This window comes from Citrus sinensis, chromosome 5, assembly GCF_022201045.2.
Source record: "Citrus sinensis cultivar Valencia sweet orange chromosome 5, DVS_A1.0, whole genome shotgun sequence".
Lineage (NCBI taxonomy): Eukaryota > Viridiplantae > Streptophyta > Magnoliopsida > Sapindales > Rutaceae > Citrus > Citrus sinensis.
In genome coordinates this window covers 33,576,012-33,826,756 of record NC_068560.1, presented here as the reverse complement: position 1 = coordinate 33,826,756, position 250,745 = coordinate 33,576,012, and the positions used below count along the sequence as shown (strand labels likewise).

General features: G+C 34.2%; 28 protein-coding genes, 3 long non-coding RNA genes, 3 other non-coding genes and 1 pseudogene across 44 annotated transcripts; 17 read left to right on the top strand and 18 right to left on the bottom strand.

Annotated features, from left to right (window-relative positions):
- Window positions 1-13,174: 13,174 nt before the first annotated feature.
- Window positions 13,175-14,093, bottom strand: LOC102612554 (thioredoxin M-type, chloroplastic-like). Its single transcript, XM_015528693.3, has 2 exons — window positions 13,717-14,093; window positions 13,175-13,639 (listed from the first exon to the last, which is right to left on the bottom strand). The coding sequence occupies exons 1-2, from the start codon at window positions 14,081-14,083 to the stop codon at window positions 13,323-13,325; spliced, it is 684 nt and encodes a 227-aa protein (XP_015384179.2). The 5' UTR covers window positions 14,084-14,093; the 3' UTR covers window positions 13,175-13,322.
- A 323-nt stretch (window positions 14,094-14,416) lies between these two features.
- LOC102611954 (uncharacterized) lies at window positions 14,417-17,298 on the bottom strand. The gene is made up of 5 exons (XM_006472838.4): window positions 17,088-17,298; window positions 16,798-16,927; window positions 16,480-16,680; window positions 15,882-16,049; window positions 14,417-15,087 (listed from the first exon to the last, which is right to left on the bottom strand). The coding sequence occupies exons 1-5, from the start codon at window positions 17,219-17,221 to the stop codon at window positions 14,647-14,649; spliced, it is 1,074 nt and encodes a 357-aa protein (XP_006472901.2). The 5' UTR covers window positions 17,222-17,298; the 3' UTR covers window positions 14,417-14,646.
- A 150-nt stretch (window positions 17,299-17,448) lies between these two features.
- Window positions 17,449-22,962, top strand: LOC102612254 (small RNA degrading nuclease 5). Its single transcript, XM_006472839.4, has 14 exons — window positions 17,449-17,661; window positions 17,758-17,805; window positions 17,920-17,985; window positions 18,367-18,500; window positions 18,575-18,684; window positions 19,490-19,618; window positions 19,728-19,798; window positions 19,991-20,050; window positions 20,208-20,263; window positions 20,361-20,421; window positions 20,578-20,845; window positions 21,117-21,298; window positions 21,388-21,683; window positions 22,412-22,962. Exons 1-14 carry the CDS (start codon window positions 17,557-17,559, stop codon window positions 22,533-22,535), a joined length of 1,710 nt encoding a protein of 569 aa, XP_006472902.3. The 5' UTR covers window positions 17,449-17,556; the 3' UTR covers window positions 22,536-22,962.
- Window positions 22,963-23,215: 253 nt separating this feature from the next.
- LOC102611655 (scarecrow-like protein 1) lies at window positions 23,216-26,385 on the bottom strand. 2 transcript variants are annotated; one of them, XM_006472837.4, is made up of 3 exons: window positions 26,234-26,385; window positions 25,775-25,832; window positions 23,216-25,273 (listed from the first exon to the last, which is right to left on the bottom strand). In XM_006472837.4, exon 3 carries the CDS (start codon window positions 25,211-25,213, stop codon window positions 23,450-23,452), a length of 1,764 nt encoding a protein of 587 aa, XP_006472900.2. In that variant the 5' UTR covers window positions 25,214-25,273; window positions 25,775-25,832; window positions 26,234-26,385; the 3' UTR covers window positions 23,216-23,449. The 2 variants fall into 2 exon arrangements, with proteins under 2 accessions (XP_006472900.2, XP_024952594.2); XM_025096826.2 differs by lacking the exon at window positions 26,234-26,385 and having other exon boundaries at window positions 25,775-26,197.
- A 10,882-nt stretch (window positions 26,386-37,267) lies between these two features.
- LOC102629366 (transcription factor MYB115-like) lies at window positions 37,268-38,858 on the top strand. Its single transcript, XM_006472973.4, has 2 exons — window positions 37,268-37,607; window positions 37,758-38,858. The coding sequence occupies exons 1-2, from the start codon at window positions 37,439-37,441 to the stop codon at window positions 38,582-38,584; spliced, it is 996 nt and encodes a 331-aa protein (XP_006473036.2). The 5' UTR covers window positions 37,268-37,438; the 3' UTR covers window positions 38,585-38,858.
- A 4,696-nt stretch (window positions 38,859-43,554) lies between these two features.
- On the top strand, window positions 43,555-47,662 carry LOC102628815 (carboxyvinyl-carboxyphosphonate phosphorylmutase, chloroplastic). Its single transcript, XM_052440505.1, is given in 7 exon segments — window positions 43,555-44,066; window positions 44,304-44,386; window positions 44,774-44,798; window positions 45,059-45,078; window positions 45,276-45,431; window positions 46,614-46,728; window positions 46,731-47,662. Coding segments are annotated over 7 exon segments (687 nt in total). The 5' UTR covers window positions 43,555-44,026; the 3' UTR covers window positions 46,979-47,662.
- Window positions 47,663-47,935: 273 nt separating this feature from the next.
- Window positions 47,936-48,822, top strand: LOC102611364 (basic blue protein). The gene is made up of 2 exons (XM_006472836.4): window positions 47,936-48,269; window positions 48,394-48,822. The coding sequence occupies exons 1-2, from the start codon at window positions 48,086-48,088 to the stop codon at window positions 48,591-48,593; spliced, it is 384 nt and encodes a 127-aa protein (XP_006472899.2). The 5' UTR covers window positions 47,936-48,085; the 3' UTR covers window positions 48,594-48,822.
- A 799-nt stretch (window positions 48,823-49,621) lies between these two features.
- On the top strand, window positions 49,622-50,460 carry LOC127902722 (uncharacterized). Its single transcript, XM_052442596.1, has one exon. The coding sequence runs from the start codon at window positions 49,653-49,655 to the stop codon at window positions 50,334-50,336; it is 684 nt and encodes a 227-aa protein (XP_052298556.1). The 5' UTR covers window positions 49,622-49,652; the 3' UTR covers window positions 50,337-50,460.
- Window positions 50,461-52,791: 2,331 nt separating this feature from the next.
- LOC107176324 (uncharacterized) lies at window positions 52,792-54,055 on the top strand. The gene has a single exon (XM_015528624.2). The coding sequence runs from the start codon at window positions 52,897-52,899 to the stop codon at window positions 53,911-53,913; it is 1,017 nt and encodes a 338-aa protein (XP_015384110.2). The 5' UTR covers window positions 52,792-52,896; the 3' UTR covers window positions 53,914-54,055.
- Window positions 54,056-55,831: 1,776 nt separating this feature from the next.
- On the bottom strand, window positions 55,832-57,396 carry LOC102628510 (probable indole-3-pyruvate monooxygenase YUCCA11). Its single transcript, XM_052441902.1, has 4 exons — window positions 56,785-57,396; window positions 56,360-56,593; window positions 56,132-56,254; window positions 55,832-56,024 (listed from the first exon to the last, which is right to left on the bottom strand). Exons 1-4 carry the CDS (start codon window positions 57,394-57,396, stop codon window positions 55,845-55,847), a joined length of 1,149 nt encoding a protein of 382 aa, XP_052297862.1. The 3' UTR covers window positions 55,832-55,844.
- Window positions 57,397-61,749: 4,353 nt separating this feature from the next.
- Window positions 61,750-69,212, top strand: LOC102628215 (probable protein phosphatase 2C 11). The gene is made up of 14 exons (XM_052441357.1): window positions 61,750-62,080; window positions 62,174-62,242; window positions 63,016-63,081; window positions 63,285-63,406; window positions 63,607-63,735; window positions 64,237-64,347; window positions 65,009-65,244; window positions 65,778-65,920; window positions 66,122-66,220; window positions 66,339-66,497; window positions 66,930-67,016; window positions 67,325-67,416; window positions 67,796-67,867; window positions 68,805-69,212. Exons 1-14 carry the CDS (start codon window positions 61,945-61,947, stop codon window positions 68,931-68,933), a joined length of 1,650 nt encoding a protein of 549 aa, XP_052297317.1. The 5' UTR covers window positions 61,750-61,944; the 3' UTR covers window positions 68,934-69,212.
- A 490-nt stretch (window positions 69,213-69,702) lies between these two features.
- LOC102611059 (putative DEAD-box ATP-dependent RNA helicase 29) lies at window positions 69,703-76,503 on the top strand. The gene is made up of 11 exons (XM_006472835.4): window positions 69,703-70,206; window positions 70,890-72,051; window positions 72,166-72,223; window positions 73,241-73,345; window positions 73,754-73,799; window positions 74,455-74,531; window positions 74,694-74,746; window positions 75,257-75,338; window positions 75,427-75,483; window positions 75,631-75,772; window positions 75,991-76,503. Exons 1-11 carry the CDS (start codon window positions 69,846-69,848, stop codon window positions 76,206-76,208), a joined length of 2,361 nt encoding a protein of 786 aa, XP_006472898.2. The 5' UTR covers window positions 69,703-69,845; the 3' UTR covers window positions 76,209-76,503.
- Window positions 76,504-76,643: 140 nt separating this feature from the next.
- LOC102610759 (chaperone protein dnaJ 10) lies at window positions 76,644-80,023 on the top strand. Its single transcript, XM_006472834.4, has 10 exons — window positions 76,644-77,317; window positions 77,612-77,671; window positions 77,781-77,863; window positions 78,134-78,287; window positions 78,402-78,531; window positions 78,788-78,946; window positions 79,032-79,210; window positions 79,283-79,363; window positions 79,441-79,578; window positions 79,688-80,023. Exons 1-10 carry the CDS (start codon window positions 77,231-77,233, stop codon window positions 79,766-79,768), a joined length of 1,152 nt encoding a protein of 383 aa, XP_006472897.2. The 5' UTR covers window positions 76,644-77,230; the 3' UTR covers window positions 79,769-80,023.
- On the top strand, window positions 76,689-76,760 carry TRNAQ-UUG (transfer RNA glutamine (anticodon UUG)). Its single transcript has one exon. It is a non-coding gene; the product is annotated as a tRNA-Gln (tRNA).
- Window positions 80,024-80,234: 211 nt separating the features above from the next.
- On the bottom strand, window positions 80,235-83,375 carry LOC102610462 (F-box protein SKP2A-like). Of its 3 annotated transcripts, none has more exons than XM_006472833.4 (5): window positions 83,228-83,375; window positions 82,292-82,629; window positions 81,552-81,900; window positions 81,326-81,467; window positions 80,235-80,849 (listed from the first exon to the last, which is right to left on the bottom strand). In XM_006472833.4, the coding sequence occupies exons 2-5, from the start codon at window positions 82,552-82,554 to the stop codon at window positions 80,479-80,481; spliced, it is 1,125 nt and encodes a 374-aa protein (XP_006472896.2). In that variant the 5' UTR covers window positions 82,555-82,629; window positions 83,228-83,375; the 3' UTR covers window positions 80,235-80,478. The 3 variants fall into 3 exon arrangements, with proteins under 3 accessions (XP_006472896.2, XP_015384207.2, XP_015384208.2); XM_015528721.3 differs by having other exon boundaries at window positions 82,292-82,626; window positions 83,228-83,355; XM_015528722.3 differs by lacking the exon at window positions 83,228-83,375 and adding an exon at window positions 82,862-83,123.
- Window positions 83,376-89,520: 6,145 nt separating this feature from the next.
- Window positions 89,521-95,182, bottom strand: LOC102609378 (ACT domain-containing protein ACR3). Of its 6 annotated transcripts, XM_025096044.2 has the most exons (11): window positions 94,973-95,182; window positions 94,819-94,873; window positions 94,492-94,554; window positions 93,920-94,103; window positions 92,916-93,007; window positions 92,711-92,756; window positions 92,482-92,596; window positions 92,277-92,344; window positions 91,518-92,147; window positions 91,338-91,442; window positions 89,521-90,140 (listed from the first exon to the last, which is right to left on the bottom strand). In XM_025096044.2, exons 5-11 carry the CDS (start codon window positions 92,984-92,986, stop codon window positions 89,805-89,807), a joined length of 1,371 nt encoding a protein of 456 aa, XP_024951812.2. In that variant the 5' UTR covers window positions 92,987-93,007; window positions 93,920-94,103; window positions 94,492-94,554; window positions 94,819-94,873; window positions 94,973-95,182; the 3' UTR covers window positions 89,521-89,804. The 6 variants fall into 6 exon arrangements, with proteins under 6 accessions (XP_024951812.2, XP_024951811.2, XP_006472894.2 ...); XM_025096043.2 differs by having other exon boundaries at window positions 94,819-95,182; XM_006472831.4 differs by lacking the exon at window positions 93,920-94,103.
- A 7,660-nt stretch (window positions 95,183-102,842) lies between these two features.
- On the bottom strand, window positions 102,843-105,431 carry LOC102609088 (proline-rich receptor-like protein kinase PERK12). The gene is made up of 6 exons (XM_025096666.2): window positions 104,860-105,431; window positions 104,553-104,713; window positions 104,038-104,111; window positions 103,728-103,875; window positions 103,439-103,588; window positions 102,843-103,102 (listed from the first exon to the last, which is right to left on the bottom strand). The coding sequence occupies exons 1-6, from the start codon at window positions 105,191-105,193 to the stop codon at window positions 103,022-103,024; spliced, it is 948 nt and encodes a 315-aa protein (XP_024952434.2). The 5' UTR covers window positions 105,194-105,431; the 3' UTR covers window positions 102,843-103,021.
- A 3,472-nt stretch (window positions 105,432-108,903) lies between these two features.
- On the bottom strand, window positions 108,904-113,262 carry LOC102608790 (2-oxoisovalerate dehydrogenase subunit alpha 1, mitochondrial). The gene is made up of 9 exons (XM_006472826.3): window positions 112,865-113,262; window positions 110,809-110,946; window positions 110,514-110,696; window positions 110,251-110,408; window positions 110,055-110,154; window positions 109,852-109,963; window positions 109,627-109,766; window positions 109,354-109,539; window positions 108,904-109,242 (listed from the first exon to the last, which is right to left on the bottom strand). The coding sequence occupies exons 1-9, from the start codon at window positions 113,102-113,104 to the stop codon at window positions 109,075-109,077; spliced, it is 1,425 nt and encodes a 474-aa protein (XP_006472889.2). The 5' UTR covers window positions 113,105-113,262; the 3' UTR covers window positions 108,904-109,074.
- Window positions 113,263-116,157: 2,895 nt separating this feature from the next.
- LOC102608505 (pentatricopeptide repeat-containing protein At1g43980, mitochondrial) lies at window positions 116,158-118,693 on the bottom strand. The gene has a single exon (XM_006472825.4). The coding sequence runs from the start codon at window positions 118,498-118,500 to the stop codon at window positions 116,578-116,580; it is 1,923 nt and encodes a 640-aa protein (XP_006472888.2). The 5' UTR covers window positions 118,501-118,693; the 3' UTR covers window positions 116,158-116,577.
- A 608-nt stretch (window positions 118,694-119,301) lies between these two features.
- LOC102627920 (putative pentatricopeptide repeat-containing protein At1g77010, mitochondrial) lies at window positions 119,302-122,507 on the bottom strand. The gene is made up of 3 exons (XM_015528687.3): window positions 120,296-122,507; window positions 119,883-120,074; window positions 119,302-119,721 (listed from the first exon to the last, which is right to left on the bottom strand). Exon 1 carries the CDS (start codon window positions 122,459-122,461, stop codon window positions 120,416-120,418), a length of 2,046 nt encoding a protein of 681 aa, XP_015384173.2. The 5' UTR covers window positions 122,462-122,507; the 3' UTR covers window positions 119,302-119,721; window positions 119,883-120,074; window positions 120,296-120,415.
- A 150-nt stretch (window positions 122,508-122,657) lies between these two features.
- Window positions 122,658-125,608, bottom strand: LOC107174240 (pentatricopeptide repeat-containing protein At3g26540). Its single transcript, XM_015528686.3, has one exon. It carries the CDS (start codon window positions 125,473-125,475, stop codon window positions 123,178-123,180), a length of 2,298 nt encoding a protein of 765 aa, XP_015384172.2. The 5' UTR covers window positions 125,476-125,608; the 3' UTR covers window positions 122,658-123,177.
- Window positions 125,609-130,700: 5,092 nt separating this feature from the next.
- Window positions 130,701-132,428, top strand: LOC102608221 (uncharacterized). The gene is made up of 2 exons (XM_006472824.4): window positions 130,701-131,803; window positions 132,100-132,428. The coding sequence occupies exons 1-2, from the start codon at window positions 130,857-130,859 to the stop codon at window positions 132,164-132,166; spliced, it is 1,014 nt and encodes a 337-aa protein (XP_006472887.2). The 5' UTR covers window positions 130,701-130,856; the 3' UTR covers window positions 132,167-132,428.
- Window positions 132,429-136,550: 4,122 nt separating this feature from the next.
- On the bottom strand, window positions 136,551-137,214 carry LOC102607817 (uncharacterized). Its single transcript, XR_001507686.3, has 2 exons — window positions 136,922-137,214; window positions 136,551-136,808 (listed from the first exon to the last, which is right to left on the bottom strand). It is a non-coding gene; the product is annotated as an uncharacterized LOC102607817 (long non-coding RNA).
- Window positions 137,215-139,255: 2,041 nt separating this feature from the next.
- Window positions 139,256-144,717, top strand: LOC102607336 (TOM1-like protein 3). 2 transcript variants are annotated; one of them, XM_006472823.4, is made up of 10 exons: window positions 139,256-139,456; window positions 139,674-139,812; window positions 141,030-141,108; window positions 141,381-141,479; window positions 141,577-141,690; window positions 142,128-142,273; window positions 142,796-142,877; window positions 143,277-143,362; window positions 143,444-143,629; window positions 143,803-144,717. In XM_006472823.4, exons 2-10 carry the CDS (start codon window positions 139,703-139,705, stop codon window positions 144,449-144,451), a joined length of 1,551 nt encoding a protein of 516 aa, XP_006472886.2. In that variant the 5' UTR covers window positions 139,256-139,456; window positions 139,674-139,702; the 3' UTR covers window positions 144,452-144,717. The 2 variants fall into 2 exon arrangements, with proteins under 2 accessions (XP_006472886.2, XP_006472885.2); XM_006472822.4 differs by having other exon boundaries at window positions 139,667-139,812.
- An 11,530-nt stretch (window positions 144,718-156,247) lies between these two features.
- On the top strand, window positions 156,248-158,480 carry LOC102627112 (uncharacterized). Of its 2 annotated transcripts, XM_052442819.1 has the most exons (3): window positions 156,248-156,439; window positions 156,700-156,787; window positions 156,894-158,480. In XM_052442819.1, the coding sequence occupies exon 3, from the start codon at window positions 156,900-156,902 to the stop codon at window positions 157,899-157,901; it is 1,002 nt and encodes a 333-aa protein (XP_052298779.1). In that variant the 5' UTR covers window positions 156,248-156,439; window positions 156,700-156,787; window positions 156,894-156,899; the 3' UTR covers window positions 157,902-158,480. The 2 variants fall into 2 exon arrangements, with proteins under 2 accessions (XP_052298779.1, XP_052298778.1); XM_052442818.1 differs by having other exon boundaries at window positions 156,700-158,480.
- Window positions 158,481-160,387: 1,907 nt separating this feature from the next.
- LOC102607042 (magnesium dechelatase SGRL, chloroplastic) lies at window positions 160,388-163,382 on the bottom strand. Its single transcript, XM_006472821.4, has 5 exons — window positions 163,006-163,382; window positions 161,955-162,131; window positions 161,562-161,720; window positions 161,095-161,241; window positions 160,388-160,841 (listed from the first exon to the last, which is right to left on the bottom strand). The coding sequence occupies exons 1-5, from the start codon at window positions 163,210-163,212 to the stop codon at window positions 160,722-160,724; spliced, it is 810 nt and encodes a 269-aa protein (XP_006472884.2). The 5' UTR covers window positions 163,213-163,382; the 3' UTR covers window positions 160,388-160,721.
- Window positions 163,383-166,204: 2,822 nt separating this feature from the next.
- Window positions 166,205-171,622, top strand: LOC102606747 (probable methyltransferase PMT25). Its single transcript, XM_052441786.1, has 9 exons — window positions 166,205-166,506; window positions 166,897-168,006; window positions 168,097-168,246; window positions 168,944-169,214; window positions 169,301-169,411; window positions 169,506-169,680; window positions 170,200-170,469; window positions 170,824-171,018; window positions 171,121-171,622. The coding sequence occupies exons 2-9, from the start codon at window positions 166,981-166,983 to the stop codon at window positions 171,347-171,349; spliced, it is 2,427 nt and encodes an 808-aa protein (XP_052297746.1). The 5' UTR covers window positions 166,205-166,506; window positions 166,897-166,980; the 3' UTR covers window positions 171,350-171,622.
- A 6,642-nt stretch (window positions 171,623-178,264) lies between these two features.
- LOC112497360 (small nucleolar RNA Z247) lies at window positions 178,265-178,401 on the top strand. Its single transcript, XR_003064158.2, has one exon. It is a non-coding gene; the product is annotated as a small nucleolar RNA Z247 (small nucleolar RNA).
- A 16,650-nt stretch (window positions 178,402-195,051) lies between these two features.
- Window positions 195,052-196,941, bottom strand: LOC102631342 (gibberellin 20 oxidase 1-D). Its single transcript, XM_006472819.4, has 3 exons — window positions 196,226-196,941; window positions 195,790-196,114; window positions 195,052-195,599 (listed from the first exon to the last, which is right to left on the bottom strand). Exons 1-3 carry the CDS (start codon window positions 196,771-196,773, stop codon window positions 195,324-195,326), a joined length of 1,149 nt encoding a protein of 382 aa, XP_006472882.2. The 5' UTR covers window positions 196,774-196,941; the 3' UTR covers window positions 195,052-195,323.
- A 4,917-nt stretch (window positions 196,942-201,858) lies between these two features.
- On the bottom strand, window positions 201,859-203,469 carry LOC102627633 (uncharacterized). Its single transcript, XM_006472968.4, has one exon. It carries the CDS (start codon window positions 203,050-203,052, stop codon window positions 202,117-202,119), a length of 936 nt encoding a protein of 311 aa, XP_006473031.2. The 5' UTR covers window positions 203,053-203,469; the 3' UTR covers window positions 201,859-202,116.
- An 18,737-nt stretch (window positions 203,470-222,206) lies between these two features.
- On the bottom strand, window positions 222,207-230,524 carry LOC127902048 (uncharacterized). Its single transcript, XR_008054467.1, has 2 exons — window positions 229,848-230,524; window positions 222,207-222,411 (listed from the first exon to the last, which is right to left on the bottom strand). It is a non-coding gene; the product is annotated as an uncharacterized LOC127902048 (long non-coding RNA).
- Window positions 228,440-229,593, top strand: LOC127902047 (uncharacterized). Its single transcript, XR_008054466.1, has 2 exons — window positions 228,440-228,648; window positions 228,769-229,593. It is a non-coding gene; the product is annotated as an uncharacterized LOC127902047 (long non-coding RNA).
- Window positions 230,525-244,799: 14,275 nt separating the features above from the next.
- Window positions 244,800-244,872, bottom strand: TRNAR-UCU (transfer RNA arginine (anticodon UCU)). The gene has a single exon. It is a non-coding gene; the product is annotated as a tRNA-Arg (tRNA).
- Window positions 244,873-245,079: 207 nt separating this feature from the next.
- LOC102630323 (uncharacterized) lies at window positions 245,080-248,033 on the top strand. The gene is made up of 5 exons (XM_006472816.3): window positions 245,080-245,362; window positions 245,644-245,782; window positions 246,119-246,150; window positions 247,089-247,175; window positions 247,551-248,033. Exons 1-5 carry the CDS (start codon window positions 245,156-245,158, stop codon window positions 247,683-247,685), a joined length of 600 nt encoding a protein of 199 aa, XP_006472879.2. The 5' UTR covers window positions 245,080-245,155; the 3' UTR covers window positions 247,686-248,033.
- Window positions 248,034-248,162: 129 nt separating this feature from the next.
- Window positions 248,163-249,951, bottom strand: LOC102627344 (2-methylpropanoate--CoA ligase CCL4-like; annotated as a pseudogene).
- Window positions 249,952-250,745: the final 794 nt, after the last annotated feature.

Below are 250,745 nucleotides of genomic sequence, written 5' to 3'. Positions count from 1 at the left end.
TGGGATACTAACTATATATCCCCACTTATTGCTTTGAATATTTCATATTATTAGTCATTTCCCATCAACCTTTTTGAACGGAGATGATGATCACACCAACTTCAATATTTCATATTTGTTTGAGCCTTCCTTGACTGTCTAATAACCATATTGGCACCAGATATCGTATGCAAATTTTGTTTATAAAAACAATTGTAAATGTTTTAATAAACTCAAAATTATAGTTTTGTTTGAGCCATTTTTTATTGTGGAGCTAGAGAAACTGGATAATTAAAAGAGCTGAGCAGGTATTGATGTATCACTTGTTGTGCAAATTTTAATGTACTCGCAAGCGCACGAATCTATTGTAGTATAGACTAATGGTGACGAGTGTCGATCCCACGAGGAGGTGGATTTTAATTATATATAAAATTAATTTTGTAAATGGGTAGTTGGATTTATGGTGGAAATGATTTGGAATATGTTAATACTTAAATTAAAATGGCGAGAATAAATTCTAAAATTGGAATTGCAATGGAGAGAATAAATTGAAGAGAAAATCTATTAAATTGACGTACTTGGGTATCTGGATCCATATCAACATGCATCATTGGCTAAATATTCCTTATTAATACCAATTAAATCATGAGGGGGGAATCCACACCTCATGAACCACGCTCTAATCAATATGGTGCTAAGGGCTTATCGTGCCAAATAATAATAACCTTATACTAGAGAGCCGATGTAACCAAGGCGGTATCTAGACAAGATTATTATTATTTGTCGACGAGAAATCAAAACATCCACAAAAACTAGAGGGGAAGAGAAAATAAATTTACCAAATTAAGTCCATGACACATGTTGAAACTTCACCTTCAACCCAAGCTTGAAAGAAAATTAGCCACTCATAATTGAACTAGGGGCAAAATGGAAATTTATTAAAATACGAAGAAAATACAAGATGGAGAGGGAATTACAGAAAACAGAGTCCAAAAATGGATTCAGAGATATCAAAGTAGGGGGGAGAGGCCCCCTTTTTATAGATACATGGAGTAAATCATGGCCATCGGATTAAAAACAGTTTGGACGCTCTGGATTGCGCCACGTCATCAGTCAACAGTCCACGGTTTGACCACGCGGATGAACAGTAACACGGTTTGACCCGACTTTGAACAGTAACACGGTTTGACCCGACTTTGAACAGTAACGCGGTTTGACCCGAATGAACAGTAACGCGGTTTGGTTGAAAATAATCCTGTGTGATGCATGCACCGTACGCAAGATTTTTCGTTCACTGATATGCTGCCACGTCACCATCAACAGTACATAAGAATTTTAGTCCAACAGGATCGTGACACCTCATCAGTCAATGCCACATTACCGTACACGTGAATAGTACCGTACATGTGAATAGTGCCATTTTTCCTTTTATGCTCCTCCTAAGGTTTTTGACCGTCCTGAGTTCAAAAGCGATGTCCGTTTTGCCGTCTGATTTCTCCTTTATTGTGAAATGACTATAATGCCCCTAAAATACATAAAATACTTAATTAAAATAAAACACATGTAATTAAATCACAAGAAGGTTAAATACATAAAAGTAAGGGTTGTTAGTAAGACTTGAAATGTAAAATGACGATTTTCTCCTTTATAAATATGCATTTTCTAACACTCAACACACCCCCCAATCAGCTTATTGCTAGTCCCTAGCAAATAAAGCGAAAACAAAATTCAAATTCAAAACGATTTTTTTTTTTTTAGAAACACTCGTGTTTATTCAATCAGATTAATGATAGCAATCAAATAAAAGTATAAGCATTATCTCCAGTCTAAAGCAACATCACACCCACATCAACCATCCACATGAATTAGCCCAGTAGACTTTGTTATAGCTACTTTCAAGAATGACATGTCAAACCCTAAAATCTCACTGGAAGTAGTGAAACTCTCACAAATAAATTAAACCCAATAAAAATAGTCACTCCAATTAATGGTACTTGAGAGAGAAAATAATAAAGAAGTGATATCACATGCTCTCACCAAGATGAAATAAATATGTCCTCAGCTTAGAAATAATACAATCTCAAGTCAAATAAAATGTTAGTCAACCCACTTTATTTATCTTTTTTTCTTTTTAATTATGCATCACTACATCTTTTTAGCCCATATAACTAGCTTCTACTTCGGACTATAATTCCCTAAAATCAAGAAGGACTTTTATTAGGACGTAACGTAGGCTAGGGACATGGTTAACAAAGAAGGGAAATAAGGAAAATAAAGTGTATGTTTGAGAAAAATACAGAGAATTTTTTTTTTTTTGGAAGTTGCAAGGTGGATTTCACCTATTATTGTTATTTTTATTCTTTTGAAACAACAACTTTTGTTTTGTTTTTTTTTTCTCTTTTTTTTTTGCTTTTATTTGGCACAACTTCACTGAACAAAATAATTATTTACATTTTTCTCAATCATAAATAGGTGATGGACCTTATAAGACATCGTGTAATACTCCAAATCGGAGTGGGTCAAGATGATAAGTTGACAAAGAAAAGATTTTTTTTTTTTTTTTAAAAGCTCAAAAGGGTTGACTATGGATATATCACAAAAGGGATGGCTAAAAAGGCTCAAACAGGACAAAGATGGCATTTCCATCGTCTTTTAGGGCTCTAAATAATCATCCATATCTACTAGTTAGATGGGCCTCCCAATGTAGCAACACACTTTTTTTTTTAAGGGTTAACTCAAAAGAAATCTAAAGATCGTATATAAAATAATAAACTGTTAAGCTATATAAAGAATGGGCAAAAGGGTTACTCTCCAAGAAAAATGATAGGCTCAAAAACTCACTTGGTACTTATTATGACATGTTCATTCCTTCAAGCAATTCATATTTGTCTCTAACATCAACATGTAAAGTAGCAAACATAATGTAATATCACTTAAGACCAAAGATAATACAAATACTAAAATTTGAAATTAATCATGTAATCCAATGTTAAAACAAATCACACAATTTTTTTTTTGAACAACATTCTACCCCCCAACCTATTCTAAACATGAAAGGAAAATATGCATGCAGAAATGTGAAAATGATGCAAAAAAAATATTAGAAAAAGTACACTTAAAATGATAGAAAAAGAAAATGAGTTTTTTTTTTTTTACTAAGAAGATGCGTTTCTAGAGGCACTATACTCCATATTCAGCCATCTTCGACTCAAAAGTTGAAAAATGTATATTCATAGAGGAGAAATTAAAAAGAAAAAAAATAAACATCAAAACTTAATAAAGAAAAAGAAAATGTCTAATTTTTTTTTTTGAAATTTTTTTTTCCAAACAATGAAGATGCGTTTCTAGAGTAACTACACTCCATATTCAGTCATCTTCAACACAAAAAGTTAGCAACAATTAGTTTCTACAACAAAAAATTAGTAAAAACCTAACCAAGATTCCACAATTGTCGACTATTCCCTCCCCCCAACCAGAATGAAACATTGTCCTCAATGTTTGAAAGGAAAGAAGTAGAGTTTAGAAGACATCACCTGGGTGGTGCAACACAGAAGAAAATATTTACAGGCGGAGAGTTAAATCTAATTTGTACTTCTTACTGCTGCTACTGTTATCATCATTATTTGGATGCTCCAACACAAAGGTTCAGGGGTCTGGCTCCGGTCTATAAGCTTGTAACAGATCAAGTAGCTCATTAGCAGTGTGAGCACAAATAAAGAGTTTTTTCATATTAGCGGGAATGAAATAGTTTTTTATTGCATGGTTAAGAAATGCGATAAAGCCATCATAAAAGTTATTGACATTTAACAAACCGATGAGTTTCTGGTAGATGTGGAGATGGGCCCAAGATGCTAGTGTGATAAGTGCCTCTAGTGTTGCAAGATCTCCTGGAAGGAAAATAAAAGCATCAGCATTATTAAGCATTTCAGTTATTCTTTCTTGCATACCTAAGACAACTAACTCTTCTCCAGTTGATGAGTCAGACGAACTGCCCAACGGTTTTAGGACTCTTGGGATGATGCCTAACACTTGACTTCTTCTGACAAAAGCTGCTTCAGAGAACATTTTTGATAACCCTCGGTTACCTCCTCCATACACAAAGTGTAATTTTCTCTCTGCTATACTTCGACCAAGATCGATGGCTGCCTCAACGAACTCTTTATGTTTGCCATATGTAAATCCATAAAGCACACAAATGTTCTTGAATTGTCTATTTGGAGTAGCTGCCATTGTGATACTTCTCAAAAAATAATTTGTGAGTGCTTGACAAAAAAAAATCACATTTAAGAGTCTTGGTGCCAGTGGGTCACAGTTGTGTATGAGGTAACATGTCAGTGTCAAATAACGCGTAAAGCACGTGGCTAGCGAGTCAAAAAGGAAAAAGTAAACAGTAATAAGAAAAAAATAAACAGTAATAAAATTATTAAAGACAATAATGCACACAATAAAACAAAAATAACAGTAAAGTAAAAGGATATTTACAGGTAGTTGCGACTGTGGCTCACATCTTCCTCTGATTTTACGTCCAGAAACGGCTTGAACGCCCTCTATGGGTCGAGGCTAGGCTTCCTATCCAGTTTTCTTATAAACTGGCAAACAGGGTCGTTTATAGTCAGATTCCCGACACTATATCGTGCATGCTCTTTCTGGAATAATGGCCATAACTGGAGAATCGCTCCTTGCACATATCCACTGGGATGCGTTTCAAGAGACAAAATGATATCATCCAATGACTCCTTATTCAAGCCATCCCTAATGAATTGAATCTTATCTTCCCTGTTATCAGACACCATTCTTAAAGAACATGGGTTTTTATTGTAACTCATTCTGGCACACTTATGACAAGCAATATAAATTCTTCGAGCTCGTCGTTTTCTTGCATAATTTCCTTTACCACAACCAGGCATGAATGCAATAAATTTTGGAGGTAACTCACCTACCGATCGTACTTTAGCCTCGATTAACCAACGGATGTCAGCAGGTATGTTATTCCTCATGAGTAATCGCATGCGTTCGGACCGAGCTTTATAGATCGTAAGGAGGGCATTCTGAGGAAGTGAAGGGAATCGCTTGTGAAGCTTCGCTAGAATCTCGTTTCTGTCCATACTTTCGCCTCAGAATATCAGTTATTATGGGAAACTGAAGTAACCGACTTGATTGTCACGGAGTACCGTTTTCCGCCACTTCACCGGGGTAACAAACTAAAGCACACAAATAGAAAAACAAATTAAAACACACAAAGAAAATTAAAATCGTCCTCTTATTGAATTTACCTCAAGCTCCAACTGGATGTCGTAAACACTTCTCTCAATGTCTCTGAGTTGGCGTTCTAAACCCTCAACATAGGCTACTAACTCTGGTGGTTGTAGAGCCCAAATGCGTTGTGTTTTACAAAATTGAATCTGCCTTTTGAGATGAGTTTTGACACGTTGAAGTGGTTTAAGAATGTTCAGAAGGAACGGTCTAAGTATGAGACTCATGATTAAAAATGATAAGAGAACTTAATGGTAAATAAACACACTTATGCAAAAACAATTTCAATTAGCAAAAGAATAATAATAAAAAGAAATAAAGAAAAATCAAATCAACGAAAAGAAAAATCAATTCAAATCTGGTGGGTCGCTCAAATTTATTTCGGTGTCTTCTCCATGTGATTGGTATTCTAGATATGGCTTTAATTTTTGACCATTAACTTTAAACGTGCCACCGTTCTTTGGGTCCTTAATTTCAATTGCCCCATATGAAAAAACAGTATGAACAATAAATGGGCCAGACCAACGAGAGCGTAACTTACTTGGGAATAGGTGCAAGCGAGAATTGAATAAAAGCACTTTCTGACCTGGAGTGAAAGATTTTCTCATAATTTGCTTGTCATGGAAGACTTTCATTCGTTGCTTGTAAATCTTGGCATTTTCGTACGCGTCATTGCGAATTTGTTCAAGTTTTGCTAGTTGTAATCTTCTTTCTGAGCTGGCTTGCTGCATGTCAAAATTGAATTTCTTAATGGCCTAATATGCACGATGCTCGAGTTCCACAGGTAGGTGGCAAGTTTTTCCATACACTAGCCTGTAGGGTGACATCCCAATCGGGGTCTTGAAAGCCGTTCTATATGCCCATAAGGCATCATCAAGTCTTAATGACCAATCTTTTCTGTCTGGCCTCACCGTCTTTTCTAATATGTGCTTTATTTCTCGATTGGAGATCTCAACTTGGCCACTGGTTTGCGGATGATACGGAGTCGCCACTTTGTGTGTGATTGAATACTTTGTCAAAAGAGCCTTGAATGCTTTGTTACAAAAGTGGGCATCACCATCACTGATTATCGCTCGAGGGAATCCAAAGCGTGAAACAATGTTGCTTTTCAAAAATGCTATCACCACCTTGTGATCATTAGTTCTGCATGGAATTGCTTCTACCCATTTGGATACGTAGTCAACAGCAACCAATATGTATTGATGGCCAAAAGACGGGGGAAAAGGTCCCATGAAGTCGATACCCCATACGTCAAAAATCTCAACCACTAAAATTGGATTTAGTGGCATCATGTTCCTTCGTGTAATGCTCCCCATTCGTTGACACCTATCACATGAAGAACAGAAAGTGTAAGCATCTCGAAATATAGTTGGCCAATAGAAACCACATTGTAAAACTTTAGTCGCTGTTTTCTTAGCGCTGAAATGGCCTCCACAAGCTTGTTCATGGCAGAATGAAAGGATATTTGAAATTTCACTTTCTGGGACGCATCGTCTAACAATTTGGTCTGCACAATACTTGAACAAATACGGGTCATCCCAAAAGAAATTCTTTATTTCTGCAAAGAATTTAGCCTTGTCTTGCTTGGTCCAATGCTCTGGAAGTTTACCTGTAACAAGATAATTAACTATATCAGCATACCAAGGTCATACTTCCACATTCATTAATTGTTCATCTGAAAATGATTCATTCAATGGTAATGATTCTGTAATTGTGTCAAAATGGAGACGAGAGAGGTGGTCTGCCACAACATTTTATGTCTCTTTCTTATCTTTGAACTCCAAGTCAAATTCCTGCAAAAGTAACACCCAACGAATTAGTCTAGCTTTTGCATCTTTCTTTGTGAGAAGATATTTAAGAGCAGCATGATCTGTGAACACGATTATTTTACAACCAATGAGATAAGATCGAAATTTCTCCAATGCAAACACTACTGCTAGCATTTCTTTTTCAGTAGTTGAATAGTTCAACTGTGCATCATTCAATGTCATACTAGCATAATAAATAACATGGGGAATTCGATCAACTCTTTGTCCTAATACTGCTCCTACTGCATAATCAGATGCATCACACATGAGTTCAAATGGTAAGCTCTAGTTCGGGGCCTGAATGATGGGTGATGATGTCAACAACTACTTTAATTTTTCAAAAGCCACAAGACATGAATCATTAAAGATAAAAGGTACATTCTTAGCAAGTAAATTGCATAAGGGTCTAGAAACTTTGCTAAAATCTTTAATGAAACGTCTATAAAAACCAGCATGCCCAATGAAAGATCTTACTTATCTGACTGTTTTGGGTGGAGGAAGATTAGAAATGAGATCCACCTTGGCTTTGTCAACCTCAATACCTTTGCTCGAAATGATGTGACCGAGAACAATACATTATTTTACCATAAAATGGCATTTCTCCTAATTTAATATCAAGTTCTTCTCGATACATCTTTGTAGAACTAGTGTTAGATGATGTAAACATTGATCAAACGAGTCACCAAAGACAGAAAAATCATCCATAAAGACTTCAAGGAATCGTTCAACCATATCAGATAAAATGCTCAACATGCATCGTTGAAATGTAGCAGGTGCATTACATAATCCAAATGACATTCTCCTATATGCAAATGTGCCAAAAGGGCAAGTGAAAGTAGTTTTCTCTTGATCTTTTGGTGCTATGGGAATCTGATTATATCCTGAGTAGCCATCTAGAAAGCAATAAAATTCATGTCCTGCTAATCTATCAAGCATTTGATCAATAAATGGTAAAGGAAAATGGTCTTTACGTGTGACAGAATTCAACTTTCTATAATCAATGCATACACGTCATCTTGTAGTCACTCTAGTGGGTATCAATTCATTATCGGCATTAGTAACTACTGTGACTCCTGACTTTTTGGGGACGACTTGTACAGGACTGACCCATGAACTATCAGAAATTGGGTAAATGATACCAGCATCTAATAGCTTAAGGACTTCTGTTCTAACAACTTCTTTCATATTAGGATTTAACCGACGTTGCATTTCCCTAGTAGATTTAGCATTTTCATCAAGGTGAATGTAATGCATGCAGTCTACTGGGTTTATACCTTTGATGTCTGCTATGGTCCATCCTAATGCCCCTTTATGCTCTTTTAAAACATCCAACAACTTACCTTTTTGTTCGTCATTGAGGGATGATGAGATGATTACCGGTAGAGTACTTTCTTCCCCCAAAAATGCATATTCCAAAGTGTTGGGTAATGGTTTGAGCTCGAGTTTCGGTGGTGATTCTGATGATGGGATGAGTTTCTTCTCTGATGGTGCTAGTTGTTCAACTCTTGACTTCCATTTATTAGTGTCCATGGATGGTGCTGAGTCAAGTAGGGCGTTGACCTCATCGACCGATCTGTCAATATCAAAATCCAAACCAAAGTGAGTTAAACATGTTTGTAAAGGATCATCACTAAGGTTTGAAAGAAAAGTGTTATCAACTATTGTTTCAATTAAATCCACATCAATAATTCCATCATCTGCACTGTGAGGTTGTTTGGCAATGTTGAAGATGTTCAGCTCCATAGTCATGTTGCCGAAGGACAACTGCATATTTCCAGTCCTACATTGAATGTGAGCATCCGCAGTTGCCAAGAAAGGTCGGCCTAGAATAATGTGGATGTTCTTCCTTGAATCCTGTATTGGTTGAGTGTCAATTATAATGAAATCAACAGGAAAATAAAACTTGTCTACCTGGATAAGCACGTCCTCCACAATACCACGAGGTATTTTCGTGGACCGATCTGCAAGCTGTAACACCACTGGAGTTGGGTGTAATTCTCCCAATCCAAGTTTTATAAATACTGAATAAGACAACAAATTTACACTAGCTCATAAATCCAACAAAGCATTCTCAATTGTGTGGTTCCCTATACTACATGAGATAGTGGGGGAGCCTGGGTCTTTGCATTTTAAAGGAATTTTATGTTGGAGTATAGAACTAACGTTTTCTGTTAAAAATACCTTCTTTTGAACATGCATGTTTCTCTTTTTAGTACAAAAGTCTTTAAGAAACTTGGCATAAGATGGAACTTGCTTAATAGCATCAAGCAAAGGGATGTTAACACTTACCTGTTTGAATTCTCACCTGTGGATTTTCCCTTCTTGCCTTTAGCTAACCTCTGGGGGAATGGAGCTTTGGGAACGTATTCTCGTGGGTTGGTTTCTTCTTTCTCCTCCGGTGATGAGTCATCAACACTCACAGGTACAATTTGATTTTCTTTTGTTACTGGCATCTCCACTTTGTTGTCGACTTCTTTTCCTTTTCGTAAGGTCATGACTGGTTTGACCTCTTCATGCTGCTGTGGTGAACTGGTACTTGCTTCATGTACTCCTTTAGGATTAGACACTGGTTGACTTGGAAATTTGCCTTTCTCAACAGTCATTGCCAAGGTCTAAACTGAAGAAGCAAGTTGTCCCACCATCTTCTCGAGGCTTGAAACTGATTGGGCTTGTGAGTTAAAGCCCGCTCTCAATTCATTTCGTAGTCCATCAATGGTGCAGTTCTGTTGCTCAATTGTGGAGTGAGTAACATTCTTGAAATTCTGGAATGCATCCTCCCATGGTCTGGGCTGAGTGTAGTTCTGGTTCTGATTATATGGTCTGAATGGGGGCTGAGAGGCTTGAGGATTTTGTGGAATTGGTTGCATTGGTGGAGCTGGAGCTGCTGGTCCATTCTGTTGGAATCCTTGAGACCATGAAAAATTGGGGTGGTCTCTCCATCCAGGGTTATATGTGTTGGAGTATGGGTTATAATTCGATGGTTTTTTCATTACACCTATGGCATTGGCTTGATATGAGTATGAGTCATGGTCATGTGATTCTGTTGATTTAGCAGTCGATAACGATGCTATTTGTCGAGCAAGACCTTCAACCATCTCCTTGACTTCTTTGATTCCTGAAGTTAATTCGCCAATTTGAACCTCATTCACTTCTTTAATTCTTCTAGTAGTCCTGAGTGATCGACTCCGTTGTTGGGAATTATCTGCTTGTCGCTGGAAGAATTCCCAAATTTTTTATGCATTTTTTGACATTAGCTCTCCTCCACTTGTTGCCATTAGCCATTCTTGCACATTTGGTAGTAATCCCTCCAAAAAGTATTGGCATTGGTGCCATTTCTCGTACCCATGATGTGGACACTTCAAGAGTAGCCCATTAAATCGCTCCCATGTTTCGAAAAATTGTTTGTCCTCTCTCTGGGTAAACTCCGAGATTTCCCTGCGAATAGCATTGGTTTTATGCACTGGGAAATATTTATTCAAAAATTTTGTAACCATTTGTTCCCATGATGTAATGCTATTAGCAGGCAAAGTATTTAACCATGAACGAGCTCTATCCTTTAAAGAAAATGGGAATAATATGAGTTTAACATCATCATCTGAAAAATTTTCGTATTTAAAAGTTTGACAAATGGCATGAAAATCATTCAGATGATTATATGGATCCTCATTTTCTAGGCCATAAAATGTGGGGAGACAATTTAGCACACTAGGTTTTAATTCAAAGCTCCTAGCAGCTACATTTGGGTATCTTATACATGATGTGCTCAAATTTACTAAAGGACTGAAATAATCTTTAAATGGTCTCTCCTGTGGTTGCAAATCCATTTTATTTTTTACTTGTTTGTGTGTGCGAAGTGTTTTCTCAAGTTCAAGGTCTATAGGTTCAAGATTGGGTAATAATGACCTACGACCATGCATGCAAAACAAATAAAAAAAAATAAAGATGGGAAAAAAATAAAATAAAAATAAAGAAGAGGGAGAAATTACGATACTAACCTTATTGCGCTATTACAATCTTTCTATAAAAATACACAAAAACAAATACGTGAAATTAACTAAAAATCAAATTAAAACTTAATAAAGAAAATTAAATTAAGATAAACAAAAATTACAAAGAAAAATAACTTAAAAATTAAATTGCATAATTGTAAAGAATAGAGAAAGAAAATAAATACTAACCTCTAAATGCAGATTCACTTTTTTTTTCTTTTTCTTTTTTTTAAAAAAAAATACAAGACAACAATTTAAAAGAAATTATTCACACAAATTAATTCTATGAATTAAAATTACTTACTTCCCTGGCAACGGCGCCAAAAACTTGTTGTGCAAATTTTAATGTACTCGCAAGCGCACGAATCTATTGTAGTATAGACTAATGGTGACGAGTGTCGATCCCACGAGGAGGTGGATTTTAATTATATATAGAATTAATTTTGTAAATGGGTAGTTGGATTTATGGTGGAAATGATTTGGAATATGCTAATACTTAAATTAAAATGGCGAGAATAAATTCTAAAATTGGAATTGCAATGGAGAGAATAAATTGAAGAGAAAATCTATTAAATTGACGTACTTGGATATCTGGATCCGTATCAACATGCATCATGGGCTAAATATTTCTTATTAATACCAATTAAATCATGAGGGGGGAATCCACACCTCATGAATCACGCTCTAATCAATATGGTGCTAAGGGCTTATCATACCAAATAATAATAACCTTATACTAGATAGTCGGTGTAACCAAGGCGGTATCTAGACAAGATTATTATTATTTGTCGACGAGAAGTCAAAACATCCACAAAAACTAGAGGGGAAGAGAAAATAAATTTACCAAATTAAGCCCATGACACATGTTGAGACTTCACCTTCAACCCAAGCTTGAAAGAAAATTAGCCACTCATAATTGAACTAGGGGCAAAATGAAAATTTATTAAAATATGAAGAAAATACAAGATGGAGAGGGAATTACAGAAAACAGAGTCCAAAAATGGATTCAGAGATATCAAAGTAGGGGGGAGAGGCCCCATTTTTATAGATACATGGAGTAAATCATGGCCATCAGATTAAAAACAGTTTGGACGCTCAGGATTGCGCCACGTCATCAGTCAATAGTCCACAGTTTGACCACACGGATGAACAGTAACACGGCTTGACCCGACTTTGAACAGTAACGCAGTTTGACCCGGATGAACAGTAACGCGGTTTGGTTGAAAATAATCCTGTGTGATGCATGCACCGTACGCGAGATTTTTCGTCCACTGATATGCTGCCACGTCACCATCAACAGTACATAAGAATTTTAGTCCAACATGATCGTGACACCTCATCAGTCAATGCCACATCATCGGTCAATGCCATGTCATCATCCGTCTATGTGAACAGTGTCGTGAACAGTAACGTATACAGTACCGTACACGTGAATAGTACCGTACATGTGAATAGTGCCATTTTTCCTTTTATGCTCCTCCTAAGGTTTTTGACCGTCCTCAATTCAAAAGTGATGTCTGTTTTGCCGTCTGATTTCTCCTTTATTGTGAAATGACTATAATGCCCCTAAAATACATAAAATACTTAATTAAAATAAAACACATGTAATTAAATCACAAGAAGGTTAAATACATAAAAGTAAGGGTTGTTAGTAAGACTTGAAATATAAAATGACGGTTTTCTCCTTTATAAATATGCATTTTCTAACACTCAACATCACTCTCTTGTGCATTTTCTTCCTCTCTGTTCTTTAATTAGGTGACATATTGTAAATTTGTAATAACTTAACTGATTCTTTATTGTAGCGGTGTATCTCTAACTCGATCCTAATATCTATTATGGATCTATTTAAGGTACTATTTGTTTAATGAAATGAATTACTTTTTGATTTTGTAAGTTATCTTAATTACCAACTTTCAACTACCTCTATCGGTCTATTGTATCTACTCTTCTTATTTTTGGAAAATTTGATGATAATAGACAAAGAAATTTCAGATTTTCACTAGTTGATTCTTTTGTTTGGTATTTTGTTTTCGTCTTCATGGGATGAATCTTGGTGGTGAAGCAAAATTGTATTTCTAATTTTTAGTTAATACAAAAACATCAGCAGCTTGGAAAAAGAAAAGCTGAAGCACTTCATTCAAATGACAAAGAGTGTCGTACATTTTCAAGAAAATTTCAACTTCATGACGATATTTACACATTGAAGGAAAGAGATTTCTACATTTGAAATGAAACATAAACTTGGATTAATATGTCATTCATACAACATGTAAATGTGATTTTTGGCCATTCATTCTACATATTTATCTAAAGTAGAGGACAAAGTAGATTTGGGAACAGCACCAATGATGCTCTCCTTCTTCTCTCCATTCTTGAAGAAGAGCACAGTTGGAATGCTTCTAATTCCATACTTAGTTGCAATGTTGGGGGAATCATCGGTGTTGAGCTTGAAACAGGCAACTTTTCCGGCGTATTCTTTGGCTAATTCCTCAATAGCTGGCGCTATCATCCGGCATGGTCCGCACCAAGGTGCCCAAAACTCCACAAGCACAGGGTTTTCACTTGATATCACAAGGTTTTCCCAACTTGAATCTGTCACCACTTGAACTGCATACAGCAAAAACATATGTTAAAAAACACTTTTACCTGGGAAAATGGTTGTCAGGATGGTGAGATGAGCAAACCTTCATTGACAGCTTCCCGAGCTTTGCAGAGAATCAAGGAGTTTCTGCTTCTGCTTCCGAGTGGAAGAGAAAGAGATGAGCATGATGAAGTGAATGAGAAATTGGATTTATTCAACCCGTTACTAATCGGCAAATGAATCTTCTTTACAGATGAAAATGGTTGGTAACATTGTACCACACCAGCTCTAGTGCTATACACTGAGCTAACTTGAAAACAATTCTTCATAGCCATTTTTCTCTGTCTTTCTTTTTTCTTTTGCTGGGTATGTGTCTGTTCACAGCAAGTTAAAAGAGTATTGATAGGAGTATAGAAGAAGATGTGGCCTTGGTCTTTTGGGCGATGACTGATATTCTTTTTCTCTTGCATCCCTTGTGTTTTGGATTTTGTAATTTTATCATGTGGATATGGCAACACATTTCTGAGGTGCTGAAAGTGTACAAATTATGTGGATTACATTGAACCAACCAGCTATTTAATCCAATGGACCAAATATTCGGAGTGGAGGCTAGATTTTTCATGCTATTGCGACTCCTCTTTGATTCACCATAAGCTTCTCATCCACTATGAAAGCAGCTTTGGGCCATTACTTGAACCCATTAAAGGCATGGCCTACACTGTTTTTGGTTTCATGTGATCCTAAAATTTTAAAACATTTGCATTTTCAATCCAACGCTTAAGATTTAACATGTAACATCAAAATTTAAATTCAACGTTAGACTAGTAATTCATTTTCCCCCCAAGGCAGGGATAGTAGGAGGTGATATCAGAGCTCAGCTATTTGTTCCTGATACACAAACAAATCCTCAAAATGTATAACGAAAACAAAAAAGAGTTAAAAAAGAAACTATATGCAGACATTGACAAATCACAAAACAGCTAGCTATATACAGACATTGACCAAACAGCTGGCTAAAACTCTCAATACCATTTCAAAATGAATATTCCTTCAGATCTGCTTTCGAGTCATCCAATTCCATGTCAGCCAAGCACTCTTCTACGGTTAGTGGAGGAAGTTGTCTGGTCTTGCGTTTTAGGTTGTGTTTGTGCCAGTCGCTCTTGAAGTGATCCCGGTATTGCTTGGCATCCCCCACATAAGCATTGCATGTACTACACTTGTTTTGCTTTACCTTCCCCTCAGTATTCCCATTTCCAGAAGAGAGAGACTGTTTCTCAATTTTCTCACTAAGTTTGAGAACATCATCAGCAGATTCCTTGGGTGGGAGTGATGGCACATCCTCGTGATCATCGTAGTGATCCACACTTGTATCCCCCTCTGCATGCACTGACACTGCAAGAATTTCCAACCTGCCCTGCAGATTCCTCAGTAGGGTATCACAATCCCGAAAAAGACCTGGCTCCATTTCACAAATCTGAACAGCAAAAATAAGAAAGATTAACACCTCCAAAAAGAAACTAAACTTCAACATTTAGATGTTGAGGAGACGTTAGCCATCATGGGGCATATGTCAAAGAAAATACAGGAGAGATGGGAATAATTATGCTAGTGTAAAACACAGAATGCTCTCAGTGTGTGAGTTCAATCAAATATCAACCTTTACAAGTAGATGAAGACTTACGAAATGAAAACCCACTTAGTGATTACAAAAGTCTTCCTTATGGTTCTAAAAGCACGAAAATTATGCCAGCAAGACAACCATAAAATGACCAAGCAAAGCCAATATGCCTTGCTCTGCCCGATTAAATCTGAGTGAAAGCAGCAAGCAAAGTCCTAGTACCGTGCGTCAATACAAGTCCCTACTCAGATGTGTTAACCGTATATATCCTTACTCTATTATATTAGCTGTCTGAAGAAAGTCGAGCAGGTGAAGAACAATAATGGCACAAGTAAACATGACATGTTACTTTCAGACATTATGACAAAGCTATAAACTTTGCGACAGTTGAAATTCACTGATAACAAAAATCGTATACATAGAAAGAATAGCAAACTAGCATAGAATATCCAGAAATTTGGTTTCTGACCACATCAGAAGTTCAATGTGTACGTATGATAAATCAAAACCACTGTGAATGAATTCAAACCAACACATTCTCATTTGATCCTTCACATATAGATAATTTATTTAAAAAAAAAAAAACACCACATTAGAGGAGACATAGTTAGTGGGAGAGGACTGTACTTCAGTAGTAGGAAAACACTTACGAGAGACAGCTGACTTCCAGAATTATCTTTGGAGACAATGCTAGCATCCCATGCATCTAGTTTCTCCATTAAAGAAGAAATATTTTGCTCTGGAACAGTAAGTCCCACCCTCATCGGAGACCTTTTTATTGGGAAATGCTTCTGAAGCTCACGAATGACTTCCAATGCCTGCATAAGAAGTACAATTGGCTTGAGAACTTAAACCCCAAAATACATCAGCCACATAAATTCTAGCAAACAGTAATACTACATAGTAATGACTTTGAAAACGGATGCTCAAAAGTCAAAACATTTTTCAGCTATTATCCAGTGACATTTATTCATTATTATTATTTTTATTTTTTTTTATTTTTTATGTTTAATTACAACGCCTCTAAACTTAATAAATTATAGCAAGTCTGATATCTCCACAAGTAGAAAATTACTCTAACAATAACAAGCAAAATCTCACCAAGTCTCGGAATATTACAACAACTAAATTTACTAAATTAAAACAAGTAAGTCCAATATCTCCACGAGTAGAAAACTGCTTTAACAATAGTAAAGCAAAAATTCACCAAGTTTCAGAAGATTACATCAACTCTTAGCACTCACTCACCTGCTTCTTCGAGCTGCTATTAGGGTCAACAGCAAAATGAATTTCGTGCATAAGTCGCTCAATCATACTAATAGTGTAAGGACGTTGAGTTTCAGAATTAACAGTCTTCTGCATAACAATGGTTGCAATATCCCGAAACTGATTAGAGAACTGTGTTTCCCTCTCCTTTCCAGCAACTTGAAGCTCCCCTTTCTCCAAAATCTACCAAACAAACAAACAAATCATTTCACTTGAAGCCAACCCAAAACATTAAAAAACAAACAACACTAACCAATACCAAACCATAACAGAAACGTTTACGAAGCAAATTTTACCGACCTCCAAACATATTTTTGTTTGATCATCAGTACCAAATGCTGCAATCAAATCCTTTGACTTCGCGAGAATTCCTTTTGACACATTCGAATAAACAGTGTGCGACTGCAATACTTCATCCAAATCTTTCTCTCTGTTCCAAAAATTTCATTATCTAGACCTCATAATGATTTCTTTCCTTTGTACCACAAAATAAATTAAATAATACCTAACTAAAATAGGTTAATTCGAATTAATATAATAATCAAATACACGACGCATAAATACAAGAATTGGCGATGGCGATGACTTACACTTGGGAGCGCCAAGAGAGAACCTTATTCTTGTAGCAAGCAATTTCGAAGCGCATGCCATGCTTTTTGAGACGAACGACGGCGACGTTCGTCAGCCGCTTTTGGCCTACTGGCTGAACCAGTGTCTTCGACATCTCTCTTTCTTTCTTCTCAAGCTTTCGCAATCAGTTTCCAGGTTTTATGCAAAACAAGCGAACAAACGCGTCGCTCTTCGAGTAATATATTTATGGCGATAAACTTAGGGACCTAAATGTTATTATAGCTTTCGTTAAAATGGGCCTGAATTTCGAATCGGCCCGGCCCAAATGTTCAGTTTCACTTACAAGAAAATTAGAAGGGTTTTTCATTGCCGGTTATGTACTTTCATGTATATTACCTTTCCCTCTCAGTGGCCAAAGAGAAAAGAGAAGGGAGGAAAAAACCTTACACAAGGCAAAAGCAGAGGAGAAGTAAGACGAGAATAATCAAAATGTCGTCTACAGAGCACGAGTCCTCTGATGAAGATATTTCCAGCAGCAACAACAACAATAACCGAAACAACGGCAACAATTTCTACGACATCTACGGGCCTCAAGTACTAATGAGTTTAATTTCAAGCTAATTAAAAGAAAAATACTGGTGTTTAATCTGTTAGAGAATTGACACATATCAATACGATATGAATTTGCAGGGAAAAGCAGAAGTGATTTTCAAGAATGAGTCTACTTTGAACTTGACGGTATGTTACTGCAACACCCGTTCATATTATTCTATCAATCACTAATATAAAATTAACTTAATCTCTGTACATGCACTGAGATTGATTTTTTTTTTTCAATTAAAAATTTCTCAGGACGTTCAAGGGCTTGTTACATGGGTTCTTGCTGACGGAATAATGCCTTCTTGGGTTTTTATTAAGGTAACAACATTCTTTTTCCTTTTACTTTTCTTTTGAATTGTATATATGTTGTTTAAGTTGTTGATTTAATAATCATTGATAGAAAATGTTATTGACAAGCTACTGTTCAACTCAAGAAGCCTTCTATGGACTCTTTATTTTATTTTATTTTATTCTGGGGGGTATTTTTGGAAAGGAAGATTGTTTTGGAAAACACACAAGACTCTAATGTTGCAAAATTGTTTTTGGAGTTCGGGACTAGAAGTATTGGTAGATTGTTGAAAATGCAAATCCAATTTTGCGTTCATTTTAGCAGAAGTTTACTAATTATCTTCCTTATTCTACCGTCATAGAAATGATGCATTGTTAGAAGTATTAAAAATGATAGTTCTATTTTTGCAGAACAAGCCTCTGATTCAAAAAGTGGTTATGCTTTATGTCCCTGGCCTGGATGCAGCTTTGTACTTATCACAATCCAAAACACTTGCTGGATTTAAAGAATGTTGTGACAAACCAAGGGCCCTTTTAGCTCTGAGGTTAGTAATGATTTTGGTTCATTATACAATCTATTGGGTGCAAATTCCTAATGCTTTTTGGTGTCTTTTTCTAGCTGTCTATCAGACACTATGCTGACGATAGATGGACTCCTAACATGCAAATTGAAAAGAAAGAGAAATGCAGTTGATTCAATGACGAAATCTACCCAGCCATCTCAAAAAGGTCCTGCAATATATATTAAAACCTTAATTCTTTCCTTCATGTTCCAATTGTTTGTTTGTAGAAATAAGTTTTCTTGAATGTTCCTCATAAAGTAGCCTGTGCACTCTTTTTGATGGAGGCGTAGAAGTTGTTGCAGGGGTTTAGCAATTCTTTGTGCTGATCGTGGCTTCAGTGACTACCATGTTTCTCCTTGAAATGAAATGCCAACTCATCAATTTACTGATTTACATTAACAGATATAGATATCCTGGAGCAAGAAGTAGTGATAATAGAAAATTGATGAACAGCTTAAAAGGAGAGATCGTACAGACCTGCTTAGAAAGATTAGTTCCTGTTAAAAACTATTTAGTTATTTGTGGCATACTAAGGTTTATGTTCAGAAATTTGATGTGCTTAATCCATCTTGGAGTTGATCAGATCTTCCATTTACTATTCTGGTTAGAATTCGTATGCTTTCGTCATCACTCCCAAATCATATATGGAACTTGTTATCAGTAATTTTTATTCTTATTGTTATCTACAATTCTACTATTTGCTTTAGATGTTCTTATAGCCTCCACTAGTCAACTGCATCTTGATAATCATAGGTTCTTGCTTAAAATATTTTTCTCAACCTACCTTTTTGCCAATGTTTGGTAAACTTACATTACAAGCTTGGATTGTTGTGTGGACTGTGGTATATGAACATCATCTGTAAGCTTTCGTGTATGTGCATTAAATCATTCAACAAAACATTAACATGGTTTCTGTACCTGACTTGAAAGCCTCTGTGTCACAGTATTCTGATATCTTCTTTGTTATGCAGAAAACTGTTCTACTGTTACAGAAAATTCTTCTTCTGCAGAACTCTTGAAAGATATTCCATTCCCTATTACATATTACACGCTTACAGAAAAACAATTGGAAGACAATAACTATTGTTACAATCAACCAGGTGAAAAGAATCTGCATTCATTTCCCCTTTATAATGTAGTACACTTTAGAATTTTTGTAAATTTCTACTTGAATTGGTAGTTTATTGACTCTTTGATCATTTTATCCAGGTTTTCTTTCAACTGTTCCTGCTCCTTCTGGATCTTCTCCCTATGAATTATTGGCACTTGATTGTGAGATGGTATATTGATTCATGTTATTTTTTGTGCATACATTATGTTTGGTCTTTGATAAGATATTTATAAGGCAAAAGAAAAAGAAAAAGAAAAATTGATTTCTTTGTATTATAGGACAATAATAGGTACTGTCATTTGTGTTCTAATGTCATCTTCACTGTTAAGTTTTATTAATAACTTATTTTTTGTATTTTTAGTGCTACACAAATGAGGGTTTAGAGCTCACAAGAGTGACCCTGGTGGATATTAAAGGCCAGGTTTGCTCTACCTTCTTTCTCCATACTCTGCAGAAAAATTTGAGCTCAGGCAGCACTGGGTGATTTATTGATGTTAATTTCTCAACCTATGATTGGTAAAATTAAGCTGAGAAAATATGTTGTGTCCCTTAAACTAACTTTGCATGACTTGTTACAGGTTCTGCTAGATAAATTGGTAAAACCATCTAACGCCATTGTTGATTACAACACAAGGTAGGGACTACCATTAGGCCTGTAGTTTTTATTGGCGGGAATTTTCCTCACTCCGATTCTTGAATCTGAATTTGCGAAATTGTTATGGATTGCACAGATACAGTGGAATCACGCATGAGATGTTGAGTGGGGTTACTACGAGTCTTAAAGATATTCAGGTTCATAGCTTAACTGTTGTTTTTCTTTTATTTTTATGCCGTTTTCTATTGTCCGTGGCTGAGGTTGTTGTTGCTTCAGTGCTTGAGGGGTCAATGGTGCAATGTCGTGTTGTAATATTGTTATGTAATCTATTTACAGTTGGTTCCTATCTTCAGGAAGAATTTTTAAAGCTGGTTTACAAAGAGACTATCTTAGTTGGGCACTCCTTGGAGAATGACTTGTTAGCTTTGAAGATCTCCCACGGTTTGGTGATTGATACTGCAGTATTGTACAAGCATCCGCAGGGTGGATCTCATAAAACTTCTCTCCGAGTTCTTGCCAAGAAATTTCTTTCCAGGGAGATACAACAGTCAGGGTTTGGACACGACAGTACTGAAGATGCTAGAGCCGCTATGGAACTGGCACTTTTAAAGATTAGAAATGGCAAGTTTTCTACATGTCAATTTCAAAACAAGTGATTTTCTTTCAACCCACTTTTGATGGCAAGCGTGGCATACTACTCTTAATTGGTTTTAAACAGGCAAATATGGAATGTTGACAATTTTATTTCAAGGATTATTTTCTTTTTCTAAAGTTTTCCGACATATACCTCTTTGGCTTTGATGCGTATTATTTGGTTATTTGTTTCTCAGTGAGGGCCATTGATGTAAAATTATTTACTAATTGTCGTGCATGCATTTGGCTCCACATGTAGGACCTGATTTTGGTTCTCCTCCATCAGTTATGCGGACAAAGCTCCTTAAAGTTTTGTTCGAGTATGGCAAAACATCCACTCTCATTGACAACGTCTCAATAATCAAACGATATGCTTCTGAGTCCTCGCACGCAATTCCTGTGTCTTCTGATGATGAAGTTCTTTCAAAGGCTAGAAAGGAGGTAAGTTACGTGGATAGATGTCTATTTTTGTCTTCTCTTGTGCAACTGCTGTATTCTTCTTAGCCTGTTTGTTTTTACGAATTGTTTAGGTGAAGAATGATCGGATACACTTTGTGTGGACCCAGTTCTCAGAATTGAATTTGCATTTCAAGAAACAAGCCAAGGATGAAGCAAAGCTGAATGAAAAACTTGCAGAGTTGATATCGTTGGCTACGTGTGATAAGAAGCTTTCTGACTCGAAACGCTTTAAAAGCTTTGTCACACCTGAAATTAAGGAAATTCTAGCACGAACAGATGCTAGGGTTAACAGTCTTTATACAGCATTACCCACGAACACCATGCTCATTATTTGCACTGGCCATGGAGATACAGCAATTGTTCATAGGTACATTTTTGTTATTACCTTTTTAGTCAGATATTATGCCATGATTTCTGTGTGCTTTTTCATATATCTCTGTCACTTCTTGCCAAGTAAAACTTTTAAAACTGAGCTGATAAATGTGCATCCTATTAAATTATGTATTCCTTATTTAATTGGCAAACTTTTCATTTTCCTGGCCATGGTGTATAAGTGCATTATTATCTACTAAATATGTGCAATCTAGTTGCTAGTTTGGTCAATTCTTCAAAAACATGCAAGATTTTTGTGTTTAAGCTCATATTAGATTTGTGTCGAATGGTATCTCTTCATTGTTGTATCTCTTTAGTTGTCCAAGATGAAGTTCAGAATTATTATATTGCTTCATAATCTGGGCAACTGTTCATTATGTTGGTTGATCTGACACCCCATTCAATCATCTTCAGCTATCTAACCATGAAAGCATAGATTTGAGAACTATTTCCATATAGTATGTATGCATTACTGGAGGTACTAGAGTGGCTGTAGTATATCATTTATTGAACATCTCTTGAAGTCCAGGTTGAAAAAGGGTTCTGTTCCATCGCACTTATCATCATTATTTTAATGTGTCAAAATTGTTGAACTTGGCATGGCATCTCTAAGAATTGTGTTCATATGAATAGGCAGAAATCGAGATGCATACTCTTGTATATCGAGCCTTTTAATTTAATTGTACATTTGTTTAATTATTTAATATTTTTGCATGGATGAAGATTACGGGAAATGCTCAGAGAACAGAGCAAAAACTCAATGTCCCGGAAGATGATTGTGAAGGTCTTGGAAGAGCTTCAGGCTCAAGCTGAAGTGGCCTTGTGCTTTGTTGGTGTGAAGCATTGAAGTATCTATTTGGTATTTTTATTTTTTCACCAAAAGATTTGTAATATAGACGCAATTTGTGAAAAAATATCTGCTTCAGAAAAGAAAATTTTCTAATTAGAAAAAGGCGTACACCTATATTTTATCAAAAATTATAGTTAAAGAGGGTTGCTCAAACGGGAATTTGTAACTTTTATTCTCCCCAGTCTGGGACAGAAGGATTTGAACCTCTGGGACATAGCACTGATGCAAGTGTCAAGCTTTCACAATCTTAATACAACAGTCAAACTACCATGACAGGGAGATTTTGTTATTCAAGCTCACAAATTTTATGAAATGTTATTCAACAGTGAAAATTTTCGGCAATTTTGTTTGCTTTTGTTGTCTACTGACTATTCGTTTCTTCTTTGCTTTGGAGTGACATGGTCATAGTGAATGTTGAGGGATACACTGATAAAGCTGAATGTTGGGGGTGCCCTGCACTTAGTTCAGTTTGTGAAATGTATTGTGTGGAAATAAGAAGTGGAGTTTAAAATTCCATTCGCATGGCAGAGAAAGAATAAGTTATACTAAAAATAAAATAAAAATACAATAATAAAAGTAATAATAAAATACAGTTGGTCGTCTAATGCTTCTGTGAGACACCTGAGTGAGCAGATTTTTTTCTTTTTTTTAAAGAAATGAGTATCGTAAAAATCATGGAGAGAAAGAAGCAGCAGAATAAATTATTCATAAACGTTAGATAATCAGCAAGCCCAATCATCAGCGAAATTTACATTAGCAAAACATTAACAAGCTTCTTCGTTCTTCAACCTCAATCTAAATGAAATATCAAGTGGACAACCACGAAAAATATTTTACAACTATCACTCGGTAAAAAAATGAAAAAAAAAAAAAAGGGGAAACGAAAACGAAAAAATCCAGAATTGTACTTGCTACTTCCATGCAGAAGCAACGATCAAGCTTTTGTCTTCCCACCCAAAATGCAGTAGACCCAATTCCTCCTTCAACTTGTACCTGTCACAGTATTGCTTTATAAGTTTCCGAATCATATCAGTCACATCAGCACTCATTGGGCATGAAGTGAACCCAGCCATGGTCATCCTTGCCCTCCATTTCCCTGCAAGCTCATACCGTTCTATCCGTTCCTCTCCCTCACATGCAATGATGTTAACAATGTCACGTGCCAGGCATTGCCGTTCGACGTTCATTCTATCCTGACTTTCTCTTGGGAGAGTTGCATCAAGAGACTCAAACACAACAGAATAGTAATTGTAGGCTTCAATAAACCTTGGGAAAAATGGGGAAGTGTTTGTGTTCATATCTTGTTCAACAACAGTTACAAGCTTTGGATTCAAGCTCTTAACCATCCTGAGTAGCTGGTCTCTCTGGTTTACTGTTGAAACACTCTCATCGGGCATGTGGTGAAGCTGGAAAGCAAAGTTCACTACAAGTGCTTCCCCAGGCCTGCACTCCAGCATTGATGGTGTAACAAGCGAAGTCTTTGAGGGCACTGCATGAAACTCAAATGGCACTCCAAGCGCTTCTGCTAGACTCTCAAGTCTTAGCCCAATAATTTGAAGGCCACCTACCAGACGTTGAACTGACTCTGGATCATCAACCCCAGTTAACCTCAAGTGAGGTCGATTACCAGGCAGAGAAGCAATTGTTTGTATCAGTGTTATATATTGACTACCTTGATTTATGTCAAAATCTATTATATGTACTCTCTTTTCACCTTTAAATGCCTCTATAATTGCACCATTTGCTGCCATAAATCCAAATTTAAAACAAGGACACACCTCAAAGAGGATCTGCATTGCTGCTAGTCTGTCAGAAGAAGGGGGCTCTTTGCATTTTAGAGCTTTATAGAGAAACTTGCCAGAGGCAGCCATGCGAGCTGCAAGACCTTCCACCATGTAAGCTGCAATCCTCTGAGGAGGATCTCCTTGAATTGAAACCATCTGCCGGAGTTCATTTATTATAGTTGTTGCTTCCTCAATGTTTCCATCAGAAAGTGTAGCAGCACAATCTATAAGCAACTGTTTAAGAGTCCGAGGAGATAATTGTGATACTTCTTTGTTGCTGCTGATGCTGCTGAGTATAGAATCTGAGGATGAAGACTCCTTGGGAGAGTCATGGAAGGGCACGTTCTGGACAGGTTCAGGCCATTCACCTTCAACTTCCATGTTTTGAATAGTGGTAAACATGTCATCATCTTCATCACCAACAGTATCATCAAGCAGTGCTCTCTCCAGTTCTTGAAGCTTTAATCTCATTGTATCTTCGTCATAATCAACAGGATCTGGGCATTGATTTTCCAAGTAACCTGATTCAAAACTGGGTTGATACCCATGACAACGTCTCATGGACATAAAAGAACTGTCCAGTGGGCTCTGAGCAGCCATGGGGAAGCTCGAACCAGCTCTTAGCTGGTGAGAAGGGGCACCTTGTCGCTGAAATGAATTTCCTGAGTCGGCAGAACTTGATGGATGTATTAGTTCTTCTGTTGGGGAGTCAAGGATATAATCCTCATAATTCTCACTGGAGTAAGAGTCAGTCTGACACATCATCTTATGCTTATCAGAGCCAAATGCTTGGGTAGACAAAGCAGAGCTATGACCGCTTCCCTTCAAAGTGTAGAGCTTCGTTTTTCTATATGAAGTAGCAGATGGCTCTGGAGAACTAACTAACGACATGCTTTTCTATCAAGTTGTTCCAGTTTCAAGGAAGGAAAGTTGTACCACAGAATTTGAACCCTGCCACACAAAAGGCCACACAGGTTTTACAGTAGATACACTGAAAGAGAATTATTTTATCGTTTATAACCACAAGTTATGAGATCAAAGAAATTTGTATCCATGTATTGCCAAACAACTGGCAATTGTATGAACTACAAAGCATCTACCCATAATGATGCAAGTGCAAGATTAACCTTTGAAGAATGATGAACTTTACAAACTTGCGAATTGTGTGAAAATTTTCAAAATCCATGATTAGTCAGGGATCAATCCGTGAAATAGGACATGTCAAAGCCTATGTTTGAGATGGACCAATAAAAAAAAATTCTCCTTTCTGACATGAACAAACTTTTGCCAGAACCTGAGGAATTTCATCTTTGAATAGAAAAGATTATATGCAATATGGCAACCAATTTATGTCCAAAGAAGTGTTATTGCAGACAAACAATACAAACATAAACGTCAGAACAATAAAACCAATCATGGAAGAGCAAGAATTGAACAAATTCAGTCACATACCTAATGCAAGAAAATGGCCTCCAAAGGGAACAGCAAAAGATATCAAAATAGTCAAATCCTGCAATTCAGAAGAATCCCATATGAAGATAAAACCTCAGTAAGGAAGAGAAAAGCTATTAGCCTTTGACCTTGTATTAGAGTTATTTAAGACAATTTCAGTCTCCTTATATGGTATCCATGCGTTAATAAAAAAACCATTTAGATTGTGAAGTTAGGTGCAGTTGAAAACCAACAAACCACAACAAAGCAGCAGGAAAAAAACCAAACTTGAACAATAAAATAAATACAATCAATTAGGCCCAGATAAGGCAGAAGCATACATATACACAAAAATAATATTAGTTAATTAATTGAAATCATATGAGCAACCGAATTTTCAAGAATCCGAAACATATCAATATTCCAATTCCTGACAGCAATAAATTAGAGAAAATAGAAGAAAAGTAGTGAGAAACTTACCAAATACTTTTTTTTTTTTTTCCTCTTTAGAGAAACTTCTTCTTAGATTCAACAAAAAGTGCAGTTTCTTTTTTCTTTTCGAGTTTCGTTAGTCATTGCATGTTTATACCAACTTGTCTGACTGAAAGTTTGTTTGACAGTAGACTTTCTTGATCCAATGGTGAGGTGCCAATATGCTATCATGGGTATCATCATTTAGAATTTTGATCAACCAATCATAGCCATTCATATGGCCTATCAACTAGCATCGACACCGCACACTTTGACTTAGGTAGTAAAATGTGAAAAACCTTGGGCAAAATTAAAACAATGAAAAAATAAACGGCAATCTTACGAAAATTCCGGGCAAAAATATTGTATTAAATGAACATTTCATTCTCTTGACTTTCACATTTTTCAAATTATGACATATGTTTTTGTATTTGTATCAAATAGATCCCAGTTCCTACTTAAATGATCAAATCACCCTTTCGTAGTACTGAATTTTGACCATAGCAACGAGACGCTATGTAACTCAACACTAAATAATATTTCGGTTGTTTCAACAAGAGTAGAGACAAGTCCTGATACATTGAGTATTTTAATTATGGAAATCACTCTTTATTTTAGTGAATTTTCTTATTTTATTATTAAGGTCGAAAGATTAAGTATCTCAACTTATGTTGTAGGTAGGAATATAATTTTTCTTCTTTGAAAATTTCTCGAGTGGGACGGGACACTAGACATTAGTAAAGTAAGTTTAACAAAATTTTAATGCATCTTACATGAGTCTCGTAGACCATAATGTAATTTTCATAAAAGGTGAGGATCCAGTTGATATAAATAGATAAGCTATATCATTATTTGAAAAAATGTAAGAACTTGGGGATCCCTGTCATAACCCACTAATGAATTTTCTTTGTATTAGAATCAAAACAAAACAAAAAAAAACAATTGAAATGAAAATATTTAAATTAATCTTAGTAAACTAACTGTATCTGTGGAATTTAAGAATTGCACGCATGGTTGTGAATAAATCAACAAGAACCAAGAAAGGGCTAAAGGGGAAATATGCATGCGTCGGTGATAAATTAAACGATGAAGACAAATGTACGGTGATGGAGTAAAAGTTTTGATGGTGGTTAGTGACGTTAGATCAAACGTCATTGAACGAATGGGAGCTGTTATCCACATTTTAATGTTAAAAAAAGTCAAAGGATTTTGCTTCGCATTCCCTCTTCTTTATAATATATTTTTTTTTCTCTTTTGCAAAAAAAAAAAAAAAAGCATTTTTGACGTGTAATCTAATTTTCAAACGCGTATGTACTCGAAAAGACATGTATGCCCTCGAAGAACATTCCCCTCTATGAAGTAAATCATTTTTGAAGTATTAAATATGCACGAAAATTGACACGGGTCTATTAAAAAATGAGATTATTTTTTCTTTGAAATGTATAATGGAGGAGTCAATTGAGTGTGTCGGACTAAATCGTGCTTAAAAAAAGTTTTCACACAAAATCTTGAATAGTTCTTGTTGTATAAAAAAAAGGAGAGAAAAAAAAAATACTCATCCATTTGACACTTGTGACAATCCATTTGTTTTTAAAATTTCCTATTGACATTGTATTTTACTTATAAAATTAAAATGAATTGTTGTAATAGAAAATATTTATAAAAACAAATAATAATACATTAAACTCATAATAAAAAAGTAAAGAAGGCACTAAAATGCAGAACAATCATGCGGTGGCAATTTGGCAAGTTCGGGGGGTACGGAATTGTAAAATAGACGGTCAAAAAGAAGATGTGAAATTAAGTGGGATTTTTCCAATCAAAATAGAAGAAAAAGTCTATTTAGCAAGAAATCTATAGTTGCTAGTGGGAAATGAATCAAAAGGTCATCAATCATGGGATTAAGAAATAGTTAAAATTAGGCATTGAAAAAAAAAAAAAAAAGTTGTAAGATACAAGTAAGAATAATATCTTAATAATAAATCCTAATCATCCCATGCCTTATCTTATCCATTATTTGGATTGTAGTTTGGCAAGAGCATCATCAATTAGCTAGCAATGTTAAAAAAGTAATTTAATAACTAGCATTAAGCTATTATTAAATTGAATTGATTATGGTAATTAACAAAAGATCTTTGGTGGAGTATGTTGGCTTGCGACGATTTGACACAAGAATGAAAAGGCAAATGAATAAATACACTTGATCGTCGATCGGATCTTCCTGTGTTTTCTTTGTTTTTAAAAAAGCTTCAAATGTTTATAAAAATATTTTGATTAGACCCAAATGATGATTTAAAGTTAATTGGACAATTACCCATAAACAAAATAGGTGAACTAAATTCCTCGTAGGACCTCCATTTTTTTAAAATTACGTCTTTGTCTTCTCATTAGTGGTGCATTTGGTCAATAAAACAGCGCCAAATCCATCATTTTCTTCACAAACCGAGGCGACCACAGACTTCAATTAGAAGGCGTAGAATTGGACTTCACCTAACAAAAACGAGAAAATCGATTTTTATTTCTGAAAAAAAAAATCACCATTGCAATTCTCTTTATCGTCAAATTAGTTATAGACACAGTGTCCTCTTCCAATGAACTCAATATGGCATTCACTACTAAACCTTAAAAGAGAACAATTTTGTTTTGGGCCTGTGTCTAAAAGACTTTGGTAAACCATCCTAGACATGTACTTTTTAAAGTAAATACAAATTATTAGGTTCATTAGTTTTTATTCTACAAACGGACAATTATATTAGAAATTATTTCTCTTGTAAACTCACTGGTCGTATGTGAATATGTAAAATACTCAAGGATAAATGATCATCTAGTTTTTATAGTTAGACTTAAATATCTATTTAATCCTTATATTTAAAAAAAAAATTCAACTGTTAAATTTGTTACATTCCTATTCTTAATTTTTCTTTCTTTTTACAACAATACCCTTACAAAAATATCATGGGAGATATTAATGAAAATAAAAAATGATAATTTATCAAATCAACTTTAAAAGTAACATAAAAATTGTTATTATTATTATTATAAGGATGATTTTTTATAAATTAATTTCGTATAAAATAATTATTAATAAGATCATTGCAAGAATATAAAATTGTGTTAAGTTGGTTTATTTGAAAATAATTATTAGAAAGGAGTGATGATACTGCCACAAACTCTTGTATGAATTTATCTTGTACAAACTGACGCGGCATTAATTTATTGGTTAAATGAAAATATAAAATAATAAAAACAAATCATGTGGGTAGAGTGATATTTAATTCAACCAATATTATCATGCCACATCAGTTTGTACAAGAGTTTGTGGCTATATCATTACTCATTAGAAAGATTGTTGCAATTACTAGTTCTTTTTTATTTATATTTATTGGTTAATTTGCTAATAAATAATTATCAACTAATTTCTTAAAATTAACATTTTAAAAGATAAATAAATTAATATCAAGAATATTATTGTAAAAAAAAAAGTAAGGGCAAGAACTTAAATCGTAAATCACAAGTACCATTTGTTTATTTATTTATTTATTTTAATTGGACAATTAGCAATTTAGCACCCCTTTAACGTCATGATAAAACCCAACTTCTATTAAAAAAATCCTAATAAGTATTTAAAAGAATTCATTGTTTGCAGAAGAACACCTAAATTCTTCCAAAACTATCCCTAATTCAATTCCTTTCTAGTAAAGTGCTACTTTCCTCCTTGTGAATGATGTTCTGAAAAATTAATACTCATTAATAATAATAATAATTAATTAATAACAAGAAAATGGTCATTTCCGGAGGCGTATCCTCCAGCCACTGAGTTGTACAGTGGTAGTCATGGAAAAGAGGTGGATTTTCATTGAAATACAGTTATGCCCTAGTGTTATTAATTTCAATGGGTTCCAATAAAATCGTGTTATTGCTTTACAAAGTTCCAATTTGCTTCCGCACATCAAATGGACCGACACGGCAGATATCTGGTGCATTCATTTTACCTAATTGTGAATTGACTGACCAGTTCATCCAAGCACCATTTCGAAGAACCCTAATCCTTTAAGAAAATGTTAATTGCAATCTTTGATCCCTCGATTGCTTTCAAAAGGGTAGGCGAAATCTCATCTCCCCTCTCAAATTCTTCGTCAATGAAACTTCTTATTTTCTTTCTACACGAAGCAGCATTGAGGGTCGTTAAGGGAGAACGCAGCTGTTGATGAAAATGACGAACTCTACTAATTAATTAATGGGTTTTTATCTTATTTAGAGGGGTTTATTAGGACTTTCGAGGGGTGTCAGTAGTCTGACTCTCCTTCTTAAAAGTCCCAGTTAAATTGGGTATCCAGACGCCCATTAGGCAAACTCTACATTCTACAATTGGGCTCCAAGCGAAGGACTAGGCCTATAATATTTTATACACGTTGCACTTTCTTTTAATTTAATCTGGCTTTCCAAAAAGAAAAAGGGCTATGGAATTTCATTTACTGAAACCATATATACAAATGCTGAGTAATAATAGATTTCCAAAATTTCTTATCTTAAATTTCATCTCATGTGATATGTCATTCATTAAGTAGTTGATAATTCTTTACAAAATTTAAGTGAATTAATTGTATTATCTCACTAACTAATTTATGAATATCATATCATTTGCGATTTTTTTTCTTAAATAAAAAATTTGGGATGTGTAGCACCACCTTTGAATGGAAGCTTTGTGTCTGCTGCTTTTCTATTTTCATATTACGAAAATCACTAAAGATAGTCTAACAAATTAAGCTCGCATTACAAATAAAGTTAGTAACTATATAACGAGATGCATCATTTTTTTTTTATCAACAAATCTTGAAAACTTAAAAAATTACCTCTCAATCCCTCAATTTTAACAATGATTTTAATTATAAACTTACAAAATTTGAACACAAAGTTCGTATCCAAATTTTCAACTAATATGATAGATGATGTGACATTTTCTTATTAGGTCATGCAATAATTAATTAGTTATTGAGTCTTATTATTTCTTATCTAAATAATGAATGAGTTAGACTATTGACACCCCTTCATTAATCTCATAAAACCCATGTTATATTACAATTACATTTAAGGACAAATATAAATAGAATTAAGCTATTTATATCCTTTTTTTTCTCTCTTCAATTTTATTTTCCTCGCACAATATAAATTTTTTATTATCATTAAAATAATCTGAATTTAAAAAGTAATCCTCTAAGCCAAAGCAAAATTCTTGTAATTAAACATAACAACTTAATTAAGATACAACATAGTGAAAAAATAAATTAAATAAAAATTTATCCCAATGCAGATAATTTTTTAAGGATTCCCAAACTAATTGCTGAATCCAAAATTTATAGGGAGGATAGAATTGTATTTGACCCATAAAATATTCATTATTTTCTTAAGTATAATGTTCTTCTTGCTTTTTTCTTTTAGATCTTTTTCTTTAGAAATTAAATAATAAAGAAAGTCTGAAGAGAGAAATACAAATATTAAGAATGAAAGAGTGAAAAAATTATTAGAAATTGAAAAATTCATAAATGAAAAGAATATTCATTTAGAAATAAATGATATTTTTGGTATTAAATGATATATAATTGAAACAAGGATTTCAATAGGATCTTGGAGGGGTGCTAGTAGTCGTCCGACTCATAATAAATTTGCATTAGCATTACATTTAGTAAGAATTCAAACTTTGTAATATATCGATACCTCTTGATATCTTCTTATATATCTCACACCTGTGATTAAGGGGTATGATTGAATAATGGGATGGAAATCACCAATGTATTACTTTTTTTCATATGAACTCAATAGAATGGACTAGCATAATTAGCCAAGTTGAAGTTTTTTATGATGATTTAATCAAAATTAAATCATCGTTAATTTTGCTTATGAAGTGGCAGCTAGGTAGTGTGTCATACTAGCAGCAAAGTAAAGGTATAATATTAACCGACCAAACTGCCCTCCTCATCGAATTGAAAAATAGTTAAGCAATAACTAGATTAGGCTAGCAACTTGGGCGATTTCAGTTAAACAATTATTTTTATTTTATGTTTAACATACCATTTTGCTCAAAAGAAAATTTGGCTCACTATATATAGTTTCGATACTCACCTACTTTGATTTCGAATGCTAATTAAATGGTAAACAACTGGCCATGGGATGGTGTAAGGATAATAATTAATTAATGAATGGTTAGAAATACGTTTCATATTAATGAAAATTCCTTTTTACTTTCTCGACGAAAATGTATGTAATATTCTCTAAATTCTTCACTACATTACATGATAAGTGTAGATAAGGAAAAATCATAGCCAAAAACTCTAAGCAAGACTATTTAATAGGATTAATTGAGAGAGAACCATAAAGGTAGCTAAACTGTCATCATCACTCAGCATTATAATTGTTAGGCATCATAATGGAGAATCAAAACGTCGTTATTGTTTGACGAAATAATTAATGAATAGAATAATTAAATCAATCAATAAAAAAGGAGAAAAAAAAACCCCCAACTAACTGTACTTGAAAATAGTATTAAAAACACATTATATTATTCATGTTAAAATGAGGTTAGTTTTATTGAGCATGATCATTTGAGTAACTAGAAGAGACCAACTAATTCAACAAAATTAATCCTTATGGGTTACTTCACTTGAGTACCATTTTGTGTTGGATAACACGTCATGGTTTTTCAACAGAGCCTTGTAGATTGGTTGTCGTAGAATTGATTGCTATCTAAGACTTAGAAGAAAATGACCTAGGGCTAGAGATTAGAGAAGCCAGCGTCAAATTTCTGCCCGTAATTGAGATCAACGTTGACAAGTGTTCAAATTGAAAAGCTACACATACGCAAGAAGTAATGCCGATACGTCAAAAATATTTTTGAGGACTGCTATGTGATACGATCAACATTACAACGACGAACGCAACTTAAAAATTAATTCTAAACAAGAAAAAAATATATACTATAATATGCAAAAGACGATTTTGAAATCTATATTGTTGACAACTGTGATATTTTATGTGATGAGATGATGATATATATAGTAACGTGATAGAATGGTAATACTTGAAAGTAAATTTTGGTCTATTTTTCCCATGATGATGAGATTAATTCAAGAAGTTGAATAAATGAAGCTAGCACCATCATCATCATCATCTACCATGTAACAAAGTGCATTTTTGGAAAATAACAAAAATGTCAATTTCAAGAACTAGAATTTTACACGACACACACACACACACACACACACAAATTAGGGTGATAAATTTATTTTTTTTTGTTGTTGGGGTAATTAGCCATCAATAGGGTTTGCTGAGAAGATAATTATAAGAGAGTAGTGGCCACGGATTTCTTGAAAATCTGGAAGGAAAGGTATGTTATAATTTTCACAAAATAAAGACATTTTAAGAAAATGAATTTGTGGGTGTGCAGGTAACTGAAATACTTTGATTTCACTGTTTGAAAGCAATCTTGAACCCTTCTGTCTATGCTTCATGCGCACACACACAAAATACTAGCTGATATTTCTTATTCTCTTAACGGTCAATTCCCTGTGAAAAAGAAATATTTCACACACAATAACAGCAAAGTTGGTAATATATGCACCTCGAAACAACAAAAAATTATAAGGGCTTCCATTAAGAATATTGACTTGCATTTGTTGTTTGGTGGTGAAACAAAAAAATTACAGCAATTTGATTGGTTTGATAGGATTGTTAATATTGTTTCCGAAAAGTGGATGGAAAAAGTTATAAAACTTTTCCAAGTTTCTCTCGCAACTATTGAAATTCTTGATACGATTAATAATAACTTCTAACAAGATATTGGTAAGACTAATTGCAGGATAAGAATCAAAACAAAAATTGGCAATAATTAAGAAAAAGTTAAATAGGCCAGCTCAAGCAAATATTAGCCAAATCTTCTTCCAGCTAACTTAAAATTCGTTTTTGTGTATTTTTTTTAAGGCTTGAATAGTGAAGAAAATTTATTTTCTTGCATTGCACTTTCTTTGGACTGTAAAATTAACTAAACTGATCCTTTTTATCATTTACAATTCGATGAAATCATTACAATTCGACGAAATCATGGAAATAACTTTTAATTGTTAGTTCATAAGGCAAATGCTATAGCTATTTATCCTATCAGGAATGTTAAAATTAAAAATTCTAGTAGTTGTTCGAAATCATTCAAACTCACAACTCTTACCCGATCCTTTGTTTTCAAAGAGTAACAACTCCATCACTCTATATTTCTTCCATCAATGGAGCATTTTAATTTTTCCCTTAAAGGATGCAGCCATTAAGTTTTTGCTTGCACTATTCAACTACCAAAGACTATGAAATAGTTATTCATAATTCTGCTGAAGTCATTTTCAAATTTGAGGTACTATCACCTCAACTTGGCCACTTTCTCATCAAATGAATTTCTATATAAAGCTATCTTCTTCACATCCATTAATTTTGACAGTCCATCTTAATTTGTTGTTCGAAAATAATTTGATCGCTCGATAATTTTATTTTTCTATGTATTCAAATTAGTTGCATGAACTAAAAGTAAATACTTGATCGAAAACAACAGCATCGATCAAATAAATTCAGAATTTAATAATTAATAAAGTTTTCTTTCCTCCTCTGAGGTTTACCTAAAAAAACAAAATTTAGAATTTTATAACGTATCATTCGATTTTTTCTTGAATACTTATATATTTACGATCAGGATTATATTAATTTGTATAATAAAAGATCTACTAGGAAGGGTGGGTTACCACTAGATTATAGCCTAAGTGACTATAATGCATTATATTTAATTTAATTATTTAAATTTTAAATGTGTGGATCGGCATTTTATTTTCAATTTTTCGGACTGATGAAGCCAATGAGCAGATTCCAATCAAATAATTCAATAATCTTTTAAATTAAATGCATCTGTTAATTAACTAAATTAGAAAACGAGCAAATTTCAACTAATCACTGTACATATAAATGAATTCTTACATGTTATTCAACTAATCACTCTACATATAAATGAATTCTCACTTGTTAAAGTAACTATAAAATTTCCAAAAATATGTATAAATTCCACTTCATTGAGTTATTTATGGCCCAAAATCAATATACATCTGGTTATTGATAATTCCCTTTAAGCTCAGTTTGCAAATTAATTTTCAAATAAAAATAAATAAATTTAGTAAATATTGGCTCATTTGATACCAACTATTAATTAGCTGCTGATGTGTAGTTTACTTAAACTGATTTTATTTTGACGTTAATGGATAAGCTATTTTAAGCACATTTTGATGGGATTTTAAGTGTTTGATTTCGTGGGGTATAAAATCTCAATCAGTTAAGAAAAGTATAATTGTAATTAATATGGTTAGTTTAAAATTATTTCTAAAAATGTTTCAACATTTTGTATTTTGACTTGCCATCTGCATGGAAGTATCGAAAAAGGCAGACGGGTTATCTATGCTTTTCTTGATGCTGCCCTTACACGGCATATCAAATATTAACCCTTAAGCTTTTTGCATTCAAATAAAACAGCCAAAAAATAATTACAATAATAACATATATAGAATGATTATTATATCCACACTTAAAATTTGGGGAAAATTTACGGCGTCGTAAATTCCTCTTGAACTTTAATCCCAGAACATTAATTCTAAATTGAAAAATTTTCTCCTGTATATATAATTGTTTTTGCAATTCTTGATGGAATTGAATATGCGGAATGCCTGGCATTACCAGATTAAGATATATATAAACTAATGAAGAGGCTTTTCATTTGGAAACGTTTTCTATTTATTTGGAAAAATTTTAGCCGAAAGCTAATTAATATTTTGGTCATCATAAAATCTTGAAATCAACACTTATTATATATGAAAGATAATTATAAAGTTAAAAGCGATTATGATCTAGGATTATTTTCTAGTTTGAGTGTTAATCATATGGTTACAATGTAACCTTAGGTTTGACCTCAATGTTAGGTAATTCATTGATAAAAATAGTAAATATTTGATGTTATTTCGAGTATAACCCTTGACTTCTTACCTATTTAATCAGTTAATCATCTCAAACAAATTCCTCCAATTGCTAATTAATAATTACGTAGCTTTCTCTTCATTGCAAAGTGGATGATGTGCATGTGGGTGCTTTAAATTCTTACCGATCCAAACATTAATCTCTTACTAATTTAGAGAGTGACAACTTGGAATTTACCAACTTAATTTGGCACTACTTAATGCACAAGCTTATACTTAGTCCATCTGCCATGCAAGTCTTGATGCCATATGAAGCATTATGCTGTCAAAAATAGCTAAGTTTAAATGGCATATTAATTTTCGTTGATTTGGACCTTTTACTCTTCTTCTCTCTCCCTCCTCCCCTCTCTCTTCAAAAAATAAAAAATAAAATTATTTATATTGAAGTCTCCTAAATATTTTATACTCCATCGAGTTAATTGTGGTTCAATGATGTGTTGTCAATTTTACAAAAGATTTAATTTTTAATTTTTATTTTTTAGGGTTCAACATTGTGCCCATTTATAACTTTTTGTAATATTTTTTTCATTAATAGAATTCCTTATACCGTAGAAGTACACTAAAAAACTATATAATAATATAAATTTTAATTTTATGGTTTCTCAAATGCATTAAAGCATGCGCAGTTACACCAACCTTTGTATAGACATTGATCCTTTTTTATGAAGATGACTCCAATTAATAAATGGGGTACCTTCTTAATGAAAGGAATTAGGAAGATAGTAAGCTTTTGCACTAGGAGAGCTGTCCCTTTAATAGAAACTATAAGGTACCCAAATAATATCAAGGTTCGAATTAACGTAATACCATGGCGCAAAATTAATGGTAACGAGATAGAAAGAAAGACTAATTAATTAAGAAACATTTGGGAATTTGATAGAGAAGTTCATGGGCCAATAGCATAACAAGAAAGGTTAGTAGTTTCATTCTGTACAAATAATATTATTACATTAGGGTAAAAATGTGTCGTGTAAAATCAATAAAAGTGACTTGCCATCCATACCCTAAACCAAACCCCACTTTCTTATTCTGTTGGTGCTCATTTTTCTTCTTCTGCTTATGTTCTCTATATATCTTCTCTTCATCTTTTGCGCTGCTTATTGAATTGATGAACAAGAAAATTTCAGCTGCTCTACGGCGCCAATAATAATATTATTGAGCGCGATCCATGGAGGATTCAGGAGCTGGTTCTAGTGATGATGCTACCAAAAGCAGTACAAGTACTTGTCCTCGAGGTCACTGGAGACCTGCTGAGGATGAAAAACTCCGGCAACTTGTTGAACAATATGGTGCTCAAAATTGGAATTCTATTGCTGAAAAGCTCCAAGGAAGATCAGGTAATTAAATAATAATCTATGAATAATATAATTAACCCTGATCATTAGGGTTCATAACTCTTGATTCGTATTTTATAAGCATGAACATGTATCAAGAATTATGATTTTTATTTTAATAAAATAATCGGCTTTTGTTTTCTTGGGGGAAAGGGAAAAGTTGCAGATTGAGATGGTTTAATCAACTTGACCCTAGAATCAACAGAAGGCCATTTACAGAAGATGAAGAAGAGAGGCTACTTGCAGCTCATCGGATTCATGGAAACAAGTGGGCACTAATTGCAAGACTATTTCCTGGAAGAACTGATAATGCTGTGAAGAATCATTGGCATGTTATAATGGCAAGAAAGCAGAGAGAGCAATCCAAGCTATGTGGAAAGAGAAGTCATCAAGACACAGGAAATATTATTTCTGATCAAAATTTTATTCATGCAAGAAGATCAAGATCCCAAGATGCTATGCTTAGCTCAAAATTTGGCTTTGATCAAAATAGTAGAATCTTTGAATTTCGAAACCCCAACCATGATAGGACTTTTGCAGTGTCACCACCTCCTAGTTCTTCCCTTACATGGGCTTTTGGCGCGGCCCCAATCGTGACAAGTTCAAATAATTCTTCAGTGGATTTGTCAAGAAGAGAAGCAGGAGATTTCTTTAATACTAGCACAAAAGTTTCAGACCAACATCCTTATAGATCATGTTATCCGAATTCTTCAGCATATGGCAGCTATCGCGGTTCTAGTTCATTTGGGGTTACAAATTATAGAAGGTTTGTTCCAAGTCCATTTGGGTATGTTAAAGTTGGTGATGATTATGAAAGCCATGGAGTGATCAAGAAGGAGGTGATTAAATTTTCCGATAACTCGCCATCACACTTAAAATTAAGATTGAGTACACAACAAGCTCAAGCAGATGATCAATCTATCAAACATCATGAAGAAGTTCCTTTCATAGATTTCCTCGGTGTCGGTATCACTTCTTGATTACCAAAAGAGCTGTTTATTTAACTGATTTTGCTCTTATAAGTGTTAGCTTTAGCTTTAGCTTCACTTTTTGGTCATATATAATATATTGATAGAAAACCAAAGATTTAGCTTTTAATTAATAATAATTATTTGCTGTTATATAAGTTTGTCTTCTGATTGATTATGCCTAATTAATAGGCAAAATAGATTTTAGATAATCATGTAGTGCCACATAAATATGAGTTCTTTCCTATGTGAAATGCTCTTGATCTATATATGAACTGAAACACTGGTTGAGTCTGAATAATAGTTTAAGCTTAAATTCTTCTTCTTCTTCTTCTTCTTCTTTTATATTAGTGAGACAGGGTTAAAACAATATGTGCTCAGGCCATTAATATTTTTGTAGTGTAATTACTAACAATCGTGACATTATGACAGCTGTATGTATGTAGCAAATCAATGATGATTTATGCGTATATTATGTCCATGAAAAGAAGCCCTGTCCTAAGTTATCGTGTTATATCCATCTCTAAATTTTCAGATTAGCTAAGTAGTAAAAACAGGCATAATAACTCACTGGAATGTCATATTCGTTTTCCCACATTTATTGTAAATTGATGATTTCATATCAGAACTACATGAATGACACATCAACTCGATCACTAGAGACAAAAACTGATTGTTAACCTATGTAGTCTTAATGGTAATTGATATGTAAGCAAGCACTTAGTTAGAATTATTGTGTCATTATCAGCAAAATCTTTCGTTTAAGAATATATATGATTGATGATAATCATAATCAATCATATATATAATACAATCCAATGGCAATAATTCTACCTTGTTTTTGGGTTTAGAATTGTATGGAAAAAGGCTTATAAATGCCAACAACATGGTAGCAAGCAAAGTATCGATCAAGCAGTGAAATTAAAATTGTTGAACGTACTTTAATTTATTTTCGTCCGATGGGTTATGCCGTTAAACTTTGTATTAGTTAGATCTATACGTGACAATATATGTATCAATGAATAATTGCATGTCTTTGGGTGTACAGCTGCTTTGAACGAGTCTCTGGGTCTGGGATTCCAATTCACACGTCATGCCTTCCAAAAAAAATCCTCATGTCAATATTCATGCATATTTAAATTAAAATCCCGAAATGAAAAAAATAATAATAATAATCATAACAATAATAAAAGAAGCAGAAAGAAAGAAATACAATTAATTAATTATTATGATTATAAAATCTAGGTTGGTGAATGAGATGCAACGGCATTAATTAACTTGTAATCCAAGCTCTTAAAAACCTTATTAGATATTTACGTATGATAATCAATATTTAAATCTGATCATTTTCCCCATTGTTGATGCCGTCTTCATTTCTTTAACAAATCGTCTGCGAAGTGCATAATGCTTGCACAAGAATTGTCTTGTTAATTTCTGCACGTAACCCTGGTTTTCTTGCAGAATTTTTCTTCCAAGGTGACATTCATTGCATCTCATGGTTAATAAACTAGATAGCCACAATATTTTAATATATTTTAGTTTGAGTAAGAGTTCGTAAATGATTAACTTGTATGACTAATTAACGGATATGGGTAATTGGTTAAAAGTTTTCAATTTAAAGAACCAAGAAGGATCCAGCAATGATATTTATATTGTTTTCTTCTATTAATTAAACTGTAATTGACGAATAGCATGCTAAATTGCTTTCACTATAAATCCCATGATCCTGCATTTCACAGGGTGTTTTGGGATTGAAGTTGGGTAATTATAGCACTAAAAGGTACAGTACTAAAATATTTGGTAAACACTAATTGTTGTAGCTTATAAGCTATGTTGATATTATTTTTCACTTGTATAATGAAAAAAATTATTATATCTTTAATAATTTTGTCAAAATTATTATTTAAAATTTATGTTTACTACATATTATTAATTTATATTTGATAATTACAATTTTTTTTCCACAACAGCTGTAACTTAAAAGCTACAACACATCAATTCAAATGGGACAACAATCAAACATATCAAATGAAAGAGAGAAAATGGGTTACCTTGATTTGCCATTAATGAGTTGTTGTCATTGAGCCCTTCGACACCCGCCGCCCTGTTCCAAAACTAGCTTCAGTTACAGCTTCAACTCACTGCATATGGACAAGCAAAGCAAACGAGAGCCAGAGAGAGACGAGGGCTATACACACTCTCGCCCAAGTGTAGACAGTGACAAAAGTGATCTTCAATGAGCTAAAACCACTTATACATATATGTTTATATTAGTGTGGGAACCCCTAATAATGTGTTAGTTACACAATTGTTGGTCTCGAGCCACGATAACACAATTTAAGGTTATATATATTTGTTCGTAATATATTATTAAATAAGGAGATCAAAATTAGATTCATTAATATAATATTTAATTACATAATAAATGAGTATGTCAAAATTTTTCTTTAATATTTAAAATTAATCATGTATTAATCTGGTAAATTATAAAATAATTATAATAATTTATGGTAATCCATAATATATATAAGATCAAATCAAATAATTACAACATAACATCTATTCCTTCCAAAAAAATTGTGACCATACTTTTATGAATCTAAGGGTGGAAATTAACCCTAGGAAATAAAATCATGTATAACATTGCATCTCTGTTATAAATATGCCATAAGTAACTAGCATTATCACTGAAGAAGTAAATAGACTCATCTTTATGTTGATGCAAGAAAAATTAATTGACGTTTGAAATACTATTACTCTTTGGAGAAAAACTATGTACAATGAGCAATAACAACTGTATTAATATATGTTTTAGATTAATAGATAATCAAATACAATGGAGTAAGCAATGATTATTAGGCTCATTTTTTTGTTCTGGGTAAATGCTCGCTTAACTCTTATATTTTGAGTTAAATACCCATTTATTCATTATATTTAAAAAAAGTACCTCAAGATACCCATGCGGTTAAATATGTTAACTCCTACCCTTATTTTTTTCTTTATTTTTACAACAATACCCTTTAATAATATTCAAAAGGATATCAATGAAAATAAAAAATTGACAATTTATCAAATTAACCTTTAAAAGTAACAATTTGCACACACTTTTATATTATAATTTTACTTTTAGGAATAATTTGGTAAACTAATTTTTTATAGAATAATTATTAGTAAGATTATTGTACATGCACAAAAAATATTAGTTTTTTCACATTGATATTTATTGGTTAATTTGTTAATTAACTTATTTTAAATAAATTAATTAATGTCAGCAATATTGTTCATGGGTGTAGTTGTAAAATAGAAGTAAAAAATAAGAGTAAAGATGTAATATTTTATCATAATGGTGTTTTGATATATTTTTTAAAATATAGAAACTAAATAAATATTTAAGTCAAATATGAAGACTAATCGAGTATTCACCCCCCTTGCTTAATCAGATGACATCTTTTTTTCAAATGAAAGGCTTAGGTAGCCCGACGTTTTCCTCGCCAAAAGGCCCAAAACTCAGAGACCGGATCCGAGTGTGTTTGGTGGTTATTGCCTTTTGGTTATCTCCGGTTTTACTATTGTTCTTTTCTTTTATCTTGTATGTTTTGTCAATAAATTTAACAATTAAAAAAGAATAGGGTGTGGCTTAAGACGCCTTAAGTTATAAATCATATAACACCTTCAAGTGCTTAACAACCAGCCTTATTTTTAAATTTTTTTCCTTTTTTTTTTTTTTTTACAATCTGCATTCTGTATATTACCATATGAAGCCTAATGGGAATTTAACTACTCACATTTATAATATAATTCATACGTTTAGTCGAAAATAATTCAGAAAAATATACTCCCACTAATATTTGTGGAAATATATACACTTATCTAATTTTGTAACAAAAGCTACCACTAAAACAAGCCTTATGGCATGGAGGTGTACGATAAAATGCGAGTAATCTTTTAATAACAATATAGTTATTGGGTTTTAAATTTTAAGATTTAAATATTAGTTTAAATATGAAAGGGATAGATTATTAAATTAAAAAGAAAAAAAAGAAATGTGGGAAACTAAGCCCCTGTTCAGTACTGTTTTCTAAATGATGTTTTCATGAAATAAAAATGAGAATGAAAATGTTATATTCAAATTTATTTTTAAAATTTAAAAATGTGTTCGGTATCATTTTAAAAAATAATCTTCAAAATGGAAAAAAATAAAATACGTTCGGTAGGAATATTTTAAAGGATTATTATTGGAATAATTTCGGAAAAATTAAACTTAAGTAATGAATAATTATTTTTATTATTTAATTAGTTTGATTATTTTAATTTTAAGAATAAATTAGATGTTCTTGTTAATTTTTTTGTTTAAAGAAAAATGATAAACTCTACATATTTAATTTAATTAATATATAAAAACATAAATATTCTAATGTATATAAAAAAAGATTATTGTGAGGAAAATTGATTTTTTGGGAATAATAATAATAATAATAATAATAATAATAATAATAATAATAATAATAATAATAATAATAATAATAATAATAATAATAATAATGTTGTTGTTGTTGTTGATATCATTATTATTTTGCAAGATAGTGGAAGAAAATTGTTCATTTTAAAACTTAATACTATATTTAAAAATAAGTAAAAATTATTTTCTTATTTCCTTTGTTAAAAGTGTGGAATGAATTTCACATTTTCAAAAACGATCTACTGAACATGTATTTAGTGTTTTATGAATTCAAAAAACAGAAAACGTGATTTGAAAACAATACCTAATATACCCTAATTTTTTTTTTTCAAAATTTGGCTGGCTATAACTTTCGAAAAGAATTGTCACTTCTGAACTTAAATAACCAACCCTAAATAAAAATTTTTTAAAACTACCTGACTACAAAGCAAGTTTTACTTTTAAATTGAGTAACTAATTTTAGGTTGAATAACTGTGTATCTATAAATTTGTCTACATTGTTCAAATTTTATATTAAGCTTAAAAATTTTGTTTTAATACGTCTACTGAAAAGGAAAAAAAAAAGAAGAGAAAAGGAAAAAAATTAATAATTGAATTTAGAATTTTTAAAATTTACGGATTATGGTGAATGTGAATCAAAAACACGTTGGTTCAACCAACAAAAGCCTTAACGTGGTCAGCTCCGCACGCGATTAAACCTGTACTGCTCCAAAACCTCTTACACGTGCTGTTATGCCGCGTAATTCCACTCACTTTTCCAATTTAAAGTTACAAATTTACAATAAAAAACCTTCCCAAAACCTCCCTCCACCTCCGGTCGTCCTCCTCGAAAGTGCCGACGATGATGATGGCAGCAAAAGCTACTCCTCCACTTAACTGCAACACTAATATTGCGCATATTTAAAATGATAGTCATATATATTGCGCATACCTTAATCTCAAATACTTACCGTGTAAAATCTTGGAGTTCAGTTTAGAGCCACTGTGTTTTATGGATGAAGAGGAAAATTGAGGCTTCAATCTGGCTAAATAAGAGTATGTTTGGGATTGACATACTGCGATTTTTAATCCGTTGCTTTTGTGTTTGTGGAGTTGAATCCGTGGTAAAAAGTGGGTGTTTACCAGACATGCTTTTAGCTGCTCTGCTTTCAAAGTTGAGCTGATGCACAATGGTTACAAATCATTCCCTAAGTCTATCGCTATTGTATAGTTGAAAAGCACTTAATTGGAGATTTAATAATTAATACCAGTTATGTTATTTCCATGCTTCAGATACTGGTGGCGGGAATGCTCTTAATGTTCAGAGGACTGTCAAAGACTTGGTTGCAGCGGGTGCTGCTGGTTGCTTTCTTGAGGTACTACTTCTTCACTATTTCGCATCAACTTAGGTGTTCAGACAAACCCTGATAATTGAAAATTGCTTTGTTTGTTTTGATCTTCTTACTAGTTTTATGTGAAATTCCTCAATTTGAGTGCATTTCTCTGGTACTTGAGAATATGTTGTTCAAACTTCTAAAATTTCTACTTACAAAATCTCATCTCACTTAGAACGTCTAGTTGCAAACCGGGGATATACAAAGCTTTTGTAGCATTACAGACCAGGCGCAGTTGCTCCATTCATGATCATTCTGTCATTGCCATGTTCAGAATTAAATGTTGTTGCTCCCTCATCATGAATATTATTAACTCAGATATCCTGAAAAGGATATGTATCAAATGATGGTGGGATATTTTCCTTTCAGGATCAATCTTGGCCAAAGAAGTGTGGTAAGAGTACACAGCTTTTGGTTTAAACCATCCGATTTCCGGCGACCGCATTGGGCCCCGACTAATTCGGATTCGGGGTGTAGTCACAGTTAAGGCTCTTTACCACTCCCAAATGGTGTGTTTAGTGAGGATCGAACACAGCTTTTGCTTTATCCTAGATTCGAATGAGCAGGGAATAGATAATGATCCCTTTTTCAGATTTTTGTTTGGTATCTCACTAACATTGCTTATTATTTCTCTTCTTGTGCTTTCACAATTAGGACATATGCATGGCAAACAGGTACTCACTGGAATCCTTGATTGGTTTTATAGGATCAACTCAACCGATTTTCCTGAGAGTAGCCAGTTTCTTAGTTGAAACCCCAAGCAGGTGGTGTTGATTTTGCAAGATCTCTTAAATTGTTATATATAATCATTTACCGTCAACTAATTTTTCAAAGAATCTATGAAACCTTTCCACCCTATACAATGCTTCAGATTATACCTGCTGAGGAGCATGCTGCCAAAATAGCATCTGCGAGGGATGCAATAGGGGATTCAGACTTTGTTCTCGTGGCCCGGACTGATGCATGAGCAACATCAGCAAAAACAGGTTTATCTGATGCCATTGCTAGGGCTAATCTATACATGGAGGTATCCATTTTGCATTCTCATTCTTTGTCGTAAGGTTCTTGAATCTTGATGTTACCGACTTATTGTAGTCAGCCTGTGGTAACCAATTCCAATTGAGTTTATATGTGTTCATTCTTACTAATTCTTTTGACACCTAGATTCAAGTTTCTTATCTCCCATTTTCATTTTGGAGCAACAGATTCAACTTTGGAGTTTGTGCTTATGTATGATTTTAGCTTGCAGATGCTTGATTTTCGTTATCTCTCATTTTCCCTTCTGTCTACAAACTCATAAAGTTTGCCCACTTGGATAGATTTCGTCTGTCGTGTTATTGCAGTAGCAGTAGAACTTTTTGTATCTAAGCTTCCTGTGCTTATTCAAAGAGCTGTGTCTTCCTACATCTCCTTGACTATGTACTTACAGGAACTAGGGTTGCTAAAAACCATTTAACTTGGGGCCTGCTAAGTAGACAATTATTAGCTTGAATTGTGATCTTTTCAATAGTTTTGACTAAGAAATTTTTTTTTCAGGCACTTGATTTTGCAGTCATATAATTGTGTTTTGACTGTTGTTTTCTACCTTTTGAACGTCATAGAATTGGATGTATCTAACTAGTATACTCCATGGAATACCATTTTTTTCAATCCGGGAACTACTCATTTCATTCTAACATAAATGTAGTTCAGCATATGAAAGCTGTCAAATACAAAGGATTCTGACATAGAAACTCTTAAGCTAAAGATTGGTTTATTCAAATGAAATGCGTCCCGATCTTCCTCTTCCATGGTCCTGAAATAGTAAACTACTTGTGAGCATGCGTATCTTCAGATGACCTGGCACGGTTCTATAACTTAAAGAAATTGTACATAATTCAGCCAAGGTTAATTTTTTTTTTCTTGATTTTAAATATACACTGATCAATAAACTATAAACTAGCTTGCCACTATGTCCTTGAGGGGAAACATGGAGAAAGCGTTTCATGCTAATAACACGTTGAAGAAGGTCTCCTTAAGAACCCTGCAAATTTGCCTGTGATACCCTGCTTCAACATTTTCCTGTACATACGCAGTGTTTAAATTTTTTGTTGCTCTGATGTGTGGTTACATGTTTGGAGTAATTAGGAAAGAAATGTTTGAGCCAGACTGTTTGACATTGGTAAGGTTACAAGCTCTTTTATAATTTGGATGGGGATGGGTTGTGCAGGCCAGAGCTGATGCTAGCTTTGTGGAAGCACCAAGGAATGACAATGAGCTTAAGCAAATTGGGTGTCAGACAAAGGGGTACAGAGTTTGTAATATGCTTGAAGGTGGGGTCACACCTTGCACACCCCTGAGGAGCTGAAAGCTATGGGCTTTCATCTGACTGTGCACCCACTGACAGCACTGTATGCATCAGCTCGTGCTTTAGTTGATGTTCTTAAGACACTGAAGGAGAGTGGAACTACTAGAGACCATCTTGAAAAGATGGGCACCTTTGAGGAATTCAATCAGTTGGTTAACTTGGAGTCTTGGTTTGAGATTGAAGGAAGATATTCAAATTTTAAGAAGGCCGTCGAGAAAAAATATTGATAGAGAAGAGGAAGGTAACCTAACATTCACTTCTTTAATGAAGCAGCATGCAAGGTCAAACAAAAAAAGATATGGATCATTTTGCACAAATAAATTTCCTGTCTTTGGGTTGGAAGCTTAGAATTCCTGGCCGGCCTTTGATTTTTATTGACTGATGATCACGTCTTGTCTCTATGATTGTGCTGACTACTGCTTGTTCAACCGTAATGTATGGCTGCCCTTTTCCTCTGCAAACAAGTCAAATTGAAATGTAAATTCATTGCCGCTCATAATTTTCTCTTGTGTAACTACTCTTAATCATTCACAAAAGAATAAGATAAACCCTGGGTGTTTCTATACTACCTCTGTCTCAAATAGAACCTTTATATTATCTAAATTATAGTATTTTTATACTTGAGACAAATATAGCCTCTTTAATTTACGTCTCACGTATCACTTCTGTCAGCAAATCATCTGTTCGGTTAACTTCTCTCCGTTTTCATGCTTACGAGGGGGTATGGTATGGAGATTTATGCCCCCTTTGGCTCAGACATTGGAACCCCTAACTAATGCAGGACCACAAAGTTCACGGATCATCAGGTTTCTACATCTATAATTTGCCTAAAACGTAAGCAAAACCAATATAGTCCAAATAAAGAGTTCACGGGCGAACTGACTATGGCACTTGTGAGCCATACCGCGCAGGTGGCGGGCACACTTTACGTAGCACTAGCTCAACTTTCCCTTTCAAAACACTCGATAAATTTTTTGGCAGTCACTCCACTTGTGGTAGCCCCAAACTTACTCTTCAAACACCACTCAGCAAAGTTATCCTGTTTTTGCCCATTTCTCATCTCATCAACAGCATAAAGTTCTAGGTAGTGATTATTGTGGGGTTGTTGGCTTCAACTTTAATAAAATAAAATACCCTTTAGAGATCAAAATCAGCATTATTTTCTTTAGACTGATCACATTTTGTCGAACAATAGGAATTACTCTCTGCTTTTCCACGTTATAAAATCATTCATAGACCCCCTTAGTTTTGCACATAACACTCTTGAGTCTAGAACATTTAAGTTCTCTCACTCTCAGCTAGCTAGGTAATTTAGTTAACTTTCTGCTTAGAGAATGTCCCAGGGAAGAGGCAGTGCTAGATGTGCCACTATCATGGCTGCACTTCTAATTTGCCTGCTGCTGGTTTACATCGAAATTGTTGATGCAACAACCTACACTGTTGGAGACTCTGGTGGTTGGAGTTTCAATATGGCTAGTTGGGCGAAAGGGAAGCGCTTCAAAGCTGGAGACACTCTCGGTAAGTTTAGTTTGTCACCGCATTCGGATTTGTCCTGCAAGTTAAATTTTCAAGATTTGAAGCACGTTTGATAGCATATTATGGATGTACACTATATTAAATGTATATTGAATGCATGTTCCAGTCTTCAATTACGATCCAACGCTCCACAATGTGGTAGCCGTGAACAGAGCAGGTTACCGCAGCTGCACAGCTCCGGGAGGGGCAAAAGTGTACAGCTCAGGGAAGGATCGCATAAAGTTGGTGAGGGGGCAGAACTTCTTCATTTGCAACTCTGCTGGGCACTGTGGATCTGGCATGAAGATTGCTATTAATGCCATGTAATAAATTGTGAGATGAGTTAATTAGCACGGCCTAAGGAAAAACTCTCTCTAGCTAATAACTATTAATTAGCTTTTACGTATTCCTTGCTCAATTATAAGATTTTTCTTGTCTTGTCAAACCTATTGTATGCTGCTACTGCTTGTTTATGTTCCTTTGTAGCTCCTGATAAGATTTTTCTTATGAATGATTTTTAATTTGTATTAAATATTTGAGAATTTGTTTTCTCTTAGATGTGGCTACTATTACAAGTGGGTTGATCAGAGCCTACAATGAAGTAATGAATCGAAATTGGACCAAAGCGATACTTGATAATAAGTGAAATTGGACCAGGTGGGTTTGATGGTAGGTGAAGCATGGAAGAGAACAATGATTTCGAATTAGGATTTTTTTTTTTGGAATTTTGAATTTTTTTTCTTAATTCTTACAGAAATTTTTACAGTGTAAATAGTCTTATCCTTTAATTATTATTTTTTTAGAATTTACCTTTTAACTAAGGCTAAACCTAACGATTTATAATAATAAAAATAAACAATATAATTTCATTATTAATTTTTTTATATATATGCCAAAATTTAGGATATTTTCCTTTAAATAGTATCTTTAATTATTCTTTAAATAGTATCTTTAATTTTTTTAAGAGATATTTTAGGAAATAACAAAACTATTTTTTTTTAATTTTTAAATGCTAAATGAGGGGAACAGAGGAGAGTAGTGCAAGTGCTCAGTACTTGTACGCCTGTGACCATTCGGCGAGGACTCGATATCGACTCTTAATCAAAAAGTTCTCCTAAAATTAATAAAAATAAAGTGAAACATAACGTAAATACTATATTCATAAAATTCAAATAAATAAACCCTATTAATAATTTTACATCTACATAAAAGAATTTAATCAAAATATTTAGTCAGTATTATCTACTTGAAATTTAAATGTTAAAAAGGGCTTAACTGGAAATTTCTGCGTGAGACCCAAGTTTAAGAAAACTCTTATTCCTTCCGCTGCCAGGTTTCCTTTTTCAGTAAGCACAATCCATATGCATATATATATATATATTTGCAATGAATATATTACAAAATAAAGGATTTTGCCAAAAGCTCTCTCGTTTTGTCATGGATGCTGCTCAATGGTATAATGCCCACCTGAAAGTTGTGCATTTGTCCAATGATTACATACCCGATCAGGACCGAAATTTGTCTCCAGGTTTTTACTTCATAATCCAAATCTTCAACACGGATGAGCTCATACATCCACAGGTCCGAGTCAGGATTCCCTTGAATGCTCAAGAACACACGTTTCATTTGAAGCTTCATGAAATATTCTTCGAAGATAGTGATCAAGATTCATTTCTTGAGGACTTGCGTGCCAACTTGTTAAGTACTCAAGGGCTAGGGGAATGCGCTCAAGAAATTTTGATGAAAACGATTCTTGATGAAGCAAAAGCGGCGGCTCACGCCACTCCCTACGACCCGGAGTGTAGCTTGGTCGCAGTCGGAGTGCAACTTGAAGTTGTGCGAGTGATTGAAACATGGGAGATAGCGATTCTTGAAGAAGGTTCGGGTTTGGTTTTTGGACAAGAACGGTGTGTTATTTGTTTAGAAGAGTTCTCGGAAGGAGATGAAGTTATTAGCTTGCAATGCTCGCATGTTCATCACCGGCATTGCATCCTCAAGTGGCTTGTGACAGGCAACAACTGCCCAACGTGCCGGTTCACGCTGCCTTGCACGACCACCGGATCAGATTGATCACAGCACCTCAATCACGAACCAACCCTAAGTCATATGATAACGACCATATTGTTAATTAATTTTTGCTAGGGATTTGTTTTGTAAGATTAATTCTTTCTGTAGGCTTTGTAATTGAGATTCATCACTTGATGTGTAGTTTCGTTCTAATAATTCAGTTTGAGAATCATCGATGCAAGAAAAAAATATACAATTAACTAATCTAATGTTTCTCGTGGATGATAACTAGTTTAATTAATTAGTTTGGAATCAAAAGGTTTGGAATTCAAACCTTGCTCACATGAATGCGGAGAAAATTGAGTTGTCATTCAGTTATAATTAAAAAAAATTATCCAATGCTTCTAAAAAATATAGTAATTTTGTTGTAATAAATTTTTAGGATAGTAAATATGTATTAGAACATAGAGTACAATTTCTTATTCAATTCTCCATGAATATTGCAATAACAAAAGAACTGTCGTGAACAATTTTCCTCTTCGCTCCGTCATGGCAAGAGATCTATAGATATCTGGAGATTGTCTTTTTTTTTTTTTTTTTGGTAGTCTAGTAAGTAGTAACTGAGATTGACATTAATTGATTTAGAAGAAGAAAGTCATAAAATTTCTCTTGCACTCTTGTTGTTTAGCAATGATTAGGATTCTCTCCTATTCTTTAGGAGGGATTAGAAGGGGGAAAAAAATATTAGAAAAGAGTCCTTGTCTGTCTAGTAAACTTGTTATTCATTAAATTTAGAACTTCATCAACTTCTGTTTAGTACTTGGGGAGACATAGCGTACCATTTAATTTAACCCACGCATCACCATTTTCAAATGGGTAATTTGCCCAATCCCCGTTTTAATAGGCATATTTTAACTTCAACCCAGTAGTATTTTGATTTTTAAAAAAGTGTTGATAAGCTCACGGGCATATTCTCCATAACAGATATATAACTGCAGCAAGAGGGTCTTTGTGTCAGACTTTTCTCAGGCTTGATACGGGTAGGGATGATAAATTTCCTCACTGGTTGGAGCTCGTAAGTTGTTCGTAATACTTTTATGGTGTGTTCATAATTAGTATATTATATATTATCATAATTAATTAATATAACTATTCTAATTAATTTATATATTTTCAATTATTATTATTATTATTATTATTATTATTAATGATAAAAATAATAATAAGTAGTGATTAATGTTTTTATTTATTATTATTATTGATGATAAAAATTATTATAATTAATTAATAAAGTGATGTTTGTTATTATCATTGTTGATAAAGATTTCTACAATTAATTAATATATTATTAACAACAATTATTACTAATCTTAACAAATTTTGAATAAATAATCACAATAATTAAAATACAAAATAATAATTTCAACAACCATTCATTAAGTATTTTTTGGTAGTTTGTTATAATCTAACTCATTCCAACTCCAATTTTAAGATAAAATGACTTTTTCCAATTTGGATTCCTATAGTTTAAGTAAACAACTTATTCTTATTTTCATTCTCCATTCACATTCCAGCCTAAACACATCATTAGTGAATTCTAAAATTTCTCTGAGTGATGATATGGACTGCCCTTAATAGACATATGAGATTATAATTATATATCTGAAGTTGGTATGATTAATATTTAATATAATTACAATGATTTATGATGTTAATCTAAAAAAATGGCTAGTGGATACTAGAGACTATAGTTAATTTTATTTTTTTTTAATTTTTTCACAAGGTTTAATCTGATTGTGCAGCACGAAGAATGTATTTTCAAGTATTTTCCGAAATCTTGTGGCCGTGTTAATCTTTAACTAGAAAATATATATGCAAATCAAGGATCTAATCAAAATTCAAATATATCTCGCAAGAGCTGCAACTTTAGTGAATAATTTTTTTTACACAATTATATTACGATAGTAGAATTTTTTGTGAGACGAAACGTAAGCTTTGTTTAGTACGTCATTTAAATGAGACGAAAATTTTTGTCATTTTATTAATGCTATCTGTACTATTAATTGTATTAGGTATAGAAATTTTCATACTAATTAAATAGGACATATAATTCTTATAAGAGTTCTAGGAAGAGGAAAGGGGGGAAAAAAAAAAAATTAGCCTTTCAAAGAATTTAGTGCATAGATGACTTTTCGGAGCAGCATCCAATGGTCAAGTTTTCCATTGATCAACGTAAAGGAAACTTCGAGGATAGAGAAATAGGAGCGTGTTGACTCCACTCGATTCAAACAAAGACTTTGAGAAAGCGAATATTTGCCTCGGCGTGCACGACCCGATTAGCAACGCGAAGCAATGACCTAGTCTTTGCCGTCCGTCTAAAAGATCAAACAAAAAAAAAAAATTGAACTTCCGAAAATAGCCCTCACTTTTTCTCCACGTCCTTCCCTTGGAAAAAAGTAATTGCGTTGACTTGGCTGGTTTATTTGGATATCCGTGTTTCTTTTGATATCGTCAACGTCCAAATTAATATCCTATATCCATCCATCTCCTCCTCCATCCTTATTCGCTTCTATTTTCGTGCAACAAAATACCCATTGATCACAAAAAAAAATTCAGAAACACTATGGATAGAGAACAAGAAGAGATGCAATTTTTAGGCATCTTTGGGATATACAGAGAAGCCTGCAAGGTCATCATCACATGGAGACGAATCTTCAGCAAAATCACGCTAGCCTTAATCCTGCCTCTATCATTCATCTTCCTTGCCCACGTTGAACTGACGGATCTCCTTCACAGGAAAGTCGTCCACGACAAGATGGAACGGCACTTTACTCCAGCCGGCTCCGCTAGATTCAACAAACTCACCGACGTCATCTCCGAAGACCGAACCTTGTATTGGTTCTTTAAAGTCGCTTACTTAACCTTCTACCTAGTCTTATCTCTATTATCAACCTCGGCTGTTGTTTACACCGTTGCGTGTGTTTACACCGGCAAAGATGTTTCTTTCAAGAAGGTCATGAGCGTGGTGCCAAAAGTTTGGAAGAGGCTAATGGTCACATTTTTGTGTACCTTTCTCGCATACTTCCTGTACAACTTCGCTGCAATCGTGGTAGTCAGCTTGTGGGTCGTCTTATGGGGGATTTTAACAGCTGGCGGGGATATAAAATTCATGCTCTCAATTCTTTATGTCATATTAGTTTTCTACGTAGCGGGGCATTTTTATCTGTCCGTAATATGGCATTTGGCTAGCGTTGTGTCCGTGTTGGAAGAATCTTGCGGATTCGCAGCCATGATCAAGAGTCAAGCGTTGATTAAAGGGAAGATGTTGGTCACCGCGGTGATCCTTTTCATAATGAATATTTCACTTTTCGCCGTTCAACTGATCTTTTGGAGGCTGGTGGTTCATGGGTGGTCGCTTGGGACGGGGACTAGGGTTTTGTTCGGAGTTATTTGCTTGTTGCTGCTGTTCAAGTTGATGTTGTTTGCACTTGTGATTCAGACTGTGATCTACTTCGTCTGCAAATCATATCACCATGAAAATATCGACAAATCGGCGCTATCGGATCATCTTGAAGTTTATTTAGGGGAATATGTTCCGTTGAAGTCCAAGGATATTCAGCTAGAGCACTATGAGGTTTGATTGACTTGCGTAAATTCATTTGATATGCACGACACAATACAAATAATAATCGCGGTAACATTAGTTTTTGTGTAAGCAGAAAGTTATGCCATGAATATCAACTACCATATACAAATAATGCTGAGATACTACTATTAATCGATTTCTATGTGCAAGTGGAATTTTTCTCTTAGCAAAATCAATTACTGTCATGGTAATTGGTAACAATTGTATCAACAATTAAGTGGCTGAAATGTGCTTTGGCAAAATTTAAGCCCACGCACCACTGTGACCCAATGGGTTGATTCATGATTGGACTTGAGTTTTATAGGAACTTAATTTCGAAAAATAGAATAGAATAATTCTATTCGAAATGTTCCGATAAAAACGTTTGAATATAGAAAGTTCTTAAAAGGTTGAGCCTTTTATTTAATAGTCTTTGCACTTTCTAAAATTACTTACTTTAATTTTTCATTTTTCACGTTTTGGGAATCTAAACACAAATAATTTTAAAAAACGGTTAAAAATTACTTGATCAATTTATTGGGACATCTTCTCTTCCTCCTAGAAGATTACTTGAATTTCTATTGTAATTATCAACAGATTCCAGTGTAATTAGGAAAAAAAAAACTCAATATTTATCTTTTCTCCCTATATTATTACTATTCTATATTACACAATATTTATTTCAGTAGTGTAGGGCAGATATTAATGCTAACACGTAGTTTTTGTCATTTCCATTAGTTTATGTGGCAACATTGTAAAGCTCGTGCGAGCATACGAGAGGAAACGTATATAAGCTGATCGGATTGCTCGAGAATTGAAAACGATAAGAACAATGACCCATAAATTTTAAAAGACAAAGCATATACCTATCAGTTATATCTTACGTACGATTCCAACATCTAATTTTCGTGGTTTTTTAATTATTAATTTCTTTTTTAATCTTAAAGCAAAGCATAATTAAGTAAATCCTTTCTATAACTTTTCACAATAGCATGCCTTCTAAATGAAATAACAAACATTTATAAATAAAAAAAATAAATTCCTTTGTTAAATTGTATATTGCCAAGGTCCTGTTTGTAATTGAGATGCTATAATTTTTAAGTTACAGTTGTTATGAAAAAAACTGTAACTATGAAATAAAATTAATAATATATAGTAAATATAAATTGTAAATAATAATTTTGACAACATTATTAAATATATAATAGATTTTCTATCATACAAGTAAAAAATCGTATTAATATAACTTTCAAACTACAACAACTAATATTTACCAAACACTTTAGTACTATAAAAATTTCAGCTGTCAACTTGAATCCCAAACGGATCCTAAATAGCAATTATTATCTCGCAAAATAAAATCATTACTAAGCCATGGGTAACATTAAAAAGCCTATGAAAATTGAAAACAACATTACGTAAGCAAGATTTACTTGAATGGTTTCGATCTCTCGATGACTCAATCAATCCACCCCAAATAAACTGGAAAAAAAAAGAATGTATTTTAATAAATAGATATTGATGATACGCGTGTTGCTGTCAATTATTTCCCAAAGAGGGAGAGATATAAATGAAAACATCAATAATTTGATTTATCGGTCAAAATTTGGCCAAAGAGGACCTCATTGAAAAAAAAAATTATCATGGGATTTGGGGAGGACTTAAGAGATCTATGTGAAACTTCTGTTACGTTTCGAATCAAAATTATAGACAACTATGAAAGAGAAAAATTCAATAATAAAGAGGCTTCCATAAAGTAAAGTCTATTATTTTTATTATGATATGATGAACCATACAGGAACATTGAGAAAGCACAAGGAATCTGCAAAGCCGGATTGTTGGTGTCTAGTTACATGATTGTTGCATTAACACATAGCATGTGACCATGATTTAGCACAGAGACTATCTAGAACACACAAGATCGTTTACAATCTTATTGATAAACCTTAAACTTGGTGATCAGTCAAAGCCAAATTGATGTCATTTGCTATATTCTTTGCATCAATTGAAATTCCATGCAATCCTGTTCTTGAGAATCCAGCACAATAAAGGCCATTCTCCCCTTTCCAATGATTTGGGCAATTTCTTTTTGGCATACCATATTCATCGAAAAAATCTTTGTCATCCTGCTTGATTTAGAAGATAATCAAGATGCATTAGACATAGTCGAAATATTTGCAATCAATTTATGAAACTTAGGTATATTGTAATTGACAAGAAAAAATTATTGTACCTTAAGCCAGTTGCGCACAGTACTTTTATAGCCAGTAGCAAAGATAATAGCCTCAAATTCTTCGATCTTGCCATTTTCGAACTCCACTTTGTTTCTATTTATACTCGTTATAGAAGGAAAAACCTGCCATATTTTTTGCAATAACCATCACAATTATTGCATGAAAGAATTAGCCATCATGTAAATGTGAAGAAACATTAATTTGTAAGGGAAAAAATAAATAAATACTTGGATTTCTCCTTTTCGAATCTTGTCCATGGCACCAACGTCCATAGTTGGGGTTTGACCAGTAATTGCTTTGAAATGAAACGGTCCCTTTTTTGGTCTTTCTAACCCGTACTTGAAGAGATTCCCAAACTTCATTTTGCTAAGCATCACAACGATAAAGTCCACCAATTTGCATGGGAGGAATTTCAGCAGGAGCATTCCAGCAAATACAATTTCCCTAGTGAGAACATGTACCTGAACAAGATAAACGAAAGAGCGGGTTATACGAATTTAACATTTCAGGTTTTAAGTCTAACATACGCAAATTACATCCATATCCTCGTTTTATCATAGCCATATCCTCGAGTAACATTTAGTATGAATGTACATATTTTTTACTAAAACCCTAGTTATAGAGAGAGAGAGAGAGAGAGAGAGAGAGTTACCGGGCCACGAACAACAATTGACGTGCATGCACCGCAGCTTGAGAGATCATAAGCAATCTCCATGCCTGAATTGCCACAGCCGACAACCAAAACATTTTTGCTAATGAATTTGCCACCATTCTCATATTTGCTTGAGTGCATGTATTCCCCTTCAAAGCTACCCAGCCCTGGCACCTCCGGAATCAACCCTTGACCGTTTTCACCAGTTGCTACCACAAGATATCGCGCAACATACTCTTCATATGCGTCCAAGGCTGTATTCTTGGCCACAATGATCCATGCTTTCGCATTTTCATCGTAGCTCGCAGATTCTACAGACCTGTGGTACCTGGGGTTTATTCCCATTTGGGACACATAGTTATCTACATAATTGATAAAGGATATTCTAGGGACAAAAGTTGGTGTGCGAGAAGGAAATGGCATATGAGGAAGCTCGCAAAACTGCTTGGCAAGGTGCAGCTTCATGCGATCATATGCTCTCTTCTTCCACAAAGAGGCGCTGCAATCCTCTCTTTCTAAGATTATGTTGGGGACTGAGAGGTTGTTTAGACAAGCAGAGGTTGCTAGACCAGCAGGGCCTGCACCTACAATGACTACAGGTACTTCCTCCATTAGCTTCGTAGGAGAAACTATATTGCTAATGAGTGAACGGTGGTGATGATAACACCATTTTATAGCGTGTAAGGTGAATTTTGTAATGCATTATGATGCCAAATGTCAGCACATACGCATTACTTTTATATGTATATAGTCAAAATTAACTTCTTTTGAGTTACATTCTCTTTCAGATCATCAGTAGAGAATCCCGATTCATTTGTAAGTAGATTATGCGTATTGAGTCAATTCTTTTCTAAGTTGATGGTGTATTGAATGGTATAAACAATTGTAGATCTCATTATAATGACAAAATCCGTGTATAGTGTACTTATGAATACTGACTGTCCAAATGTTCGAATGATACAGGCCACTTGTGTTTTGACTTTTGATGATATTAACAAACAAACTTCATATTTCATTCTAGCATGTATGGATAGGCAATGACTAACAAATTGATGAGAAGGATTTTTATGGATATTGGGATAACGATATATCAGAGGAAGAATTATCTCAGTATTCTTTAATCACATATTCCTTAACGATTGTATAAGATATCTCAATATAGTCCATATGTCACATAATTAGAGACATAATAAAAATGCTACATCCTCTTCAGACCGATCTACATGTTAATTTGTTGGTGGCCGTGGGTCACGCTAAACAAATAAGGAAGAATTTGGACTTCAAAACTACCAAGGTCAAACATGAAATAATTTAGCGGAATAAAAAATTATAAATAGATAGAAATTAAACCTAATATCTTTTCTCTTTTTATAGTAAAACCTGTCCATAATGATATTTTATAAAGGAATAACCTCCATATAGTCGTAAAAATTTTTTGTCCCAATTTGAAACAATTATAATAAGAATAAATTTCACATTATAATAAGTTATAAATATTCTAAATCCCGTCTTTAGGAATTTGCCTCCACATAGTAACAATTAATACTCATATATTGTAAAAAATATATGCTAGTTTTTTAAAATTATATCTATCTCTTTAACAATATCTGTAAATTAGATTTGACATTATCCACTAATTAATTATTAATTTAGTGATTACTTCACATCTATATTACCTACACTAAGAATAATTAAGTCAAATCAATATTCTTTGTAACTACACCTCCATTGAGTTATAATCTCCACATAATAATAAAATTAATATGGTCTCAATATTATGATTATAGAGAAACTTTATTGTATTTGAGTGGAGCTATTGGCAACCCCTTATTGAACTTATAAAACCCCTATTTTCTACAATTACATTTAAGGACAAATGTATCAACTATATTTTTCTCTCTAAAATTCAAATGGTGCCATACTCCGCATAAGTACAATTTTCAATTGGTTACGATTTCTTGGCATCATCAATCCCATTCCAAATAGTAATGAATTGTTTTGAGTTTTACACATCTAAAAAGCCAAAATAAAGTGTTATACAAGCAACAATCTTTTGTTGAAAACCCTTAGGACTGTCCAATGGCTTAACATAATTCAAGGAGTGGGACTAAAATAGTTTATCAAGTAGCAAAATTGCAAATGAAGAAGAAGTCAAGAGATGGACAGGAAATTGCATGAGTGAGGGACCAAAAGCATGAAATGAGATAGGCAGCAGAAATATTGCTGATGTTTATTGTTGGGTGTTGGAGAGAAAATCAAATTTAGAAGAAGAGCAGTTTTTGAATTAAAGTGGGTGTTAATAATAAATATAAAATTTCTAACATTGTTTAATGGTGTGTACTTATAATAGGGGTTTTTAAAGGATATTTGAGGGTGCCAATAGCTTTACTCATTGTATTTTGACAAAATTAATCAATGAGACTTTGCTTAAAGATAAACTTATTTTTTGGGTTTATAATTAAATTGGAGAGAAGATATAGGAAACTTATTTTGATATTTTAGCTGCAAATGTAACCTACATAATAGGGGAAAATTCTATAATGTTGTAGTTCAAAATTACGACATCAATGCCATGATAAACATATTTTTTTTGTAAATTACATTAGTGAAAGTTAAAACAAGTAAATTAATATAAGACTATTAATTATTAAAACAACTAAAATTGTTTCTACAAAAATTTAGTGAAAAAACAGTTTATTCATTTACTTTAATTAAACAAACAAAAAACTCATTAATTGAAAACAAAACAAATTGTACTAAAAGCAAGTGGATTAAATTTTATTGAATTGGTTTAACTACAAATGTAAATCAAGCTAAAACAAAATAAACATGGTATCCTTATATTAATTAATTACTTTGCTCCTTACTTATACTTGAAAATCATTTGGGGGTTGCTGTGAGGAAGTTTAGATGGATGTAAAATCGCCTCATCTTACAATAGATTTGAAAAACATTAAAAGGATTTTTTTTTCACAATTAATTTTTAAGAATAAGCTTTACCTTTAATAACACATCATATGTGTTATATAAACCTAAAACTATCATTATTTAGTTTAAGTACAAAATCATTAAATATATAAGGTAATCAATATTATAATGAGTTTTCATTCTATATTTATAAGTTTTTTATATTTATTTTCAACAACACCTATATTAATTCACTTCTTTTACCTTTTATTAATAAGTTTTAAATGTAATCTATAAAATTTATATTTTATTTTACACTTAATGTTATTTATTAGTTTAATGTTATATTTACCATTTTATTAGTTTTATATTAATTTACTTATTTTATCTTCTATTTATAAGTTTTTCATTTCATTTATATTTTATTTTGCACTAAATGTAGATTTATTAATTTTATGTTATATTTATAAGGAAAAAAGTCACGCGCACCTCAAGATTTAGTTAAATGGTCATATAGACCCCAATGGTTTCACAAATGATCACAATTTTTTTTTTTTTTCTGGAATTATACCTTAGATTATAGCAAAACAAAAATAATTTCAAATATCAACACCTCTAAGGTTTGGTTAAATACAATCTCTACTGATTGTATTGACTAGATGATAGCTCAAATTTCGGGGCGGTGGAAAACAAAAATACGTTTGTTTTAACTGGTAGGATTCTCCTCTACGGCAATTAGCCTATTACTAAATCGCCAGCTGCACTGGGGTTGGTGGGGCTTCCTTTTTACGGGTTCAGCCTCTAATTTTTGTTTCATTTACAGAGTTTCTGCTCTTCACTTTTTGTCTCTTTTTTCTTCCTTCAATAAAACTTTTGCATTTATACAGAAAAAAAAATTAAAAAAAAGAAAAGAAAATTGATATATTGTTTAAAAAATGGGCGGTTAATAAGTTGGCTTATTTGTTCAAAATAACTAATGATGAGTTTATAAAATTGGGATACAAAGATTGCAAGGTAATAGTTAATTTTTTATATTTTCATTAATTAGACATAGTACTAATGAATGAATAACACGTCAAAGTCACCTCATTTACGATATAAACTTTATACCCTAACTTTATAATTATATAAATTATTCATTGTAAATAATTTTCTTAACATTAGTTGTTAGCACTCATTAAGGGAGGCTTGGGGGGGGGGGGGGGGGGGGGAAGACATTCTAATTGAAAAATAGGAGGTAAATATCTTTTTTGTCTTTATAATTTGAACTAATTCCTCAATTATTAGAATTTACTTAAAAGATTTGTTGTGTATATATATTTTCCGTTAAAAGTTACATAAGTATTGTATATTTTTTATTTGTTACATGATAAATTTGTTTGAATTTTAAATTATATTGAACAAAAATATTATATCTATCGTTGAAAAATTATGTGAACATCTATAAAAGTAATGAGAATAATATTTTTGATAATTTTTTAAAAATACACGGACAGGATTAAAGAAGCAGTTACCCACAAACAAATCATTATTTCTGCCACACAGTTGGTGACTAACTCATATCATGCTTAACTAATCCTCGTTTTAATAATGAATCATTGTCTGAAAATACGTTCCGGAAACCGGAAGCAACCAAAGATCAGATTGTAATCAACGGCTGCTAAACGTCGGTTATAACTTGCCTCGGAAAGTACTACATACCGAGGTGAATACAGGAAAGAAAAAATAATAACGCATAGATCCCTATTCTTATTGAATATGTCGTTTAAGGATATACGTTTCTCCCCTTACATCAATTAGGTCTCTAATCCAAATTGAAATAAAATAACCTATTTAGTCGTAATAGTAAATTCAGCACCAGATTACCACCCAAAAATTCTGATTTGACATAAAAATTTTAACAAACAGTAGCACAGACACACTAGAGGATATTTCAGTCTGTGCGAAAGAGATTAGGACGTGTTTGATACAAATGTAAAATATTCCCTTAATCAACAAAGTGTAAAAACATTGAGAACCCGAACGTTATTTGCAATAAGAAGAAAGGCGGTGGACAGAGACAGGCGCAGATGCATTGGAGAGAGAAAGAAAGAAGAAGACTTTAGAGTTTTCTTTGCATCTCTGCAAAGCCCAAAGCTATTTGCTTTTCCTGTTTTTCGCCTCCACATTGCTGAACATTTTATGAAAACATCACCTTCAGATCCAAACCCATCAGCTTGAACCCAAAAGTCTTCATTTTTATTTGTTTGTTTGATGGCTTCTTCAACGAGTCAGCAGGAGTTCGATTACTTGTTTAAGTTGCTGTTAATTGGAGATTCTGGGGTTGGCAAGAGTACTTTGCTATTGAGTTTCACTTCTGATACCTTTGAGGAGCTCTCTCCTACCATTGGTAATCTTCTCCTGTCATGTTTTAGATTTTAGATTTTTTTTTAATATCAAAATTTGGAACTGGGATCGGTAAAAAATTTGATCATTTTGGCAGGTGTGGATTTTAAGATAAAGCATGTTGCTCTTGGTGGTAAAAAAATGAAGCTTGCCATTTGGGACACGGGTGAGTATCTTTTTTATTTTCCTTCCATTTTGTGACTGCTACATTCACTTGCACTACTAATGTGCTGTGTAACTTATATATCAAGAGGAAATATGCTGTTGAATGTATTTGTTCTTTTTGCAGTTTTTTGTTGAGAAGGCATTGAAGGTTTATTGTTTATATCTAGAGGTTTATAATACATCCCAATTTATCGCCAAAGGCTGTTGGCTTTCTTAAGCTAGTGACCTGTTTTACCGAGAAGTTATGGTATTTTATCCTGTTTGAATCTGTTGTCAAAAAATTAAGAATGCATGTGATTAGAAGAAGGTTATAGACCATTATGATTGAAACTAGATTGATTGATAAACAATTCAAAGGTAAACATTGAACATGGGAGATTCAGTTGAGAGGGTAAGAATTGGGAATTTTAGCCGGCAAGGTCACATCTCATTATACAAAAAAATTGGGAACAAAATTGCTCACACCGAAGGAGGAGTTAGAGAGACTTCCTGTTTGGGCCATAGGATGAAATGGTCTCCAATGAGAGTGCCTCTCCCATTTTCCTGTAGGGTATCTCTAATTCTGTTGCAGGGTACTTATTTTTATCTCCTCTTATGATGATTCATGAGGAAAGCTATTCTCGCCTGTTTTGCTATGGTTTTTGCTTATATACACGACCTCAATTAAAGAGTTATAATTGACAATTTTAATAGCCTTTTCATTCCTGCTAAAATGATACTTTCTTTTATATATGTAACTTGACGAATGTACTAATCTATTCTGCCTTAATGCAGCTGGGCAGGAAAGATTTAGAACACTAACTAGTTCCTATTACAGGGGAGCCCAAGGGATAATCATGGGTATGTAGTTTTGTCTTGTTCATATGGTATAAGATGTCCTTCATCTTTATAATTTGCTATAGCTGTAGAAATATTTAATTGATTTCCGGAAGCGTCCGATGTTCTTTTTAGATCCATTTTAGTGGCAGTGTTTTCCTTGTGTTTATTTCTTTACTTTGAGTATGTTCTGTTATGTAACTGACTGCATTTTGAAATTATAACAGTTTATGATGTGACACGACGGGATACATTTACCAACCTAGCCGATATTTGGGCTAAAGAAATTGATCTGTACTCAACAAATCAAGACTGCATCAAGTTGCTTGTTGGAAACAAAGTTGATAAGGTATGTCCTTGGAGATTATTTTTGTCAGGCTTCTGGCATTTTCTTCTTAGTAAGTTCTATTGCTCTAGTTAGTTCTCTATTCTATAACTATATTGGTTCTGTGTTGTCTCATGGGCACGTTAGATGTTATGTTCATGAATTTATCTCGAATTGTAGTCCATTTAATGCTATCCTGTGCATGTAAAATGATACTTATGCAGGAAAGTGAAAGGGTTGTCAGCAAAAAAGAGGGTATCGACTTCGCTAGGGAATACGGCTGCCTTTTTCTGGAGTGTAGTGCTAAAACTCGAGTCAATGTAGAGCAGTGCTTTGAGGAGCTTGTTTTAAAGGTACATATTGTGGAAGCCTTATTTGTTTTTTTCAAAACTTTCCTCCACCTGCACTTATTTTGCAAAAAGTTATTCTGTTGGCTGCTAAAATGTGCCCTTCTTCTTACTCCTTTTGTAAGGAGGTACCTCAGAGACAGAAAGCTAGATTAGAGTTATTTAAAGCTTAATAGAAGTGAAGAGTGAATTTGGATGAAACCAAACATGGTTTCATGCATAGCATGTACACATGCATTAAGAAGACATGATCATTCCCCTGCTAAAACTTACTTAAGTGTGGTCCTGATGCTTGTTTGGTACTTTGATGATAACTGTTTGGTTGCCCATTATAAGTTTAATTTATTATGCTTGCCAGTGCATTGCAAACATAGTTCATGCTTTGATGAAGCTTCTCTCCCTCTCCCTCTCTCTCTCTACCCCCTTGTGCGCATTCATTTAGGCAGTGACCATAATTGTGATTCATGACAATTAAGCATGATTGGTGATTTTGAATGTTGATGGCAGATTTTGGACACCCCAAGTCTGTTGAGCGAGGGCTCAAGTGGTGTGAAAAAGAACATCTTCAAAGAAAGTCCTCCGCAAAATGATGCTTCAACTACTGGGTGTTGCTCATCGTGATGGACTAGTTATTATTCTTACGACTTTCTTTGTTCAACTAGTCCGTTCGTTTTGTTTGTACACCTTTTCAGGTCCTCTGTGCGCATGTATGACTGTTGGTTTCTCAAGTTTTTCTTTCTCAAAACAGCTGAATGTTTCTTTCATTCTTTGCCACATGCATTTTCTTTTTTATTAAGAACAAAATGAAGCTCCTGTAACAAATAATAGTCACGAATGTCACTCCTTGACTTTCCTCAAGCCAATTGCCATCCTGTATTTTTCAACGTGCAATTACCGGGCACGTTGAATTGAGTTCGTTGGATTATTTGCACCAATCAGAAAATGAACTCTTTTTTTTTTTTTTTTATAACAAAATTGCAGTAACAAAAGATTGAATTATTTTTTTAATATGAATTTTTGTTTGAATCATTATAAATATGAATTAAATTAATTAAATGTAAAAACAATAAAATAATAAGGTCAAACGCTTATCTTACACAATAATATAACACAACACATTTTATTGGCATATCAAAAAAAAAAAGTATCAAATAAAAATAAAAATAAAATCGATCATTAACACGGTGGAATGGAAGAACTGGCTCGCTCCTGATTCGACTGGTACTACGTACGCTGGATTGAAAAAAAAAAAAAAGAATTGGAAGCCATTTTAAATTAATATAAAGAGCAAATCCCCTTGAAACAAAAAAATGCGGCGGCATCAACATCAACATTAATATTGAATATGAATGACTCAAAACTTACAAAAATAACAATTACACCAACAGCGGCAGCACTTGCAGATTCGAAAGCGGAGCCGTCTGCATCTTCTTCCCGGGATGCTGATGCCAAGCCTTTAGATGTTATGATAGCGGCTCGGGATCCGGATGCCCTCTTCAGCGGCGGAGGCATGAGGTTTCCCATTTCCTTCAATAGCTTTAATTAATCCAATTGGGTACTTCCTTCACTGAATGAGTGATGGGATTCTATGTTTAAAATTCTTAGTTGATGAAATTTATGTGCTAACGATATTTTATTTTCTTTTACATAATTTAGATATGTTCTGTTAAGGGTACGTTTGTTTGTATTGATGTGATTGATTCTGCTTTGCATTTTGAAAGCACATCAACTAAACCGTCCTGTGAAAATATTAAGTTTTCGTATATGGTTATGCATATCTTGCGCGGAATTTCATATCTTTTTGAAATGGACCATGCCTGTTCTTCTATTAATATTATAGTTACTCTGGTATTTAACATGGATCGGCTGAAGTTTTATTATATATTTGCATTTACTAAAAATGGCCATGAAATTTTGGCCAGATGCCAGGTTATGTCTGCTTTTGTCCTGCAATTTTTTTTTTTTTAAGAAACTCTTTTAAACTTTAATCTCACAACAGAACCGGCGGTATACATATGTGCCTGAATAAATGTTATCTGTTTTTTTAGCTTTCTGACTGGAAGCCGAACTGCAAAGTTTAGCTATGGATATTCCACTTTTAAAGGTAAAAGGTCTTCAATGGAAGATTTTTATGAGACAAGTTTATCTGAGGTTGATGGTCAGATGGTTGCTTTTTTCGGTGTTTATGACGGTATGTTGCTGCTGCCCTTTTTTTAATTTTTTTGTTTTTTAATAGCACTAGCAAATTTTATTGATGTGGCTTTCATTTGTTGTTATGCCTTCTGCCTACTTGTTATATTTTTAAACATTTCTGTATAACTGTGGGGGAGGATTTGTATCTTTCTTACTTTTTGTTTTGTGGGTTCATAAAGGACTCTTTTTCCCTGTTTAGGTCATGGAGGCTCCAGAACTGCAGAGTATCTTAAAAACCATCTCTTCAAAAATTTAAGTAGCCATCCAGATTTTATAAAGGACACAAAGACAGCTATTGGTATGAAGTTGTTCGAAATGTTTATTGTGTTTTGTGGGCATGAATATTTATGAGTTTTTTTGGAATTTGGAATATTGTCTTTGTGGATCACTGAATAGGCACAACTTTTGTATTGCAGTTGAAGTTTTTAAAAAAACTGATGAGAATTACCTTAGTGAAGAAAAAGGCCAGCACAAAGATGCTGGGTCAACTGCTTCAACTGCTGTGCTGTTAGGGGATCGGCTGCTTGTTGCAAATGTTGGTGATTCCAGAGTGGTGGCCTCCAGAGCTGGCTCAGGTTGATGTCTTCTTTACTATATAGGTTGGGCGTAATAGGGTTACCATATGCTGAAAGCAGATACATGCTTGAGTGGAATTAGATATTAGGAACTGGAATTAGAGATATTAATTTGTAATTCTTCAAAGAAGGAAACCTCCAATTCCACCTAGTTCCAGTTGTATGGCCTAATTCACTGTTCCTGAATACAGCTTAACAGGGTCGAAAATTCCGTATAAAAAGAAAGTGGAGTTCAATCAAAGAAGTTGCTCTTCTCCTTCTTCTGTGTACTTCTATAAATACTATGTCAAGTTAGAGTTGTCAGATGAGGACATTTCTGTGGATATAGATTTGAGTTCATATTTACTGATGAAATACCTATATATGACTAACAATTGAAATTGTTTTCATAGTTCTTGGTTATTGGATGAAAATTTATGTGATTTATTGCAGCTATTCCACTGTCTATTGATCATAAACCTGATCGATCTGATGAACGACAAAGAATTGAAGAGGCTGGAGGTTTTGTTATTTGGGCAGGTGAATATGTAATATTGGGTTGTTATTTATATGCTTTATTATATGCCAGCAAGGGTGACATTTGCTTTACGTTTCCTATTTGAATTGAGATTGTTATTATGTAATTTTGAGTTTTCTAAGTTTTGGCTTACATTTATGATATTTAAGTTAGCAATTAAGTTACTTAACAGAGAGATAAAAAAATAATTAAGTTACAGGGATAGAAAATGAAAATATGTTACTTAAATCGTACATATCACTTTAATCAAGTGTTTGAAGTTTGATTCTATTGCTTGAATGAAATATAAAGAAAGTTACTAACTTTCCAGGAACATGGCGGGTTGGTGGTGTTCTTGCTGTTTCTCGTGCATTTGGGGACAGATTACTTAAGCAATATGTCGTTGCCGAGCCAGAAATTCAGGTAGCAAAAGGTTTTCTATAATTGGCCTGCCTGCATTTAAGCATGAGATATTTCAATTCAAAACCATCTTAGTTTCAAGAATGTTAAAGCTGCATAAAAGATGCAGAATAAGCTATCATGTTAACTATTGTCCAACTCCAATTTTTATTGCCAAAATTTCCCATGGATGTGAATTGAACAATTTTTTCTCCTTTTCTTTTTCTTGACATCTTGCAGGGAATTGCATATTCTGAGACATTGTGCACATCTAGTGTCTGTAGAATTTTTATTGTTTATCTTGCACAACAACTTCCTATTCCAATAGCTACCTCTCGTAGTACCCTTTTCTTTTTCTTATTTAGTTCCTTGTTACTGATGCTGTGCCCCTTTCAATGCGTAGGAAGAAGAAATTGATGGTGTCGACTTTATAATCATTGCTAGTGATGGACTTTGGAATGTCATATCAAATAGGGTAAGTGTTTATTGATGTATTTAACTTCTCTTCTGTGAGACAATAAATTTGTTAAAAATGTCCCTATGTGCAAACACTTCTGATACTGCTGTCCAAGAGATGCTTTATGTGATGTTTAAATTTACAATTATAATTATGATTACTTGAAAGCTATTTTGAGTACATAATTCATCTTAAATGGAGGTTAGAGTGTAGAAGTGGGGATTTTGTAAGGCTACCATTTTTTTTTTTTAATTTTTTGGATAAGCCGTAAAGTGTATTATTCAGGAAATGAAAGCAAGAGTTGGAGCATGAAATATGAATTGGGTGCATTGGTAAATGCTTGTCTTATGGTATTTAGTAACAAAAAGATCTCCGAGCCAAGTTCTTGGCGTGTTTCAATTATGGTACCCACTCATTGTGAGAACTATGCCTTTTGAATATAAGATTGTTTTTGTGTGAGTTTCTGGAAGGAGCACTGCTGTAGCTAAAGATGCCCCCCATTTGCAGACCTTTGTAGCTCTTTTTTCAATTTTTTGAGATTTATCTGCCCTTCATCGAGGGTATAAGTCTGCCGGGAAGGCCTATTATAGTTAATCTAATGAATGTAAATCAGCTCTGAAAGCTTACCCAATCCAGTTGAGTAATGACTCTGTGTTAGTACCTTTAAATGTTATGGGTTTAGGGCATGGTTTAAGTTTGGGGAGTGCTTGCTGTTAGATAAAGGTTTTTTTTGTTTGAACTAGTCTAAATTCTGGTAGAAGTATTTAGGCGTGTTCTCCTACGGACTCGGTTTGCATTTTTTTTTTAACTCACGAATGAAGGGTTTAAAGCTTGGATTCTATAGTTATAAATGTCTCTTCTATCCAGGTGATTGGAATTTGGAAAGCATTTGCTGCAAGAATCATTTATAATGATATATCTAAGCATCAAAATCTGCTCTCTCTTCTGCTTTCAGGATGCTGTTGCAATGGTGGAACACATAACCGATGCAGAAGCAGCATCAAGGAAGCTCATCAAAGAAGCTTATGCACGTGGGAGCTCTGACAACATTACTTGTGTCGTTGTTCGGTTTGAGAACTCATGACCAGACCCCTTGACTTTTTCTTGCGGTTTTTATATAGGCTTTGAACGGCGGCCAAGCCAGAGAGAGAAGAAATATTCATTGATGTATTTTCCCATTACACTTTTTGAAAAACTGTTATTAGTTGATTATTGTGCCGGGCTACAGCTCAGTTTTCAAGAAGTTAGTCCTGGTTGCTCTGTTCATGTATGATTAGCCCTTAGTTGTTATTTGCCTCAATGTTCTTTAAGATCTATTTATTCTGCAAATTATTAACATTTAAGATGATTATTATTATTATTATTTTGGGTATGGTCTATAAATCTCATGCAATTTAGTAGTAAATATTTAAAATCAAAAATAATATTTAATGATGATTACTAGTCAATTTTAGTTGTATCTTTTTAAACAAATTTAATTGTATGTTTTTTTTTTCAATTGTTATAGTTTATAGATCTATTACGGTAGTTTGGAAATCTACAACGATTAATGATGAGACTTACTTCCATTAATATGAAACAAATTTATTCTTATTTCACAATTTGCAAAACAACGATTATAAAGAGATTGGGAGCCCCATCGGGTGCTCTCAATGGCTAACTAAAAAATGTTTTAATTTCCCTTTCTTCTTTGTCGTTCTCAATCGCGGAAAAGTTTGATTAAGTTTAGTAACAGGTACAGAAGGGACCAGTGTGAAAAAAATAATATAATGTATTTTATATTTATGATTTTATTAAAAATCAGGGAAAAGCATGTAATTATGGCAAAAAAATTATTGAAAAAAAAAACAAAAAAACCGTTTCAAGTCGAGGGTTTAAGGGGGAGAGAAAGGAGAGGCGGACACCGATTCGCAGAAAGTCCGTCTTCGTTATTCTCCACTTTATTTTCTCCGGCCTCCGTTTGTTACCTGGGAAAATACCGAAGCGATTCGTTTCGATGTCGCTTGTCAGCTCGAAAGCGGAGCTGAAACGCAGAGAGAAGCAGAAAAAGAAGTCGAAATCCGGCGGCTTCGAGTCCTTAAACTTAAGCCCCAATGTGTTCAGAGCAATCAAACGGAAGGGCTACAAAGTGCCCACTCCCATTCAGCGCAAGACCATGCCGTTAATTCTCTCCGGCGCGGACGTCGTAGCCATGGCCCGCACTGGCTCTGGTAAAACGGCTGCGTTTTTAGTCCCCATGCTTCAGAGATTGAACCAGCACGTGCCTCAGGGCGGCGTCAGGGCTCTCATTTTGTCCCCCACACGTGATTTGGCTCTCCAGACCTTGAAGTTTACTAAAGAGCTGGGAAGATATACTGGTAAAGTTTTGTGCTTTACTGGAAAGTATTTTTCTAAATGTTAAAAGTTTGAAGCTTTAGGTCCATTTGTGTTGTTTCTAGTTGCTATTAGAAGTTAATAAAGTCTTGATTATAGAAAATGAAATCAGTAAAGGGCCATTTTTTGTTTTTCAGTATTGAGATTGTTGTGGTGTGTTTGTAAGCACTTCAATAGAAAGTGCCTTTGGGTGGCACTGCTTTCTGAAATAGCATTTAATAGTTTTTTCTAAAATTAAAAATATTTGAAGTGCATTTAGAGCTAAAAGAACTTCTTAGAAAATCAGCATCAAGTGCTTGTCCAAAAAATAACCCAACTACCTTTTATCCTTAACATTTTTTTTTGTACTTTTATTTTGTGCAATTGCTGCAAAGCGGATCTGTAAAAGCACATCCTCATAAATAGTTTTATTCGATATTCTAATTTCAGTCTTTCAGTAGTTAAACACGATTTCAGTATTCAACCTATCCCCTACGTTCTGGAGTTAAGGACTTCTTTTCTAGAGTCTCTTTAAGCTATTTGAAAGCTATATTAGTGGTATGACTGCTAACTGAATAGTACATGTTAACTAATGGTTACTATTGCACTAGTTTTTTGTTAAATTAACTTGAATGGTGTTTCTTCCGGCCTGGATTGATGAAGTGTTATAATCTTTTCTCTGCTGTAGATCTTCGTATTAGTTTACTGGTTGGTGGGGACAGCATGGAAAGTCAGTTTGAGGAATTAGCACAGAACCCAGATATTATAATTGCAACTCCTGGTAGGCTCATGCACCATTTGTCCGAGGTTGAGGACATGTCCTTAAAATCAGTGGAGTATGTTGTTTTTGATGAAGCAGATTGTCTTTTTGGCATGGGTTTTGCTGAGCAGTTACATAAAATCCTTGGCCAGCTCAGTGAGAACCGTCAGACCTTGCTTTTTAGTGCCACATTACCAAGTGCACTTGCTGAGTTTGCCAAGGCTGGACTCCGTGACCCTCATCTTGTGCGACTTGATGTGGACACTAAGATTAGCCCTGACTTGAAACTTGCCTTTTTCACTCTACGGCAGGAGGAAAAACATGCAGCATTACTGTATATGATAAGGGAGCATATTAGTTCTGATCAGCAGACATTGATCTTTGTTTCAACGAAACATCATGTGGAGTTCCTTAATGTATTGTTCAGAGAAGAGGGTTTAGAGCCTTCTGTATGTTATGGTGATATGGATCAAGATGCTCGAAAGATTCATGTATCTAGGTTTAGGGCTAGAAAGACTATGTTCTTAATTGTGACGGATGTTGCTGCCAGGGGCATTGACATCCCCCTACTTGATAACGTTATAAACTGGGACTTTCCCCCAAAGCCTAAAATTTTTGTCCATCGAGTAGGGCGAGCTGCAAGGGCTGGGCGAACAGGTACTGCATTTTCTTTTGTGACATCTGAGGATATGGCATACCTTTTAGATCTTCATCTGTTTCTTTCAAAACCAATAAGAGCTGCACCCTCTGAGGAGGAGGTTTTGCTGGATATGGATGGAGTTATGTCCAAGATTGATCAAGCCATTGCAAATGGAGAAACTATCTATGGGCGATTTCCTCAGACAGTCATTGATCTTGTTTCAGACCGAGTTCGAGAAATCATTGATTCGTCTGCGGATCTGAATTCTTTGCAGAGAACTTGTACAAATGCTTTCCGCTTGTATTCAAAGACAAAACCATTACCTTCAAAGGAGTCTATTAGAAGAGGGAAAGATTTACCACGCGAAGGATTGCATCCTATGTTCAAAAATGTTCTGGAAGGTGGTGAATTGATGGCACTGGCCTTTTCTGAACGTTTGAAGGCTTTCAGGTCTGTGCTATGCTTATGCTAAAACATTATACATGGATTGGTTTTCTTTGTCTTCTCTCTGAATCTGATGTTGCAAAAAATTTTAACGCAACACTGACTGATATATGCTATTAGGCCAAAGCAGACAATTCTGGAAGCTGAAGGTGAAGCAGCCAGATCAAAGCATCTGCAGGTAACATCTCGTATTTTATGACTTAAGATGTAGATACTTAGAAAGTCACTATCTCTATTGCATTTACTATAGTAATGGTTCCTCGTTCATATTCTATCTTAGCTTCTAATTATTCTTTACTTGTCATTGACGATCAGCATTTGGATTCTATGTCTTTTTATGTTTTATTTATGCCGATGACTGGCTTTCATGATAAAATTTGGAGCTTGAAGCCTTTAAAAAGCATCTTAACTCTGTTACTTTTACTGCTACTTTCTTGTTAACTTGAAGTTTGTCAAATTCATAAAGTCTCACATCTCAAACTTTATGAATTCAAACCAACTCTCGGATTCTTCTTCCTTTAATTTACTTAGCAGATTCACTATACTTGATGTGCTCGCCACTCCTTTATGAAACATTCTCACTCCCATACTGCCAACCAACCTTGGGTCTTGAAGAAACAGTACCATAAGATGATAGTGATTGTTATCTCACAATTTTATTTATTTATTTATTTATTTGTTATTGAACAGACAAAATTGAAGAGTATATATGTTTGAGAAAATAGTATGAATTGAGAAGTTGTGACCTAGTTATTCCGGTGGAAGTGAATATTATCAAATTGTGATTTGTCAAGGTTTCAAGCTTGTGCAGCTCAGAGTTATGTTTGTGTTTAGAGACAATGTTTTATTAGAATATTCGTGGCCCAAACCTTGAGGCCTATCTCTTTCGACCAATCTACTTACACCCAAAGAGATCTGCTACCTTGCAAAATACTACTTTTGATTCCTATGTCCTTCTATCTCTCCATCCATATGTTGTTATACACTAAGATCTCTCATTTTATTCTTGTAATGCAACATAGGAGAATAATGCTTTGCATTTATTGAAAATTTACTCATAGCAATGCTGTTTGCCTGTAAATGTGGGTATTTTCTTGTGCTCGTTTGTATATTTTGTATATTCCCTATTTTATATGTACAATTGTTTTCTCCACCAGCTGATATGTTGTGTCTACCTTACCCAACTGAATTGCAGGGTCCATCTAGTCAATGGGTTGATGTGATGAAGAAGAAGAGAGCAGTTCATGAGAAGATCATTAATTTGGTGCATCAGCAGCGTTCTAGCAAAAGTATGGAAAAGGTAAACCTTTCTTGTGCATCTTGAAATTTATGTCAATACTGGATACATATCACTGGAAACTGCTTTATCCTATATCATCACAAGATTTTTGCATGGCACATATATTAATACTTTTAAGTTTATTGCCACCTGTCCAGTCAAATCTGTAATTTACCCATATCTCAAAAGGTAGGCATGCTAAAAGTTTGCTCCTATGGCCCTAAGGACCTTTACCTTGGGTCCAAAACTTATTAGTTATAAGGGTTGGACAATAAACACTGCTGGCTGTGGCTTGGATCTTGTTGGTTTTCTTCATATTGATTGACGATTATTCCTAAATAATATTATTTCATGATTTTTGTCAATGGTAATTTAGTGTCCTTTATGATTTCTTGTGTTTAGCTAAATGAAATCTTTGGTATTTTTCAGGAAGTTGAACTTGAAGCAGATTCTTCGATGGCTAAGGAGATAAAAGGTGTTTTTTTCTTGTCCAATTTTCTACCATATGAGAGTTTTTACAAAATGCATTTTGTTTCATATTTAAGTCAATTTGAAAAAAAAAAATCTTTCAGGAAATTGAACTCAATATGAGAAGCTTTATTGTCCTCCTAATTGTCAATGTTTGCTTAGATATTGAGCATTGCTGTTTCCTTATATCAAAAAATGAACTCACTACGATTACTAAATGCCCTTAGACAAAGCCGCACTATGCGCTCTTGGTCTTCCTGAATTAGGAAGACCTGCGCTCACTGGCCTAACTTAAAATGCATTTTGTTCCATAGTTTAGTAAAAAAAAAACTGTCAGGAAATTGAACTCAATATGAGAAGCTTTTATTGTCCTCCTAATTGTCAATGCTTGCTTAGATGTTGAGCATTGCCATTTCCTTATATCAATAAATGAAACTAATTACTTAAAGAAGGAAGATTATAAAGAAAGACATGAGTAAACATCAATTTCAAGTACAAGCAAAACAATACAGAGAAGCAAACCATTTTGAACAAGTAAATGATTGTACTGAATTAGATTTTTCTCTAAACTAGTTATACTTCATAAAGTAAACATATTATTGCAAACATAAAATTATTTTCTGTCTGACACTTTATGTTTTGATTCTTTTGGTGAATGTTAGAAACTCATGGTTCTAAAAGAAAGGCAAAGACATTCAAAGATGAGGAGTACTTTATAAGTTCAGTGCCAACAAATCATGTAAGTATCTTCTCATATCCTTTGATGTCCGTTTTGCCAAAGAGTTCTTTTATCTTATATTTCAGATTGTGATCACAAGGTTTCAGTTATAGAGTATGTTCTAACGCATATCTTGAACTTAATAACTCGACTAACTATTTTGCATATGCACTTTGTTTTCAGCATATGGAAGCTGGCCTCTCAGTGAGATCTGACCAAGGGTTTGGATTAAATAGGTAAGAGTTAATCTGAAATACTGTGATGCGCTCATCTCCTTGTGGATTTTAATATATTCATGCAAAATGGACATTCAGCATGAGATGAAATTCAAAAGTGTGAGTGCCTGACTTTAAAAACTATTGCTTTCTTCTTGTGAGCTTAAAATTCCACCTGTTGTTGTCTAATGGGTCATGGGGTTGGGGCGCCCAACTGAAACCCCAGTTTAGGGCCTGGCTGGGGCGGTCCCATGGTCCAGGTCAGTGCGGGAGTCTTGGTGATCAGCAATCTATTGCTTCTATGTTATGGATGTTTTGGTAGTTCATTTGCTTCAATATGCATATCATGTGCATGTAGATGCTTGTTTGAGTGTTGCAGTGTGACTGCATTTAGCTTTTAACTCCCCTACCCAGAACTGAAAAGCACTGAAAATTTCCTGTTCAGTTTTGATCTTAAATTGCATCAAGATGTGAAGTGCTATTTTTGAATTATTGAGCATTGTCATTGATTGATGCTAATTATATTTTTAGGTTGGAAGCTGCTGTTTTAGATCTAGTTGCAGATGATAGTGGGGGATTGCAGAAACAGAAACAAGTGTATCATTGGGATAAGGTGATTCAATGTTGATTGTTGGCTTTTTATTTTTATTTTTTAATTTTTGTTATTTTCCTTACGAATATACTTGCATACTTGGTGGCAGAGGGGTAAAAAGTACATCAAGTTGAACAATGGTGAACGTGTTTCTGCTAGTGGAAAGGTACCTTTTTGAACTCTCTTCCTTTAACTGCATCTTTGGGTATTTTTCCTACATAACTTGATCATTTGCAATTATCCACTGTAAAAGGATTCGAGATGCTCAGGAGTTTTCACCCTTTTTGATCATTCTTTCTTTCTTTTTGTGCAGGTGGTAAAGACAGAGAGTGGTGCGCAAGTAAAAGCTACTAAAACTGGGATATACAAGAAATGGAAAGAACGGTCTCACAAGAAAGTATATCTTAAAGGAGCAAGCAATGAAGGGAATGCTGAGGAAACCACGAGCGTGCCAGGTAATGATCTGAAACTGAAATTGGAAGCTCCTTTGTTCTTTGCATTAACTTGCTGTTGGAGGGGCAATACTGGTTCGCTGTTATAATCTTTTTTCGCCTTTATTTGCCTTGAAATAATTTTTATAATGGATCTTGACTGCCTGCTTGTGCGACTTAAAAACTAATTAGACGTTGTGAGGATGGAATATCTAATTTATGGAAAAAATTTCTATCTGCAGGAGGCCGTCATCTAGGTGGGAATAATAGAAAGTTCAGAGGGGGCAAGAATCAGCAGCGTTCAGTACCTAATGCTCACGTGCGTTCAGAAATTAAAGATCTTGATCAAGTTCGAAAGGAGAGGCAGAAAAAGGCAGATAGAATAGCTTTTATGAAGGGCAAAACCCAGAAGGGTAAAAAATTTAGTAAAAATGGAAAACGAGGGAAGCCTAGAAAATAAAAGGCTAGGCAGATTGTGATTGTTCGGCATCCAATTTCCTTTTACAAATTCTCAAGGAATTATAAGAAAGGGACTCCCAGAAGTGTTTTGATCTCAACAATACATTTGTCAGCATATTTTGTTTTACTTTTGTCTAATGCTAAATCGCTAATGGCCAGACCACACAAGATCTTCCTAGTTTGAGGGGGTGTTTGTTAACCTTCTGTTGTTAGGCACTTGAATTTTGTCGTCAACAATTTGAACCATGCTTATTACATTATGTTGTATTAAAGGGGTAATTAATTTTTGTATTCAATTGATTTCATTGTATTTCATGATTGATTGGGGCGAGTGGTGGCAGCAGCTCCAAGGATTGTTTGTAGGATGCAAAGGAATGCAACTGTTAGAAGACCCTATGAGAGCTGGAGGAGGAGGAGGAGGAAGTAGAATCAACAAAAAGTACAGAGATTGAGATTATTTTGGGAAAGATTTAGTGCAAATGGTTCTATGGTGTAGTGGTTAGCACTCTGGACTTTGAATCCAGCGACCTGGGTTCGACTCCCGGTAGGACCTTTTTTTGGAATTTTTTTATATAAGCCCACAATGAAGCAAATTAAGCGCCACTCAATTAAGCCCATCACATAGTTGGATCCAGAAGGAACTGATTCTCACAATAAGAAGGCCCACAGGCGGCCTAGAGACAGGTCTGATGACTTGAAAAGCAATTTGAACAAAAACTAGAATCATAAGCGCCACCCAGTGACAGTTAAAAAACTGTTTTGCTCCCGCGAAAAAGCATTTCCGGGCATTAGTTTATTGGTGTGGAGAACTGGAAAGGCAAGAGAAGCTCGTGGGGCTCAAACATGTCCATTCTCTCTTTCTCTCTCTCTATCTCTCTCTTTTACAAACACACTCACTTTTATCATCATAATATTCTCTTTCTTTTGATCTTTTCACATTCAAAAGATTTTTTCTGAATATACTCCTTAGAAAAGCCCTGGCTTGCCACAAGACAAGATCAAGATCAAGATAATTCATCAAGAATGGTGAAGGAAACTGAGTACTATGACATTCTTGGTGTCAATCCTTCAGCTTCTGAGGAAGAAATTCGCAAGGCTTATTATCTTAAGGTGTTTTGCTATTTATTGTTACAATTTTTCTTATTGATTTCCAACGGTTTTGGAGTCTTTATGGTGATCAAGTTGACGAATGAACTAATTGTTAAATTGAACTTTAAAAAGGATATCAAACACTTGATTGTTTAAGATCACAGGACCTACGGAGTCACAGGGTTTCTGCAATCTTGTGTTCTAATCTTTTTGGTGCCCTTTTTATTAGTCATGCCTTTTCTTTTGAAATTTAGTTCACTATACATTTTACTTTCCAAGAATATAATCGGGATGTGATTACAATCATTGTTGCAGGCAAGGCAAGTCCATCCAGATAAAAATCCAAATGACCCTCAGGCTGCTGAAAGATTCCAGGCAAGTTCTAAGCTCATATTGCTGTCTTAAGTGAAATGAGATCGATGGTGACAGTTCCTTCTATGTTCTTCCCCAGAATTATTGTAGTATTACTCCCTTATTCGTTCAGGTACTTGGTGAAGCTTATCAAGTTCTAAGTGATCCATTTCAACGAGAGGCATATGACAAAAATGGAAAGTACAGCATATCTAGGTATATCTTTTACACATCTGTTTACACCTTGTATTATTGGGTGTATCATTTGGTGTTTCCTGTTTAAGACTTTAATAGGCCATGTTCTATCAAGAACATTAAAGAATAATGTACATTGGCACAAGGGTACCAGCTTTTTCCCTTAGAATATGATATTGAAAATCAGCGAACAAATTTTTTGTTTATTCGCTGAAGGCACGGCATAAATTCTTCTTTTTACTTCCTATAGTGATTCTGCTCTTCTAATAATTGATGCCTTCTGTATCTCAGGGAAACAATGCTTGACCCAACAGCAGTCTTTGCTCTTCTATTTGGAAGTGAATTATTTGAGGATTACATTGGACATTTAGCAGTGGCATCCATGGCTTCTACTGAATTAGCTCGGGAAAGTGACAACCCTGAAAAACTAAATGATAAATTGAAGGCAAGTGTGTTTAAATGTCGTTTTATATTCCTATGCCTTTTAACTTTCAGGTATATCTTCAAACATTTTAGCAAGATATAAGTAGCACTTACAGACAGTGACTATATGTTGTAGGTTGTCCAGAGGGAAAGGGAAGAAAGGCTAGCAAGATTGCTGAAAGATTTTCTTAACCAATATGTTCGAGGTGACAAAGATGGATTCTTACAGCGTGCAGAATCAGAAGGCAAACGGATGTCTGCTGTCGGTAAATCAAGATAGCCATAGCTGATTATACTCAGTTTTCCATTACCATGCATTTGTGTTCTCATCTTCCAACTTCAAATCACAAAGCTATTCATTATAACAGATTAACAGTAGACGTATTTAATCATTCATTAGTGCTAATAGTGCGCTTCAATTTTGTATGTGAACACCAAAGACATACTGAAGGCAATCACCATCTTTACTCGGTGAATGATGATTCTAAATTTCTAACTAATTTCACCTGCCTTGAGAAACAGCCTTTGGAGTGGATATTCTGCACACAATTGGTTACATCTACTCTAGACAGGCAGCGCAGGAGCTTGGGAAAAAAGCCCTTTATCTTGGTGTGCCATTTGTGGCTGAGTGGGTTCGCAATAAGGGTCACTTTTGGAAGTCACAGATCACTGCAGCTAAAGGTATCACACTACACGCCTCCATCTGAGTATCAAGAGTTTTGCTTAGGAAATTCACTTTTCACTAAATTATGTTACAAATTTCCAGGAGCTTTTCAATTGCTGCAACTTCAGGAAGACATTCGCCGGCAATTTAAAGTGGATGGTAGTGGACCTGAAAATGATGTTGAAACACATATCCGGTTAAACAAAGAAACATTGATGAACTCATTGTGGAAATTGAATGTTGTTGATATTGAAGTTACTCTTTTACATGTCTGCCAAATGGTAAGTTCCTGATTCTTTTGCTGAGTGATGGTAAAGGGTCTCTATTACTTACGGTTTTAAATTTGTTTGCAGGTGCTGAAGGAAAACAATGTTAGGAAGGAAGAACTTAAAGCTCGCGCTGTGGCTCTGAAAACTCTGGGGAAGATATTCCAGGTACAGTTCTACTTGTGATACTAATTTCAGTGCAACTGTGCCGTGTATAAAATGCATTTCTGAACTTCTTTCGGTAGGACAAGCAAACAGAGAATGCTGGAACATCAAGGAAGAAGAACGCCGCTGACACAGACGACGATGGGAATAGTTCTGACAGCAGTAGCGAAGACGATTCACCAAGGGCACTTTCCTATCGAACTCCTCTACTCACTCAGGCATGTTTCAGTACTCATTAAGATCATCGACAATGCTCTATTAAAGCGTACAAACATTCTGTGAAGCTGAGTAAATTATTTCATTGGCTTTTACTTTCTCATTTTTCAGGGTATTGGAAGACTCTTCAGATGCCTCTGCAATCCGGCATTTGATGTTGATGATGATGAAATCATATATAAAAGCAAATGATGCATGGAGTGGTGGTAGCAACATACAGACAAATTGAATTGTGTTGCTCCCAAACTGATCTGCTCGCAATAATTTGCATTCCTCCTGTGAGATGATGAGTTTTTTTGGGTAAAAATATCAAATTGAGCTGAAGATTTGTTTACAGCAGAAATTGGCACAAACCAGGAATTCTCTTGTATCACACTTTACGAATATAAGAATGCACCATTTAAACTCTCTGTGTGCATATAAAACTCTTTACAGAAAAGGTCAATATATCAATAGTGAAGACTGATCATTCATCAGTCTCCAATCTCCATTACTACTGAATTCTCTTTTCGACTCCAATGGTTTTCAATTGATATTACTGAAATTTTTATTCATATGCAGAGATCTACCTTAGAGGAAACTATAATTCGTAATTCAGCTCCTTTAAGATGAAGTGAGCCTGGACATTCCTGGGCGGAAACAAGTTCACAGTAAACACTTCCAGCATATGATTCGTTTTTGGTTATTTATATGGCCTGTCTGAACAAAGGCCTATATTTCTCTAATGTTGTCCATAACCATCCAAAACATAGCCCTGACATTACAAAAAAAAATAAAATGAAATAAACAAGACCGCTAGAAGCAGCCTAACAGTCTCTTTAACTTTTAACACAACCATATGTACAGTCAAGAACGCTCATATCTCTGGGCTCTCAAACAAACCAGCTTGAAGTCTGCACTGTTCAATGAGCTGGGTGAGGAATAGAGCTAGCTGTGCGGTGTGATTGGCCGGCGCAAACGCAATGCACGGACGTCAAATTCAAGCATCCACTCATGACGAGGGAATGCCTACCAGAGCAGGTGTGAAGCGCAGGAAATGTATCACAAAGTGCCTGGACAGCTGGAGGGGTGAGAGCTGTACACTGGCTGATATTAAGACTCTGAAGCCCTTCCTCATCATACCTACCTTTCATAGATTCCCAAATTCCAGGTTTGTTCTTCACTCCGCTTTGGGCAAGTGAATATATTGCTCGGTCTGTGATGTTGCGACAATAGTACAGACCAAGGGATCTCAAATGGGGACACCCATTTGCCAAAGCAATCACACTATCATCTGCAATAAAATCGTATAGAGGTAAGCATTTCCCGCCAAAACATGCTGAATGAACTTCAACTCAACAACTATTTTCATTCATTAGCTACCACTGAAAAGCTATAAACTTTTTGCATTAAAACCAGGGTCAATGGATCATCTTTCTCATGTACAATACCTCCAAATGGATGCCGAGTATTATCCTAAAAATGTTAAATATTAAACTGAAAAAGAAGGGGGGAGGGGGGAACCTTAATGTTTTCCCAGCTTTTCTACAAGCTACATCAAGACTTAAGACTGCAAAACCTTAATGTTTTCCAGAGAAAATGGTGCATATATCCCCAAGAATTAGGAATCTATTGTTGAATAGAACCGCCATTCCCTTGGAAAAGAAAGGAATCATATATACAATTAAATAAAGCAACCAATTGAACACTCGCGTTTAACTACACAACAGTTTCTAGAAGGCCTTATAATCACATCAGCAGATGAAATACCTGTTATACATACACAGCCACACAAGTCCAGGGATCTGAGATCAGGGCATCCATATGCTAAATTCATGACTCCTACATCACCAACATCCTCACACCATCCCAGATTTAAAGACTGCAACTGATTACAGTTACGCCCAATAGCCTGCACATAACCTTGTAGCTTAACAGAACTGTTTCACTTCTTAAAAGGCAAACAGAACAACATAGGTAAACGTTTTGTTTATACCTGCAATGCATAATCAGTTGCAGCTTTTACACATCCACAAAGATTTAAAATTTTCAATTTCCGGCAAAAACCACAGAGGTATGCAAGGGCATGATCGCTAAACGATGTACAACCACTGATGTTGAGTCTAGTGAGATTGGGACAACCATGAGCCAGGGCATACAAGGACCGGTCACTAAGCTTGAAGCTTTTGCTAAGGTCCAGGTCCTGCAAATCATGGCAAGAATTTGCTATAGCCTCAACTGCGTTATCCTCAAGTTGTGGCTTGTCTTGACGCAGCACCAAAGTTTGCAATTTCGTGAGCTTAGGAGCAAGAGACAGAACCAAGTTGTTCATGTTGTTCTTGCACCTGAGGACAAAGATAGTGGCAGCTGATGATTAGCAAGTAGAATAATCTATCAGGAAACTTCTCATCAGAAGAAACTAAAACACAATGATATCATTCAGTCTGTTGTTATCAACTTCACAAGATGCCTTACACAAGCTAGGCTCTGCCTAAACAGAAAATCCGAACGCATGAATTAATCAAAAACCAGGAAAAGCCATCTTGCATAGTTTCACAAAACATATGTATCAGTAAAATTTCTTTTCCTGAGAGCTAAAATAGTTTCATAAAACAAATGTATCAGTAAAATTTCCTTTCCTGAGAGCTAAAACCCTAACATACATAAAAGATGCAAACATACAAACAAACAGCGTCACAAACAAAAAATTTTTGTGAAATAAAAAATTAAACACACCAAGAGAGGGACAGATGGGTGAGACCCAAGCAAATGGCATCCCTCCATCCACTACAAACCCCAGAAGCCACAATCACCGTTGGTTCATCAACAAGCGAAAGAATCCTCAACAGTAGCTCCATGGGAATATCTTTCCACTCAGTGATCACCACGCCATCCATTTTCACACCGCCAGCTCTATCAGCACCAGCACCAGCCATCATCATCTTCTCAAAGCACAAGTTCAAGTCCTCACTACTCAAATTTGTTGCTTCTCCCACCATTCTTGACACAGCACCGCCTTAACTGAAGTATACAATTTGTTTGCCTTCTTACGATTGCCGATTCCTTTATATCTGCTGTAGAGAGAGAGAGAGAGAGAGAGAGAGAGAGAGAAACAAAGGGATAAGGTTATTGCAAGTACCACGAACCCAATAAAACGACAACGAATTCATTTGACGAGACCAAACACTACCATGTGTCAAGAAACTAAAGGACTCCACAGCATCTAACACATAGATCATCAAAACAATAACAAATAACCATAATTGAATTTGAAATTTAAAAAATTCAAGGAATTAACAACAAAACCTTTATTTAGAATCAACAGAGATACCCTTTTGAACAAAATATGATAAATTACAATTTGCTTGAATTAGGCTCAATTCCAAAGAGAAACTGCAAAAGTTTTTTTTCCTTCTTTTTTGGGCTCAATTTAATAGAAATTATCAATGAAACGTTAATTAAACCAGGAAAAAAACAGTTAAATTCTCATTTGGTATTAGAAAATATCAACCGACTCTGACTGGAAAACAAAGAATGTTTTTTATTTGATGAGACTCATTATTATTTTACAGAAAATGGGAAATTAAAAGAAAATTCATTCACGAATATGTGATCATATATAGGCACAAAAATGAATTAATGACGGTACTAAAATTAAAATTTTGAACATACCTCTTTCTAAAAATAGTTTGTGCGTTCTCGAGAGGATTTATGAAGCTAATAGAGATTGGACAGGGGGTAATGACAGAGTATTAATAACAAGACACATGAAGGAGGGAAAAAAAAAAGAAAAAAAAAAGGAGGGAGAAACGGGGCAGAGGATTATCGACGCGTATTCCGCCACGTGTCGATGATCTGCGAGGTTGATGCGATGTTAAAAGAGGTAGGTCCCACGTAAAAGTGGGGCCATGTTGCGTTTTCGTGCATTTGATCGTGATCCGAATTCGTGGTGAGGTGCAGTCGGTCAACACAAGCAAGAAGAGAATCAGACGCTAATCACTAGCACAAAGTGAGAACAATTTATAATAATAGATTCCTTAATTGGTATAATAGTTAAATTGTAACATAATATTCACATTTACATCAAATAGGTCCCATCGCATAATGACCATATTACACTTGCCATGTTTGGAGATCATCCAAAGCAACAATTAAGAGTATTTTGGTCGTTTAACAAGGAGCTTACTAGGGTTGGTAATGGGACGGGATGTGATGGGATTTACCAATCCCAGTCCCGTCCCATATATGTAAGTGGGATGAAAAAATATCAAAATCTTTTTATTATAATTTTTTTTGGATAAAAATATGTCATAATCTCGTTCCAAAAGAGATGGGATCCTGCAGGATCCCATCCCAATTGGAAAAATTTATATTCTTAATCGGCAATGAGATGGGATGGGATTGGCAGATGGGATGAAATTTGTCAATTTCACTCCCGTCCCGTATATGTATTTGGGATAAAAAAATGTCTCACTCCCGTCTCTAAATTTTTTTATGGGATAAAAATATGTCTCAATTCCATTTCATCAGGAAAAATTGTCATCCTTAGAGCTTAGGGACGAACTTGATACAAATGAAAAATTCATGCTATTCTTTGAAAAAATGTAAAAGTTTAAGGATTCGTAAGTTATTGGCCCTCAAATGAATACTGCAAGGAATAATTAAAAAAATGAAAAAGGTCAGAAATTAGAGAATAATAGTTAGTGGAGGAGAGTTCCTCCTATTTGTGTGTAGAAGGTTCTTTTGTTTAAAACCGAAGCCGCACCTTAAAGCAATTCCAAAGGCTCTCTTCCGGTTTTTGCATCTTTAACATGACTTGCAATAACGAGTGTAAAGGTTGGAATCTTCATAAAAATATTTATGGGATTTATTTATAATTCTTTCTCAATTATTAAATAATTGACTGGAGTCAGTCTATTCTTTAAGAAATGTGAGTAGAGTGAACAACCCTCGAATATTTGAGAGGGTTTGAAGAATTTGGGCAGCGCTTCAGAGAAGTACATGCCACGAAGAATATCCCAATTGTAGAATCTGTTTGTAAATATTAATTATAATACTTACAGTCCTGTATAACAGTATTCAAAAAAAAAAAAACCATGACTTGCAATAGCATTTAGTTCAATAAAGAGAATTCTTACACTTATAATAGTGAAAGTAAAAGTTTGAATCCCTATAAGAGTTTTATAGAGATTAATTTTTTATTATTCCTTAATTATCAGAAAATTAAATGAAAATATTCTCTCGTTTATGAAATGTGAGTGGAGTATGTACTCTCGAGTATTAGAGAGGATTTAAAGAATTTGATGAATCTGATGTATATATCAATTGTAATTCCTGATGTAATATTAATAACAATAAAATTTTAAAAAAAGCGTATGTAGAGAAATTATAAATCTGAAAATAGATTGAAAATTGGAAAAAAAAATTGTTATTCACTTTCGTTTTCACAATTGGTTCATGTGGTGTGTTAGGGTCAGTTTAGTATTCTTCTAGAATTTAAAAATAATTAATATTAGTTGTACGGTAGAAATAATTAGTTTTGAACAAAAATCAATTAAATGTTTAGCAAAATTTATTTTTAAATGTGCTGTAAATTTTAAAAATAATTATAAAATCTTACTATTAAAATTAGACATAATGTTAAATTAAATTTATTTAAACATTTATAAAATATTTTTTATTGTGTACATATGATAATTTGTAACTAAAATAAATATTTATATTTTTATATTTTTTATTTTGTTATCTCAATATAATTGGTAATAATAATAATTTATTTAAAGTTAATAATTTTATTTCATAATTAATAAGGATAAATTTATATTTTTATAATATATATATGAAGATATATATATATAATTATATTATGTATAAAAATAATTCTCAAAATCAAATTTTAAAAAGTTACTCCCTCCTCTCAAAATGTGTTGTAGGATGAGGTGATTTTAAAAAAAGAATTTATAAAAAAAAACAATTTCAAAGAGACCCTTATTTATGAACACACATGTGCTCATGGGTGGACACGCTAAAGCCTCTCCTGGGCCATTATTTTTTTTTCTTTTAAATGCGCCTTAAACCCCTTTTGAAAAAGATAAATATAAAGATTAAACTCCTTCTGAAAAAGATAAATATGAAGATTTTAAGCACTTTATATATATATATATATATATATATATATATAACAAAATACTCATGATTTAGCGATAAGAATGTTATTTACTAATTTAGAGACTTGATTCAAATCTCAGTAACTATATAATTTTATAAAAAATATGTTTTCAAAAATGCGGTCACAATGAATTCTGGTATTTAAAATAAATAATTTATTACTATCATTTTTAAATTTTAAAAACAATATCATTTAAATTTTTAAGATTTTAAATGTGTTTAAGTAAACAATAAAAAAACCTCAAATTAAATTAAAAATTTTTAATTTAAATATCCCCTAATTTAAGTGTCTAGGTCCGCCGATAATGTGTTCAATTTCGTTTAAAGGTAACGGATGAAAAATAATTTAACAAAAAATGGTGTAAATAGGGAGCAATCGATTTTTCTCTTTGTTTTCAACGACATGGTCCGTCAACTCATTCAACCACCTTCTCCAGTTCTACAATATAATACAAAATGCAACTTGAAACATATTGAGGCATTCATAATTGAAAAAAGATTAAACAACCTTTTTAATCCTATAAAAAATTTCCCATCAACGTAACCGGTTGAAGTTGATGGCCCCTTCGCCCTGTTTATAATTCCATCTTTGGCCAGTCTTATCATCTAACAACCAATCAAAACATTTATTATAACCCACTAACATCTGTGGATTGAAGAAATATTAAATGATAAATTAATCAGCTTTGGAGACTGACCCTGAATTCAAACTGCCAATATAATTGATCAGCCGCAAGTTAATTTGCACCACGAGCACCGCACGATAAAAACCAAAAAGGGAAATATAGAGCCAAGCCCCTTGAACACACGTGGCCAGAATTTAATAGAAATGATACAACAGACTAACATTATCAGGTGTTATCATCTATGTGTTATATCTAACGTGTAAATAAGAAAATTTAAGCTTTATCATATTAAAGATTAATGATTGAATCATTGAGTGAGTTAACTTGTTCTTGTGATATTATCATATTTATTCGCAGCTTCAACATGAAGACGTGAGGTGGTGGACACGTTTGAGAACGCAAGGGGCATTGATCGAATGAACTAAAACTTTACCGATTTATGTGATCATGTTCATGGTAACAAAAAATGTAATTTGTCAATAAAGCAAATTCATGAGTCATCTTTGCTGGCCAAAAACGAAAATGCATGAGTGGTAGGTCCGAAAAAAGGAAGAAACTCATGCAATCTTAATTATTAGTGTTCATCGATCGATCAGAATTTTAATGGTTTCTCTTCTTTGCGTGTGTATCCTCCACTTCTTTTGCTTTATCTATCTTCCACAAAGGGAACAAACAAACAAACACAGACAAAACCTATATAATTTTACCTATCAAACAGTGCTTCTAGTGAATGAACTAGTCACTGTTATTCGTCCAAATACATTTTCTTCTAATCAATGGAGGGTAACATGATTGATATTCGATGGGATGTCGATTCGATATGACATTAAAAATATTCTTTTTGATGAAAGAAGATAATATAAAATTCTTCTGAATTTGTTTGGCCACGCACCAACTTGGTGCTTTTGGGATATGGCGACTACTTTTTTTACGCCCGTAATTAGCTAATTAGGATAGCTTGTTTGTATGCATAATTGTCGTTTTTGTAGGTCTATCAATGCTTAGAATTGTTGTTCTGTTCAGGTGACGATGAAATTGGAGCGGGATTTTCGTATATTCAATCAATTAATTAATCATTGCCTTTAGGACTCTATTATCGGTACAATTTAGTAAATATACCCAAATTTGAGCTATGTTTATTGATTGTCCTCTTTTGTTTGTTTTGCTAATCAATATGAGCTTTTCCATATCAAATTTGAGCTATACAAATTACTTTTGAATATTATATTTTAATAAAATTTTATATTATTAAAATATCCACAATGTGATTTACTATTAAGTGCAACCAAGCAAAATACACTATCTCGACACTTATTTACTAAACCCACATCATAGACCCAGATTTTGTTTTTCTCAATTTCATCAAATTGGGCATCGAATTCTAATATCATAATAATTATTTTATTTTACAATTAATTTCTTTAATAGAAATCAAACTTCTGGCATTCTTTCATTTTGAGTAAGAGGCAAGAAGGAAAATTTTATTCTTCTTGTTTTGCAAAATCAATGGATTGCTTAGTAAAATCAATTGATGCTTTTAAAGTTACAAACATTTTAAATTGAAATAAGTTCCAATATTCATATGTGATAAGATGAAAAGGGATGATCATCTTTTTGCAATTGATATGAAACAAGCTTATCCAGCAATCAGCAGTAAATAGTTATTTTTTGGGTGTTGAGTGAAAATAACATATATACAAAAATGACTGGTTTGGTATTTTAAGAGTGTACTCAGTAAAAATAAAAATTTTAGAATTCATCAAATGAGCACACTAAGTGAAAGGGTGCTTAGAGTATCTCCTAGAATGCAAATAGCGCCACCTTTATTTTAAATACAAATTTTCAAGTATTTTAATTAAGCCTATTAATTTGACTTTTTAGTTGCTTTAAATCCTAAATAATAATAATAATAATAATAACCCCAAAAAAAAAAGACTCAATAGATAGTATGCTGATGTAGTTGCAAGCTACATTCGGTATATCGATTTGAAATTTTATTCAATCACCTCTTAGATCGTTATTCTTTTAAACAAACTTTAATTTGCTTTTGTTAAATTTCGTTAGAGTCAGCGTGTGTAGTGCAACCATTGAAATATATGCATACACAATTATTATTTCTTAGACATGAATGAGTCAAATTTAATTCCGAGAGATAAATGTATCAAGACTTATTAAGCTTTAAATAATCACCTGGATTAACGCCCATTCTTTTACAATTTTTGCTTTACACAACATAACATTGGACATATAATAATCATCATGCCAGTTGTACAATTCACATGTTTTTATTTTAACCAATACAAGAAACCAAAAGGATTAATTAATGTTCAAGCAAAATCCTTTCATTTCTTTATTTTATAAATAACGTCATACCTTGTAAGTAAGTCAATCATATTCTTGTCCAACTCATAAGTCCATGGGGCTAAGCAAGTTGATTAGTTAAAACTCCATCATAGTTAGTTCATATATATATATATATATACACACATACATACAGACACACACACGATATTATTAATTTATTATGATGATCTTGTTCGTTTTAAGAAACATATTTATTAACATCAAGTGAATCCGAACGTTTTTGACGGTACAAACATTGATTGATAAGCATGATTAATTTATAAAACGATCGAGAGGTTCGGATACTACACAAAATAATACAAGATTAATTTCAAGATTTTTTTTTTAAACTGATTAAGCATCAGTTGGTTACTGTATTACACAGAGATATATATAACTGCTATGACAACATGTCATTACACTAATATTTACAATCAGATATATATACATGAGACTTATATTATTATATTTTTATTCTATAAAGTACATGCCCATCCAAATACCCATCACAGAGGAGGAATGTCTCTACTTCACTCGCATTTCGTAAAGGAGAAAGACGTTATAAGAAGTCTCTACACAATTATGTTTAATTGAGAGAACTTAAGTTCGTGGAGACTCGAACCATTGTCCTCATAGTCATGTTTAATTTTGAGGGCAATGATTTACCACTGGGCTACCAGCCCAAGTGGCAAGATTAATTTCAAGATTGATGTTTGAAAATATGGAGTTTAACCGTTCAAAGTTAATACTCTAGAATATATATGGATATAAAAATATGATCAGATATGACGTTCGAAGCTACAAGCCTAGCTAATGTGTCAGGTATCGTAGGTAATACCAAATTTTTGTGAATAAGAAAACAAAAATAGTCCAACATTTCAAAATTCATGCATAGTCAGCTCAGCTGGCATCAATACATGTCTTTTGAGTCTTTGACACGCAGTTACATAAAACCCCTACTCCACGGGCCCATGCCCACTCCTGTAGCACTGAGCAGCAGCTTTATTACTATACATATTGACGATTTCATTGTATCTCCGCGACCATGTTACAGTTGTATATATAAAAATATCAACAGAACATAGGGTATATATACGTATCTATAAATATATTCAAGCCAAGAACCTTTCAAACAAGTTTCCGAAAAAGAAGCTTGTTTTGGGCCATCCAGCGATGCTAGCCTCAGGTTCTTTGTAGGCACTCCTGGAAGCTGGGACTTTCTTCACATTAAACAACATTGTGTGCCCGATTTCTTTACGCAGTGCTTCGATTGTCTTCATGTCTACTGGATTCCCAGAAGCATCTCTCACGTAGAACACATTCACTGCCTGCTCTCCAACTGTTGAGACGCCGGCTCTTGTGACTGATAATCCGTTTTCTCGCAGGATTCTTGTTACTTCTGACAGCAAACCGACTCTGTCTTTTGCGCACAGCTCCAGGCTAAGACCCTGACCACGCATGCGAGCACTTAATTACTGAATAAATATTACGAATTAGGATTGATATCATTGGTTAATTTTTCCATTTTCACCCTCAATTCCTTTGAAGCATTGTACATGACCTAATCTTTTGACGACTAGTATCAATCTATATTCACCTAAACGCACTTAATTATGTCAAAAAGCATACATAAGGATTACTCAGGTCTATACCCGATACATAACAAATAGAAATTTTTAGTTCTTTTTTTTTTTCCTAGAAAAGTTCAAGCTGCCTTCTACAAATTAGGGTTGAGCTTTTAATTAACAATTAACACCCCTTTAAATATCTTATAAAACCCAATAAATTTATTTTTACAATTTTAACCTTTAAAATCATCTTAAAAAATAAAAAGTTATGTTTCCAAACCCCCTCTTCATTCTTCATTGCCAATTTGCAATTAAATAGAGAGATTTCGTTTATAATTTCATTAATTGTAGAAAAAGTATTGGAACTTGCATGCAAAGTGCTTAAATGATTTTAGATTATAAGAAATCATCCAAACTGAAATAGAAATGAATTTTAATAGTTCACACAAAAAATTTACTTAAAGGGTACACAAAAAAATTTACTTAAAGGGTGAATGTTAAATTCTTTTTAGAGAGAGAAAGTCAAGATCATATGGAATTTTTTGAGAAATAGAATTGAAGGAAAATGATCCGAAAAAGCATCCCATATGGTCTTGACTTTATATTATGAGAGAAAATCCAAACCGAATTCAAAATTTATAGAGAAGAAAATTATTTAAGTGAAGAAAGTTGTAGAGAGAGAAATGAAGATCGTTTAGAGAGAGATAGAACGAAAAGATGACCGGGTGGGGATTTTTCAGGAAAAATTGTGTTGGGATAACTCTAAAACTAAACTGAAAGAGGGTTTAAAAAGAGTTTTTGGGCGGTGTCACAAGTATGGCTGTACAAATTTACATCCTTTATGGAAAGCCCACATACTTAATCTAGGCCCAAGCCTGCCTTTTCGTGTAGGTCAATCAATCCATTTATCGGGTGACAAGCCGAGCACAACTCCATTCTTAAAGCAAACAATAATATATAATACCCAAAAAGTTATTTTGAGCATTACTGATATGATATATTATTATAGTGTGGGAGTGGGCTGTCGCATGCAAATTAAGAATTGTCGCCCATGGAATAGAATGAAAATTTACTCACCTCGCTTACTCTTCTCCGAATTGCAGCTTCAAGGCATTTGATGACTCTTTCCTTCTCTCCCTCGGTATCAAGTATGCATCCGTCCATGTGGCGAATGTAATACTCCTAAACAAGCTTACGAATCATGACATATGTTACATACACAAGTTCTAAATGAAAACATTATTCAAGCACACGTACCTGGGAAGCATGAGGCCCATCAGATGAAATGGCGGCATGAAAAACAACATATTGCATGTCAGTGAGTGTGCAGACAATATCAAACATCAGCTTGGCCCGGTCTCTGCACTTGACATTCACAACTGAATACCCCTTATCTTCTAGACGCTCAACTGTGATCTCAGGCTTGAACGACGGCGTATGGTCAACCTGATCGGCGGTGGTCACCCCGCCGCCTTCGTAGTCCCTGTCAGCAAAGAACATTTGGTGCAGCCTTCGATCAACGTGGGTGAACCCCATGGAGAAACTCGTGCGAGCCACCTTCTCACTGTCCTCGTCATCGCAGCCACGTAAGATGTTCTTGAGCTGCTCTTCCATGAGTGATAATCTTGTTTGGTCGCCCACGGCGCGGCACGTGGTGTCGTCGTTGACGTAGAGCACGCATGCTATTCGCCGGTTGTGAGTCCAGACTTCGGCGGCGGCTACGTTGAACCGGAGGTTGGCGAGGACTGCGGAGATTTCGGACAGGAGACCCGGACGGTCTCGGCCTATTAGTTCGATGGCCGTGTGGTCACCAACCGAGTGCACACCCACTTGTTTGCTCGGCCAAGTCTTCGCTCCAGCTGTGATGTGGCCTTTGGGCCCCAGAGCCTATTAGTTATTGGTAATGATGTTGCAATTGTGTGTCATTATATATGTTGTGCACACTTTTATGATCATTAATTAAATTCAAAATTTAAAGAGAGAGCATGTGCATGTGCCATGTACGTATATATGTACCTTCTCTATGTAGTCAATGGTTTTGCCATCAGTAATCTTCTTCCCTTGCTGATCGATCACATGAAATACTGTTAATTCGTCCAAAGACAGTTTGAAATTAATAAATGCATAGGGAAGAAGTTAATTAGTTATGGACTATTTAGCTCGAAATTGATCTATAAAATGGGTAATTAGTGATGGATAAAACAGAAGTACAAAATATCACCGTCCATGAACCATCCGCCATCAGAGGAGATGTAAGCCTTGGTGATAATGAGGTCAAGGTCTGATAAAACTTGCACTACTTCCAGCAGTATTCCTGGTTTGTTCACACTGTCTACCTATAAACAAGCATGCATTAATTCATTTTAATTGTTACATACACATTCATTTTTTTTTTAAATTAACTAATAATCGTGCGCCCAATAGAGAATACGTTAGAAAATAAATCATACCTTGACCACCGTACACTCAGGACAGCTAGAATTGTCAACGGACGCCCTGCAAATTGCATAATTCCAGTGATTTACAAGAACAACAAGATGACTTATCTAAGCCCAAGAATCTGATCAATTCATTGAGTCCCCAAACCCATTGGGGTAAATTAAAGCACAAACAATTCGGTAGTTGGAGGGGTGAAAGTATGAAGTGAAATATAACCTTGGAGGATTAATTCTGAGGCTCAAGCTTTCATACTCCGGATCGAAGTATGGCCAATAAGCATTAGCCATTTAGGATGCCTCTCTCTGATCCTGTATTCACAAAACAATGGCGTCAATGCTTCAAACTTAGGGATCGATTGGCTATATATCAATGCAACGTTACGAGGTCAACACAATTTGAGAACTTCAAACACATTATATTAAAATTTGAAAAATGATTGGGGAATCATAGCATGACAAAATACTAATAAAATCAGATTAAAAAACGACGTCACTAATAACTTAAAAATTCAAAAATTTTCAACATAATTCGGATTCTCGATTTTATGTAATTAATAGGATCAATCCCTCGAATTGTGTTGCTTAACTCCTGTTAGTTGTTAAAAGCTCACATTGCTAACTTATAAAGATCACAAAACACAGCTTAGGCTAGCCCCATTTGAAATTATGGTGCAGGAAGTTTGAAGTCATAGTGGCTGCAAAATAAAAGCATTACTAAAATTAAAGAATATCCGGGATTGTTTTCGAGAGATTCAAAAGTGATTGAAATTTAAAAAAAAAAAAAATCACTTTTGATAAAATTATAAAATCATCTTAAAGTAAAGTTTAAAAAGAAAAGAAAGAGTAATTTTTTAAAATATAATTTTAAGAATTAATTTTATACTTAATATAATTTTATTTATGAAATTATGAATTCTAATTGCTCGGGAAACTGTTTGAATCAAACAATAAATGGTCTGCTGGTAGAAGCAAAGTTGAATTGGTAATGGTGATATTAATGGTCTAATGGGGCACGAAATACCATTTCTGTCCACACCTACACTGCACATGCCCCAAACTTTGATTTGTCAAAAGATAAATGAACTAAAAATAAAAAGAAGTGGGACCTGCGAATGTGAGCCGGCATATAAATAAGAATGTGTCGGTAAGCAGAACAAAGATCATTTGGCAGCACTAGAAAGTGAGCTGAGACCCAAAAAAATTGGGCTTTATATTTTGTACCTTTTTTTTCCCCATCCTAAATGATATTCGCCGTATCCATACAGAGTATTCCACGACCAGCACAAAAGCTCGATCGATCACAATATTTATATTTGGACTATGTAACTGGATCACCCACCAAGTTCTAAAATACATGCAAACTGATTGCCCGAACTGACTGACCTTGATATTGATAGAGACGGGCCTTCAAATAAGTTGCCAACTCGTCACTAACTGTACAGTTTTAACAGCTTTTGGTCTTGATAGAATTTCACCATGAATCGACTTTGTTTAAATGGCAAATACTTTCTGGGTTTTGTTAACTAATTAGCTGTCACGATAACATAAAAATTATATCTCCTTTTTGTTGTTTAGTGATTTAGTTAGTGAATTTGTCTACGCATGAAAATCAAAAATTAATTAATTGCAAAATGTAAAACGACATCTCTTGTGCATGGTAAGTAATTAAGCGAAAACTTTACTGCTCTAATAAATTAACAGACAACTTGCTAATTATTCATCTAATGCAAACAAAAAAGAGAACCACAGCATCATCATGAATTAGAGAAGCGTTCAATTATTAGAAAACTTACCAAAGAATATTTGCTAATTAGTGAAGCGAAAGCTGTGGCCGGCCAAGAAATCTCGAAGGAAACCTTTAAATGCCACGAAAAAGGAAAAAAAAAATTACTTTTTCTCCTTTGGAGAAGAAACAGAGAGAGCACGTGAAATTATATAACCGATGATATTGGCCAGAAGATTATTGAAAAACACATTTATACATCTGAAATCAAGAATTAATTTGTCAGAATAAGTTGAACAAGTGGGGCGTTGCAGTTGATGCTCTGAAAAATCTCAAGAACGAAATGTTTTAGAAGAGAAATAAGACAACTGCGGGAAACCTGTCATATAATAATTACCTGGAAAGCTCCTCCGAAACTCCAATAGAAAGCGAAAAAGCTTCTTCACATCCTCCTGAACTCAAATACAGCAAAATAACTACAGGCAGAGACAGTACGGAGAGGATATAATTAATAAAGAAACTGAAGCTGAAGCAGAGGGTGCCTTCTTAACTTTAACTTCTGCTTTCTACGTTGGAAAAGCACTTTCATATATCATGGCTTATGGGTAACTGGTTTATGCTCTCTCTCTCTCTCTCTCTCTCTAAAGTCTTAAACCGAAAAATGCTCTCTCTCTCTAGTCTCTTCCAATGAAAGGCTTAAATATATAAACTAAACAAGACGAACTCTTTGGTGGTCGATGTGATGATGGCGTGGAGTGATTCGTGAATGGACAAAGCCCTTTAAATATGATTTTCTTTTTAAGTGTAATGGCATCTGGGTCCCTAGAAAAACTACGAACAGAATTTTATTTTATGATTTGTATAGGCCTCTTATGTGATATTGTCAGATTCCATTAAGAGTGTCTTTTTTTTTCTTTTTCTTTTTTTCTCTTCAAGTTCCATTAAGAGTTAATGCGTTAATATCATACATAATTGAACTGTGACATCATTCAAAAATTAGAAGAGAATACTTTTTAAAATATACATATAATAATAATAATAATAATGTGTATGCATAACAAGGAGGTGTATTGGAGTCTAGTTTAGAAATTTTAAAATCTACTTCTTAAATATGGATTCCAAATATAAGGAGAAAATTTAATTTTAAATGCATATTCAAAATCTCAAACTCTTGACCTTAAGAATAAAGAAAAAAAAAAGTGTGCACTACTTAACCAAAAAGTGGCTTGTAATAATTGAATAATTCATCCTTAAAAAAACTAGAAAAAGAAATATTTTTAAATAAGTTAAGTTCAGGGATATAACAGTCAAATTATGTAATTCATTATGGACACTGCAGGGATTTTTAAAATATTTTGTGAATTGTATCCTTGATAGTTATTTTACTAAAATTAAGGGAGCCCAACGTTATTGCGCCATATATTTTAATTGAAATAGAAAAATGATTACTTAGAAATGACGCGGCACGCGAACATCTGCCTCTTGCAATCCGTGTAATAACAACAGTTTGTCTCATTAATCGATTGTGCGCGTGAAACCACGGCCTTATCTACGAGTGCTTGTGTTGTCGTGCAGTGGTAGTATTGCGGTCTAGCAAGTGGAGATCCTGTCGCAACTCGCAAAATGACAGGAATTTAGGAACACGATCGTATTAACGCGCGTGACACTTGTGTCCGATCGTTTTTAACTGCTGGCACAGACACACAAAGCACAGTTGTTCTTCGTTGCATTATTTTGTGTCCAATTTACAAAAAAGTACAAGTGAATCAACAGAATGACGAAGATACCCTTATTTGGCTTTTGAGTATCGGTACCATGGATAATGTCTCCCTGCTGGGCCAACCTCCACCGTTGATACATTATCATGATAAAATTAAAATATGGTATTTGATGGGATGGTCTATGATCAGTTGTTTGTCCTTAATTAGCAGGCAAATGTGGCTTCAAATTTTTGGGTATTTTATCGTTAAGGAATTGTTTACAAAAATGGTACGTAGGGTCTGAAAAAAAAAAATCTATAGATATATTTATATAAAGAAACAAAAACAAAACAAACGAATCTCTACTTTCTTTCTTTTTTTTCACTTGACGTCCTTTCTATGATAACTTATATTAATATAACATAAACTTTTAAATATTGATATACAATCAACCGCCCATTTCTCAAATATCATAATCCACAACAATAAGATAATTATTCTCTATCTTTTATGTGAATCCGTTGTTGTTAATGAATCAAAATTTTGCATGTTAATTGTAACCAAGAGAAATGGAATCAAATTCTAATATAGTGATTCAATAAAAAGTTGAGAGTCAAAAGGGATTTTCAAATTTTCATATGTTTCTAAAGTTTGCTTTTGTCTTTTCAAAGAATCGGGATCACATGCTCGAATTTTTCTAAGTTGTGTTTAATTATGTAGCAACGGTTGATGCTTTTTTCTATTTAGTTTATGAAAATTTCAATCTCGGTTGAGTTCCGTTTGCAGTTAGCTTTAGATTGATTGCTGTAATGTTATCTTAATGATTTGTGAGCCAATATCGATTATTGAATGATGCTTGCCTACTATAAATTTCATAACAAATTAAAGGGAAAAAAATTGATAATGTGCTCATTACTCAGCTGCAACAAAGAAAGGTCCGTTGGAATATCATCTATGTACGTAGAAACTAACAGCTTGATACTCTCTTTCCTTCCCTTTTTGTTTTTAATATATATAAAAAACGTTCATGTTAACGAGTGGGCTTGGTAGTAGATTCTTCTTAGGTAGGAATCAATTAAAGTTAATTATTAATCATTAATAAACAAATAAAAGTTCAAAATACTGTTTTCAAAGCTTAAGCTTGTTCATGATCACAAATTTGCCCATTTCTTCATAGAAGGCCAACAGGATAGCTGCTTCACGTGGCTTGAACTTTGATGGTACCGAGTAAGAACCGTTTCTGTGCAGCGTAATCGAACTTTTCACAATTTCCGTGATTCGTCACAAACAATGTTATGTCAAATACGTAAAGGAACCATGCATGTTCTTACAAACTTGCATTAATAGATGTGACTAATACTTGTTGCATCGTGTGACTACTAACTAATCAACAAAGCCAATTAAAAAAGAGAGCCAAATCTGCCAAAGTGAGACAGAGACAGATAACAAGTGGAAGTGGGTTAACTAGAGAATATGCAAATTGTACATGAGCAGGGGGTATTCCAAGATCATTGATCAGACCAGTTAAATTATAAATTTATTATATGCGTTTCTCTGAATGCATATATAAAACTAATGCAATATCAAGAATGTCGCTCTAAACAAAATACATGTGTTTGAGGGATGAAAGAGGGAGCATTATTGGACACGATTCCGGGCAAATCATGCTCTCCTCGACATTAGAAACGGCCGAGAGCCTCCTCAGGGTGTGGATGCAAACAATTTGCTTGAGGTATCAAGAAGTGGGCAGCTTGGTTGGTAAATGTGATTGCGTAAGAATCATGTAGGAAGAGACTTAAACCAAGTCAATTCAGAGAGTCGGTCAAGAGTCAACTCGTGGATTTACTTGGAAAAATCAGGGCACGATCCCAAACCATTAACGGCTATTTCCTTAGTCCAAAGTCGTGGGTTTTCAAGTTCTATAAAAACCCTTACAAAATTCAAACCAGGTAAGTTTTTTTTTTCCTCTCTCTCTACCACTAATTTCCCTTTTCTCTCTAAAATTTTCTCAGTTTTCTCTAGTTTCCACCTAAAAGCTTTTTTGTTTAAAGAAGAAACAATTATTATAATTAAGCCACATGAATTGTGGGCACAATTTTTTTTTCAAAAAATACTCGATTATTGACTTAAGCGTCAAAGAGTTCCTGTCCAAAAAACATTTGGCATCCCCCTAAATGTTCTTTGTGGGTGCAGGTGAGTTTTGTAGGAGGTGCTCGTGGTTGCAAGTATCATCTCGTGCAAAGGAAGTGCAAGTTGATGTCATTCCCATTAATACAAATTTAGTGTTGGCGTGAATACCTGATTGCAGCACTATCGACCAGATTTATGCGTCAACAACATGTATTTAATAAAATAAATTTCTTAAAATGATAAATTACTCTTTTTATGCAATTTTAAAGGTGCGTCAATGCAAGAGTAACTTAAATTTAAAATAGTACATTTCAGTTATTTATGTAGAGATTGATTTTGAGACATATCTAAGAGAAAAGTAAAAACTCTATATTTATATAAAAATTAAGGGTTTTAATGAAATTTGTTGGACCAAGTAAGTCTGCCACCGCACACAAGCCAAGTTGCAATGTAGCTAAAGATTCCGTATCACAGATTAATTTGAAAATGAATCTTAGCCGTCCACTACACCTTCCTGGGGGCCCCATGATCTGAAACCATTGGATCCCGAGTGCGACATAATCTTCAATTGGATTCCCCCACTTTCTTGTCTTGTCAGTCTCCAATCTGCCCCCCCGCCTAACGCAAACAAACACGTATTGATTACTAATCAATTAATTATCAGAAATTACGAAAATCGAAATTAAACACGTGATCAAAAGAACTTCACGTGGGACATTTCGCATATTCTTGATTATTGACGACTTTGGTATAAGTTAATCCTACAGAAAAATGTAAAAATGTTTTTGTGAGAACTTGTATAAAAAATGACCACCCTCAAAATAAACCGAAAGTCCTCATAAAATTGAAATTTAAAATATTTAGATTCACAGTTCCTATTAGTTGACATGATTCGTGTTTAATCAATTTTCGTATTAAATTATACGTGCTCAAATCCACCTATTAATTTATTAGATAAAAAAATGAGAACTCAAACCTATTCTTTGTTATTATTGTGTTATCCAAATCAACTCATTTAACCCATTATTTTTAATATTGTATTTTTAAATTTAAAGCAAACAAAGCTCTTTAAGAATATTATACTAAACAAAAGAAAAAATTAATATTATTTATATTTAACATCATCAAATAATGTACAAAAAAATAAACTCTTTAGTTATAGGCACCAATATCATTGATTAAATTTTTAAGACAAAAAAAAATTATAGAAATAGAACTACATTACAAGAGAAAATGCAAATGTACAATAGTGGCTACAAATTTTATAATAAATACTTAAGAATTTTAGCATTTGTCATAACTTTATATAAGCAGTCAATTTATCAAATATTTAAAATTTAAGTTATAAAATTTATTAAATTATTAATATTTAATGTTAACGGGTGAAATGGGTTTTTGATCTTAAACTTGAACCCGACTAGTTTTAGTAGGTCAATGCATTAACAATTCGACTTGATAAGGTTGACCCAACAATTGTTTTTATAATGTGGGGTTCATGTCTGTCGTGTTGATGAGTATGAAGGTGCTAATTAAAACCCTTCAATAACTAGAATTAAATTAATTTCTAGAGTTTGAACAAAGCGTTATAGCTCAACGCTTCAAACTACCAAGCGAGGTCCAACCGTACCTAAAATGGGCTTTTCAAAGCTCAAGTTAGATAGTTTGAAGTAGAACTTGGAATAATGCTTTTGATTTCTTTTAGATCTAGAAAGAAACTAGCCAAAAGTCTTTTTTTCTCTATCCTTTTAGCTACTATTTATAAACAGAAGAGTGCCGTGCTAGTGGAAGATATTGTTTTAGACCTAAATCCTCACCGTCCTTTTTTTTTTTTCCTTTAATTTTGAATCATTAGGTGTGCAATTGTTTTGTCATTTTTATCCTTATGGCACGTGATTTTGTTAGTAATCAAGTATTATTTATTTGTTTAATTTTGTTGTCATAACTGTTAAATTTATCTTGAGTTACATAAGTAATCATCTATCTTCTGTATAGCACGACAATACTATTCTTATTTTTATGTCTCAATTTAAGTCCAAATCTTTTTTAGTTTATACTTAATAACTTAAACTAATTTCAAATATTTTTTGAGACGCGATGTAAGTGATTGTACTTTTTAACACTCTCAAAGTCGTATGAACTTTTGTCAGCTCTAGACATGATGCATGCATATGGTTGCCTTAGCAACTGTGGGGATCAATTATACACTTTTTTTCATTTTTTATGTGTAATGCTGCAATTATGTGACGCGTTGATCGTTGTTTGTTCCCCAATGGTTGGGGTTCTTTTTGATCCACTTAACTCTCTCCCTCAGTGCTGCTTTGCTAGTTTCAAAGTAAGCATAATGCAAGCAAGCAACCAAAAAGATGTTAGTACATAACGCCTAAAGAGGTAAAATTATAAGCTTAACAAAAGAAAAGACACACTGAGTGAAGTGAACAAAAGAAGTTGCGATGTGATCAAGAATGGGACAAGGTGATATTAATGTTGGTCAACTTTTGCTTAAGCAGCAATGCTATAATTAAGAACCTTGGCTTAAGTAATTACTAATTAAAATTAAAGTTGTTGCCTTGCTTTCCTAGAGGTTTTAATCATCAATTGTGCTAGTATCGATTTAACAATTAAGTAGATGTTGTCTCTTTTATACTTTATTTACTCCTTATTCTCTATCATAGTTCACATCGTTGGCAAAAATGAGCTTGAGATAGTTTATTAACTTCTTTCAACTAAACAATGGACATACGTTAAGTATATAAGAGTAGCAGAAGAATCTCCCCCTTTTACGACTTATTTTCAACATTGTATTACGGGGTTTAAGCCCCTCAAAGGAGGGGTTAGATTTCTCCCCAATTTGTTTGAAGAAAATTTCTCCAATTTTGAAGCTACTCAAATTTTTAAACTCGTCATCAATAGTCTCGAGTGATTTATAATCGTAATATCACTGGATATGTATTATGTAATGCAATATTAAAAGAAGGAAAAAAAAAGGATTTTCTGAACTGCTCCATTTAATGTTTACGAAGGTGCTTTAACTGTGGGTATAATTAACATTTATCGTCAAAATGATTGTTGATTATCATTATCAATATCCTCTAAAACAAGCCTAATGAATATCTTGAAATAACTTACGCTGGCCTTTGTTAGTGATGAGTAATAATGGTACTCTTGGTGATTATTGCAATTTGCAAGTGATACTCACCATGGCCAATCTACGTGTGACAGATATGAAGACGGAGACAAATAAAAAAAAATGCTACAAAGACACTTTAACTAGCTGTAGAGATGGATTTATATTATATCCTTCCCAAATTGAAGTCCATTTCAATCTAGAATAATATGCTTTATTCTTCTCCCAAAAAAAAAAAAAAAAAAAGAATAACATGCTTTATTTTGATATGTGGAGCAAGCCAAAACCCTAATGATTCCCTCTAGACTCAAACTTGTGTGGTGTGTACTGTTGTTCAGTCCACTTCAATATGTCTTTATATCCTCCTCACACAGGCTGGTGTCTGGTGCCATGAATAGACCTTTAGTGCCTCAATTTTTGATGGGTTAGTTAAAATGACTTTGAATGGAATCTGAGGCAAAACTATAATATAGTGGCTTTATTGTCAGGGACATTTCACTTTCTCAAGTTTCATGTTGAAATTCTAGAAGTATCACCCAAAGGTCATGGAATATAATTTGAAAAAAAAAATCAAAAAAGTTCAACGACTGTAATACCGTATTGTAGACCGACTCGGAAAAGAAAATCGTCTGCAAAGTAATCAAAGCTTAACACGTCGCGTTTGCAGTCACCTCAACTTTTTGTTGAGTGCCTTCGTGGAACCAAGAATTCGTGTTGCTGTTGATGGCACAATGGTTGTTTGAACCTTATCCCTATGAAGTTGGATGCGAATATCTTCCAATATCCCATGTTCTGAAGTTATATCTTTCTCTTACAACAGTCTCCCAGTCATCATCAAACTTGTTTTTAATTTGTCAACTCTCGCGTCGTATTACAAATCACAATGATCACTCATGCCCCAGTTCATCAAGTTGCATGAGTTTTGTCAACTTTAACAGAGGCTCCTTCATTTCCTTAGTACCTTTGTTCATCATATTGTTGTAGGATGTAGTGTGCTAGGGGTACGCAACTTCATGGTACCGTTCATTACTTGCACTGCCGGTGTCGAATTGAGTCGTGTGATACACCATTTCGAAGTTGTTGGTGAAACAATCAAGTTGCATAGTCTTTAAGAGGTCCATGTTATTTTCACCAAATTCCTAGCTCTATTAAGAAACTTGTATTATTCTTATCTTTTTTTTCTAGGAAACTCAGATTTAGCTTATATTTTTTGCGTTCTGTTTCTTTTGATTTCTAGTATTTTATTAGGGAAAATATCCAGATCCTCATATGTGAAATTTTCATCAATATACATATCATTATTCAGAATTGTGTTAATTTTTATTGCTTTGCGCTTCAACATATATCTAAAACGCGTGTGAGTTTGCCTATGCAGTTAATTGCGGAACAAGTAGGGGAAAATTATTCCCAGGCGATAGATGAGAAATTAGATTGAATGAGTGAGTGCATACCTTTACTATACGAAAGTGGAGAAAGCAAGACTCTTACTTTATCCCTTGTATTTTTTATAAAGCAACAATTGAACCAAGAAGCAAAGTTACCTGTGACTAACAATTGAACCAGGAGAAATGTCCGAAAAATCGGGAAAAGATGGTATGCAGAAACTTCTAACACCGATGAGAGGATAAAGTGTATCATTTTCTTCATCATTTTGTATGATGACGCTGTACAAATTTCTCCCCTAAGTGGTGAAAACGATCATTTTCCCCCTCAAGTAGACGCACAACCTGTGGTGTTAACCGAGTAGTTGGAATTTATTATGTCTGAGAAAGAAGTGGCAGCAGAGTGATGCATGTATATTAAAATTAATTAGAAGACACTTGATTATTGTGAATCAGTCATCAACAATTTTTTTGATTATCATGAAATTATCTATATATAATTGATACTAGTACTGATATGCGCATACATTTTCATGCTTGCAAATGGGTTCATTCATTGACATTAAATATTTTTTTAGTAAATTATTTCACTACCTTGAGCATGAAAGAATCCATTCGCCAATTTTAAATTGTTGTCAAACCATGAAAGAAGCTAAAGCATCAAATTCTGAGTCCAATTACCTCTCCCATTGATGGCCGCCCTTCAGGATTCCTTTGCACGCACAAGTATGCTGTTTTAGCCATCAGGTATAATTCGTATGTGTCATATGAATTTTCGATACGAGGATCAATGAGCTCATGTAATGCAAGCTTCTCAATCAGCGGTTCTGCCTAAAACAGCAAATGAACATAACAATAAATAGAAGCCTCTCTTGTTTAGCCAAAAAAGGACACATAAGGCCTTATTTCATCCTCAGAAATATTTTCAGTTATTGACGCAGAGATCAGAGATACCCAGAAACCGACATACCCATTGTCTCAGAGATTGTTGAGGTTCTTCTCCATTCATATCAACCACCTTGCGTCCTGACATAAGTTGTAACAGAATAATGCCAAATGCATAGACATCTGTTCTTATGGAGACTATACCATTCTCTGCGTATTCTGGAGCAAGGTAACTAATTGAACAAAAAAGCCTACTTTAGTCCTCAATTCGATGGATTAGGTGTATACCATGCACATAAAGGAATTTTCGTATTCAATCCTATTTACTAAAATGCATAGAGATCCTATTTTAGTATGCCAAAACCTGAGAAGTAGAAATCTGATAGAGGTTATACCCGAGTGTGCCTAGTATTTTAGTCTGCACAGGATCATCAGTTGTCTTCCATCTGGCGAGGCCAAAGTCACCTAGCTGTGTATAGAATACATTATACTATCAACTATAATGCCCCCGGCACTGGTCTTGTTTGCAGACGAAAAACCACAAACATATTGTAGTACAAATAAGTGACAAAATAATGAAAGAAAATATAGTTTCGTAGATCCTCTGTTGATTTTCAACCATCATTCACGTATTTTAGCAATCACAATTGTCACATCAAAATAACATAGATTATAAGCACTATATCACACTTTCTGCAGTATCAAAAGACTCTCGTCATTGTCAAATATAAACCCTTGTTGTCAAATAATGTTGATGATATGAACTCTATCAATAACAAGAGATTACATGTGAGCTCATAGAACTACATAAAAAACATTTGCATTCACTATATGTGAAACAGTATAGATTGACCCAAAATCATCACAAGGGAAAACAAGAGTATCAAAGATTATATGTACATTAATTTACCATTGGAACAAAGTCATGTGTGAGAAGTATATTGCTTGGTCGCATGTCTCTATGAATTATAGGACCTCCACGGCATTCTTCATGCAGAAAACGCAAACCTTTCGCGGTTCCAATGGCAGCAGCATATCTTTGGTGCCACTCAAGAACATATTCTGTATTCTCTGTGAAATTACAGTGCACCGCCACACGCGCGCGCAAAGGAAGAATAAGAGGAAATTATTTTTATAGTTGGAACAAAGAGCTAGAAATGCAGCTAAAGAACCAGCAACAAATGTGATGGTTTTTATTTAGACCAAAAATTGCTCACCAAATAAATGCCAATGAAGAGACTTGTTGCAGATATACTCGTAGACCAAAATGTTAAGGTTCTCCTTGCAACAAAAACCCAAAAGCATCACAATGTTCTTGTGGCGTGCAAAATTTAGGACATATACCTCGGACTGAAACTCTGCAAATCCTTGTGTACTTGCTTCTTTCCTTACCTTTGCCGCAATCATCTGTCCATCTTTAAGCTCACCTTTATAAACATGACCAAATCCACCCTCTCCCAGCAAATTCTCCTTTGAGAAATCACCTGTTGCTTGTTGAATTTCAGAAAAACTGAATTTCATAGGGTCCTTCATATATAATTCAGTCTTCATCCCACATGCAACACAAAGAATAGGCGCTACTGAGGATTTCTGCCGGAAGACATTTTTTCGTTGCTTTTGGACAAGCTGAGGAGAAGCAAAATGTTTATTTTCTCCTCGAGCGTACAGACCTGGAATACGAAAATCTGCCTTCAATGATAATGAGATAAAGGTTTTTATTTTCTTATCTAATATTAACTTTAGAATTCCTTTGATTAGAGATTACTACGTGATTTTATTTCAACTGGGTATTTTCGTTTCTTAAGACTGTCTCTACTCTCTAGGTAGTTCATTTTTTCCCCCTCTTGTGCCTTACGCAGAAATAATTGACTTACAGAAATATATATTTTAATAATAATTCAGATTTCAGAATCAATAATTTGTTTTTGTCTCTTAGTTCTTTTCTGGGTTCTAGAGTTGTCTTTCTTGTTTCCTCAAAAGTTGTATTAAGTTATAATGATAAAACCCTCTTCACTTTTGTTCTTTGTCATAACAACATGTCATTCGCCTTGGATTCAATTGTAAGGATTTAGTAGAAAACAAATGGAGACAGTATTTTATCATGTCATATAAGATATCTATGTGGCTAACTAGGGAAGGCTTGCTGACCTGACTTTTCATTCTTAGAAGAAGACCCAAAATCCCATGAAAAACTATGCTCCCCTGATCTGTAAGCAGATGAAGTCCTAGAGGTATCAGTGATTTCCTGGGAACTGATAAGAGAGTAGCTTCTGCAAGTGATAACAGACTGTTCATTGTGTTCACTATCTTCAGAAGTCGATTGGGAAACTGGCTTGGCCGGGGAGTAAAACAACTTATTCTCTGTAATAACCGTTTCACTTATTGCGTGAGTTCTCAAAACTTGCACAGCAAGGCTATCTTGAATAAATGCAACCTTTGAAGGTATTCGTGTCAGATAAAACTGAAGATCCCGTCTGAGGTGCCTGTTAGGAGTTGCCAGTTACTAATGAAGCAAATACAACGACAAAAGGGAAACAAAGATTGCACAAAGGAATCATAAACATTTGTCTGTAGACACTACCACACAGCATTTAGTGACTAACAAGGATATCTAGGAAGAAAATATAAAAATAAAAGTGGCAAGCAGATTGTTCAGGCTTCATTCGCATGCTAGAATGATCCTGTGATAATTCATGAAATTAATTTAGCTGCTACATATTAGCCCAAAAAAGAAAGCAAAATCACAAATCTTCCAATATTCTACACTAGCTGGCGGTAGGCAGTTATAGCATGTTGTATGAGTAAAACAACCAACCGCCCTCACAAATCATCAATAGAGTGGAAAAATATTGGGATATGAAAGAATGATGTCAGTCAGAGTCATGGTGATCCTGAGTCAGAACACGGAAATTCCACTGTCCAGAATAATTAGAGCTGGAGACTAGTCCATGTTTGTAAAACAGAAAGATTACCTATCAAGTATAATCCAAGTTGCTTTACAGGCAACAGCCTCCTGCAAAATGACCTTCCTAATAGGAGTTCCAGCAGTAACCTTGACTTCGAGGCTGACCTAAACATAAAAGTCAATTAGAATTACGAGCAAAATTGCTAGTGGTAAGAGATAAAAACTCTCTGTTTCCCTAGTATGAATTCAGTCAAATAACAAAGTTGCATGTGATTACTTACATGAAAATCTCATTGCATCATGGTGAATATTTGCTGAAATCATAGAGCAGGAAAGGAATAATTTTGTTTTATGTTGTTTAATCTTGAGTTGTATTATATGTTTCTGATCTTTGCATTTTTAGCAGATCATTTATTAGGCCATCAAACGCTGTTATGGAAACATACAGTGTTGTTGGAGAAGCAGACAAGAAGCAAGAAATATTTTCCCCTATATTTCCTGAAAATGGCGGCCCCTTTATAGTATAGAACCCCTTCAGTACCCCTGTGACTTAATAGATTAGTACATTTCGAAGAAGGTAAGTAAATGGTCATGATGCTAGTGCAACATATCGCTAATAAATTTGATGCATCACTGATGATGATATGTCATATTTCGATGTTTTCTTGGTATTATCCTGACAGAAATTAGTGTGTTCCCAACCTGAGAGTTTTTGGGTGTAATTGTCCATTAATTTTTAGTAATATTTTTTCTAGCAGTGGAAAATGTGTGGTATGTCCTCTTAAATCGGCCATCCCATTGAATACTATACGATGCTGTTTAGTAGTTAATGTTGTACCCCTTCATCTTCGCACTCCTCAGCAGTTTGTAGGAGCATACTTGAAAATGAATCGACTTTCTTCAAAACCTCTTCCTCCATGGCACGAATGCTTGCCCCAAAAGCATCAGGACATGCTTTTGCTTGGTAACCCACTACACCAATCCAAAACAACACAATAATTAATAAATAAGAAAATACTTAGCTTGTTCTACCATTCTATAGACATCTTAGCCATAGCTCCACAGAATTTTAATTGATTTTCTGATTTTATCTTATGTTTGTTTATTTTCTGCTTAATGTCATGCATGAATAAATATCAATATATACACACAGATATCCATTCAATTTGGTAATCAACAGTAGCATTCTGCTCTAGATATTTTGATCCCAGCACCATGACCAATAAATGCTTGCCAGTATACAACATTCAATTGCATAAAAATGTATATCAGCAACTACATAACAGAACAGATCCAATCGCTAGGCACACATCAAAGGAATAATGTGATAAATCTCAACAAAAGAAGATAATTGAAAAATCTATCTTTAATAAAAAAAACCCAGTAGTCAGTAAAGATATTGAATCATAAAGGCCCGGATAAGCACACAACCGTTACAAACATAAACAGTTTGCATACACGGGGCAAAGCAATCCATAAAAAAACACTCACTGGGGTGAGTCACTCTATGCAAAACGCCAAACACAACAAGCGTATCACCGGTACGAAGAATGTCACCCCGCAGTCTCACCCTATTAATGGTGAGATTAAGTTCATGTTCAGTACGTTCCTTAGTTGCATCATAGGCAATCACAACATGAGACGGCGAAGGAGGAGTCTCCATTAATAATTAAAATAGCAGCCAAGTAGCTAGTTTATGATTAGTTCAAGAAACTGCTCTAAGGTCTTTTTTCTTTGAAGATTTTAGTAATGGATACGGGTTTTAAATAGTGCAAATATAAACGGGGTATTCATTACCCCATCGTCTTTTCATTTGACAGAGTAATGGATGCCTTTTATTTGTTTGTTTGTTTGTTTGTTAACATTTTCTTTTCTTTACAAGAATTGGTTTCTGTTTGTACGTAGGGAGCAAAGAAGATTCGAGCATATGAAGAAACATATACTTTTGGATATTCCAACATCGTGTGAATTTATGCCTGAAAATGGCGCCGTCCAAACCAAATGCAGACAATTAGTAGATTACGAGGCTCTTGCATGACAGAGACTACCTTCTTCTCTTTGTTTTATACCTCTGCTTGGGCAGCTCCTAACTTTACTTTCTTTTACATGATATTGGAGACCACGTCTCAGTGTATCATTAATTTGAGTTATATAAACCTTGTTGATGCTTGAATCCCGCGAAAATTTGCGGTCCAAGTTAACTGGTCTATAGGGACGGCCAATCCAGGACCTTAGACCAGCTCGACCAGTTCACATGTGATTAATGTGAATTTTATGAATTGTTAAAATTGTTTACCACATTTCAATGTGCTTAATTGAACTTAAGCAAGGCCAGCATATAAATATAAGACGATAGTGATACTATAATTACGTATAGATTGCTTTATTACTATCAAAATGTACATGGCATGTAGAAACTTATTGACGCTACATTTTTCATTTATATGGAGTTTTCAGGAGTTTTATTTTTTATCTTTCCGTTTCCCCCCTTTATTCTACACATTTTATTGAAGTAGCCACGTGAAATCTATACAGGAACATCAGTGGGATAGTCTTGTGGATATTTTTGGATAATTTCTTTCAGCTGTTTCTCTTGCTCAGCAAGGTTTGATGGGGGAACATCATATACATCGGAGAACAGTTCTGTAATCGCCGGCTTTTCTGTTTTCTCTGCAACTTGAATTGCTTGCAACAACTGCAAGAAATTAAATTACTTTAGTCTGAATACGCAAGTACTGTGAAAATGATTGGCAATGTCAAGGGGACTGCTAGCAAGTATACAGATATCTGCACTAGTTTAGATCACCTGTTTCTTGATGCTACTTCGAAGCTCGGTTTCTTCTTGCTCACTCCACCAGCCTTGCCTTTCCACCCAATTCCTAAATCTATTGACAGGACTTCGTTCTGTTTTCCAGTACTCGATTTCATCAAGTGTTCGGTATTTGGTGGAATCATCCGAGGTTGAGTGATGTCCTACTCGATATGTAAGGGCCTGAAAATTGGAACAAAGTTCCAAATTTTCAGAAAAGTTATGGCTAAATTGCCTACAAACTTTTCACCAGAGGAAATTCAATCTTACCTCTACTAACACAGGTCTCTTTTCACTGATAGCCATTTCACGAGCTGCCTGAACTGCGGTATAAACAGCAAGTGCATCATTTCCATCTACTCGTATGCTTCGGATACCATATGCACGACCCTTAACAACAATACCATCGCCTGCAAAAAGTATGTAGTGTGATCCCAAAATTTTTATTAATGAGAATTTTTTTTTTTTTTAAAAAAAAAGAAGTGATAGCAGTACTTCGAAATTGTTCTGATATATTGGTACTAATGGCCCAGCCATTGTTGCGACAGATGAAGACGACAGGGGCTTCCATAACTGCTGCAAAGTTCAATGCGGCATGAAAATCTCCCTGAATCAACACAACTAGAAAAATGAGCAAAAAGACAATTTAAATCCCAAGGAAAGGATATAGGAAGAGGAATTATGCTGCTAGTAATCACCTCACTGGTGCCGCCATCTCCAGTATAAGCAACTGCACAGGCATCCTTTTTCTCCATTTTAAGAGAATAAGCCACACCAACAGCTTGAGGAAGTTGTGTACTGAATTACAATCATAGATTGCAATGAAAATAATCAGAGATGACAGTGTACGTGATAATTTGAAGATATGTTCTAGACATGATCAAGATAGCTTACGCGATAGGTGACGATATGGTGATGTAGTTAAGCTTTTTAGACCCATAATGAATTGGCATCTGTCTGCCTTTCCCATCATCAGCCTTGTTTGCAAACACCTGGTTTGCAAATTGTTGCAATGTGTAGCCACGCCATAAGAGTACTCCAGGCTCTCGGTACTGGCATGAGCACATTGGCATTGGATACATGAAGTTGCGTTAGCTTCAAATGCAAGAAATTATTGAGCTGATCTATGTATATATATGTATACAGCCTATGGTTACCTGAGGCAAGATAAAATCATCGGCGCTGAGTGCAGCTGCTGATCCTATGTTGATTGCTTCTTCACCAATTGTTGTAAGGTAGAAAGAAAATCTCCCTTGCCTTTGTGCTTCGTACAATACAGAGTCCATTACCTGCAGTGTGACCATATGGCTATACATCTTTACAGCAACTTCCTTGCTCACCTAATGAAACCACCAAGCCAAAATCGCAAGCTCTTGAACTTTGATGAATCTTGAGAATCGGGTATTGAAAAATATGATCATTAATAAAGGAAGTTATATTATATATGTGTACCTGTTGAAAATCACTGCCCTTGATTAGCTCTCCATTGTCATCAAGAACTCGAAAACAAGGCACTCTTTTCTCTGAAGACTCAGGAATGAACCTCATTTCAGAAGTATATCCAACTTTGCCTCCGGGAAAATCCAAGACCTGCCACAACGAGAGAATCGAAATGTTAAAAATTGCAATGCCCCTTTTCGGCTCAATATTCAAAATCCAAATTAATATACTTTAAGTGTTATTTACGCAATAGAAATACATGACAATTGAAACGTGGTGCTTTTTTTTTTCTTTTTAAATAATAAAAATATTATAATTATTGTTAATGTTTTTAAAGTTTGACTATGGGCACGTTTTTAAAAAATATTTATTAAATATCAGCTTTTTTTTGGGGGGGGAAAAAAAAAGGAGAAAAATGAAGTTAAATCCCAACGACGTTGGGCCTACGCATATGAAAGTAAAAGGAAGCGGCCGCCTACATTATTAGTTGGTTGCGCTAGATACCCCGTACCGTCTTCTTTTGATCAGCCCCGTCCCTACCAATTTTGTATGATTTTAAATTAAAATTTTGTTTTCATTTAAAACAATGCGTTGCGTGGGAGCAGAGCAATTTGGCAAGCAGGTGGGGGAATTTTGTACCAATAATTAAGCTCTATAGTAATCTCAAATCCCATTTTAGCGTACATATTTGCATCCCAAGGTTTAGATAACCATATCTTGCACACTAATGTAATATACTAATTTTAACATAGCCCAATTTGTTAGAGGCCACGTACACGAAATTTGGGGTCAATAATGAAAATTTTGATCCAAGAAATTAAAACTCAAGAGTAAGAACATAACATTGATTATAACTACATCAGACAGGAACTAAACAAGTTCTAAATTCCTTTCACGATGGGGCAAGCACAACAAGATAAAATTGAAGTGATCACATTGGTCAAAATCAGTCTGCCCGACGGGCAATCCAAGGCAAACAATATGTGGTTTAAAATTTATCCGTCGGCCTTCAAGCGAGATAATAATTATAATTATTGATTTTTGTTTTCATGTGTTTCCTTTATGTTACCAAAACGCTTATAATTATTGGCACCGGCAGGATCCAAGCCGACGGAGGATAAGGATGTGAGGAGGAGGCCGAATCCCATCAGTGCTGGAAGATTTATCATCTTTGGAGTTTTATTTTAGAAAATTCACGTACACACATGGCAGATTCTATTTATTTGTATCTTTATAGAGGAACCGTCAATGCACGAATCAAACACTAAAGATTATGAGAGAGAAAGTGGACTTAATTAAAGATTATCATCGAATCGATCTCATCCTGCTTCAAGTCTAACATACGGTACGGATATGATAAAAAAAAATATAAAGTTGGCAACGGTTCTTTATATTTATAAGATTTCAAATTCATGATCTCATAACATGTGATAACGAAGCGAGTTCTACGGATGGAGCACATGAGAGTTCTACGGTGGTTTTGATTAGTTGATTAAAAGTATATTTAGAATTGAAATACTCTTCTTTTAGTCCATGATTGACAATAGTTAAAAAAAAAAAAAAAAAATTACTACAAATAAGGCTACGTATACCAAAACATTTTCTGAGTGGAAGACATAAAAAAAAAAAAAAAAGAATCATTAACTTTAGTGCATTGGTATACATCTGCGGTTCCATCAACCCACTTAAAAAGTAGCTTTTATCACTCCTTAATTTTTTCAATAGCAACAAAGAATCATTAAAAATAAAAAATTTAAAAAAAAAACCTGATTTCTGAGTTCACATAAGATTTATAAAAAGAGTTGGGAGTTGTGTTTTCTGGTGCATACTTATTTTTTCAGAATCAAATAGGAAAGAAGTTAAAGAAAAGGAGAGAGGAAAGAAATGCAACCGTTAGAACTTAAAGACATATATATAGGCTGCTACCAGCCTTGTTATCACTAATTGCAGTTTAACAGATTTGCACAAAGCAATCTTTCGGTAATCAGAGAATCAGAAAATAACAACTAACAAGCGTGTATAGAGATGTGGTAATGACACAGAGCTAAATTAAATATAACTATGTTACCTGATGATCATCATCGCTGTCACTGGAAGACAAAGAATCCAGCTGATTGGCAGCAACGGTGGACTCGGAACGCCCCGGCGAGAAAAGGGTTTTGCTTGGAAGTGATGGTGAATTATATTGCTGAAGTGGGAATATGGTTGATGGGGATGAACAACTCTGGCCACTTAATATCCTCAGCAAACCGACTCTTTGCCGTAAGCATTGGGCCATGGCTCTTGATTTTGTTAACCAAATCGCCATTTAATTTTTTCGATATTGAACAACGGCAAAGATACGAAGGTAAGAAAGAAGGAAGAAAATGATGGTGGGATTTGAAGCCAGCGAGGCTTTTGATGGAATCAGTACCTTGCACGGCTTTGTCTATATAAGGTTGGGAATTTGAAGAGATATTGAAATAATGCACTAAAAGCTTCGCTGGATGTGACTCGGCACTAAAACTAATCTCATGTCGCACACAGGGCTTAGAAAAAAAATTTAAAATATAATGGAGGTATTATATCAGTAATATAAAAAATAAATAATATTATTATGATATGTATATATATTTATTTTTAAAAATTATATATATATATATATATATATATATTTATTTATTTATATAGATAGCTATATTATTCTAGAATTTCCTCAATCCATAGGGTCACTCACAATTACAGTTTTGAGATGTTGATTTTAAACAACAGCCCCCGATGAATTTATGGAAACTGTGTTTTTTATGATTCTGTCTCGGAAAACATGATGTGTCGCCCAGTTGCTCAGTTGGGTCAATGTGGAGTTAATAATGCGTCGCAGGGTCCAGATGGAAACATTTATTTTGTAATTTGTAGGGGAACTGGATGGGATGGGATCAGCTAATCCAGCCAAAAATGACAATTTCTTAATATTTATTGATACGAATATATCAAGGCTGATGGTCAGCATCCTCGGCCACGTGGCTCACCACTGTTAAGGGAAAATATGTGGTATAACTGTAGTACCGTGCTACAGTTGCATCCAGCCATTGAATGTCAATAAACCCCACCAATTTAAGTATTTTCAACGACTGGATGCAACTGTAGTGCGGTACCACAATTATACCGTAGCACAATTATACCGTAGCCTGATCCACTGTTAATTGTTAATTACAAGGTCAAGCAAACAATTTTCTATGGTTACAAGTAATAAAACTAACCGTTAGAATCAAAGATGGGAATTCGGGCTTCTCCATTTTTTCTTTTTTCTTTTTTCTTTTTCTTTTAAAGAATGCAATTTGAAAGGGCTCTTTCTCGTTGGTAAAATTAAAAATATTTTAAAAAATTCCTTCACTTGTTGTTAGTCAGGCCTAAGCCTTGCTTTTCTTTTTTTTCCTTCCTTTGGTTGGTGGGGCTGGCTGGTGGAAACAAAAGGCATAGATTGAAATAAAATCGTTAAGAATTATCTAATATGTACATCACAAGGAAAAATAAATAAATAAATAAACACGTTCTTCGTACCGAGTGATAACTAATAAGTTAAAAAAAATCATGCAAAAAAAAAAGGAGATTTTTTTCCCCTTTTTCGACAACATTGCTACGTGGACCAAAATTTTTTTTTTTGAGTTGTGAAATTTTGATGAAGGCATTAAAAAATTAAACTATCAGAATAGTTATTAATCAACTTACCTTTTGTCGAGATATTTTTGTTTTTTTCTACTTTTTGTCAAAATAACATTTCCTTTTTCAATATATTATTATTTAGTAAAAAAATTAACAGTTAATATCGAGATCTTGAATTATTAAGATATAAACATATGTACTAATTATTGAATATGTGCATGCATATGGCAAACAATTGCATGTGGCTAGCATACAACTTTTGACTCTTGACGTAAATTTGTTAAGTAAATAAGAAACATGAATAAGTGGAAAGCACGCAACTTTTAACTTTGACACTAAAGTAGAAAGTTGAGTGAAAATTTATGTTATTTTAGTGCCCGCCTTTATTGATTTTTTGGGCATTCCTGGGCCGATAAATAAAGGCTTCATTTGCCCTCTTCAATCATCTCATTTTCTCCAATTCAAGTGAGAGTGTCAAGATGTATAAGTTGAGAGTGTTGAGAGTTTTGAACTCTAATTTTAGTATTTTTGAGAGTTTGGGTGTATTTGGAGTTTTGGGCTGTGAGATAAAATACTACAATACTTGTAACTCGTTTTCACTAATAAAATATTTCTTTCCGTCTTTGTCAATGGACATAGGTTAAAAATCAAATCACGTAAATTTTAATGTCTTTGTGTGATCATTATTTTCCAATTTCACTTTAACCGTATTTGCTTCACCCACCAAATTTCCTAACACCAATAATTCATGCAATGTTGTTGAGAAAATAACTATAAAAATATTGGACTATCATGATAGAGAGCCAACCCTAACATCATCTCAACTCCACATCAAAGAGTAAGCAAAATCTGAAATGTTTTAACAAATACCCTTAAAGCTGAAATATTTCAATAACTGATTTTTTTCTTTTTCTTAATAAAAATAAGGAATAAATTGAAATTTAAAAAAAAAATATATTTAAAGATAGTCAATTAACGACGACTATTTTCAAATTAACCCTTTAATTAATAAACGTTTTTAGCATGATACCACATGTTTGAGTTTTGAAGCTCGCTATACACAAAAATAACTTTTTTTTTTCTCCATTGAGTTTTTCTTTGAATGGCAAACACTAACTATGTTATTATATCTACAGATAATACAAAAATGGTTTATAATTTATGACACCATATTCATTTCACCATCCTCAGACCGTCAGATAATTGCATTCTCAACTATTCATACCATTCTGCTCTTGAGATGAGAGTTAGTAATATAGGTGAATTGAATTCATAATAAATGCCTCTGGTTTCCAGTTTCATGCCGTTAGGTCATAAATCAATATCGCTCTTAAATATTGAACTTGGGTAGGTAAGATATCGCTCCTTTAATTTTTCAAATTTATAAATTATAAAAAAAATGACAAAGAGAGAGAAAGATGAGAGAAAAATGAGAGAAAATCTGTTGAAAAGAAAAAGAGCAAGCGGATTGGGTAGGAAGAGAGTAAAATTCTCTTATCTTTCTCTCTCTTTAGCATTATTCATTCACTATTTAGCATTTGTTTTTTTTTTTTTTATGTTTCGATGTGTGGGATGAAATAGGAGGGTATTGAAAATTTATATAAGATTTTAGTAGAAAAAGAAAAAAAAAACAAATTAATTATATGAAAGAATATATCCTGGAAACTCAAATGTTCTTATTTGACAACATGCACGTCTACATTTTATGCGAAGCAGACATTCACAATAGAGACTAACCATATAGGTATACCGAAGAATATTGGTCTTTACAACATCCCAGACAACATCAAAATCCTAATTGATCTTTCACAATTTCTTTATAATTACAGGCTAATCGCATAGAATAAACAACATATGTTGTTAGAATCGTTTTATATCAGATAAGATGAGCACAATTAATTTAAGAATTATGCCCTCTTGTATGTCTAACACAATGAATCCAGCTCTATGACAGAATGGAATGGAATGAACTTGGCATTGCTTCTGAAAATCAACTGCCAAACTTCAGTATCAATGAACTACTCAGTACACACTGCTATATTTTCACATACCAATCTGTTAGAATTGATCTATGGCATCAAACTGCAAGTACTTGATCAAGACCGGAAGAATCTCTTATATTGCAGTTGAACTGTGTTCTTACCTCCCCTCGACATCCAATTTATCACACTCTAAATATACACAACCCTCATCCTCCATTTCCCAAGTCAGTAATCTCAATACCAAATAAATTTTTTGGCCTCGATGATGCTGTAATTCGCCTGCATTAAAAGTATATATACGGTTCTTTATCCCAATCCAACTGCATCCAGTCACCTTACTTATTCCATTCTTTCGCATGACCTTCTTCACTCTCACTATGGCCTCCCATCTCCCCCTCATTGCATATGCCTGAGTCAACAGTGAATATGGTAGAGGCGATGGCAATTGTAAATCCATCATCCTCTCTGCTACGTTTTCAGTGAGCTTCACATCTCCATAAATTGCAGAAGCACGGAGTATTGATTCCCAAATTGAACAACCGGGTTGAAAGGGCATTGTGCTTGTAATATCTATTGCTTTTCCGAGCTGACCAGCCTGACACAACAAATCAATAATGCAAGCATAATGCTCTTCACCGGGCATAACTCCATATTCCTCTTTCATTGCTGAAAAAACGAGCATTCCCTTATCAACAAAACCGCCATAGTTACAAGCTAATAAAACCGCAGCTAGTGTTATTCGATCAGGAGGCAGACCTTCCTCAAGTAGTTCTTCGAAAACATCCAGCGTCTCAGCTGCTCTACCATTCTGGGTTAAACCCATCATTATGGTGTTCCAAGATACTAAATCTCTTTTATCCAATTTAACAAATATTTCCGTAGAAGAATCAATTGAACCAGTTTTAGCATACATTTCCATGAGTGAGCTGGCAACAACTGCATTGGAATCAAAACCAGATTTGATTGCCATGGAATGGAATTGACTTCCATGCTCCACCGGAGGAATTGGAATAGAGCTTAGAACACAGCTAAGTGTGAACTCAGTAGGCCTTATATCCTCCCTCAACATAAGCTGAAACAATTCTAAAGCAACCTCTCCAAAGCCATACCTTCCATAGGTTGAAATCACAACATTGATAACAGCAGAATCCCATCGATCTAGTTGTTCAAATAGACGGACAGAATCCTCCAATCTGTTGCATTTGGAAAACAGGTCAATAGTGGCACTCAAAACAATGGAATTAGAAAGAAATCCCACTTTGACAGAGAGAGCGAAAACTTGCTTACCCTTATCCAAATTTCGCAACTTAGTACAGGCATTTATTACTATTGAAATTGTATACTCATCAGGTGAATACCCTGAGTACCTCATTGAATAAAACTGATCCAATGCCAACTCTCCATAGCCCGAATTAAAACACCCTGAAATTAATGAATTCCAAGAGATAATATCCAGCTCCTCCATATTCAAAAACACACCAAAAGCATAGTAAAGAACACCGAGCTTCCCATACATGTCAATTAAGGAATTCCCAAGCACCACATTTGACAAACTCAAGCCACTCCGAATCATGCTACCGTGTATTTGCTTACCATGACAAGAACTAGACACAGTCGATAACAAAATTGTAAAAGTGAACCCACTTGGCCTTACACCCTGAAGTTGCATTTTAGAAAACATCTCCAAAGCATAATCAGAATACCCACAAGAAGCGTATCCCGAAATCATTGAATTCCAACTGACGACATCTGGCTCGGGAACTTCATCAAACACCTTACGTGCGGTATCGAGGTTGTCGGATTTGAGCAACCCCCTCAGGCAAATATTCCATGATATGCAATTCTTTTGAGGAATTTCATCAAACAATTGCAAAACATCATCCGAAGTCCCAAACCGAGAGTATAAGTCAAGACAACGATTACCCAGATAAGTATGGGCATTGAAACCGAGTTTAAACAAGTGGCCATGGATGGTTTTGGCAAAATCAAAGGATTTAAAGGACAAACAACGGTCTATTAGTTGTGAGCAATAAGACAGAGAGGCCTTGTTAACATGAGCTTTCTTCAGATACGAGGACATAAAAGTGAAGTGCCACTAATAAGCATTGTGCTCTCAGAATTACGAATCAAGGCTTTACAACTGATTCTTCTACTTGTTCTTCTTGCCTGAGCTCTGCAAGCGCCTAACATTCGATTTGGAGCAGTCGTAAAGTGATTTTATGCCGCGGCATTTTGAATGGTCCCTGCAAGAAACTGATGGTTTTTGTTTTATGGGAGCGATGTGTGATTGGGCCAAGCCCAAATGGTCCCACAAATTCAGTCTAAAAGTGCAAGAAATTAAAGCAAGAGTAATACTAGTTGAAATTATATAAAAGAACAAATTGAATTTAATTAAATTAAAATACTTTTACATCCAAATATGAAGCTTATTATCTTTAAATTTTAATATATAATATAATTAATTTTTTATAAACTCGAAATTAATTTTTTTACATCTAAATATGAAGCTTATTATCTTTAAATTTTAATATATAATATAATTAATTTTTTATAAACTCGAAATTAATTTTTTTACATCCAAATATGAAGCCTATTATCTTCAAATTGTTTTGTCGAATGATTGATTCTTATTATGAAAAAGCATATTTAAAATTTAATTAATTTACTCTAGATGGTATTTGAATTTAATCAAAACTCCATGGTATCTTTTATCGTTTTCTATAATTTTAATGAAAGGAAGAGCTGTAAATGTAACAAATAGGATTTCATAAGTTTTCACTTTTCATAGAGCGTTCGGAGCTCCACTCTTAGGCTAAAGCAATGGATTTGGATTCGGAAACCAAATTTCTGATTCTTCAATCTTCGTAAAGTACACCAAACAAACCAAATCACTTCTATTCTTCTTCAATCTTCATTCAAAAGTTACAGCATATTCCCTTTAAAAAAAAAATAGTTTGATCCAACCTATGTTTTTATTCTAAAAAAATAGTTCTTTAAAAACACTTTAAAACGACAACTCAACAAATAATTAAACCTAAGACGGGAGGGAAATGTACCCTTATGATTCCAAATTACAACTCCAACACCATTATCTATGGCAAGTTATAAATATTGCTATTTTAATACGTCCTGATTGAATCATAGACACAGTGGTCGTCTCATCACTCATCAGACACGCTCCCATCCTAAGCCATTGCATATCTTCAGTTAAATGTATGCGAAAGGCTATAAACAAGATCACAGACCTCCATTATTTGCAAGCAATAGAAGCGCGATGGTCAATATGTTCCCATAAACCATCCTGATCAACAAATAAGCAAGCTTCAGAAACAACATCAAAATAATAATAATAATAAGCACAAACATAGAATGAGGTTACAATCACATATAAGAAAAGGGCATATCAGTTTGTCCACCAGGCTGCAGGGAATGCAAAGCAGAGGAAAATGGCTAAATGGATACCTCATTGCGTGTGGGAACTACAAGTGATGAGCACAAGTTGGAATACACAACCTTCAAACTCAGGGTACTCAAGAGGTAACCAAGAACGAAAGATCTCTTTGAACTAAGAGGCAATCGAGCTTGGTCAAAACCATGAATGTAATCACAAAAGTCTGCTGACTGATGCTGTTTTATTTCATCAAAATTAGCCAGCTGCAAAAACATAGTATCAAGAAACCAACAGTTAAAAGCAATACTGCAGAAAGAAGTTAAATATAAGACAATGAAGCCACTATTCTCAGATAAAATAGTATTTAAAAGATGCTGGATCACAAGAGTGACTTTCTTCATTGCCCAGACAAAGATCTTATGCAACAAAGTAGAAAGAATTAGAATTTAAATATTCTAGAACAAAACACTCTCTTTGAACTTACTGGCAAATTAGCTTTGGTCAAACCAACAAAAATATAGGCAAGACCCTCCAGGCATAACAGGTTTCTCCTCAGGAAGATGAAAGTCTCTTAATATCAATTTCCACCAAAAAGTTTTGTTGTTCACCCATCCGCCCAGCTGCAACCTGGCAGCTTCCCAACATGTTTCTCTCTCATTATGTCTCTAATTAAAGATGACTTTTCCCATTCTCCGGAGGTGGCAAATATGCTTGATAGTTGTATATAAGCACATGCGTTCTCAGGATCAAGCTCAATCATCCTCTCTGCTACCTTCCTCCCTAGACCCTTATCTCCATGAGCCACACAACCCCTTAAGATTGACGACCACATGCCTACATCTGCCTCAAAAGGCATCTGCTCTATTAGATTGACTGCCTCATTAAGGCAACCAGCCCGGGCAAAAAGATCGACCATGCAAGAATAGTGCTCAATCTCAGGATCAATATGATATTGCCATTTCATGGCATCAAACCATTTCTGTCCCTCCTTGACTAGTCCACAATGATCACAGGCAGACAAAATTGCTGTAAATGTAATAATAGTGGGTTTCACACCAGTGTTCCTCATTTCATTGAACAAGGCCAGCGCATCATATCCTTGACCATTTGTAGCATAACCCATCAACATTGAATTCCACGATATTTTGTCAGATTTAATCATTGCATCAAATAATATTCGTCCACTTTTAATGAAACCACACTTGCAATAGAAATCAACAAGGGAGGTGGAAATTATCTGATCAGAATCAAGACCAATGATGGTAACTCTAGCAAAAACCTGTTCACCAAGTTCAAGTGAAGAAATATTAGCACATGCACTAATCACGCTGGCTAGGCTAAATTTGTCCATCCTCAGGTCCAGTTTATTCATATTGCAGAAAAGATCTAATGCTTCAATTGGACTGCCATTTTGGCTAAGACCCACAATCATCGAATTCCATGATATCAAGCTTTTATTTGGCATGGTCCTAAAGATATGTTTTGCATCTTCAATCCTGCCGCAGCTTGAATATACAGTGATCATGGTGTTAAGCAAGATTGTATCATAGACTTTGAGCTCGCTAAATAATTTGCAAGCATCACTTGGCATTCCACATTTGGAATATGTGTCAAGCAGAGCACTTGCAACAATGACATCATCAATTACTCCAACTTTACAAGCATGGCCATGCACTTGTTTACCATATTCAAGGAAACCAAGAGAACTACAGGCACTCAAAACACTGGCTAATGTTGAAGCATCTTCAAGAACTCCATTTCTCCGCATCTTATGGAAGAGAAGTAAGGCTTCCGTATCCTCATTATTTGAAATATAACCAGAAATCATTGAATTCCACATCACAGAACTTGTGTCAGTTGTCCTATCAAAAACCCTTCTGGCATCATTCATTTTACCACAATTAGCATAACCCGAAATCAATGCTGACAAACAGAAATCATCTGGTTCCTTCATCATATTTAAAACCTGATTTGCACTATTGAAATCACCACACTTTCCATACAAGTTAACAAGCGAACTACCCAACACTGAGTCAAAGTCTAGTCCATTAACCAGAATGTGTGAATGGATTTGCTTTCCATACTCCAGAGCTGCCAAATCTGCACAAGCTCCAATAACCGTGGCCAAAACAAAAGCATCACATTGCAGTCTTTCAACCAGGTCCGAATTTAATTCCTTAAACAACCTGACAGCCTCTCTAGCAAACCCATTACGCACATAACAATGAATCATTGAATTCCAAGCAATCGCATTTCTCCTAGGCATATCATTAAATAAAGTCCGTGTAGTCTTCAACTCACCCGCTTTTGCAAATCCTGAAATAAGCATGTTCCAAGAAAAATCATTCTTTTGCGGCATCACATTAAACAACTGTAGAGACTTTTCTTTGTGCCCAAGCTTCATGAAGCCCTCAATCATTGCGTTCCAAGAGAAACAATTTCTAAGGGGCATTTCGTCGAACAGAAGGAGTGCATCGGTGGGGTTACCGCATCTCATGTACATTAGCAGAAGGCGGTTTGCTATTGGTAGGGTGGAATTAAGGATACCCTTTTTGAGGAAGTGGAGGTGGAGCTGTTTTCCTACGTGAATCGAGTGGTGGGTGTTGCATGATTGGAGTAGACGGGCTAAATAGTCTATTCTAGTATCCATGGTCAAGGGAAAAAGTATTCATTCATTTGTATTGTACCAAGAGTCCTTTTGTAATTGTAACAGCCACTTGAGCTTTTAATGAACACCTACCTTGTTAGGGCATAAGAATAAAGTAAGAGGCACAGATATGCCCTAATATTGTAACTGAAGAAACTAAAGCTTTTGTAATTTCTTGGCTGCAAGTATGAGGCTAATCTAAAAGAAACACAAAATCATTTATTACGAAACAAAAACAGTTTCCTTTGGATGAAATGAAGTATTTATTATTCAGCTTCACTTTGTACGTAAGTTCATAGACAATTAACATTATGGCGCGGCGTGATTCTCACATGAAGGTCACCTATACGTTAAAATTACTGTAGCCTGCTCGGGAAATTTCACAAGCTTATTTGCCAGCCAGTTAAAAAATAATAATTAATTTCCTACAAAAAGTCCCCAAGTATAAACCAACTTATCCCATTTGATGAGCTCACTTCACAGCTGTGTATGCCGTAGCTCCCTTTATGCAGTGAATCCTGCGATTATGGATTGAGAAAAGACCCTTTTGCGGCCATGGATTCTCGCCATGCATAATTGTCAGTTACGTGCCCCTGGAACCATGGATTCTTGCATTCTGTAGGCAGCTACTCAGGGGGCTGAAGAAATCAATTGCAGCTGCTAGCCTCACAGCATAGGTATGTGCAGAAGATAGATTCTCCTATGTGCAATCCTGATTATCAGTACCTGTCAATTCTGTTTGTTGTTATCTTAAACTGGAATGGAGCCCAAGGGTTCAATTCATTAAGTCGTCTAGCAGCCCATTCTCCTAACATCGCATACCCATTTTTTCTACATTTGTCAAATATTTTTCTTAACATTGGAACAGTGGGATTGAATGGCATCCTGTTCACAAAATCTTCAAGCTCCTTCATGTATCCATAACGGCAGTAGAGCTTGATCATGCATTCATAGTGTTCCAACTGAGGTATGATACCGTATTTACACCTCATTGAATCAAAAAACTGTAGAGCCAACTTAACATTACCTTCATGTACACAAGCAAGCAGAATTCCATGAAAGGTGATATGGTCTGGCTTAATTCCTTCCTTCTTCATTAAACCAAACACTTCAAGTGCTTCTCTGCCCCTTTCATTATGACAAAATCCCAAAATCATAGAGTTGCAAATAATCACATCCAATGAAGATGACTCCTTGAAAACCCGTATTGCATACTCAAGACAACAGCATTTAGTGTACACCTCAACTAAAGCTCCTCTGCATACAACATTTATCTCGTAACAATTTCTAATCACGAAACAATGAATTTGTTTGCCTTGCTCAAGAGAAGAAATGTTTGCACATGCTGCCAAAAGAGTTTCAAATGTAAATTTACTAGGTCTTGTCTCCCATTGCATCTCTGAGAAAGATGTCATAGCTTCTTCACTCTGACCACGACGAGCATAGCCAGTCAACACAGCATTCCAAGAAACCTTGTCCCGCCGTTGACTCATTTGGTAAAACCAAATTCTGGCACTTCTCAGGTTACCACATTTGCGGTACATGTCAAGGAGAGCATTGCTGACAAAGATATTGGACGAATAATCATTTCGATGGATAAAACCATGAACTTCTTTCCCCATTTTAATCTCTGAAAGACCAGCACAAACATTTAGAATCAACCCAAGAGTGACCTGATCAATGTCTTTAGTTGTCTTTCGCATAAGAAAAACAAAATCCAAAGCCTCTTTCCACAGAAGAGAACGAGTATACCCAGCTAACATTGCATTCCATGATATCACATTGCGTTCAGGCATCTCATTGAAGAGTTCTCTTGCCTCTCTAATTCTCCCACTAATGGCATATCCCGACACGATAGAAGTCCAAGAAATTATATTCCTCTCATCAGGTTGGTCCAAAAGGCCCCGAGCATCCTCTAGTCTTCCACATTTAACATACATCTCAGTGAGGGACCCCAAAACCACATCATCCCCTTCAAAATCAATCTTAATAATAACTCCATGAATCTGCATCCCCTCATATGGTGAAGATAAAAATGAACAAGCAAATAGCGCGTTGGCAAAAGTAAAATTCAGCGGCCTAATATCTTCTCTCAACATCTTAAAAAACATAACTACAGCCTCCTTTCCATTCCCCGCCACAAGATACCTTCTCACAATAACATTCCAAGAAACTGCATTCTTATTCTGAATGTCATCAAACATTCTCCTCGAATCAGTCATAACCATACACTTCCCATACGCATCCACAAGGGAACTCTCCAAAATCACATTCCCGCAAAACCCACGTTTCACAATCAATCCATGAAGCTGCTTTGAAACACCAAGCTCCAATTCCTCGGCAGACGACCGCAAAACATTAGCATAGGTAATCTGATTTGCAGAAACCCCTGAATGATTCATATCCAAAAACAACTCCAACGTCCTCCCCGGAAACCCATTTTGCGTGTAGGCGCCAAGCATCGCATTCCAAGACCCACCATCTCTCTCAGGCATTTCATCAAACAGCCCCCTCGCATCATCCAAGTTCCCGCATTTGCCGTAACACTCAATGGCACGATTCAAGAGGAATACCGGCGGTGTGGGGTAGAAAGTAACTAAGTTGGATTCGAGTTTTCGAGCCTCAACGATGGCTTTACTTGAAGCGCAAAGCTGAAAGAGATGGGCATAAAGCGAGTAAGAGACGGGCTCTCCGGAAGCAAAGAGAACGGATATGGCTTTTCGGAGACCGTTCGATTTGAGGTGACCTGAGATAGTTTTGGTTAGGGTTTTGCTAGGAGTGGGTTTTGGTGACGAATTGCTCAGAATGTTTTTCAGTATTGTGGCTGCATTTCCCGCCATGCAAATTAAATAAACACCTGCGAGTTTCAAGTATTTTTCATTTTTTTTTATATATATTTTCCTCAATAAAGTTCCGGGCTTATGGATTATTGGATTATGTTTTTCCCGCAATTTTTTTGACTGACCTACCCTAAATATTCGACATACATCAACTTCGATAATAATTAGAAAGAACATGAACTGGTTTTCGTCATAATTCCTAAATCTTAATGATTACAAAATCTAACCCATAGGATTTGATACTCTATTGTAATAATTCTACATTTTAAAAAAATATATATTTAATTATATGTTCATGTCTTAGCGCTCGGGGCGGACTTTGGTGTAACAAATCAACAGATATAAAAATAAATTGCCAAGTTCAACGAACAGAACTATTATTATAATGAAACAACATTTACGTCGAGATGATGTCATCAATGAGGTGAACAACAATTTCCATCACCATCATTCATTTTCTTCTTCTTCTTTTTTTAATCCTTCGTTTAATTAAAAAAAAAAAAAAGAGGAGAATTTATATTTGGATGTTTGTTTTAGCGTATGATATTTTCATATAATTTAATTTCCGTTATTCATATTTTTTAAATGCGTTTACTATTTAATTTAACACTACAAATATAATATTTGTATTCTAAAAAAAAAAAATAAACGACTTTTTTTTACTTTTGAGTTAACGCTACATATTCTAATTTATAAAAATATTTATTTTGGCAAGAAATTATATTTGTTTACCTACAATAGTCATATTCGAGTTGCTAGTTGGTATTATAAAAGTGATTGTATATGGCAAAATTGAAAACGAACATCTTATTTATATTTAAATGTTAACTAAAACTTATTAAGATATGCCAAGCAACAAAGAAGAAGATGATGAACCAGGACAAATTACCATCTAGATTCGGCCTTTAAAAAAAAAATTAATTTTGACATTTAATTACTCTAAATTTCACATAAATAAATGCATAGACACGAGTGCTCGCCATGTTATGAACACGTAGCTATAAATTGCTTCCTCTTCATTCCCACGACTCAAGTTTCTTGTGGCTTGATAAGAGCAGTGTCATGTGACATTTCTAGAAACATATAAAAAAAAGGAGAAAATTTTAGTTTGGTTCTGTTTGACTTATAACTATTATAATGTAGTTGCGAGGCACAGTCGCAATTAGGATTTTTTTTTTTTTTTTTAATTTTCCTTCTTCTTTCTGTTCTTTTAGTTGTGCAGCTGCGCTACGAAAACTTTTTCTTCAATCTGGGGTGTTCAAAAGGGTCGCAGACCAATTAGAGAATGGCAGGTGATGCAATTCAAAATCCACGATTGATTTTTGTGGACAAATTTGAGTCATTTAGTATTAAAATTTTGTCGTACGTACAAACAAACGGATGATGATCAAGTTGATCATAACATAAGTTTTGACTACCGCGTACTACGGAGATGGATACAATCAGAATCAGGGGAGAATTAGAAACCAGCAGTGGGTCAAAACGACAAGTAATTGTAAAGTTTTAGGGATTAGAGTTGAAAAGAAAAATAGGGGTAGAACATCACACTCTCAAAGTTGTAGGGGCTCAAGTGTAAATAAGATTTAATTTTCATATGCTTCATGCCACAAATTTTAAGTTCCTTGATAGACCCGTAGCATGCCTATCCCTTAAATTTTTGGGTCCTATGTAAGATATAATACATTCAGGACACGTAAGGGACAATGAGATTCTAGCCAAGGTTCCGAATATTCGAGTAATCGACACATACTGATATGATAATTCGGTTCTTAAACTAAGTAGGTCAAAAAAAGGGAAGATTATTTTTCAAGTATTGCCTTCCTTTTTAGTCTCTTTTGGGTAAAGTGAAAGGAAAAGATTTTAATTCAATTTTTTTTTGGACTTTGCATAAAAAGTGACGATTTCACGGGGCTAAAGATCAATAATTGAATGGGCAACCAACAGTGAAAAGTTTTTTTTTAAAAAAAAAACAATGAATTAATTGCTAAGAATGAGATTTAATATCTTTTTTTTTTCTTCTTTTTTCTACTTTACTGGTGTCTCTTCATAGACAAAGATATGCCCATATATTTATTCAATAACTCATTTCTTTAATAAGCAGACCCCGTTCTCCACTCTCAAATAACTTTTATGAAAAGTTTTATGGGGGCTTTTGGTCGGCTAATTGTAATGCTCCATCTGTTTTGTTCTTAAAAAATAAAAATTAAAAAAGAACGTTTTGAATGGATAGAATTAATTAAATTCTGCCATGCAAATTCAATAGCCGGCAAGAAATTATATTTCTTTTTTTTTAAAGTCAATTTTGGAGGGTTGAGATTTCCTTTTATCAGTTTTCTCGAGGATAATGCAATATTTGAAAATCCAAGTATACGTTTTTGTTCAATTTTCTAACTTGTTTAGGTACTCGTTGGAACCAATAGGTTATTATTAAATTCCAATTATATCTAGTTTCAGTCATTTTAAGAAATTTTAGTCCGATCTAGTATCATGTGAATTGCATAGTCTGAAGATTCGGTTTACCATTGAAAAAAAAAAACGTTTTCATTAGTCAATCAAAGCTATTGGTCCCTTTTTTTGTTAATAGAATATTATAATTTAAAATTTTGGTTTAAAATGAAACATAATTTAAATTATCCTCTTACTTAACATTAGCTAATTAATTCTCTATATTAAAATGCTACTCAATAATAGATGGTAAAATAACTAAAAATTTTTGGGTGCAGGTATTTTCGCTTTATATATAAGGCAAGGTTTGGAGCAATTACACATGGCTTTTTTTTTTAAATAAAATAAAAAAAAAACCTTACAATTAATTATATCACAGTTGGTGGGAGTGAAAATAATAACCAATCCTTCCTCATTATATAAATGATAACACGTGGATCTTGCCCCGGCATGAACGGCAATATTTAGTAATTCTATTATAATCAATGTTTTGTCAAGCCGTGTTCATAACTCTATGAAGTTTTAATGGTCAATTAAATAAAAATTATGAAATTTGTATTTTAAAGATTTGATGTTCGATATCAAATATTTTCAGAAAAATGGATAAAACTTTGACCACGGTTCCCCTTTCAAAAGTGTAAATTTGTTACGGATTTTCAATATTAAAAAAAAACTTTTTTTAAATACTGTTTATTATGCCTCTACTTCCACGAGTTCAGTTTTCTAAGTGAAAGCCACCAGATCCATAACGAGAAATTGTCTAATGAACGTCAAATCTCAATTTATATATATATATACATATATCATTTTTTAAGTACTATATAAGAGTGCTCAACTTCTAGATTAATTGTAACCATATCAACGTCTAAATTTTTCATCAAAACCAAATACTTGTAGCCACTAGCCACAAAGAGTTAGAACCATAAAAAAGATGTTAAATATATATCATGTTTTAAATACAAACTACTACTCAACTTATAGTTAAGTTCAAGTATATTACGACTCAAATAGCTGTCGATATTCAATGCTAGCGAAAACTATCAAACCAACAGATAGTTCTTTAATAAATATTAAATCTTAATTTATATATCATTTTTTTCTTAAACATCTTCAATTAGGACTCAAATTCTAAATTAAATTTAGATGTACAAGTTAAATTTCTCCATCCATATCTAATGCACTTAATTAGGTGCAGTCGTAGAGAGCGAAAGCCGTCAAACCAATGAGTGGTTCTCTAATACATATTAAAATTTAATTTTATAGGTCATTTTCGTTAACTTATAGATTAACAAAAAGTGAAAAAGAAACTTCTACTAGGACTCAACTTATAGATTAAGTTCGGTAAAATAATTGTTATCAAAACATCCAAGTCGACATCAAATTCTTGCAACCACATAGAGAATGAAAACAAGCAAACCAGGAGATGAATGTTTTTAATAGATATTAAATCTTAATTTATTAGTCATTTTAATACCATAAATGAACTCATCATCTTCTAGATTGCAACTATTTTATAGCCGAAAATTTTATGTAGATGGTAAGAACCATCAAACCACTAGTGATTTTATATTAAATGTCAAATGTTAACTTTACAAATACAACCAAAAAAAAAAAAAAAAAAAAACTAAAAGCCTATAATTTAAAAAAAAAAAAAAAAAGTTCATGCAAAGTCTGAGAAAAAATATCACCAATTCCTAAAAAGCCGCAAAATGGTCGAGGCTTATTCGGACAAAATCACTGCTCAACGGCTCACGCACAATTCACGATTTTTGTTATCTTTTTTGCCTTCTCCATTAAGATAACATTTTCTATTAAATTAAAAAAAAAATGTCGGACTGTAATTTACTTAACCACTAGCCAATTTCACATAGTATCCGTTATAGGATTCGATTAAAAAAAGTCAAGGCACACGAATGGGGGACTGTTTGGCACTTTAGCTTAGCTTAATAGCTGGCCAATCCTCTGCCACAGAAAAAAGACAAATTAACAACTAAAGCTACAATCTAAAAGCAAAAGCCAAAGCTCCCCCTCAAAAAGACAAAATCGAGGGCACAAAAAAGAAAAAAAGAAAAAGAAAAAATGGGTGAGAAATGGGGCCCAGAGTATATTTTCAAATTTCAAGATGATCATCGTCATCAACCTGGCTCTCCATCTAGAACCCCTTGACTTTTTATGACATTAACCTCCCCACCACGCACTATCACATCCCCCCATGTATGTGTATGCGTATCGTTATTGGAAATCATTTCTTTCACACTCTTAATAATATCTGAGTCCCTATGTTGAGATTAAATCGCGATTTAAGTATACAATATTACAGTTATATCTTTTTTAGATTTTTAATAAGGCAGACAAACTTTTCTTTATATGTACCAAATAAATATTTTCTTATTTAAAAAAAAAAATTTCAATGAATTCATATAATATTGTAATATAAAATCAAATATTTAGAAAAATACAAAACAAATGATGTTTTGAATGAAATCCTTTATAGCAAGTGTAATATTTGACTTTTAGTTATTTTATTTTTTTCGAGGTTGTCATGCCTTGATTCTATTCTTCAACTATAATTATCTATTTACCTTTTTCTCTCATTTATATGTTAGTCGAAAAACACCAATTGTTAGAATTTAAGACTGTCTTTTGACATTATTTATATTTATCTTGGATTAAAATTAATAATGATAGTCTTTCTAGAAGAAACCCTAGACTATTGGCTTGTAGAGCAGTTTCTTAAGATTTAATGGAGCCTTTTGGGATGTTTTACAATGCCTAAAACGCAGCAGCAAAATAGTCCTCGTACATAGTCAACTCAGAAAGGACGCTCTAATCTACGGACCCAATTGAGAAATAATATAAATTATGTGATTACTTTTAATTTTGCTGAAACGCAGGAATCCACAAGTTAATTTGCTACCCCAGTTTTTGAATAAATACGAAAAAATAAATAACAGATTCCTCATGAGTAAGAGTCGGTGGGGGATAACATTAGCATCCGTGCACCAAACTCCAAGCAAACCACAATCACAATTCACGATCCCCACAACCTGAAACGACAACAACTCCCTCTTTGTCTTAAAACCCAAAAGGAAAAGAAGGGGAAAAAAAAAATCATGTTTGATTCGGAAAGAACGACAGCATCAGCAGCCCACAATTACAAGCAGCGGCACCTAATGAATTTCCAGTCGTCAGAGGATCAAATTCAAATCTACCAACCAGGCCGTATGAGCTGCGACAGTCATGTCAGTTACGATGACATCAGGGATTACGGTAACCGCGTCAGAAAGTCAGCTGAGAATTATGCTAGATTCAGACAAAGCTGGAGCGGCCCGCTTATTGACATAGATCATCAGCCGCGTGATGATGATGATGGTGGTGGTGGTGATGAGGGTGATGAAGAGCCAGCTGAGTTTGGGTTCAGCACTCCCCCGCCCCCTGTGTGGGGCCCTAGTGCAAGTCTCCCGCCGTCCCACCATCGGAAGAATTATCGGAACATGTCCCCGGCGTCTAAAGCTCAGGCCATTGCTAGAGGGCAGAGGGAGCTCATGGAAATGGTTAGTAAAATGCCCGAGTCCTGTTACGAGCTTTCTTTGAAAGATCTTGTTGAGCGGCAGCCGGTTGTTGAAGTTAAACAAGAACAACAGCAGGTAGAAGAACACGAAGAAGTGAATTCGAAGAAGAAAAAGAAAAATGATAAGATCAAGAAGATGGAGATTGTGAAGAAGAGGAATGGGAGTGTGAGTGACAATAAGAATAAAGAAGGGTTTTTGCTGAAGATGGTGTTTCCTTTGGCTTTTGGAACCAAGAGTAATAAGAAGAACAAGAACAAGAAGAACAAGAAGAAGAGTGAAATGGGGGCTTATAGCTTTAAGGTAGCTCCAAGGCCTCCAGTGGTTGAGGGATCTGATCATAGAGCTGCGGTAGATGATAAAGAGTGGTGGAAGAAGAGATTTGAGCAAAGTGAGAGTGATCGAAGCAGCGGATCTAGTAGCAATCATGGAAGTGGCAAGAGCAGCCTTAGCAGCAATAGTAGCAGCAGCCTTAGCAGAAACAGCAGCAGGTACAGACATATCCATGTTTATAACTTTTTTCTTGATTTTGCTCACCAGTTACCAATTATATCCGATATATTTAGATTTGGAGTATTGAATAACAACTTACCAGTTAATTGTTAATTAATTAATTTGTTCTCATATGAAACAGGGGAGTCTTGTTTAACATCGTTAACAAATTCCTCCAATATGCTTCTAAAGAATTTGCACATATTTTTGGAAAATTTCATATGTAAAAATTGCAATTTCTTTTTTTTTTTTTTTTTTGCAAGTAATGATATGTTAATTTTTTTTTTTATTGCAGGCAGGAGAGTGGTGGCTGCTTGTCCTTCTCTTTCATGCGCAAAAAGAAACGCAAAAATGTGAAATAAAACTTGCTGCCGAGGGCTGAGGCCTTGTTCTGAGCTTGGTAAAATCGTTTTGTAATTACTTTTGCAATAAAAAAGAAAAAAAAATCTTTATAAATATAATAGAATATACTAGAGATATCATAGAGATATTCCTGCTTAGCATTTGTATCCGTAAATCGGTGTTCTGGAGAGTCCTTAATTTTGGTTTTAATTTTTATGGAGAGGTTTTAATTATGTACTTTTTTAACCATTTATGTAGCCAGACATGAGTATTGTTTTTTCAGTGCTGAAGATGGATCAACTGAAGAATTGTTTTAGTGAAAGAGAAGCAATGTTAATTGTCAGCCTAGCGAAACTCATGATTAAAATAAGAATAAATTGTTAATTATTTGATGATTAAATTTGAGTTCTGAACTTTTTTTTTTTTTTTTAATGAGTGGTTTTTTTTTGTACATAAAATAAAAGCCAGAGGGTAGAAAAAGAAATTTCATTTTATTCTCAATTCAGGTTCAGTAAACACGAACAGGGTTGTTGTCTTCTCAATTTTCACACTTTGTTGGGATTACAATTTGAAAAGAAAATAAATACCGTCTTAATAGTTGATTACGTGTGAAATAAGATAAAGCCGAAAATATAAACTCGGAGAGGAATATGACCGAAATTATGATTGCGACTCCGTAGATATCATATGGACTTATTGGCTGATTTCATGGTTTGATATTTCCACCAAACTTAACTAATTTTCATTTTTTTTGAAGGTTTAATTATACTGAATTTTATATGAGTTATATATAACGGGTTTGGTAAACAACAGATTATATATCACAATCGTTTAAGATGGAACATCTAGAGTAAATTTGAGACTACGTACGTTGATGTATATGGGGGATCCAACTGACCATTAAATTGGAATAAAATTTACCAATGAACCTTTGGTCGAATGGGAGAACTCTTACACTTACAATGTTGAGTGTAAAAGTTCGAGCCTCCATAAAAGTATTTATAGGGATTATTTACAATTCTCCCTCAATTATTAAATAATTGAGTGGAGTCAGTCTATTCCTTATGAAATATGAGTAGAGTGGATAACTCTCGAATATTTGAGAATATTGATTTTGAAAATACTGATTTCAAAGTTGAATTAAGTATTTGTGACCTACATCTACATGCATGACCATGAAATTAGATCCACCTTTTTCATAAGAGAAATTTCTTAATGATGTACGGACGTTGATGAATATAAGTAACATCACATCTTTAGTCATCCACTCGTGATTTACAGTTTGGGATAAAACTTTAGACACGTTTAGCATAATTGACTGTGACATGCCAGCCTTCTAAGCCAAGTGACAAATACAATAATGCAATTTTTAGCAGCGTGAATTAAATGAAAAGATTGATATTTTTTTTTTGTTTAAAAAAATAAATAAAAATAAAAAAAATAAATGGTAGATGTGTTCAGCAATTACGACAGCATTTGAATGATGACCTTCGAGAAGTCGTCCATCAGAAAAAATATATGTATAAGCATGTCGGCTGTCACGCATTTGGAGGAGAATTATTGTTCTATAATTTTAAGTTATTAACGAATGCACCTGGTATAAATATAATCACAATTAATAATTAATTACAGTTTGTTAGAGCCGGGAAACGATTGTTATTGCTGTTGTTGTTATTATGGAGCAAACCTTCGTATTTAGAATTAAAATTTGGGAAAGAATTACGGTATGATAAATTAATAATTTATAACTATAAATATTTATTTAAAACATCGTAAATCTGTCCTAAACCTTTAATTTTAAATTGAAAATTTTGTCTTTTCCAAAATTGTTATATATCTCATCATCTCATTTTTATTATATAGCTGGAAGTCAACCACTTTATAAAGGTTCATTATCTTTTTTTTTTCAAAAAGTTTCATGTGAAGATTAAGGGATTGCTTTTTCTTTTTTCTAAAGTATAATTTTAACTACTTTCACAGAATTAGAGTTTTAAATTTGTTTGTTTTCTATGACTTATGTTAATGTCTTAATGAAAAAAAGTTAAATATTCTGACTTTATCTAAATAGCCAAACATGTGAATGAAAATTTAATATTCTCTCTCATTAATACCCTATTAAATATATTTATTTCTTAGTAAAAAATTATCCTTTTATTATTTTTTATTTATTCATTTTTTTCTTTACATATTCAACTATCTTTTTTTTTTATTGTTAATGAGAATTTTAAACGTAATAAAACTTTAGGTGAGTATGTTTTATAATTGGTCAACTTATTTGTGTTTATAGTTACAAGTTTTCCAATATATTTTAAATATTATTTTATATATATTAATTTTAATTCAAATGATTAAACAATTCTTGGTTGGCTTGCGTAATTAACTAGAAAATATATCACATAATATACTAAAAAAATATTAGAAGTATCATATATTAATGTCAAAAAATACATGTGTTAAATATCTTTTTTATTTTTCATGCTTTGTTAAGGTACACATTATCAAAATTTTTAACTAATCATATAATTTATTTATAACTTGTAATGTGTTTAACAAATAAATATAAATATTTTTAATATTTATGAGGTTAAATAGTCGAAATATCATAATTTCATATGTTTTCTTTTTTAAAAAACAAGCAACTTAACATTTATATTTAGATATTAAAAAAATGTCATTCAGATAGATGCATTCTAGCTTATTTTATTATATCCAAATTCAGACTATCAAAATTCAAAAAAAAAAAAAAAAAAAAGCTACCAGAGCGATTCTAGATAGCCACATAAGATTAATCTATTTTTTTTTTTTTTTGTTTATCAAATTTTCCTGGAGCGGTTTCAGTTTTGGTTTTCCTTGTGGGCCGACTGCCAAATTTTCTTTATCTTCTAGTATTTAAGCCTATTATTGGTCTCTTAATTTAAAAAAAAGAAGAAACTATTATTGGAAAAATAAATTTGGTACTTACAACAATGGGAGATTTGGTTTTGATTGCTTTCCAATTTGTATGTCCAATCATGTGAACTTACCTAAGCTAATCTTATGAAGAATCTCTAATTCACACTTGCATATTTTGATTGTTTAATCTTTGAGCACCCCCAGCACTTGCAACGATACCCCAGAATTATCTAAGGGCATGGACTGAACGGTAATACCTCACCCGAGACGTGGTAATGGTAAGCAAAGAAAAGTCGGCCACCGTAGCTACTTTGATTTTCTTTTCACGCTAAGTCAAGTTTTTTGGTTAGTTGGAGGTCTCTCAGCACCCACCCAAAACCTAGCAACATTTCTTCCAGAATTGATGGGAAAATGGCTTTCCGGTTCATTGTATGGCTGTATTATGTGTACTTCTTAATTCCTTTGGACTACGAAAGTCGGATACAGAGTCAAGTCACCACCAACAAGGTGATTTAATTCCAGGCAACCACATTGCTCAACTGTGCTCTCGTCAACCAGTCAAGTTAAAACCATATGATTTTATAGTTGTTTTATCACCATCGGGTTTGATTTTTCAAATATCAGTGCTCTACAATATTTTCTTCGTGCCTCAAATCTCACACAGATTAGCTTCTAGTCATTTTGTTATAATAGCGCACTGGAGTAGTTTTACGGGACTCGTGTTATCGACTAAGATAAGTAAACTAAATAAATCATATGGAGAGAAAAATATGAAGAAAAGAATCGCAGGGATTGTGAATGATAGGAACCATAATCTTTTCGGCTCGGGTGATCGATGAATTGACGATTTGACATACACTACCACAATACATCAGAACAGATGTATAAAGGGCAGCTACCCAGATATTAATGAAATGGGGAAAAAAAAAAATTAAAGAGCAGTAAGGAGCCAAAAAAGTGGAAAGGGAACTAAAAAGAGAGCAAAATATGGTTTAGGCTTGGCTTGTGAACGACTCATTGGCAGAAACCGTGTTAACGTTTGGCCCTCCCCTCGCTGTCTCGGTTGCTAAGGCCACCAGTTCCAATATTCGTAATGGAGTCAACACCCGTGGTAAACTCCAGGATCGAGCTGCCAACTGAATCAGATCCGTAACTGCGATCTCCATTCGTGTCCAAGCCATTCGGTAGATAAGCTGGCCTCATTGCTCTCGGGATCATAAACACGCAGGTGGCAACCTCTCTAAGCCATATCCTTACCGGTACATTTAAATAATGCCATACGGGATCCTAATCGGATTCCATGCCAGCTCGAATATCAGCCTCACAGTATTCTCAAGCTGTACGAAGCATAGCCCAGGCTGATTCTCAACAAACATGAGTCACCTCCAAGTGATAAAGAGATAAATTCAATAATTAACTTTAAAAGACGCTTGCTTGCTTACTCCTCGCGCATCACCTCACTGAGACAACACATCCGTCAGTCACCAGTGTAGTGGGTTCTAGAAGTACAAATTTCACCAGTGAAATAAAGATATATATATATATTACAACAACTGCCCGGCTGTACAAATATAAGCCTTGTTCTCATAGCCCAACGATGGCAAGATGAACACAAAAAGAAATCAACAATTAGAAATCTCCAGACTGGTAAAAAATTACCCCAAGGTAGAGACCTCCATCGCTCCACTCATCAATTTTGAAGCGACCACCTTGGCCAGAGGAAATTAAAGCGTCGAGGCCTGCATTTCACACCTCCACCTCTACCTTGTCCTTGCCATTATAAAAGCAAACATCTCGTTATTAGATTAGGTAATAGAAAGAAGAAGAAGAAGAAGAAGAAGAAGAAGAAGGAAGAACAAAGATAATAGAATTTCATCACCAACCAGATCAAGTGGCCGCTTTCGTTGTCGTATATAAAGAGAGAGAGAGAGAGAGACAGGTAATCCTTTTTGGGACGAAGGTGCCATTCAAAAACAGCCTGATATTTAGCATATTAAGAATGGATGGCCTCGAAATTTAAGGCCTAAAGCCATTAATTAGTCAATGTCCGTCAGATATTGTAAATGACAGAAGTCTCACAGCTCTTTGTTCAGGAATTATAATTTTACAAACAGAGGCTAATTTCATCACGATGACTTTCATTATTAACACTGTCATCTTATTTGTCATCTATAAAATGCGCATAATTATTCAACATACATGGCACATTCAATTCTTATACGTCAATAATCTACAAAATCATGCAGAGTTTTTAATCTTAACTTAAATGTATGTATGCCGCATGCTTGTGTAAATATGAAATTGGAATTTCAACATCGTGGCCCATCCATCTACTTCCTTTATCTCCAGAAAGAGTGGTCCATGTACTTGACAAACATCCATCCCCTAGGACAATTGTCACCCCTACAAATTCCTCTTTAACCCCCCGCCAATAGTCCATCCCACTTCAAAACTTTTCCTTGAAAATGGGCCAGATAAGAATATGTTTTTTTAAAAAATAATTCAAATTAAATACAAACTTTCATTTTTTAAATAAAATAATACGATACAAATTTATAAATTAGCCGCATAAGAAGTCTGCTGTAAAAATCTGCCATGATTCAGGTTCAGGTCATTTAAACTATCAATTTTAATCATAAAGACAATAATAAAGGTAAACAAATGGTTATCAGTGAATTGTAAAAATTTATATTTAGGCTAATGCTAAGTTACATGCATGTACCTTACACCCCTCTCACATGAATAGTGAATGATGTGGGTCCACTCACTATTCATGTGAGAGGGTTGTAAGGTACATGCATGTAATTTAGAGGGATCCTTATATTTATTATTCTATCGATGACATCTCTTTGCAGGCATTAATTCTTTTTCAAATTTTTAAAGTAAGCTTTGGCTTATTCTCAGTGCTGACACCCAAAGTACATCATATATATAATTAAACTGGGGTTTCTCGAACATTTTTATAACTTTAAGGTATCCCAAGGCCAAAAACATTCTTGTATTAACAATACACCCAAAAAAAAAAGAAAAGAAAAGCCCAAGAACGTTCTTGACCCCTGGGATCAGCTATGGAAAAAAGAAAATGCTTCTGGATGATGGGCTACGGCGTGATGCAAAGCATTTTGACCAAACCGGCTACTTGGACCTTGACCCCTCGGGCCGCTGTTGTTTTACCAGTTCGGACCCGGTCAATCATGCGGGTCCCACATTGGCGCATTGACTTTTATCATGAGGTTCGGATGCCCAGCTCTGCCCGTTCAGACACCCTAACGTGGGCCCGGTCGGCTCTAAAGAAACGCGTCTACGGCTGAGATCAAACTCTCCGTTCATCTACAGAAAATTCAAAATTAGCAACAGCCAAAATAATATTATTTAATGACGACATCAAAATTAATAGAAAAAATAAACTAATACGGAAAATTTGTTTAAGCCCAAGAAAGGGAGCCCTGTTTGTTATTTGCTTTTGGTCACAGACAGATGAAAATGAAGCCGAGCAAGACTTCATTTGTTTTGTCAGTTTTGATTTAATTTACGAAAAAATAACTATTGTTAAATATTTGATTTGTAATTACTTATTTAAAGATACATATTCTTTTACTGGATTTGAACATCAATACTTTAAATATATAACTAAACTTTGGTCTTTTTTTTTTATAGAGTTATTTAGCTTGAATGCTATAATTTATTGAGCAACTTCACACATTATTTTTTATTAATAGTGTAAAATTTTTGAGCTAATCAGACAATATTACGGGACAATATTATTTATTGTTGCATAAATAATGTCAACATAATCTTATTAATATTAATAATTTATTTATATAAAATAATCATGAATTTCCAGGCTCACATAAATATACATTATATAAAATTATTGATTAATTCTTAAAAAGACCTCCATAAGATCTTAAATCTTTAACTTTTTGTGCTAAAAAAAAATTAATTAACAAATTGAACCAGTTAATGCTAGCAAGTTAAACATATGAATCGTGTACAAACTATTTTAAATTAAAAAAAATTAATTTCATTCATTTGATTTTTTTTTCCTTTATACGACCCTTGTATTATATATGTAAACTTCAGAAGAGAAAAATCATTAAAACAAAAAAATTTGCCTGTCACCCAATAGTAGCATCAGTGCATCACAGGCTGTGACGTTTAACATTAGACCAAACAAAAACGGGATTAATTAATTGAATAATAATTCTCTTAATCTTAATCAAGCCTCTGAGAATAGAACAGAAACTTTAGGTTCTGACTCTGAAACAGCAACGGCTGACGCAAAGCAAAATAACACCAAACAAAAAAGCACAATTCAATCAATCCCTAAATTCTCTCTCTTATAATCCCCTTTTTCTGCATATACCCATTACGTGATTTTATCTTTTTCTGATTCTCCTTCTGGGTGTTCTTCACTGGTAAGCTTCTCTCTAGATCCCAACCCATTTAGTCTTTTTGTATACGAAGCTCTGTTTGATTGGAAGCTTCGATTTTTAGTTTCTTTTTGATGATTTATTGATCTGATTTCGTGTTTGCATGATAACAAGTTATAATCTTTTACTTTTAATTTGATGTCAAGGATTGAAATTTATGATTGATTGTTTTTTGTGTATCGGTTTTGCTATTAGGACACAGTGATCAGGGACTTAAGGTTCAGTACAATTATGGCTAATAATGCGGCAGCGTGTGCTGAGAGGGCGACTAATGACATGCTGATTGGTCCAGACTGGGCAATAAACATTGAGTTATGCGATGTCATCAACATGGATCCTGGGTATCAATCTTTTGACTTTTGCCATTTCTGTGTTTCTGTTTGACCGTCTTCACTAAGTTTTTAGTGGGTGTTGGTGATTTGATTTTCTAATTTGAGAATTTAATGAATTGAATTTACTAGGTATATTTTTTTGAAATGATTTTCCATTTAGCGCTAGTAGTAATTTTCTACTTGGATGGATAATATGGATGTGTGACGTTCGCATTTAACTTATGCTTATTCATTTCATGCATATTTTTATGCTAGGGAGAACAAAGAATCAGCTGAGATGCTTGTGCATCAGTGTATGCTTCTAAGTTTAATGGAACCTCATCTAAGCTTGGTGAGATGAGTTGTCTTGTCCTATAGTGAGTTTTGGGTTAAAAGGCGTGTTCACTTCAGAAAATTCCCATGGATGGCCCTTGCTGCGTAAACCTCTCAAATGAAGCTAACTGTGGGCTGCAGTTGGTTAAGAAAAGTGTTGTTTTATGGTACATTTACTAATATCTAGAGGCTATTTGAGATCATCTGGTACTATTTTTCTTTGATGTTGCCAATTATGGCTGGTAGAGCAGTCAATGAAATTAGATCTTGGTTGTCAAAGAAGAGCTCTGATGTATGGTTTTCATAATGTAAACCACTCAAATGAAGCTTCTATAGGCCATTGCTGAGCAAGAACTCTTATGTTTGGCGGTGCATTTACTGATTATTCAGTTTAGTTGAAGTCCCCTGTTTTGTTATTCTTTGCCATTCTGTTAAGACATGGCTGGTTGAGCAGTTAATAAAATGCTGAGCTTGGTCCTTATAGAGGAACTTTTATGCTTGTTAGGATTGTTGTTGTTTGATTTTTATTTGTTTATCTTGTAGGGTAAACCAGAATTTATAAGTTCCTTGCATTTACTAATGTTTGCTTGCAATAATCTTCCATATGCCAAGGGTTGTGAAACGAGAGTCTGTATACCTAGTGTCTTTATTTGAATTATAGCTGATTGGTGCTGTCATAATTTGAACTTGTTCATGACTTCCCCACTGTGAGGAGTTGTAATTGCATTGTCAAGTATTCACTGGTCTGTTTGCCAGATACTTTCACCGCCACTCCATTGCGCATTTTGGCCTTTTCATAGCTTAAAACAGCCAGTTATTTTGCATTCTTTGATGCAAGGTGGATTTACAAATTGTCGAATTTTAGTTGCATAAATACACATTGAATTCCTTTTCCTTTCGGGATGGTGATGTAGGCAAGCCAAAGATGCATTGAAGATACTGAAGAAGCGCCTGGGCAGTAAAAATCCTAAAGTGCAATTGCTGGCTTTATTTGTGAGTAACTTCCTCTGGATTACTTCTTTGTTTGTTTAGTTTAATAATTATTTATTCAATGTATAAACATTACAACTTAGTTGTTTTCGTATTTTACAACATATACCTCTCAATTTATTAAAACACAGTTTCTAACAGTGCCAGAATTATTGGTGTTGAAAAGTGTTTGTCATGTCTGCACAATGATGTAATTGTTTCATTGCTATGTGCACAATTGCATAGAAGCGACTTCTGATTAATGTGAATTTGTTTGTACGGGTTTTTTGATATAGGCATTGGAGACCATCAGCAAAAATTGTGGTGATAGTGTATTTCAGCAGATCATTGAGCGTGATATCTTACATGAAATGGTTAAAATAGTAAAGAAGAAGGTGATTAATTTCTTAGCTATCCTGTTGGACTTCTCATCTTCTGTTACATCCCACACTTACTTGGTCTATACCATATTTTCTTGATTCAATTTTGCAGCCAGACTTGAATGTGAGGGAAAAGATTCTTATTTTAATTGATACGTGGCAAGAAGCTTTTGGGGGGCCGAGGGGAAGGTATCCCCAATATTATGCTGCATATAATGAACTGAGGGTAATTGTTATATTTTGTCTTTATTTGTCATGTTGCAGCTGATATATATCTATGCTTTTCCCACTGGTGCTATAAGGGCTTATGTGGATTTGAGTTCACAACAGATATCTGCTAGTTTCTTAATTGTGGCACTACATTCTTCCTGCTTCGACCTATGATGTAGGGGCATAGTCTGATGATGGATATAATGAGTAATAGTATTGTCTGTACAAAAACACTGTTGGTCTAGTTGATTTCAGACAATTGGGTAGCTCTATCTTGGGGATAGGGATTGGCATTTTGCCTCTTGCTTTCTGTCATATGAAAAGTGTTTTTTTAATTCCTTTCGATCCCAATGTTATTGTTGTTTCTCTGAATTTTGCTTGCTATTTTCTGGTAACATACGAATCTTTGAACATCTTTTTTGTTAAGCTAAATCTTTATTCGATAATTGACAGTCTGCTGGAGTTGAATTCCCACCTCGGGCTGAGAATAGTGTACCATTCTTCACCCCACCACAAACCCAGCCAATAGTAGAACCTACTTCTGCATTTGATGATGCTGCTATACAGGCCTCCCTGCAGTCAGATGCTTCTGGCCTCAGGTATCATCTGAAACATGATCTATTCTATTTCTTCATTTGTATGTTGTGCTCCGACTTGTTTCAAAATTGTATTCAAAGGTTTAGATGCCTGTATTTGCTGTGACATTATACTTTCCATTTTCCCTTGTCATATGGATGCGTTGGACACACTCAACCCTTGGGAAATTAACCACTAAGTAGCTCTGTTTTTGAATAAGGATGTAGGAAGAGCCAGTAATATGCCCAATAGATCTCGCACCTATACCTTGTTATCTTATGCCTGTCTTGCAGCCTCCTGTGTTTCCAATTTGTTTGAAAAGGCACATTTACACACATATGCCTACAGATTAGATGGTGTGTAACTGTGCCATTACAATGGGAATGAGTCTATGTCAGTTTCCCTCATGTATGAAAAATTTGTTATTTTCCTTAATGCACATTTACACACATACTTCTACAGATTTAATGGTGTGTAACTTGCCATTACAATGGGAATGTGTCCATGGTAGTTTCCTTAATATTTGAAAATTTTGTTATTTTCAGCCTGGCAGAGATTCAAAGGGCTAAGGGACTAGCTGATGTGTTAATGGAAATGCTTGGTGCCTTGGATTCCAAGAATCCTGAGGTATAGTTTTCTTTCTGGCTCAGTGCATTTTTTGTCCTTATCTTAATTTAACGGACCCATTGTTTTTCGTGGAAAAGATATTGGACCGGAGTCCTAAGGATCAATCTGTTCGTCATAAATGGTGACATGCATAGAATATGTATTATTTACTCTGACTGTATCGGTTTTGTTCCTTTTAAGTCTTAATACAGTTTTGCTTGATAGTAGTAGGTAATAAAGCTTCTTTCAGCAGAACCCAATCCCAATTAGTAATGGTGTCACTGACGATCCCAGTTTTTTATACTAATTAGTGGTGAAATAAGGCTTCTTAGTTGATTCTCTTGGCTAGAAGGAAAAACAGGCATGCTGATTGATCGATTATCCTGAAGTTCTTATAAATCTTGGTTTTTCTTTTGGCAGGCTGTGAAGCAAGAAATAATTGTTGACCTTGTTGATCAATGCCGTTCGTACCAAAAACGTGTCATGCTTCTTGTGAATAATACTGCGTAAGAGTTTGATCCACATGAGTTTTTGTTTTATCTTCTTTTATTATCGATAGTGCTGACAAGCAGTTGCCTTGCTTTCAGAGATGAGGAACTTCTATGCCAGGGATTGGCATTGAATGATAACTTGCAGCGTGTACTTCGTCAGCACGATGACATTGCGAAAGGAACTCCTACAGCACAATCAACAGAGACTCCTGTTGTGCCATTTGTTAATGTTGACCATGAGGAAGATGAATCGGAAGATGATTTTGCCCAGTTGGCCCACAGGTAACTTTCCTGATTATGTTTGTTTCTTTGTTTTTTGTTTTTGTGCCTTTTTTTTTTTTTCTTGTTTCTTTAAATAAACACTTTCTGTTTCACCATTGCTATTATCTGCTTCCATTAAGCTCATGTAGTTTCAGAAACACATCTGACTAGTTTGTAAATTCAAATTACTACAGATCATCAAGAGATAATTCACAAGGGCTGGGCAGGAAGCCCATCAGCGCTAGGACCAATCTAGTACCAGTCAACCCCCTTCTTCCTCCACCACCCTCATCGAAAAAGCCAGTTCTTACCAGTTCTGGCCCAATTGATTATCTCAGTGGCGACACTTACAAATCTGACGCATATCCTGAAACATCTGAACCCACACCTTTTGTTGCTCCAACTCATTCTTATAAAACTTCCTCCCCACCATTGACCCCAACAAGAACTTCCTCAATTCCAGTTGGTAACTCTGCTTCACCACCTCCGTTCTCTTCAGGGCCTTTATATGATGAACCACCTCCCTTGAGCAAATCTGCAGAGCAGCTGCCTCCTGCTCCTTGGGATGCTCAGCCTGCTGGAAGCCTTCCACCTCCTCCTTCTAGGTACAATCAACGGCAGCAATTCTTTGAGCAAAATCATGCTTTTCCAGGCAGCTCTGCCAGAGGAAGTGCCGCCTCTTATGACAGCTTAGTGGGACAGACTCAGAATCTTGCTCTTAATTCGCCGAACCCTAAGAAAGAAGAAAAGCCTGAAGATGTTCTCTTCAAGGATCTTGTTGATTTTGCAAGAGCCAAAACATCATCCTCGTCGACATCTAAATCCAACAATAGGTCATTTTGAGTGACTTGAGCAGCATACTTATTGTGGTACAGCTTTTGTGAATTGTTTGTTCAGGTTTCTTGCATCAGATTATGTTCATGAGGTTACAAATAGATATGGGTTTTGGACTTATTCTGGGTTGCTTATGCCTAAGCTAGTAAAATCTTTAAAATGTACTTTCGTATATATCTTTCATTAAATTTCTGTACAATACTGTTCTACTTGTTTGTCAGTGGTTTTTGTCCCGGAAAAAGAAAATAAAGATTGATTTTTTTTTTTTTCCCCTATGATCAGACTTCAACCGTTTCATCACATAACGGGTTCGAATTAAATTTCGAGCCAGATAGTATGGGAAGGTAATAATATCGTTATAATGCTCAAGCATTTGGTTGGTTATTAACAAAAGTAAAATGAGCAAATGAACAATCTGCAAGGAATTCTATTCATATGTTTTATGCACACACACATTGAAAATTGAAAATTGATTTTTTTTAAAAAAAAAACTGGCATACTCATTTTTGTGAAATCAAAAGGAAATAGATAATTAGCATTGTATAAAATCAAAACAGTATGATTATATATATATATAACGTTTACCATTACTTGTGTTGGATTCATGACGTTAACAGTAATAAAGGTAAATTCTGAATTATTTTTCGCGTGAATTGATTATTTTAAAATTATTTCTCTTACATTTAAAAACTTCAAATTATCCTTATATTTAATCAAAAGATAAAAGGAGAGATGAGGTGTGTTGATGATTTTTTTTAATCAAAATAGAGAAAAATTAAGATTTTCTAAAGTAGAAAGGCCGATTTAAAAATACTCAATTAACGAGGAGTAGTCTGAAATTAACCATAATAATATTAATAATAATAATTATTATATGTGTGTGTATAAACTTTCCTACTAATAATTAGTACAGAAGCATGATATAGTAAATATATTTTGGTAAAAGTTTTATGAAATGTCACTTCTTCTCCGGGATTTATTTGTGGCTTTGTGCATATTTGTGAAGTGATTTTAAAAGAAAGTTATTAAATACAAATTGAACGGGATTATTTCTATTAATTCTTTTTTCCCTAGCCTGATCACCTGACGTCCAGTGATCGATACACGTTACTAGATCAGTAAAATATCCCCCAAACCCCCCCCCCCCCAAAACAAAAAAAAAAAAAGAGAAAAAGAAAACGAAAATTATAAAATTAAGAAAACAAATGCATATATGAACGAACAGGCATATGAATTTTTAGATTATAATACATAAATTAATTTATTAACTAATTAGTGAGGATCAGACATTTGCTCTCATCATAGATGGATCTAATGACTGAAAGTAACTATAGTATGGTAGCACAATTGCACCATAACTGGACCTAATTAGTCTCGAAAAATAAGTAATTTAAGAAAATAATTGCGTTTATCGGATAGAAAGAGGAGTTACATACACATATTCTCTTTAATTTTCTGTGCTTAACAACAATTAATGCTGTGTAGTACGCTTACTTTGCTGCTTTGCACCAACAGGAGAAGAGCGTGTCAATAATAATAATAATGAGAACCTTCATTCAGGAAATGGTGAACCCATTCGAGCATTAGAGAATTTAGAATCCCCCGTATATAAGACCAGAAAAACATCTACGCGCTGACGATTGATTATATCAAAAGAAAATGGATCAAAAATTAAAAGTATCAGGAGTAAACCCTAAAACCAGGTGAAGTTGATGTCATTGATCAACTTTCATACGTGTAGTATTTATGCTTTTATTATATCAAACAAGTAATCATTAAATGAATTTATTAGTCAGTAAGGTGGGTGAATGGTTTCGAAAAGCTTACAACATCTGAAACAAAACTCACTCATCACTTGTGCGATGCATGCACACACTATCCAAGTTACAAAAATTTAATCAGATGAGTGAAATGGCATTAATTATTTTGAGCATTTTACAACACATAAAGAAAAAAATAAGGAAAAAGGAAGAAGAAGAGAGAAAGATTAATGTAGATATAACATCAGCAGCAGCAGCCGGTGGTAAGAAGAAAACGATCAACGAAGGAAGAGATGGAGGGCAGCTAGCTTCAGTTGTTTATAAAACAGAGTGAAAATCCTGCGTTTGATGCCTCCTCTAGCAGGAGGAAATAGCAGCAGACTCCCCTTATGCTCTCGCATGCTTGCATTAATCATCCCTCCCTTGCGCATCATCAAATCTTGATCGTCATCATGAGATTCCGCCTTCTTAGTATCAGCGACAGCCATTAGCCACATATCTTCTAATAATTATATATCCAAATGATATTAGATTGAGCGAGAGAGAATTTAATTTGTTTGCATGAATTCTAATTGAATTAAGCAGGAAGGGGTATTTGTTTAATTAATTTGTAGCTGGGATGATGAGAATTTATAAGAGAGCCGAGTGAGGGCGCCCCTGCAAATGTGCAATGCAATGCATTGAAAATAAATTAGGAACCTTCGTGCCACTTTCATGCACTTTACTACCAACTTCAATTACGGCATATAATTCCAACAATTCTACTCTTTCTCTTCGTCAGCTAAAATTTGCTAAAACAAATATTATTTTTCTTATTTGCCATTGTTTTCTGTCGGCTTTTAGACCAAACATCAAAGCTCACTCGTCGGTTTCGTTTGTAAGAATACTAGTTTATTAGCTTAACTCAACCTATGGTTGGTTCAAAGTACATTAACCTATGGTTGGTTGTACGTTTTCCCACCAAACTTAAATGTAAGAATACTTGCAAACAACGGTATCTAAAAATAAAAAAATAAAATAAAAGAAAGAGGAGAGACAGTTAACTTCCGTTAATTTTAAAAATATTTAACAAGCAAACAAAACACTGTGTCATTGTATCTAATAAAGAAAGCCAAAACACATATTAATATTGTATTTAATAAGGAAAGTTAAAACATATATTAGTATATGACACGTGTCTAAATCTCTTACCAACCTTATAAAAGAATAGGTTAAGAGACATAATGTCAAAATATCTATGACGCTAACATTAATGTTATAATATTGAGTATACATCTTAGTGATTAATTAAGTGTTTGTGTGTTCACTTTGAGTAAAGCCAATGGCGTAACGTCCGCCTCAGAACCGCAAATAGCCAAGAAGTGTAGAGCTAATGGCGAGTTTACAGAAGTAGCCATGACCCAAAAAAGGGGCAAAAAATATGCATATGATGATAATGTAGACAGTGAGAAACTAGCAATAGTGACAATAACGAGTATTATTTATATTTTTGGAAGCATGACATTATGATTTAATCTAATATGATACAAGCATGTGACATTATTTGTCTGATGAAAAATAATGTTATTGTGAATGAGAGGGGCATAGACTTGTTGGTTATATAGGTGTTGATTAGAATTATTCATAACCAATTACTACTATTTTTGGGTATCTTGTACCCACCAAATTGGCTTTATCGGTTATTAATTTGAAATAATATCACAACAACATTGTTGCCTTAAAAAAAGTTTTGTGAATCAAGAATCACCTGACGCCAGTCTCAGCACTAGCATTCACTCGTTTGAGATTCTTGAATTTAAACGATCACAACATAAAACACTTTTAAAATATATATGTTTAATATCTTAATGTCCTTTTTTTTAAAAACTTAATATCTATTATTTTAGATCTTATTTAATGTTTATTATTTTTTTAATTTGCTTTATATACTTGTTAAGTTAGTTAAAATAATCTACCTGAATTTAATCTTTTTTTAATTTATTTTTTAGATCAAATCCAATTAATTAGCTTCTTAATTTTTTCTTCAATTTTTCTTCGTTGAAGAAAAATTTGTATTGATCGGTCCTATCATGTTAGCAGTTAAGGTGGCAGGAGTACACACTCACTCGCATTGATGAAGCCTATAACTAGCAGAATGAAGTCTTTTACTCCTTTTGATATTGGAAGATTAAATTAGGTGAAGTAGTATTCTAGCTAATCAGTGATTAAACTAGTTTATTTTTGTTTGTACCATATCTTAATTTTTTTTATTAATTTCTTTAAATCATGTTATAGATGGTTATGTGTGTGTGTGTGGGTGTGTGTTTGTATGTTTATGTGGTACACACTTATGAAGAGATGATGATGATATATTTTATGTTAGATTTGTCATTTACATGGTGAAACTATTTTTTTTTTCTCTCGTAATGAATTTTATTTTAAAATGCATTAAATGGTATAGTTTTAGTTGTCTAGTATTCAATATTCTATTTATATTTTTATGGGATATTATCATTTTCCCACTAAAGATATTTTGACATATCATGTCAATACCACGGTTTGGTAAAACCATCAGTTTACCACTAAACGTTTAAATTGTTAGCATTTTCCCACCATTCCGTTAAAACTCCGTTAATATGTAATGGAAAAATCATAAAAGGTCAATTTTGCCCATAGAGCGTAAAAGACGATTTTGCCCTTTAAGAAGGAAGAACAATAAATGATGATTTAATTACAAAATTTATAAAAGGTTAATTACATAGTCTTTTAAAAGGTCAATTTTACAAAATTCATAAAGGGTAGTTTTTGCTCTTTAAGAAGGAAGAATAGCAAATGATGATTTAATTACAAAATTCATAAAAGGTTAATTACATGGTCTTTTAAGCTCCAAGGGTAAAATTGACCTTTTATGAATTTTCCGTTACATATTAATTAAGTTTTAACGGAATTGTGAGAAAATACTAACAGTTTAAACGTTGGTGGTAAACTGATGGTTTTTCCAAACCGTAATACTGACATGATGTGTCAGAATACTTTTAGTGGAAAAACGATAATATCCCTATTTTTATCTTCATAAGTTATATTGACAAGGACATGTAAGGTTTTATTAAGGTAAAATAATATAGTTTATCATTTAATTAAATTTAAACGCACCCAAATTCATTGATTAGTCAAAAAAAATATTGATCTTATTATGATAATTGTGCTTTTAACAAAAACAAACACCACCAAAACAACTTAAAACTGAAATTCAATTATTTTCGATAAAAATTAAAACGAGGAAAAAAAAAAGAAAACTAAAAACGGTGGCCTAGATAAGGCAGCAGTTATATGAAATTTTTATCGGTTCATAACGAAGAAAAGATAGAAAAGTATCTTATCCTCAATCATAATTTGAGAATAAAAATCTATCGGAATGCTCCCAACATTTTTCTTCTGGATTTTCCATTAGAAATGATTTCCCAGCAGGAAAACAATTAGATAAGCAACGACTTTGATCCGTAAAATAATAATATATTGTGCGCACTTTTAATTCTAGCCTTTGACTGAATCTAACGGCCAACATTTAACAATATTAAAAATTAAATTATTATTATTTCAGACCCCGAATTTGTCTACTCCCATCCCCAATCCACTCTCTCTCCTCAGATCTTTCTCATTATGCCATATTCTTTCAGCTTTAATTAATAGAAATCAAAGATGAAATTGGAAAAAAAAAAGTTTATATGAATTTTGGGGGCCCTGGTATGAAATTTTTATACGGATGAACGTGTTTTCGTCTAGTTCTAAATTTAATTTGGCTGATATCTAATTTTATTGTTCTTTTGGTTGGTTTTTCATGGCATTATGATCGAGGCTCAAGCAGAGGTCCAAGCACTAAGTAGAGATATAAAACGTACAGAGATCTATTACTTTCTCTTTTCCCAATCTAACATGTAGCTGTGCAATGACTTTTATTCCAATGTTGACAATGATGAAAATTTTACTTCGAAATTGATGCATTAAAAATAAAAAATAAAAATCTATTTAGTACCTATATTTTAATATTAGTGTCCATTTAGTCTCTGTATTTAAAAAAATACCTCGAAATATTTTTACCGTTAAAGTATTGATATATCTACCGTTACTTTTTATTTCTTTTGCCTTACTTTTATAATATTACCATTTTATAATAATTTTTGTATTTGGACATTAATAAAAAAAATTAAATTACCAATTTTTTTAAAAATACATGGACTAAATGGACATTAATCTTAACATACAGGGAATAAATGAGCTTTTACCCTTAAAAAAATATGTACTTGAAGATGATAAATCAACACATTCAAAACTAAGAGAAACATTAAGAAAGGTTAAAAAAAATGAATTCACTAGGATGAAGAATTTTGGTGATAATAAGATAGACCCAAAAAAAAAGTTTTATCTAGTTTAATTCATATAAGATTTATCTCTTCGTCTTCTAGAGTATTTTAATGAAGCAAACAATACATCTCCACCAAGGGAATATGCCCTTTTCACCCCTAAGGTTTGATGTAATAATTCATTTCATCTTTACTGGTTAAAAAATAGCCAATTTCATTCTTATTTTTTATGCAATAGCCCAAAACACTCTTTCATTAATTTACTGTTATTATACTATATAATTCATTGAGGGTAAAATAGGATTTTTAAATAATGATGAATTATTGTAAAATAAACTCTCTAACACAAATAAAAAACATCTAGCTTTAAGGATAACTTAATAAATAAACAATAATAACATTAAATAATATGTAAAATATATATTTAGGACAAAAAAAACATGGATTTTATAGGCACTAGAATAATTTTTTTTTTATCCTTTAGCTTATCCTTAACTATAATATGGTTGAGATAAATAAATAAATAAATAATCAATCAGTATTGTTATTCAATAAAAAGTAATTACAAACTACTTCATTTATTTAGAAAATATGCACTAAATACATAACAACATGTATTTAAAAATACTACCGAATAAAATACACTGCATTGGATTGTATTTTTTCTAATTTTTTAGCTTATTCTTGATCTTACTATAAACAATGATTCTTGACTGAAAAGAATTATTATTATTTAGTTGACTTCATTAAAAAAAATTAATAAACACACACACATGTTGTAAATTCTTTAGTATTATTTTTGTTTCATTAAGTTATCCTTAAATTTTAAATTTATACAAAAAGTCATATGTTATTTAATTATTCTTCAAAAATTTATTTTAAAAAGCTTTGCATTTATTCAATTGAAAATCATATTTTGTCCTCAATGAATTATAGAGTAAACTAACTGTAAATTTATGGAAGGTTATTTTGGGCTATTGTTTGAAAAATAAGGATGAAACGAGCTATTGTTTAAAAAATAAGAATGAAATGGGTGGTTATATCAAACCCTAGGGATGAAAAGAGCTTTTTCCCCTCCACCAAAAGGTATAATGAGATTTGTGAGCAACGAGAGAAATTGGGAGAAACTAGAGAGTTGAAATACTAATAATTTAATTTTTAAAGTTGTTGAATGCCGGTCGTTCGATTCGGCCAAAGACGAGACTTCAAAAGTGCGCACAATACCAAAAATCCAGGAGTCCTCACAAGAAATCTACTATATATATAGTATATTCATATTTAAATGTAATTTTTAAGTTAAAGTTTTTATCTTAATTTTATCCAATATACAAGCAACTTATTTTTAGTATTGGAGAGAAACAAACATGTAAAAGCATATGAATAACTGAAATAGATTATTATTCTATGTAATTGTAAAAAAAAAAATCTCTTACTTTTTGTAAGATCATGCGAAATTAAACTTAATAAATGATGCATTATTTTTATATGAAATTAAACTTAATAAATGATGCATTATTTTTATATGAACTGATGCATACAAGAGTCATTTATAGTATTTTTTAAATTAATGGATAACTCGTCTTTATCTTTTTTTTTTTTGGGTTAATATATGACATGCCATTTATGTTTATAAACTTTTAGATGATATGCCCCACTATATGTTTATATAATCGATATCCGTAAAAGATGCATGATGATTTGTAAATTGAATAGAAGAGATTTAATTGTCTAATATTCAATTCCATTGAAATTAATTTGATTATCAATGATTCATTGTGGAGCAAAAATCGTTTGCATCAATTTTAGTTTTTAGAAAATTTTTATCTTGTACGGTTTATTTTGGGGGAAATTCTTTCCACCAAGCAATACGGGGCCAAAATAAAAAAAAAATGCAAATCTTATCGTAAAGTGATTTCTTTTGTTTTTACCACCACCATCTAAATTTATGGATCATTAGGTATTGCAAAAGAATGGAGATCTGCATAATCTGAATCCACATAATTAAAAATGCAGACTGAATAATTTTCAAATATATGCGGATACGAATCTGCATGCGGATTCAAGTGAAAATAATTAAATGGTTAATATTTATTGATTTAACTAAAATATTGTAATTCTATTGAAGCATATCATTTTATTTGATGCATTAATTGTCAAACAGCCGCTACCTTATTTAATAATAAATGAAAAGAAATTTGAAGGTTTTGCGGACTGCCACTTCAATAAACGGATGCTAAGGTGCGCATTCATATGCTAGCATTTCAAACAGACAAAACTGTTTGTATAATTTATGATCAATACAACTTGTACATGACCCGTATATTACAATGGATAACGAAATGTATTGATTATAAGGACAATAAGTACATATAATATGTGCTACCCATGAAGCCTTGACAAATTAAGGAGACCAGAGTTGACATTTGCAGAAAAGTTGACTTATCTTCCGACTTAGGGTTTTAAGGCATTGAATCAGATCGTTGAAGATCTGCCGCTTGATGCTTCCTCTGGTGGGTACTGGTGCTCGAGCCATGCGGGACCTCTGATGATCAATCTTAATTCCGAGCTTTACTTCACACAACGGTGAATCAAGTACCCTACTATTAGTACAACACTTCAAGTCTTCAAAATCACTTCCATATCATTCTCTCTCTCTCTCTCTCTCTCTCTCTATATATATATATATATATATAAATACAAGCCTGCTACCTTAAATTAGAAGAAACGAGTTTGAATAAGATTGAGCGTTTAAATTCTTTATATATACACAGGATGGAGAGCTTGATGAGGCAAGCACATTTTTGATGACGTTTGGAAATTTTAAGTTAATTAAACAAACAATAAACCAAATGTCCCCATCATTAGGGATGACAATGGAGCAGATATGGATTGGATCCACATTGCTCTAGATCCAGATCCGTAATAAAAATTAAGATCTGTATCTGCTCAAGATCCGTTATGAATCTATATTTTTCGCTCCATATCTAAATCCGAAACAAAAAATAAAGATCTATATATGCTCCAAATCCAAAAAGAAAAATTAAAATCCAAATCTGTTCTAGATGCATCATAAATTCTAAATCTCAATAATAAGAGATCATTTTTTTTTTAGAAAGAAAGTTTAAGACTAAAATGCATTGGTAACAATTAAATTATATAATGCGTACAAAAAATCTAATAAGTATTGTAACTTCTACTTTTACACCAAAATAAATAAATAAGAAAGATAATAAAATATCGATCAAAAGTAATTGAAGGAATAATATTATTATAATATTCTAATGTCTCCTTTAATATCTTGATATCTACTGCACACCATCATCATTCATATATCATTAAATAATAACATATAAGTTAAAAATGATTTATTATATTCGGTGCTTTATTATTTTTATTATGATCATATTTAACTAAATATATTATTAACATAATTATTTTATAGTTGATAGCCACCATTGATTAGTGATTATCCAAAATAAATAAGATTATGAGAAAATGATAGAAAAATAAACTCAAGTCTATGGATTTTCCTAACAATTAAAAAACTGATCCAAGCATTCAAATGAAGTGGAGAAGCGAGAGTAGACTAAAGAGGAAAAAAGAGACTAAATTGTAGAGTGAAAAACTTAAAAAAATTAGGGCAGGCTATCCTAATTTTATTTTACACTTGATAATTTTTTGTCTTATTATCAATTAAGTACCTTTAAGTTTTAAGATTCTTAAATACATGCTAATGAATAAATTTTATCATCATTTATAAATTTTATCATCCTTTATAATTACATAATTGTTAAGAATTGTTTAAAATAAAATTACATTAAATGGTGAGTGGATATGGATTTGGATATAGATATTAAGATAAATCCAAATTTGCTCCAGATCCGCCTTAGATCCACACATTGATATCTAAATCCGATCAAAATCTATTTTAATCCGACCCAAATCCGATCCAATTGGATTTAGATCACATGAATCTTGGGTCAAATCCGATCCATTGCCATCCTTACCCATCATTCATTTTAATCAACAATATTATGTAATCATCACTCTTAAAATATACGGAAATCAGTATTTTGATTCCAATTAATTTTGTGTTTATCGAAGTCAATCCCCGCGTGAATCAAATGAATTTATAATCATTTTCTTAATTCAGCAGCTACCTAATTGAGAATTCCATAAGAGCAGTCAACAGAGGGAAGGATTCATGCTTTGATGTCTCTGCATGGAGTTTAAGTCATCTTTGCCACAATCTTCAGACACGTGTACACGCTTTTTTAAACTAGATTAATTTTTCAATTGCTTTCCTTACACTTTAGCTTGTAAATTATAAAATTTTCCCAGCCGGCAGCAGCTAGAGTTCAGTTGCACCATTTTCAATAGCTGTACTTGAAATGACAAGGACCGCATGCTTGTCAAGAAGTGTCTCTACAGCTATGCTGATGTTGATTTCACTTGTCTCACGTCACCACAAGAAAATACAGTATTGGCTACAAATTCTATTGCAACAAAACTTACTTTATTGCTAAAATTCATATCTTGCAACAAAAATTAGTCTTTATCGCTATAGCTAAACAGATTTTGTTCTTCTTAATGATGTGGAATAGGCAAGAAAATTAGAATATATGGCAACAAAATATTTTCTTGCCCTACGCTATGTTTGGCAACAAAAGTGTTCTTGTTGCCTAACAAGCTTAATGAAGGCAAAATATGTTTCGTTGCTCAAGTTTTTTCACAAGAAACACTTGAATCAGTTGCAACAAATGAAATATTGCAAAAAGTTGTGATTAGCGAGAAAATTTGTTTTGTGATCTAAGAGTTTTTTTGCAACGAGATTAATTTTGTTGCGCAAAGGTTAACAAAAATATTAAATTTTCCAATATTGCTAATAGCAGATTGTTGCACTAAAGTTCCATATGATGTTCAATAACTATTATGTGGCACCATTATAGCCTCATCTTTCACTATAATTAGTATAGTATTTCTTGTCTGGCAACCATATTCCTCTTTTGACACATCTTGATAAATTGTTAAATTATTTTAATTATGATTCCAAATTTACTTTTCAGGTAATAAGGTTTATAATAATATTTTATACAAAATTTAAAATGATGACATTAAATCTAAGAAAAACGATGGTTTACTTGTTTAAAAAAGATATCAATGATAATAACATATAAAAATTACAATTAGTAATAATATTGATCATAATAATGAATTGAAGTATGAATAATGATCATAGTAGTGTTTTATTATACTATCATTCATTACAAGCAAGGGGAAATTAAATGAATGAAGAATCATTACTAATTACATCAATTTTATTGGACAACTAATTACATCAATTTAAAATAAATTACTTAGTGGGGTGTGTGTATTCACAAGTTGGTAAATTGGATTAATTCAATTTTTCTAGTAAGTATAATTTATTAGAGGATCAAAAAGGTCTTCAATAAATTATTATTGGAAAATACTGAAATTAATATTAAAAAAATCAATTAACAACTTGAAAGTGTATTATTGAATATTGATTCAACACAACACTTAACTAGCTATATATGAAGGTTGGGGAGATTTCTATAAATTAAAAAATTAAAAAATTAAAAAAATAACATGTAAGCTAAAATTAATAAATGAAAAATATAAAGATAATATAAAAGCAAACATGACTTTGTGGGAGGCTTTTTATTTCCGCGCCCTTTATTTAATAAACCGTGCGCTAACCGAAGTAAAGTTTCCATCTCCAATTTTTTCTTAATTAAAATATTGCTTCTAGAATATTTCCACTTTACTCTCGCTTGTTTCTTTTGCCCAGCCATGGAGTTATTCTCTCTGCCCAAGCTTTAAGCCACTGAAGAGTTGTACTTGGAAGACACCACTCAAGACAACGATTTCTTCAAGTAAATTTAGTATTATTTTATATATTGGCTTGCTGAGTTTGATTTTGTTTAGTGGGTTTTGCTTTAATTATTTATTAAGTGGGTCTTTGTTTTAATTTTTAATTTGTTAAATTAAAGTTAATGGATTATTTTGATGTCTATTTGCCGTTAATTCATCTAAAGAATTATTATATACTGCAACAATAAAATAATACTTGAAGATTATATTCTTTCTCAAACTTCTGTTAATAGTTTTTTGAATTTTTAACTCTATTTCACAGATGAGTTAATTGTTTGGGAGTTTCGTCTTTGCTGAGAACAAAAACTTGAAGAAAGAATTGAATTCTAATTATTACCTTCAGCTTTCAGGTACAATTTTTTTTTTTTTAAAGAATTGTCCACATTATTGTGTAAAATTATTTTATTTTTGTTTTGTTTTTGTTCCCTACATATATTAATTTATAGTATCTAGCAGTGAACAATGGATAGGAGTTGGATGCATTTGCGAAATAAATTATGTAAAGAATACTTAGATGGTATCAAGTCTTTTATGAAGGTTGCTGAGCAATGTGCACATGAGAATAATCTTGTTCGTTGTCCATGTAAAGAATGTCAAAATGCATTCTTCAAGTCGTTGCATATTGTCAAAGCCCACTTAAAAAGATATGGCATTGCAGCAAGCTATACAAAATGGGTTTTTCATGGTGAAGAACCTGAGTTTGTGGACAATAGTCAAATGAATGTAGGATCTATGCCCAGTAATAGGAGTGCCTTTACATTTGACAATGAAGAGGATGATGATGAAATGTATAATTTAATTCATGATATGTGGGAGCCAATGTCAATGGATGCAGTCACTTCGGAGACAAATATTGAAGAGAATGTTGACATGATACACGATGATACTAGAGAATTTAGAATGGGTGCAGGATTGTTAGAAAAGGCTGGAAAAAGTTTATTTCCTGGTTCTAAGTTATCTGCTTTGAGTTTTATTGTCAAGCTAATGCATATAAAAGTTCTTAATAAATTGAGCAACAAAGCAATAGATATGATTCTCCAATTGTTGAAAGAGGCATTCCCAGAAGGCACAACACTACCAAGTACTACTTATGATGCAAAAAAAATGTTGAAGGACTTGGGCTTAGGGTATGAAGTCATACATGCATGTAAGTATGACTGTGCTTTATTTTGGAAAGAATATAAAGCATTAGAGAAGTGTCCATACTGTGGTGAACCGAGGTACAAGTTTGAAGACAGTAAAAAGAAAGTACCGCAGAAAGTGTTACGTTATTTCCCTTTAAAACCAAGATTACAAAGATTATTTATATCTAGGCATACAGCATGGGATATGAGGTGGCATCAAGAGAAGAGAGTTGCTGAGGAAGGTATTTTAAGACATCCTGCTGATGGGGAAGCATGGAAAGAATTTGATAGGTTATATCCTTGGTTCGCACAAGAGCCTCGTAATGTCAGGATGGATTGAAGTACTTGGAGCAAAACCACTAACTCAAAGGGAAATATGCATTGAAGTACTTGGAAAGAAATTAGGCTATTTTCGAGGACTTGGCAACGGACCACGCCCAACTTCAAACCACGGTGTTGATACTTCTGAGGCTGACAGATTGCATGGTATTATATCTTCACAACAAAGTAGATTGGATTCACAAGATGTTGAGCTTCAAGAGCAAAAGAAGACTATTGATCAATTGGAGTCCAGATTGTCCCAATTTGAGGGTATGATACAGCAATTTTTTTCTTCTCAAGGATCCGCTTTTCGCTTTACAGATTCAGCTACTCAATGATTACTCATTTCAATGATGTCCTTAGAGTATCTTGAACTTGTTAGTATTTTGAATTGGCCATCACTTGATCTTTTTGGTTACTGCTGGTGCATGTCATATCTTTAAGTATTTGGAGTTTGGAGTAGCTGTAATTAGAGATCGTTTATAATTTTTGCTCATTACATTTTTGGGATAGATGACAATCCACTTTTGTATTTGACTATCATATGTGATTCTTAAAGTCAATTTTGTATATATATATATATAGCTTGGATATTGAATGGGCCTTTAACTTTTAAATTAGTTCAATGACATTAATGATTTTTTTGTTAGATTTCTCAACATATATTTCTAGTTTATTATTGTCATGGTAGGGAAAAAAAATTGGTATCTTTCCCAACGAACTTGGTTTGCTTCCTTTTATACCATGATATTATTAAAAAAAATTGTAGTATTTTTTAATGACAAAATTGATTTGTTTCTAAAAATATTTAAATATTTATTGCAAATTTGTAAAATATTCAACATAAAGAAACAAAGTAGTTTTGTTGCCTAAAATGATCTTAGCTAACAAACACCTTTGTTGGTATGCGTTTTTTTATGTAGTACTTTATTTCTTAGCAACAAATTAGTTTTGTAGTAAATAACTATATAGAAACAAAATAATTTTGTTGTGTAAAATTGTTTGGCGCAACAAAATAATTTTGTTGTGTAAAATTGTTTGGCGCAACAAAATAGTTTTGTTGTGTAAAATTGTTTGGCGCAACAAAATAATTTTGTTGTGTAAAATTGTTTAGCGCAACAAAAAAGTTTGTTGCCAAATTATTTTCTAAACAAGTTGAAGACTCATTCACAACGAATCTGTTTTGTTGCAAAAGGAAGTTTGAGGCGAGAAATGCTTTGATATGTTGTTAAACATAGAGGGCGACAGTGCTAGGCCGACGACCGGGCCGACAAGCTTGTTTTTGTAGCAATAACCTATGGCAACAAAATTGGCACTTTAGGCAACAAAATCTTTTTGTTGCAAAAAGCCATTTCTGTTGTGGTGCGTTAATTGAGCAATATAAATTTATTTATTTATTTTGAAGAAGCTAAAGTTTCATTCCACCGCATTACAGAATGCAACAGGATTACATATAATAATGGAAATTTTAGTTCCATAATAGTTATCAGGATCCATTTTAATTTTCAAATTATCAATCAGCGACTTAATCACTCTATTATAATCTTGCAGAAGAACAGGAGAAAACAAATGCATTGGAAATACCGTCAACAATGATACCTACAATAACAGATAACGTGCACAAATTAGAGGTCCGCTGGAGATGATTTCAGGGCTCTTCCGCATCACTCTCCACAATTAAAGTTGGTTCATCTGACTGATATGGTGATGAATTTTTAACAAATTGACATCGATATTTTAGTTGTTATTTTTTTTTAATTGGCATTTTAGTTAGTCGTGCGTATCAAACACACTGGACTCATGAAGAATTAATGAGGATAAAATGATTGAAAAGCTATGCAGTCAAGTTATTTAATACACTACACCTCGGTGTCCCTTGCAAATTCATGTCAACTTTGTAATATAAAATATCCCCACATAAAATATGTATCATCCCTAGAAAATCTCAAACATTATATTGAAAGTTTACATAGATGCCAGAGGATAGCATTGTTAATAATAATGAGGCCGGCAGAGTAATATATATATATATATATATATATATATATATATATATAACACGCACGCAAGCAAAGCTAAGCAAATTGCTCGAGTAAAGGGTGCCGTACAGATACGTTTTGTATCTTGTGGGTGGAAGAGGAAGCTAGGACAAAGACTTCAATTCAGTGAGTCATTAGCCAAGGAAAATTATTTGTTACGTATCTTGTAGTTGTAGCTGTAATTTGTAGTAATATACGTTCTATCTTCTGAAAGAATCGGCAATATTTTGGGAGTCTTACGCGCTACGTGTCACACTCGAGATAATTTCTAAGTTTTAGACTTCAATTTGGGTCAAAACATTCCATATAAGACAACTTAATACCATTATCGCATCATGAATCAGCTAGATTCAGGTACCCACGCGTTTTGTTTATTAACCGGATATGTTTGCCTGCTTTCAGTTGGCTGACGTGGCTTCGACAAGGAGCTTACAGTATAAGGTTACATGTCATGGACAGGACACCATGGAGAAATAAGACAATTTAATTTGAAACAAGAATTCAGCTTTACAAGTGATTTATAAATCAAGAAAGACGGGAGCCATTGATTGAAAAATGAACAAATGGTCTCAGTTGCATAACAATGGTGAACAATTGTATTAGTTCAAAAGAATCAAAACAATCTTTGCTATGGGGCAAATCTGAGCCTTGACTTTTGGAGTTCTCAGTCATGAAAATGTGTGCATTTTGGTATTTGTGGATATTGAAGCTGAGACTGCATTGGCTCTTAGCTAAGCTACACTGCTTGGTGCTAGGAGCATGCCATCAGCCTCTAAAATTGTGATTGTGTGTGATATAATTTAAAGGAGAAAGGCAAACAGAGCTTGGAAGATGGATTTTGGTCTTGCTAACTTCTTTGGAGAATGGTAGCCTTCCTTATTTGCAGTCAACAAACCTTGAATACTATCTTCCTGTCTTCCCTGATAAATATGCAAATAAACAGATTAAGTGATTAACAAGTTCCTTTTGTTTATGCAACCAATTTTCACATAATTCACAACAATGCATACTAGATCTGATGAACTTAAAAACTAAGTTGAATGTAAATACTGACTGTCTAGCATCTACGTTAGAGAAGGTTATCAACACTAAGACAGTTTTGTCGTCCTTGAGAAACTGTAGTCATAATTGCGTAAAAAATAAAATCCAATGTATTTACATGCCTAATCATACCTCTGCAGCATCCTTGAGAGGTCCCCAACATTCCATGCGATTGTAAATTTTTGAGCTAGAATGGAAGTAAACCTTGACTAATGCATTCATCAGCTCAGGATTTTCTCTGAAAAGCATTGAATCTCCATGTAGCACAGCTTTGAGTACCTGACGCGTTAAAACAGAAAATCCAGTCAAGCAGTATACATTGAGTCATTACAATGCTCATTAGCAACTAAGCATATAGTCTGCCCGGGGGGGTTGTGCATATAGAGACTATAATTTGACAGCAGAGTTTTCAGAAATGACTTTATGATGGAAAGAAGCATGAAGGCACATGTGATCCCTGCAGTAGGAAATAGATATTAACTGCTAAAAACACCTGAAGAATTGCAATCATGAACATTTCATAAGTGTGTTCTAGCTATCTTGGAATTCTTTTCATATAATATGGGAACTGTTGCTGTTGCTGGTAAGGAAAAACTTACCAGTGGCATTTCCTTTGTGAATATATGGTATCTAAACTCAGCAGCAAGGTCTCGCAAGAGACTTGGGCCACTGACATAGCAGTGGACATGCAGACACATATCATCCCTCACTTTCTTCCACTCGGCTACCACATCATCCTTGATGTACCACCCTCTTAACTGTCATGGACACATGAAAAACATGGACATCAAGCAAAGATTCAGATATTGCACACTACATATTCAACCATCAAGATACATAATCTTTACACGATTTGTAAGCCCAACTTTATAACAATTTTGGAAATTAAACCAATATTTGTGCTAATTAAAAGTGAACATGACCTGTATGTGCAGTTCAGACTTTGTGCAGAAAATATAAATACCAAATTATTAAATAGTACGAATGCATACCTGCTCAAGGTTAATGACATTAGAGATGGTCAAGGTTAAGTTAGCTGTAAAGTCACAATGGGAAAGGATGTAGGTCCGAGGGAGAATTCTGGAATAATCATTCATCCCCTCTCCCAAAAAAACAACTTTCAGCTTTGATGCTTCAAAACTTGCTGGAGGTCCCAAAAGCCTTACAGCCTAGCAATTAGAACAGATTAACATGGCATCCTATTTGACAGTAAGTGAACATTGATAATCATTGACAATTAAATGAAACAACGTGACATTACAACTGCTTTGAGATAAGCTGTCATGGATAATTTCTAACAGAACTATTGAACAGTTTGTTCTTTTCATGTAACTAAACTTTTCAGAGTTAAGCAAAAACAGCATATATCCGTGCATTTGTATCAAGGAACTTTATAAAATGAGCATATGGCCTAAGCAATATTTCGTCTATTAGTTGCCAGAGGAAAGCGGGGAAGAAAAGATGAAAATTGGTAGTCTTGCGTTTCGTTGGACTCAAAAGACAAATTTCATTATTCATCAAATCTGTTCCCCAGTGAGACAAATTTTCAGTAATCAAATGGTAAAAAAAATGTACTTTTAACATTTGAACTAAATCTTCGCATTCCAGTTGAGGGCAAATAGAAAATCAAAGGCATCTCTAAAAGACACAGGTGCCCCAGAGACAGAAGCCGCTTTGCAATTACTGAGAGACATATAAGCAACCCAATCTTTCCCAAACTTGCATGCCGCCAGTCTACAACACAGTCTTAGCATGTCTTAAAATACACCCATTACATCAACTATTGCATTAAGCATGACACTGTAATTTTGTTATGCCACCAACAATCTTTAATTCGGTTCTATTGAAAAATAAGAACATTGTACCAACTAGGTCCACAAATTCACCATCTAAACCAATTTCAATAGCTTTGATTGGTCCAAGCCAAGAATTGCTCAGTAATATCAAAATGCAAGTATCTAAAGCAACATTTAGGCATAAAACAATCAACCATACGAATTTAGATCTCAACTAAATGACAATGCCATTATGTAAAGGACATACCTCGGAGACAAAAGTACCGTAAGAAGCTCTACTACTGCTATTAATGGAAGAAAACAGAAGAGGTTTATATTTTCTTGAAGGCCTGAAGTTGGTATTGTTGGCAGATAGGTCCCGCAATGGTGTTAGCGAAAAAGCATGATAGTAATAAGCAAAATGACAGGCCATGGAAAAAGCATAACCCTTCTTCAGTCTTTCTTTTCTTCTCATTGTTCATAACCCACCGCCATTTTCTTTCAGTTTGGTGAGAGAAAGAAATGAATTGGTGGAGAATTGGGTTCAAACTTCAAAGTTGAAATCTTTTGTGGACTGTGATTCTCATTTTACAATTCCTTCATTCACAAAATCTATTTCATGCATTTCTCTCCACCCGTTATTTAATTTTAAGTTATGGGATCCCTATCTTACATGCATGATACATGACTCTCACATAAATAATATATGGGTCCTATATATACACTATTTATGTGAGAGACATGTATCTTACATCCATGTAAGATAGAGTTTGACTTAAGTTATTTGTACAAGTTTGATGGGTTCCCAGTTCTCATTGGCTGGTTGCGTTGGATGTTTTGACACGTCATTACCACTTTCTTGTGTTTTCGATAATTCGTGGATAGAATGATGATGTGGCTTCTCCAGGGCCTGTTGTCCGTACATACAATCTGAATCTTCAACCCGAAATGGAATACCAATTGGGCTTCTTGGGCCTTAGGTTGGTCGAAGAAGTCTCTCTAAAGGGTCCAGGAATTTGGCTTCGATTTCAGTGGATCCAACCCCTTTTATTAAGTACACTAAATAAAAATAAATATAAAATTTGATCACTTCTAAGAACTCCCATTTTCATTCCACAATTAACCCTTTTCATAAATTTCAATGAAATAGGATTCTCTATAAAATATTTTCACGATAATTACATATTTGATTAACTCCAAACAAAGATGGAATAATAATATGTAGCTATGGAATTATAATATGTAGTTATGGTTTTTTCAACTTTTTAATAGTGAACTTTTAGTTTAGATGTAATTCAAAAGTTCTCCCTCTTATTGTCAGATTCTTTCTTAATCTTTTATTTATTTATTTTCCAATGTTTGACATTGATCTAAATATTGAAAGTGAAAGATTTGAAATTTTGGCTTATCAATGTATTGGGACACCTACAACAGCAAACAAGTGTGCTTTTAATACAAATAAAAATTCAAATTTAGGGTGAATTGGGGTGTATTTCAATTTTATGGTTAAAATTATAAATACATGTAAAAGGTGATTTATATGGAAGTTTGGAAAGGTGCCAATAGCTCCACTCGAGTTTGATTCATTTAAAGAATAAAAAATGTTAAATATCAAGAAGAATGAGAAAAAGCTGAGAGAAGAAAATATGTGCTGAGAGAAGAGAGAGAGAGAAAAAAGCTAACAGAAGAAAGAGAGAAAGCAAAACGACCTGTATTTTCATTTCTCTTAGCTTTCTCTCATTCTTCTACTCATCTAGCAGCACTCTTAAATAGGGGTGTTCGTGGATTGGATTTGTGGATTGGATATCAATTCATATCCGATTCATGACTTCACGGATTATAAATTTTTAATCCAATCCAATCCAATCCACGGATTGATGAAATTCAATCTAAATCCAATCCATATGTTTGTGGATCGGATGCGGATTTGACTCAATCCATATTCAATCCACCATTTTGTAGATTGATTTGCGGGATAAAAATTTTTAATCACGTTCTACCCACAAACTAACTAATATAAAAATAAATTTACTGCTGATCAAATTTAAAATTAAATAATATTTAAATAAATTAATTGTTTAAATAAAAATAGAAAATACATTCAAAGTTTCAAAATATAACACATAAAAAAAATCTCATTTATTTAGATCAGTACATGAAAATTAACTACTTAGGAAGCTATATATTTTATTTAATTATTTTTATTTTATATTACTATTGGATAAGATATAATTTGGTGTTAATATAACTATATTTTAACTTATTCATTTATTAGTAAGTATAATACTATATTTACAAGTTTAATTTTTTTATAAAATAAATATATTTCTTTTTTTGTGGATTCGTAGATTTTTACGAATTTAAAGAATTAAATTCATATCTAATCCACCCGACTACGAATTTTTAAAATTTCAATGACAGATTGAACAAATTGAATTGGATTCTGAACACTCCTACTCCTAAAAAATTTACCAAGCTTAAAGTTATTTGCACCTCTCAAATATCATATCCAAACTCCTTATATATATATATATATATATCTATAGTTACCACAATTCTATTCACACCTCCTTTTGTTAAAAAAAAAAAAAAAGTTTCAATTCTAAAGGTGCTCGTGACAGAGCTTGGGAATAGTTTTGATATATCTCCAATTTGTTAGTGCAACGATGAGTCATGAGTATATCATTTTTTTTTCTCCCTATTCACTCATTAAATTCAATTATTTGTCTTTTGTAAATTGATGCACGCGCCTCTCATAGACTTATAATTGTAACGCATGTGATTGAGAATTGAGATTCGGGATAGAATCAGCTCCGTCGCTCTCATTAGTTTTATTTTGAAAATATATATATATAGAATTGCGATCCAAATATGTGGAACCAATAGCTCTGTTCATTGCCAATTGGCAAATTGCTTTGCTGCTTAATGGAGTGGGAATCGATCTACGATCCCGCAAGTCATTAGCATGATCATGGGTGGGTCCACGGCCCATGTTCTCGAGTTTTTTTTGTTGATGAGCCATGTTCTCGAGTTAAATCTGAATTGTGTCGGTGCGCGATTTGTGCCCACAGACACACACAGAGGAGTATATATTATCACCGTCAATCATCATCAGCATCATCCCATGGTGTAATTAAGGAAGGTGAATCTGCGTCTTTCAAGTTTCCGATCCGAACAGACGCGTTAAGAAATAAGAATGGAGTAATAACATTGTAGTCCCTGCTTTTTACGTTTCTACAGTATAGAACAAACTTTGTCCATTTGTATGAAACAGGTCCTCAACCTTTTTTTCTTTTTTCATTTTTTTTTTTTTGGTTTTCTTTCTCTTTTTTGTTTAGATAAAAATGAAAATTTGTTTATGAAAAGAATCTATCTATATCCTAATTGAAATTAGGGAAAAGTATATTATTACATCATCATTAGGCAAGATTCATGCAATGAATAAGTAAGTGATTTGTAATAAGATCGTTACAAATTGGTTCAGTTATGGGGAGCAGCTGCCCAACCAAATCACGCATTTTCAGTTAAATCAATGCAGAGAAATACGGCATTGCGATTCAGCAGTAACTCTTTTGAAGTCTTTATCGCCCGTAAAACATTAGCTGGCAAATGAGGGATATGTGATAAGTACTTGTAAAAAAAAAGAAAAAAAAGAAATCGCGCGCTCCCTCCTATATTTCGTTGAAAAAGCCTACCAGTTCTTCAGCAGCTATAGTGTTGACATACTGTCAGATTCAGAGGCAACAAATCGAAGCGAATAATATCAGAGGTAACACGTTGATAGTTTCTGCGCTCGTTTCGTCATTTTGAAGCGTGGGAAAGTCATTGTTTTCTTTGAGGCATTCATCAAACACTTGTGTTTTCATTGCCCTGCTGCAACAAATGGATCCACTTCTCTTTAGCTTTTCGTTTGACCCATGCCATTTTATTTTCTTTTGTTTAGATCTATAAGATTTTGGTTTTGTTACTTTCCATTGCGTGCTTGCACGAATTAGATAGAAAGACATCATCATCATGATTCAATACCATCATTGCCCACATAAAATAAAAAGCGAAAATTGATTTTTTTTCCCTCTCTTTTTATAGACTCCTGGGGAGTCACTGAAAAATAACCTTTTTTTCTTTTCATTGTGTGTGTGTGTGTGTGGCGTGATTGCAGGGTATCCGTGTTGATGAGTGGTTGACATATTGTTGTTGCTTACTCCGTTGTGTGTGTAATTGGGGTTGTTTGTTTGTAAACTCTATGGCTATGGGCAAGTACTCCCGAGTTGATGGACGGAAGTCGTCAGGTTATTGTTCAACGGTTACTGTAGTAGTGTTTGTTGGTCTTTGTCTGGTTGGCGTTTGGATGTTAATGTCATCAACTGTTGTACCCGTTCGGGATCCTGAGTTGTCCTCTGGGGAGGCTATAAGCGAAGTGAAACAGAGAGTATCTGAGATTGTTTCTTGGCCTTTCGAAGAAAATAAAGGTGACAAACGAGAGGATTCAACAAATGGGGATGGGGATGATGTGCCTGTTGAAAAGTCGGATAATAGAGCGGAGGATAATCAGGAAGAGAAGAATGTGTCTGAGGGTGATGGTGAGACGAGTGAATCTAAGAATATGGTTAATCAAAACCAGGAAGAGAATTCAGTGAAGGAGAGTTCCGATGAGAAGACTGAGTATGAAGAGGAATCTAAGGCAGAGTCTGAAAATGACAAAGGTAGAAAAAGGGAAGCCGGGGAATCTATGGGTGAAGGCGGAGATTCAAAGTCAGAAGCTGGAGACACAGAAGATGGCGAAACAAATAAAACTGAGCAGACTGAATCAGAGGAGAGCTTGGATGAGAATAAATCTGAGTCGGGTGAGGCTAGTCAGACTGAAAAGGAGAAGGATTCTCAAGATCAAGATAATGACACTGAGAGTCATGGAAAGGATCAGGTTTCAACTGTGATTTTCCCTTCTGGTGACCAGTCAGAAATTTTGAATGGAACTAATGCTCAGAATGGGGCTTGGTCAACTCAAGCTAGTGAATCACAGAATGAGAAAGAATCACAACAATCTTCTATAACTACGGACCAGCATGGTCATCTCTGGAAAGTCTGTAATGCCACTGCTGGGCCAGACTACATCCCTTGCCTGGACAATTGGCAAGCAATTAGAAAGCTTTCCAGTACAAAGCATTATGAACATCGAGAGAGGCATTGCCCTGAAGAAGCTCCTACCTGTATTGTTCCTTTACCGGAAGGATACAAACGCTCAATTAAGTGGCCCAAAAGCAGGGATAGGGTATGATCTTATATTCTGGATTAACTAATATATACTTGACTGCTTGTGGTTCACTTGGGCTAAAATTTGTTCTCATGGTGTGTGGTGCAGATTTGGTATCATAATGTTCCCCACACAAAGCTTGCAGAGGTTAAGGGTCACCAGAATTGGGTTAAAGTTACTGGTGAATACCTTACGTTTCCCGGGGGCGGAACTCAATTTAAGAATGGTGCTCTTCACTACATTGACTTCATTCAGAAGGTGAGCCTTTTTCATTTATCATTTTACGTCTGTTGTTAGCTTCTATTGATATGTGGCTTATTCTTTTCTTTGTATGAACTATGGGTGGTCCACTTCATCTCATAAGCTATTTCCTGGGTTTTACCAAGACAAAATAGGAAAATTTGTACTGTTTTTCTTTTTTGTGTCTATATAAATTCTGTTTGTGCATATCAGACTAGGGGAGTATTGCTATAATGCTATATACCGTGAAGAACACATGGTGCGTCACATTCTGACTTGTTTGAATGCTTCTTTGTATAAATATTTACTTGTATATACTTTGTGGTATTTGTAGAGACATATTCTGCACTGAAATTTTGCAGTGCTTTTAATGTAGACTACTGTCTTTGTTCCTGTCTCTCTTTCTGTGAAACTGAAATGTTGATAGAATTTTTTAAACCATATTACAAAAATTTATAACTTGTTAATTAATGTGGTTTCATTATCTTGAAAAAATTTTCAAGCGTGCTTGCCTTTTTTTTTGCTCCTTCCGAAATAATTGTTGATATTTCCCTTTTGTTTTGCCAATTTTCCGATTATCTGGAGCCCACATAATTGTTTTGGGTTTCCAGAGTTTAAATCAGTCATTAGTTGATATATTTTTTTTTTGATGGCTGAAATTTGATTCTTTTTCAACTGTTACTATCTGAAATATATTGTTGTAATTGTAATGCAGTCTCGTCCTGATATTGCATGGGGGAATAGAAGCCGTGTAATATTGGATGTTGGTTGTGGGGTTGCCAGCTTTGGAGGTTATCTTTTTGAGAAGGATGTCATTGCAATGTCCTTTGCTCCCAAGGATGAGCATGAAGCCCAAGTGCAATTTGCACTTGAGCGGGGAATTCCTGCCATATTATCTGTTATGGGCACCAAGAGACTACCATTTCCCAGTTCAGTTTTTGATCTTGTTCATTGTGCCCGTTGTAGGGTTCCTTGGCATGTTGAAGGTGACATCTCTGATTTCTATCTATTCCTTTTCTTCTTTTTTTTTCCATCTAAGATTATTTTATTAACATTCTGATGCACATTGTAGGAGGCAAGCTTCTCTTGGAGCTCAATCGCGTCTTGCGACCTGGTGGTTACTTTGTCTGGTCTGCAACTCCAGTTTACCAAAAGCTTCCAGAAGATGTTGGCATTTGGAAAGGTATTGGATACTTAGTGAAGTTTCCTCCCAAGAGATGTGATGGTATTGATTTTAACATCCTTGTTCTTTTACTCCATGTGATGATTGATGTCAGCAATGACTGAGCTGACAAAGCTAATGTGCTGGGATCTGAAGGCAATTAAGAGGGACAAGTTCAATGCTGTTGGTGCGGCAATCTTTAGAAAGCCAACTTCCAATGGGTGTTACAATAAAAGACCTCAAAATGAGCCTCCATTATGTGCAGACTCAGATGATGCTAATGCTGCCTGGTACTTGTCCTAATAAGTATTAGTTTCTGTCTTTGCCCTTGGCACAAAACTTGAACATGATAGTGAAATCTGTTAGAGATTTCTTCAAAATTTAAAGCAATAACGACAATCAATTTTAAACAAAGATCTGAGTCCTAATATTCGTCTAATGCTATTCTTTTTTCTATTATTTTGGTTAGTTTCATTTCAGTACATGTCTGTGAAATAATATGATTTCACTGTTTTGATATCACTTCATTATGTTTTATGCATTTTTCTTGATATTACATATCAAATACATCTGTTGAATCAACACATGTTTTTTAGTGTGTAAAGATATTGGCCAATTGTACATTGATTTGAGACATTGAATTTCCTTCTAGCCTCGGTTTATCATCTCTTGAATGTTTGACCTTGAGAGTACAAGCGGGAGGAACAGAGAAGGGGGTAAAAACTAATGAAATAAGATGACCTTCCAATGTTCTTTCAAAAAGTGATATTTCTGATTGCTATTATGTTTCTGTGGATGCATGATTTCAGGAATGTACCACTTCAGGCATGCATGCATAAAGTACCAGTAGATAAATCAAAGCGTGGGTCTCGTTGGCCTTTGCAGTGGCCTCTAAGGTTAGAGAAACCTCCTTATTGGCTGAATTCAGAGGCTGGTGTTTATGGGAAAGCTGCTCCGGAGGATTTCACTGCTGACTACCAGCATTGGAAAAATGTTGTCTCCAAATCGTATCTGAATGGAATGGGAATTAACTGGTCTTTTGTGAGGAATGTCATGGACATGAGGGCTGTATATGGAGGGTGAGTTATTGTACAGTTTCTTTTCCCTTTTTAATAAATGTATGTAATCCAATGGAGAAAATGGCCCTTGGTAGTCATGAAGAGCTATCACAACTTAGCCAAGCCTTAGACCTAACTATTTATTGGGGAAGATGAGAAACATCCTCGCTGCTACTGAATGCTATGGCTTGATCATTTTGCAACAGGAGTGGAATTTTATTTATGCTTTAGTGATATGCTGATATTCCTGCTTAGCATTCGTTGCCATACTCACTGCTTGTGTTCTAACATTATCCTTCTGCTGTAGTGAGAAGCATCTAGTCCTCTATTTTTTCCCTAGTTTGAATTATATATTTTTGCCTTTTGTGCTCCCAGGTTTGCTGCAGCTTTGAAAGACTTGAAGGTCTGGGTCATGAATGTAGTCCCAATTGAGTCTCCCGACACACTACCAATCATCTACGAACGTGGTTTGTTTGGTTTATATCATGATTGGTGTGAATCATTCAATACGTACCCCAGAACTTATGATCTTCTTCATGCTGATCATCTTTTCTCCACTATTAAAAAGAGGTTCTTCAATTTTTTACTTTAAAATACTGCAGTTTTCATATTTATGATCTCAACTCAAATGGTAAACCATTCCTCTTAACTTGATGAGGTTTGCTGCCACAGGTGTAGCTTAAAGGCAGTTGTTGCAGAAGTTGATAGGATACTGAGACCAGACGGAAACCTGATTTTAAGGGACGATGCCGAAACAATTGTTGAGGTTGAGGACTTAGTTAAATCTCTACACTGGGATGTCAGAATGATTTATACCAATGACAACCAAGGAATGCTTTGTGTTCACAAGACTTATTGGCGTCCTAAGGAAACAGAAACCATTTTATCAGCCATGATGTAAGCATGAAGCTTCAGTTTGTGTTTTTGACTCTCTGAGGCCATTTCACAAGTTGATATTTGCTTATTAGGTATTAATCTGCACCCTGGTATTTTAATATGCAATAGTAGCTGTAGTTGTTCATTAGAAATTGTAAGAATATACAGTTGATAATTCTTTAGCACCATTAAGGTTTCTATATCATATATTATTCACCCTTCTAAAATGGAAGGGAGATCCGATTGTATTGGTTCTTTATAATGAATATCAATGAAAATCATATCCATTTGTTATGAACTTTCATCCTCCTGGAAACTGAATACACATTAACAATAGCTCCAAATGTTTCTAGTTTAATCTAAGGTTAAATATTATTAGCAAAGGACACTTTTTCAGTTTCATGTATCGATGTTTAACTTCCAGTAGTTTATACTATTAGCAGCCACCCACATGGTAAATATTTAATAGAACACACCAACTATAATAATTAGGGCGTGTGTGAAGTTTAACAGTCGCATCATTAGAGAGGAAGATTTGCTCGATATATATATATTTCAGAGAATGCCAGTGAAACCTTTTTTGACCCAGCAAAACGTGATTTTAACAGTTTAACCGGAGTAAGCCGCAGTGGCTGTTTATCGAACACTTGAACTATTTTGGTTTGAAATGAACCTTAAAAGAATAACAGTTAACATATCCTTATCTATTACTTCGACCATGATAAGAATTAAATACTGAATTTTGATCACATAACTTGTACTTTCCATCCAAGCCCTTGTTTGATCACATAACTTATACTTGCCTTTCAGGCCCTCGTAATATTTATATGAAGAGAGCAAACGAATGTACTGAGAAGTGACCCTACCGCTTAAAAGGAAGGAGGCGCAATGTCCACCTGCTCTTGTTTGAAATAAACCAGCTTCACAAACTTAAGATTATCTTTCACCAGACATTCTTTCGACTTACACAACTCTTTAATCATTTTCGGTAACCAAAAGGTGTCCTAACTTTTGTGTGGTTAGCACTTCCCGATTGGAAAGGTCATTCATAAACTCAATTTGCCAATTCATAAACTCAAGAGATTTTGGATAAATTTCAAGGGTTATCAGAAACATTGCTTAAAATTCTCGAGGTCAAAGAATTTTTCTGGAACATTTTAGAGGAGGGTCAGTGTCTCACGCTTTTTAACTTTGCTTTTTTATTTATTCATTCTTTTAAAGATTACAATACAAATATACTGATATCTATAATTAAAACTTTGCTAAGACATCCTGGATTAATTATGTTAAAGCATAACATATTTTGATTTGCAATGGGTGGAATAAAAATCCACCAAGACTTGATAGATCACCATTTTGCAAAAATAAACCGAATTTACTTTTAAATATTAAAAAAAACTATTAATATATAAGAGAACTTGAATATCTTCCAAACAAAAAAAAAAAAGTGGTTTATCACACAACTAAGAAGTGATTACTTAATTAAATCTTGTTGATGTAAAGAAACTAGGTGCTATACTCACTAGCATTTCATAAAATATTTTATATTTCACTGACAGTAGTGATAACAAACATCTTCTATTGCAATTTTCTTTTTCAAAATTTGTTGGCAAAGTGGCATACAGAAGCGTCAAGATGCTTCTTTTCCATTTCTTTTAAAATTTCTTTGTCTGGCTTCTGAGATATCTGATGCTAATGAAAAGAGCACTCTCCTCATGTTTGCATGATTGAAAATTAAGGAATTATAATTAATAATTTTTTTATGGTTTAGGTGGGGCTTTCAACCACAAACTTAGAAGAGCTTACTCACTAATTCTTTATTGGTTAACACATGCTTCAGTCTTTATTAGTTCATTGACATTAATAAGAACCTCAGTTCGTGTGCCTTGGCATTAATTTAATGTTAACTTCAACAATTTTTTAATAAATACAACGTAAATATAATTCAGATTTCTGACCGAAAAGATTTCTCATCAGAAGAATAAGATTAAAAAACAATTAAATTATAAAACCCCAACTAAAACTAATGAGTGGACCAACGAGATTATTAAAAAATATAACCCTCAAATTCCTCACACAGTGAGATTTACACTAACTAATTCCATTAGACAAATGAGGGCAACAGCATGAGCTGCTCAAGCAAATTTTTGGAATTATAAAGTACTCCATTGTCTGCCATTGACACAGCTTTCCTCAAACAAACAAGTTGGCACTCCCCATACATTACTCAACATGTCTGCTGCAAAAACAAAATAAAATAAAACTCTCTAAAGCTGATGCTAATATCATATCTCTCAAAGTTAAAGGAAACTCTGGCCTCTGAACTCATCTCATGTGCAGACGATATTCCATCATCAGAATGTCAGCTTCTTTGAGGCACAAGAGCTTTCTCTTTCCTCTTGTTCTCGTTATAGCTTTCATTGTTCTCTCTTCATCATCATCAGCAGAAGCATCAAGATTGTGGCCTAAGGCTTCTTCTTTTCAGCAAATGCTTCCCAAAAAGCTTCCTTCTCCTTCCTCAGCGCCTTCCAAAGGCACAAATGTGGTGTCTACATCATCTTCTACGGCGGTAAAAGCTGATACAATTCTCTCTTCATCAGATGGAAAGGTATAGTTGCTGCTGCAAGAAATCTCCCAACATCGTTCTTCTAACTGTAGATTTATCAACAATAAGCAAGCTTGAGACTTCTGCAATGCAGAGTTTTTGTAAATTAGTACTTCTCCGCATTTTGAGATTGTGACAGAATGATGCACACTTGTAGATGTTGTTCAGCTTAATATATTGGTCTGCGCGCGGATATACGGTTGTAAATTAAGAAGATTATGAGTAGATATGATCATCACCGATCGACCTGGAATCAATTAGAGGCCACATCAATCGATAAGTGCTGAATTGTTTTATATATTAAAAATCCCCTCGCGAAGCGTAAATAGCTGATGGTAATTAATTAGTTGGTTAATAACATTCTCAGCCACAGAGGAGAAACTTATAGTACATTCTTCACGTAATATCTCTTCTAATTTGTAATTTCCCTTTAAATAATTAACCGAAACTCAACAATCACTCCTTATCTTTTCTTGTTAAGATTTTCTTGTGCTAGCTAGAATTGAAGATACTACTTCCAAGCTAGAAATTGGCTAGTTTGTGTGCATTTATTGCCGGTAAGTAACCGAGAGTGTCTTGCTCCATTGCAGTCATCAAGTTTAAACTTTTTTGTGCAGCGCACTTATCGTTTTGTAGACTTGACATCTCTGTGAATGATTGGGTTAATTAGAAGCTGCAGAATCCAAAAACGAAAGCACTTGTGCAGTTGCTGTTGCTATCCGCAAAAGCATTTCTCAGGAAATTGTGGGTGCCTTGTCTTTGTTATAAATGTGCTGAAACAGGTTGCCGTTGCTTACAAATTCATAAACTAATAAATGCACTTCTGTTTGTTAACAACAATTCAATAGCTGGACCACATTAATTTCTATAATTGATTTGTGAGAGTGGAACTACTTCATTGATGAATTGCTCAATTTGGCTTCGATCAACCATTTTAGACTTCTTTTAATTACTCAGCCGTACTGTTATCTGTTAAAAGTCTGTTATATACAGCGTCATAGCCTCCACGGCCAATCATTAATTCTACATTTGGTATAGTTGCCTGGTTGCATTTCCAAAACAATGCAAGAACGTATATTAAATTAATTCATACTTCAGTTACGCCTCTTCAAATTCATCTTGATATTTCAAATCAACATTTTCATCAAGAGGATACTTTCTTTCTCTAATTGTATTATATATATAGGGAAAAAAAAAATCTTGACATATTTACCTGTTTACAAATCATCATTGAACATGACAATTTTTCAACAAAACAATGCTAAAGATATAGCTTGTTTTGTTGTTCAAAGAGACGACACTACTTTACTTATACATGCATGCACTCACCATGTGAATATGTGATTATTATTTCAGTTCGTCCCAACAATATATAATATTATCGACTCCGATCTTTACTAATTGACTTGGAAAAGTGTAATAATACTGCCACAAACAGTTGTAGCTTGGGAAGATAGTTTGTCCACTGTAAATTACTCAGTCCCATTCAAGCTTGATCCTACAAAAAATATAGTAACGATACATGTACAAATAAAAACGTTGAAAAATATGCTAAAATATTAAAAAAATATTTATTTTAATTAACTTATAATCTATGTACGTGTTTTTATTCTATTGGTTTATCTCCCCATTTTTGTACATATATCATTTTTCATATATTGTTGTTAATATGCCACGAAAATATCTCAAAGGAGGAAAAGTGAATGAAAAGAAAAGAAAGTATGATGGTTCAGGTTACGTAAAGGTTTTAATTTAACAAGACATTCTGTCATAAGAGTTGACCGTGAAATAACTGTCGAGTGTTGCTCATTTGAATCTCTTTAAAATTTTGTGCTAATATTTTATAGTCCTTGGAACTTCACCTTTTGTTAAAATCTAAATCATGAACTCTCTTTGTATAAAATTGTTAAAAAAAAAAGTTTATAAATTTTAAATTTAGCTTATCAATCAATTATGTAACTTTACGTATATATATTGAGTCATGTTTAGGTGCAAAAAGTTGTGCATTTTTCTATAGCATTACAATACCATAAATTCATTTACAATCTTATAAACTATCTTTACAATGCTGTAAAAAGATGTGTGCATCAAGTATTTTTATATACATCCCATACATAATGTTTCAAACTTGATACAATTGGGCATCGCAACTGAAAAATCACTTTATTTTTTCATTTTTGTGTTCATTTTCCTGAGAAAGTGTACTGACGAAAATCAATCTAACAAACTGAATTTCCCTGCCTTTTCATCTGATTTGACTTTTCATCCGGACCAAAAAAAAAAAAAGTAAAAAATCTTATTTGACTTGGCATCTAGAGAGCGAAAGGATAGCAATTATTTTCACAACGTATAGAGAAGGCAACCAGGGTCCAGATTTCAGACGAATTAGATTCCGAATTTACCAATATCAGAATGATGTTGGATTCCAAACTGGAAAAAGTCGTGCACGTACAATTCGTCTACATTGTTTTCCCCCTCAACGTATATAAGACATTGACGACTTGGCTTGACAACAACGGTTCGGACCTATGCATTTCTTGTTGAACAAATCAGCTTCACTTTCCCCTCTGGTTATCTTCGCAAAGTACCAGAAAGGCTCCTTATGGTGCTTGATTGGGCAATAACTAAGAATGGCACATGTGAAAATGAAGCAAACAATTCCTCGAGCTCCGTGAAAATGCCTTTTGTTATTATAAAGATGAGAATGACGTGACAAATTCTGGGTATCTTCGCAAGTGCAAAGACGGTTATGAAGGGAATGCATACATACCTCTCTGATGGTTGTAAAGGTACGTGATTGAATCTCACTTCTCAACAAACCAATTAAGAAATTATAAAATAAGAGAAATAAATTAATTACTCGAAGTTCAGATATCTCTGTGTGTGTAAGTATAGTGTTTGATCTATTACAAATGCTTGCATTGGTATATATTTCATTAATTTTTTCCTATTTTATACTAAGCTTTTAATCTTTGATTTGTAGATATTGATGAGTGCGAGCGAAAGCTTCATTACCGTAACACATCATCACTGTGTTAACGCAGAGTTACAAATGCAATTGCCGCAAGGGCTACCATGGGGACGGAGGAAAAGATGGACAAGGTTGTAACCCCAAACTATTTCCAGTGATTAAGGACGTCGTTCTTGGTAATATAGACATATTTACTGCATGGGGTTCTTTACATTTAAATTTTTTTTTTTTTTTAATTTTGTAGCTACAAGGGAACTCCTTTTTTTGGCATCTACATTCACGTATCACGTTTGGTAAATGACGAGGATCAGGATTGGATAGTCTACGGTGTGAAAAATTTATTAAACAAGGGTTAGTAAATGTCAATTTGAGCTTACTAACCGTTTAACTGTGCAAAGGGTTAGGTCGAGAAAGGAAAAGTCAAACTGAAACTTCATTTTTTATTAATTACCCTCTCACATTGTAGAAGTGTCATGTCCGATGTCAAGGAAGCTCATGTTTGCAAGATTACCAGCAAAGCAGAGGATCACAGCAGCAGCAGCATACAATTACGAGTAGATGACATGGCATGCCAGCTGGAGCCTGGTGGTTATGTAATTAGTTGTGCATATGTTAATTAGCTAAAGCTGTTATAGTTAGTTAACAGAATAAGTGAATTAGTTGCAGCTAATTACATCGTTTAGTGCTGAGCTTCAGCTTAGTATAAATAGCAACAACTTTGTACATACAAATAAGTTTTTGATTAATGAAATTTAGTTCTAAGAAAATATTCAGATCTGGTTATTCATTTTCTCAGCTGCCAAACATTATTCTCGTTCTTCTTCTTGGTATCAGAGCCAGTAACAATGGCTTCAGTCCATCTAGCTTCTTCTTCTTCTCAAGCGCCAATTAATCAAACAGTTAATTCAACACATGTGACATTCACTTTCAATACACCTATTAAGCTAGATCAATCCAATTATTTGATTTGGAAATCTCAAGTTCTTGCCTCAATTCGTGGCAACAGACTTGAGAAATTCATTGATAATTCAACCATTCCACCTCCCTCACACATTGCTCAACGAATTGAAGATGAACTGAGATCTGTTGAAAATCCAGAATTCGCAACTTGGAGATCACAATATCAGGTGCTTCTTGGCTGGTTACTTTCTTCAATGAGTGAAGGTATCATCAGTTTAGTCTTCAATCTAGAGACTTCTCGAGAGGTATGGAAAGCTATAGAGGTTCAATTCGGATCTCAGTCTAAATCTAGGCTTCTGCACTTACGATATATGATGAACTCAACTAGAAAGGATGATCTGAAAATTACTGATTATTTCATTAAGATGAAAAGTATTGCTGATAATATGGCTGCTGCTGGTAGTGCATTAAGTGATGATGATCTGATCTTGCATGTGCTCTCTGGTTTAGGTCCAGACTATAACTCTGTTGCTACCTATATTACTGGACAAGTAGGAGTAGGAAAAATGAATGTAAATGAAGCCTATGCTATGCTCCTAACTCAAGAAGCTAGGATTGAACAACAAACTCATATGCTAGCTAATACTGATGTGAAACAAAACTTTGAGGCTAATCTTACTTACAATGGAGGTTACAAAAAGGGAAATATGTCTGGAGGAAGAGGTTTTGGTGGCTTTGGTTATAATCCTGGCTATGGTAACGGTGGAAACAATAACAGTAATGGTTACAAGGGAGGTTATAATGGAGGCTCTGGATTTAATGCAAATAGTGGAAGTGCTTATGGCACTAATTATCAGTTCAAGGCTTATCAAGGAGATAATCAAAGAGGTGGAGGAGGAGGCAACTGGAATCCAAATGCTGGAAATGGTGGATTTAACAATAACAGATCTTCTGGAAACACTAAGCCTCAATGGAATGTCTCTAAGCCAACCTGTCAGATTTGTCTCAGAACAGGCCATACTGCCAATATTTGCTGGAAGCTTGAAGAATTTATTGCATCTGGATCTTACAGACCACCACCAAATAGAAATCCAAAGTCTGCATATTTGGCTAATATGGAGGGACCTGCTGATGCTAACTGGTATTTGGATAGTGGTGCAACACACCATCTGACAAATGATATCAACAACATGCATGTCTCTGAAGTGTTTACAGGTATATCTAAACTTCTTGTTGGCAATGGTGCTGGATTGAGTATAACACATGTTGGTAGTGCTGCATTGAAATCACATAACTCCCATAATACCTCCTTAACTCTTAAGCTAAATGATATCCTTTTAGTGCCACAAATTACAAAAAACCTTATTAGCATCTCTAAACTCACTAATGATAATGATGTTGTGATTGAGTTTACTAATAATCTCTGCTTTGTGAAGGACAAGGTGAGGAATTTGATCATACTGCAGGGCAAAGCTGAAAATGGTTTATACAAATTGCTATTAGTTTCATCTAATAAGCCAGTTCCCTCTGTGCATCAAGTCTCTCCTGCATCTAGTCAAAGCTTTGTTGCTGAGTCAATAATACCAACCAATCCTCTTTCAATGTTTTCAGTTGTCAATTCTACTCTTTCAAATAATGCTTCTTGTCTGCATACTGCAGCAACTCCTTGTAAAAATTCTGAGTGTTTGCTAAGTACCTCTGTATTGCATCAAAGATTGGGACATCCATCTTCTAAGATTTTGAGCCATGTAATCAAAGCATGTTCATCTTTCAAACTGGAAAATAAAACTAAAACCTTTGATTTTTGTGATGCTTGTCAAATAGGAAAAATGCACAAACTTCATTTTCCAGCTATTGTTATCAAAACAAAGTCTCCCCTAGATATGTTGCATACTGATTTATGGGGACCAGCCCCTGTGGTTTCATCACAAGGCTATAGATATTATGTGAGCTTTGTTGATGACTTCACAAGATTTACTTGGATTTTTCCTTTGAAAACTAAAAGTGAAACACTGTCAGTCTTCAAAGTTTTCAAAAACCAAATAGAGAAACAACTTGACAGACCTATCAAATGTCTTCAATCAGACTGGGGGGGAGAATTTCGATCATTTGTTAATTTTCTTCAAACAGAGGGCATCCAATTCAGACATTCATGTCCATACACTCACAACCAAAATGGCATTGTAGAGAGAAAGCATAGGCATATCACTGAACTTGGTCTCACTCTTCTTACACAAGTCAATCTACCTATTAAATTCTGGTGGGATTCCTTTCATACAGCCACATATCTTATCAACAGATTACCTACTCCAGTTCTGTCAATGAAATCCCCTTATGAGTCTATCTTTCATCTCACTCCAGATTATCAATTCTTAAGAACATTTGGATGTTCATGTTTTTCCTTTCTCCGAGACTATAATCAACACAAGTTTCACTCTCATACATCCAAATGTGTCTTCTTGGGGTATAGTTCTGTGCATAAGGGTTACAAGTGTCTCCATCCCTCTGGAAAAATCTATATAGCAAGTCATGTTATTTTTTATGAGACTTCATTTCCATATTCCCCCATTTTCAGTTCATCTTCTCCATCCAAGTCTTCTGGATTTCAATCCAATCTTCTTCAGCAATATACTATACCTATTTCTAATAGCAATTTGAATACCCTTGAAGCTGCTACTGCAAGTAATGATCAAAATTCTAATAATCTTGATATTACATCTTCACCACTTCCTCACAACACATCATCTCAACTCTCACCACCTGCTACTTTATTCCAGCAAACCACATTCTCTTCACCAACTCAACCTACCATGTCACACTCTTTGATTCACCCAGCACAATCATCTCAACCTAATCCAATTCCTTCCACACACAAAATGATAACCAGAGCAAAAGCTGGAATATTCAAACCAAAGGCCTACCTAACAGATCACAATAGCCTGGAACCATCCACTGTTTTAGAAGCATTATCTGATCCCAAATGGAAAGCAGCAATGCAGTCTGAGTATGATGCTTTGCCTAGAACAAAACTTGGACTCTGGTGCCCATGTGCTCATCCTATAAACCAGTTGGATGCAAATGGGTGTTCAGAACCAAGTACAACACAGATGGCTCAGTTTCCAAATACAAAGCTAGGCTGGTGGCCAAGGGATTTCATCAAACTGCAGGTATAGATTATTCAGAAACATTTAGTCCTGTAGTGAAGTCTGCAACAGTAAGATTAATTCTTAGCCTAGCTGTCATGAAAAGTTGGAATGTCAGACAAATTGATGTGAATAATGCCTTCTTAAATGGGGATTTGTCAGAGGATGTGTATATGATTCAGCCTGAGGGTTTTATGTCCAAAGAAGGCTACATATGCAAGCTTACCAAGGCTTTATATGGTTTGAAACAAGCTCCAAGAGCTTGGTATGATAAACTGAAAAGCTGTCTTACTGCCTGGAATTTCTGCAATTCTAAAGCTGATACATCTCTTTTTGTTAAGCATGATGATAAAGGCATTATTATTATATTGATCTATGTTAATGATATTCTGGTGACTGGCCCTGACTCAACATTACTTGAAGAGTTTATCAGTAATCTCAATAAGGTCTTTGCCCTCAAGGATCTGGGATTGGTGGCTTATTTTCTTGGAGTAGAAGTATGTTATACAGCTCAAGGAATGCATTTGTCACAGACTAAGTATATCAAGGATCTGATAAGCAAAGCTTCAATGCAAAGCTGCAAAGGGTCAGATACACCTTTCAGCACTGGTTTCAAACTAGAGAAGAATGTTCAAGGTCCTCTGGGGCAGGAATTCGAAGAACCAGCTCTTTATAGGAGCATTGTTGGAGGGCTTCAATATTTGATTCTCACCAGGCCTGACATTGCATATTCTGTACACAAACTCAGCCAATATCTCAGTAATCCTACACTCCAGCACTGGTTAGCATGCAAGAAAGTTCTCAGGTATCTTCAAGCTACAGCCACTCATGGTTTATATATCCAAAAGGAGGGAACTCTTGGACTTACAGGTCTAACTGGATACTCTGATGCTGACTGGGCATGTGATATTGATGATCGAAAATCTATTGGAGCCTACTGTATTTACTTGGGTAATAATCTGATTTCCTGGTCATCAAAAAAACAAGCTATTGTAGCTAAGTCAAGCACTGAAAGTGAATATAGAGCACTCTCTTCAGCAAGTTCAGAACTTTCATGGCTGCAATCTCTGCTGTCAGAACTTAACATTGTCCAACTACCAGCTCCAATCCTTTGGTGTGATAATCAGAGTGCAGGAGAGTTAGCTAGAAATCCTATTCTTCACTCTAAATCAAAACACATTGAGTTGGATGTCCATTACATTAGAGATAAAGTGCTTGGAAAAGAATTAGAAGTGAGATACATTCCTACTGAAGAACAAGTTGCTGATGTCCTTACCAAAGCTCTGTCATTTCCCAAGTTCAACTATTTTCGATCCAAGCTCAATGTCATCAACAGACCATTGAGCTTGAGGGGGGATGTCAAGGAAGCTCATGTTTGCAAGATTACCAGCAAAGCAGAGGATCACAGCAGCAGCAGCATACAGTTATGAGTAGATGACATGGCATGCCAGCTGGAGCCTGGTGGTTATGTAATTAGTTGTGCATATGTTAATTAGCTAAAGCTGTTATAGTTAGTTAACAGAATAAGTGAATTAGTTGCAGCTAATTACATCGTTTAGTGCTGAGCTTCAGCTTAGTATAAATAGCAACAACTTTGTACATACGAATAAGTTTTTGATTAATGAAATTTAGTTCTAAGAAAATATTCAGATCTGGTTATTCATTTTCTCAGCTGCCAAACATTATTCTCGTTCTTCTTCTTCCGACACATTTCAATTTTCTTCGATTTTAATTACACGGTTAGGTCTAGGAATACCAAAACTCAAAATTACTTTGATTAATTACCCTGTCACTCGTAAAATTGCAGTGAAAGATATTTCAATTTGAACAGTGATATTTGAATAGAAAAATTATAAATACAGAATAAATTATAACACTATAAAATGTAAAAGAAAAAATAAATAATCAATTAATATTATGAAATCTTATAGTTTATTCTTTCTTCCTTCTGTCTTCCTTAAGTATCTTTACATTTTTGCTTCGATTTTCTTCAATTTCACATCTAGGTGTTGGCATACTCTTTGTGGTTGTGCCGTGGGTAGCTCTTGGCTCTACTCGGTGTTGAAGAAAAGAAATCTCATCGGACTTGAAGGAATTTTTTTTTATGCAAGAAGAACCGGTTTCAAATTATTATTTAGTATTATACAGAGGACAACACAAGCCTTTAGTATGAATGATCCCACAAATTCGCGTATTATATGCATACAAAGAATCTTCCTCACCCTTACCTTGAACACAAAATCTCAACTAAAATATCAGTATTTTTTTTAATTTAAAAACCCCCAGAGTGGTGGGGGGTTAGGCAAAACCCCTACCTGTAATATAAATCTAAAAATGAATCAGATACAAAAAAGTGGGACATGAGCCAAAACCTCCTAGAGAAAATGAGATACAAGAAAAAGATAAAAATCCTAACGTCTGACATGGGGAATTGCGTGGGCATCTAAGTAAAGAATACGAGATAAGCCTTTGGGAAGCTCCCGAGGAGGAAAAAACGGAACTCAAAGGAAGTTCTTTCAGCAAAATGGTGGCTATCTCTTACAGCTGCAACTCTCAAAACGAAGCGGATCTTCTGATACAGCAAAAATCTTTACCGCTGGAGAACTCAAGATTGCAACTAACAACTATGCCTATGATAGAATGATTGGCCGAGGAGGCTATGGCACAGTATTCCTTGGATCTTTATCAGACAACAAAGCAATTGCCATAAAGAAGTCCAGAATAGTTTATCAAAGCCAGATTGAGCAGTGCATCAACAAGGTGGTTGTACTCTCGCAAATCAATCATAGAAACGTGGTCGGGCTATTGGGCTGTTGCCTAGAAACAGAGGTCCCTTTACTAGTTTATGAATTTGTCAGCAATGGCACAACATTTATATCAAGGTGAAGTTGCCCACCATTTCTTGGGAAGTACGGCTAAGGATAGCTGCAGAAACTGCAGAAGGTCTTTCATTTTTGCACTCTGCAGCTTCTACCCCAATTATCCCCCGAGATATCAAGTCTATTAACATTCTCTTAGACGACAATTACACTACAAAGGTGTGTGATTTCGGTGCTTCGAAGCTGGTTCCCATTGATGAAACTCAATTATCCACAATGGTGCAGGGAACTCTTAACAAGGAGGTTGTTGGCCAACAACCGTTACGAATAGCATCTTTTATTGGCTAACACGTTCATTTTCTATTACTGCCTACGACCCTAACACAAAAGAGAACAAGTTATGGTTGATCAGAATGGCTCAAAAATTCCTATTTTTACCGAGTCAGAAGATGGTGTGCTGCAATGTGGTTATGATGTGGGTTCAGAGTATTCTGTCTCCGAAAAAATATCCATCATTATGGTTATTCCTCATTTATTCCTGAAGATGAATGGTCTCAGCGGTTTGTGATACCCTTTAGACCAAGAGTTACATTCAATTGGCTTCGCCTTTACCCCAGCATCCAGTAGTCTTTGAGTATCCTAATCTCATAGCGTTCCACCCGCAGAATCCACAAATTGTGTTTTTCAGAAGGGATCCTTATTTCTTCCGTTACGATATGAGTAGCTCCAAGATGAAATTTGTTCAGTATTTTGGTCAGGCCTTTACATGGGCTTACTTTAATTTGTTTCCTTACATAATGCCGGAGTGGCCACCTTCTCCTTTACCTGCTGTTTGCTGCAAAAGAAGCTCTGTACCGTCTGATATCCCAACCGCTAGCGGGTGGCATCTAAATAATGGTGTTATGCGTTAAATATTATATGCTGCTGTGTCTTACTCTTACATACTATTATTTATTGTTGTGCCTTAATTTCACAGATTAGTGAAACATTAATTATCTCTCAATTGTTTTGATTCAATGGGTTAATAATTGGATGTTGCAGACAATGTCACTAATTCAAAATTTGAAGAGGGTAGAAACAATAACTATGTTAATCAACAACGGTCAAACTGACCATGCTATATGCAATTGTGACCTGCCTCCGAACTTAAATGGTCTGAAATATCCATGTCTGTTGGCACATTTTCAATTTTAGGCTTCCTCACTAAATTCTCAAATGTCGGATAAAAAACCATGGCACTCATTTGAAGGCTAGCTCCAGTATACGAATCAGCCAGGTTAAAAACTTGATGGAGATCCCACACCACACCCTGCTTCAACTCCGAGATAATTAGACCATGGCTTATCCATATTTGAACATCAACAAACATATCGGACCATGAAAAAAATTATCATTTATCTATATTTCCCAGTAGCAAAGAACTGACGGGAGTATTAATCAAAAAGAAATTAAAAAGAAAAATTTTTCCATCAAAAAATTTGTTTGAAATTTCTTAGGTAGGAGCTCCAAGATTGTTCACCTCTTGATGATTAGAGTGCCTAAAAGTGCCACATGATAGACCACCCAGGATAGCAAAATCATTTAGCCCGATCTAAAGATAATCGTTTTGAAATTCAACAGTTAAAAATTAAAAACTTTATATTGCTGAATCGAAATGGGATTCGAAGGGATAATCACCTTTGGCACCAAGATCTCTCAACGTCTTACTCTCACAAACTAAAAAGCTATTTGCCATACTGAGCCAACACCCTGCATTAATGTCAGAATTGTAGTCAATTACAACTAAATAGTATTCACATTGGCACAGAAAATAAAAAAATGAAAGTAAAAGTCTACCAAAATTCCGGCACCAAGGAGATTCCTAGAGCTCCCTGCTCTCTGAAAATAATTTGTAAAATGTGACGAAAACTTCCATAGTTAGTGGCATTTGTCCGCAAAAATTGTAGCCAAGTTAATGAAGCAGCAAACAGATAAGCCAAAAGGGAAGAAAAATACTAGCAACACCACAAATAAGGTCAACTACCTGATGCATAAACCAATAGTATTTTGACAAAGCATGCTAACGCACTGTCTGACAACCAATGCCTTCTGATATTTATCACACTGACAGGAGCATTTGTGTTATTCAAACCCTAGATTTCTCATTCTTTGTATACACAATCAGCCAGTAAGCAAGTGCATCTATCGAAGCACATACAGATGGAGAAAAACTCTATTGAATATAAGATGTGAAACATGCAAACTGAGTTTTAACTGAAAAACTTGCTAGAAATGTGAAAAACTAAGCTGAATTGAGAAGTAAATATGCGAGAGAAATTTGGAAGAATTGAAGTAAAAACTAATTTGATTTTTGCTTTAATTTCAAAAACAAATCCAGATGTAGATGAGGAGGAAGATGAGAAGAAAATAAGTAAATGTGAATCAATGGCCTTTTAAGTTTATTGCGTGGGGAATAAGATGGGATGGCCGCTATGTAATGTAACAACAAGGGTTCCACTTTGCACAAACGCTATAGTTTGAGTTTCCTGAATCAAATACCTATCTTTTCACATGGTTCCAATAAAGAAAATACAGACACGGCCTGTAAGATGCTGTATATTTTCATTCATCGAAATCCAGCTGAAGCAGCTCGTTAAAATGAAAACTGAAAAGTAACAAAATTCATAACTTTCCACCATTCACCACTTCCCTAAACAAAACAAATAGAACATCATATTAACACATTATCAACACTAGTTAGTGTTGGGAAATTGAGCTTTCTCTCAAGATCACTCCAAACAATTTGTCAAGCAACAAATTAATAGAAAAAATTAAATGGAGAATACACCAATCATACGCCACAAGATTTACGTGGAAAACTTAAAATCCGGAGAAAAATCACGGTCGTTGTCAAAAGACAACCAGAGAAAAATATTTATTATATGGAAAATTTTACAATCACTTTCTCAGAAATAATTTTCTCTCACCCAAGCCCCAAATACATGATTCCTAAAAATATTCCCTAACAAAGCAAACTCGTAATACCCATACTAAGGAGTCAAATGCTCATTTAATATAATTACGTGCTTAAGAATATTTCTCTTTCTCAATTACTCACCAAAACTCGGATGCCTAAATGAGGAGGAGCACCCTCCTATTTATAGCCAAATTATCAAAGCAAAAATCTAACAAGTCGACAACAACTTTCTTCTTTTTTGACAAATTCATGATGTGGTTCCAAATTGCCACCTTCCAAGTTGCTTGTCAAAGTTTCCCGCCACCAATTTGAATGCAATCCATGTGTTCCCATTTGACTTTTCCTTTTTTTTTTAAATCAATTTCAACAATCTCTACCATGATTAAAAAAAAAATCATAACTATTACTACGAGGCACTATTTTCACCAACAATCATAATTCTCAATATAGAGTTATCATACTCCACCATAAAGGGTATACTCACTTAGAATCAATCATTCTAAGATTTTTCTCAGAGCATGTTGAACTATCATGCTAAAATTTATGGTGCAATTCTCATGCTTGGTTCCCTTGAGAATTCTTTAACCATGACATAACTTTTCCACCACATACCTTGTATTTATACCAAGCCAATGCCCACGTGCAAACTTGTGGACCCCGCTGATAATAAAATGTTCTCTTTTATAACAACGTGTAGATTTACATGCTAAAAGAACTAACTCAGTCTCTTATAAAAAAAAAAAATCACTATCTATGAGATATCAATATCTCATTTATTGATTATGGAGTAATTTGCCAAGCCCACTCCACATTCTTGACAATTTCCTTGAGGTGTCAAAATTGTCACACCTTCAAATCCTTGTGCGTACCAGATTGGACACACTTTTGACTTAAATTCTCCACAAGCTAAAAATCATTTTCCCATTATTGTTTTTTGCAACAACATCAAACTCCACCAAGTTTGAAAAACACTAGCTGCTAATATATATGTTTTACAGATCAGTCTTTGCTTTTCACCACAGACTATTTGGATTGGCTCTACTGCTTCACATAAACAGTATCGTATACCCGTAGTACGAACCGTTGGCTCTGATACCACTGTTAAGAAATTGAGCTTTCTCTCAATATCACTCCAAGCAATTTGTCAAGAAATAAATTAACAGAAAAATTAAATGGAAAATACATCAATCACACAACACAAGATTTACGTGAAAAACTCCAAATTCAGAGAAAAACCACGATCATTGTCAAAAGACAACCAGAGAAAAAATATTCACTATGTGGAAAATTTTACAACCACTTTCTCATAAATAATTTTCTCTCACCCAAACCCTAAATATATGATTCCTAGAAATATTCCTTAACAAAGCAAACATGTAATACCCATACTAAGGAGTCAAATGCTCCTTTAATATAACTACGTGCTTAAGAATATTTCTCTTTCTCAATTACTCACTAAAACTCGGATGCCTAAATGAGGAGGAGCACCCTCCTATTTATAGCCAAATTATCAAAGCAAAAATCTAACAAGTCGGCAACAACTTTCTTCTTTTTTGATAAATTCATCATATAGTTTTTAATTGGCATCTTCCAAGTTGCTTGTCAAAGTTTACAGCCACCAATTTGAATGCAATCCATGTGTTCCCATTTGACTTTTCCTTTTTTTTTTTTTATAATCAATTTCAACAGTTAGTAACTGTCAAATTCCAATCAACCAAACCTAACCCATTGAGTATAATAATCAATACCACAAAGCAAAGCATCCGAATTTGTGAAGGCCTAAAAACCAATCCTCAAAGACAATGAAAAGTCTTCAAGATCCATTAATTATGTCTAGATAAATTTTCTTATAGTTTTCAAAGGTTATAATTAGATAAATTTTCCTTTCTTTTCTAGTTTATCCCTAAAACTGACTTTCTCAAAATTATTATTGCACAATCAAGTGGTTATGCCTAAAAAAAGTTGGTATTTCCAGAAAGTATTTTAGTAAATTATGTAATGTTTTAGAACATTTATATCATTTCTTTAACTTTTTATGAGAATGATCCTTGTAAGTCAGCTGGAGCTTAAAGGGAATATATACAGCACAACCAAGTCTCATAACAACTAGTATTTCCAGTAACTATCGTAGTTATAAATAACAAGAGCAAGCATTTCATCATTGCACAGTCCACCTTTCATGTGTCAATGGCATCTGATCCTCACAATGCATTAGACATCATTGTACAATCCGCCTCTCTAGTGCCAGTGGTGTCCGTTTCTCTTGTGCTAATGGTGTCTAAGCCTTACACAGACATGATAGTAAGTCATTATTTATCTTTCTATGACCTTCCGCTGAGGAGGGAATGAGCATTGGTTAGGATTTGAGGATTTTCTAACTCCATAGGCAATATAGGCATTTAAGATTCATTGGCACAGGAGGGTAGTCACCATTGGCACTAAAGAGGCAAATAACATTGGCACAAGAGAGTCAGACACCACTGGCATTGGGTGCGGGTTCACATATGCTGAATCTAAAACAGAGGGATTACAGACATATGCTGAATCTATTGTGAAGTTAGTGCTACTTGAGGTACAAATGCTGGGATCTCTGATTGAAATAGAGGGAATTAGAGGTGTAGTGGATGCAATTATGTAGGAAATAGAAATATTACGTGCTCCAAAATGGCAGGTGGCTGCTGCACTGGATAGTGTAGATGTAGGATCTGAATCTATTATTAAGGTGGTGCTATCTGAGGCATGGATAGTGGGACATTCAATTATATAGGCAATAGAGATGCCATGTGCTCCATGATGACAAGTTGTTGTGGCACTGGATGGAAATGATGCAAGAGCATAATGATATATGGTGATGCTGTGGAGGTAGCATTATGAGCTACACAGTAGTAAATGGATTTGCAAACTGCTTCGAGATGGCAGATGGCTATTGTAGGATGAGGGGAGGCAGAGCTATGTGTGGTGGGGAATATAGTAACAGAAGGCAAGAAATATAATGAGTAGGTGACAACAGTCTTTGTAGAGTGGGCAATGGATTTGCAAACTACTCCACAATGACAGGTGGCTACTGGGGCTACACTAGTAGCATTGCTGACATAAGTTGTGGATACTGCATCATCATAATCTACTATGGTGACAGTGTCATAATCTGTGATGCATAAAATGAGACTTCTTGGAGAGTCACTTGTGGTGATAATGCTTGATGTGTGTATGGCACAACACCAGAGTATTGCTCTAGCGGTGGCTGCAGTACATATAGTGGTAATGGTGGCTCTAGGGAATATTTACTAGCTATTTCAAATTGAAATTCCTTATCTAACTTTACATTTTTTTTAACAAACACGATAAATGAAGTAACAAATCAACCAGGATTAAAAAGTAATCCCTACAAACAAATAACAAACTTATCCTCTAGCTCCATGCTACATTTATGTCCAAGTTCTCTTAAACTTACTGCACACATGCTTTCTAGAGCCAAGGAAAGAACAAAAGAACAAACATTGAAAAGCTCTCAGTGTTGCAATAAAACACATCTCTTTTCTATTTGCAAGCTAAATGTAATCTGAAAGGAAATAGTAATTTACCAAGACATTCTGTATTGAATATCTTTGTCTAAAAGACGTTTAACATCAATGACAAAATAAAAAACTTTATGTGATGCCAAAAGTAAATGTACATATGTAAAATTTAATTAAATTGTTAAGAAGTAGAAAAAATAGAAATTAATAACATAAATGACTAAATCCTTCAAGGGTTTCAAAATTTCTTAGAAAGAAACACAGAAATAAAGATTAAAAAGCAAGAGAAAAAAATATTAAGGTGCATCCCTAATCAAATGAAAATAAGTATTGAATTTGAATATCAAATAATGAAATATTAAAGGCAGAAAGTTAGTTTCAAATTTCATCGAGCTAAGAGAGGAATCTAAGTGTGAATTCATCATATGAAAAAATTAAAAAAATTAAAAAGCACCTATTAAAATGAACAAAATTGAATAACAAATGCATAGAAAATTGTTACTTGCTGAGTAGTTTAGGATTTTGAGGAAGATGAGTAAGCTTTAAAGTGAGGGACAAAAATTTAGTGAGAGAATTATTAGAGTGAAATTATCTTTAATGCACCTTCATCTTCTTTACATAATGAAGTTTCATGCTAAGTTGAATGGTTGAAGCTTGATCCCGCCAAATTCAACGGCCTAGATGAAATGCAACAGCTTACACTTCGCTGTAAGAAATCTTTTTAATGATGTAAACCTAATTTCGGTTGATGTTATATTGTAGTAATGTCAGTACAAATTCTCCTATAATCGCATTTTAGCCCTGCGCCAAATTCACTTGTCGTAAAAAAGCCTTTTACTTCTCATCAGTAAAGATTGGGTGGCGCATTTCAGATCTGAATTTGAACAAGCACTTGTCGTAAAAAAGCCTTTTACTTCTCATCAGTAAAGATTGGGTGGCGCATTTCAGATCTGAATTTGAACAAGCCATCGAGACGAGAAGTCGAGGGATTTTGCTTCTAACCAACGAGTTCTCCATGATTGGTCCTTGGTTTTGGATTAGAAAGTTGTTTATTATTTTTATGTGAAGATTGATTTCTTGATTAATGTAACTTGAACTTATTTTATAATTGCTAGTCACCAGGGTTTCTTGTTATTGAAGCTTCGTGGGCCAAATTTTATATTGGGCTTTTCTTTGGGCTTCTGTATGTTTATCCATTCAGCCTCTCTTTTTACGATTTTGTTAGCACTTCACTTCACCGCCCAACTTTATAAAGCCCTTTTAAGTAATTTACTACTTTAACCATTTACAGTTTGTGAAACAATTTAAGAAAAGCCATCTTTGTTTTTTCTTTATTGTTAATTATTTTTGTTTTTGTTGGGGTGTGTAGGAGTGTGTGTGTGTGTGGGGGGGGGGGGGGGGAGATGTGTGTGGGTGCGTAGGTGCATGTGTGCATGCTTGTACGCGCGTGGGTGCATCTATGCATGTGTGCGTGTGCGCGTGTGTGAGCACGTGCGTGTGTGTACGTGTGTGAGCGCACGCGCGCGTGTGTGTGTGTGTGTATGTGTGTTTGTGTGTTTGTGTGTGTGTGTGCGCGTGTGTGTGCATGTGCGCGTACATACGTGTGTGTGTGTGTACGCGCACGTGTGCGTGTGTGTGTGGAAGGGTGCGTGTGTGCGGGTGTATGTGCATGTGTGCGTACATGTGCGTGTGTGCATGCGTGTGGGTTGGCGGGTGGGTGGGTGTGTGCGTGCGTGTGTGTAGGCGTGCGTGCATGCATGTGTGCGCGCGTGTGTGTATATACGATTTTTCCCCTTTTTCATGAAGGTAGAGTGATGGTAAATATCAAATCAATTTTTTCAAATGCCCATTTTTCTTAAATTCTAGTTCGAGTGACCAGTCAGATAAAATTACTTAAAAACCACTTGACCAAACCCCTAGTGGCAATACTTTGTATAATTAACTAGGATAAGATTTTAAATCTTGCAACTAATTTGTTTTGAATGAATAAATTTCACTTATGATGAGACGATGTTTCAAATTTTTTTATTTCATCAGTGTACAATAAAAGTCATGGACTATAGGTTAATAGTAGTGATTATTCCAACAATTAAGTTAACATTCATCAAAGGGAGCCTGTAAATTACATTTAATGTAATTTACACCCACTCACGTGAACAGTATGTAGTGTGGGGCTCACACACTGTTCATGTGAGTGATGTAAGTTACATTAATTATAACTTAGCATTTATCTTTATCAAATCATATACGCCTTTTCCCAAAATTTCTGGGATCAGCAGTGAAATCAGCAAGATTGCCTATTTGCCCTTTCTTTTTTCGGATTCAGCACCCAACAATTTAATTGGAGAGTGGATCTCAAAGTTTGGTTTCTAATATAAACCTCTATGGAAAGTCATTATAATTAAGAGCTAACATGAGAAAATGGAATTTGAATTTGAATGAGCAGTGGTACTGCATGTCTTGAGATTTTGACCTAACGGGCACATAAATAATGATTACACTCTCACAAAATTTAAAGACAATTTAATCTTCTGTTAACGAGAGGTATACATGCATGCAGTGTATGAGTCTTCTTCATACGAGTATTACCTCTCACACTGATATTCATTCAAAAGCCAACAATTGTGGCTATTTGTCTCTAATAATTGCTTTATTATATTCTCGCCTCAGTATACTCCTTTGGTTCGGGGCCCGCATCTTATTTTTTAACTTCCCTATAATTATTTTTGTCCTCTGGCAATATACACAAGATAGCCCTCGTGTTAGGAGGGTTCATTATTGCTGAAACCATGTCGCTAATTTTGCCAAATTAGAGTAAACTTGTTTCCTTTTAACATGCATAATGATAACTACGGTAATTAAGGAAGGTTATTTATACCCTAAAATATACGTAATTTTCAAATTAACTACTTTGTAATTTCTCTCTCTACACCATGATGCTAGAAATATTCTCTTTACATTAATTGTAAATTTTCACGATGTGAGCATCTATAAAAAGCAAAAGCCGAATCCACCTCTAACGTGTATTATCTAACTGAACCAACCTGCTTGCAGACAAGAAAAAATCCATCTATAATGTAAATTTTTTTCAATTTAAAGCTTTTCTAAAAGAGTTACCTTCCAGAAAAAATTAATTAGTAACTTTGATTATTTTTAACTCTTAATTTGCTTTCTCTGCGAATTACTGCTGAAAAAGAGCCGCATGAAAGAGATTTTTTTTACAACTAATTAATTTGATTAGAGTTCTCCTTTCTCCAAAAGGTGTTTGTTGATTCTATGTAAGAGAACAAAATCATAATTTGACTTGTTCTTTTTCTATTCTTTTCATCAGAAAAAATCATTAAATAATTCCCTGCAACGATGAATGGAATTGACTACTCTTGATAGTCAACGTATAAAGCAAAAAGACAACATGTTGGTGGTAAATTTTGTGGGGAATCGCAAATGTAGAGAAATACAACAATAATGGTGGAACTTTATTACGTAAAGTAATGTGTTTACAACTAACTCAGTATGTAGGAAGAAAAATAATAGTAATAAGTAAACTGCAGAAATTTTGTGTGCTTCAAGGCACGTTACAAATGTCACTTTTCTTAAAACGTTATTTGCCCCCACCAATTGAGTGATGCACATGGGTTAAACAAATACGCCTCCAGGATACAATGAAGCACTTGTTTGTTTGCTTGCGTTGTGCATCGACGAAAGCAAACCATAATACTCTTGAATGTTGCAAGCCTGCCAAGAAACAATATATTGTTCCTGCAGAAAACAATATATTGGAATGTGAATGCACAAAAGAAATGAGTGTTTTGTGTTGAAATTCGTACTAAAAAGGAATGCTAAGAAAAGAGTGGTGTAGAATCATTCATTTCATGTCTAAATGGCTTAAACATGACCCATATTTATAGATATACTTGTGCCTCCTCATTTGGGTTATCATCTTTCATGATACCCCTTCATTCATGGCCATTTGATCTAGATTTAATTTTAATCAATGGTCCAAATTAAACCATCACCATTTCAAATGAAATGTCACCATGAAATGATGCATCTCTAAGTGAAATGTTGCCATGAAAAGTTATATCATTTAGTAAAAAGATACATTTTCTACAAGACACAATTAAATGGACATGTCCTTACAACAAGACATCATTTAATTAGACATGTCTTTAGTGAAATGTACTTTTTCTATAAGGCACAATTAATAGGACACGTCTTTACCATAAGACACATTTATTTTGAAAATTTTCCAACACAACATACGTATGTATAAGTAAAAAATAAATGGTGTAAAAATAAATTATATTTTTTGTGGATTATCCTTCATAATAAATTATTATTGGTCTTTTTTTAATAAAAATAATAAAAAAAGTGTGTTCAAAGTATATTTTAGGTCGCAATTAGCCCACACCCTAATAATAATAATCCTTTATTTTACAATAAAAAAACATGATAATAATAATTGATCAAGTTAAGAATTATAATTGGCCACACATCTAAATCCTAATGAGCAAGAAATTATGAACTAAATTGAGATATGTACCAAATTTATTTGTGTAATTCGAAATACATAAACATGGAAATTAAAACGTAAGAAGTATTTGAAACGAGGAAGATGACAAAGCTGGATGTTGTCCTTCCCAATAATTAGGGTAAAATAGTGTACGAGACAAGTAAACAACTAACATTGCCTGATCTAAATGTAACTCAAATCAATTATGCACGACGGCTAAACCTCAGCTGGCGCACGCATATTGAAGCCATAATTTTACTCAACATTGAATGCATAAGATTTTCTTTCCATTATTTATTAGAACATTAATAAAAATAGGGATATATAATAAGTATTAAACAACAAAGCAAAAGCTTCTATGAGGACTAGACAAATCACACTATATTGTCACTCATGGATAACTATATGAAAGAGAAAATGAGATCATGAGAAAGTCTTTGATACTTAGGGTGTAGACTTTATCATTTTTAAATTCTTATCAGGCGTACCTCTCAATCATTTAAGAATAAATACACGCGTATAAATAGTTTAGGGAGAAGCATCCAAGAACTTCTTTGGAGATAATTGAAACAACTTGCTAGAATTTAGCAGTTGGTTTGGAAGTTGGGAGCCATTTGGTAAAGTTTTCGAGTGTTGCAGAATCGGATCTATAGTGCTTTTGAGTGAATTCGAGCAGATCAGACCATGTGAAATCAGGGTAAATTCTGGTCCCTTGTCTGCAAATAAGATCTTGTGGGGGCCGCACCACTTTGTCTTCTCTCGGGCAAAGAAAGAATGCCAATGATCTTCTTTCCGTGAACCTATTAACCATTGCCCTATGCAGGCAACTCATGTATTTCCCATTTGATAATGCCTGCAAATATAATCCAACACAAAACAATTAATTGAAAAACACATAAAATAATTAATTGAAAAACACATATTCTATGTCATTCATACAATCATTGTACGATTTTATTGGTTTATGATTTATTGTACGGATAAGACGATACCTTCATTGATATCTTAGCTCATTTAATTTTTAGGTTCTTATGGGCACATACCGTGAAAGTATCCCCAATATTGATAACTAGGGCATCATCACGAGGTCGAACACTCTGCCATCTGTTGTTGGCGAATACTTCTAATCCTCCAACTTGATCTTGGTGAAGTATGGTTAGGGAAGTTGGATCACAATGAGGGCCAGTGCCAAGAGCAAGATCTGACGCTTGGCAAGTAGGATAGTTGTTACATCTCATTATAGAGCAACCTTCTTCAAAAAATTCCCTATAATGTAATCGATCATTGATTCCCAAGCTGATTGCTAGGAGCTCCGTTATTCCTAGAGATAAGCACTTCATTGCTTCACAATATTTTTGATAGATTATCCTACAATAACGCAAAGTGCATATATGTACTTAGTATTATAGTTTGTAAGAAAAAACATAAACACATACAAATTAGGGTTAGGGTAACCACAAATACAGAATTTTCTCCTACCCTGTCTGTTCAAAATCTTTCCCAATCTTGGACTTAAAGAAATTCACGACCATGGGGTTCAAGGAACAGTCATCGAAGCCGAAAGATAATGTTTCCTTCCATGGCAATTTAGAGCAAAATCGGTCAGCATGAGCACCTGAATAGCCCCACATGTTACCAGGCATCCTCTGAGCTTTTAGTTTCCGGCTGGTCGGCAGCTTAAAGAAATTGTCAATTTGATCATGGGCGGCACTTATAAGGCTAGCATCAATTCCATGATTGATTACTTGAAAGAAGCCATGGCTCATACAAGCATCCTTTATGATCCTCGCAGCTCGCTGAGTTGCCACCTCGTCACCTCTAAAGAAACCTTCAAGATCAACTACTGGCTCCATTAGCTCCCCATGAGAGCTAACCAAATCTCCTTTCGACCAAGTGAACTCTACGGGTAAGTTCGTTTGTTTTTGCGAGAGAGATGAATCAACAAGAGAAACTCCACTGTGATCTCTTTGGCCTTGGAGCTCTACTGGAGATGGCAAGAAAAGTACTGTAGAGGAACTTGAATCCATTTAGAGACACAAGTCAGTATAGATCGTGATACTACATATGTCAATTTATATAGATTAAGTCGATCAGAGAGCACAGGGTAGAAATTTTAGGAGAAGCATATAGATCTAATGACTATTCAATCTAATGGTAGATGAACAATGACTTCAATATTGTCTTTTAATTAGTTTTAAATTTGTCTAAGTCATTAGATTGAATAGATTTATAGGAAGAAAAATTAAGCCATGATTCTAACTAAAAAAATTTAAGATAAAAAATAATAGGGTAAATGTTTGTTTAGTTATTATATTTTGAGTTATGTATATGTTTAATCTCTATATTTTAAAAAATATCTTAAGATGTCCTTTCTATTTGAATATGTGACACTCATGTCCTTTTTTTTTTTACTTTAACAATATAACCCTCACTACAATTTTAAAATAATGTTTAATACATTTCCAATAATCTGGCTAATAATTATTATAAAAATTAATTTATCAAAATAATCCTAAAAGTAAAATAACAACGGAAAAATACATTTATGTTTTTAACTTTTAGGTTTAAATTGTTAATTAATTATTTTTACAGATAAATTAATTAAGGTTCACAAGAATATTGTTGTAAGAGTATTATTTTTTTTTAAAGAAAAATAAAAAATATAAGTGTCACATATTCAACAGTAGTGTATCTTAAAATATTTTTTAAAATAAAAAAATTAACTCAACACTAAACTCAGAATAAAGCATTCACCTAAAATAATAGAATAGATGAGAGTGAAGTGATGGTTGATTGCGTTTCTTTTTGGAAGTAGTGTGAAGGGATGGATGATTGTCCATTTTGGGAAAGCAGTACTAAATAAATTATACGAAATTGACTAGTCCAAATCATGTATATTTGAACGAAGAAGAGAGATGTGACATAAAAATTAATTAAATGATTATTTCGTTCAATATGCATGCGCCGTATATTCATAAAAATTAATAAAATTAATATTGATACATTGGCACCAATTCAATGGATTGTTGTATAATGACTCGAATACTTCCATACAGGACTTCTAATCTAAAATCCTAAAATATTTCTTCCTTTTCTTTTTTTGGGATGAACAAGGGGAAAACTTATTGATGACAAGAAATCACAAATGATATTAAACTAAATATATAAAAGACTTCGGCAATTTCAGCTCATTCTTAATGAATTAGGCATATTAGTGAGGGTTTGAGGACTCTCATACATGTGGATTTTTAGTAATCATAGCAGTATGAGGGTGTAAGAGACATGTGAGTTTAATAGATGTGTGTGTCATATGTTCATGTCATTCATATCATAGGATAACTAAATGCTTGTACAAAAATCAATGGTTATAAAATCACTTTGATTCGTTTACGTACAGTTTAACCATTGAATTGAAGCTCAATAGATCACTTATTGTAATTATATAGGTAAGATTTTTTGTTCCTCTCTTTCAATTTTAATTATTTTCATAAGATCATGATGTAGTTGAAAATGGTTTGAGAATTATAAAACCTCAGCTAGCTAGCTAGCATCGAGGAAACCCAGTTTTCATTCCGCTCAGGGTTCAACAACCTCGTGCCATTTATTTTTGTTTGATTTTTATGATTTACTCAAAACCAAAAAGTAGAACACCTCATTCTGAATAGTGGGACATAGCTAGTATCAACAGTTTCTTAAATTCAAAACAACAATCGATGGTTTCTCTGCAAAGTCGATATCAAAAAACGGCCCCTACCTGAAACATATCATCCCTGAAGAAGGGAGGACAATAGGACAACGGGCATGCAAATCTAAATCCATATTTGCTTTGGTTGCACTCCATTAATTTGTAGGAGGAGACAACTTCACGTGAACTTCATTGTCTTTTTATAAGGTTGGATTATTATACATGGCCATGACATGCTTGCCCTATTTTTCAAGTTGATAATCATCTCATCCGTATTGTATAAGTCTTAATCGAATGGTCAAGTCGCCGTTGGCGCTTGGCACGTCACACACCTTAATTATCCTGTAGTCAGATGCTTTTATCTAATCCATATGATCATACGCCCGTCACACCGATTTGTACACGGCAGCTTTGTAAATCTATGATAATTGACGATCCCGATAAAAAATGGTATAGAGTTAAATTTCTGAAATGTGAGCACAGTATGTAACTTAGCATCAATTGATATTGCAGTCCATTTCTATGAGAACATAGACAGATAGGCTGACATGATACAAATGGATAAACTAAAGACTTTATTTGAGAAAATTATTTTATTAAAAAAAAGTTCCAGATGTTCTGAAGCAAATCGTAAATATTTTCTGGACTTTTTTTTTTAAGTGAGAGAAATTGTTGTTTAGAAGAAGGATATTTTGGAATTGAAATTATTTTTAATAGTTTAGTGAATTTTTTTAATATAAGATAGGATTATTTAAAGCCACCAGGTTCTTTTTTACACCTATTTTAAAAAATAATTCTGATAAATGTAATAATAATTATTATTTATTTATTATTTTTAATTAAATGAATTATTTTATTGAACAGAAAATTAATTGAAGATTATGCATCAAACGTACATGGAGAAGCTCAATTTGAGAAGCATTAGAGATTAATTGATTTTGTGACCAATTAGGCGTAGATGCATGTAAAATTCAAGCCGAGGAAGCCAAAGCCAATAAATTAATTCATCCATGCACACGCAAAGAAAGAAAATTAAATGATTTTAGTTTTAAACATGGACATTGAGATTAAAGAGAAAATTGAATTTAATTCAATTTAGTGGCTTTTCGTTTTGCCTTGTAACGATATGAATAAAAAATCTTTAAGGATTTAACTACAGAGGCGGTGGCTTAACATTATAGAAGCCAAAGCTTTGGCTTTTGCACGGAAGAAGAGACGGACCGCGAGACAGATAGAAGAATTGAAGGCCACTGCTTCACAATGGCTTCCATCGTAGTATCGCTTCTACTGTCCTCGGGCCCTTTATGTCTTTCTAATCTTCTATACTAAGGACAAAGTCATATTCGATGAAATAAATTATTTTTTTATTCAATTAATTTCTTATATGTGTACTTTAATATTTATGATTTTTGTTTCATACGATTCGTTAAATGTTGTTAATTTTTCTCTAGTTTTGTCGTGTATTATTGATTGTTAAAATTAATATTTAACTAAACTTATGCTTAGATTTAAAAGGTTTATATATACTTTATTTTTAATTTTGTATCTTTTATTAAATTGTTTACACAGAATACTTGAAAAACTTTAACTCTTTATAATTCAATATGTTTACATAGTATGCTTTGATATCATACTATTAAGTATAAAAAGAACCCATATGAGATTAGATTTAATTGCGCTTTATTGCTATATTCATGAGTGGATATAAATTGATTTCGAGTTATTACTCTAAAATTGGGAATTGATTGATAATTAAATAATTGTTATATTGAACTGTGGTGGATTTTGGAACTCTAGTAGCTTCAATCTTTTGAATTCTTATGTTAATACACTTGTTTTAATTTTAATTGTCTTTTTAGTTTTAATTTTCTCAAACAAACTATTTTCTTTTCAACTAGGGTAGATTTTTTTTATTAGCTTAATTTAAATTTTGCCTTCCTAAAAATTAACAGTCCCTTGTGGGTTGAACTCAATATACTCGTGTGCTTGCGAGTACATTAAATTTTGCACAACAGAATTCATTATTAAAAATTAAAAATTTAAAAATCTCAAAATCACCCTTTACTATCTCTTTCTCTCTCTACCGTACAATTATGTATTCTCCCATACTCTTATATTCTACAAACTAATCACTCAATTTTACTTTCTTTTCTATTCATGTTTCAGTCTTTCTCAGTAGATTATGATCTTTATTTCATACTTTCTATATATAAGAATTATTTTCTTGATTTTCATTAGCTTTTATATTTGGTAAAAAATAATTTCTATATTCATTAACTTTCATGGATTATAAAAAATGTATTGATGTACATTTTTAAATGGTGGATTATGTTTCTCTTCGTTAATGATATCAATTAATTGTAATTGAAAGAATATATTGGAATTAATCGATGAGAATCTATAAAATTGAGAAGAAAAAGAGAATAAAGGGTTAATTAAGTAATTTTAAAAGAAATTATATAATAAAATATAAATTTATACGGGGTTAACTTAATGATTGGCTTTCAAGAGGATATTTCCGGGTGGCATTAGTGCTTTACCCAATTTCTAATGTAAGAGTAGTCCAGCCCAAAAACAAATACCTGCCCCGTCATTAGCATCCCAATTAAATCTTTCAGCTGCTTTATGCACCTCACTGAAATACAAATATACATGTATTAGACTATTGGCACCCCTTCAAAATTCTTTTTAAACCCCCCAAATTATACTCCATGTAACACTAAAAGCATCATTTTTTTCATAAATTCTTTCGACTTTATATAACCATCTCACTTTTAATTTTTTTTTTTTTTTTGCAATCTTGATTTATTTATTATTCTCTTCAAACTTTCTCTATTGTTTAAAAAAATATTCTACTCTTAGAATATTTTATTCACTAAAATTTGGGTGCATCGTGTAGTAATTAGTTTGAGAACTCTTTGAAATTTATTTTCAATGGGATAATATTTTATTTGTTTCCCTACTGTGGTGTATTTGTTTTTTTATTAGAGAAACTAACTGCTCATTATAAGTCAGGTTAATTTCCTTTCTATCTGTCTTTAAATATAATTATAAGAGGATGAAGGGGTAACAATAGTTTAACTCTTAATATAAAAGTTGTGTTATGAGATAAGTGTACTATTTTTTTTTTCATATACATAGATATATTAAAAATCAAAATGTTTATATAATCATTAACTTATTAGGACTATCTTTAATAAGTGGTATTATAATAGAGTTTAGATTTCTTACCCTCACTTGATGAGGTCTATTAAAGTATAGTTTGAATTTTTACTCTCATTTAATGTCGAAGGGAAATATGTTCTATCCACGTTAATGGAAAGAATCTACCCCTATCCAATTAAATTAGGAGAGAAAATGAGTCTCAATAATTGTAAGTACTCAAATACATGATTGTGCCAATGTTAGGAGCCTAGAGCAGCAAGAAGGTAACATGGTAACATTAATCAAATTGTGTATATAACAGATGTCATGTATTCCAACATGACCTCTTTGAGAACAAAAAATTACAGCCAATATTAGTACAAACATATTATCCATACATAATATCTTTCATCCAGTCGATGACCTTGAAAACTATAACACTGTAGACAAATAATAAAAAAAAATATAAAAGAAAGAATAAATCAAAGAAGTGTTATGAACATCACAACATTGTAAATATTAATGCACACACAACACCTATCTACAGAAAAATAAAACAATCCAAGGAAATTAGAGGATTATCAATATCCTCCATAGGAACGGGGTCACTGTTACCGTGAGAAGCCAGTGCTTCTGCCACTGCAACTTCATCAATTTTAGAACCAATTCGATGAGTAAATGTTTCTTTATTGCTTAAACAAAGCCGCAATCCTGCTGAGTTAAAATTATTGCTTGGACTTGGTGGCCTGAAATTTTCTTTTCTTAGAGAAGAAGAAACAGGATTAGCGTTATGTACCTTAGTAGCCATGCGGTTTGAACAAATTTCTTTAGTTGTATTTGTGACAAATCCCCTGTTACTATCTCCACTGAATCTTCTACTGGGAGACGGTGATCTCAAGCCTCTGCTCGACAAAATATATGGAGAATTTTGTCTCTCTGGCTCTCTGCGAAAGCTCTTTTGTCGTGACAGAGGTGTTGGCGAGCTTGATCGAACTCTCTTTTGTGGTGTAGAGCCATTTATCCTTGGTGGGATTGATTGCTTCACTGTTGCCGCTATTGACTTAATGGGTGAGTCTAATTTTTTAGCTTGAACTTTAGTGGTTGCTAATGATAGAGAAGCTTGTTTGATAGAATTAATGCGAATAATATGTGGATTTTCCTTCACACAAGACCACAAAAACTCGTTGGAAAAGGATCTGTCTTTCGAGCTCAAGGCCGAAGAAGCACTAGAAGAGAGCGATGAGCATGATTCGGAAGTGTTGCTTGTTGTACAAGTGAAGGAAGAAATGGAAGAAGTTGAGCTAGGAGGGGAAAGAGGGCAGGGAGAAATTCTATTTGAGAGAAGGATATTTGGAGTTCTGGGGGCTTGCTGTGAGATAACAAGCTTGTCTTGAACATCATGATGACGATGATGGTTGAATTCTTGATCAATGGAATGTTTTTTCGTGGGTTTGCATTTGCTAATGCAACAGCCCATTTGCTGAATTTTGATTGAGATTCAGAGGCGAATGAAATGAGAGAGGGAGAGATTGATCTATAGCCAACCAGGCAAAGAGAATGTAGGCAACATGTAGTATATAGGATTGGTGGGTGTGTTTGATTAATTAAAAATAAATAAAAAATTTGTAAAGGAAAAAAGAGTGGCTTTTGCTTTTGCTCTTTCCCTTTTTCAGATTATTTGAATTTGGTTGCCGGGTCTAATGATAATAATAAATCCGTTGTCTAACGGTTAGGTAGAAAAAGAAATTAAAGAATGATTAGTGCTTGCGGAAGCAAATAACTTTATGGCGCCCCATTTATATATATATATAACGTGGAGTTGCTGTATTGGATGGAGGTCCACCACCATTTGTGAATTGGGCTGCGACACTCTGGCCATTAGTCTCGAACCCACCACTATCAGCAGTTCAGCACTTTCCTTATGGGCTATGGCTTATGCCAAGCCTGTTTGGACTTAACTGGGATGATCCATTGCTAATTTTAATATGAAGCCTGGACTGATATTATGTAAATGAGCAAAGCTTCTAACACTTTTTTTTTTCTTTTTTTTGTAAGAGCTCGCTTTTAACACCCCTTTTAAACCCTTTTAACTTAATAAACCTCACCTCTTTTTTTTTTTTTTTTTATAAAGATCTCCTTTTTTTATGAAATTACAAAAAATGACATAAAATTTTAATTAAATTTCTCTAACATTTTGAATAGATTTTGTAAACAATCTTTTTCATTATAAAATTATTGTTATTAGATTATTTGTTTTCTACATTGGTTTAAAATTATTTTGATTTTATCAATAAAATTAATGATATCAAATATAAGGATTAACATATAGTTAGGGTCCATGATTTGTAAAGATATTTTAATTTAACTAAATTCAGATAAGTTTTACGTATTTTCTAGTAATAATAGAACTATGATTATAAAGGGACGTGGAAGACATTACTCTGTGTAAACATGCTTGCCAACCACTTGATCTCAATATTAATGGTCACAGTCTCTTTTCACACCTGGAATGGAAAAATATAACACATATTATCTATATGCGTCAGGCAAATTCGTTCCATATTAAAAGTTGGTTGGGTAGGGTAACATAGTGTGAATATCACAGAAATGGCATTTCGGAAAGCTCAAAATTTTTGTGTTGTGATTTTTAATCAACAATTGTTTATGCGATGGAATTATTAAGAATTAAAAGTACGATTGTATCAATTGGTTGGCACCGTCTATCAAATAAAAGTGTGCATGCATTTGTAAAATTAAACAAAATAATGTTTATTGAAGAGTCTATTTAATATTGAGGTGGAAAATATTTTAAGCCACAACATCGCTGAAAAAAAAATTATTACTTTTGTTACGGTTTAAATGTCCTTTAAATGGTAAAATTGTATTTTAACCTAATATAAAAATAAAAAACTGACCATTAAAAAGGGTACTGACAAGTTTTATTCCTCTCTCTTTCTAAAATTAATTCATCTAATCTTTTTTTCTTTCTAAACACTCTTTCAAAACTCATTCTTTAACTCAACATTATCCGCCGTCATCGTCTCCATATACCAACTGAAACCACTCAAAATTCGGTAATTTAATTTTTTTTTACTTTTAAGAGAAGATAAATTTCATTAGTCTGTCCATAAGAAGCATTGTCACAAGCAAACCCTGGGCTAGGCGGGCCTCAAAAGTGACAAACGAGTGGCTCTCGAACTGCCGGTATCGTCACGTGGGGAAGTCTCGGCGTCGATCGAGCTCCTCAGCTCAGAAGAGAGAAGAGCTCAGGCAAGTAGTGTGGAGGACAACCCGGACATGAAACCTGAAGTGACTGCGAAGGCGAAAGCGACGGTGGCTCCATACCGGGGGGACAACTCCTGGGGATTCTTTGGGGCGGGAAAGAGAATATTCCGATGAGAATTATTATTGGTGGTGATTTCGCGATAGGTTGGGAAACGGATTGGAAAAAAGGAAATAAAAAAAGAGCTATTTTTTTGCGGCGGCGGAGGGGAGGGGTTCCCCCTCTCCCCCGAGCCCCCTCACCCCCTTTTAAGGTGAAGGCCTTACTCAATTCCTATCGGAATTGCGGCCTTCCTCGGAGAAGAAAGATATATTTATAAACCTACCGGGGGGCACTTCCCCCGGACCCCCTTCTCGAATCAGGTTCCCCTCCGTGGTCCCCTTTCGGGTCCCACTCCGGCCCCGCTTCGCTCCTTTTTATCCAATCCAACAATCATATTCTGCTGCTTAACACACCAATTATGATTTTTCCTCCATACCGGGGGGATTCTCAGAAAGCTTCTTCCCCCCTTAAGAATCATATGAAAGAGTTCAGATAAGCATGTAAAAATATATATAACCTTGAGTCTTATCTGAAAGCTTTCAGATAAGCTTTTTCAACTTATCTGAAATCCTTCAGATAAGCATAACAGCATTTGAATCCTTCAAATGTGAGGAAATCCCCCCGCCCCCCGGGGGGGCGAGGGCTCGACTCTGCTCTGATTCACCACCCGGGGGGATTCTTAAGGGGGGAAGAAGCTTTCTGAGAATCCCCCCGGTATGGAGGAAAAATCATAATTGGTGTGTTAAGCAGCAGAATATGATTGTTGGATTGGATAAAAAGGAGCGAAGCGGGGCCGGAGTGGGACCCGAAAGGGGACCACGGAGGGGAACCTGATTCGAGAAGGGGGTCCGGGGGAAGTGCCCCCCGGTAGGTTTATAAATATATCTTTCTTCTCCGAGGAAGGCCGCAATTCCGATAGGAATTGAGTAAGGCCTTCACCTTAAAAGGGGGTGAGGGGGCTCGGGGGAGAGGGGGAACCCCTCTCAATCCGAAAAACAAAGGAAAGCCGAAAGGCTTTAACCCTTTTATATCCCCAAGTCCGCAATTCCGATAGGAATTGAGTAAGGACTTTACCAAAAAAAAAGCGCTAAATTTAATTAAAAAAAAAAAGAAGTCTGCGAAGAAAAAGCACTTTTCACACCTTATTCTTGGGTATGGAGCCAGCGTCGGTCAAGTATAGCTGTGTACACGAATAGTCTTTTTGGGGTTGTGTACGTGCGGGGGGAATGGACGAAAGAGTCTTAACCTTTTTGTTAGTCAACTTTCAGCTTTCTTAACATATAGAATTTCTAATTAAAAGCACAGAAGTCTCTTTCTTATTACCGAATTTGACAAATCAAATTCGAAGAAAAAGACTTCCATACCTTGGGGTGGTGAAGTAGAGGGAAAGGCAGCCCTCGTAGGGGGAGCTATTATCCCGTGCATACACGGATATATATAGTATTCTTATCTATTTTAAATAATATTTAAAATAGGGAAAGATAGGGTAAATAATATTAATAATAGGGAAAGATAGGTAAAGTCCTTACTCAATTCCTATCGGAATTGCGGACTTTTTAAGAAATTGAATAGATGACCATTGAACCTTCAGTGAAAGTAAGAAGATAAATCTTTTTAGTCGCAGGCTAAAAGCCCTACGCAAGTTTAATCCCATTCCTCGGGGTCACTTCTCCCAGTAGGTTGCGGCTATGCGACGGGATTAAACTTTCTTTAACTCTCCTTAACATCTTTGTGCACAGCTGATTGTGTAAGAGAATAGGTTCCTTCTATTCTTCCTAGAGGCAAGAGAAGCGTGCTATTCTTTGTCCTCCAAATTTTGTAAGAGAATAGAATATAGGGCCTCCATTAATGGGTGTCCTTTTCCCCCTCGTGATTGGGGTTCCGTACTTGCCTGTCTGGTACTTTAATAATGTTCGCACTCTCTTTTGTTTAGTGTAAAATCCTGATCCCAGCTGACCCCAGAATCAAAACCTTCTTGTTCTAAAGGCATGGCTCTCTCGCATCTTATTCTACTACTTCTTTTGTAGAGGAAGTCAGTCGTGAATCTCGGTCTAACTTTGTTACCTTAGCCTGGAGACAGCCTAGTTTCCTAGGCCTCCTTCTATCCCGATATTGAGCCAAGCCCGGCACCCCTGATTGTGTTACGGATTCTGTTGCCCAAGAACAATCAAACTGTTCGTAGCTCTAATTGCGTGATCGGCTGTTAGGACGATGGGGACGATAGAGAGTCCTCTAGCCCGGTCCCGTCCTATGTGAAGCTCTCCCCCAAAGCTTCCAAATCCTTGCTAATAAGAAATGATCTATACGACCTCGCATTGCCGGTTGACACATCCCGCTACGCTCCTGCACCTGGGATAGTAGGGCCAATGCTCTTATTCTACTTGCGGATTCTCTCCATCTAGGAAAGAAAGGGCCTTAATTAAGGCCCTTTCTTTCGGGCGATGATTCGATTCTTCTTCTTAGCTTGGCCATTCGATTAAGGTTCTTTCGATCGAGAAAGAGAACTCTTATTCATCCGGAAGTGACTGAACTAGCCTTTGGGCTTAAAAAAGCGCTGTCGCACCTTCACTCTTTGTATTGTATTTGTCGGCCTTACTAGCGCTACTGCTAATGTCGGCGTAAAGACTGTTTATCGGAGACTTCTATCTTTTTGGGAGGTCTAAGGACTCTTATTCTGTAACAGCTTTTTTCAACCTCCCCTCGGGAAGTACGGTAAGAGGAATGACCGGCATATCTATGATTCTTTTCTCCCAGATGAAGCAGCAGGCATCGGTCCGTAGAACCTATAAAAAAGAGATGGTTGTGGCGCGAAGTACTCTTGTGCACCTACGTCACTCGGCTCGCGCGCAACCCCGCCCCGTTATGTTATGGAAGAATTTAACTTAACTTATTGCTGGGCCGGTTATTCAGAGCCAGTAATTGGATGCCGGATTTCGCCCCGCAACTAGAAGAAGATCGCTTCGGGGGTCACTGTGGCGTGGCTGAATGTAGAGCAGTCCGCCCCTACAGCCTTTGATCAGTAGATTATTTAGAACTTCGGAAGATGGTCAAGGTTTTTATTCCAAGCCACTGCACTAGATGCGCATGTAGTCGTAGTAGTCGGCCCAGAATGCCTCCCTCTGTTCTATACTATAGAATAAGGTCAAATTTGATCATCTTCTTAACTAAACCACTGGTTAGACTTAGTTTTGCTTATTTTGCTCTCTGAACCGAACGTGAAAGTAGTTTTCCATCAGACGGCTGTTCCCGTAACTCCACTCTCGACTTGGATTATATATCCAAAAAGGTCCGCTCCCGGCCATTCCACACGCTGCCTAGCAGAGGCGTGGTTATCTGAAGTGGATTCTTTCTTTTCTAGTAGATGCCGAACCTGCTGCCCCATTGACTAAGAAGGGGGCGGGCGCAGCAGCTACATGGACCCCTTCCTTTCTGTTGTTGCCAGCGCTTTCCCGGGCCGAGCCGGAATTCTATATTCTAATTAGAAAGGGCAGGCAAAGCCCGAAGGCTGCTATCCCAATAGCCCAGCGGGCGGAACGAGGAGAGGCCTCGGCAATCATACCACCGCGGTGCGGTCGAAAAAGCGTGTTCCCTTCAGATAACACGCACCGTAGGCCATCCTCGGCCTTCTTCGTTTTCGATGAAAAACAAATAAAATATCTCGATCTCCGAAAGCGTTTTCCTTCCCCCGCCGCATCTCCCTCCCTTCGTCGAGCCTTTACTTTATTTAATGGTTGGGGGAAGCATTCCCTTATCTGAACTTAGCGGGCATTCTTTCCAGCCTTATTCAATCAAATAGGGGGGTTTGAACATAGGCTCAAACATGATTTGAGGTGAAGGTCCTAGCTACGCCATGCGTTCAATACAAAATCTAGAAAGCTGCAGGGATGACAAAAAGAGGGCGCTTTCCTGTGTTGCACTGAAAAAAGAAGGAAATAAAATAACCTCTCTTAGGGTTCTTCCTCCCGCGCCCGCCGCCGCCTGGCCCGCGTTAGAGGGGAAGATTAGCAAAGCGAGAAAAGACAGAGGTAATATGTAATATTCTCTTCGCGAGAACTTCCGGATCGGAGAAGCATTCGGAACGGGCTCCGCGTTCATTTCGTTAGCGGAAACGATCCAATCCATTCGGGGAACCCAAAAACGAAGTCTTTCGACTTGATTCATAGATAGAATCAATGATAGATAGACAAAAGATAGATGAACGAGATATCTTTTTTTCTCTAAAAAAAAAATGGAGAGAGAAAGAGCAGATGGATCCTATCCCCTATATCGAACACTAATTCCTATCTATTGATAGGAAGATCTTCGTCAAATACCAGACTTTGCCTTTTTTTTTAGGAATTCCTCACATCCAAGGCAGCTTACCACAAGCACCCCACCCCATACGACTAGTTGGGGGGGCTGTTCGCCTTTTGAATCAAAGAAAGTAAGTAATAGGGGCTTCATAGCTACTTTCATTCTAAAGGAACCCGAAGAACCAACCTTTAGTCAAAAGGAGCCCCACTTCCCTCTTTGCGACCTCATCACTTCAATTTAAGCGCAAACCCATTTCTTTCTTAGTCACCGGGCGGAGCGCACCTTTGGTACTTCAGTAGGGCGAGCTGTTTGATAGTGACTTCTTTCGTTTGGTAGGGCGACGAAAGGCTACTTCAATCTAGGAAACAGCCGGAAACTCGAGAGGGGCGCCTTTGGAAGCGTTCGCCGGTAACCAAAGTGTCACTCCCTCCTTTTGATTATGTCGTGACGCTGACTGAATCCAATCCATAAACCCGGAAACGAAACAAAGTTCGTTCCCTTTCGTCAAGTAGGTAAAGTAGGCATACGAACCACTTTTGCTTTGCCTTATACTCTATTGGAACAAAGCAAAGAAAGAGGCGGAATGGAGAAAGGAAAGGGACAAGGGCGGTCTTGCTTGGCGCGAAGGCTGCTGGTTCGGGGGTAGGGTACGGTACTAAAGGTCCTCGGACTTCCAGGCGGTTTTTCTTTTGGGCGACAATAGGACCAATTTGAAAAGAACACGGAACCGTAACAAGCCAAAAATTGCACAAAATCAAGAGCTTGTAAACTTAGTAACGGCGTTAGTCCCCTCCGATGCAGCGTCTTCACCAATTCACCGGGCACGACCAATCTCAAGGCGGTCTGGATCTCCCTCGACGTGATCGTCGGCTTCTTGTTCTATCTCGCGAGACGAGACGCGTCCGACCGGCTTTTTCTCCACTGGCTTCTTCTCGGCTTTCGGGGCCATCGTTTCCTCGACGAGAAAAATTAAAGGGCGTGGGACGATTCTTCTCGATTTGAGAGAAAAAGAAATAAGGGGTTGGTCGGAAGGGGTCACCAAAATAAAAGAGGACAAATGAGAGAGAAACTAATATAAAATGAAAAATGTTTTTTTTTTAGTGAAAAAAGTTGGTAAAATGAGATTCCCTCTTAGATCTGTTTGTCGGATGAATTAAACCAGAAGGATTTTACACTAAAAGAGATTCCCTCTTACACCCTTCATAAAAGAAATCAGAATCTAAGGTAGCAAACAAATGTTATGATGAAAAAATAAATAAATAAGAAAACATAATCTCAAATGGGTGGTGGTTTAGCTAGCTATTAACAAAAGTTCAATGTAGTCGAAGCAGCTGTGGGCTCTGAAATTAATCCTAAATTTGGATAACATGATCAATTAATCAAACACAGTAGTTAAATAGGAAAGTTAACGCAACAAGGAGCAAGAAAGCTAAGAGTATGATCAATTAACTAAATTAGCACTGCCTTAATAACTAATCATAACCCACAAAGCAGCCAACAGCAATACAATGTTCACCAAACAGAGTACTTGATCATCAACCATCATTATTCTATCTGTAATACAACATGATTACCAAATCACGTACATGTTGAACACTTGATCAAGTGATCGATGCGATCATCGTGATGGCGGTGGGTCGCGAGACGGTGGGTCGCGAGAGAGCAGATCATTGAAAATCGTCTTGATAACATTTCCTCTTTTGGGCGGCGCCATCGGCCTCTCCCTGCAGCCGACGGCATTGACCGGCTGCCTGGACCCGCCAGAGCCGTAAGCTGCCCCACTACTTCTGGGTTCTTCGCTGCCTCCTCCTTGCCTGCTGGCTTCACTCATTTTTCTCTTCTTGTGTTCTCAACACACAGCAGCGGCTAAGCCAGCTACTTATGAGGGTGAGGGTGAGGGTGAGGGTGAGGGTGAGTATCAGATAAGAATTTCTGAGTCATGCGTGTTTATTAATTTTGTCATAATCTCTTGAACTTTTATTTGTTACATTTTTCAATCCAACAAGAGAACTCATAGTAACTATGTGAGGCTTCCCATATCGGAATAGTGCTTTTTTAAGCCATACCTCATTCATGACGTCACCAGGTATACGTCAAAGTCTCAGCTCCAACTAATTTTGTGGCACGTGGCCGGCCCCATTCTAGAATCCGAAAGTGAGTTTCATTCATGCATCGATCACTCAATTACTAATATATATATATATATATATATATATATATATATATATATATAAAAGGTTTCAAAAATATTGTTGATGAATTTTGTCAGTTTGCTTATTCACCAATCCCCATCTTCCTTCCCACAATATGGCTTGGCTTTTCTTCAAGTGCATTCACCTTAGATATAGGATTAATAATTCTTGATTTATACAATCAAATATGTAGTGGTATTTTTATTATACACGTCCATTTATTTCTTGTTCTTTGTATTTTGAACCAACCAATCACGAAGTACACCTAATAAAAATATAACGAATGTTCATTAGGAAAAATTGACCTCAAAGAAAATAAAATCAAACAAAATAATACTCACAATCGATATATTTTCACCTTAAATAGCAGAGGATCGTCAATTGTGATTATTAGTTTGCGAAAAAAAAAAAATAGGAGTATTGGCCTCCCCTTGGCAGTGATTTTTTTTTTCTCTTCGTGTATAATATCAGAACCACCCTTGCAAATTTGAAAGTTTTAGAAACTGCCCTTTGCAATTCAGTTTTAGATTTTACACTGCCTTTATAATTTTAAAACCTTCAAACTGCCACCTGTACCATAAGAAAAATGATATGCAACCCCACCAATGTGCCTTACCTCAACCCTATTAAGACAATAATTTGGAACAACTTTATTGTTAATTCAAACTTTTAAGGGTATTCATTAAAATGTTTTAATTTTTATTTACTTTTGTGTGGTTGAGGTGGAATTAGAGTTGCCACTCTATTGTTAATTACTCAAATCATGCATAATTTGTCATTAAACAAACAAATAAATGAATAATCCTGGTTTGAAATTTGAATGGATTTATTTAAGATGGCACTTTAAGCAGGAGATTGAATTTATAATTTAGTAACCTGTTGGAGAAAGAGAGAACTTTATTCAGTAATAATAATAAATGTATGACAATGTTTCATTTAATTGCTGATTAGAAATCCTCCAATTCAAAGCCCCTGGGCGGAACGGGTCGGCAAACCTAAGTTGGGGAATTTATCAATTTGTCTCCTTCATTAGCTGTCTTAGGGATGGCAAAATAATCCGGACCCGGCCCGGACCCGGATGAACCCAGATAATCCGGGCCGGGTTGAACCCGCACCGGAATATAAAAAAATCCGGTTTCGCAATAAATTTTAATAACCCGGATATATCCGGGTCCGGGTCCGGGTTTAGGTTAACCCGGACATCCGGAACCGGATATTTAATTTTAATATTATTTTTTTAATTAATTTTATTGATTAATCTAAATGTGTTATTGTTTAGAAATGTATTAATTTTTTATTTTTAGAATTTTAGAAATTAATATTGATTCATTGATCCGGGTTCAAAACCCGGAATCCGGAAACCCGGAATTTTCCGGGTTGAACCCGGACCCGGGTGAAAAAATTCGGGTTAAAATCCGGGTCCGGGAAAAGAAAATATTATCCGGGTCCGGATCCGGAAAGGCTAAACCCGGACCCGGACCCGGATCCGGATTTTGCCATCCCTAAGCTGTCTTTTGTTCTACTCTTGGGCTTTTGTCCGTAGAAAGTGACACAACTTAAAAGTAAATTTTAACTCCCAAGTATAAGAGTGTCTTGTTGTATTATAACTCGGTGAGTCCGAGGTCGATCCACAGAGAAAAGATTTAATTAGTTTATTTTATTTTATCTAAAAATTGAAATTAAAACTTGAATATAAACAACTTAATTTAAATGAAACTATGGAATTGAACTAGTTATGGTTATGGATCCACTCTTAGAAATAAATAAAACTTAATAAATTCTTTTTGCCAACTTGTTTTAGATTTATTACCCAAAAGATTAATTATACAAATTATTATTATTTTCCCTTTAATTTTATTATGGATTAAGTATTTATTGTGCCAAAATTTAATTTGTCTACAATAAGTCAAAATACCATTTCACCATGCCTTATATTAAGATCTTAAGAATTTATTGTGCCAAATTCATTTGTTTGTCTACAATAAATCAAATTTTCAAAATATAAAACATGTATAAAATTAAATAGAAAATAATTTAATTTATAAAATTAAACATAGAATTTGATTAAATCATATTTATTTCTTAAGAGTTTCACCTTCCCCTAACTAATATTATTTAGTTAAGCATAATTAAAATAAAAAGAAGTAGTAAAATTGAATTACTTATAATTAAAAGAAATAAAAACAACTAAAATTGGAAATAAAACTAATTTTATTAATGAAAATAATTATACAAAATATTAAAAACACACCTGGAAATCAAGATTACAAGGAGATGGAGAGAATTTGAGAAGAAGAGAGTTGTAAAGAGATGATTAAAACATAAAAATGAGGCTCTATTTATAGAAAAATAAATTCATAATCTAGTGCTTTGCGGTCCATCATAGGCTTCATGCATGTGCTTCTCACAACCCTTAGATCAAGATCCAATGGCTGGTCAAACTTCAAAAGTCAACATCACACATGGCATCATTTGACTCGTCCGATTTACCCAAAGAACGGTTGAGATTTGGCAGGTTAATGGGTGGATCGGGTCGACCCGAATACAAAGATTCGGATCCTCCAACTTGCTTCACCAACCATTGCCACGTGGCACAATCATGGCCATTGAATCATGAACGGTTGAGATTTAGTCAAGATTTCCAGTTATCCCATGCACTCATATCTATTGTAAGCTCATTTCATCATCCAATCAGTGCTCGGTCAACAGGAAAAGTCAATTTTTTATACACAAGTCCAATTTTAAGCCGATCTTGACTGATCTTAAGGTTTTCGGACCTCCGGAATCCAAATTTGACCTTCGTTTATCTGTTTGGAGCCTCGAAGTACATGAAATTAATAATTTTCCTAATAAACACATAAAAATACACAAAATTAAATATATTTAAAACATAATTAATAATTCATAATATATTACATAAACACAAATATAAATTATAACATAAGCATAAAATAACATATTATCGCTTGATAATTAAACAATTTTTAATACTAATCAGAAAGCAAAGAGACAGAGCCGAATAGTGACAGTAAGTGGAGCACTAGATGAAACTGTTAAAATCACGAACTAAGTTATTACTATTAGAATAGTGACAGTAAGTGGAGAAAGAAATTAATAAGAATAGTGTTATGTATATATAAATATAAAATTATGCATGTCATTGTAATAATAAATCAGTAAGATGAAATCTTGCTGAATATAAAAAAGAGAAATTATCATTCGTATATTTTATAGTTGCTCTATTATAAAAAATATTACAATACTTTAAGGGTGTATTAATCGTCCACCCTAAGTTGACAAAATGTATCTACCATCCATAAAACTATTACTTACCATTTAAATAGGGTGACGCCAAAAGGGTAATTTAGTTTTTTCATATGATACAATTGATAATTTTTTTTTTATTTTAATTTAAATTTCAAGGGTAAAATCGTTAATTTACTATAATTCCATTAACTTTCAAATGGTAGCTAACGGTTTGATGATTGACAGATAATTTTATCAATTTATGATAGATGATTCATACACTCTTAAAATATTATAATATTTTTTTATAATAAATCAACTATAAAGGATACTATTAATAATTTCCCTATAAATAAATATGTCTATTTGTCTACTGAATGTCTGTTCTTGTTGCAAAAAGTTGGTACGTAGGCCATGCACCAGCTGCAGCCTGCAAGGCGTGCAGTACATCACATCAAGCTATCAACTCACATAATTACATACAGGTTAATGCTAAGTTACATGCATGTACCTTACACCCCTCTCACATGAATAGTAAATGATGTGGGTCCATTCACTATTCATGTGAGAGGAGTGTAAGGTACATGCATATAACTTAGAGGGATCCTTACATACAATGATACAAACAATTGTGAACTTGGCTAGATGAGATGTGATGTGATTGACCATTTCGCCTTGGATAAGCCACTAATGCACCAGCTCTGCCGAAGGGTCGGTGCATGACGTTCATTGCCCATAATTAATCCAAAGTGAGCACATACATGCACAATTCAATTGTGGGTGTGATTATCAGCGTCGTACTTCTCATTCTTGACAATAATTAGACAACTTCATTAATGGAGTTGAGACTTGAGATTATTAAAAAAGTATTGCCGGCCGATGAAAGGAGAGAAAAACGTCAAAGGGCATGATCATTTGGGTGCCACGTACAAAAACAAGTAGAGCAGTGGACGAGTTCGTGATCACCATCGGCATCTGCATGCCAGTAAAATCAACGTTTGAGACCCACATTGATTTGGATAAAGATTTTTGTTATTATATATACTTGCAGCCCGCCGCGCCAGCCCCAGAGCAGGCCGAGGGACTTTTGTCTCATACGATCTTTGGAAGTCAAGTCACCGTCGCGTCGACCAGCTGGTTAATTTTCAGGGAATTAAAATTGACGCCTAACAGAATTTTAAGCACATATATAATTTAATTCTAGAGGATCGGAATAAATTAAACCCAAACCATGCATGTAATTCGTAAACTTCGCGTGATCTGTTTAACAAAAAGGCCGCCGACCAGCGCTTTGTTGAAAAAATAAATGATTTTCTTTTCTTCACGATCGTACTGTAATTCGTTCAATTTAAATTATTATATGCCTTTATCTTTGGTTGCAACTTGCAAGGACGATAATACACGACAAGCAACATCAAAGCCAGAAGGTTACAGCTTCTGAATCGTACCCATTATTGCTCAAGCTTAAATTAATTCAAGATGTCCCATTTTTTCCCCGTTGAGTGGTATAAATGATGTCTTCATATATTACACAAAAAAGTCATTTTAAAAATATGCCACAGGATATTCGTCTTTATCTAGAGGCCACTTTTTGGTCAGTGATTAAAATTTATATTTTTATGGGACGGCAAAGATTTTATGTTACAATTTGATCCCGCAAAATTGAACTCTTGATCTTCATAAACATTACGTCACCAATAACAACGTCACCAAAAATTTTGCTCCAAAATGAATTAATTAATTTTGTCGTTTAGAATACAAATAAAGCTAGATTCCAATAGGAAGATCTTTGCATGCATCATCTCACTATTCATATTGCGGCCGGTCCCATTTTATGGAGTAATTTCCTTTTCTAGTCTCCAGTTTTTTCACGAACTAAAGCCTAAAGGGTGCTTTATTTCCTTTGTTGTGATTGTATCTTTACCTTTTGAAGCAAACCAAAAGATTATGCATATTTGAAGAGATTATTTTTTAACTGGTCACGATTTGATCTGATCTGTAGGGTAACACACTGCAGTATCTTTGGTTAAAATTGATTTTAGTAAGGGAGATAAATATTATACAAATTCATTACAACCGTCAATTTCTCTTCTTGCAGAAATAAAATGACCTGAAGATTCTTTGAACCTAGAAAGTTGATTTGAAAACGATGAGACGGCATGTATTAATGAAATTAAAGCCTACTGAATGCGATGCATCATGCATTTTGGAGATCAAAGTTTATTTGCGTTTCCAGAGAAGTGGGTAAAAAGATGGTCAAAAGATGAGATGGAAAACACTAATTAATAGGTGCCTTGTCTCACGTTAGCAGCCTGCGGATATGTTATTAATTGATGAGCTTTCGACCATTTGATTTTACTTATATCCATGTGACCTAGTCGGAGCTCCACTTTTTAATTTCTTTTTCATTCTATGACAGTGTGCCATTGGAGTTTTGTGTTGCAGCAAGCCTGTTAAACCACGGCTGGAACTAAATGCAGCAGCGTACAAACTTCAGCCGCAGATATAAATTAACTGTTTTAGACCCACGTGGATAAGGGTTATAATTATTAAGTTGATTTATTAATTTATGATGTGGGTATTTTATGTATTACGTGCAAGTGAGATTGTAATATTTTGTGATTTGAAATTTAGAAAGAAAACGGTTAACCGTTTTAGATAAAACGGCTAGCCATTTTTGTCCAGAGAGTAGGTTTTGGATTCTGCAAAAAACGGCTTGTTGTTTTCTGAGAAAGCGGCTAATCGTTTTCATCTAGAGAGCGTGTTTTATGTTCTACAGAAAACGGCTAACCGTTTGGATAAAACGACTAACCGTTTATTTCCAGAGAACAACTTATTTTGACATTCTGGAATAAAACGGCTCGTCGTTATTGAGAAAACAGCTAACCGTTTTCTTCCAAAGAGCGTGTTTTCACGTCAACTGAAAAAACAGTTAGTAGACTTAAAAAATTCAATTGTGAATGGGTACAAATTTCAAACCAAAAGAGTGTCTTTAAAGAAGTACCATTTCTAATGGTTGTATTCTTTCAAATAAACATCTTCTTCATTAAAATAGACACACACTTTACATTAAAAGACTAGAAAATTACAGATTTCATATGTGTTCTTGAAATACAATTTTATTTGCTAGAGATTGTATTAAGGATTTGTTATATCTTGGAGGTAAGTTACCATTAAAACTCTATAGCAACTCAAGATTGGTGAGGATAAATAAAACCTTAAAAAAAAAGTGTGCAAACACGTTTCAAATCTTATCAAATTCTCTTACTGTTATTTGCCTCCATATTCGAAAATCCACCAACGTTACGAGTGACAGATCTGGATTTTGCCTTCTCTCTTTTTCCTCTCCTTTCTCTCATGTAACTTTTCCTTGGTCGGTCCAATGAGTCATGAGTGAGTTACCAGTAAAAGGGGAGCAGTTGGGAAGTGACAAATTACCCCCACAAGAATCAAGATTTCCTTTTCAGCTTCTTTACTCCCTTACTTTCCGGGGGTGTGGCAAATAAACATAATCTCCTTCTCAGGATAAAAATATTTCTAAATTGCTGCTACATATTCCGATATTTATTATAAACATGGAACTTAATGTTCATTATAAGTGCCAGAATAAATGCTTACGAGATTCTCATTAATGGCAAATTAACGAGTAGAAGAATATTGTTCTTTTTATTGAATTAATTAGTGTGTAGCCAGTTACAGTTTTATATTGATTGCCTTATATGTAAACTGCCAATTTTCGCCTTGCCCATTTCACCGATAGTGACAGCAATTGCAGATTTCACACGCATTTTTCAGAATTGAGCTTAGAATATTAAAGCACTTTTTTTTACTCCCTCCGTCTTAGCTTCCATGTGTTGCAGCTTTAATTAGTAATTATGCTCCATTTGAAGATGATCACATGCTTCCAAGTTTCCACTTGGAGTTAATTAGGTGGGGGACATAAAAGATTTTGTGCTACACATATAATTGTCGTTCGATTAATGAATTTGGTCCTACATGTCTCAAAAGTCGTGTCCATCCGTTATTCATTGATCCCACCATGATTACATAAAGCTGGGAATTAATAGGCATTAGATTAAAATCTACATGTTCATCATTGTACAAGATTTCATACATGTTCATCATCCGCTATTCATTGATCCCACCATGATTACATAAAGCTAGGAATTAAGAAACATTAGATTAGAATCTACATGTTCATCATTGCACAAGATTACATACATGTACATCATTGAGTAAAGTAGAGTGGGAGAATAACAATTTCTTGTCATCTTCATAGATTGAACATGAAATTAGAGACCGACACGTTCTCAATAAAGGAAACCGTAATGTAAATGCACGCATGCACTTGCACATATTGGAAACAAACCGGCAAACAGCTTTGTGTAGAGACAAGAATACCAAGAATCAAATTACTGTTATATCCCCAGCTACGTCGTGGTCCAATAAAACATACAGTGATTTTATAAACATGAAATTCAGGAAATGGAGCTTGCTATATTGCGGATTATGCAACATACACAGCCAATGGTTGGCAACCATGTGTCCTGAGGGGAGAGAAAAAGCATTGAAATACATACAAGCAATGAGAGCTGGCAGCCAATGGGTCTGTAAGTTACACGATCCGTAACTTACCCAACTCCGAAATTTTCAGTACCATCACATCACTTGTCACAACAAGTAGTAGCATAATAAATTAAACATAATAGATACGCCGCTGCTGCCGCCGTCGCCTCCAGAAGTATCGACGACGACGACGACGACGACAAGATTTGAAAGGAATATGTGATTGACACAACAATAAACTAATATATAAGAACGTTAGCAGTATATTATAAAATCACCCTTCACCCTCCATAGGAGAACTTTGGCAATTTTAGCTAGCTATGGAGTATATGGGGACACATACTTACTCTTCTTGGCATTTTTTTTAGTGTTGGAGCCAGAGGAAGAAGAGCAAAGAGAAGAACAAGATTGGACTATTGATTCAAACACCATTGTCTTCACTGACTTCTTTGGTGCTGGAATTACAGTGGCAACACTCTGTATCTTGGCCTTTCCCGTTTCTTCTTGTGCTGGTTTCACTTTATTAACCCTGCCTGCCTCGTTGCTCATTTTAAATTTCTTCGCCAACTCAATGGATCTCTCTCTCTAACTTGTTTTTTGTGTTTCAATATGGTAATAAGAATTTGCCAAATGTTTGCTTTTTATGTGTAATAGAGAGATTGGAGATGATCTGTTCTGGGTGTAACTTCGCGACGAAGCAGTCCGTAATTTGTTGACACGTATAGTTAGGGCATAGTAGACGTTAACAAAGCCAGTGGCGTATCAAAACATACATGTGCTCACTAGCTTGTCCCTGTTGAATTCAATTTGATGTGATGTGATGTTCGTGTAATTTTAATTACCTCGAATAAAATTAGATTAGCGATACTAGCAAATCACTAACCACACACCCTCATTACTTTTAGTGAAGGGTCCAAAAGAAAAAAAAAAGTGTCAATTGAATAATGTAATGGTGATCACATCCTTATCTGGTCTTTTGGTCATTTCCGCTTGCCAAGATCATTATAACCTTCCACGGTGGAATAAATATTTTTTTAATATTACTAAAGGAAATCCGAGGACACATCATATGGAGGTTTTGTATTGAGTCGGTATTACGTACTTATTAATTGTTCAATTCATTATTTCAAATCTCGCTAAGAGATATCATCGCTCAACTAATTTTTTATACCAAATTATAAAAAGCAAAAAAGTTCACAAAAAAAAGGCCCTACAAAATTTTCTGTAAAAAAATGACGTAACTTCAACCTCCATAAGAATTACCTAAATATTTTAAAAGTATTATATGTAAATTACCTAAGGGCGAGAACCAACAAAACTCTTAATTGTTGAATTTATTATTTCAAATCTCGTTAAGAGAGATCATCGCCCAACTAATTTATTATACCAAATCATAAAAACCAAAAAAGCTCACAAAAAAAAAGGCCCTACAAAATTTTATAAAACTTGATATGGAAGAAATTCTAGAACAAAAATCAATTTGCTATTTTTGTAAATTGACGTTTTCTTCCATGATGCTAAAGATTTTCTTTTTACAAATCTAGTAAAAGACATTTCCCTTTTGTCTGATAAGCATAGCTGGATGTATTGCTTTCGTTGGTTCTGTGTAAATATATCAAAAAAAGAGTCTTAATTGGCTGCTCATCAAGTGACCATCAACTTCTAAAATTAACAAAATTATTTATAGTTATCTAAGTGACAATTAAAAAGTTCAAGATTTGATGAGGCTTTATCTCATTGCATTTCAGCAATATATATTGTTTCTACTCCTTATCCACTCAATTTTCAGTTACCACAACTGCTCATGGCTAAGCTTCCCCCACTAAGCTACCTAATTAGTGATTTGAAACAAAAATACAATATTTTTCTTTTGTCATTCTCAAATAGCACCACTATTTTTCTCACGTGACTTCGTTAAAATTTTTAAAACTTTATTTATCCTAATTCTTTATATTAATCACTTTTTATGCTTCTTTAATGATAATAAATATTTTTATATTTATTTATCACGACCCTTAAATAAATTTATATTGATATTTTTATCACCATAGCTGTGCTCGTTCTTCCAAAAATCTAACCGTCCATCATCCATCTTAGTTTTCCTAATATTATTGATATAATAATACACACGTTCGTTTTTGCTTGGGGGACACCGTGTATCATCATGATCATGATCGTTTCCTCTGTGTCCGTACATTGTTTTCGATTGACACAGTTAAAAGTTCGTTTGTTTAATGAAAAATTAATCACGTTTCTTCGGAATGCGAAAGAAAGAATGGCGTGATGTGCTCCAGCTCCAGTGCCTGTTTTTATTTTCAATTATTTAGTCTTATTTAATACATGGATTCAAACTAACTTTTCTCTCTCTCTCTCTCTCTCATCGACTGGAGTCACTGGACTGACTCACCTTCCAGTCAAAGAAGAAAAAGGGTCTTGTCACCGGGGAAAAATTCTCCTCTCCGGCGAAAACAGCTTCTTTTCCGATCAAAATTTCCGACGGAGTAAACCTTTTTGCCGGCTTTTGCTCTGCAGATGGTCTATGCGATGCCGACTCCTGCAATCATCGGCACCCAACAACACCAATCTGAGATTCCGACGACCTTCACGAGGTTGTTTCAGTCGAAGACTTTAATTGGAGTAAAGCCAAGCGGTTTCATCGGGATTTGGGACCGGCTTGATCAGAGTCCAAATTCTCTCTTCCGCCGGAACCCCACCCAAGTCTTGACCCGAAGCCTCAACCATGGCGGGTAATTTTTCGTTTGTTGGATTGATCATTGTGATAACTATCAGTTAAAGAGAAATTACAAGTCTTTTTTTTTTTTTTTTGGATTGAATGGTGGAAATTGCAAGTTAGAACATGCATTAGACAAACAGAAGGGGCCCTGTTTCCCGGAAAATATGTAATCTTTCATCATATATGGTGTTTAAGATTAAGTCCTTAATTATATTACTTCTCTTGCGCTATGTTTATGGATATAGCTGAGGATTTGATTTGATCATGTCACCCAATTGATAAAGAGCACAGATCCATCTAAATATCATAAGAGAGAAACTCCACTCTCAGGTACAGAATCAAAGATGACTCATCAATATACAGACAAAACATTTACAAGTAACCAGTGGAGCAACAACAAAAGCACACTCTGTAATTCAAGACCCAGTTTACAAGGTTAGAACCAACAAATTACATCAAGATATATAATAAACAGACGACCTTATCTTAGCTTACACTTTGGGTTTGTGGGAGTTGGAGCAAAGCGAAGCCAGAAATTGGACCAAGCAATCAAACACCATTCGCTTCACAAGTCTCCTCGGTGCTGGGATCACACTCGCCTTCTTTGCTTTCAACCAATATGTCTCATCCTCAGCCTTAGCCTCAGACCTTGCCGTGACCATTTCTTCATCCCTTGGGTTCACCCTCACCGCCATCTCTGTCTCAAATGCTCAAGCCTTGGCCCTACGAAGCTGGACGAATTAAAAGATTAAGACTCACTCTATGCGAAATTATGTTTCTTGGTTTAGTCTACTGCTTTTATATTGAGAGAAAAGCTTGAGTGACAGTGAGAAATTGTGGGAATTTTCATAGTTTGATCTTGGGAATTAGTGGGAATGAAAGCTTGAATGGCAAGCAATTCTATAGAAGATTCCTTGCTTACGTCATCCATTTTTTTGTCTCTTTGCGGTGCCAACGTCATTCTCCTCCACAAGCCGGCACTTCAAATGTAAACCTCTAATTAATTGGTTCATTAATTAATTAAAAAAATTCCATGTGGCAAAGTCGGCACACAAATTGCATGGGTAGTGCTATAAATGATGAATGTCATTTATTTGTGCTAATCATGATTTTTCACCAAAATCCAACAATAAATCGATTCTTAAGAAATGGACCAACAACTTAATCAATTAGTACCTTTTTAATATTTAGTGAACTTGAGAGACAAATCTGTCAGCCTATAAAATTAAAAAAAAAATGTTTTACTACGATTTGAATGAAGACGTCTTAAGTAATTAAATTGTAATCGTTGTTAATTTATTCGAAGTAATTGGTATTATTGATTTTAATGGGCTAGTCTCTTTCTCATGATTTAAAAAAAGAATTTATGTTATAAAAAAAATAAAATCACATGCACGAATAAAATAAATGAGTAAAATATTTCTACAGTTGATTGCGAATACAACGATAATTAATGGCTTCCCAGCCCCCACGTGTGGATGCCATTAATTCTTGCCGAAAGACGCTTCTCTTGGGGGCAGTTGAGATCGTGATTTGCTTAATTTGTTGTTGATATATGATTAAAAAAATAAATGTGTACGAATTTGACAAAAAGTTCGGGCAATGGGCTCGCATTTCAAATATTGCGGCTGTTTCTAGACGAGAATTTACTTTTACTCGTGTGTCAACTTTTAGTATTAAAGAGACATAAATTTCTTGCCGCAGTAAATTTGACCAATATCTCAAGGGTAACATACAACATAAAAATCTGAAAATAGTTAAAAAGAATTAATGAATTTGTTGAATATTTTGCAGTTATAATCTCCGCTGTTCCAGTATTATTCAGGGAGCAGCTGTACTGTGCTTAGTAACCTAGTGAACTAGTCTCTTTGGATAACTCCAAACTTATAAATTGAAGTATAATTTGTGAAATCCAGTTGCTGTAATTTTTAAATAGGCTAACATCGGGAAGCCTTTTTTTTTATTATTATTAAACTATTGTAATATACATAAATTACAATGCGTTAAGATTAGTTGGAAATTTGCTTTTACTAATAAATAGGGAGATAAACGCTCTATCCACAATTGTGGCAGACAAAAAATTTTGAGTTATTATTAATTAAGGACTTAAACTGGTTGCCTCTCAACTTTGTAAAGAGTGCAAGCCAACCACTAGGCTAAGGCTTTACTTGCATCATCATCGGGAATCGAAGGTGAGTAGAAAGCCCAAAGAAGCAGTGTGTAGCCACAAACAATCATCATCATAAATTAGAAAAAGAAACATAGATTTGGTAGTAGTTTATTAAATGAACATCATGTGCAAATCCAATACATAACACTTAAATCAAAAGTATTTATGATCTAATTAATTAAATATGATTTAGTTAGAACTGGTTCGATGGCTACGTAAGCTAATACATTAATTATTAATAAATTAATTGTCTTGTCCCATTCTCCTTGCAATTTATTACATAATCTTCTTTGAACCTAATTTTAGTTTTTAAGAAAAACTGAACAAGAATCTAATTAAACCCAATTATTAATTGGTTTATGAGAAAAAATAATGCAATCGACTAAGATCTAGAAACCTTATCTAAAGGGAATCTAGCATCATCAAATTAGACAATAAAAGCTGCGTATAGTCAGCATAATCAACTCAATTACATTGTTTATTTGGTCAAGTCTCCAACCGTGCCTGCATGCTTGTGAAAGGGGGGCTACTCAACCAATTTTGCCTCCCATTGACTCATTCCAAAGACCAGTCGCTTGCATAAATTACCTGTCAAATTCGACAAAAGTTCGAATTTGACAAAAGCTCGAGCTAAAATTGAAGAAAGTGCGAATTTGGTGAAATTCTTCAATACCAAGTCTAATTACCTGCAAAATATTTTGCTCTTCAAAAGGACTCAAAATTTTCAATTCCAGCTAAAGGGATTCAAAGAAATTGAAAGGGAGAACCATTAATCATTGTAATTGACATGTTGATAGAGATAAATATGTATAGAATAAGATCATGCATGCTGGAGCTGATGGGAAATCCAAGGCAGCAAATGCTTTGTGGGAGTCGAAATAAACTAAATCCATTCTCCAAAAATGGTGTTTTCATCCATTTTGGCCAATTACTGACGAGGCCAGGGATATAATTTCCAAGAACTTGTTATAAAACTTCCCTATATTGGCCTTAATTAAATATCAGCCTATGAATATATATTTTTAATTCGTCCTCGATTAGAAAGAACAGTTGAAATCGAAAGAGTGTTTGAACAATCAACATAAAGTGAGAGATCATAGTAATTGATTGATTGTGACAAGGACCGTTTGAATTAATTAAATCGAATTTGAAAAGATCAAAATGTTTTTTGGTAGAGGAAAATATGCACATTTATGATTGCATTAAAATTGTTTAAGAAAGTGCCAATGTTTTTTTCTTTTCTTTTTTTTAAAGAAATTAGGTAGATGGTGATAATTTTGGTCTAATTTTTTTTATAATTTTGATTTAAAATATGAACAAATTTACTTTTCATGAAAATTTTATCTCTATAACAAATATTCTATAAAATGTGCCTATAGAACAAACATGTATTGTATGGAATAAGCTTAGAAGCATACATATATTCTATGAAATGTGCATACAAGCCTAAAAAATTAAAAATCAAAAAATAAAAAATTCTACAAAATGCGCCTACAAACAAACAAACACTTTATATAACATGCCTAGGGGTAAAATTTTACAAATATGTCTAATAAGTCTACTAGCAAACTTTTTTAAAAAGATTTATGTAGGGCCATTGTTTACAAGAATGGACTAAGACCAATTATTTAGAAAAAAAAATTGAAGTGCCTATGAGTAAAGACTATACAAGACTTCGCTTATAGGTGATATATCGCTTAACCAATCCTCTCAATAAAGAACCAATATAAAGGCCAAAGTTAAGCCCAAGCCTATTAAAGGTTAATAGCAAAAAATTAGGACTAGTATGTAAAGAGTATCTGTCATTAATAAGTATAGACACATATTGATAGGTGCCATTATTAATGAGCTTTATAAACATTTGTCATAATAATAATGCCACTTGTCATAATAACTGCTTTACCTTAATGCTTCAAGTTGTCTAGTAAAGGTTAAGACCTCCCTTATTTAGAGGTAAGACATAAAATAAATACAAAAATTGTTGTCCACTTTCGTCTAAATTCTCTCTCTCTCTCAAGAAATTGAGTGCAAAGCGCTAACTTGAGCGTCGAAGGATTATCGTCGACAATCTTGACACCCTTCGACAATTTTTGTTTTCTTGGCCGAATAATTAACTACAGCAAGAACATGATTGGAGACACTTGCATCAAGAGAAAAAGTACTATAAAATTTCATGATGAAGAAATTCTAGAACAAAAATCAATTAGTGTTGATTGATAAAAAATTTGCATTAACATAATTAAAGATGTATAACTGGCAACTGCGCTGTATGGGTAATTGGGTTATGGATATACACCTGAATTTTTGTAAATTGATGTTTTCTTCCATGATGCTAAAGATTTTCATTTTACAATTCTTCTAAAAGATATTTCCCTTTTGTCTTTTCTTTTCGTCTGATAAGCATAGCTGGATATGCCAATGATGTATTGCTTTCGTTGGTTCTGTGTATATATAAAAAAAAAAAAAGTCTTAATTGGTTGCTCATCAAGTGACCATCAACTTCTAAAATTAAGAAAATTATTTAATATCTGAAAGGACAATCAAAATTCTACTAGAAAAAAAAAATGTTGTTCCAATTATTATAATTATTTAAGGGACAATTAAAAAGTTCAAGATTTGATGAGGTTTTATCTCATTGCATTTCAGCAATATATATTGTTTCTACTCCTTATCCACTGAATTTTCAGTTACCACAACTACTCATGACTAAGCTTCCCCACTAAGCTACCTAATTTGAAACAAAAATACAATATTTCTCTTTTGTCATTCTCAAAATAGTTCAGATGAACTTCAAGTTCGTTGACACTTGAAAAAAAAACAAATATTGTTGGTAGATTTTCTTACCAATATAGCAACAGCATTCACAGTCAGAACTTAAAACTAAAAGGGGTTTGAAACTGAAGAGGAAGACTATCTGACAGGATTTTATTGAAGTAAAAAGAGAAACAAAGCCTGTATTAAGAATTAAAGAGGATCCTATTAATAAAAACAATCATATTAAAATTATATTGATATTTTTATTAGGGGTGGGCGTTCGGTTTGGATTAACCGGTGAAACCCGAACGGATTCAAAGCTTCAACCCGTTCGGGTTAAATTTCGGTTCGGGTTGAATCCGAACCGAATTTTCAACCCGTTCGGGTTGAAGCTTTTTTTTTAAGATTTAACTTTTAAATTAAAAATATATGTACATTAATTAAACAAAAAAATCCCTAAAAATCCCTAAACAAAAATCTCACTTCATCTCCCTCCCGGCCCCGGCCTCCCCCTCCTTGCTCCCTCTTCTCAGTTCTCACTTTCTGAGAACTGTGGCCGACGACATCAGCACTTCAGCAGCAGCCACAGCAGCCCCGTTCAGCACTTCAGCTCCAACAGACAACAGCCACAGCAGCCCACGACGACAGCACTCACAGCAGCAGCCAGCAGCCCCGTCCAGCTCCAATAGACACCAGCCGTTCATCGCAGCCCACTCGCCGTCAGCCAGCACGCCTCGCCGCAACTGCGCTGTGCGTTCACCTCGCGTCCCACTCAGCCCAGCATAGTCTTGATCTGCCGACGCTGTAGCTGCTCCGACCTCCGAGATCAAGGTTTGTCTTGCCTTGCCGACGGCGACGCTGTAACTTGCTGAAGCTTTTTTTCATTCTCACCACATCTTCACATAAACATAAACAGAAACCCCAAACTCACTCCAAAACGAAGAGCTAAACCCAACAAGATTGTTGCTATTAATTAAATTGTAAATTTTTAATTAATTGATTGACAATTATTCAATTATTTGAAGTGGGATTGTTGTTGTTGATTGATAATTGAACAAATGGAGATTGCTATTAGTTAAATTGGAGTGGGTTTATTGATAATTGAACAATTGGAGAGTGGAGACGGTTATTGATTAAATTGGAGCGGGTTTGCTGCTGCTGTTATTATTAATTAAATTGGAGATTGTTAATTAATTGATTGATTAATTGATTAATTTTTGCTGTTTTTTAGATTAAATTGTTTCAATCCATTCTAACCCGAACTAACCCGAATTATTCTAACCCGAACTAACCCGAATTAATCCGAACCGAAATTGTAACCCGAATTATCAACCCAATCCGATCCGAATTGTCAACCCAAACCGAACCGAACCGAATTAAATTCGGTTCGGTTTGGTTCGGGTTGGCGTTTTCAACCCGATTGGGTTCAATTCTCCAACCCGAACGGGTTGAAACCTAAACCGAAACCCGAACAACCCGAACCGAAACCCGATTTGCCCACCCCTAATTTTTATCACCATAGCTGTGTTGTTCCATATTGCGAAAAAAAAAAAGGAAAAATAAATCTAACTGTATAAGAATCTAACCGTCCATCATCCATCTTTTAGTTTTCCTAATATTATTGATATAATAATACATGTTCGTTTCGCTAGGGGGAGACCATGTATCATCATCATCATCATGATCGTTTCCTCTGTGTCCGTACATCGTTTTCGATTGACACAATCAAAAGTTCATTTGTTTAATGAAAAATTAATCACGTTTCTTCGGAATGCGAAACGAAGAACGGCGTGGTGTGCTCCAGTGCCTGTATTTTAATTCAATTATTTAGTCTTATTTAATACATGGATTCAAACTAACTTTTCTTTCTCTCTCCCCCTTTCTTTCATCGACTGGACTGACTCACCTTCTAGTCAAAGAAGAAAAAGGGTCTTGTCACCGGGGAAAAATTCTCCTCTCCGGCGAAAACAGCTTCTTTTCCGATCTAAATTTCCGACGGAGTAAACCTTTTTGCCGGTTATTGCTCTGTAGATGGTCCATGCGACGCCAACTCTTGCAATCATCATCACCCAACAGCACCAACCTGAGTTCCCGAAGACCTTTATATATATATTTTCTTATTTAATACATGGATTCAAATTAACTTTTCTTTTTCTCTCTCTTCCTTTCATCTACTGCACAGTCTGCACTGACTCACTTTCTAGTAGAGAAGAAAAGGGTCACGTCACGAGGAAAAAAATTCTCCTCTCCGTCGAAAACAGCTTCTTTTCCGATCAAAATTTCCGACTGAGTAAACCTTTTTGCAGGCTTTTGCTCTGCAGATGGTCTATGCGATGCCGACGCCTGCAATCATCAGCACCCAACAGCACCGATCTGAGTTTCCGACGACCTTCGCGAGGTTGTTTCAGTCCAAGACTTTAATTGGAGCAAAGCCAAGCGGTTTAATCGGGATTTGGAATCGGCTTGATCAGAGCCCAAATTCTCTCTTCCGCCGGAACCCCACCCAAGTCTTGACCCGAAGCCTCAACCTTGGCGGGTAATTGTGCGTTTGTTGGATTGATCATAGTGATAATTATCATTTAAAGAGAAATTACAGGTCTCTTTTTTTTTTTTTTTTTTGAATGGTGGAAATTGCAAGTTAGAACATGCATTAGACAAATAGAAGGGGCCCTGTTTCCCGGAAAATATGTAATCTTTCATCATATATGGTGTTTAAGATTAAGTCCTTAATTATGTTATTTCTCTTGCGCTATGTTTATGTATATAGCTGAGGATTTGATTTGATCATGTCGCCCAATTGATAAAGAGCACAGATCCATCTAAATATCATAAGAGAGAAACTCCACTCTCAGGTACAGAATCAAAGATGACTCATCAATATACAGACAAAACATTTACAAGTAACCAGTGGAGCAACAACAAAAGCACACTCTGTAATTCAAGACCCAGTTTACAAGGTTAGAACCAACAAGATATATAATAAACAGACGACCTTATCTTAGCTTACACTTTGGGTTTGTGGGAGTTGGAGCAAAGCGAAGCCAGAAATTGGACCAAGCAATCAAACACCATTCGCTTCACAAGTCTCCTCCGTGCTGGGATCACACTTGCCTTCTTTGCCTTGAACCAATATGTCTCAGCCTTAGCCTCAGCCCTTGACGTGACCATTTCTTCATCACTTGGGTTCACCTTCACCGCCATCTCTGTCTCAAATGCTCAAGCCTTGGCCCTAGTAAGCTGGACGAATTAAAAGATTAGGACTCACTCTATGCGAAATTATGTTTCTTGGTTAAATTTAACCGCTTTTATATTTGAGAGAGAAGCGTGAACGACCGTGAAAAATTGTGGGAATTTTTCATAATTTGATTTTGGGGCAGTGAGAATGAAAGCTTGGAGGGCAAGCAATTGTAAAGAAGTTTCCTTGCTGAGACACGTGTCTGCACAAGCAAGTTGGCATATAAGTTGCCGGACAGTGCCCACGTCATTCACTCACTGGTTTTACGTCAGTCGGCACTTCATTTATTAATTAGCAAAATTCTATCCAGCAAAAGTTGGCACATAAATTGTGCGGGTAGTGCTATAAATGATGAATCTCATTTATTTCTGCTAATCGTGATTTTTCACCAAAATCCAACAATAAATCAATTCTTAAGCAAACAATAAGAAGCATAAAAAAAAAAAAAAAGCAAACAATAAGAAATGGGCCAACAACTTAATTAATTTAAACTTTTTTAATATGTAGTGAACTTGAGAGATAAATCTGTCAGCCTCTAAATGAAAAAAAAAAAATTGTTTTACTACAATTTTAATGGAGACGTCTAAGTAATTAAATTGCAATCATCGTTAATTTATTTGAAGTAATTGGTATTATTGATTTTAATGGGCTAGTCTCTTTCTCGTGATTTAAAAAAGAATATATGTTATAAAAAAATAAAAATCACATGCGCGTATAAAATAAATGCGGAAAATATTTCTACAGCTGGCTGCGAATAGGACTCAACAACGTGGCCCGCTGTCTCTTATGAAATAGCATGATAGTTACCGGCTTTCCGTCCCCCACGTGTGGATGTCATTAACGTTCGCAGGAAAACATTACTAAAATATTCTCAGCTGGCCCCACGTGTTCGGGCCAGTTGAGATCATGATTTGTGGACCTGTCTATGTTACAGATTCTGTAACAAACATCTCCCGTCATCCCACCATCCGATTTTCTTTTGTTTAGTTTCTCACTCCACATCCAACCACATCCAACGGCTGATGCTGCAGTCTGTACCTTACAGATTCTGTAACGTAGTTTTGTCCCAGTCCATGATTTGTTTAATTTGTTATTGGTTGACTAAATATGTACAATTTATCAAAAAATACAAATAAAAAATAAAATATGTACGAATCTGACAAAGTTCGAGATAACAGCAAGGCAGGCAATGGCCCAGGCTTGGCAAAATCCGGGTCCGGTCCGGGTTTTGGTGTTGCCCGGGACCGGACCGGATGAAAGAAATGCAAACCCAGACCCGGGTTAAAACCTGGTTTTTCCGGGTGCGGTCCGGGCTTGAGCCCGGCACCTTCCGGGTCCGGGTTTTGATCCGGGCTTTTTAAACCCGCATGTGATAAATTTAATTTTTTTTCAATTTTTTTCTTCAATTTTTTTTAATTTCTCTAACAATACAAATTTTAAAAAAGAAAATAATCAAATAAACTCATTCAATTTCAAATTTTAAAAAAGAAAATAGTCAAATACAAATATATAACACATTAACAATACAAATTTTGCACAAATGATAAATAAAAATTATTTCAATCTACTTTTTAATACCTAAATTTATCCAATTTCTAACTTAAACTCATTCAATCTATATATAAAATAAATAAATTAAATTCAACAACACAATAAATTTAAATAACATCCAATATATCATAAATTCATAATTATATATTTATATATAATATATTTATTTTTTTAAAATTTATTAAAAAACCGGGTCCGGTCCGGGTTCCGGGTTTTTTGTGTTAAACCCGGACCCGGGACCGAAAATATCCGGGTTTGAGAATTTCAAACCCGGATCCGGTTTTTATATGCATGCAGTCAGGGTTTTGCCCGGATCGGATTGGCCGGGTTCGGGCCGGGTCCGGTCCGGGCGGGCTTTTTTGACACCCCTAGCAATGGGATGGATTTCAAATATTGCAGTTCGTTCCAGATCAGAAATTTACTTCTACCCATTTGTCAACTTTCACTTTTTTAGAGAAATAAATTTCGCTCTGCCGTTAATTTGACCAACTACCAAATATGTGTACTTTAATTCCTCAAATATACAGTAATAAAAACCTGAAATTGTTAAAAAGTTCATTAATTTTCTTGAATATTTTGTTGTTTCAATCTCTGTTGTTCGAGTATTACTAATGTATTCTATCTTTTAAAATACAGTTGTTGTGAAAAAAATTATAATTATAAAATAAAAATTAATGTTATGTAATAAATATTATTTTTAAATAATAATTTTGATAAAATTAATAAAGATATAACATATTTTTCATCATACAAGTTAAAATTGAATCAATTTAACTCTCAAATTATAGCAGCTAATGTTTATCAAACAATTTAGTATTGTAGCTTTTAAGCCACAACTACCTAATCTTAATCCCAAACAAACCATGAGTAACCTAGTAAACTAATTTTTTGTGGGAATTTAGAAACTCCAAAATTGTAAATTGAAGAATAGTTTGTAGAGCCCAGTTATTTTAATTTTTAAATAAGCTATCATCTGCAAGACTTTTTTATTAAATTGTTGTAATAGACATAAATTACAATATGTTGAGATTAGTCAAAAATTTACTTGTACTAATAAATAGGGGACTCAACTATCTTGCAACAGTTGCAAGGTACCGCCTGATTTTATTTTTTTGTGGTTTCAATTATTGGTTATTGGATTCAATGAAAAAGTAGATTTGAGGGTAGAGATTCATTTATTTGAATGTTAACATGATGCTCCCTCCTATTTATCAAAAGCTCAAAAGAGCTAAAGAATTAAAACGCTTAGCACATACGTCTAAATTGTTTAAAATTTTATGTTGTTTAATTAGTAGCGAGTCTTAAAACATAAATTTTATTTTTATATTTTATATTTTATTTAAATTTTTTTAATATCATTTATTTATTAAAAATATTAATTAATATTATTTATTCGCATTTCATTTAATATTATTTAGTTACAGGCTTATTGTTGTATTTAATCTTTCCAAAATGTAAAAATTTTTAAATAAAATAAAATAATAAGTAGTGAGCATTAAAAAATAAATATAATTGTTAATATTAATTATTTTTATTTCATTTAATATTATTTATAGTATTTATTTTTGTTTTATTTAATGTTATTTGTTATAGACTTATTATTATATTTATTCTTTAAAAAACTAAATAATATTAAATAAAACAAATAATCAGTTGTGAGTCTTAAAAATATAATTTTAATTAATATTATTTATTTTATTCAAAAGGATAAATTTTTAATATTATTTATTTTATTAAAAATAAATATTTTTTAATATTATTTATTTGATTTTATTTAACGTTATATAGTCATAGGCTTATTATTATATTTATTTTTCAAATTTAAATAATATTTAATAAAATAGAATAAGCAATTGTGAGTCTAAAAGAATAAATTTTTAATATTTTTATTTTATTAAAAATATTTTTTAATATTACAATACGTGTAACAAACGCACTCAAAGAGATGCGCAATTGCAAATGACGACACGATTATTGGTAGTGGACTAGTCGTGGGCTCGCCAAAGACCTCGATAACACACACGTATCTATGTTCTCATCAAAGATTAATAGATTTTGCTAAATTAATAAAGTAGCAAAATCAGGTTGGTGAATTTGGTCAACATGCTAACACCAAACCCCACATAACTATATATAATAAATTTGGATTCTTCTAAGTCTAAACTTTGCCATGCATGCATCATCAAATTTCCAAACTGAAATTGAAAAAACAACGAGTCTAGCCTCTAGGTATAGCTATCATAGCTCCTTTGTCTTTCCACTTTTAAAACAGTTAGTCTAATAAAATCAGTCGAGTCAATTGTAACCCAAAAATCAATATTAAAAAAAAAAAGAAAAAAAGAAAGAAAGAGAGAAAAGTAAATAACAAAAACCAAAGATGTACTCAGATTCAACATATAAAATTATGCTTGGAAATTTGAAATGTATTCTAGAAAACTTTTGCTATTGGTTGATTTGAGTAATTGGCCATGGTTTGATCCAATTTTCAAAAGAGTCTCACAATCAATTAAATGGGAGAACAATGGATAATTGGTCACACATATGAGAAAGTTTATAATACATTAGAAGTATTATGTCATATATATAATAAGAAAATGATGTTATAACACAGTGTACCTTTATTTTAAAAGATCATTATGCAAATGATGCTTACATTAAATTCAATTACATATGTCATATATGTATCAAATTGGTCACACAAATAATGGGTGCCAAAAAAAGAAAAAAGAAAAGAAAAGAAAAATAAATGGTGATAAGAGGTAGGGAATGAAGGCAAGAAGGATGATGCAAGTGCTGGAGAAAAATTACATGTAATGAAGCAGCCCTTGGCCCACAAACTCTCCTTTTTTTCTAGCTTCAGTTTGAAAAATAGGTTCCAAAACATACCCATATGGCCACATGCATGAGTTTTAATCATGGGTCAATTTGGCATTTATATCTTACACGTGGTTTTGGTTAGTGAAATTCTAAGTAATTGCCACAATCTTATATGTTCACACACAAGTGAAGACTTTACTGAATACAAGAATTCAAAACTTATAAATAACAAAACACTCCAAAATAAGAAAAAGTCGGAGATTAGAAAGAAATTTATGGGAAACTTTTGATATACTACAAAGAGTCATGAAGAAAGTGAAGCATGCCACTACTAACACTGACTAAAAACAGCCAATCCTCTTCAACTGAGTTGATGTCTGTTTCCCATGTCCCACCAAGAGGCAACAAGGAGGTTTATCGGAAACTGAAAATATCTAACTGAGGTCCACGCGGTACTTCTTTATAATTACGGCCGACAATCTAAACTATAGAATCTAGGTGGAAAAGCTTGCGTATAGCATTTCCAAATTTCTATACTAAGTGTGGAAATTTTCACGTTTTAAATTTCAACCGCACGTTTGGGTGCAATAATTTCCTGCTGGAAATCATGGCCAACGTACCCAGACTTCAGGTGGTTGGTATTGTGGTTCGGGGTAATTATTTAATGATTAAATGCAAGAAAGTGACAATAATTTAAGGAAAAAATTCCCCAAAGCTGATTTCCACATTTTGCGGCGATTTTGACAGTCAAAATTTTTACTTTTTATTTTCAACTTTTTTCAGAGGTGAAGTCTTTACTCCCAGTAAAGTTGACATCTTTCTGGAAGGTACATTAAATGTTTGGTACTGATGTGGAATTACAAACTAATAATAATTTGGTATGTAACTATTAATTTTCATCTTAAATTTTTTTTTTTCCTCCATTTCTAAAAGTATTTGCTTTCCTTCTTCTCTCTCATCCCTCTCGAATTTTCCAATTTAACAAAACAGAAGACGAAACATTAACAATCATTAATACATGCCCAAGTCCGTTTGGAAATTGGATTGGAATGAGGGTAAGAATTGTGTGAAAGCCATAGGAATTACAAAGAAGATATTTTTTTTAAAAGAGCCATTTTCTTCAATCAAATCCTATTTATTAGAACTTACAGCTCTGATTCACAAAAACAAACCCATTAGTAATAGTACTGAATCTCTCATTATATATATGCACGAGTCTATTGTAGCTTTTTGAGGAAGACTTGAGCTATATAATGATTTTAATTTCAAGGCCATTGTGTAAGTTTTAACCTCAGATTATTTCTAGTTATTTTATTAAATCAACAGGACATAACTTAACTACCCAGATTTACAGATATTCTCAACTGGATGTGAATTTAGTTTTAATATTTCGTTATTTCAAATATTCTTTGAATCAATAAAGTATACATTGACAAGTATATTTTATATATCCATCAACTTCATCATTTCCTCATTCACTGCGTCAGTTTCTAGTAAAACCTTTTCGTATAAAAAGCGTTGCATCAATAATTGACTCCAATAAATTTGTTGTAACTTTGTTTTGGTCTATTGCGAAGTCACAGGAAGGTTTTAATTTGTTTCTATTAACTTTTAAATTTTGTTTTCTTGTTTTCGTGTTTTGGCTCCGGCCAATTAACCTATTTGAGATTACTTTTGAAATGTTGAAAAGTAATTTAAAAATATACAAAATTAACATTAGTGTTTGATAAATTTTTCTAAAAGCATTTTGCCAGTGTACAACAGATTTTGAAAAGTTAAAAACAGGAAAAGAGTAACTTTTCAAAATCTGATTTTGAGAATCAGTATTATACTTAACACAGTTTCATATATATATATAAAATTTTCCCTATTCAAATAGAAAATACAATTATTAAGTTTAAAGACTTATTATAACCACCAATTATATTGTGATGACAAAATAAAAAAAAATATTTATTCCAATAATCAATTATTACATATACATAATAAAAAAATATTATATGTACATGTTTATAAATGCGTACATAAATATTATTTAATATTATGTCCATTTTAATCATTTGTATTCTTACAATAGTTTAGAAGTAAGATATATGAAATACATATGATTATTTTTAAAAATAAGAGTATTTCAAAAACAAATTACAAAAATATTTAGTTAATTCTCTTCAGAACTGATTAATTATATAGCACAACTAATAATAATGATTTTAAATGCTAAAACATTACCAAATTGGCATTTACACTCAGTTTGGTATTGTTGTTTGGGAGTTGTGGTTTGCAGTAAAGTCTTTGACAATACTTGCTATCGTTGTTGGGGGAGATGTGACTTACATTAAAGTATTTGTAAACATTGTATTTGTAGCTATGGTTGGGAAGTTAAAGTGATTTTTATCAAACTTACGGTTGAAGCTACTTACATTCTAAAATTTTTTCAAAATACTTTATTAATATTTACACTTACATACGAATTTTAAAAAATTAACTTTTACATTGTACATTCTATATATATCCCTTTTTCAGTTACATTTATTTTATTTCCAAAAATATTTCTTTTTTTTTTCAAATACACTCTTCTATTTTTCATTTAATTTTTTTATTGTTAAAACTCAAAGTCGTATTGTGCTTTTTTTCCCCTCTTTTGCAATCTTAATGTTACCTTACATACAAATTAAAAGTTTTTTCAGTGATTAATTTTTTATTCTTAATCATAAATTATACGTATTTTAGATTATAATTTGAAAGCAATTTTAAGTAGAAACATATTTAATCAATAAGAAATAGAAAAAGAACTATAGATTATTCTAAAATTATGCAATTTATGTTAGTTATATAGGAAGTAACAAGTAGAAAATAAAAAAAGAATTGATTATAAATGTAAGTAATTTGTTGAAAAAAATCTTGATGTATTTAATTCTTATGTGTCTTTAATTATAATTTTATATGAAGTTGGGTTTTATAAGGATAATAAAGGGGTGCTAAATAACTTTACAGTCTTTACTCCTCTTTAATATGTCAAAAAGCCCAAACTATTTAAATTAGGCGGAGTTGTGGGCCGCTATTCTCACTTAAGTCCCCATTCGAAAATACAAGTTTAATATATATGTTCTAAGTTTCCCGAACTCTTGCAATCCTGAAGCCTTTGCAAATCCTTACAAAAGTTTATTCTAAAAATGAAAAATGCGGTGAAAATTAAACCAAAGTAATCTTAAAACATTTCCATTAATGACTCAAAAGGTATATGAAGTATAACCCTAATTATCAAAACTTTCTAGGTCTAACTTGAATACAAGTGAAACAATCAAATGAGAGGTTTAGAAGGATGTTGTCCACCACTTTCTTCTCTACCATTTTTGATAGCATTGCACAAAAGCAACAAAAGCAATGTCAACTACGAAAGAAAGCATAAAGGAATGTTCTTTTTTTTTTTAATTTTCTCTTTTATTTTTGAAAGAGAAAAAAAAAATATTGCGTCTTCAAAGTCATTATTACTTAAGAAAAAATATCACTATAAAATAAAATTTAATAATATGTGACAAATATAATTTTTAAATAATAATATTGACAAAAGTAATTAAAATAATGTAAATTTTTCGTTATATAAATGTAGAATGAAATCAATTTAGCTTCTAAGTTACTATAACGAGTGTTTATATAATACCACATAGAGCTTATCTCAAGAGGAAACTTTCCCGAATTTCTTTCTCTATAGCTCTAAATCTCTATCTATAGAAAGGCGGTAAATCAGCTATAATTCTATAATTAGGAGAGTTTGTCAGAGCATAACAATCACCAGCTGTCACTCCCGCTTCTTTTGACGGCCAATAACGGCCTTTTGACTTAGTCAACATAAGCGATTTACGTGCGTGGACTAAACTGGTTAAGTCACTAACCTGAGTTGGACCTAAATGAATAAATTCGGAAGCTGGAAACGAAAAAGAAAATACCGTCCTTTTGGGTCTGGTCTTGATTTATGATTCATCCATCAACAAAGGCTTTAATAACTGGGTTCAGTAGCTGACAATTAACGATACATACATACATGATACATACATACATACATATATATATGTAATTGCAGTAGAAATTCGCACAGAAATCACTTTCCATGATGATGCCACAGACATTTCTGTCGATAGTGGTCATCTTATTCTCTTATGAATCTTGAATTTCACACACGGGAGTGAAAATTTAACGATCAAAGTGAGAAGTTTCTGTGAAATTTATCAAACTGAAAACTCGTGAAGAGTCCAACTCACTTGTCAAAGGGGTGCATGCTCTAACCGAGCCACAAAAGTTTTGGAATTACGTGGTTTTTGCAGAAAAATATATAACTAGAAGAAGGTTCTGCTAGCTGTTGAGATGTTGGCTCTTATTGTTGATTATTAAATGTAACTATGTGAGAACGTGACAAAATATTCAAGGTAAAAAGTCAGTGTGTTGATTTTCAAATTTTGGCACTTCCTTCGTACGAGACTTGAACTTAATTTTTTCAAGGATAAGCCAATGGTAAATTCCTTGCTGCAGTAAACTTGACCAACATCCGAAAATTACCACTACAAAAGACACTTTTACCGCGATACTCATCTAAAATCGTCTCTCAAAACAAATTAAGCACCGGTATCATTGTGAAAAATAACTGAAATCGGAATTACTTGTTAACTTGGACAATATTTTATATAGACCCTAGATGTATATTAAATTATAAGTAGTTCAAATGAACTTCTTGGTAAAAATCCAACCCATATATAACACTTCAATCAAAAGTATTGATGATCCAATCAACGCAATATCTTTTAGATTATCAAAATCTCCAATCATTTATCATGTATGTATTTGTGGATGTATGTGTGTGTATAGTCTTTCTCTAGTGCGAGTGTTCACATTATTTTTTTTTTCATACAGACATGCTTTTAAACTATAAGGTTTAATAGAGTTAAGATTTTAACTCTCTTAAACGGCACGACTTTATAGTTCATTTAGAAATAAATTTATTAAACCTCATGGGTTTTAAGAGTGTGTCCGCATTAAAAAAATGAGGATGTTAGCACTAGAGAAAAACTATACACACACACACATGCATGCATGATACATAATTGGAGATTTTGATATACACACACACATATGACCCTTTAGTAATATTGTGGCAAGGTGGTCATGACTCATGTCTTTATCTTCATTTGGAAATTGATTACTTTGAGCAACTTACTGTCACATTGGAACTAAATTACTAGGGTCATAAAATTATATTACTAAAGCCTTTTAATTATAAATAATTTCGAGCCTTTTAATTATAAATAATTTCGAGCTAGGAAGTTTCTTGGACATTTCTTGGCTAAGTTGAAACCAAGTAATTGATTAATTTTTCTATCTCTAAGTTTAGTGGCTTAATCAGATGGTTTGGTGATCATGAAATTCTTGACCAAGCCTAACTAGCTAGATTATACTCTTCAAAGGGAAAAATCAAATTTTACAATTCCAATTTAAGGGATTCAAAGATTTTGAACAGGAGAACAGTAAATGATAGTACTGATACGCTAATAAGGAAATATTGAGATCAAGCTGGAGCTGATGGGAAATTTAACACAACAAATGCTTTTATGAGAATTGAAAGAAACTAAAACAACTCTCCAAAAAACGGTGTAATTGCTTGTTTTTATCTATTTTGATCAATGATATAAAGCTATAGATCGATATTTCCAAAAACTTTTTCAAAACTTTCTTGTGTGCATTGGACTTAATTCATTATCAGCCTATCACATTATTTTGATCATTTTATCATTCCATCGTTGAACAGAAAAGAAAAAGTTGAAAGAGTGGTTGAACAATTAGCATAAAGTGAGCGATCATAATAATTGACTGATTGTGGAAAGAACCGTCACAATTACTTCGTCAGAAATTTGAAAATGACCAAAATGTTTCTATTAAACAAAAACATTTTATGCTTTTTTATTTATAATATAAGTGCCAATCATCTTAAATTAGTTTATAGTTATAATTATGGTCTCCCCTCAAAGTTGTGTTAAAATTTCGATATCTCGTATATATGTCGAATTGGAATTTCTTGGTTTAAGGCTATTCAAGTTTGGTTTCTTGACGAATCTAATTATATATCTCTATGAAATTAACAGAACCACCAATTAATCATTCAACAAAATACTGCTTAAAAATTATCGGACATTAATTTTACCTAAGCTAACATATATATATTCTAGTATCTCGTTGACTAATCAACCATAATGTCTTCCGTGTTACTTGCTGGTTGGTGCATGGTTGACACAGTTCAATGGCTAGGTACTCAGTGACATATCTAGAAAAATAATTTACCGGGGGTTAAATTAGATAATAGTAAAATATGAAAAACTAAAATTTTGAATATATAAAATATTTGTTAATACATTTATAATATTATCTATGCATTTTCGTATTTTAAAAATATTATGCAATAGACTTATTATCAATATTATTAAATTTATTATTTCCTATATAAACAACTAAACTATCATTTATCTCATTTGATTCCAAAGATGATTCTTCATGAGTTTCATTACAAAAAACGTACGCTCTAGTATTATTATAAAGACTGGAAGAATTAATCCTAATTTTGAGAATAGATAATATTTTGAGTGGTGGACTATCATTATTTTTAATTAAAATATAAGTTTTATAATTCTTAAAAGTTAAATTTTAAATTTTATGGGGGTTTATAATTTATAGTGATTATTTTAATAAATTTTGTATTGGGACTAATTAGAAAATTAAAATATTTTTCTTTTTTAATTTTAGAATTTTTTTTTTTTGCCTGCATGTGAGAGCAAGCCCTCACTAGTCACATGCTACATCCGCCCTTGTATGTATTCATGTGATATTTTTCTAAATCACATAAAAAAATAAAATTAAACTCTCACCATCTGATCTAATTTAGTCAAACTTACCGTCAATTATTTTTCTAAATCAACCATACGAGGACCAGGGCCACGCATTAAGTTAATAAATTAAAATAATATCACAGATCTTTGAACGTACGGACCCCCAAAAAAAAAAGTAAAGATTAAAATGATGGAAAGGAGACGATTTCCGGAGGTTATTTAATGCACATATCTTAATCTTAGATCCAGGTTCAAATACGACCCAAAAGAATATCATTATTAAATGGGAAAGCGATGGTCATACAGCTACCTACCTACAAGACAAATAAAAATTATGAAGACAAATAAGGATAATGCAATAAGCTGCCCCACAAACAAACCAATTTTCAATTTTCTTGCTTCAGTTTGAATGGTGGGATGTCCCAAAAGATACCGATATGCCGGGATTCAAGGTTCTTTTTGCCGCAAAAATTTTCTTGCTTGAGTTTGGTCATGGATTGTCACTTGGGGTTTACAATTTACTGTCATGTTTATTGAAATTCTAAGAAATTGCTACAAAATTGCTTTCCTGATCAATTTTAAAAGTTCACACGCAAGTGAAAGTTTACTGAATACAGGATTTCAGAATTTAATTGAACAGTAAAAATAAATTAAGGATCAAGAATTGGAGAGAAGTTTCCGGGTAGGTACTTTCGATAAACGAGTGGTTTCAAGTTAAAGGGTCCTAAAGAGAGTGAAGCAGGGCCCGGCTTGCATTGCGTAAAAACATTTGCAGATGATCAACCTTGAACTGCATAAATGTTTGTTTCGCCAAGAAAAAAGGTTCTTAGGAAACTGTAAGAATAAATTAAGTTCAATAGTTATATTAAAGGTAAAAGTCCATTTAGTTCATGTATTTTAAGATTAGTATCCATTTAGTCCTTATATTTTTAAAAAATTTTCGAAACATTCCTACCGTTAAAGTATTGATACCCCTACCGTGATTTTTTATTTCTTTTGACTTACTTTTACAATATTACCCTTTAATAATAATTTTTTATTTAGAAATTAATAAAAAGAAAATAATTAAATTATCAATTTAATCCTAAAACTTAAAAAAAATTATATTAATTTTTAATTATCAAAAATTGTATGCAAACTACCAAGTGTGCAAATGGTGCTTACAAAAAAATTAATATATATATATATATTTTAATTTTATAGGGTTAAATTGATAATTTAATTATTTTCTTTTTATTAATGTCCAAACAAAAAAATTATTATAAAAGGATAATATTGTAAAAGTAAGTGAAAAGAAATAAAAAGTAATGATAGGGATATTAATACTTTAATATTTTGAGATATTTTTAAAAATATAAAAACTAAATGGATACTGATATTAAAATACAGAAACCAAATAAGCTTTTAACCGTTATATTAAAATACTCACCAACCGCACGTATAGTTTAATAGTTAGAACATTGCGTCCATATTAATTTATGTTGAAGTTATTTAAAATTAAACAGAAATATAAAAATGGAAGAGGAATAAATTGTTCATAGAATGGAAAAGAACAAAACCCATCGGGAAAAAAAAAAGTTTGTTTTGTAATGAAAAATATGATTTGCACATGGAGCGAAAAATTAGAAATGATTTCTTTTTGTACTTTTAAACTTTAGAGATCATGGATCAGTCATCCGTGTGACCCCAACTAATTACGTTCTTGTAAATCTTTAAAGATTTGGCCAGATGTGTCAAAGATACAATGGTGCCTACTTTAAAGAATGAAGTGAAATTATTAAAGTGTTTTGTCTCTCTCTATCCATCATTCTCACGAATTAACTAACACCAACTTTTTGCTTGAAGGCGGGAGATCAAGGGACATGAATTAACAAATAGTTTGAACAAAAGAAAGCTGAGAGAAACAACTTTCATACAAGTGCTATTACTAATTAAAATAGTAACTGATGGGATAAAAATGTAGTTAATTTTCACTCCATCAGTGTATGATACGTATTATATTGATATTGCTGCTAGTACAAAAGTACACGAGACGCTTGCATGTAATTCCAATCACAAGAAATTTGATATAATAATCGTACAACACAAGATGAAATAGAAGTTTAAAAAGAAAAAGAAAAAGTGCAAGTTAACTGAAGGGGTATGGATATAGGTAGGTGCTTTTCACTATAAAAAAAGCTCTATATAAAGTGAAATTTTGATGGTTTTGTACGCTAACGTATGAGACTGATGCCCTAATTTTGTTTTTCCATTTTCGGGCAACTATTACTGTTAGTGTTAATAGATGGATCTTCAGGGGATTTCGAAGAAAGGCAGCATAAACGGAGAAGAGAAGAAACAGACTGGGCTATTTCAATACCTATAATCTTCTTCACTGACTTCCTTTTGGGCGGAATGATTCCTCCTTTCTTGGCAGTGAATCTCGGCGCAGCCACCTCGGCTCTGGCAACTTCCTCTCCCAGCTTCTGCCCCATAATTAAATTCTGAGGTTTCTAATTTTTAGAAACAAAGTGAAAGTCCGAATTGGATGAGTGGCCTAATAACTGCGATAATGATGTTTCAGAGAACTACGCATGCAACAAAGGGCTTTTGGAGACTTAAAATGTGGGACTTTAATTTCCTTTTGGTTTTTTAACTCATCATAATAAATATATGGAATATAAAGACAAATCAAAGATTAGTTGTCCATAATTCTTTCATATGTAACGCTAGCTCCGCTCGCTCGTAGCTAGATATTTGAACCCCAAAACCGCGTGAGCCCCTGTAGACTAGATGCACGCGGTTCTTGGAATTTTGCCATTCATTTATATGCCGGATTAATTTTGGTTTACTTTTCCTATTTCAACGTGTCATTGATGTGTGAACCAATTTTGCCCTTTATTTAGGTGCCAAAATAATAATAATAATAATAATTTCTTAGATTCAGTAATACAGTAACGATTCAAAGAATACTATTTTCACCAAGTTAAATTACATTATTTTCATCATTATTATTATTGGCCATTTCCTTTTCTCATGAATCATGAATTTCACACAACGTTAGTGGGAATCTGAATAATATAAAATATAATTACGAAATCAATAGAAGTTTCTGGGAAACTTTTGTTATTGATTAAAAGGGTCGCGTGAGGTTAGACGGAGATGTAGATTTAATCGAGATGGAGTATGTAAATTCAAATAGGAAAATGTAACTTTGATATAATTAATCTTAATTAAAGTTTAGATTAACAATAAACTTTATACATAACATATAAAGACAAATGTGACACGCGTACAGACAAAAAAGAACAAGTCTTCAACGTTCTCACCACAAGAGGCTTTCGAGGAAACTGATTGGACGAATTGAAAATCAGCGGTAGCTCTCTTCAGACTTCAATCTAGGAAAAGAGAAGGAAGACCGAACACAAACAGACCAAATATTTAAGTTGAAAAAAAAAATGAACTGAGCTCTATAAAAGCGCTCAACCTCACTCACGCCCAGTGGGACTCGAACCCACAATCGCCTGATTAGAAGTCAGACGCCTTATCCATTAGGCCATGGGCGCTGTTCATGATGCTTGAAGTTTTAAAAAATAGTATGATAGATATCCTAGAGAGTAGAGACACCTAAATGCGCATCATGAACGAGCTTTGGGGCAGCCCATCCTTATGAATCAGAGGGCCATTTTAATATGTTTAGTGGGTCCAGCTAGTTACTGGACTGGGCTGCCTATTTCTACCCGACTAGAACAAGAAGTGTAAGATATTGCAATGGCTGAGGTACAAGTTTCTAACTGTGGGTGGTTTTGTCCCGAGAAATTGAGAAAGTAGGGGGAGAGGCGGAGAGAGATGAAATTGACGTGGAACAAAAACAAGGGCAACAAGAAGCGGTCACTGCAGCAATTCCCAAATCTTCCTTTTGACCAACAAGACCAAGAGCGCGGATTAAGTGGTACAGAGCTCGAAAAGAACGATGATAATAACGAACATCAAGAGCCCTTCGACGCTAAACAACTTGCCTTATCATTCGAAGCCCAAGGCAATAACCTTGCCGAGGTACCCTTTTCTTTACTTTCGCTTCAATACTCAATTCTGCTTTTTCTATTAAAAAGACATAATTTTTCATTTTTAATTTTATCTGGGGTTGTTAAATATGTGGCATGCAGGACTTGTTGGTTAGGTTCGATCAATTTTGTGAGACAATAGGGAAAGGATTGCTTTTGGGGGGAAAATAATTAGGCTGAAAAATTGCATGTGTGCAAGTATTGTTTTTATTTGTTATTTACATTTGGGGTTTACATGCGTTTCACTATTATGATGGCACTTTCATTTTGAAGGATGGGAAATTCCGGGAAGCACTTGGAAAGTGGGAGGCTGCTCTTAATTTGAGGCCTGAAAATGCGGTCTTGCATGAGCAGAAAGCACAAGTTTTATTAGAACTTGGGGATGCGTGGAATGCATTGAAGGCAGCTACTCGTATGATCAAATTCATATCCGTTTTTCTTTCATGCATCGTATTTGAATGGTAGCTTGATATGCTTAAATGGTTTTATTGTAAATGACTGACAAGTATGCGTTATCTTCCTTAAAACTTCTTATATGCCCTTGAATTTTAAAATCTTTCAATATTTAAGTTCATGTCTTCTATCAGAATAAATTGGGTTTTATGATACATCCAGTGAACAGAATGTTCACATTTAGCATCTTTCAAGTTCTGAGTTGCATACTTTTGGACTTTCTTACAACTAATGTTTGTCTATTGTAATAAGTTCCGTGGTACATAACTTATGGTTTATACTTTCAACTTTACAGGAGCTACTGAATTGGAACAATCATGGGCAGAGGTATGTCGACCTTAAACTCATTGAATTTGATTGTTATCTGTGCAGTTCTTATATCAAATTTAATATCTATGTTGTCTTAAAATAATAAATAAATAAAGAAAGAAAGAACAAGGTTTCCTTAAAAATAAACCTGAACCTTCTTATTGAAGTTTTTCATTGGCAATTTGCTTTTTGTTTTTTATTTCTCTAAGGACTTTATTTTCTATCATGATTTTGCAAAATTGAACTGATAGTGCAGTGTAAATAATTTTCATTTTTAAGATTTCCTACAAAGACTTATGAAGTTAATGGAAAATGCTAACTGTCATACTATTTTAAGAACCAATTGTTATACTTGTAATTAGTGTTTTTTTTTTGGATTACTCCTCAATCTCCTTGTCAATTGGAATTGCTTTTTATGGTCTATTTTCCCGTATATTCTTGGCATCTAAGAAAAGATGTTCGAAACCTTGTGTTAGTTCGCAATATTAGAGTTGCATTACAATGTAGATCTTTATAAATTCCAACTTTCAAACTTACTTAATTTTAGCCTTTTTGGATGGTATGTTGGGCCTTAATTTGCAACTAGTTCCTCCAGTTTTCATGGTAAGTTGTAACACCCCATTGAAACAAAGCTTTTGGAGGCATATGATTGTCTACCTACTTAAAGTTTATGTTTTTGTTTAACTGGGAGGAATTGATTGAATTATAAGACTGCCAAAGCTGTCAATGAACTTTATGCTCGCCATACTTTAGCTATTGGACTGTGAATATGAACTACATCCAAAGTCCTAGGTACTGTTGTGTTGGATGATCATTCAGCTATATGCTTTATCCTTTCCTTTTTAATGTGAACTGCATCAAACTTTTCCTGGGATCTGTATTGAATTTCAAGATGTTGTTTACTTTGTTCAGTTCCACCTATCTACTCTGTTTCTTATAATAGTTCTTTTGTTCAGGCATGGATAACTCTAGGTAGGGCACAGTTAAACTTTGGGGAGCCTGATAAAGCAATCGAAAGCTTTGAGAGGGCATTAGCTATCAAGGTACACAATCAGATGTGCCATTTGTATTTCTGTATACATTGTCCTTCTGTTTCAGGATATTTTTATTGAAGATATGAAACTCTGGCTTTTAACTTGATATTTAGTGGACACCTATCAAATGGTGACTGGTGGGAATGCCACTAAAGATTCAGCAAGCTATACTTGTTAAAGTGCTATTTTGTGGGAGCTAAATGAAAATTGATTTTCCTGTATTTTTGATGTAAGAAAGAGTTAATAAAAGAGTCGCCCAATTTCTTACTGTCATTGTACCTTGAATAAGGTCCTTGCCTTTGAGACATTGGACAATTCATAGGTGTACCAACTGTTTTGGTACAAATTTTGTACCCATCTCATCAAGTGTGCCTCTCTATGCAGCCTGATTCTGAGGAGGCTCGAGATGACAGACAGACTGCATTACATCTTGTCAAGAGGAGGAAGCAGCTTCATTTGTCTGGCTTGAGTAATGATGCAAACCGTTTTGTGGTTGGGGACAAGACAGAAGTCTCCTGAAGCTGTGAGAAAGATGATTAGGAAAAGTTATCTGGCATCAGAATCCTTGGCCTCTGGAGAACTTAGCTGTGAAAGTTTGTGATAATTTACCCTGAAAATATTCTCCACAGCAAGAATTTGCTTATCAAGATCTGCTTTAATCTAAGAGGAAAATATCTTCACCACTGACTAGGAAAGATACAATCCTTTACTTCTACTACTCAATTTCATGTAAAGGATGATTTCCCATGTTTTTGTTTGACAAAAAAAATTTTGTTGGGGGGAGGGGTTGTGGAGGCGGACTATACCGTGAGCCTGTAAATTGCATAATTCAGCATATCAGTAATATGGAGTGTTTTGCTTGCATTATATACATTGACCAGCAGAAAAACAAAAATCTTGGGTGTGATCGTATCGTGAATCCGTGATTGAATGATTCTATTAGAAAACACAGCTGACCCTGTCCCTGTTTTAATTTTTCAAAACCTGAGGAGTCCCAGTGGAGCAAGTATATGAGGTGAGGCCCGGAGTTGTGTTGCGATGCTGCTACTTCTAAGGCCTACTTCTCTTACAAAGCATAAAATCTTTGAAGTCTAGACAACTCAATTCACAGCGTTGACAATTTCTCTTAGTACAAACTTCTCGATTTTTACTGTCGCAGTTATTGGAAGCTCATCTTGGATTATTAAACTCTTGGGCGCCAGGTAATGAGGCAACCTAGCCCTACAGAACTCTATTATCGCCTCTTCGGTTGGCTTCTTACTCAACTCCCACTTCAAACTCACAAAAGCACAGGGCCTCTTCCCCCAGAATTTGTCTCGTTGAGCCACGAGAGCCACCTCATTAATAGCTGGGTTCATGTACAACACCGATTCAACTTCTGCACTGCTTATATTCTCTCCCCCACTTATGATCACATCCTTTGATCGATCTTTGATCTCTAAATAACCATCCGAATGAACCACACCAATATCACCAGTATAAAACCAGTCGTTGTCTCTCATGCACAACGATGAGCCTTCTTGGTCTTTAAGATAACCTAACATGATAGAGCCACTGCGAAAAACAATTTCCCCTTGTGATTGCCCGTCGTGCTTTACGCTCATTCCTGTCTCAGGATGCACGACGTCCATGTCGGCCAAGCCAATTGTTCTTACTCCTTGCCTTGCTTTCACTCTTGCTCTCTCTGTATCAGCCAACGTGTTCCATTGCGACTTCCATGCACATGACACTACAAAACCAGCTGTTTCAGTTAGCCCATAACTATGACTCACTACAAAACCTAGTGACTCGGTTCTTAAGAGCACTGCTGCCGGTGGTGAAGCTCCGGAAGTGAGGATTTTGACTGGTCTATCAAGAGGTTTAGTGCTGGGAGAGCTAGATAGCATGTTGAGCACTACAAGTGCACCACAAATGTGGGTTACTCCGTGATGTTTGATCACGCTATAGATGATTGGCACGTCGACTTTACGGAGGCAAATATTGGTCCCACCGACGGCCGCCATGCCCCAGCTGTAGCTCCATCCGTTTTCATGAAACATGGGCAGTGTCCACAAGAAAACCGGTTGATTTGGAATCCTCCAATCAATCAATGAGCTGACGGTGATGATGAAGAGTCCTCTGTGGCAATGCACCACTCCTTTAGGAGATGATGTCGTGCCTGACGTGTAGTTCAATGCCATTGGGTCCCACTCGCTCTCCGGCTGGACCCACTTGAAGTTTGGATCGCCTTTTTTACCATGCTCTCATGACTGTCTATAAAACCCACGGTTGGTGATGATGTTGCGGATACATCATCATGAATGAGGACTGGTTTTGGGAGTATTGTGTTTGATGGAAACAAAGAGAGAGCCGCAAGGGCAAGGGGACTAGATTGATAATCAACAAACAAGAGCTTTGATTCGCTGTGATGCAGGAGCACGGAAACCCTAATGGCGTGAGAGGGCAAGAGTTCGCAGGTTTTGGCTTTAATTGCTCCATTTGGTATTTTCGTTAAATGTTTTAACTAAATTTTGTTGCTTCAATGATTTTTATAATCGTGGTAGATGAAGCCTGTTAAATTCATCTTTATGGATCGTTTTTTTTAACTGAAATTGTCATTAAATTATAGTATAGCTGTTATAATGTTGAAGTAATTAGTCCCCATCCTTTCATTAGAAAATAAAGTTTGCTATTTATGATTTGTTAATCTTAATCAATATGCATCAGTTAAATGAAAATTGTAACAAATAATACCAGAGTTCCCAACTGCTATACCACCTTTTATGATCCAAGCGCTGTATGACATTTTCTAATAAATGAATGTCATAGAACAATTCGAAATACTCAATTGTAATGCCCAATTTATTTTATTTTTTTAAATAAAATTTATTTTTTTGGGTTAATTGACTCGGAATTGTTCTTTCAATAATAATTTTATGCATAAAATTTCATTATCTGCCAGGCATTTGTTTTTTCTTTTCTAATCGTCATCATCTTGATAACTCTCCATCGATTTGACTAATTTTTTTCAATCATCAAACTAATTGCATGATCATTGGAACATAAAAGCGGCTGGTTTCATGTTTCTTGGCTTTAAAGTTCAAAAACTTGGGATGGTCATTGAATGTGGTTTAGTTTTTGAGCGTGGCAGTTGCTGAATTACCGTCGAGGCTGGCTAAATCCTAGATGACTTAAGGCCCCACTTCAAATGACATGAATTTTAAATAATTTTTAAGGACCGGAGAAAAGTAATTCTTAAATTTTTGATGGAGTGGGTTGATTTTGTATTCTCTACTTAACCTCATCTCAAACCCTATTATATGTAAATATTTTTTAATTTTTATTTAATATTTTAAAATCAATTACAAAATTGGTTAATAAATTTCTTTTTATTTTTTTCCTAATATAAGTAGGTTATAACTAAAAAAAATCCTACAATATAATTTTTATTCAACCCTAAAATACCGTCATACTTTTTTTTTTCTATCTTAAGGTGCCACTCTCTTTAAGCATTTTATAATTTTGATATTATTTCAAGATATTGTTTCAAACTTTTGAAGATTTTTTTTAATAATTTAATTACTTTATAATATGGTGATG

What these genes read in the sequence shown, in the direction of transcription:
- LOC102612554 (XM_015528693.3), bottom strand. Translation starts at nt 14,083, where the DNA reads ATGCAAGAGAAAAAGAATATCAGTCATCGCCCAAAAGACCAAGGCCAC. An exon ending in TCGGGAAGCTGTCAATGAAG is followed by an intron (nt 13,640 to 13,716) that starts GTTTGCTCATCT and finishes TGCTGTATGCAG; the next exon opens with TTCAAGTGGTGACAGATTCA.
- LOC102611954 (XM_006472838.4), bottom strand. Translation starts at nt 17,221, where the DNA reads ATGTCGAAGACACTGGTTCAGCCAGTAGGCCAAAAGCGGCTGACGAAC. An exon ending in AAACAAAAATATGTTTGGAG is followed by an intron (nt 16,681 to 16,797) that starts GTCGGTAAAATT and finishes TTTGTTTGGTAG; the next exon opens with ATTTTGGAGAAAGGGGAGCT. An exon ending in ATAGCAGCTCGAAGAAGCAG is followed by an intron (nt 16,050 to 16,479) that starts GTGAGTGAGTGC and finishes CTTCTTATGCAG; the next exon opens with GCATTGGAAGTCATTCGTGA.
- LOC102612254 (XM_006472839.4), top strand. Translation starts at nt 17,557, where the DNA reads ATGTCGTCTACAGAGCACGAGTCCTCTGATGAAGATATTTCCAGCAGC. An exon ending in AGTCTACTTTGAACTTGACG is followed by an intron (nt 17,806 to 17,919) that starts GTATGTTACTGC and finishes AAAATTTCTCAG; the next exon opens with GACGTTCAAGGGCTTGTTAC. An exon ending in TACCCAGCCATCTCAAAAAG is followed by an intron (nt 18,685 to 19,489) that starts GTCCTGCAATAT and finishes TTTGTTATGCAG; the next exon opens with AAAACTGTTCTACTGTTACA.
- LOC102611655 (XM_006472837.4), bottom strand. Translation starts at nt 25,213, where the DNA reads ATGTCGTTAGTTAGTTCTCCAGAGCCATCTGCTACTTCATATAGAAAA.
- LOC102629366 (XM_006472973.4), top strand. Translation starts at nt 37,439, where the DNA reads ATGGAGGATTCAGGAGCTGGTTCTAGTGATGATGCTACCAAAAGCAGT. An exon ending in AAAGCTCCAAGGAAGATCAG is followed by an intron (nt 37,608 to 37,757) that starts GTAATTAAATAA and finishes CTTGGGGGAAAG; the next exon opens with GGAAAAGTTGCAGATTGAGA.
- LOC102611364 (XM_006472836.4), top strand. Translation starts at nt 48,086, where the DNA reads ATGTCCCAGGGAAGAGGCAGTGCTAGATGTGCCACTATCATGGCTGCA. An exon ending in CAAAGCTGGAGACACTCTCG is followed by an intron (nt 48,270 to 48,393) that starts GTAAGTTTAGTT and finishes TGCATGTTCCAG; the next exon opens with TCTTCAATTACGATCCAACG.
- LOC127902722 (XM_052442596.1), top strand. Translation starts at nt 49,653, where the DNA reads ATGAATATATTACAAAATAAAGGATTTTGCCAAAAGCTCTCTCGTTTT.
- LOC107176324 (XM_015528624.2), top strand. Translation starts at nt 52,897, where the DNA reads ATGGATAGAGAACAAGAAGAGATGCAATTTTTAGGCATCTTTGGGATA.
- LOC102628510 (XM_052441902.1), bottom strand. Translation starts at nt 57,396, where the DNA reads ATGGAGGAAGTACCTGTAGTCATTGTAGGTGCAGGCCCTGCTGGTCTA. An exon ending in CAATTGTTGTTCGTGGCCCG is followed by an intron (nt 56,594 to 56,784) that starts GTAACTCTCTCT and finishes TATCTTGTTCAG; the next exon opens with GTACATGTTCTCACTAGGGA. An exon ending in CTGTGCGCAACTGGCTTAAG is followed by an intron (nt 56,025 to 56,131) that starts GTACAATAATTT and finishes TAAATCAAGCAG; the next exon opens with GATGACAAAGATTTTTTCGA.
- LOC102628215 (XM_052441357.1), top strand. Translation starts at nt 61,945, where the DNA reads ATGGCTTCTTCAACGAGTCAGCAGGAGTTCGATTACTTGTTTAAGTTG. An exon ending in AGCCCAAGGGATAATCATGG is followed by an intron (nt 63,082 to 63,284) that starts GTATGTAGTTTT and finishes AAATTATAACAG; the next exon opens with TTTATGATGTGACACGACGG. An exon ending in TTTTTTCGGTGTTTATGACG is followed by an intron (nt 65,921 to 66,121) that starts GTATGTTGCTGC and finishes TTCCCTGTTTAG; the next exon opens with GTCATGGAGGCTCCAGAACT.
- LOC102611059 (XM_006472835.4), top strand. Translation starts at nt 69,846, where the DNA reads ATGTCGCTTGTCAGCTCGAAAGCGGAGCTGAAACGCAGAGAGAAGCAG. An exon ending in GAACGTTTGAAGGCTTTCAG is followed by an intron (nt 72,052 to 72,165) that starts GTCTGTGCTATG and finishes ATATGCTATTAG; the next exon opens with GCCAAAGCAGACAATTCTGG. An exon ending in CCAGATCAAAGCATCTGCAG is followed by an intron (nt 72,224 to 73,240) that starts GTAACATCTCGT and finishes ACTGAATTGCAG; the next exon opens with GGTCCATCTAGTCAATGGGT.
- LOC102610759 (XM_006472834.4), top strand. Translation starts at nt 77,231, where the DNA reads ATGGTGAAGGAAACTGAGTACTATGACATTCTTGGTGTCAATCCTTCA. An exon ending in GGAAAGTACAGCATATCTAG is followed by an intron (nt 77,864 to 78,133) that starts GTATATCTTTTA and finishes TCTGTATCTCAG; the next exon opens with GGAAACAATGCTTGACCCAA. An exon ending in AACTAAATGATAAATTGAAG is followed by an intron (nt 78,288 to 78,401) that starts GCAAGTGTGTTT and finishes TATATGTTGTAG; the next exon opens with GTTGTCCAGAGGGAAAGGGA.
- LOC102610462 (XM_006472833.4), bottom strand. Translation starts at nt 82,554, where the DNA reads ATGGTGGGAGAAGCAACAAATTTGAGTAGTGAGGACTTGAACTTGTGC. An exon ending in ACCCATCTGTCCCTCTCTTG is followed by an intron (nt 81,901 to 82,291) that starts GTGTGTTTAATT and finishes CTTTGTCCTCAG; the next exon opens with GTGCAAGAACAACATGAACA. An exon ending in TGGCTGTGTATGTATAACAG is followed by an intron (nt 80,850 to 81,325) that starts GTATTTCATCTG and finishes ATTTTATTGCAG; the next exon opens with ATGATAGTGTGATTGCTTTG.
- LOC102609378 (XM_006472830.4), bottom strand. Translation starts at nt 92,986, where the DNA reads ATGGCTAATGCTTATTGGCCATACTTCGATCCGGAGTATGAAAGCTTG. An exon ending in TGGCGGATGGTTCATGGACG is followed by an intron (nt 92,345 to 92,481) that starts GTGATATTTTGT and finishes ACGAATTAACAG; the next exon opens with TATTTCATGTGATCGATCAG. An exon ending in ATGGGCCTCATGCTTCCCAG is followed by an intron (nt 91,443 to 91,517) that starts GTACGTGTGCTT and finishes AAGCTTGTTTAG; the next exon opens with GAGTATTACATTCGCCACAT.
- LOC102609088 (XM_025096666.2), bottom strand. Translation starts at nt 105,193, where the DNA reads ATGAAGACTGAATTATATATGAAGGACCCTATGAAATTCAGTTTTTCT. An exon ending in CACATGACTTTGTTCCAATG is followed by an intron (nt 104,112 to 104,552) that starts GTAAATTAATGT and finishes TTCTATACACAG; the next exon opens with CTAGGTGACTTTGGCCTCGC. An exon ending in AAAATACTAGGCACACTCGG is followed by an intron (nt 103,876 to 104,037) that starts GTATAACCTCTA and finishes TTGTTCAATTAG; the next exon opens with TTACCTTGCTCCAGAATACG.
- LOC102608790 (XM_006472826.3), bottom strand. Translation starts at nt 113,104, where the DNA reads ATGGCGATTTGGTTAACAAAATCAAGAGCCATGGCCCAATGCTTACGG. An exon ending in ACAGCGATGATGATCATCAG is followed by an intron (nt 110,947 to 112,864) that starts GTAACATAGTTA and finishes TCGTTGTGGCAG; the next exon opens with GTCTTGGATTTTCCCGGAGG. An exon ending in GAAGTAGCATCAAGAAACAG is followed by an intron (nt 109,243 to 109,353) that starts GTGATCTAAACT and finishes AATTTCTTGCAG; the next exon opens with TTGTTGCAAGCAATTCAAGT.
- LOC102608505 (XM_006472825.4), bottom strand. Translation starts at nt 118,500, where the DNA reads ATGTCCTCGTATCTGAAGAAAGCTCATGTTAACAAGGCCTCTCTGTCT.
- LOC102627920 (XM_015528687.3), bottom strand. Translation starts at nt 122,461, where the DNA reads ATGGATACTAGAATAGACTATTTAGCCCGTCTACTCCAATCATGCAAC.
- LOC107174240 (XM_015528686.3), bottom strand. Translation starts at nt 125,475, where the DNA reads ATGTTCTTTCTAATTATTATCGAAGTTGATGTATGTCGAATATTTAGG.
- LOC102608221 (XM_006472824.4), top strand. Translation starts at nt 130,857, where the DNA reads ATGTTTGATTCGGAAAGAACGACAGCATCAGCAGCCCACAATTACAAG. An exon ending in CTTAGCAGAAACAGCAGCAG is followed by an intron (nt 131,804 to 132,099) that starts GTACAGACATAT and finishes TTTTTATTGCAG; the next exon opens with GCAGGAGAGTGGTGGCTGCT.
- LOC102607336 (XM_006472823.4), top strand. Translation starts at nt 139,703, where the DNA reads ATGGCTAATAATGCGGCAGCGTGTGCTGAGAGGGCGACTAATGACATG. An exon ending in GTCATCAACATGGATCCTGG is followed by an intron (nt 139,813 to 141,029) that starts GTATCAATCTTT and finishes ATGGTGATGTAG; the next exon opens with GCAAGCCAAAGATGCATTGA. An exon ending in CTGCATATAATGAACTGAGG is followed by an intron (nt 141,691 to 142,127) that starts GTAATTGTTATA and finishes GATAATTGACAG; the next exon opens with TCTGCTGGAGTTGAATTCCC.
- LOC102627112 (XM_052442819.1), top strand. Translation starts at nt 156,900, where the DNA reads ATGGATAGGAGTTGGATGCATTTGCGAAATAAATTATGTAAAGAATAC.
- LOC102607042 (XM_006472821.4), bottom strand. Translation starts at nt 163,212, where the DNA reads ATGAGAAGAAAAGAAAGACTGAAGAAGGGTTATGCTTTTTCCATGGCC. An exon ending in TCACAAAGGAAATGCCACTG is followed by an intron (nt 161,242 to 161,561) that starts GTAAGTTTTTCC and finishes TTAACGCGTCAG; the next exon opens with GTACTCAAAGCTGTGCTACA. An exon ending in CTCTCAAGGATGCTGCAGAG is followed by an intron (nt 160,842 to 161,094) that starts GTATGATTAGGC and finishes CATATTTATCAG; the next exon opens with GGAAGACAGGAAGATAGTAT.
- LOC102606747 (XM_052441786.1), top strand. Translation starts at nt 166,981, where the DNA reads ATGGCTATGGGCAAGTACTCCCGAGTTGATGGACGGAAGTCGTCAGGT. An exon ending in ACATTGACTTCATTCAGAAG is followed by an intron (nt 168,247 to 168,943) that starts GTGAGCCTTTTT and finishes ATTGTAATGCAG; the next exon opens with TCTCGTCCTGATATTGCATG. An exon ending in ATGAGGGCTGTATATGGAGG is followed by an intron (nt 170,470 to 170,823) that starts GTGAGTTATTGT and finishes TTGTGCTCCCAG; the next exon opens with GTTTGCTGCAGCTTTGAAAG.
- LOC102631342 (XM_006472819.4), bottom strand. Translation starts at nt 196,773, where the DNA reads ATGGATTCAAGTTCCTCTACAGTACTTTTCTTGCCATCTCCAGTAGAG. An exon ending in AAAGATTTTGAACAGACAGG is followed by an intron (nt 196,115 to 196,225) that starts GTAGGAGAAAAT and finishes GCGTTATTGTAG; the next exon opens with GATAATCTATCAAAAATATT. An exon ending in ATATTGGGGATACTTTCACG is followed by an intron (nt 195,600 to 195,789) that starts GTATGTGCCCAT and finishes TTATATTTGCAG; the next exon opens with GCATTATCAAATGGGAAATA.
- LOC102627633 (XM_006472968.4), bottom strand. Translation starts at nt 203,052, where the DNA reads ATGGGCTGTTGCATTAGCAAATGCAAACCCACGAAAAAACATTCCATT.
- LOC102630323 (XM_006472816.3), top strand. Translation starts at nt 245,156, where the DNA reads ATGAAATTGACGTGGAACAAAAACAAGGGCAACAAGAAGCGGTCACTG. An exon ending in AAGGCAATAACCTTGCCGAG is followed by an intron (nt 245,363 to 245,643) that starts GTACCCTTTTCT and finishes TTCATTTTGAAG; the next exon opens with GATGGGAAATTCCGGGAAGC. An exon ending in AGAGGGCATTAGCTATCAAG is followed by an intron (nt 247,176 to 247,550) that starts GTACACAATCAG and finishes CTCTCTATGCAG; the next exon opens with CCTGATTCTGAGGAGGCTCG.